The following is a 216,228-nucleotide window of genomic DNA, read 5'->3' on the forward strand; positions in this document are numbered from 1 at the left end:
AAGTTCTGATAAAAGTTATGATGTGACTCTTCATCTGCAGTACCCGTTTTAGTACATGCAGTCCTACAAATAATATAATAATATGCAATATATTAATATAAATAGAATCACCCACGGAAACCTTAATGTCTATTCATACTGAGCTCGGTGGAAGATGCAGTGCAGTGTTGACGGTGCCGACACACAAGTGATGATTCGTTACCGTGACTCAGTCTTATTTAAGGTTTAAATAGCCATTTCAACTCGTAAATTGGAAATCTGGATTCTTTCCTAACTGACGTAATACATTTCCAGATTTTTTTTTTTTTTAATCAGTTTATAAATTTTAGTTACACGTCAGCAGCCTTGCTGGATTTAAATATGTATTTAATGGAATGTACTTCTCTAAAGGAAGGCTGGGTTCCCGGCAGCATATTCTACGCCGTTATTAAAATTATTTCATAAGAATTGAGTACAAGTTGCGGTTTCTGGGAATTAAAATTGACTTTTCGTTTTGTGCGTCATTCAACATCAGCAATGTAAACTCCACTACAGTTTATACAGAGGGAGTAAACATGCTGACCACAAACACAAAAGTTTCAAAATTGATAATATCTGTACTGCAAGGCCAGGTTTCAATTATGTGTCCATTAGGGTGACCTCAGAAAAAAAGATTTTGGAAATAAGATGTAAGCGTGTGCTTGCATTTCGGCTAAGCAGAATATAACTTGAACCCTTCACAAACAAAAATAACTTTCTTGACTCTTTCCAGACTTCTGTTTCTTCTTAATTATTCAGGCGTTTTCTGAAATAATGTGCCACCGAAGGAATCTGTAAGGGCCTTTAGATGAAACGGTGCCAAGCATATGATGAAACTGAATGCAAGAAGGAACTGACCGTTTCTACTGACACATTTAAAACATATGGCAAGGACAATAAAATGCTCTCGTGTAAGTGGAAATATGATTCAATGTTTCTATACATTTTAGACAAGTTTGTCTGTACCAATATATAATTAATCCATCCATTCATGTAAGCCTCCATCCATTTTTCAAGAACCACTTGCGAACACAGGGTCACAAGGATCATTTAAACACAGCCTACTTTAATTAGTTTTGTCGACTCTATACATTATAAGTTACTCTGCAATGAGCTCGTCCCGTCCTGGGTTTACCTCCCCCGCCTTGCTCCCAGTGATTTTGGAATAAGCTCCAGACACCCGTAACCCTGATCAGAACAAGCAGTTAGTTCATGAAAATGGATTGGTGAATATAAAAGTATACATATGAAAAAAAATACATACACACACGCATTTTCTGAACTGCTTGTTCCATACGGGGTCGCAGGGAACCGGAGCCTAACCCAGCAGCACAGGGCGTAAGGCTAGAGGGGGAGGGGACACACCCAGGACGGGATGCCAGTCCATCGCAAGGCACCCCAAGCAGGACTCGAACCGCAGACCCACTAGAGAGCAGGACCTGGTCCAACCCACTGCGCCACCGCACCCCCCACATATGAAAAATATATATACGGAATATACTTTGTTATTGATCTTTGCTACCATGCTTTTACTGTTAAAGACAAATTGCACACACTCATTACGAGAGGAATTAGTACTCTAACGAGCCACATGATATCCGGTGAACATGCTGGAGGTTATTTAACGGCAAAATGTTTTAATGGCTTCTACAAAGATGTCTTAGATGTGTCCCTCTCCCTGTGCCAGGTGCTGGTGTCAGAGGTATGTCCAGCGCTGCGATGGGGACGTGGCAGGACTGAGACGCGTTTCTCAGCGGGTGCCAAGCCAGGCTGCGCCAGGCTCTGTGCTCAAACCCATGACCCCAGCCCTAAGGACAGTCCCTTTCGCTAACGGGCAATGGCAATGATGCAAGGCCAGCTAGCATACAGGAGCAGCCCAAAGAGCCGTGTGGGGCCAGGCGTGACAACAGAGAGCTGCAAAGACAGACGCACAAAACGAAGCCCACATCCACCGGGAACCACGCTGCAGGTTTACTTCATTTACCCCGTGTTTTGTCACGTGAGGCTGAGCTATTTGTGCCATTGCCCTGTCCGCCAGACGCGAGTACGAATTCTTGAGAAACGTGGGGAGATGGACGTGTGCCGAGGACAGATCGCTAGAGCGCCGAGTACAGCTATAACCCCGTACCCCAGGTTACTGGGAGAGCGCCGGTCTCGGTAAACGGCACGGTAAATTAGAGTGCCGTTAAAGTATGAAAAAATCTGCCTTCTTAGGGCAGCTGAAGTGCTTTCTGAAAGGAAATTTCATCTTCGCAGCAAACTTTCCTTGCGTGCACAGTGACCCAAGTTTTTCAAGAAGCACAAAAAGTAAAATCTGGTTTAGAGTAGTTATGAGATGTTTGTGGGAAATGCGCTGCCTTTGATTCCCCCACTAGAAGCGACTAACAACCCCGGAGACAAACGTTTGCTCGGCCTCCTTTCCTCTCCGACACCCAATTCAGCCGAAGCGACGTCATCGCCGTGATCTTGCGGAAATAACGATCCGAACTTCGAAATCAGAAATGAGCATCAGCTCGACTTTTAACTCCCAGAGTCCTTAAGCCCGTATGATTAACAGACGGACTTCCAATTCCGGATTTCGCATTTCGGATGTGTGAAGAAAGAATCCCGACACCGAATTAAACAATTTAACTATGAGCGTGAAATATTTGCGCCTCCTGCCAAAAAAAGTCTGAATTCAATGCTACGTGCTTTTCAGCGGAGCCTCAAAATTGCGACCAACGTCGCTGGACTCCCGCAGGCGTTTTAATAAGCATCACAACACCTTGATTGACGCCGGGCGAGGCGACGCATTTCATCAGCCAACTAATTAAGAGCCACGGGCGGGCAACAGCTTCAGTTCTTATACGTATTTCGCTTCGTTCGGATACAGTCGGAAGGCCGTGTTTCACGCTGCGGCACGTTTGACGAAAATAACAAGTGCAAAACATAACAATTCCAAGTCGAAATGTAACAGAGGAACCGTTTTCTCTCTCTTCTGCTAAAAGGAGAAGCCTCCAAAATCAGAGAGTACATGTAATCTGTGTAAAATTTTCATGAAGGCTGTAAGGCGTTTTTAAAATAAATACGTTCGAAGGCGACTGATGCTGGGCTACAAAACTTCAGACAAACTAATCATACGAGTTCAAACTGATTAACAAAACATGAGTAACACCGCTCATTAAATATTACATATTATATTAAATATTATCATCACATGATGTCATAAACTGGAGAAATTTCGGTGCAAATATTAAAAATGATTTGTGGACAAATGTTTTGTCATTTTCTCAAGTGCTTCTTTAGACAAAGAGGCTTTTGGTCATTTGTGCCTGCCCATCATGGGGTCTTATCGTTGCGGTAAAAGAAGGTAAGGGGACATTAGTGGAGGCCCTTGCAAGACAGAGCCCTTCCTGCATTTTTACTCAAAAGCACCTTGGCTCATGTTTCACGGCACGAAGAATGAAATGGCTGTGCTTCGTCGGAGGGAAGTGTGTTGTTTTAAGGGGAGGGGGTCTGAAACTGCTATATTTCCTGTGCCAGACACATGATAAGAGCACTAATATCCAGTTCCTGGATAAGTACAAATATGGCATAATCCTCGGCTTTGACACCTTCGGAGTTTGTTACGGGCCAATAAGACGAACAAGTACGTGATTCCCGAAAGAGTTTCAAAACTCAACTTTCGTGGCTTTTCCTCCTTTTCTGCATTTTTAAAGGGAAAGGAAATGAAGTCGCTCTGATGTGTGCACTTAGTTTTTAACTGAAAATATGTGCAAAAACTGGAAGACTCGCGGTAACAGGAACGCTGCACCACGGCGTAAGGTCCGAACCCAACTGGTTGAGATAAGAGTCAGCCGCTTCTCTAATTCGCTCATCTTATTTGTGAGCTACTGGAGCTCCCCTCTTTGAAAAGACTTACATTTGCATTTAGGTTAAATAATTATGTAGTTTTGCCGATTTTGCTACAGTTTCATACATTGTTGCAACTGTCAGTATTGTTATGGCAATTATAGTAACATTGAAAAAAGCATAACAATGACTCTTTGTGTCAAGATCAGCCTCCTGAGGAGTACAACTGCGAAGCCCTTTCCAGGGGAATGAGCTGCCAGGATCTTAGTTACACCCACTTAGATCCCATGCCGTTGATTGTTGCTGGTCCTGGGTTGACTCTGCTTTAGTTCCATCAATATTTGTTATCAGGTGATGTGAGGATACCATGACATGGTGGTTCTGAGGCGCTACTGGGCCTCGCAAGGGGCCGTTCTGCTCCCGTCCAGGAAAAGAGCCTCCGCCGCAGGTGCTTTGTGCGAGCGCCATCTGTCACCTCTCTAGAGGTCACCCTCAGCTTGGCTCCTTCTCATGCTGCTCTGTTATCCTGCAGGATTTAATTAAATGTATCTGAAAATGCAAATCTTTCTGTTTTTTTTGTAGCATCTGTGAAGTCGCCTGTTGTTTAGTCTTCACATAATGTTTTTCCCCGTCGCCATATCTGAACCTTGTTCAAGATTGTCCGTACATGCTTTCACATTTACACAAAGGCCAGATAACTGTATAATTTATGCTTGTATCCCTTAGTCTTCAGTTATTTTTGTGAAATTGAATGTTTACCTTACTAAGCTATACATACACACACACACAGTCAGAAACCACTTATCCCAAGTAGGGTCACAGCGAACCAGAGCCTAACCCAGCAACACAGGGCACAAGGCTGGAGGGGACACACCCAGGACAGGACACCAGTCCATCACAAGGCACCCCAAGCGGGACTCAAACCCCAGACTCGCCAGAGAGCAGGACCCCGCCGAGCCCACTGTGCCACCACACCCCCTGCTAATGATGATACAGGATATGAGTAATAAACAATATGAGAAGTCATGGGTTTTGCGAAAGTACTACTACAATAGTATTAAGCACTTGGCTTTCATTCAGTTCTATGTATGTCTGTTTGGAGTTTGCACATTCTTACAGTATTAGTGAATAACCCTGAATTGATAAAGTACCATCTTCTCCATCCTATTTGCTTTGGTTTAGTCTCAAAGTCTAAGGATGCGTTTCAGGTAAGTTGATGACCTACAGCCGCCAGTACAGTATGTATGTGAGTGTGAAGGAGTGTGTGACTGCCCTGCAGTAGACCAGCATGTACCCCTTCTTAAACCCTGTGTTTCCAGGATAGACTCTGGACCACTGCAACCCCAGATTGAACAGCCTATTGGATGGATGGGTTTAGCTTCAATTTAAGGCTCAGAAGATGTCATTTACTGTTCTTGCACCTTACATCTAGCTCTCACATCCTTGATTTTATGTGGGATTATCTAACAAGCAATTACAAGAAATCTACACTTTACATTTAGCTGACACTTTTCTCTAAAGCAACTTACAATGTTATAATCATTTACCCACTTACACAGCTGGGTAATTTTACTGGAGCAATTCAGGGTAAGTGCCTTGCTCAAGGGTACTACAGCCAGAGGTAAGGCTCAAACCTGTAACCTTGGGGTACAAAGGCAGTTGTTCTAACCACTACACTAACCAATCTCCCTAAGTGAAGTTCTCGATGCTTTCTGAGCATCCTTCTACAAGAAAAAAAAAACTGTCTAACTTCAAAACCGAAAGTATAAATTGCATCAGATCTTGTTGGTTTAACACCGGCTTTTCACACAGTCCTTTTTCCACTATGCACCATTGCCAGTTTGCTGAGTTAATAGGTCCAACCAGTAGCAGTAATCCCTCCACCCAACTCCAAGCCAATATTAAATGATTGACGTACATACCAATTAGCGCCGTGTGCAACATCTACAGCTTCTGTTCTGGTCTAAAGTACTTCCATCAACACAACTGAACAAATGTTGTATGGAAGGTCACAAGATCATGATTTTACAATTCCCTCTAAAAAGTGCAGTGGAGGGGTGTTTCATAGCTTCAAGGCTTCATTAAGATTGTGCATATTGTCCGGTCTATCCCATCCTGCGTGACCCCATGACCCTGTGATGTGGGGATGCTCCATGCCAGTCCCTCTGGCACCGGGACCCCTGCTGTGTGTTACGTGAGCAGGCGGATCGCTGCCTGGCAGGAGGTCGTTGGTCTGCTCAGTGTGCCTCGGTCTCTGCCAGCCTCAGGTATATATATAACACTGTGTGGCAGTAAGACCGCAGTGAACAGCATGTTCTATATTGGGAGATTCGAGAAACAAGCATTCAGGGGGGCTGAGATAAGAAGGAGAGTTAATACAGTCTAGATTTGGTTTGCTTATCCTGTTGGAGCGGAGGAGCTGGACAGAGATACTGAGGAGATGATGACCCTACTTTAGGGTCATGTTCCATGGAACATGCATGTGTTCCTGTACTCTAGCCCCCTACAATTTCCACGGAAAGTGAATTTCAGCCTAATTTCTTTTCTTAGCAGCCCAGGAAATCCTGAAGAGCTTTGGGCAATCTGCTTTTGTCCCTGTAACACGGAAAGCAAGTGATTCCTAGACGTAAGGACAAGAAAGAAAATGGGATTAAAACCAAAAGCAGTTTAGCTCATAAGTTTGAAAAAAGCTTTTCTGTGCCTATTGAAGAAATGAGTACAGAGGGATGTGTAGCATAATAAAATGGGGCAATTTGTAATTTTAGGCTTTATAGAAGACATCTGTAAGTCTTTATAAAAGACGCATGTACACGTTCGATGTCTCATCCCTCAGATTTTTCTGGTGTAAAAAAGGATCCCATTGCACAAACATTAGGAAGCTTTTGCTCTTTCAGTTTTGCACATCTTTCACCCACCTTCCGCACTGCGCTGACTGCTTTTCCCGGTTTCACTTTTTTCAGGGACGTACATATCGCTACAAAGTGTCAATTCTTAAACTGTTTCTATTGTGAAGATGAGCAAAAATACAGAGACGTTGCTCGAAGGATTCTTGGAAAACGGAACAAACGACACGGCGCACAACCCAAGTTCCACGAGAAAAGATGACGCTCCCTCCCTCGTGCGTTCCTGAACCCGAGGCTCTGCGGTGCGCGCTGCACATCTTCCCGCAATGTTCACAGGCAGCGTCTGGGCTTCCACGGTGTCTGTCAGAAAGTGGAGGAAGATCACTGATGTCATCCTCAACAAGTCTATTTCTGACAAATGAATCGAGAGCACATGGAGAGTATAAATCAGTGACAAGTCACCACTTCCCTGAAAGGAACAATGTCAGCATGTTGTTCAAAGTATCACGCAGCCTCTAGGCTTTGGAAATAACGTCTTCTCTATTCTCCTAAATTTTCGTATACGGACATAAAAGTTGACATAGAAAAAGTACAGATTGCTCTTTTAAAATAAATCTGTATTAAGCCATTTATATACACTGTTTTGACTGTTATGTGTTTAATTTTATATGGCTGTTTAACTGCGATCGTACTGTGTGCTTTGTGCTGTGCTCAGATGTCCTTTGCCTGCTTCTTTCTTCCCATTTAGAACAAACCCTGCGCACAATGACTCCTAATGATATATTTCGTTAAATATTTTCATCGTGGGGGATGTGGTGGTACAGTGGGTTGGACCAGGTCCTGCTCTCTAGTGGGTCTGGGGTTCGATTCCTGCTTGGGGTGCCGTCCTGGGTGTGTCCCCTCCCCCTCCGGCCTTACGCCCTGAGTTGCCGAGTAGGCTCCGGTTCCCCGCGACCCCGTATGGGACAAGCGGTTCAGAAAATGTGTGTGTGTGTATTTTCATTGTCTCTGAAAAACAAAAATCTCAAAATGTACTTAAACTGAGCTCAGTTTTGAGGATTTCAGCGCTGTAGTCCTTGCACATGTTGCGTCTGTAATACAGAATTAGACTGAAAAGATTATGTTTTCCGGCTTCCAACATATAAGGAGATTAGGGAACGTTAACTTCGCAGAGCAGATTGTTAAAGTTATGTAGCCATACGAGTATTTCACATATTAAGGGTGACTGTTCAAAAGATTATCTCAGACTGTTGAAAAACAAAGTGATTGGGCAGCAATCAAAAATGTCAAGTGCTACCTTAATCTTAACCTGGGCACACGTTTGGCTTGAAAGTAAGCGAGCGTAAAACTGCGTATTGTAGCATTCGGGTGATTTGTGATGACGCTGACGGCTTGTGTGAAGTCGTGATACCGAGATCACATCCCCTCCCTCATGCTTTCCCCCGGCTCCGAGAGGCTCTTCTCACACATTGCAGCCTCTCCAAACTGTGGCTTGGGCAGAGTCAGCTAACCGGACCCACAGCAAGGCTGGCAACGTTGGCCTAACTGACACCACAACTATCTCACACACACACACACTGTCTGAAGCCGCTTGTCCCGAGCGGGGTCACGGCAAACCGGAGCCTAACCCGGCAACACAGGACACAATGCTGGAAGGGGAGGGGACACACCCAGGATGGGACGCCAGTCCATTGCAAGGCACCCCAAGCGGGACTCGAACCCCAGACCCAGCTAAGCCTGCCGTGCCATCGCACTCCCACGCCCCCCCCCCCCCTCGCCACAATTATTTTCTAAAAAAATCAAGCATCAGGCATCTGATCTAATCGCAACGATTTTACATCGCATCAGTTCAAAAAGGTTCATTTCAAAATGTTTGCTGCTCAGGGCCGAAATAACGGGAGCATCTGGAGCGTAATTGCTACAGATTACCGATGAGTACTTCAGTGAAACAAGCTCTCAGGCCGTTCGTTTAAAACTGAATGTGCATAAAATGCCTAAGTGTTATTAATGTAATGTGGCAAAGAAAAAACAGCTATGAAAAATACTGAAATATTTATTAGAGTTGATTAGGCATGTTCTTTTCGGATAATCAGATGATACCCTTGGCAGTAAAACAACGCATTATTTTTGTTTGTCCTGCCAGAAAACTGAACAGTGGACATATTCATCATTGTGACAAATAGTGAGCTGCTTGGCTTTTGTCCGTGCAGTTCGCGCTCTGACTAGATGCAGTTTTCCTTTGGAAAATGTCCCCGTTCACTCAGACAGCTGTGTTCTTTTTTTTGTGTTCTTGCTCAAGACAGATGATTGTTTCATTTGCCCAGTACCAGTTAACACTGTTTAGTGCAAATTGTTTATTTTCGTCATGCTTTGCAACTTTATGGACAATTTGAAGAAAATGATACTAACTAAATAAAGTATACCATTTTGCCAGGCTTATTTTCACTGGTCACCATAAAGGTGGAGAAGGTAAGGCTGATGATAGCAGGGAAAGCAGTGTCCTGAAATAAATACTGCAATTTTCGCATTGTTTTTTAATAATTAATTTTTTTTCTGCAAACATGATATCCTTGAAACACCAGGTTTGTTTTTCCTTAAAGAGTGAGGGGCAGTATGGGTCAAAGGTGAAATGTGCCCAGCTGTTTTTTTCTGACAGGATTTAGAAAAAGATGGATCGTTGACCCAGATTATCCATTTTTCCTGGACAGAAGTGGGCTGTTCGAAAGTAAAACCTTAACACTGGCCTTGAAAGAGTTAACCGGAGCTCTTTTCTCAAGACGACGAAAAGGTTTCTTCTGGCCTGTTCTCGAAAGCGTCCTGGAAAAGGGCAGCCGTTGGTTCTCACCATGACCACACACACACACACACACACACACACACACACACACACACACACATAGATGCTCAGACAGTCCTGCGCTCCCTCCCTCTGTCTCTTCAGTGACACTGCAACTCCGGGCTCCCAGATCACAGCCAACCGCTCACTGCCGTGCACACGCACCAGGTTCAAGTGGCAACGCTTGGTGAAGCGGCTGGAAACTAAGAGGCAGAGCTGATGCACAACGGCATCAGCTTTCAAAAAGCGAGGTAGCGGCACCTCCAGGGTAACCGGGGGACACCGGGGACGACCTCTGACTGGGGCATCGGGAAGCAGCCTGTCGAAGGAGGCGCGGCGACAATGAGGATGAAGGACCCCTCCTTGAGACAGGATCTCTCCCTGAGGCAGGACCCCGACTTGAGGCAGGAGCTGGCGTTGTTGGCGAGGGGTCGTGACCTCGTCCTGCCGTCCCGCTTCAAGAGGAGACTGAAGGCTCTCCAGCAGGCACAGGTAAGTCATCCCAGTCACAGGTGCTCCCTAGTTACTGTACTCGTGCGTGTGCGTGTGCGTGCGATTGCCTCCGAAGAGGCTCTTACCGACTCTCGACCAGACCTCTCCAACTGTCGCTCTGCGCCGACAACACGAATCGAAGGTTCCCCACTGGTGCGGAATCCATCTTCCAGCTCGGTGCTCGAGAGGCTGACAAACTGCTATTGAGCGTGTCATCGTATAACACAGAGTACCAACCAGAAGCTTGACTACACTTGCAGGAAATTTATTCTGCACAAGGCTTTCAGTTACAAGTGTGATGAGGAAATGAGACGCCGTCACTTCCCAGCTCTTCTGCAGCAGCTCCCACAGAAGTAGGATGCTTGTGAGTTGCCCATACAAGTATTACCCAGGTTGCGCTTGAACTTTTGCTGGGTATTGTGCAGTGCATCCTCATTACACCGTTGCAGCAGGTGTCCAGTCAGCTCTGTGAACGCTGCCGTCAGCAGTACAGAGGGGAAGCACAGCAGCGTCTTTGTGGGTGACCATGACTCACGGAGCAGGTGTAACATTAGACGGCCCTTCCAAAGAGCTTCGTGTAGGAATGAAGTGTCGAAACTCAGCTCTTTCGAACTCACTGCTCCCCTGATCGCTTATGTGCATGAGAAAAGTGTAAATGTTCATATTTAATAATTTTGTAATTAGACATTGATGAATAATGGATAAACCTTCATGCTCATGTAATGTATAGTGGTTCGTGTGGTGGAATGTGACAAACCAGCTGCACTCTAGAATCACATGTCTACATCCAAGTCTCTCCTTCTGTTCAAGTAATGCACTCATGGTATTTTTCTCTGCGATATACATACGTTGCTTTGGAGAAAAGCGTCTGCTCAGTGAATAAATGTGTCTGAATGTATTGTATGTATCATGATTAATACAGGCATTTGGTATGTTTACCAGTAACATCTTTCAGCTAGAAGGTCTTTGCCACTAGGCTGTACCCTACATAGTCGGTTCTATTTTCATGCGCTCAGTCACTCATCTTTATTAACCACTTGTCCTCATCAAAGTTGAGGCAGCTCAGAGCCCATCCCAGAAGCACCGGGCGTACGGATAGAAAGAGTACACCCTGGACGGGACACTAGTGTATCACGGATCATGTTTTGATTAATGGTGGTATTATGTTGCTGGTACAGCGGTGCAGCGAGTAGAGCTGCCTCCTCACACCATCTGAGCTACTGGGGCATAGGTTCAGGTAGGAGTGCATATTCTCCCCATGTCTGCAAGAGTTTTCTCCAGGTGCTCTGCTTTCCTCCCACTGTCTAAAGACATGCAGTTTAGGTGGACTGGTGATGCTAACTTACCCACAGTGTGTTAACGGGTGAGTGACCTTATGTTTGCGTGTGTCCATCCTCCTTTCAAGGCTGTACGCCCCTGAGCCTTATGCCCAGTGATTCCCGAATTGGCTCTGAACCACACGACCCTGATCACGACAAGTAGCTAATGAAAATGGATGGATGGATAGATGCATTGATGGATGGATGGATGGATGGATGGATGGATGGATGGATGGATAGATGGATGGATGGATTATATTACGCACCATTAAACTTGGATTAAAATTAGAGAATGGTATGAGCTGATATTTTCTTATACCATTTATGCTTATACTTGCAGTATATATTCATTTATATCATGTCGTGACCAAAGGTTCATATCTCAGCAGCATACTTCCCTGAACAAGCTGCAGCAACACATCCAGCAATATGAATGGGTAATTTATAAGACATGCTAGTAATAATAGTTTCATTTTTATGTGAAAGCATCTGTTTAATTACTTAATATAAGTGCCTAAAGAAACGTAATAGAGGTATGCAGAACTTGTTTGATTCTGACAGTAATTCCATGGCTGCAGTCTAGTCTAGACAATATCATCCAGAGCTTTCTCAACTAAAAAACTACTTAATCAATATTCCCTTTGTGGAGCAAATTCTGAGAAGTCAGACGTTACTGAATGTAGGGTCAGCCAAAGTGACTCGTAATATGGTATATTACACATAATACAGGTCATGCATTGTAATTGAAAGGAGTTACCGTAAAATTAATGTTATGAACTAATGTACTTATGTAAAGCAACTATAATTCTTTTCAAATAGAGCTGAAAAATGTTAATGGTGCGAGTCGTGACTAGTTGTGTTTGTTTTTGTGTGTTGCAGCAGGGCCATGCTGGGAAAGCAGAGATCATTAAACCAGTGTCAAGTGAAAGCATTCCAAAGTTCTACTTCCCTCAAGGACGGCCCAAAGCCAACTTCAACATTGATGCTCTCATTTCCAGGATAGAGAAAATATTTTCCCAATTTCCTAATGAAAGGGCAACTATTGAGGACATGGGGAAGGTTGCCAAGGTAAGTGTGCTTTTTTTTCAAATGCTGGTCTCTAGACTCCAAGCAAATTGTTTTCATTACCCTAATTAACTTACTTTTAAAACACTTTAAGAATTTAAAGATGCTTTTTTCCAAAAAAAATATAATAACTTGTATTAATCAAGTATCCAATCTGTTTTTGATCATGTTCTATTAATGTCACCATATAAACAAGTTCTGCAAAATGCTTAATAACTCTTTAATAACTCCAGTGGGACTTCCTTCATGGAGGGTAATAAAAATGCATGCACTGAAATGACATTTGTTTCTGTTTCGCAAATCTGGGTGAAAACACAGTGCAAAATGTTTAATTTTGCTATAGTCAAAAGCTTCTTTTAATTGCAACACTTAGCGGGTCAAAGACCGCTACTAAATGTATGATTGTATTTGAAAATCACAAGCAGCTCCTTACTGCTATGCTCCATAATGATCTTTATAACAGAAATAAATAAAGTGTACATTTAAACCTGTCAAAGAAGCAGTAACATCCTGCTTTTAAGTGTTTCTAGCAGTGGTAATATTATTCGAGGGGTCCCATGCTGACTGACGATGATGACCAACTGCCATGATGAACGAGACGTTCCATGCTGAGCTGGGGATCCAAGATACCATCTAGCAACAATATCATTATTATTTGTTAACTGGCTTACAATTGTTACTAAATCTAGAATGCCCACGAAGGGTGGGCAACCGCTGGCCCTTGGACCCCCAGAGGTTTTTTTTTTTTCTCCCTCAACCTTCAGTTGGGAGTTTTTGTTCCTTTCCCTGGTGGCCAGTAGGTATACTTATAGCTCTATAATAAGTTATTCATTATGGTAGCCATTAGTTGACTGTCTTCTTTGTTTGTATTTGTTTTTCTTGTGTTATGCCTGTGTTGAAGTGCTCTGTGTCACTGCGTGAGAAGAGCGCTCTATAAAAATAAACTGAATTGAACTGAAATTGAATTCATCCAGACAATCCGGACTAGACTCACATTAGCAGCCTACCTTCGGGCACTTGAGTAAACAAGTCACTTTGACAGTAATGTTCTCAAAGTGGCCCTCAGAAGTCAACTTTGGACAAATCAGAAAATTTCAACTTAACAAAACAAGTTTATGAATGTACTAGCTGGCATGAGTTGCCATTTTCCAGGATTAAACATCTTTAAGTACATGGATTTTTCATTTTGGAAGTTGAATTATTTTAAGAAGACCAAATACTAATTGAAATACAGTAGACTTTCTCTACACTCATATTTTCATATTTGCAGTATGTATTAGAAAACACTACTGAGTGATGTCAGTCAATGTTTTATAATAATCATTCAGTCAGTTGATAAATCAGTCAGTCGATAACAGTTTTATGACAATTGCAGTATGTATTATTGTAAAACATTATATATGTGCAATTTTAATTTACAGTGTTAGATAAAATTCAGGCTAATGTACCCATTTATACATCGCAGTCTTTTTACAGGAAAGATTCAGAATAAGAGCCTTAATCAAGGACACCAGGAGTAGGATTTGAGAACAGTAGTAATGAGATTGTTTAACTTCTCCCATAATCACAACGCTATGCCTAGAAGCAAGTGTTATCAAATGTGAAATGGAAATGATATTATTAACTTTGATTTAGATGTCACCTTTGACATGACTTACAATGTTAGCCAGCTTTATAATGGATTACCCATTTATACAGCAGGGTATTATTACCGTATCAATTCAGGGTAAGTATCTTGATCAAGGGTACTACGGCAGACTGGGATTCAAAGCAGAGATCTTTACATTACAAGTCAAGAGCCATAAACGCTACACGACCTGCTGCTATACTGTGCAATAACAAAGTATACTTTGAATAAGAGTAATGAAAGTGCAGCATATACTTTGCGTTTGGTATGTATGTGAATATTATATATTATGTGAAGTACTTTACTGAAACGTTTAGGAAGCGGCTCTTCTCCCAAGCAGGAGGCTGCACACACACACACACACACACACACACACACACGCAGTAGTGAGGCTGTATGTGTGCAACAGCATGGGTGTTGCTGATTCTCTTGCTCCTTCCCCAGGCCTGCGAGTGTCCCCTCTACTGGAAGGCCCCATTGTTTATCTCAGCCAGGGGGAACAAGACGGGGTTTGTGTCCATGCACACGTTCATCGCCATGTTCAGAAAGTAAGACAATAGCATTCTTGTGCTGGGGGGCAACTTCTCCTTTTCACGTGCAATTTTCACAGTACAATGGTTACATATAATAATAGTACGGATTATAAATATTTTCCTTTAAACTTTTTGTTAATCTCAAAACATGAGATATTATTGTTATTTGTTATAAAAACTGGCAAAACAGCAATGGTGCATGGTAAGTACCGCTTTTTAACCTCATAAAGACTAATGAAAAGCGCATAATAAATCTTTCTTTAAATAAATAAGCAATACCGACTGTAAGACTGAAACTGTTGAGTAGTCTAAAGATGCAGCTGTTCTTTATTTTTTTTAGCGATGGTGACCGCCTGAAACTTCTGTTCTGCCTTCCAGAATGCTGCAGACTTGCCACGATGATGCATCCAGATTTGTTCACCTGCTGGCCAAGCCTGGCTGCAGTTATCTGGAACAGGAGGACTTTATTCCATTTCTGCAGGTTGGTAGTTTTGTGGGACGACCTCTGGAGGGGAATGTAGCTGCGTGGAGCATGGGAACTGGGCTGCTTCATCACCGATGTCATTCTCTTTCAAATTGGGTGTGATTGAGTGTGTGTGGACAGGGGGTGCGGTGGCGCAGTGGCACGGTGGGTTGGACCACAGTCCTGCTCTCTGGTGGGTCTGGGGTTCAAGTCCCACTTAGGGTGCCTTGTGATGGACTGGTGTCCCCTCTCTCTCTGGCCTTCCACCCTGTGTTACCGGGTAGGCTCCGGTTCCCTGCGACCCCGTATGGGACAAGTGGTTCTGAAAATGTGTGTGTGTATGTGTGTGCCATGAAGCTCGGCAAGTTGAAGTGTCACTGTTTGCCGCTTTTTATTCTTTCAAAACGACACTATTTGATGTTGCTAAATATATTGTTTTTATGCAGAATGCAAGGATCAGTCTGGTCCACCAAGCTATGTGCTTCGCTCTAAACAGAGAAGTGCTCTTCCATTCCAGTTTCATTTTTTCTCTCTTGGTTTCACTGCTTTGATGAATTAAACAATCTCTGCAGCAGAGTGGAACCAAATTTCTCTAACGGACTCGAATGATTGATACGTCTTTATTTTTTTCACTTTTGTGTGAGATTTTGGTATGGGATCTTTTAAGCGTCTTATAAACAGGGACGTGAACGTTGAGTAGATGATGGGGGAGCAAAGAATTGACTGTCACCACTTTCATGGACACTGCAGTAAAATTCCTCACACCACATGAAAGCTTTCCTTTGACGTCAGTGCTGGAGTAATAATTGGGCAGTTGCTATTGTGAAATCCCAGGAAGAGCTCCAGAGCTCAGTTGAAAGCAGAGTACTTCCATACTTTGACACATGTACTGTATGTTACATATTATTTTCCTTAATCTTTTCCCTTTGCTCTAGTAATGTGCAGTTGTATGCACTTGACTCGTGGAGCAAGAGGGTGATGTTGTTTGACCCGTTTGTTTTGCAGGATGTGGTCAATTCACATGTTAGCCTTGCATTTCTGAAGGAGGCATCTGATTTCCACTCTCGGTACATCACTACAGTAAGTGGGTGAAAAGGCCACATTTTCTCACAGTCTCACATTCCTTATCATGGTCCAGATTTCCAGCCAGAGCACCACCTTGATTTACACTGGTTGCTTCCAATCTGCTGTTGCTCAGCTGTTTCATAAAGTATCATTTGAAAGAAAATTTTGGCAATCGTCAATCACGATCAATAAAAACCACAGGGATAGCATTCCATGTTTCGTACAAATCAAATTGATAAAATACAGCACTAAAAATACACCAGATAAGTCTCGCAAGGAGGCCATCGGACACTCAAACTAAGACACAAGAACAAGGTTCCTATGATTGCTGTGACCTCTCCTGCACTCTTTGTGTAATCCTCTATGTCAGGAAGTAATAAGGTTGGAGGTAATTTCTGAATTTTTTTGTCTATAAATATTTCTTGAAAGTGTGGAGTAAGTAGCTCATAAATCTTATTCAAGGTGTGAATTTCATTAATGTTGTTGCCTTTTCATAGACACTAATACTCCTTCAGCAAAAAATGTAATCTGGCTGCCTTAAATGACATCCTGTTTTAATGACATTTGCTTCCTGAGCAGGTCATTCAAAGAATATTTTATACTGTGAATCGATCTTGGACTGGGAGGATTACATGTTCAGAGCTCAGAAGGAGCACTTTCCTGCAGGTTTGTTGCCTTTTTCCCTTGAACACTCTTCCAGTCCTATCTAGTAGTTATGTCCAGATCTCAATAGCCAACAAGGGTGTGTTTAACAGGCTACAGAGCCATAACATCATATCAGTATGAGGTTGAAAGTTAAAGTTTCATGGGATATCCTCAACAGAATGTCGCCCTACTAGAAGAGGAAGAGGATGTCAACCAGTTGACAGAATACTTCTCCTACGAGCACTTCTATGTCATCTACTGCAAGTTTTGGGAGCTAGACACCGACCACGACCTCTACATAAACCAGCATGATCTGGCCAGGCACAACGACCAAGGTACCTTTACCTTCTAGTTTGGTCAGGCAGATCTAAGTATCATTACATGCTGAAGTCTTTTATGTCCACAAGTGAAATGCATGCTTTTGTTTGCCTTCTGGTTATTCCACGTTTCATTTTGAGTTGCTTCAGTTGTCAGGCATTATAAGGACAGAGCTGTGATCAATAGTGCAATAACATCTTTTAGTTTTTTTTTTTTTAAATCCCATTAGGTCAGAAATTCCCATTTTAGTTATTCTTTTTATGACTTGTCTGTAGCATGACATAATGTCTGGCTTGGCTCTAATGTCTTATTTAGAAGCAGAAATGATGAGCAGTTACATTTTTCATATGGCAAAAATAAAAACACAATGTAAAATTACTTTATCATTCATTTTCTTGTTAGAACTTCACTGATTCATGACGTGTTACACACACACATTTTCAGAACCGCTTGTCCCATACGGGGTCACGGGGAACCGGAGCCTACCCGGCAACACAGGGCGTGTTATTGCTGATTAAATGGGAAACCACACTGAGTCATAAATTTGATTAATTACATTATATCCTAATTCTAGTGGTTTTTTTCTATTGACAGCAGTCTCCTGTAAAATGATTGAAAGAATATTCTCAGGGACAACAAACAGGTAAATTAACTATGCTTATTTTCTGTCGACACTACATTTACTGGTCTGGCTACGCACATGTTCATTACAGCGAAGGCAATGGGGTGCAGTCGGAGTGCCAAGTTTTCAGTTCCATTCATCCCTTGCACAGGAACAAGAGAGCACGCAAAGAGGGAAGAATGAGCTATGCCGACTTTGTCTGGTTCCTCATCTCAGAGGAGGACAAGAAATCCACTACCAGGTATACTGACAACGTGAGACAAAACTGTGTCGTTGTATGTTAGTTACTGTAGCACTTGTCCACTCATCCAGCTGACCACTTTGATGCCACGAAACCTTTCGGAAAACACAATTTTTATATCGCATGGGAAAGATCTGCTATACATTCTTTAATATTCACTATTTTAGATGTTGACCTTAATCGGCTTCATTATTACTTAACTTTACAACGGTGATATTCTGGCAAAGGCTTCACAGTTACACACCGCCTGTTCTATTCAGCATAGAGTACTGGTTCCGCTGCATGGACCTCGATGGGGATGGGGTCCTGTCCATGTACGAGTTGGAGTACTTTTACCAGGAACAGTGCCGCAAGCTGGAGAACATGGCCATTGAGCCCCTGCCATTCAAGGACTGCCTTTGCCAGATGTTGGACCTTGTGAACCCACAGACTCCAGGTATCCAGCATCAAAGAAAAGCACACCATGACAATAATATGATATATAGACCAGTTACTAGAACCGTTTCATCACATCTAAACAGCCCTTAAGTATCCAACACATAAATTATAGCTGCAAAGATAGCACTTCTTTCCATTGTAGATTAATATTCTTTGTTTTGTAACCACCTTCATTAGACAAAATTTAATCACAAAATGTATCGTACATCAACATACACATGCATAGTAGCAGGATGTACAGCAAGAAACGGTGTTCCTTAAGAGCGCAGTATATTTTTCCTCAGGAAAGATCACCCTCGGAGACCTGAAGAGGTGCAAGCTGTCCTATGTCTTTTTCAACACTTTTTTTAACGTGGAGAAGTATCTGGAACATGAGCAAAAGGATCCTTTCTTTGCGCTGAGGGTATGGGCAAAACTCAAGGATTTATTGTGTTTTGTGTCTGGTAATGGTGGAGAGAGGGGTATCAATCGCACTGAGTGTGGGGGATGATGGGTAATGGTTAAAGTTAACATGCAGGACGACAAATACCAGTGGGAGCGAGCATGGGGGGTGACATGATAGTTGTGTGTGTGTGCGCATCTATTTCCTCAGCGTGCTCACAACCAGCATATGTCAGACTGGGAGAGGTATGCTGCAGAGGAGTATGAAATAATGGTGGCAGAGGAGGGAGCCAGTGAACGGTATGGCCACAGGTAACACTTCCTTTACGTAGCCGTTTACATTTTAATGTGTATTACACAAATTGAGTTGATTTATTAAAAACTGCATGTTCAACATTGTGAAAAGGGGAAAATTTGTTTTTTTTTTTTTTTTAAAAAAAAAAAAAAAACAGGTATAAAATAACCCATGACTACATAAATCCCCAGAAGTCATGTGAACTTGCTATATGGACAGGAAGAACACATCTTTTTGAAATCCCCAGTGCCCCACATGCCCTGAACCTATACAAACATGACTATGAAGAGGATTTTGACTGAGGCCTGCTGCTGACACTTGTGGTGAATCACTAACCAGTGAGTTGGCCTTTTTTTTTTTTTTTTTTTAAAAAAAAAAAAAAAAAAAAAATGACCCATGGCAACAGCTAGCATTTAAGAGTACATGGACATCAGAGCTATTTCACATGTTCAAAAGGAATGTAATTTATATATTACATATGTATTTCTTCCATTTCCTTTACCACCCCTTTAAACTAATAGCACTTTTTCCTACAGCTAAAATAAATATAGAATGGCCAGTATGACATGAAACCCAGTTACTTCTACACTTCAACTTGAGATTACATTCACAAAAGTTTTATGTGCATCTGTAATTCTGAATTAGAGAAATAACCAACTTACCCATTCCAGACACAATGACACTGCACTAATTCTGTGGCATAAATATTTATAAGTTTTCCTTTAGAAATGCATTTGTTTGCCTTGTATAATTATGTATTAAATTTCTTTTTGTACTACATCAAAAGTGATATTTCTGATCATCTGTGTAAAGTGTCACCAATAGTGTTGTAATCTATACGTTTTTAAAATTAACTAGACAAATGTCTTGCAAAAACATTTAAAATATTCAAAGAAACTATGACCTTTAAAGTGTTACTCCACAGCTGTAAATTATAGATGTGCATTATGCCTTTAAAGGCAAATCTGACTGACTGCTAGAATGATTCAAATATTTCGAGTTATTTCTGTTTTGAAATTGATCTAGTCAACAAATTACCAATACAGCAGTCTTAACACGGATGACAGCAGCATTGAGGTACACAGGCTGTCGGACATAGTTACTGCTGATCTCCTGCTGACATCTGAACAGCAGGTAATAGCTCCTTGTTCTGTAAGCCAGCAGAACTCTGACTAAATGTAGTCATGAACAATAAGACCTTCTGTATGTAGGTCTGACTACAGGCAGCATTTGACTCACAAAATATGACGATCCATACTTATGACAGCCATCGCATAAGCCTTATATTATTTGAATCTTGATGTTTGGTAATGTAACATTTAACAGCAATAGTATCAGCTGATGGAGCTATGACTGCCCTGCAGTGGACATGTATCCCATACAGGTTGTACTGGGTTGCACACCATCTTATTTCTGGAAAAAGCTCCAGACCACCACTACCCTGTACTGGACAAATGGTTATTGAAAACAGATGGATATGCAACACGTTGAGAAGGTCCTTTGTGTAACATTCCGATTTGTGCTTTATAACTTTGCTCGATAACATACCCATGAGTAAGGACAAAGGCTGCCATCTCCTGGCTAAATGAAATCTTATCAAGGGCTTCTGGATGAGGCAAACTGCTATTTGTCTTTAATGAAACAGCATTTATTAAAGATGCTTTCACCTCAAATTCTTCTGTCACAAGAAAAGAGGTGTCATAATAAAATAGGGCTTACTTACAAATTTGATCATAGGCTTAACTTAAAATCTTTAAACCACAACATTAAAATGAGACTTCTAAACTGACCACTTAAAAAAAAAAAAAAAAAACAAAAACAAAACTAATATCTTAATATTGTTATCATAATATAAAAATCTGTTTCAGTAAAGCTCGCAAAATTTTTTCCTGTTCCAACTACTATTATTTTTAAACACTTAAATACAAAATAATGTACAACTTTATAGGTAGACCTACTTCACTGATTTATCCTTGAAGTGCATGTACACAAGAGATCTATAGAACATTTCAATTTCTTAAAATAATTTATGTGAAGATTCCAGTAGCAGAGGTTAATTCATTAAGAACTTTTTACAATTCTTTCCTTATAAAGTGTTTGCATTACAAGTGTTTTATGGCTGATCATCATTCATTCCTTCTTATGAACAGACAGCTTGACATCCTGGTCCAATAACAGATTTCTCTTCTCTGAAATCTGGTAGGCAGTGTGCACCTTGTGCTCAGTCCAACATGTCCAGACCCAGCTTAAAAAAAGATGATATGCTATGGGCGTCCACCTGGTGGCAGTGTAAGACTGGCCATGAGTTCATGGACCGACGCAAATATTGTACATTCACCTGTGGGGGTAAGGAGGAGGGAAAGAGTGGTTAAAAAAAAAAAATTATAGTGCTGGACTTTTGAAAAACAATTGCAGCATTCATAAAATATTAAAACAGGAAAATACTCCTCATAAAATCAGGTTGTGTTCTGCCATATGTTCAATAGAAAATACTACCCACAGGGTGGAAGCCCTTACTGACCTTGTCGTGGCGGGTGCATGTCGTTGAAGCGCTTGAGGATGCTGCTAACCATCAGAGCAGCGGCACCGGAGGAGCTGTGCTGGCGTGGGATATCAGCCTGTTGTGTCAGCCCTGTGGCCATATCGTACACAATGGGCACAATGATGCATGCGGGCTCCTGGGCCAGGGGCAGCCTCTGGGTCAGTTGGAGCTGGGGGTGGAATATAAAACTTACTCACACCACATTCAAAGTCACACACAACGCTACTTTCTGCTCTGACTGCTTTTATATTGTATGTCAAACCTACAGTGTTTGAGAAGCCATGCTGAAAGGGGTCCTTATATTGCATTTAATCAGTATTAAAATGCACTGCTGTAGAGAGTGTCCGAGATGCACAGCCATTTCTGCTTCATGACTGTAGAGGTAACGTCTGAACAAGTAGCAATGGAACAAGTCAGGATAGATAGAGACCATAATGTTCCTTGACGGATGTTTCAGATACAGCCCACAGAACCATGGTACTCACAAAGAATAGCATCTTAGACTTGAGGACCACCGCGATGGTCCCTGGTGGAGCAATGGGAGGGGCACTGGGAGGTATAGTCAGGCAGAACTGCACATTCCACTTGAGTTGAGCAGCCTGGTCTGGAAACTGGAGCAAGAGTGGCACTGTTAGCTGCACAATCGACATGAACAGGATGAAGAACAGAGAAGGACTGCAAAAAGGAATAAAAGCATGAGAAGAATTGCCTCTCACCAGCTCAAGTTTCATGATGCGCACACAGTCCCTGAGGATGTTAGTAGGTGCCCCCAGCAGTTTGGTGAAGGCATTTAGTGTATTGTACTTAAAGGGAGGTCCTGCAACCTGGCAACATGAGAACAGAAGACATTAACACTTAAATTTCAGCCTGCAATGGAACACTGAAACATTAATTGCCTGACTGTGGCAGAGTACATAAGGATTTCTGTGCTACTGAAGAAATTACAAATTCCCTTTGAAAAGCACAAAAGTGTTGGTCTTTCACACATCTCTGTGCACCACCGCCATGTCCTGTGCTATAGAGCAGATGTTTGTGATTCATGGCTCCACATTAGTGTAAAAACTTCACTTTTCATTGGGCGCAAAAAAAAAAAAACCCATTTAAGCACCCTCATTGCCTCAAAATCTCTCAGCTTCCCTCCTGGCTGCAGAAGGCAGGCCAAACTGGGCATAATGTGTAATAGAAAAAGGCTTGTTCAAAAACCACACAGGCTTGCACTATTTATGGTTCTTTTGTAGCCTTTCTGTACTATCATTATTTTCTATGATATGCCCAGGGAAGGTGAGCAGCCATGGCTACCTGGATCCCCAGAAGTTTTTTCTTTTGTGCCTGGGAGCTATTGTTTACCTTTCCTCAACTGCCAGGTGCTTTATTCCTGACTATAATCAAACCATCTCCTTTGTTTATTTTATTCTTGCACAAAGGTGGCAATGAAGTAGTGCAAATAACATATGTGCTCTTGCTCAGCAGTGGTAGCTTCAAAAAAAAATAATAAAAAAAAAATTTGATGTAACTCTGACCTATAGATCTTTGAAGGTGTGTTTTGGTCTTCAGTATTACCAGTCAGTAGTCAAGGTCAATGAAATTCAAATTTGCTCAAAAAGCGAGATTCTAAGTGTCATTAATGTCGTAATTAAAATTGTGCAAGTGTTTTATGACATCTTAATCTTGGGGTGAGATGGACAAGAGTATTCCTGCATAAGCATCTTGTAAAAGTGGCATCTAAGGGCATGCGAGTGGTTCACACCTTTCAGGTTTCAGTACATAATTGCACCTATACATCCTGTCCACATGGAACCTTATTCAACCCCATACTAGCCTGAGATGAATAAATAGAAACCTTAGCTGGCAGCAGCCAGCTCCTATGGGCTATTCTAAGAGGACATAGATCCCATAGCTATCCTCTCCCTGATCTTTGGTGCTATTTTTGGGGATATTCAGGAACACCCTTTACTTCTGGATGAGGTTTGCCCACTCTATGATGTACAGTGTCAAACTTGCACTATAAACCATCCCCAGAGTCAAAAGTACAAGTTTGAGTAAGGAATTCCTGTTTAAAAAAAGGGACTCAGTTGCACACCCTGTTGAATGTATTGTGAGGGACTAATGACAGGGGACTTCTTACTATCTCAGCTGGAAGATTTTTGTACAACAGATCCCATTAGACAATTTTTAATTACCAAACACTTGCACTGACATGGAACCTAAAGATTGTGATCTGAGAGAACATGACAAGACCATGTCTTACCCTGGTTTCAAAGAACTTTTCCAACACCTGCAACTCCTCCTGGGACCAAGGGCCCACATTCTCAGGGGTCACCTTCAGCTGCAGTGTTTGGTAGGTCTTGGGGTTGAGTGCCACCCTGCACTTGAGCACCTCTGTCTTGAACATGATCACACCTGGCTCATTGGAACTCACAATAGTGAGCTATGAGAGCCAAGGGGGTGGGGGGTGAAATCATGAAATTAATACAGGACCCATATGCAGGGACAGATGGGGCTTTACAAGCAAGAAAAGCAACAAAGAGAGATATGGGGAGAAGGGGAATATTCATCCCTATCTGACACTCACATTCTCCTGTTGGATGATGCGCTGTAGATGCCTCCTCATGATGACAGATCCGAGGAAGCGCTCCAATGGGGAGCACAGGTAACTGCCAGCCAGTCCCGGCACCAGACAGGATGCAGGCATGGGTGAAGGTAGGAGCAGCACGTGCAAGGAAGTGTGAGTAAGTACGGTGGGGATGGAGGCTGCCCAGGAGCGCTGAGGTAGCTTACGTGGCGGAGGCATATTGGTTGGCATAGCCTGGGAACCTGTGGAGAGGAAAGCCAACAAGTTCCTAAACAAAGCCAAGCCAGGGAGTACAGGACAGCAGGCAATATGGCAGGTCCCAACTGGAGTACTTACTGGGTCCAGCACGAGGAGAATGCGAAGCATCCGGGACAGGGGAGTGGAGCGATGGGTTGCCAGGTGACATACCAAGAATGCGAGCACCAGGAGAAGGTCCAGACACCTGCGGGGAGCCAGGCCAGGTGCCAGCACGCTGACTAGGGGAAACCATAGTGTAGGGAGAGCTGGGGTCCAGAGCTCCTGAAGCACAAGATATTTGTTAACATCTTTTACCCCATGATTATTCCACTGTTTGAGGGAAAATGCTTTTAGTAGAAGAAAAATGTCATTCTTGTGAAACTCAAAAGCAGACAGCAAATATCTTGGCATAGCAGGTACACATTGCAAAGCTGCTGTTGGAGGTTATCAAATAGTGATACTTGGCTTTGGGAAAACCCTTTCTACCTCATTTAAAAAAAGAGAGAGACCCTTAGGTCCAATGATACAGTTACACCTGCATGTACTTACCATGTGGGCTAGCAAAATTAGAGGTCTGGCCCATAGAAATACCCAGAGAGGAGGGAGATGGGGTTGGTCCAAATGGAGAGGGTGCACGAAGAGCCCCACTGGGAGAGTTGGCAGCATGGATGTTCCCTGCAGATCAGATAAAAAATAATTTATCGGAAAACTCACCAACCAGTTAGTGGAAGACTACGCCAAGCGTCTGCAGCGAAGATTTGGAATAGAAACAAATTATACACACCTGGAGACTGTGTGGGCATCATGGAGGGTGATGGAGTGACATTCTGGTGGTAAGGGGTGGGTGGGGATGTGAGAGGAGGATACACACTGGGCCCTGGCTGCTGCTTTGGAAACTGAATAGGACGGGAGAGAACACAGTGAGTGTGACAGCCCCGCGTATGCTTATGAGAGGGGTTCAGACAGAACATTCAAAAAAGGCAGATGAGACTCAACACAAGCAGGTCTCTGTACCTGCTGGGGCTGGAGCTGGGGCATAAGCGAGTCCATCATGTCCACACCAACTGGCGATGGAGGGTTGTCATCCTCATTGACCGAACGTCGCCGTGCATCCTGGTTGCTGTCCACAAACATGTTGAGGAATGTCTACGGGTCACAATTGTTAGATTTAGTCACTGAAACGCCCATTATGCAAGCAAACAAACAAACAAACAGTCTCCTTGCATCAAAGCACTTCCAAAACCCCTCCACGGCCCATTACATTTAACAGTCCCATTTTGTGTTTCCAAGAAATGTGCAAGTTAACTACAACTTTTCAGGTTTCTGCATAATGGAAGACAAGAGCTTAAGGGTCTACCTTAAGGCCTGGTGCTGGGTAGAAGCCCTCTACAATCTTGGTGTTGTCAAAAAGGCTATAGGCCCCATCGCGTATGGCTACAACACCCCGGCTGCGGCAGTATATATCAATGCAGTACATGTTGCGGAAGGCCAAGCGGATATGCGTGGGTGACTGGGGCAGGATGGAGAAGCACTGATAAGCTGTGTTGGTCCTCTGGGTCAGGCCAAGCATGGGCACTGTGGGCAGTTTGTTGATGGCATTGAGTGGGGCCAGGGTGTCATAGAGAACCTGAAAGGAGGAAACAGCATTGCTGTTATGGCAAGAACAAGCAGGCGGTTGAGTGAAAGGACCATGTCTACCCTGAGCAGATATGTAAAAGCACTTCCAAGTGTCCAACTATCTTGACAAAAGGATAACAAACAGGACAAAGTCAGGCAGTTGTGTGCACATCCCCAGAGAAACAGAAGCAAGCCAGAGGTACCTGCAGCAGCTGTACCACATTGGGAGTCTTGTTGAACATCTCCTGCAGCTGGTGGAGGATGATGTTGTGACAGTTGCTGCAGCCTGAGTTGGGCCCCACTGTTCCCAGGGACAGGTGAAATCTCTGAGTGGCAGAATTCCACTGTATTGTCACCTTTGGGGGCACAGAGTAAAGACTCAAACAGCAGCACAGACAACATTGATGAGAATCACAAAGGGGTACGTGAGAATTAAACAAAAGATTCATAAAATAATTTTTTGCTACATAATTTTTTTTTCTACCGTGCATGTCTGTGGTGTGGAAATGCAAAGGAGCGAGAAACTCCGAGTGCAGAGACGACAACAGCAGTCCATGAATAACAAAAGCATGAAACAAGGCTGTCTTTGTGAGAGTCAGAACTCATCACAGAGCACGCTTTAGAGGCTTCTGGATTCTTCAGTAAGGGAGAGCAATAATTCTTTCCAACAAGTAAAACCCATGTGGTTCCCAGTGTCAAACTGTGAAACACACTAATAAAAGAATTTAATTGCCGTTTTCACTGCAGTTACTGAAGAATGTCATTTGGTTCATTTCTCAGTCATTTCATCTGGTTTTGTCCCCAGAGTTGTCCTAACTCCAAGGACCAAACCAAACCACCTGCAATGTACTCACCGAGCTACCTTTAGTGCTGCCATAACATAGGACCAGCTTGCGGTAATTATATAGCCGGATCTCAGAGAAAAGGCTCAGATAGGAGGGCATGTCTGTTGAGGAGAAAGGACAAGGAACAGCAGGAGTTCAAAAACCATGGCTGAGATCATTGGTGAAAAATTAGAGTTTTGGGATTGCCATTATCATTGTTCACACCAATTGACTTACTCCAACTCTCAACTGTGGAAGGTTTTTTTTTTTTAAAAAAAGAAGGGAGAAAAAAAAAAAATTAACTGTTGCAGCTAAGGAATGGCATTGATTTCTGAAGTTTCACTATCTGTGGCTGATAAAGTGACCGTGGCTTTTAATGAGCACCTTGCAGCGAGCGGGCCAGTTCCAGCACGCACTGGTGCAGCTGGCTGATGCTGTTCCAGTCACTCAGGAACATCTCCACCACCTTTAACCCACCCACTGGCTCTGAAAGCGGGTTCTCATATGTCAGGTACACATGGCGTGTGGGGGCTGCAGATCAGACATGCACACAAATGAAACCGTGAATTCAGGTCATGGTTCCACAAACAACACATCATTGAGGACTACACAAACTAGTGAAAGTGGAAACTCAAAGCTCCAGAAGACTAACTCTGATCCTTGCTGGAGGTGCTGCTAAGGGGACAGTTGGAGAAGACAAGCTCAGCCACCCAAGTGCGGTTGTTGCGGCCCTGCAGTCGGAATGTGCAGTCCAGCAGACAGTTCTCCAAGGTCTTGGCCGTATCCTCACTGACACCCTTACTTGGGGGGATCCTAGAATAAAAAGATTTCCTTTAAAAATACCATGAATATATGGCAATATTACAAATATGAGGATGCCATTCAGCTCATTCAACTAAATCTAATGCCTGGATAACATGCTAAAACTGGATTAATTGGTGGAATTATTCTGAAGACCTAAGTAGTCTACTGCACTTAACCACCAGATCAAATTTTTTTTTTTTTTTATTTTAAATCCAAACCACTACAATGCTTTGTGTGAAGAAATATTTAACCCCCTCCAAAAAAAAAAACAAACAAAAAAAAAAAAGGTTTCCAGATAATTTCAGTTTGCAGTCTGGTGTTACTCCCTGTAAAGACACACAACCTGGTGAAAACCAGCAATAGCAAAGAGAAAGGGGAAGTATCCTGGTCTTACCTCAGGATACGAATGGCATGACTGCAGCCATCCCCCTCGACCTGCACACCCTGGTGTGGGATTCCCATGTTGGATAGCTAGAAGAAGAAGAAAAACCAGAGGTTCAGACAAATGTGGTGAAGACAGTCTCTCCTCCCAGTACATGATCTGTCAGGGAACGTCACATACCTCACATCGCAGGCCGATGAAGGGCATGTTGGTGTCACACATGGCCACCAGGTGGGCCAGCACCTTGTTGAAGGCACACATCTCCCCTGATCGTTTGGGCTTCTTAGGCTCCACAGCTCCCCGGTCACCTGAAAGCTGCTAGAGCCAACCCAAAGGCAAGTGCATAAATCGTTACTTAGCTGGTGGGTTTGAAACTGTCATATCTTACCATTGGATGCAAGTATCTCCAAGTTTAACTGTCACTTTCCAGATACCAAAGTCAACATCATCATGTAACAATAAGCTGACATTATGCGGTTAAACAGACTATGCGCTACACTGAAGCATCACATAATGAAATGTTTTTCATGTAGTAGTTGGTTCCCAGAGTTCTGCCACCTCCTGAAATTAAAATTTATTACAGGGTCATGCATGAATTCAACAATTTACTAATAAAAACAGCACTCCGTGTTCCCCTATAAGGGGAAATTGGATAAGTTCAAGTTGCACGTTGGGCATACATAGGAGAAGCACAGGGATTTCCAGGGGACAGACACGAGTTTCAGTGCTGCCATGTCAAAGCTGTGACAACTACTCCTTCCTTTGCGGATTCACGCTCACACTGTTACCAACATTAGGATGATGAAATATACCCATCCCTCACTTAACAGGACTCATTTCTTCTGTGAAATCACACCAATAGGTACATTCCTGTTGTGAGAGGATTGATTACTATTATTTATACTGGATGTTTCCCAAAACCTCTGCTTATGTCATTCTGTAAAGCATGCAGACACAATGCATTTACAGGCACTGTAGTATAACTAGGAAATGTCTGATGCCTGTTTTTCACTTAAGAGAGAGATTAAGGCTATTAATCTTGAGATTAATTATGCAATTGGAAAGATATTTGTGTTAATACTTTTTATATGGCTTTTTTGCAGGGCCACCTGCACATAATAGCACAAAGGGAAGAGGGAGAAAGTCCCTATTAACCTGCACTTAAATCATCCCATGGACACGATGGCACATGGCCCTGATGGACAGAATCCAGCTGTTTCTATATTAAAGTCCCTCAGTCAATCACCCATCACCATTTCAGTGAATAAACCAGCAAAAGCACAACTTTCACAAGTCCTCAGTCCTGAACTCTTAAGGATGACATTTTCAGAATGATTTAAATAACCAAGTTAATAATTGCATGTTTATAGTTTATTCCTATAAGGACTCAAAGGACCCAGCTTCATATTCTACCTATTCTACCACCCTTGATCAAGGTACTTAGCCTGAAGTACTCCAGTTAAAAAAAAAAAAAATTCCCCACAAATGGATAAATGACTAAGTACTTAAATATTGTAAGCTTTTTTGGAAAAAAGCATCAGATAAATGCTTTCAAAAATTATTTCAATTGTAATATTAGACGAACAATCAATGATTAAGACTTGAGGTTGAAATTGTCAGTGTGGCTGGATGTTGCCTTATGCTAGTATAATTACGTTTCCGTACACAGGTAAATGAATGTGTGCTCTGTAATATACTTAACTGTTCCCATGTGTTTATCCCATGCATTTTTTCTTGCTTCTGTTAACTGATTGCTCTGAACAGATACCCAGGAATGATCTGTGGTGTGAAAGCACCTACATGAAGTCAAGTACAGACATGTGTGGCTGATCTTTTACATGTTTGTCAGGATCATGTAATGAAGTAAAACGACTATGTGTCACTGAACTGAATTATAAGTTTGGTGTAAGAAGAATATACATTATAAGGCCATTAAGGCAGGTTTTGATTATATGGGGTCCAGTTATGTGAGGGATAGGTGTACTTCAGAGGAAAAGTCTTTTCAAAATACAAAGCTAATATCAACTATTGAATCAACCAATGACAACTAACATTCGGCATTTCATTATTTTCCCCCCCATGAAATCTTGATTATTTTGGTTTCACAACACTGCAACCACTGGCCAGGACTATTAAACAAAATTCACACCACTGTACCTTCCTCTTGGTGCCTAGCCGGGGCCCCCTGCTTGACGTTGTCTCCATGACCAGCTCCTCCAAGTTGGGTTTATACTGCTGAAGGAGCTGAGCACTTGATAGACCATCCTCATTCTCCAGCTGGCTTACTGACAGGAAGTAGTATTTGTACTCCAGCTCGGTGGGGCACCCAGGAACCTCAAACATTTCAACGACCTGAAAAGTGTCCCAACAGAGTTAAAAATGACTAATGGTTGCAGAGCAACACATATTAAACAGAAATGCTTTACATTTACAGAACCAAAGGAGCCATTTATATCCCTGTACTTACACCTAAAAGGCATCTAAGAAATGGCAGCTTGACCATCTACAAATGATTATCTTTGCATTAGGACATATCCTAGGATGGTAGACTCCAAAAATTATCTTAAGGACTTCCAGACCTGGCCATATATTTTGTTGATCACACCGCCAATGCAGCTGATACAGCTGATCAAGTAACTATGAAGTCCTCAATTATATTTAACACAAGCATACATATGAGGGAGGGTAACTTACAATGTAGTACTGTGGGAGGCGGGTGAGCTTGATGAACAACAGATGCTTAGAAAGGGCACCAACAGGGTGGGATGTAGTGTTGGCCAGGTGTAGTGTGTTGCTGCACACTGTGGGAAGGTGTTTCACCGACTGCCGACATCGCTGCTCCCCCAACCAGAACCTAAAAATCAGTGTTTTCAGGGTAATCATCATACATATTTCACACACCCATCTTCACACCAACAGCACATACTTTAAACCTGTGTGTTCATATCATATCATAAGATATCAAAGCATACAATCATAGCCTTGTACAGTCTGGTCAATTATCTGCTGTACTCAGCTGCTCAAGGAAAATAACAACATATTTGCTAAAACACAGGGCTGAATGGAGTCTCCACTGCTAGTTAATTATGAATTGCAGCAACACTACAGAGTTACATGTTTCTGCTCAGTAGTCAAAATTGTGCTGGCAAAGTCAAAACTAAATTAAACTTGGTTATTTTCACTAATCAAAAATTAAATAAGGTCAGCTCAAGGGCTTTCAGACCCTTGTAAATGATTGGAAAATTAAAAATGACATTTCATCGTTTGCTTTTCTTCAGTTTAGGTAGGGTGGCCTTACTTGAGCTGCTGTAGCCAGGAAATTATGCGCTTCATGTCATCATTAATGGACTTCTCAATGTCATCCAGCATGGACTGGTCTGGAAAACAGCCAAAAAAGGAATTTTTTTTTTTAAATTTAAAACTAGAGGTACACTTAATAAAGGACCATTGCTGATCAAACAAGAACAGCTGTTCTGTGCTCTTAAAATGTATCTCCAAAATCCCAAACCAAGTCTTACTACTGCTTACCAGTTCCATACAGCATTGGTTGGAACATTCCAGAATGTAAATCTACAAAGATGTGAAGGCACTCAGAGCGGCCACATGGCTCCAAGATGGGAATAACCAGGGTAGGGAGAGCAGTCTCAATAAAGGCTTTAAAACAAAACAAAACAAAACAAAACAAAAAAAAAAAAAGTTTTCGCAAAATGTCAGCTCACTGTTACAGACATTATTTTACACACGGATATTATGCAAATGCAAACGCAAACATTTATACAACTTAATGAACAGATGGGGAAAAAAAATGACTACAATGCTGGGGTGCCTGGCTTATACCACAACTTACAGTTATCGTTGGGGTTATAGCTCCTCAGTATGGCTTTGAGCTCCTGAAGCTTTTGATGAGAGCGTGCATGAACGCTGTCAATCAACAACTTCTCCACTGAAAGATGGTCAATCTACAGGAAGAGGTGGGCTTTAGGTCACACCACACAGAATGGAAAGAGCCACACTAAAACTAAAAACTATACAAACTGTTACCCTCATGGCTCGTTCCATTAGCCGAGAGTCACAGGCTGGCAGCGGAGGCTCATGGGATATTTGAAGCGGTTTGGAGGTGTCTGCCTCATCGACTTTAATGTCAACCTTGTGAACAGATGCAGTTCCCGTCTTTCGCCCAAGGACCTGTTGACTGAGAATACCATAAGATGTCAGATAAATACAGGAACTTAACTAAAAGAAGCAAGATAATCTATTTGAATAATTTGAAAACCATTCATAATACCTTCTTTGTGTGAGAAAGACTTTCCTTGCCATAAGAAATCAATGCCTAAACTAGTGCACTGTATTTTGCATTAAGCTGTATTGCACCCAAGGACTCACTTCCATACAGAGAGGGTCAGACACTTGGCAGGGACGTAGCGCTCCACCTGGACCAGGTCCCCCCAGCGCTCACGGATAAGCATCTGGGTTTGTGAATGCAGTACCTCCAGCTGCAGGGCCAGGCAGAATGAGTCTGAGGGGTGGTGTTAAGGTTGTCACTCACTCACATATGTCATTTCCTCATGAGGATAGCACCTACGGATCTTAAACCTTTAATATACAAAGGCAATCCACACTTTACGTGGGAATGACCCAAGTCATATGCAGTGTGGAGGAAGGTGAGCAATGACTGCTGCATGTTACTTTCAATGCTTTGATTTGTAAAAAGTCCAAGAGATTGCACTTCACAGCCTATTTCTATTACAGCTCATAACATGAGATGGACAACAAAGGGGAAAGAACAAACAGCAGCAGTTGATTAGCATTCACAACACAATGGAGGCTGGCATGAAAAGACACCAATGTGCCACACTGCCTGCCAGCTGACAGCAAGAAGCCTCTGCTTCAAATGGCCCTTTTAATTTTGTTCTGTTATGCATGTGCTAAACACAGTCACTTTGAGTTCTTTCACTTGTCAGAAAGTGGAACACCTGGTTCCTATATTGACAGACAAAAACTCATGATGAAAAAAGAATTTATCCAATTTGCTGGTTTCCTATCTGAATGACTTACAGAAGAATACAAGAGAACTGTTGACAGTGGCTAAACCATGGTTTGTAGATTTCTTTACCCCTGCCAGTGTGTCATGACTAAAGCATCACGAATCAGGAAAAAAAACCACTAAGCACAGAGGTGATAAAACTACTGCAACAGGGCTACACCTCCTGTGCTGCATAAAACTCTGCTGTGCCTCTTGCCCAGATACCACGCCTTTGCTGCAATAGACCTCTGGACAGGCACCAAACCATGACAGAAAACTTACAAAAGCAAAACCCAGTTGTGACATTTCATTGTCTTTTTCAATGGAAGAAAGCGCGACACTTGAGGATAACACACAAATGCACACATATCAAAACAGAGCACATTTACAGGTCTACAGTGGATCTGACACACTGTTGTCTGAAAGGACTCATTTACATTTACAGTTATTTCACTGATGCTTTTTGCCAAAGTGCCTTACAATGTTTAGCTACTAGGTTTTACCCATTACACAACAGCCTATCTTTCCTGGAACAAATTAGGGTAAACAGCCTGAAGAGGGGTACTACAGAAGGAGGTAGGATTCCAGCCTGGATCCGTCAAATGCAAAGAAGCTCTAACCACTAAGATACTTGCTGTGCTTACCTATGATTAAGACAGGCTCTAATCATTCTCCTTCTGCAAATACCGCTTCTGGCACCCAGGACTCCTGCATCCCAATCTGTGCAAACAATGTTACATTAACATCCTCAAAACAGTGAAGAACCATACAGCATAAGCACCCTGCAGGTCATGGAACTCCAAAAAGGATACGCAAGCAGTTGTACATGTCCTGCAGAGGCTTTTCATCAGCGAATAGACGGGACTGCACCAGCTCATGGATGAAGTTCACCTGCAGGCTGTGTACCAGCACCCGGCCATCTGGTAGGTCAGAGATTAACACAAAGTTAAAAAAGAAAGGTACAAAATAAAAATCCAAACAAACATCACTTAGAACACAATGTGACCATCACCTGAACAAAAGTGATTAAGACTCTCTGGCTTTACTGTTAAATGCTGGGAGAGCAATATGAAAGAAAAAGCTGATGATCAGTATTTGATGGGCCTAAAGCAGAATATCTAAACAGGTAGAACAGCTTCCCATAATGGTCAAACAGGATAATTACAATCATAGATGGCTCAGCATGTGCAGTGGTGGAAAGAGGGTAAATATAGAGCTGGGTCAGAGCCACCTAGTCTTGGGTGTAACAGCTCTGGGCTAATCTTTATTTCATTACTAGGAGGAAGGCAGTGATACTGAACACTGCAACATCTAGATGGTCATAACCAAGCAACTGGGAGACATTTCCACCTGTACTCAAGCAAGGGCAGATCAATACCACAGCGCAATAATTCTATCATCATTTTGATGTAGGACTCACATTATGTATTGGTTATATTAACGTCACTATTTGCATGCAATCTCAATTACATTCACTCTTAAGAGATTCTGGTTCTAGCTGACCTCCTCTGACTGACTGTGGTGTTGTTCTCTGCACAGCCCTTTAAACAGGAGGGTCACAGAAACCAAAGCAATGGCAGACTTGGCTCAAAACAAACCACGTTGCAGTAATCGTAGCATAAAGGTCACTGACTGCACATAATATGTTAGGAACGAAAAGGGACAAAGTTCTAACCCCCTTAGATCTGTAGGTGTGTAGAGAAGCAAGAAAAGCTACCAGGCATCATGTCATTCTGGCAGATTATGAATTTACTACATAAGCAGTGGGAAACTTACAGTTAATGTAGAAAGGCAAAATATATTAAGCACATCCACTGAAATTTTAACAATTATAGATTTTTTTTTTTTTTTTTTAAATGTATGCTTCCCACTCACAGAATATCCATCAGAAATTTCACTTTTTTGAGTGGAAAAAAGCCTCTATGGATAATTACACTATTTGTAAATTTTACTCTATGGAGGCAGGTCATCTTACCTCCCGTTTCCTTGTCCTCAACCAGAATGCGAAGCTTGAGGAGCCTCCAGGGAATGTCTGGGTCATCCCCCATTACAGTCAGCGTAGCCTCAAACTCGCCCTCCACGCGGAACTTCACTCGTCCATTGGCTTGGAAAAAGGACACATGCTCACAGATATTAGAACAGAAAATGTATACATTGTAACACAGTTAAAGAGTAGCACATGGGGGGGGCTGAAGTAATCCGATACCTGTTTTCTTAAAAAGAACACAGCATTATGAAGGCCACTTCACCAGGAAGTCAATGAACTAAAAGATGACCCTAATGCTTTGACGCTTTGGGATATAGACCACTAACTGATACGGAACAAACCATGACCAACTCTACAGGTGACTGACATTGTAACCAAAAAGAACATACAAGTTCTACAGTGATACTTTACTAAACACAAGTATTAGTACCACTATTCATTCTTGAAAGTGTATGGAGCTGGACAGTGACCTGTATTGCAGGCCTTTAGCAACACAGCCAATCAGGGACTCAAAGCACCTAAAACAGAAAATATGAGAATGCAGTAAATTCAAAGACAACTGCTGTGCTCACCCACAGTGAGGTTGGCCAACTGTGCAGGCAGGTCTGTAGTGACCAGACGGTGACGCAGGATCTGGTTGAGCTGGTTCAGGGTGGTCTGTTTCTCCAGCTTGGTGATTGGGTCTGGCGGAATGATCTTATCCTGTACACAAAGCACAGGGAGGAGCTATTTACTCTGTTGCATGGGTTCAAGGCAGTATAAAACTATTTAGGATTAAAGCTATTCATGTAGTCAAGTTAATGTGAGCAAAACTGCTTAAAACATTTCCAGAACAGCATGTCATGATGGCCATAGGATTGTTGTGCTGAGGATCACGTGCTGCACAAAAAGCAAAGCTTAAATGACAGAGCTGGTGCCAAACTGAGATCTTTGCAACCCATCCAGTGACTTAAAGTACACTTACTAAAAGTCTAATAATGAAGCATACACTAAATTATATAAGTTAGGGAACAAGACAGTGCGACATAGTGCTGCTTTCAGCTCCAGCCAGGGAGGACAACTTGAAACATCTGGTTATGATAATATTCGGCATGACAGAAAACATTGCATCAGTATACTGTCACATTATCACCCAAAGTACTTAGGGTGAATAACAGCGAGTTACGCTCCAACATACTGGACTCCGAGGGCAACCTCGCCACCACCCCCTTTCAATGAGCTTTTCCCACGGAGATCTGGTCATCAACAAACCATCCAACTGCCATACTATCCAACTACATATTTGTAGATTACATGTTTACAAGGACCATAACAGTACCAGTTACAAAAAACTCCTTAAAGTGATTATGTACAATGTGAAGCTAATTGTCACAAAAGATTCCACATTACACTGGGTCCTTTTTACCTGACAACCACCTAATTCTGACTACAGATTAAATTATGTACCTATGGTAAGTAACAAATCCTAACTACCTATATGACACTGTATTCTGTATTGCCAATGACCATGTACCACACTAAACTGCATTGCACTTGTCACTGTACCACATTATGGAGCCATAATTATTACTACAAAAATAAAAACATACACAGAAAAAAATCTCAAAGGCAGCTATGCTTGCAAAGAGAACTGAGGTGCTGTTTTTGGTGCTCACAATGGCCAACTGGGCCTTGAATGTTGTCAAACATTCTCCACCGCGTTCAACTACTTTCAACTAGACTCACAATTTTCTGACAGTTGTTCAGAAAAGTGTTTTCAATTTATTATTTATGGGAGAGCTCTCAGATAAGCAAAGTGTCAGATGAGGAAGCATAGCACATGGACCCACTGAATAAGTTTAGTCTGAGACTGTATATGTTATACATCTGACAAGACTGTGAAAGACCTTAAACATTGGTTTCTAGAAAGCTTGATATGTTTTGTGATAACTGAAGTAACTGCATTAACAGTACAGCTGCAGAGGGTGGCCAACCGCAGGGCTCCTGGCAGAGGGCAGCTCACCCGAATACACGAGGGTAACCGTGGGTAGGAGCCCGTGGTTAGCACGTCAATGGCAAAAGGAATGGCAAAGCTCGGCAGGCGGGCATGAACCAGGGCATCCCTGGCCAGTGACGCAAGCCTATCTGCTGTGTCAACAAACAGGAAGGCCTGCTGATCCAAGAAGTTGGAGATCATCTGTTCAAAGATAAATTCAGACAGAAATCTCAGCTGGATACATAAGCAAAAGTGTGAGAAATCCATTAAAAATTCAACACTCAGTCTAAGCTGTACATAAACAGCCTTAAGAGAACGCTAAACAAACTTAATATGACTCCAGCAGGCAAAGGCTGGAGAGTATGCCTCTCATGTACCCCATTTCTGCTAAACAGACTTGCGAAATGTAACATTTCTGTGAATGGAAAAAATAAAACTGCCCATTCCAGAAATATAATTACCCTACCGCACATTTTTCCACCTTCCCAGCATTCCCTGCCCACTTGACCAGTGCCAGCAGGCGGACAAACAGCTGGCGGGTTCGGCTGGCGAACTGCACAATTTCAATTTTCCTGTAAAAACCATGAACAGAAATTAACAGCTGCAGAATGTGCCCATAATTTATAATCACTTATCTAGAGTAGCAATAATATCAGAAACAAACTTCTAGGAATGCTTACCTTTCCATGTCATTCTTCCTCGGCAAACTGTAAAAGGAAAATGTAAAAATTAGCATTACATTTACATTTATTCATTTAGCAGATGCTTTTGTCCAAAGCAACGTACATCTCAGCTAAAGTACAATTTATGCATTACATTAAGAGAAAGAGACACAGCTGCAGACATGTGACTCAAGTAAACCTAGTTTGTTCCCTACCACTTGCTGCACCGATGTTCATCGTTCAAGCACGCGCATAAAACACAGGATAGACAAATCCTGATACCCTCCTACCTTTTTATTAATAATAATAATAATAATAATAATAATAATAATAATAATTAAAAAAGCATGAAACCCCTATGCTTTCTAGAACTTCCCACACATCAAAGTTACAGGCAAACCTGCACTGTCAACTAATATCACAGTTGCAATAACGCAGAGTATAAATGTCGTACGTTTTAAATTTGCTTAACCACATCTAATGTGTTAACTGCCTCAGCAACGAAGGCTGCTGAGATCTCATTCTGCATGACTGAGTTGGCCTCTTACCTCATAACGGAACCTTGCCAGAAAGATCTTGTATGAAAAAGTCACGAGTAAACAACGGAGTGTGTGTGAGAATGCTCTGTGGACACTGTCATGCGAATGTTAAATATTGAAAATATCGTTGCCATGTAGTACTCCAGCTGGAGTGCTAGAGGACTGTGACTACAGGCTGATGCTTTTAAAAAGCGCAACAAGCAACATATGAAGTACTTAAAATCTCTTGTGGCATAAAACCAACTGGGCAGCATGAACCACAACGGATGAACGCAACAATCTCCAGAAAAAACTACTATGTCCCAGATGTAATTTAAGTTTGGGTCACTATGGCAGAATAAGTCTGCAGTCAGCAGGAAACGAACTCATTCTACTCAGTTAAGATAACTTACTAGGTGAACAGACTAGATGGCTATATTTTCATGTCATACACAAAACTTAAAGCATACAAACACTCAACTCTCCCAGTTACATTATTACATGTGTTGATTATTATAATATATATAAAATATATAGACACGCACGCACACACACATACATATATATATATATACACACATATATATATGTATATACAGGGTTCATTTGCACTCTTGCAGGAGAGTGATGTTGACCCATACTGTTTGTTGGCACATGCAAAGTGTACTGAACTTTTGTAAATACTGCATGTGCATATAGTTCTTTTTTCCCCCCTCGCTTACCTGGGGACTTTAATCAACACCTTTGGCACCCAGACTTGCTGCAACTTACTAACACAAAGAACAAACCCCAGAGGAAGCACATTCACCCCACACCAAGACACAGCTGTGACAGCCACATGCTTCTCAATTCTAACTTATCGTAATGAATCGTGTCCCCCAAGATATTACTGCGTCTGTAAAGGACGGCATCACTGTCACGTTTTTACACAAATGATAACCACAGAGCCTTTTTCACTCGTAATAAAAAAAACAGCACAATTCGTTACAAACTTGTTTGTTCCTGTACACTATTATTATTATTGAACACGAGTTGAAGAAGCAGCAGATGACATGATGACATGACATGAGGAAACCGCGCCGCCGGCGGGAGCCACGCGCACTCACGTCGTCGCGAGCGGAGCGGTACTCACAGCTCGGCCAGCAGGGTGATGTCGTGGTACGTCCTCTGCAGGAGGAAATCGATGAGCAGGCTCAGTCGGACCCCGTGGGCCCCAGGGGGCTGAGGAGCCTGAGGCGGACCGCCGAGAGAGACGAGCTGCCCGTCGGAGCCCATTTGCACTGGAGCCATTTCAGCAGGTAGATACTTACTAGCGAGGATGGAAGGGGGAAAACAAACAAAAAACAAACCACACAAGTGTAAACGTCCCACGCAGCGTCAGCGAGCAGCCGGTGCTTTTTACACCATGTCCCAGGCGTCTTCAGTGGGCCCCGACGCTCTCACCCCATAGAGGAGCCAACGTGCGACCAATATTCAGTTTCACATAATGGAGAACTCTGAGCAGCTCACGCCCGCCATCGGCGCTCAGTCACCGGAAGCTATTATTGAGATGACGACGAGCATGAACCGGAAGTTGAACTGTAGCAACACAAACATAGAAAATACAGGACGTGCGGAATGTGTCAGCTCTTACCTTTTTTTAAAAAAAAATATATATATATATAGCTATACAGCACAATTGTTTTTTCCCCACTTATTCAAAATTATATTTTTTTAAGTGATTCTAATACAAATAATTTTAATTACCATACTTTCATTTCGGTAAATATTATATATTACGTTACAAGCTGAGGCTGCCGATAGCATTGCTACTTAAGTTTAAACTGGGGATATTGTCCATCTTCAATTCGCACCCACACACTTCTTAGAAAAGCAGGTTGTTTTTGTAAGCGCTGGCTATGACAAAATTCTTTTTGAAGATCCAGATAGTAGTTACGGAAACACTGTACTATTGGGACTGCGTTGGGACTGCTGGTACAGATGAGATGTTATTGGGATTCTCATTCTGAACGCCTTAGCTTGGTCATCACAAAGTGGTTACATCCTCTCCATTCCTCTGTTTTCCATCTTTTTCTTTTTTGTTCGATAGACTCAGTAGCAGACTCAGTTAATTTCCTGTACTCTATTCATAGCATAATGTAAAGTTAGTTATTTTCAGTTTAGTCACTTTTCATCCATTTTCTTCCTGATTTCATTTCAAGTAATCTTTTTTTTTATATATTTCTATGTGTCAACTGTCCACGTAGACAGATTACAACAAAGTTTTGGATATGAATTTACCAACCTAGTAGACTGATTACCAACTCTTACTGCACCCCTCTCTAATTTCAGCAATACCTATTTTAATACGTTCTTCACTTCGTGGATGATTGGAAAGCAGTTTTGCATCATGGTGCTACAGGAAAAGGCAAAAGCAGATGATACTGTGTCATTTTTAGGCAGAGTAAATGGGTGCAAATACAGTACATCCAAAGTGTGTGTGTGTGTGTGTGTGTGTATTACATGTGTTGCCCTTGTATAATGTTATTTTGCTCTATAAAACAAGTTTACTCATCATCTCTTCGTGGACTCAAGTGCAGCCAGTAACGTAAAGGCTTCTAATTAGGTGAATCTTAAAAATTTCTCCCTACATTGTCATTGATTAATTTCTTACACTAGGCCATGCAAAGCATCTTGGCTTCAAGCCTCAGCAGTAATCTGACCTCACTTTTGTTCTAGCCTTTTAAAGAACATAATGTAAATGTTGCGATGAGAGGAACTCTCACTCTGTATTATTTTTAGTTATTAAAGCACTGTTACATTGTGGAATAAGATGGTTTGCTTAAGCAAAGCTTTTACAGAGCTCGTGTATTACGTTAAATGACTTGCTCGTACACACATCCATGACACGACAGAGCCGAGATGTGTAATCATGTTTCATATGACATGATCTTCTGCCGTTACTGCGCGTTAACGACGACGTACTACAAGGACCGCACAGCTTGCTGGGTCACAGCAGCGCCACTCCACATGTGGCCACGTAAGGACAGGGTGCTGAGCGATGGCTGCGCCGCGAGACCGGGCTCGATCTGCACGCGTTCTGGGGAACACGCAAGTGCCGCGTGCGTCCAGCCGGTTTGACTCGCGCACTCCTCATCGGAGAGCACTTTCCTAGCGGCCAGCGAAAGCTCCGCCGCTAGCCTTGCTCGCGAAGTGCATGCATGCGTGCGTGCGCGTGCGTGCGCGCGCGCGACGCAACGCGAAGCGACGCGACGCTCCCTGTCGGCGACTCGCGCCGACGCCATATTGAAGCGAAGCACTGAGGGCTGAGTGAGTGGCTGGGAGCGAACTGACAAGAGACCGGAGCGAAGGAGACCGGGGGGGTGGTGTTGCTACTGTGCTGGTGACGCAGGAAAAACACCCGAGAGCAGGCAGACAAAAACACCCGGGGAGAAAAGATCGCTTCAAATAGAACCATCACAAAAAGAAAAGCGTCGTACAGACAGAGATACGCGGATGAGATTTTGGAGCAGTTAGCGAACAGAAGACTGGAGAAGAGGAGTCGTATCCAATATCCTGGTGAGTGTCCGACCGCCCTGCGGGCTCAGCCTCGCTCCCGGCTCTCAGTCTTTGTTATATACGTGTATTCTCGGTTGCTTACGCGAACAGTGCGCGCTCCCGGAGCTCCGCTCGTTCGAGGACGTGTGCGGGCCTCGGACTGTCAGAAGAACCCGGCTGTCGGCTGTGTGTGTGTGTGTGTGTGTGTGTGTGTGTGTGTGTGTGTGTGTCTGTGTGAAGCCAGCCGGCGGCTGTCTCTCTCTGTTTTTTTTTTTTTTTTTCCTTTTTTTTTTCTTTTTTTTAAACTGTAAAGAGGAAAAATGGCTGACGGCTCACGGCCCGTCTGCCCGGCCTGCTCTAGGCGGGTAAAATGGTGACCCAAGCCGGGCGACAACGGGTTTTTACTGCGGGTTGACGCCACACTGTGAGGATGACACCCTGACGGAGGTAAAGCAGGAGGCTGCTTCCGATGCGCAGCACGTTAGAGCGGCCCGGGCCCGCTGCACCAGGGTATAAAGCAGGGTTTGCGCAGCGCAGCGCCATGATTTCTGAGGCGGAGCTGCGGGGGGACGAGGCCGCTGTCTAGGCGCGCTGGGCCCCGAGGACTGCGCCGAGAAACCAGGCCTCGGCCGCTTATCACACAGCTAGACTTACTCCTGCTGCTGGGACACACACAACACGGCTGATGCCAGCGCCAGCTCTAAGCGCATCTCACTTTCTGAGGCGTCGTTTCAGTCTTCTGCTTTGTACGTGCTTTTTTGACCTGTAATTCCAAATGAGGAATTCCTACTAGACGATTACCTGCTGCTGCCTCTTTCGAAAGGCAGTCGGTGGAAACGACGTCGCCCCTGGTGTTGTTTATTATGGGGTTAGAAGTTGGGCTGAATGCACAAGTACCGGGGGGAAACTCTCTGTAATATAATATTAAGGCCGCGAAAAAAGAGATATAGTTCAGTTTGTTTCTTGGTACTTGAACTGCATGTTTAGTTTTTTCCCGCAAACCAGCTGTGTGTGCAATAATATTTTTAGGGAAGAGTGTTATTTCCGGGAAACGGAGCTGTACTTACAGTGTTATTTCCGGGGAAACCAGTCGTATATTCAGTGTTATTTCCGGTAAATTGATGTTTGCGCTGCTACATGCCCGTTCTGATTTTGGGATGGCAGTCCGAGTCTCGCCTGGGTGATGGGTGCACTGGAGGCGTTTTCCAGATAATGGCTCATCTACATGAGCACCTGTCACCCGTGTCCTCCCCTCAGCAGCCAGTTCTACAACATCAGCTGACAGTTCTGAGATCATCTGTGTTTCTGCTCTCGGGCTGATCTGGTATTGCTCGTAAGATGTGCGAAAGGAAGCCGAGGCATGGCAGCTTCAGTAATAACCAACATTTTTAAATTGGAAAATTTTTTTTTTTTTTTTTTTTTTTTTAAAGAGTGAAACACTTTGCCTTGCGATGGGCTTCCTTCCTGCTCAGCAGATGATGATGATGATGTTGTTGTTTACATCTTAATTCGTGTCTGTATTCTGCATGCTTTTTAATTGATTGAAACTGCTCTGATGCCAGCCACTGTCAACTGAATACAACCTTATGCTGATAAATCTAAATCTCCTAAACCACCTAAATCTCTCCCCTAGAGAGTAAACCAGTGCAATACATAATGCTATTTATATTTATAACTTATTATCACATCATATCTCTTCTCACACTCCCTTGCATTTGTAACTAGTGACTGTTTTTGTATATAATATTGGGTACTGTATATTTTTATATATTTTTCATCCCTTATTCACATACTCTATCTTCTCACCTGTCTTGTCACTGTCATTCTGTCTGTGCTATGGAAGTTTCTGTCACCAAGACAAATTCCTTGTATGTGTGAATATACTTGGCAATAAAGTTTGTTCTGATTCTGATAATGCAAAATTACTTTTTTGAGAATACAAGCAGGGCATTTTGCTGTTAATGAGCCAACCGTTTTTTTTTTTTTTTTTTTTTTTGAACAGTATTTCTGTTGTTCAGGCAGTGCTTTTGTTTGCGGGAATTTGTGTATTATAAAGTTTTATACATTTAATGATGTACAGAAGCTCCTTTTGTTAATCGCTGCTTGGGACCAATGTGACAGGATTGTTAGTGACTGTTTATGCAGGCCCTGGGTTTAATGTTAATTGAAAGAACAGTTATCAAGTTTGGGGAGGTAAAATTGTGGCGAAAGCTGCATCACTAAAACTCCCATCTGTAAAAAAAAAAAAATATTTTGCCATGAAACTTTGATTTTCGCTCAACACTGACTTTAACTCCTTTTTTTTTTTTTTTTTTTTTTTTTAACTTTGTAGTAGTATTTTTTCCCCCCAATATTAAACCTTTGTTTATGTTCTGAAATGCTGGAAATTTGCTGAAAAGCTATATACAATTTTACAATATGAAGATGCGGAAAAGAATGTTGCATGAGTCTTTTTTTCCCCCTGTTCTGGGACTGATTAAAGCTGCACATAGTGTCCATACAGAGCTGATGCTAGACGCTTGCAGCGGTGTTTGATGTAGGTGGGTGGCCACTAGAGTAGCTGTGATGCTGAGCTGTGCTACACCACTCTTTGTTTGAAGGTTTAGACCAGCTGTGTATTTCCATGCCTATCCACACAGTCCGTCCATGTAGGTCTTGTCAATTCTGCTGAACAGGTAACCTTCTTGGTTTTAAAAGCAATCTGTTTTTTTCATTCTCAGTGTATTTTAGATTTGACATTGGCTGAAGTCATATGAAACAGAATGTGTTATAGCTGCAGAAGACATAATAAATGCTGAATTCCTCTGCCAGTTGAGTTGTCTTTTTTTTTTTTTTTTTTTTTTCCCCTCCTCCCTCCTGTCACGTTTTGTCCAAACCATCAAGGCAGGATCATGCTGCTCTCATTTGGGAACATGTGTTTATTTCCCATTAGAGCTCAGCAGGCCTGCAAAGTTGGAAATTATTGGCAGTCTGACTGCTGAATGGAGAATTTTTTTTTTTCCCTTCATCTGTCTCCTGTTGCTTTTGTGATGTTTGGTATTGTTGACAACAGCAGAGAGGACAGATTTCTGATTCAGGGGAAAATTAAATGTAGAGCAGAACTCTTCAAGCTGCCAGTTAAAATGGCAAAATGCAAGTCAAAGACTAGGACTTCTCTTTATACTCCATCTGTCTGCAAGCACTTAATTGTAATTTGCTGCCTCTGTTGATTTATTTTTTCAGGGAAATCTATCCTCTGTACATGAGTTGTAGCCTAAGTGTTAGAAAGTCTAATAAACATTTCCTGATCAAGCTTAAAATGTTTCTTCAGTATAAAAACAGGATATTTTTCCATAGAAATTGCTGTTGGGTTTTACTGAGAGATCCACTTATTTAAAAGTGATTGTTGTATATACTGTATTTATGTTTTCATTTGTGCTGTGCATTACATTTCCCCATGAAATTAACTGACCTAATAAGAATATTCCTTATTTTCACAAGTCATTCTCATAGCATCCTAAAGTAGTTTAAGCAAAAGGATCAGGATTTTTTAGGAAGCGGTTGAAATCACCAAAAATCTCCAAAATTTTTGATGCATAATTGTGTATGTGAATTGCACTGATCTGCTCTTCACGATATTATTCGTTAAGAACACCTATGGACTGCACTTGACATTTTAAAGAAATTGCCCTTGCAATGCCCTTAAGTAGTTCATTTGAACAATTTTCATTTTATTTTACTTGTTGTGTTTAGACATGCATCTCAGATGGCCAAATGAAAGATTAAATGTCTAGATTAATTTAAGAGTATAGCTGTGGTACACTCAACATGAACTCGACCTTAATGTTTCCTATGTTATATTCATTATCAAGAATGGGCTGCCATCTAAAGTGGGAAAGTTGTTTCTTGGCCAACAGCAAAATGTTTCTCCATTTCTCCATGTGTGATAGGTGGTATTGGAGAGTCTCAAAGAGCAATATTAAAGAATGTTTAGCATCTTGAAGTAACATGTCCTGATCTGCAACCCTGTGATATTGGGTTGTATAATTCATTCTCAGCTGCTTGACTGGAGTGCCTATGATTAAAAAGTCAAAAAGTAATCAACAAAAACTAGATAGAGTGGTTGGTGTAAGCTACATTAAGCTCGGTGGGTCTCTGGTTATCATTAAAAGTCTGTGAGTTGCTTTTGTTGAAATAATTTACTTGAATTTTTTTCAATTGTTGTATTTATAATTCATCCTCTAACTTTTTAAAAAATTTTTAGGCATTTGCTAATGAGATCTTCAAAGTTTTTTATTTTTCTCAAAACAGTATAGGTTTTTTCTTTTTTTAAGATCTATATGTAATAATTTCTAGGAAATATGTGCATAAAGTATTTTGTCTAAGAATTTGAGCCTTGGGTTGAATCTTCTTCTTTGTCTGTCTTTCAGGTTATGCAATGGTCGCTGCAAGTCGTCCTGCTCTTCAGCTGGTGCTCTCTCACACAGACGTATGCTGGTTCTCTGTCACTACTGACGAGGCACTGATTTCCTCCCCTGCCATAGCCACTTAAGTGGACAAAATTGCAAAGATCTGCCCCGTGTCGAGTATGACAGCCACGACCCGTGGCTCTCCTGTAGGGGGCAATGACAGCCAGGGCCAGGCGCCTGACGGGCAGTCTCAGCCCCCTCTTCCCCAGAACCAGGTTAGTGCTCTCTGCCTTCTTTTTGGTTCAATAGCAGAACTCGGACTAGTGTCTGTCGACTACACAACGGGTCAGTAGATAGATGAAGCGCTGCTTGTAATTCTTTTTGGCTGAATCATGAGCTTTCATGTCTTGATGTTGAGACAAGGCAGTGGCTAAAATTGTACACTTTATTTAATTGTATCTTTGTCCAGTACAATGATTTGTTTCACTACCGTAGATTTTGGTAACACTTTGTTCACCATGTTCTATGGAAAAAGAACAATAAGAAAAGGAATACCCACATTATAAATGTTTCTTTTGGATTGTTCCAGTTTTAGTTTTTCCTTCAACTTTTCTATTTGGTTCTATATTCAGTTTTTCGGTAGATGTTTTGTCTTTACTTCTGGTAGCAAGATTGCAAAATTGGCAAGTTAGTGAAGTTTTTCCCAAGTCATGTGTGTTTTGAGGCGTTTTGTAGGAGATCTGAGTTAGTTGAATGAAGTCTCTCTGTCTTTGCCAGTGCAGAATGAAATAGATTTTGTCTTCACTTTTCACTTTCTTCTCAGGAAATATTTTTATTTTTAAAATGCATTTGCCAAATGGTGTAAGGTAACTTGAGAAATGAACAGACCGGAGGGAGTGTCCTGTCAGAAGTTTCATGTCTTAGTCTGCTGTTACCATTAACTGTTTCTTATCCCTTTTGCTTAATGATTAGAGAGAGATATCGGGAAAGGATAATGAGACAATAATTAATATGGAATTAAATTATAAACAGACTGATTTTTCATTTGGTATATTTCATCATATTGGAAACCTCAATCCAATAATTATATTAACATTCTAAGTGTTAATTTAAACCAGAAACTGTTTTATTTTAAAGTAATTACCCAGGTAGTTCAGTTTTTCCTGTTAGACCACTACAACATATGAAGATGAGTGAGATAAAAACAGAGAAAAGAGAAAGATGTATGGAAGGAGATGTCAAAACAGAAGAACCAAAGGCTGACTATAACAAAACTTTAACAAAGAGCAGCATCCCTTCTTAAAGTACCTGTCAATCACTAACTATGTTTACGTGTGTCACACAGAGATAATGACACCCATTTCCTAATTAGACATTTCTGGCTTTAATTCCCCCCCCCGAGAATCCACCCTTGCTAGAACAAATAGAGTGAACATGGAATAATAATAATAGTAGTAGTAGTAGCAGCAGCAGCAATAATAATAAAAATGATGAATTAAAAATAAACATGGTAACTGAAAAACAGAGAGCTGTATAAAAACAGAAAGAAGTTTCATTCTGTGTTTCAGATTAGCCAGGAAAAAACACTGTGGAATAAAGTGCAGTTGTGTGGTCGGTACAATAAATAGAAATCTAAACAGAATTAAAAGTGGTAGTGTAATGAAAAGTGAGGTTTTTTTGTGCAATAATCGTATGGATTCTTTTCCTCCATCAAGACACCTTATTCAGGCTAGTAAAGTAAAACCTTGGTAGATTTTGTGCTCGAAGCTTTAGAAAAATCGGCATCCCTTCTGGATGATATCAGTCGGCAGGTTGGGGTCGAACCGCAGATGGGAGTCTTTAAAGATGTCACATTTCTTTGTGCAGCTTCTTCAGTGTCTCTGTCAGAGAATCGTATCATTCAAAATCGTACTAGAATCCTCTTTGGACAGGTGTTCAGGTTGGGAGCGCAACCAGGAAGCCGGTAGACAAAATCAAACTCGATAGGAAGTGAATCAGCCAGCAGTCCCATCCACAAACATCTTATGTCCTGCAGAGATTGTTTGAGGACTTTTCCTTTGGCATTCTCAGGAAGTCCCACAATCTTCAAATTGTAAGTTTTTTAATTCTAATTCATCCAGTTTCACTTGGTACAGTTTAGCTTTCTACTCTAGTGATTTAAGTTTAGATTTCATCAGCTCCCCCCACTTTAGCATTCCTGTATTCAGCTTGGACAAAATGAGGTTCAGCATTGTTTATAAGATCAATTAATTTGCTGAGTTTCATTTTCAAATCTGCCACAGAGGTGGAGTGTTTCTCTAATTTGGCATTGATTTTGTCCAGTTGAGTTTCCAAGGTGCATAGTGTCCATATCATTTAGTCAATTGAACCTCTCATTCATAACGCTCAATTGTGATTCCTGACCAAATGATATCTGTCTGCCATGCCACAAAATTTACCGTAGAAGGTGAAGTGCTACAGTTGGCTGCGTAACAGGTGTCCAAAGCCCAGATCTTTTTCCATCAAAAACTTACACTTCTTCCATAGTAACCTTTACTTACATGGTTTGAGTCAGTCTATTCTCTGTAGTTTCTGCTTTAATCCTTTTTCCCTTCCTGAGAGCATGTTGATGAAGAAATTGGATAATCCTTGTCCTTAGAACAAGATATGTCAAAATTTATGAATGGTGGCAACTTAAAATCACTGTAGAGGGAAAAAAAGTTTATAAATGATGGGTCTCTGGACTAGAGACAAAACTTTATGCAGTCTTGATAAGCGGCCACATGACCACGTAATATGGATTGATCTTTAAAGCTTGTAGTCTACAGGAATGTTTTGTGCCCTTCAAATATTTCTTTATTTTTTCCTAATGTGTAGGGTGTGCAAGCCTGAATTGACTTTTTGCAACACACCATAGTTTATCCACTTGGTTGTCAAAGTGTGGTTAGTATGTTTCTGTTGAGGTGCTGTCATTCATAGGGAAAGGACCAAAGATCTGTAGCAATGAGCAATTCTTGTCTTGGTTGCCAGCTTCTCTGCAGGAGACCCCATGGATGTACTCATGCTCCCTAGCAGCCACAGCTCACACCTAGTTCTCACTAGGAGGGAAGGATGAGACAAATGCATCACTCTGTGAGGAGTGATGCATCATACTCAAAAGTGAGAAGCAAGCTGAGTATGTAGGTCAGCCAGGCTGCGGGAGCCAGCTCTACACACCCCCACAGAGCTCCCTTCTTTTACTTCAGAGCTTCTCACTGTTAATCAGCAGCACGCTGTTGGATGTTGCTGAGGTCTAGAAAGAGCCCCTCATAGCTTTAGTTGCACCTTGTCACCCATTTAGTCTTTTTACATTTATTCACTTAGCAGACGCTTTTGTCCACTTACAAGGGGTTTCTCATCCATGCATCAGTGAAACACACTCACTCCGTGACACTCACACACTATGGGGGAACCTGAAGCATGTCTTTGGACTGTGGGAGGAAACCGGAGCACCCGGAGGAAACACGCAGACACGAGGAGAACATGCAAACTCCACACAGACTGAGTGGGGCTCGAACCCACGTTCTCTATCACACCACCCAGGCGCTGTGAGACACCAACGCTACTCCCTGTGCCACTGTGCCACCCTTTAACATGTAAAATGGCTAGCCTTGCCATCCAAAATGGGCGGTGTTTTAATGGACATCAGTATAAACATACTTGGAGACACAGGCTTCGCTTTTTCAGTAAAAGCAGAATCTGGAACATGAAGTGTGTGAAGAAAGACATTTCTATATCATGTATGCTTTTCATTTTTCTGGCTCAGCTTTTAGAGTTCCTCTTCTCTGAATTTGCAGCCATAACCTTTTCTTGTGACTGCGGGATGACTGTGGTTGGATGGGGCACACACTTTTCAGTTCTTCACTATGTCCTCATGTGTTTGTGGTTGCATTTCAGACATCGTCCCCCAGCTCCTCAACTGAAAACTCTCCAGTGAGCCCACCAGAAGAACAGGGCCAGGGGGATGGACCCCCTCAACCAGAGGAAGAAGAGCCTGCCTTTCCCCACACAGATTTGGCCAAGCTGGATGACATGATCAACAGGTGCGACTTGGGCTGCTTTGCATACCTTTAGAAGACAAGTTACTGTGCATCAACACTTGCATGATAATTAGCCTCTCCTTTGCTTGCAGACCCCGCTGGGTGGTTCCGGTGTTACCAAAGGGTGAATTAGAGGTTCTCCTTGAAGCTGCTATAGATCTTTGTAAAAAAGGTAAGCTGTGTTGTTGTTTTGATAATCCTGCCATGTTTGTGAAAGCTGTGATAAATTCTTCCTGATGTGTCCTGGATCTCTTGTGATTGAGCTGTTAGTCTCCAAAAAGAGAATTTCAAATAGACATGAACTTTGTCCAGTGCATCCATTCCTTGTCTGCATTAGTTGTCTTGGCCTGCTGTACAGTTAGTGCTTTAGTATAGTAGTGGATCTAACTAAAATACAAATAGCGCAAAGAATTGTGAACTGCAGCATGTGAGTTGCTAGCATCACCGAAGTCATATTGAGGAAATTTCATTGTGCTTGTTTTAGCAGCAGTTTTTGTTTTTTTTGTTCGTTAAATCAATGTCATGCTTCAACTTTGCTCTTTGCTTATATCAGCCTTTGATGGCCTTTTCCTTGCTTTTTCTTTGAAGGACTGGATGTCAAGTGTGAAGCGTGTCAGAGGTTTTTTCGAGATGGCTTGACGATTTCCTTCACAAAAATACTGACTGATGAGGCAGTGAGTGGCTGGAAATTTGAGATTCATGTAAGTATGAAAAATTGCACTATCAGTGTTTTAATTTAATTACTGTCTCACACAGGTGTGGGGGAAATTTTGTGTGTTTGAAAACAAGTAAGAGGTATTCTTTCTAGTGGCTTTCATCTTGGCAGAGAACACTGACATGTGGTTGCCTCTTCTTCCACAGAGGTGTATCATAAACAACACTCACCGCCTGGTGGAGCTGTGTGTAGCCAAGCTCTCTCAGGACTGGTTCCCCCTTCTCGAGCTGCTGGCCATGGCTCTCAACCCCCACTGCAAATTTCACATCTACAACGGGACACGGCCCTCAGAGACCGTGCCGGCAGGGGTACAGCTGGCTGAGGATGAGCTCTTTGCCCGCCCGCCCGACCCTCGTTCACCCAAGGTACAGTTGCTTCATGTGCCTCAATCCTGTCCCCCCCCCCCCCCCAGTTGAGACAGGCAGTTTTTCCACAGAAATGTTTGAGAATGTAGGCTGTGCTCACTCTTTGTGGGAAGGAGGGGTCTAAACATTTGTACGACCGAATGTGGTTAGGACACGGTCATTTGACACAGTCTGTTTAATGCATGTAACTCAGTACGTAAATGATTTGAATGGGCTACACTTTTTGAACCCATGTAAACATGCTCAGAGTTCCATGGGTGGTCTATTTGGAATTGTCTTTATAATTTCAATTCATAATTTATTTCCAGTTCTAAACAGTTTTAAGAGCTAGCAGTTTCATAAAAAATACTTTTTCTAAGGTAACGTACAGTATTGGAAAAGTTATTGGAATTTTATCACGTTAAGGTTTTTGACTAAATCAGTGTGAATAGAACATGTTTGAAAATGAATCTTAAGGAGGTCAAGAGTTAACAAATGGAAAAGATAACCAAGTAGGTCTTGGCTGCTAAGTTGAAATGAAACTCAGCTGTCATGTATATTTTGATTTTTGTATGAAATCCTTTTAAAGGATACTATTCAGTGATATAAAATGGTACCAAATCAAGGATACAGAATATAATTACTTTATAATGTCTTTCTTCCATCACAGGGCTGGTTAGTGGATTTAATAAACAAATTTGGCACATTAAACGGGTTTCAGATTCTGCACGATCGCTTTATGAGTGGCCAAGCACTGAATGTTCAGATCATTGCAGCACTCATCAAGTAAGTCTGCCCCTGAGTGTACCTTCAGGCCAGAGTTTAAGGAAATTGTGTATTTTAAACACAAACATCTTTTCCTAATTCCAGTTGTTTCCTACTGTTTATTATACAGGCCTTTCGGGCAGTGTTATGAGTTCCTAACATTGCACACGGTGAAGAAATACTTCCTTCCAATTATTGAAATGGTTCCCCAGTTTCTGGAAAACCTCACAGATGAGGAGCTGAAAAAGGAAGCTAAGAATGAAGCCAAAAACGATGCATTGTCAATGATAATCAAATCGTTGAAGAACCTCGCATCACGGGTACCAGGGCAAGAGGAGACCGTGAAAAACTTAGAAATTTTTAGGTTGAAGATGATTCTTAGGTAAGAACCGTTAAGACTCACATTCGTGTTTCTTAGTAATATCACTTGCAGACTGCTGGCTGAGAATTGGTTTTATATAGTTGGTGACCTTTCTACAGGTTATTGCAAATTTCTTCCTTCAATGGCAAAATGAACGCACTAAATGAAGTCAATAAGGTGATATCCAGTGTCTCCTACTACACTCACCGGCATGGCAGTGCTGAGGAAGAGGAGTGGCTCACTGCTGAACGCATGGCTGTATGTTACCGAGAACTAAGGAACATGGTGGGGTTGTAGTTATACTAACAAATTCCTGGGGAAAACTTACTGGTTGGTGTTTTTAGATTACAAAAAAGCTAAAATTGTAAAATATTCAGAAAAAAATTTGTAGCTGTACTGCATTTTTTGTGATTATATGTGCAGTATTCTTCATGAGCTGTTAGGTGTTTGAGGTCTCTTAGGTCTTCTCTCATAGGAATGGATTCAGCAGAACCACATCCTGTCCATTGTGCTCAGAGATAGTTTGCACCAGCCGCAATATGTAGAGAAGTTGGAGAAGATCCTTCGCTTTGTCATCAAGGAGAAGGCTCTTACACTTCAGGACTTGGATAACATCTGGGCAGCACAGGTATGGATGAGAATCTGTTACTTACTTTTTCTTTGGTTACATTTGGTCTTTGTGTACTTTGGGTGTTTAATAGACCATAAATCTGGGTTCAAAGGAGAATGTTACCTACATGACAGATCTTGATAAATTTTCCATTAAGATGTGGATGGTAACTTTCAGTAAAACAAGACAAGGAGGTGTTACAATCATGGGGTTAGAAGTATTAAACCATGACTTTTCCCTGTTCTTCAGGCTGGCAAGCATGAAGCAATTGTGAAGAATATGCATGACCTCCTGGCCAAGCTGGCATGGGATTTTTCGCCTGAACAGCTGGATCATCTTTTTGACTGTTTCAAGGTAAGAGCTTAGGAAGAGTTGTCCAGGGAAGAGTTCTGCTTTTGATCATGGTGAATTTGAGAGCTCCTAATTTGAAACATCTTTCAATTAGACCTTGTTAGAATAGAATTTAGAGCAAATGGTGCTTTTTTTTCTGGTGAACGTGTTTATTGTAGGCGAGTTGGACAAATGCCAGCAAAAAGCAGCGAGAAAAGCTGCTTGAGCTTATCCGTCGCCTTGCTGAAGATGACAAAGATGGGGTAATGGCACACAAGGTGCTAAACCTGCTCTGGAACCTGGCACACAGTGATGATGTTCCTGTTGACATCATGGACCAGGCACTGAGTGCTCACATCAAGATCCTGGATTACAGCTGCTCTCAGGTATGCGGGACTAGATCCCATTGTACAAAAAAAGGTTTGTGTCTCATGTTTCAGTATTTTATGATTCTCTTTGTAACGGCAGGACCGAGATACACAGAAGATCCAATGGATAGATCGCTTCATTGAAGAGTTGCGAACAAATGACAAGTGGGTGATTCCTGCACTGAAGCAAATCCGTGAAATTTGCAGCTTATTTGGAGAAGCGCCACAGAACCTGAGGTAGGTGACTGATGTTTAATTCTGCATTAGGTTCTAGAGAAATGTGGACATAGACTAACAAGGAGTGGTGGAATGCATGAAGCACAAGTTTAATCATATGCAATTATAGCTCAAATTTCTTTGATATGCATTTCATCTGCTGTTATCTATTAACAATTTGTCACATCTTGAGCATTATACTATATTTTTAGTCATCTTCATTTTTTTTTTTTTTTTTAACTTCTTGCATCTTCATTTTCTTGACTGAGTATAGCAAAGTGGTGGGCTGCCTTTGTACCTTGTCTGTTTTAGGATATACACAGGATTAACAACAGAGTCTCAATATATCGTGCCCATAATTATTTGAAAACATTAGTATAACAGTCAAGTTAAAATATAAAAGTTCTTTAACATGGTTAAGACGGTGTTTAAATGTATTAAAGCATTTGTTTTGAGTGGACAGCATCTTACTACTTGAAAAGAATTGTCACCCATTGTAGAAAAAAGCATACCTGCCTGTTGTTTTTCAGAAAGAAAATACCTTTAAACATAGCAAAGAACTTAGTGGGGTAAGTTGACAGTTAATTTGAGGTTTGTTAAAATGGTCAAAATCTAACTCAATTATGCCTTGAAATTCAGTGTAGGTTTCCTAATTTGTAACAGGAATCTAAGAAGTTGCTTTGATACATGTCCCTTGGTCTCCCTTCCACCAGCTTCAGACACAGATCCTCCTTGGTCCACCAGTAGCTACAGGATACTTTCCCTCTGTCTTTATATAGGGCAGTCATTTTATTTGATGCAATTCCTCTTCTGTGTTTTTGCCACATTATTCCCCCGAGGGAGAGCCAGTCTATAGCTCATGCTCAACTGCAACATGACCACTTATGTTTTATGATTTATCATACATGTAACTTTCCCTGGGAAGCGCACTGGGTACTCGATATTAAAATTACACCCTTGCGAATATTTGTCTGTGCTTTATTGTAATTCCTATGCCTTATTCACCTTATTGATTCCACTGTCTTCAGGGACACACATTTCTCAATCAGCTTCTCTGTCTTGATTACCCTTATTTCACGTAATTGGTTTATTTACTGTCGTCAGATTAGGAAGGTTATATGAATGGCACATGATCCCTTCTCTTTTCTCATGCAGTCAGACGCAGCGAAGCCCACATGTGTTCTACAGGCATGACCTGATCAACCAGCTTCAGCACAACCACGCACTTGTCACACTGGTAGCTGAGAACCTGTCTGCATACATGGAAAGCATGAGGCAGTTTGCTAAAGGTTTGTTGTTGGCAAAGTAATCACGACGATATAGTGGTTTGATATATACATTTGCATAATATTTTCTGCAAAGGACTTGTGGCTTGACAGTATTGTAGGTATTGCTTTGCAGTGTTTGCCAAGCGCTTAACTTCTGTTTCTTTTTACATCACATTTATTGCTGTGTACCTCTTGAAAGGAAAGTCCTGGTTGTATAAATGCTCTGTGGCTTGTTCTCAGCAGAGCACCCAGAGTTTGACCCCCAGACAGTGCGCCTAGGCAGTCGCTACAGCCATGTGCAGGAAGTTCAAGAGAGACTTAACTTCCTCAGGTCAGGACTGTTTTTTCTCCCCCCTCCTCCCTTTTTGTTTGTGTGTAGTTGAGACAATATGACAGCGACAACAAAGACATCACCATTTAAGGCTGCACTGTGTTATAACAAAAGCCTTGGTTTTAATGGAACATAAAACAATTGTGGGTCAATTGTGGGCACATACTCCTTTGCAGGTTTCTTTCCAATCATTTGGTAATGCTGTCCTTATGAGTGGAAATGTTTATCCTTGTGATTTTACGGGTCAGTTTGAGCATTATCAAGACAGTTACTTAAGCTTGAAAAGAAATGAAACAGGAAAGTTTCATTTTTCCTCCTCTCTCTGATAAAGATGGACCTCAAGTCGTGAGTTATACAGTATGTGTTACCTGACATATATGGGTCTTTGATCATAGCAGTTATTTGTATCGCATTACCAATTTTTATTACTGAGCTTACTAATTCAAGAGTCAAAAGTCTTTCCTGGCAGCTACACTGGTTGATCCATACAACACTCACTGCACACCCTGCCTACTTTTTTGTTGCATATGCATATTGAAAAGACGGCCTAGGATTCCTGTTATATTTTATATATATATATATGGAAATATTTGTATTTTTTTGTGCACCAATGGCACATTCAGAACAATGTAGTTTTAAAAGCATTGCAACATTCAAATGGACTATGGAGCAGGGAGAACTGCACTCAGTGTTTGTCGGATGATGCTGCAGGTTCCTACTGAAGGATGGCCAGCTGTGGCTATGTGCACCACAGGCCAAACAGATCTGGAAGTGCCTGGCTGAGAATGCAGTGTTCTTGTGCGACCGTGAGGCCTGCTTCAAGTGGTACTCCAAGCTGATGGGAGATGAGCCGGACCTGGACCCGGACATCAACAAGGACTTCTTTGAGAATAATGTTCTGCAGCTGGACCCCTCACTCCTCACAGAGAATGGCATGAAGTGTTTTGAACGCTTTTTCAAAGCAGTGAACTGCCGAGAGGGGAAGCTGGTAGCCAAACGGAGGGCATACATGATGGATGACCTAGAGCTGATTGGGTTGGATTACCTGTGGCGGGTAGGCATATGTTGTATTTCTGACACATGAAACGATGGCAATTAGCTTTAGAGGTTATATGTTTAGTTTGTTTGAGGTTTTGCTAACCGTAGACCATACCGCATCCTCCAATAACGGGGTGAGGTCTAGCCCTTTGTTAAGATAGGGGTATTATCTACTGGATGAGGGTTCCTGCACTGATCCTCCTTGGCTATACTCTGTTGCTGCATTGAATTTCAAGAAATTTTGTGTTACGGCACGTCCGGCCGTGTCTTCATTTTCTCATAAGTTACAGTATATGTATGTGTATGTTTTAAGTGTACCAAGCTAAACAAGGACGGATATGGAGCCATAATGTTACTGTAGAGTAATTAATGAAGGGAAACTGCCTTGTTGTGTTATGAGAACACATGTTAATTGTTGAAATAATTGTCCATTTTAATTTGGGAATAATTTAGCATCTTTCAAAGGGACAGTTTACTTACAGCTGAGTGATGACAAATGTCCCACTGAAAGTAACTACTTGTGGCTTACCTTGTCCCTCATCCTTCTTTCTATTCAACTTGCATGTGGAGATTTGAAGACAGGCAGTTGGTTTTATTAGTGGGAAAAGGTAGACTGAATATTAAAACTATTCAGCTATTCCCAAACCTGTCCATACAACTACAAAGCAAAGCCCACAATGTCTCAACCTCCTTGATAACAATATGGTTTCCCTTTCAAAATGTTTTTCTAAAGGACTTTTCCATTGTGTTTTCTCAGAATACCTTCATATGATTTATGGTGCCCTTTTTCACCTCTGAAAGTAGTTCAGTAGTGTTTTTTCCTCCCCACTTTGAACTGTGAAAGCTTGCAGCTTGGTGAAAGTACATTTTCTGTTTATGTAGAAAATTTTTGAAATTTGAATTTCTTTCCTTTCTGTACAGGTGGTGATTCAAGGAAGTGATGACATTGCCTGTAGAGCAATAGATTTATTAAAAGAGATTTATACAAACCTTGGACCAAAACTGCAAGTCAATCAGGTAAGTTACTGACCAGAAGCTTTGCACAGGGGCCCCTTGTTAGAATTTGTCACTTTATCCTCTAATGTCAATGAAAACAGTCTGTTTTTGAGTTGCTTTAATGCTACTGAAATATGTAACTGACACAAGTGTTTTGTTCTGAGAACTGTTAGATAATTACTTCTGGGGCATAAATTCAGACTGCAAACAGCAAAGCATTCAACTCAGTTGGATTTACGTTTATTCATTTGGCAGATGCTTTTCTTCAAAACAGTGTACATCTCCAAGAATAATACAAAAGGTGCATTATACCAACAAAATTAGAGATTTGGCTGAGAATAGTGACCCTTGAGTTGTCACTTTGTCATACACCACCATATAAACCAATATACATTACATGAGTACTTGGATATAGGTTTTTTTTCTATGTTATTGAACAGGTAAGTTGTTGATCTTTGTACCATTTTGCAGGTTGAGATCCATGAAGACTTTATCCAGTCATGTTTTGACCGCTTGAAAGCATCATATGACACACTCTGTGTCTTGGATGGGGACAAAGACAGCATTAACTGTGCCAGACAAGAAGCAATCCGCATGGTCCGGGTGCTTACTGTCCTGAGAGAGTATATAAATGAATGTGACAGTGATTACCATGAAGAGAGAACAATACTGCCAATGTCAAGGTAAGAAAAGGCTATATACTTTACTGCCAATATATGACGATGTTACTTCCCTTGAATTTTATTGCATCTGTTTCTGAAATCTGTATTTTCTTCTAGAGCATTTCGTGGGAAACACATCACACTCATTGTAAGATTCCCAAACCAAGGCCGACAGGTGGACGACCTGGATATCTGGTCCCACACCAATGACACAATAGGTTCTGTACGACGCTGCATTTTGAATCGAATCAAGGCCAACAGTGCTCACACAAAAATCGAGCTTTTTATCGGAGGAGAAATGGTGGATCCTGCTGATGACAGGAAGCTAATTGGACAGCTCAATCTTAAGGACAAAACAGTAAGTTCTCAGACAGGTATTTGTTTCTGTCTGTAACTTGGAAAGTGTGTCCATCAGTTTGTTTCTGTCTACTTTGCTGAATGTTTCAGTCAAGTATCATCAAAATCTTAATCTTTCACTGCGTCTCTTTTCAGTTAATAACTGCCAAGCTCACCCAAATTAGTTCCAATATGCCTTCAAGTCCTGACAGCTCCTCCGATTCCTCCACTGGCTCCCCTGGAAATCATGGAAACCATTATAGCGATGGGCCCAACCCTGAAGTAGAAAGCTGTCTGCCAGGAGTGGTAAGTGACTCTGTAGCTTTCAAGTATAGGGAAGAGGCCATGTATTTGAAAAACAATGAGTAAAGCACTGTTTAACCACGTTGGGCTTTTTTTTTTTTTTTTTCTTCAGATTATGTCTCTACACCTCCGTTACATTTCATTCTTGTGGCAAGTAGCAGATTTGGGGTGTAGTCTAAACATGCCACTGCTCAGGGATGGAGCCCGTATCCTCATGAAGCTCATGCCTCCAGGTAGGCCAGTCTGGTTCTCATTTAAACATTTGTTTTTGTTCAGTTGATGGAGGTAGAACAACATGGTTCATAGTGGTCATTCATGTTGAAAGTGTCTTGGTCATTCTAAGATGTGGTTAGTTACTTTTGAACAAGTTCTTAACTGAGTTCTAAAACTAGGTTGTTCTTACTGTCCAGATAACACTACTGTAGAGACATTGCGGTCCATCTGCCTGGACCACGCCAAGCTTGGTGATAACAGCCTCAGCCCAACCCTGGATTCCCGTTTTTTTGGTCCATCGCCTTCTCAAGTGCTCTACCTGACAGAGGTTAGTTATTGATAAGAGAAAGGATACTCATTGTTACTGAGCAATGCCTGTGTCATGAGCTCTGCTGCTCAGATGTGCACTGTTCACCATTGCAGGTGGTGTATGCATTGCTCATGCCCGCCAGTGGTACTCTTGGGGAAGACGCCAGTGACTTTCAATACAACTTTTTAAAAAGTGGTGGTTTGCCACTTGTCTTAAGCATGCTCACCAGAAATAACTTCCTGCCCAATGCTGACATGGAGACCAGGCGCGGAGCCTACCTGAATGCCCTAAAGATAGCCAAATTGTTATTAACTGCAGTTGGCTTTGGCCATGTGAAGGCTGTGGCAGAAGCCTGTCAGCCAGTGGTGGAAGGAACTGTATCACCAGTAAGTATATCATCTTTTTGAGCAGTAGTAACAGTATCATTGTCTTAATGTATCTTTGTTTTTGATTCAACATTCATTTTGGTATTTCATTACTTGTGTTTAGTGGAAACATGTAAATATCCCCTCTCTTCTGTTACTACATTACATGTGGAGAGCAAAGTTGATATTACACCTTGCCTGTAACTGTCTTCAGATAAATCAGGCCACCCATGACCAGGCTTTGGTTCTCCAGAGTGCCCTCCAAAACATCCCCAACCCATCATCTGAATGCATGCTGCGGAACGTAGCCATCCGCTTAGCTCAGCAGATCTCTGATGAGGTATGTCATATCCTCAGAAATTAGGGGGACTCAGGTAGGTATGTGAGAATCAACTCTATAGTAATTTGTTTGTAATTTATATTTATATGGAGTACTGCATCTCCGTTCTGCAAAACATAAGTCAGTTTCCTGTGTTGCAACTCATGATATTTACCTCTGAAGTGAGACATGTTAATTATTTCTTTACTGTTAGGAAAATTAAAAAAAAAAAAAGAAAATGCTCTATATATAGTAAAGTAATGAGTGAAGGGCTTGGGTGTTCAACTCCCTGTTGTTTTTAAGATTTTGAGGAATGGTGGGAGAGCACTCTTCAAGCTTACCAGAAGACTTTATTTTTTGGGATAGATACATTACACATTTACTTACTAATTCTTTATTTGGTGTGATGTATTTCAGTTTTATTTTGTCAGTCCCATTGAGTCTGACATCATTTCCCATTTTAGTAACTTCAGAAGTATATGTATGGCATTAATTTTGTTACATATAGTACATTGAAGAAGGCTTTCCCGCAAAACGCGTCCATCCTGAAAAAGTTTTTCGGTGAGCTTGAAGTGTTCTCTTCCATCATTGTGCAAACTCTTCTTTACTATAAAACAATTACATAATCTAATCTGTTCCATTTGTTTTCCCATTTATTCCAATCTAGAACTTCTTCCAAGCTTCTAAGTACATCCCAGACATCTGTGTGATCAGAGCTGTGCAGAAGGTGGTCTGGGCATCGGGCTGTGGTTCAGTGCAGCTTGTATTCAGCTCTAACGAGGAGATCAGCAAGATATATGAGAAGGTTGCACACTCCAGCTTGTTTTTTTTTTTTTATCTTAAATGAAATGTGGCAGAGGTCATAAAAGCAGGCAGCTCTACCTTACTGGTGTTTTGTTCTTGGTCCATGCAGACAAATGCAGGGAATGAGCCTGATGGCGAAGATGAGCAAGTCTGCTGTGAAGCTCTGGAGGTCATGACTCTTTGCTTTGCCCTCATCCCCACGGCTTTGGACACACTTAGTAAGGAGAAGGCATGGCAGACCTTCATCATTGATTTGCTGTTACACTGCCAGAGCAAGTGAGTAACTGAAACTTTTTTCCCCTTTTCATGGACACCTTCAAATTTAATGATGCTTTGCCCAGATCTTAATGATGCTGTATTGTTTCAATATTCTAATCTGTTACTGCACTATAACTTTTTAAATAATTGTTTTTGGATATTTAGGTCTGTTCGTCAGATGGCTCAGGAACAGTTTTTCCTTATGGCAACCAGATGTTGTATGGGCCATAGGCCCCTCTTGTTCTTCATCACTCTCCTCTTCACAGTTTTAGGTGTAAGTATTAGTTTTTTGGTAGACTGTACAGAAGAAAAGTTCTGGTCACAATTTTGTGTTGCAAGAATGTATTGTATGAAATCCTTTCCAGAGCATTCCCTTTGTTTTCCAGAGTACTGCAAAAGAGAGAGCCAAACATGCTGGAGACTATTTCACCTTGTTAAGACACTTACTTAACTACGCATACAACAGCAACATCAGCCTCCCAAATGCTGAAGTTCTCCTGAACAATGAAATTGATTGGCTGAAAAGAATCAAGGTCATTTGGCTAAGTCACTTATTGCTGGGTATTAAACTGTATTCACAATTTAATTGGCTAAGAAAATTACACTGTACACACTTGTCAGAATTGTATGTACTTCATATAGTTTTGAACAACAGTATCATGTTTTAATATCAGGATGAAGTAAAAAGAACTGGAGAGACCGGACTAGAGGATACCATTCTTGAAGGCCATCTTGGGGTCACAAAAGAACTGCTTGCTTTCCAGACTCCAGAAAAGAAGTACTACATTGGCTGTGAAAAGGGTGGTGCAAACCTGATTAAGGTGAGACATTGGACCTCTCTCACAGAGAGTCAGGGTGGAAACTGTGCCACATTTACTGTAATAACTGGCTTTTATCCTTCCTTTCCTACAGGAGCTCATAGACGACTTCATCTTCCCAGCATCCAATGTGTACTTGCAGTACATGAAGAGTGGAGAGTTCCCCACTGAGCAGGCCATACCAGTCTGCAGCACCCCAGCCTCTATTAATGCTGGTTTTGAGTTGCTGGTTGCACTTGCTGTTGGCTGTGTGCGAAACCTCAAGCAGATTGTTGATACCCTGACTGATATGTATTACTTAGGTATAGTGCCGTAAAGTTGTAATTATGATACTAACTTCTGACATTGCTTTCAGCAGTTGCTAAAGAAGGGTGGTGGCTCTTTTGCTTTCCTGTCTCAGGATGTGAAGCCCTCACAGAGTGGGAATACTTACCCCCAGTAGGCCCTCGACCGACCAAAGGCTTTGTGGGTCTCAAGAATGCGGGTGCCACGTGCTACATGAACTCGGTCATTCAGCAGCTCTACATGATCCCACCGATTAGGAATGGCATCTTGGCCATTGAAGGAACAGGCACTGATGTGGACGATGACATGTCTGGGGATGAGAAGCAGGACAATGAGGTATTGGTCCATCATATTTTATTAAGTTCTCATAGTTTACCTTTTGGAATTATTGCCCAATAAGGATGACATCCTTGCTCAGGATCCAGGGACTGGCGAAGCAACCATCTTCAGGCAAGGATACCATCTAGCCATAGCTTGAAGCTGAGGGTTGTAATCTGTACTTGGCATCTGAAAGTTTACACATTAAGAGAAGAACCTCCTTGGTATATCATAAATACATTTAATTGTTTTAATTTTCAGATAGAAAGTTTGATATGAAGTTGATACATTAATAGAAAGTTGAGTGGCACAGCGAGTAGTGCTGCTGTCTCACAGTTCCTCGGTGGTGTAAGAGGACATGGGTTTGATCCCCACTCAGTCTGTGTAGAGTTTGCATGTTCTTCCCGTGTTTGTGTGGGTTTTCTCTGGTTGCTCTGGTTTTCTCCCACAGCCCAAAGAAGGAACCGCTGTTCATGTTCACCCATATTGTGTGAGTGATAGTGTTTTCCACTGTTATATGAATGAGTGACTTATAAGTAGTGTACAGTAGTAGCATTGTAAGTCACCTTGGTGAATAAAGTATGGGCTGATTAATTAGTTTTTTGGAAATCGCTTTGGTGAAAAGGGTCTACTAAATGAACAAATGTAAATGATATGAATGATATTGGTGAATATGTCTTCCTTGCACCCACAGAGTAATGTGGATCCACGAGATGAGGTGTTCAGCTATAACAACCAGTTTGAAGACAAGCCTTCATCAAATAAGTCAGAAGACCGAAAGGAGTACAACATTGGAGTTTTGCGTCACCTGCAAGTCATCTTTGGACATTTGGCTGCATCCAGGTTGCAATATTATGTACCTCGGGGATTTTGGAAGCAGTTTCGGCAAGTATTGTCCATCTTATTACCTGCTTATTTGTCTCTTGAACATAACTTTAAATGATCTTGATAACTGAGTACCTGAACTGGAGAAGGCTGTCTTGCAGAACGCATGAAGAATCTTTCTTTGCAGGTTATGGGGAGAGCCAGTAAATCTAAGAGAGCAGCATGATGCTCTTGAATTTTTCAACTCCTTGGTGGACAGTTTGGATGAGGCCCTAAAAGCTCTAGGTCACCCACCCATGTTGAGCAAGGTCCTTGGTGGATCTTTTGCGGATCAGAAGATTTGTCAGGGTTGTCCTCACAGGTAGGAAACATAAGCTTTTCTTTTTGGAAATATGTTGCTTCGTTGCAGTTGTAGTAACAGTCTAAAATTGCACATTTTAGGTATGAATGTGAGGAGTCCTTTACGACGCTGAACGTAGATATTAGAAACCATCAAAATCTTCTAGATTCAATGGAACAGTATGTTAAAGGAGACTTACTGGAAGGTGCCAATGCTTATCACTGTGAAAAATGCAACAAGAAGGTAAACTACCTTGCTTTATTTTTTTAAAATGTTTTCTGTAATTATGTGCCACGCTTGTTTGGAGTTTGTATCTAGACTCATTTGCCAACAGCTTCTGACTGAAATAAATTGGTGTCAATCCATTGTGAGAGAGAGAGGAGTTAGCTGGGAGAAATTTCTTGACATCTTAGGAGTAAAGTTCCTAACAGTAAAATTGTATCCTACAGGTTGATACAGTGAAGCGATTGCTTATTAAGAAGTTGCCGCCTGTGCTGGCCATCCAGTTGAAACGCTTTGACTATGACTGGGAAAGGGAGTGTGCAATCAAGTTCAATGACTACTTTGAGTTCCCACGGGAGCTGGACATGGAACCGTACACGGTGGCAGGTGTGGCTAAGCTGGAGGGTGACGATGTACACCCAGAGAACCAGGTGATACAAAATGAACCCCCAGAGAGCGAGTCACCAGGAAGCTCCAAGTATCGGCTAGTTGGCGTACTGGTGCACAGCGGCCAGGCTAGTGGTGGCCACTACTATTCGTACATCATCCAGAGGAACAGTGGTGATGGCGAGCGTAACCGCTGGTACAAGTTTGACGATGGTGATGTCACTGAGTGCAAGATGGATGATGATGAGGAGATGAAAAACCAGTGCTTTGGTGGAGAGTATATGGGTGAGGTGTTTGACCATATGATGAAGCGTATGTCTTACCGCCGACAGAAGAGGTGGTGGAACGCATACATCTTGTTCTACGAGCGGATGGACTCACTGGACAAGGATAATGAACTGGTGAAGTACATCTCAGAGCTGACTGTTACCACCAATCCACATCAGATCAAGATGCCAGCCGCCATTGAATGCAGCGTACGCAAGCAAAACGTTCAGTTTATGCATAACCGTATGCAATACAGCCTGGAATATTTCCAGTTTATTAAGAAACTTCTGACCTGTAACAGCGTCTATTTAAACCCACCACCAGGTACATATTTAATGATCTTGCCCTTTCAAAATAAGGGAGTTATCTTGTAATGCTTTGTCAAAAGTAATTTTGGCTTTTTTTAAAAAAAAAAAAAAAAAAATGTCAGTACCTTATTACAAAACTGATTTGTGTACCTTTTTCTTTGGAGAAGCTTGTAGAATCTTTCTGGAGAGACTTGAGACTTGTTTCTCATTACAGTAATACCTCGCCCTACGTCATTAATTGGTTTCAAAGGGCGCAACTTAAGTCGAAAAACAACAAACGAAATAACCCCTAAAAAACCGATTTGGACCCCCATAAACCCCTAATAAGCATTCCCCTTAAGTGTATACACTTCAATTAATGCTAAAGAAAAAAAAAAATTCCTAAAAATGGCAGGTAAATAAGACGATTTTTTTAATTTTTAAGCTTTTAATTGATTTTATAGATTACAGTATATTATAGTATAGTATATATGTTTTAATGTTTTTATTTGATTTTACACTTTTTTTTTATTGTTAAGTGATTAAGTTAACAATTTTTAATATTTTCGGCTGACCAACATAAAGTCGCGTCCACTGACTGAAGATGAATTGTGTTTTTCCATATTTATTTAACAAAAACTGACGTAAAGTCAAAATCGACGCAACACGAAACGACGTAGGGCGAGGTATTACTGTATTTAACTCATGGCAATTTCAGTATTTACACCTCAAAAGTAGCTTCCTAAAGTAGACTGAATGACTAGTCATGGACTGATATAAGCACACTTAGCTTTGCTAATACCTAATGTTGCTTTGGTTCATGTGCATGCAGCTAATTTGTGGTAGTTCATAAGGTCTCATGTTTTTAATGAATGAAACTAGAATTGCTGCAGTTTTTAACTTAAACATGAACCATAACTGTTTTGTGGTACTCATTAACTGAGCTGAAGATGAATCAATATTATAATATTCTACACAAGATTTTATGTGTGTATATATGTATGTATATATATTTTTTTAATCAGGGCAAGACCATCTTTTACCAGAGGCAGAAGAAATTGCTCTGATTAGCATTCAGCTTGCTGCTAGATTCCTTTTTAGCACAGGATTCCACACAAAAAAAATAGTCCGTGGTCCAGCCAGTGACTGGTGAGTATTGTGCATCTTTTCTGAGTGTGGTGTGTAGGTAGCTTGAGCAGTGTGACATTTAAACTGTCTCTCCATCCCTTCCCTCCATTAGGTATGATGCACTGTGCATCCTGCTTCGCCACAGCAAGAACGTGCGCTGCTGGTTTGCACACAATGTATTGTTTGCTTACACAAACCGGTTCTCAGAGTACCTGCTAGAGTGCCCCAGCGCTGAGGTGCGAGGTGCCTTCGCCAAGCTCATCGTCTTCATTGCTCACTTCTCCTTGCAAGATGGGCCATGCCCCTCACCAATTGCCTCACCAGGGCCTTCAAGTCAGGTATGAGAACAACAATCTGGTCAGTAACTCAAGAGCTGATGAAAAATGTGCATTTCTTCCATCTGAATTATTACAGCCAAACACTAGATCTTTTGAAAAGATTCTTGCCACATTCTAATGCAGTGTATGTTTGTATATGGCTTTATCTGTAGACTTGGGTACTGATCTTGGGCACTGGTGCCAAATGGGGAATGATGAGTAACAAAGTTGATCCTTCCAGCAGGCCTGTGACAACTTGAGTTTGAGCGACCACTTGTTGAGAGCAGTACTGAATCTACTCCGAAGGGAAGTGTCTGAGCATGGACGCCACCTGCAGCAGTACTTCAACCTTTTTGTTATGTACGCCAACCTGGGTAAGAATTTGGTTTTCATGACTCATCTCAGAATCCTGTAATTTCATGACCATGGCAATCTAGAACCCCTTCTCCACTTTCAGGTGTGGCAGAGAAGACCCAGCTCCTAAAGCTGAACGTGCCAGCCACCTTCATGCTGGTTGCTCTGGATGAAGGCCCCGGACCACCAATCAAGTACCAGTACGCCGAGCTGGGCAAGCTGTACACTGTGGTGTCACAGCTGGTGCGCTGTTGTGATGTATCAGCACGCATGCAGTCATCAATTAATGGTGAATTTCATTTCCTTCCTATTTCCTGGGTCCACTTCCTCAAAGGTGTCTGTAATCAGGTCTTCTTGCCTGTTCATGGATTTCTCTGAGGTCTGGTAAATGACAATTATGTTTTAGTTTTGCCCAATGACGATACTCATCCTTGCTCAGGATCCTGGTGACTGATAAAGCAGCCATCTCCAGATATCTGTACCACGTAGGCACAGCTTGGAGCTGAGGGCACATATTACATGAGATTGTTGCCATTGAAACTGTATAGACAATCTGTTACTGCTTAGCCAGACCCAGTCAGCATGTTTGTTTTACCTATTAAGCCTTAAGACCTGGTACTTATTCTTTGAACTCATACTGTTGTTTCCATAGGTAATCCACCTCTTCCAAACCCTTATGGAGACCCTAACCTGTCTCAGCCAATCATGCCCTTGCAGCAGCTGGTGGCAGAAATTTTGTTTGTCCGCACCAGCTATGTAAAGAAGATTATTGAGGACTGCAGTAACTCAGAGGAGACAGTCAAGCTACTGCGCTTCAGCTGTTGGGAGAACCCCCAGTTCTCTTCTGCTGTGCTCAGTGAGCTGCTCTGGCAGGTAAGGACTTCATGCAGACTCTCTTTTGTACCATGAGAGGGCCTCATGTAGCCTTAGAATTCTAAATATTCATCAGGTGTTCAAGATGTTCAAAATTAAAGTTAATTTTAGGCTGAATTCTGTTTTTATTTTATTTATTTTCTTAGGTGGCATACTCCTACACTTATGAGCTGAGGCCACACCTGGACCTCTTGCTACAGATCTTACTCATTGAGGATTCCTGGCAGACCCACAGGTAAGTCTTTATTGCTGTAATCCACAAACCTAAATATGGGATGTCTGTCTGGAAGCAGCTACAAACAGTCCTCTATTCCTCTCCAGGATCCACAATGTGCTGAAGGGCATCCCAGAAGATAGAGATGGCCTCTTTGACACAATTCAGCGTTCCAAAAATCACTATCAGAAGAGAGCCTACCAGTGTATAAAATGCATGGTGGCACTTTTCACAAATTGTTCTGTGGCCTACCAGATTCTCCAGGTGGGTACACAGTGAAGCGCTTCCGTAATGTAGTATGTGGCATAAAAAAAAATTCATTCACTTAAAATACAGGGTCACGTTATCTTCAGGTTAACAAAAACAATATTTTTCACTTTGTCTTCCAGTTACTGGGTGGGGAAGAAGAAGGTTGCATTTATTAGACATGTAGGAAATAAGCAATTAATTACAAACAAAATGTGTACATGACAAATATAATAAATAGTATATTTTTATTATTAGTATTATCTATCTATAGCAGTCTGCTTTTTGGCTGCCTTCTGAATCCTTGCAAAGTCAACAATGCTTTGCACTGAAAAATCAGGATTTGGACAGTTTAGTTATCTAACCACATCTGAAACTCTTGATGTTCCACAGCCTCTGATATTTTTACTGGGGGACTAGATGGACTCATCTTCTGAATTATTGTTGTGCTGGTTGTTGACACCGTGACTATATTTTATCTCTGAATAGTTGCAACAGTTTTATCAGTTACATTCTCATAAAGTGGGGCACTAATCATAAATCGAGCTCCGATCCAGAATTTCCAAAAGCTTGTATTGAAATGTATTCATCTCGCTCAAACCTGCGTCCTCTTAAGTAAATCCTGTTCATTCTTCATCACTATCAGAAGAAGGTATTGGTGATTGGAAAGCTGCTTCAAGGTCTTTCATCCGTCGTCATTTGATAAAGATTATCCCTTGGTTTTGATCACGAGTCAGTCACTCATAAGTGGATGCAGGACGGTATCCAACTGCCAGTCATATTATATCCAAATTCAAATTATTGCGGTGTTTTGCTATTCTTTATTTTCTTGTGGTTATCAGTTGTTTACAAGTATGACATTAACAATGTCAGTCTAAATATTAGTTTGTTCCTACAGTCCTTTCTTCTTTGCTAGTAATGGTTGATGTCACCATTGTCTGCAGAGTAATGGTGACTTGAAGAGGAAGTGGACATGGGCAGTGGAATGGCTTGGTGATGAGTTGGAGCGACGACCATACACTGGGAACCCCCAGTACACGTATAACAACTGGTCGCCACCTGTGCAGAGCAATGAGACCTCCAACGGATACTTCTTGGAGCGTTCGCACAGTGCCAGGATGACCCTGGCAAAGGCCTGCGAGCTGTGTCCTGAAGAGGTATCTTTCACCCCCCCCACTGTAGGATTTTCACTTGGCAATTTACTCGGCATTCAGATTTAAATCTGGCCTCCAGGAATACCGAAACAGTATTGTTCAACTATCCAAAGCTAAGGTGTAAAGCAGAGTCTTATGATTTGCTTTTCAGTCTTCCTCTGTAATTTAATGTCCAGACTCAATTTGTGCCCTTTCCATTCTGAAATGGAATTTATTTGGAGTTTCAGAGCTCATAATGTTGATCTCATTTTGCTTTGGTGCAAAAAAGCATATATAGTCTATTAATATTTAAGTTTGAAATTTTCTTTTATTGCTCACATCCAAATGTAACGTATTAGACTGGTTAAATTATTTTTTTAATTGGCATATTATTTTTAATAGCTGATATTTCATATATGTATGCACATCAGATTCAGCCAGCATTTTTATAATTGCTTAGAAGTGAACTTCTACATTTTCGATACATGTGTAATTGACCCAGTTTTAAAAACAATGTTGTATGTGTTGCATAATTTTGTTTTTAGTGGTACTCGTGTTTTAAAATTTAATAATCTGTTAAACAATGAGAAACCTTTTTTTTTTTTTTGTTCCACATCGCACATTCTCAGAATTCCAAACGGAGTTGTATGAATGTATTTAAAGAGGCTTATTCACCAGAGTTCTTAGCAGATGCTGACATATGGCATGTTTCTTATTTTAAGATGGATAACACTTTTTAACCTGTTGAGTTAGCCGTGAATAAGCTTTATGACTGTTTACGATCTATACTAATAATTGTGGATTGTGAAGATTCTAGTCGTATAATTAGGGTAGAACATTGGCATAACAAGTTGTCTCACAGCATCTGGGTGGTGCGAGAGAACGTGGGTTCGATGCCCACTCAATCTGTGTGGAGTTTGCATGTTCTCCCTGTGTCTGTAAGATGGAAAGAAAAATCGTGATTCATTTTGGCCAGTTCTTGTCAACTGCCCCACTCTGTCTTCTCTTTACACTCCCTGCTGCTGGGGTCAGAGCAGTGGAGCTGTCCCTGGTGCTAAAGTCATTACGCCTTGCTGCATGTCACTACATATGCGATATACGATGTTTCTTGACACATCTAGATGTCTGCTTACACTATACATACTGCACATACATGTTTAATGAGATTTGGTTAAGATGCATGGTTGCATAACTCCACATAGCTTTAATATGGATATGGTTAGAAACCCTGTTTATGTAATCCCAGAAGCTATATGGTTAATAAATTTGGTCCTAGGTATGGTTGAGTGAGTGTTTGTTTTCTTCCCCTGTACCATTGTTTTTAACACTAATTAAGATGTATGTCGTCTTTTAAACGTCTAACATATCATGTAACATATCAAATTTTATAGCATGATAAATGAGACAATTGCTCCACTGGTAGAAACTGGCTCTTGGCACATAGAATGTAACTTTCCGGCTCCTTCACCCCCAGTAACTGTGGCAGGAGGTTGAGAGATACCAGCTAGATGTAGTTGGGCTCACCTCCACTCACAGTGTTAGCTCTGGAACCAAACTCCTACATAGGGGGTGGTCTCTCTCCTACTCAGGAGCTGCACAGGATGAGAGCCGCCGGGTGGGTGTGGGGATACTCAGAAGCCCCCGGCTGGCTGCCATACAGTTGGAGTTTGTCCTGGTGGACGAAAGGGTTGCCTCAGTGCGACTTAATGTTGCAAAGAGGAAAACCTTGACTTGTGTATGGTTATGCACCAAACTGCAGTTCAAAGTATTCAACCTTGGAGAGGGGTTCTGGACAGGGCCCCACCTACAGACTCCATAGTCCTGCTGGATGACTTCAACACTCACATTGGTAGTGACTGGAAAATTTGTAGTGGGGTGATTGGGAAGAACGGCTTGCCCGATCTAAACTCGAATGGTGAAATAATATTGGACTTCTGTGCCAACCGTGGTTTGCCCATAAAAAAAAAAAAAAAAACACGTTTAAACACAAGGATACTCCTAAGTGTACTTAGTACCAGAGCTCCTTGGACCAAAGGTCAATGATTGACTTTGTAGTTTTTTCATCTGACTTGAGGTCTCATGTTCTGGTTACTTGGGTAAAGAGAGGTGCTGAGCTGTCAACCGATCACTATCTGGTGGTGTGCTGGATCAGATGGCGGGGAAACTGACGGACAGACCCGGTAGACCCAAGTGTATAGTGAGGGTGTGCTGGGAACGACTGTCAGAGGACCCTGTCTGGAATGATTTTAACTTCTACCTCCGTGAGAACTTCTTCCATGTTCCGGAAGAGGTAGTTCACTATGTTGTGCTATACTGGAATAACTTTTTTCCTTTTAATTTCATTTCACAGGAGCCTGATGACCAGGAGGCTCCTGATGACCATGACTCCTCACCTCCTGAGGACACCACCTTGTACCCCCACTCCCCAGGGACACAGTATCAGCAGGTAGTTCTTAAGTTTTCTGTTTCCACCTGCAGGTCAGTAATGCTGCAGTAGTAGTAGTATGTGCTGCTGTTTAGCTTGGCTCCATGTCAGCCATTGTGCTTCTCATTATTCACCCTCTCATTTGGTAGACATCAGCTCTAATATGTAAACAAGTGGAGCTACTTTAAAAGCTGAAACTGTTATCACCACAGACTGGGTATTCATATGTCTTTGAAATGTTAATTCAGACTGTATATTTGCCTCTGTCGTGTTTTTTTGAAGAGAATGCAGCAGTGAAACATTTGCCTGTACAAAGGCAGTGAAAGTGTAGTGGATGACTTTCTACATAATGTTATCTGGTGCAGCACTAGAATGATCCCCGTTGTGTGTCTGTGTGTGAAGCAGAACAATCACCCACACGGACAGCCGTATACCGGACCTGCAGCGCAGCACATGAACAACCCCCCACGGCCATGCCAACGAGCACAAGAGAACTGGGAAGGCACCGAAGAGGTGGCCCCCACGCAGACAAAAGAGTAACAAAGGCCCCAGGGGCTCCTTTTCCTGTTCTCCAAGCCCCCTTGCCCCTGCCCTCCAGCAAAACACTGGATCAGAGTGGAAGAACAGGCCTTACAAGTTCATTACCTCTCCAGGTCCCTTGTGCCCATAGTTCCACTATTTGTATTGTTACCTGGAGTGGAGAGTCTATTCACTGTCTGCCCTGCAGAGTGTTGCTGTCATGAACATAACCCGCCTGCAGTGCAAAGTGTATAGTGTTGTAATAAACTGGGCCTGATGCTCATGTGGAAACGGCAAAGGTGTACATAGTATCTCAATGTTTTGACTCTTCGCTCCCATAGCAGGACCTTCTGCTGGAAGAGACATGCCCATATATCAGAGGAAAATGGATGGAAAAGGCTACAAAGAAGACAAACTTCTGCTTGTTCACTTGTATTGGGCAGTCTGGGTCATTCAGTTCAGTTTTAGAGAGAAGCATTATTTGTGTAAACCACTTTAGCCATGCCAAATCAGCTCTGCTTCCTGAGTTGTTGTTTGTGTGGGGTTGTAGAATGGCCAGGTTAACACTGACATTCGGATGGTGTGGAAAGAGGCAACATAATATTGTTCTAGAACTTTCTTTGCCTTTCTCTCATTCTGGTATTGAGACATTTTGTACCTAGTTCATATGCTGTAACATTTAGCATGGCTTCACAACAAATTAGTGTGGCCATATGGAGGTTTTTGATGGTCAACAAAAACTAAGCTGTATGCTGCAGCCCTGAAGAGCCCTCATTTTTATTTTTTCTTACGTTAACAGCGACATGTGAACCAATGTAAGAAAAAAGGACTGTCTTGATTGCACATGTTCTCAAATTTGCCATTTGGCTTTTGGTTTTATTGGTGGGACGACGACGACATAGTTTTCAGTAACTGAAAGTTTTGAAAAGTGTATATGCAACCATTTGCTCTGCCTGAATCTGTGGAGCATACTTAACTCTACTTGCTGTGGTTGCTTTTTCCTCCTTCGTAGAGCCTAGATTAACTCCTAATAACTTATGTGGTCACTTCACCCCAGAGAAAGGCTAAGCCAGTTAAATCACATACTTTAGTCCTCTCACATGGTCCAGTTTGAATACCCTTCATCCACTGCAAATACATACATAAACAGGGTTGTGTGGTAACTGCTGGTTAGCAAAATCACAAATGTTAGCTGCAGATTAATGATCTTTAGGTTTTTAAGGAAATGGTGAAAACTGCAATTTATTGGTAACTTGAATGTGTATTTCTCTGGATTTTGACTGAAGTACCAAAAACCCCGAATAGTGAATCAGACCACCAACTTATATTTAAATATTGTTATTTTAGAGAAATTATTTTGCTGAAATATAAAAAAAAAAAAAAAAAAAATAGTTTTGTTTTCAAAGGAGCAGTTTTGTCCTTGGTATTGTTTTTAAAGAAACTGACTGTACAGAGTTCTCCGCCCTGATTTGCCGACTTTTGTTTTGGCCATGGTGTGATGTTTACTTCAGGAGCTACAGTCGTAATTTTTTTTTTTTTTTTCCTCCCCCCCCCGCACAGAAATAAGAGAAACATTGCGCCCCTTAGCAAGAATAAAGAAAACCGAATACTGACACTGTAATTGTCTCATTTTATTTATAATGCATTGTAAATACATTGTGCACGTGAAAACTGAATAAACAGCAATGTCTCAATGGAGTTTCGCAGGCGGGGAGCTGCAGATTCAAGGAAGGGGGTGATAACGCAATGAACCGAAGACAGCGTTCAAAGTGCATGGATTTACCCTAAAAGTCTGCCAAAACCAAACAAGTGGCCTATGCTGATGTTGTTCCCCACTGTGCTCTGGTGACCTAAGGAACCGTTTGCCCTAGATCAATGCAATGCTGGGGAAGGACAATAAGTTGAAACCTCAGCAAAGAGTGGACAGCCCACTGGGTGTGCAGTTGCAGTGTTGTACTATTTATACCAGGACTGGACCCCACCCATAATGCACTACAGGCCATTTTCCTTCTTCATTCTTCCTTCAGGAGACAAAACCATTTTTGCCTGTAAGGTCTTACCATTCTTGTCTCCATTTTTTATTTTGATTGTTTTTTTTTTCCTTTTTTCTTGAAATTGTTAAATAGGATGATTGCCTTTTGACGTTTTGTTTGAATAATTCAGAAGCTTTTTGTGAAACATGCATGAATATGAATAATAAAGTCCCTTAATCTGCCTTAGAGCACTGTAAAAACCCAACACTGTAAAATTCTACTTTTAAAAGGAAAATAAATAGTATTTCAATTAACCCTGCCAGTATGTGCTCCTCCGCTCTGTCCCACTCACTTGGTCCCCATTTCCCTGTTTGCCCACCATGGCAGAAGGAAACTCTGTAGAAGTGCCCTACTGCCCTGGTAGATGAATGACGGTATAGCTTTCTTTCTGCAGCCCACCCTGAACTGTGAATGACGCAGTGGCTTTGCCCTTGGTTTGGCTTTTAAGTTTTTGTATTTACCAAAAGCTTACCTATAAATATTTTTGGAAGAATTAGAGGCCAGATTGTTCTTGTATGTCTTCATCCTGAATTCATAGAATACAAACATTTTATTAACACAAGGTGTTTAATATTTCCCATTATATTAAAATCAAGATAGCTGTGTTGTCAGCAAATACTGGGTTAGTTATTCCTCCACAAATCGATATTGCACTTGAAAGTTATACATACACTGACCTCAAATTATTGGCACTCATGATAAGGAGCAAAGTAAAGCAAAGAGCTTTATGCTGTAACAAAAAAATCATGAAAACCTCAGGCTTTTATTCAGATATGTATTTCCAAGCAAATATACTTCAGAATGATTTGATCCCTTGTGTTATTTCTCTTGCTTGAGTCTGAAAATAAAATGAAATATGCAGAGTAATTCAGATTGTACAACTAAATAATAGAGGATCTTTGTTTCTCTTGTCCAGAGTGCACCCTACTTAGCCTAGTGCACTGTGGTAACACATAAAATCACCATGACCCTGATTTTCCGAAACAGTTAATGATAGTGAGTGAGAGTGTTTCACGCACACACTGTCTGAAACTGCTTGTCCCAAGAGTGTTTCAATGGGTATAAAAAGGAGTCACATGAGGAAACTTTCAGCTATCACCATGTCCAAAGGTAAACACTGACAAACAAATGATTGTTAATATCAACAAATCAGATAATAGACAAGAATGCATAAATTAAGACATAGTGTAATTAGGGCAATAATCAAGAAGAGTCCAAGGATTACAGCTGGAAGACTGCAGTGCATTTGCCATTTTGAGGTCAAGTATCTCGAGTCAACCATCAGAATATACCTCCATGCTAACATGCTGTCTAGAAGTGTTGCCAGAAGAAAGCCCTTGCTGACGACCAAAAAAGTGAAGCAGCTGGAACCCAGTGCTATGGTGACACAAGACCAAAACCAAACTTTGTGGCCACTCATATCATTAGCACGCTTGGCATCAGGAGAGGAACACAAATAAAAGCATGTCATACCCACTGTATATATATTTAGAGGTAGACTGTTGATGTTGCAGGGCTATTGCTGCCAGAGGTCTGGATACCTTGTTAATAATAAAGGTATAAAATCCACAAAGTATCAACATATACTGGCTGGAAATCTTGCTGCCAGCGCCTAGAAGTTGTGACATGGACTCAGATAAGACTTTCTACCATGACAATGACACAAAAGACACCTTAAAATCAACAAAGAAATAGTTGGCAGTGAACAAAATCAATGTTGTGCAATGGCTACCACAGACAGCAGAGTAAAACCCCATAGAATAACTGTGGCCTGAAATGAAAAGGGTAGTTGTAGACATAAAGACATCACGGATCTGGAAAGTTTGAAGTATGAAGGAATAGCTCAAGATTCCATACAAACTGCTGTCCAGCCTTTAAAACGATAATAACAGCCTTTTTAGTTTTATCTGTCAGACAAGATTGCATTAAACCTATATCACTGAAGGAAACACTATTGCACATGTATGAATATTTCCTTTGAAAGAAATGTGTTTTAATAAGAGCTTGCAGTTTTTTCCTTTTTTTGGTGATTACACAAAGCTGTATATATTACACTTTTTGAGCATCTTCATCAAGGGTGCTTATAATTTTGGAGGTCACTGTATACTGCAGTGGGCAAGTATTTACTCAAATAAACTGCAGACATTAAGTAAGTGAGGGACAAATCAGCTAAATTGTAAAAGGGTCTTCCTTCCTGGGATGGTGTAAAAATACGAAAATGCCTATACAGACTCTATGATAAAGTACATTTATGTTCATTCACTCCATTCGGTAACTTGCCCAAGATAAAATATTAATATAATTGGGTATATTATATAATTATAGTGTGTATATAAATATAGTATACAGTACTATATACTGTATATAGATTATATATCAATATAGTATATAATTAATATAACTTCAGTAACTTGCCTACAATCAAATATAAATATAAATGAGTATTGAAGTATACTACTTTCCAACATATACAGTTTTAGCCCTATTTGGCATGTCACATCAAAATTACCAGTGACCACTATTGCTACAATATGGACACAAATTGCAAAATTGTACCTCCAGTGGTGCCTTCACATTAAAGTTAGAGATAGATGCCCAACAACTTCATTTTCTGGCATTTTAGTAAGAATAAAAGCATTAGTTTTTACTTTCCTGCACAGTCTTTCGTTCATGCAGTCTGCCAGTGCATCATGCAGCAATGAAACTGACCTTGTACCCATCTGATGCATCCGTCCTGATGGTGGAGGGTTTGCCAATGTGCTGATGGTTTCCACCTCCAAAAGAAACAGGCTGGGGGACACATGCAGGCTAACTCTGGATTAAGACCTTATCAGAAGGTCAATTCATTGCGAAAAAGTAAGAATGAGCTGATGCATGTAGAGCAAGTGTGGGAAATAAATGGCTCTCGTGTCTCTTCTCTACCTCAATCTCTCTGTCCTATCTGTCCTTTTGGTGTGTGTCGGACCTGTTAAGAATGTGTGTGTATGTTGAAGTTCCTGTTTAACTTTTCTCTCTTTGTTTATGTTCAAGGGCAAACGGACGCGACTGAAATATCCCATACCCCCTGTATCCTCTCTATATGTATAACCAATCACAGTGTTCTGTTGCTTAACATTACCTTTTGTGGTTTCGTCCCTAGACCCCGACTCACTTTCTAACCCAATGAGAACTTATTTCTTTGTTCTGCAAAATAGTATATAATCTTTGTGCACATGCAATAAACTTGAGGAGGATTTGGAACGAAACACGCTGCTTGTTCTTGTGTCCTACTCCTCCCAGTGATCACTGGTCTTCGGTGTCCGGATGGCTCTGAGGTGGCAGAAGGCTGAGATAGAAATTAAAATAATTTCTAATCTAACAGCAAGACATTCCATTCACTATTTTAAAATGACAGTTCCAGTGACCAGATTTCACCTAGCTTGTCCATAGAAATAGTTATGGGATATGTTCACAGAGAGTGAAAAAACACATGGGTAAAAACAGCAACACTTTCATTCATAGCCATACCAGATGCAGCCAGCAGTTCCTCTTACCTTCGTACTTGTGGTAGGCAGATCCAGCCTAAACAACGGGGTTGTCCATACACCCACCACCAGGAACAACATCTAAGAACCATACAGGTTGAAACCTGACCATACGTAAACCAAATTATATAAATAAACTCATCTGCCAAAGGAAATGTTCTCAAACATTTGCCGTCAGTCCTCAGAGACTAAAGTGCTAAGAGTACAAGGAGTTAGGGGTGTTATCAACGACAGCTGTTTGCAGAGATGATGACCTTCTTGGAGCCAGAAGGCAGCTTGACTCCAGGTTTTTGGTCTCAGGGTTGTGTGAGATGACAGTGGCAGAAGTTTCTGGAGGTCCAGGCCAGCTTGTCCCAATCCCCTGGCTTCCTCTTCAAGCAACAGATGATAGTACAATTAGGCATGGCTCCCACAGGCAGTACATAACCTATGTTCAGCTGAGTTAGGGGACAGGAGCCACTGAAGTTGTTACCTGATTGATTAGTCCTCAATAATACAAAATTCTCAGTGTATCATGTTTTGTCAAAAGAATGCAGCTTTGGTTTTGACGCTAAACAAATTGGCAGTGAATTAGCATGTAATACAAATATTCTCAGTGCAAGACTAATTCTCAGCAAATACTCCATTCACAACTATCTGTGAAATGGCAGCAGATTCAATCTCATGAACAACACCCTTCGATTCTTCAGTGTCATAGACGTGAAAAAATATCTGGTGAAGAGAAGAATGTCATAGATTCTTTCTTACCCTGTTTACCACAACAAGTGAATTGTCTAGTGTGGATACCCTCAGCAGCAATGAACACCTTTGTCCTCTTCTTGAACCTGTAGGGATCATGGAAAACAACCTTGGGCAGGGGGGCTTCCCGACGAGGGTCATGGATGACATCCTAGGATTGTCATACAATACAGTGAAAGAACACCTTATAATCAATGATGCATTGATCAATGGGATCGTCTTAATAGGTAAAACTGAAAATAAATCGTACCTACACAATGCCTTTGTATCAATGGCATTCAGTAAAGTCAAAGTGCTGCAGTTTTGTAGCCCCTTTCCTATGCTTGACATGGGCTCTGAAAACAAATCCTGCACCTTTTCTCTGTCCACGAATAACACGTCCCATTGTGAACAGAGGAGAAACACTAGGAAACTTGGCTTTAAAAATAAATTCTCTAAAATAATACCACAAATTACAGCTGACATATACCAAACATCTGGTGCAGTATGGAGAATTGTAAAAATGACTGCAAATGATCTGATTTCACCATTCAGTATAAACTGGACTATTAGGATATAAAAACATTAATCATTAATTTGGCTGACTTTAATGATCATATTAAATTTGTTCAGTAAAATATGTGAGGTAGTGGGACTTAATGGCACAAAAACATATTTGTCGATAAGACTACCAGGGTCTAAAGAGTTAGAATTTGTCTGTCTGTATGTGTGTGTTTATACTTAGCAAACATAAAGTGCACCACTTAAGTAAAGATCTTAAAATAAGACACAGCGGTATTAAAATCGGTGCTTAGGAACAAATGTTTATTAAACAATTCGCTATCGCAGAGTAAACAATGTAGGCTGTACGAATTTCTGAAATGTTACATCGCACACACTGACGATGCACTTAAACCGATGGCATCTGTAAAGGCGAGACCAAAACCGCCTGAAAAACAGAAGAAAAAGCTTTTTTCCACACTAAAATCAGTGGACAGGAAAAAGAAAGTTCAGCCGGAAGTAGCCGTTTTCTTCCGGTGATATAGCCGCGGGTTTTGATGGGAGATTTTTATCAAGTGTTTTTAACGTTTCTTTCTTAAGGTTATTTTAGTGTGACAGAATCTCATTTTTTATGTTATTAAATGTGGGTAATGTTGCCCTCATTTTAGTAACAGGAAGTTAACTAGCCACACAGTGTGACGTTCCTTTAAAACATTTCACGGAATTCTTCTTCCTTCCCGAAAACGATGCACAAAAAATTATACAAATATAATGACGTAAACAGGAAGCCGCGGTGGCGCAGCGGGTTTGGCCGGGTCCTGCTCTCTGGCGGGTGTGGGGTTCGAGTCCTGCTTGGGGTGCCTTGCAACCACGTACTGGCGTCCCGTCCTGGATGTGTCCCCTCGAGCCTATCACCCTGTGCTGCCGGGTTAGCTCCGGTTCGGCGCGACCCCGCTCGGGACGAGCGGCTTCAGCCAGTGTGTGTAGTGACGTAATTGTAATGCACTAATATCCGGATTTTGTTTTTGAAACAGCACACTGTAAAACCACGAAGTTTTTTTTCCACCGACAGTCTGTAGAGAAAGAGTTAGTTATTTGTTTATTTATCTAGTGTATTGTAGCTATCACATGTTGTTTTAGATATTATCCCCTTTCTGAAATCCTAAATGTACTAGAACTTATGTCCTTCATCCTACACTTTTCTAAAGTGATTTATAGTGTTAAGCTATTTAGTTATTTACCAGTTTTTACCGCTGGTATTACTAGATCAATTAAGCGTAGGTACACCACAGAGGAGATTCAAAACTAGGGCTTTTCGAGTAGAAGGCAGCAGCTTTAACCACTACGCCACCTGCCCGTAGTCCCAATTAAAATGTCCTCGGCATATTTGTCCACTTTACATGTAAGAATGTATTACTAAAGTACTATTTATATAACTTTGTCAAATTTTAATAAATATAAAATATAAAACAATTATAAAACAGTCTCCAGTGTGAATTATAAACGGATTTGGAGAGCATCAATTTGAAACCTGATAAATTTCATAATATGTTATAATAAAGGGAATGATTTTATACTTTTTCTTCTAGACCAAATGACAAGTAAACTTAGTTACTGAACATCGCCCAAAGACGCGAAATGTGGTACTATTTCTCTTTATCAACTAACAAATGAAGGAAACTACGTGCCACTATTTAGGACAGCAAACAATGGCGCAGTATGAGCTTTTACCGTAACTTGTAAAATATCGCGATATTTCTGTCGTCCTCGTCGAACGGTTTCAGCCAATAAAATCACACGCTCTGGGCCTCGTGTCCTGTTACTACACGGCCCGGTAGAGCGTGCTCGTTGAAATAGTCCGCTCGAGTTGAGCCGCAGACGCAGACGTTGCGATCAAGCTACGTACATCTCAAGAAAGAGAAGTATTTATACTAAGCTTATTTATACTGACCATTTTCGAGTTGTACATTTCAGAAATCAAAGAAAGGAAGGAAGTAACTAGAACGCTTGTCGACAGGTTAACTGAACGTCGAACAAAAGAAATCCTTTCTCAGAAGAAACAAATCCTTATTATTCTTTAGTTATGAGTCATGTGGTCGTCGAAAATGCACACGGTCTAGATAAGCAGGTGAGTGTCGTTGACTTACTACTGTTTTGTATTATTTGGTATCGTTTGGTGTTATCAAGCGCTTCGATTAATTTGCTATGAAGAGCCGCTGTGAACGGGAGAGTCGCCGGGCTTTGTGTCCGTCCGATTAAGCCTCGCGAGGCCTGCTCGGGCCTATCGGGGCCGCCGCGGTAAAATGGAGGCTAGCAGCCCTGTGGTCGGAGGTGATGGCGGAGCTCCTTCGACGTCGCCGCTTTGCTACACGCCTAGTCTCCGCTTAATCTCTCTTTTTTTTGTTTTTACGTCATTTCCACGGTTTTTCGCCTTGTCTGAAATTAATCCATCAGGTTTAATTCTCGTTAAGAACAGAGTACGATTTTGACAATCAAAATGTGAAAGTATTTATCTTAGCCAAACTACTAGCATCCGGTTTCTCTTTTTTTTTTGTGTCTGGGACTTTTATTTAAAGCTTAATGCCCGATTCCTTCAACCCAACCTCGATGAAACCCTCAAACAGGGAACGCCGCTGCCATTTTGTGCGACTTAATTGGATCAGTAGTATATGCCAACTCGTTCTCTACGTATTTCTTCTTTTTTTGTCTCAAGTCTCTGTGTCGCTAGTTATTCGAAGTCAATTAGACTGACGGATAGGACGTGTAGAAATGTTCAATGTTGTTTGCTTTGCGTGTCAGGAGTTCTGAAGCCAGGGGCTTTGTTCATGGCGTCGTTGAGCAGCTCGCGCTCTCTACTGCGGTTACGGAGTGTTTAGTGAACTGCGACGTCGTTTTGTGCCGGCGGCCCCCTCCCTCAGCACGGTCTCTTTGCCTTGGACGTTTGAATTAAATGCGCCCTGCCCTCACCTGGTATGTTAGCTGTTATTTACTCGACACGTGAGGCAGGGAAATTGCTATTTTTTGTGTATTCACCGCTCAGATAGTTGGCGGAACCGAGAGAGAAAATGTGAGCTCTGCGCGTCACTGATTTCCCCCCCCCCCTCTTTTTTTTTTTAAAAGGAACTCGCACAGATCATGACATTTAAAAGCCTCAATGGAAAACGCTTCGAATAAGATTGAATTCAGTTGAAAGCAGACGCGTGCGATTAAAAAGCGGCGACGTCGTTGTGAGGTCGGCGAGTGGTGCTGAGCAGAGGCGCACGGAGGGTGGAATAAGTGTGAAATAAACGTTGGATGTTGGTGGTTTTGGTTTGTCGCACCGCACTCTTCCAGTCAGTGGACGCTCGCTGTGGGCGACTGAGCTGCACCCTTTACACCACTGGAAGTTTAACAGAGAGTGAGTTGGCAAAACACTTGAGAGCTAATAGTAATATTCCTGTTTTTTTTTTTGTTTTTTTTCCTCCTCCTGTGGGTCAGAGGCAGAAGAGCTGAAGCTATATTTTTATTATTAGTTTTCTTGTGTGAACACTTGCAGCATTTGACATGATGTACACATGAGGGTGTTGTGTACCCTGTACCCACTGAGGGTAGGTGCCTTGATCAAGAGTCTGCGGCAGGGGTGCGGCGTAACTCGGGCCAACATCCTCCTGGTTACAAATCCGTGTCTTTGCTGCTCTACTCTACCTACTGCGGCACGTTCGATGCCCGCACAGTTAAGCAGCACGTTTGCCATCTGTGTAATTTGAACATCGGGTTGAGCGTGACCGTGTCAGCCTTCACGGCTTGGGTTTTCATGAGCGTGACATCTAAAGTCTTCCCTGAAGTACAGGGCAAATAAGATGGAATTGTCTGTTCGCAGCTTGCTGCCCTAGACTTGAACTCCGCTGGAGACGGACAAGGTGGCGGAGGAACGGGGAGTAAGTGTCTTTTTGTTCTTGTGTGTTTTGATTCTCAAGTCTTGTAACGTGGCTGTATTTATCAGTTTACAAATGGAGACACGATTGACAAACATTTTTCAAATTTTATCTAAGTGAACTTTTGTGGAAGTTTCTCTAGCTTTATTCAGGATGGTGTTAAAAGGACCGCTTGACTTACACCAGTTCACCTACACAGGTGAATTTGTGGAGAGCATGCACTTGTCCCTTCTCACAAGTTGTCGTCACTCTTTCAGGGCGTTACATTCCTCCTCATCTGCGGAACAAAGAAGCTTCCAGGAGTGGTAAGGCTTTGTAAATATTTGTCACTCATTACAGATTAATAATGAATTTACTGTTTAAGATGTCAAAATACTTGTCATGCTAAAATACCACTTTCATACGCGTTTTGTTTGGTCTAATTGTCCAAATACTGTTTTCAAAGACGTTGCACAAATAATTACTTTTTTTTTCTTCTAAAACAGTATAAAATATATTAAAGAATTCCTTCTGTGCGCGCCACCTGAAATGTTCACCAGCACACTTCTTAGGCACGTTCTTGTCACCTTGCGTACACATTTTGGCTAATTTTTTGTTTTTGAAAATTGAGAACTTCACAATCAGAAGTTCCAAAACACAATGAGGGAACTCAGTAATGTATCTTCCCCTGCAGGCTGCTGTGTTCCGCTTGTTTATGTAGGGGATGTTGGACATGAAATTGTATATAAGCCAACCTGAGTTTTATTTTACATTGATGTTGTCCTATTTGTCAGTCATGTGTATCATAATTTGAGAACTTCCATAGTCAAATGACCATATTGTTTTGCTGCTAAAGTACCCTCCCTCTATTAAATGGCAGGGAATTCTGGTTGCGCTTTAATTTTTCAGTGGTACAAGAAATAAGCTGTGATGGCTTTTACATAGGGGAGGTCTGCATTTGTTAGATATGAATTTTACTTTAAGCCAATTGGATATATACAATGGCTTGTTTTAATAGGTAAAGGGGATTTTGCTTGACTAAATAGTACTATAATCCTAGTGAGACTGTCTCTTGTACATTGTGCTTGAGGCATCAGTTGCCAGCATATTTATGCTGTCCTAATAACTGGTTGACTTGGGGCTGCAATGCTGAGAATTTGTATTTCCTATTCTCCCTCAGATTCTGCTGGGTGGGATGGTGGACGCTGCAATGGCTTTGTAAATGGCTACCATGATGGCAGGGACAACCGATTGAATGGTGATCGAAGTGGTTTTGGAGGACGTGGACCATCTCGCTCAGACAGAGGTGGGAGCGGCGGGTACCGTGGCAACAGAGGTATATTATTTAGCTAGTTCCAGCCAATGCAAAATGGCAGTTGGGAAAGTGGGCTTCTACATCCAGTCAAAAAAAACTTCCTCTGAAGGTTCACTCTTTGTACATTTGTTTATTGATGACAACAGCATAACCATGCATGGAGTCATATGGCAAGAATCCAGAGCCTTTCATATATTGTCTGTGTAAATCAGTATTCTACATTTCTTACCATGTAGACAAGCTAGTTTAGGAAAATGTGTCCTTTTGTTTCATACAACTCCCTTGCCCATAGGATTTGGTTATGACAAAGATGGTGGATGGAATTCTTCCAAAGACAGAGATGCTTATTCCAGCTTTGGAGGACGCAGTGATAGAGGAAAATCTTCATTCTTTGGTGACAGAGGAGCTGCATCTCGAGGAAGGTAGGAAAGAATAACGTGTGTATTACATTTTGAAAGTTTCCACTTTACGTGTGGCTGCTTCAGTAAATCCAGATTAATTCTTTCTGGATTGTTGCGTTGCTATTATTAGTCATAATGTGAGAATCTGGTAATACTTGAATAGGTATGAACGTGGAGGCTTTGGTGGAGGCAGTGGCCGCTGGGCAGAGGACTCAAGGGATGAGGAGGACTGGTCCAAACCCACTTCTCCAAATGAGCGCCTTGAGCAGTGAGTGTCCCCTTTGTGTGAATCCTGCAGAGCTATTGTCCTTTTGTGTTGTGACATGAATCAAACTTAAAGCTGTTGCCTTTTTTCCTCCTCAGTGAGCTCTTCTCTGGAAGTAACACAGGAATTAACTTTGAGAAATACGATGACATTCCTGTGGAGGCCACCGGCACTAATTCCCCTCCCCACATTGAAAGCGTAAGTTATTTGAGCAATGGTCAACCTCAGTTGAGTTTGGGGGTTCTAGTTTTACCTGTTGTGGATTAAATGGATTCTTTGTTCCAGTTCCATGATGTTGACATGGGAGAGATCATCATGGGCAATATTACTCTGAGCCGCTATAGCCGACCCACTCCAGTTCAGAAGCATGCAATTCCAATCATCAAGTCCAAGAGGGACCTGATGGCTTGTGCACAGACAGGTTAGTTGTGGCTTTTCTATAACCCATCTCAACATGCTCCTGTTTTCATTTGGCTATATGAACTGGTAATTTCTTTTTTAAATGTTTTCTTGGGTTATGCTTTCTTGAACCTTGTGAACAGTTTGAAAACTTTGTTCTCCATTTGTTTATAATGAAACATTCTTTCCTTTTTAGGTTCTGGAAAAACAGCAGCGTTTTTACTTCCAGTGCTGAGTCAGATTTACACTGAGGGTCCAGGCAAGGCCTTGCAGGCAGTCAAAGCCAGCAGCCAGGTACATCACTGCTACACTGATATGAACCATATTAACTATAATGGGGGGATTTTGCATTTCTGCCCTTGAAGCCCTATATCTTATGTAAAAGCTATGAATGTATTCATGAATTTGTCATTTAATGTGTATTTTATCAATGTTTAACATGTTTTATCTTAAGGAAAATGGAAAGTATGGACGTCGTAAGCAGTATCCAATCTCTTTGGTACTGGCACCTACAAGAGAGCTTGCTCTCCAGATCTATGATGAGGCAAGAAAGGTACATGAAATGAAGTAACTTTCCTTTGGCTGTCCTGAGGACCTGTTCTGTTATACTTCTATGTATAACTTAAACTTTCCTTTTCTTCAGTTTGCCTACCGATCCAGAGTGCGCCCTTGCGTTGTGTATGGGGGGGCTGACATTGGGCAGCAGATCCGGGACTTGGAGAAAGGCTGTCACCTTCTGGTGGCTACACCTGGACGTCTGGTGGACATGATGGAAAGGGGAAAAATTGGTCTGGATTGCTGCAAGTGAGTTGTGTGTCCTTTTTTAAGACGATGGTAGTTTTCGTGTTCTTAACCATTTCTCTTTCAGAACGTTGAGTTGTTGTTGTTGGCTTTAGACTGAATGATTAGTAACAAGAGCTATGTCCCTTAGCTACCTGGTTCTGGATGAGGCAGACCGCATGCTTGACATGGGCTTTGAGCCCCAGATCCGCCGTATTGTTGAGCAGGATACCATGCCACCAAAAGGCCTCCGTCAGACAATGATGTTCAGTGCTACCTTCCCCAAGGAAATTCAGGTAGGTCTTTAGTAGGGCCAGTGAACTTGTTAAAACATACAAGTAAAAAGCTTTGCACTTCCAGATCTAATTTTTTACTTTTCTGTCCTCCCTTCCAAATTTTTTAGATTCTTGCCCGTGACTTTTTGGATGAGTACATTTTCTTGGCTGTGGGTCGTGTCGGTTCAACTTCTGAGAACATCACCCAGAAGGTGGTCTGGGTTGAAGAAAATGACAAGCGATCCTTCTTGCTAGATCTGCTGAATGCAACAGGTAATGTTTCAGATTTCTGAAATTTGATTTTATGTATGGTTGGAACTAGCCTGGGAATTCAGAAGTTGTTCACTGTTGTACTTTTTGGAGAATCCCTCTACATGAAGAGAATTATCAAACTGCAGCAAATGACTTTTCCCTCTACTACTTTTGTGTGCTTACATTTGTACTAAAGTCACTGGGGATGGGTCATGCAGGCTTGATCCCAGAATGTCTTCTGCCTCTATTCCAGATTACTGGGGATATCAAAGTAGTTGAGGACATACAGGCTATTTCTAAACTTGTTCAGCTAGAACCCTGGTTATACATGAATTGTGGTCTCCAGGCAAGGATTCCCTCACCCTGGTGTTTGTGGAAACTAAGAAGGGTGCTGACGCCCTTGAGGACTTCCTGTACCGTGAGGGCTATGCCTGTACCAGTATCCATGGGGACCGTTCACAGAGAGACCGGGAAGAGGCACTTCATCAGTTCCGTTCTGGGAGGTGCCCGATCCTGGTTGCTACGGCGGTATGTTTACCTCAGAATGGTACAACTTGTATATGCTTCACATTGGCTTGAAGAATGTATGAACAATGCTTTCTGTTTTATAGGTTGCTGCTCGTGGACTTGACATCTCAAATGTTAAGCATGTCATCAACTTTGACTTGCCTAGTGACATTGAAGAATATGTCCACCGTATTGGACGCACTGGGCGTGTTGGAAACCTTGGTAAGCTCTTAAAATTAGAATATTTGGTGTGGCTGCATTTTAACATTTGAAAGCTGATAAGGTACTGAATTCAACTTTAGGAGATACAGCAACTCAAAAAAAAAAAAGTTATTTTCCTATCTAAAAGGCTTGGCTACATCATTCTTCAATGACAAGAATAGCAACATCACCAAAGATCTCCTGGACCTCCTTGTGGAAGCTAAGCAGGAGGTTCCTTCTTGGCTGGAGAGCCTGGCATATGAGAGCCACCACAAGGGTGGCAGCCGGGGTCGCTCTAAGAGGTAAGATTGGTTTGCTTTTCACACCACCTTGCCATTTAGCTCCCTCATCACTTGGTTTCATGCTCATTTCCGTCAGTTCTAATTCTAGAGGTGTTCTGTTCCCAGCAGGTTCTCTGGTGGCTTTGGTGGTCGGGATTACCGCCAAAGCAGCAGCAGCAGCAACAGCTTTAGTAGCCGTGGAGGCCGCAGCACTGGGGGCCATGGGGGAAGCAGAGGGTTTGGTGGTGGTAAGGGTTCGTTTCACCGTCTGCCCTCATTGGGGGGAGAGATGTGCTCCATCTCGTATCTTCCTCATCTGTGATTTTTATGAAACACAAATGGTCATGTTTTAAGCTTCTCTGTGCAGCTAGACTAATGTCCGTCTTTCTCCTTAGGTGGCTTTGGGAACTTCTACAACAGTGATGGTTATGGGGGAAGTTATTCCCAGGTTGACTGGTGGGGAAACTAAGATCCCCCCCCTCCCCCCCCCCCAGCTGGAGTGTAGATGATGCCAAACTAGCTGAATGGAAACCACATGGAACTTTGCCAGACTATACCCTGTGTAGCTTCAAGAACTCGCAGTACATTACCATCTGTGATTCTCTGCCAACATTCAGAAACCAAGCACTAAGACAGAAGATGGCCTGTAAGGCAGCCAGAACATGACACCCTCAGACTAAAGCAGGCTACTGATTATGCCTAACAGAATCTTGGACTAGTTTTCCACTGTGCATTATTTTCTTTATTTTTAAAACTAAGCATAATTGGTTAATGTACCTTTAAAACTGCAAAATTATTTTTAAATGTCATTAATGGCTGAACTTGGCCAAGAGATCAGTTCTTTTGTAAGACATAAATCTTGTACTGAGTCAAACCTTGGCAAACACTGGGAAGACTCGACTCGAAAGGGTCGTCATTCCATTTTGAATCTCAAATTGTCACAAGGGACATTGCTTGTGCTGTTCCCTATAGTTGGGGCTACCAGTTTGTGGAACCACCATGGAAATGAGGTCTTGATTGTGTGACAACTGTTTCAAAGGATGAGTTCTAATTATTTTGCTCACTCTATCCTGGGTAGGTACCTGTAAGGATATGGTTGTCTTGAAAAGCCATTCCAGTGGCAAACTTAATCTGAGCATTTTGTGTTTACACAATTTATTATGCTGAAACAAAATACTTTCTGTGATTGACTTGAGTGTTAACGGCAGCTAGTAACGTATCACAAGCTAGCCATTAGGTGGGGCAGTGTTTTTTCTTTTTTTATAAATTGTCCTGTACTTGAACTATTATACAGTTGAAAAATTTCATGTTTCTTAAACTTAAATTGACAAACTGCCATATTGCAAGTGAATTTGGAATGGCTTACATAAGGACCAGAACACCGAAGTGGCCCTCTAGAATGTTGACTGGCCAATTCGGTTTAAAACGCATGCTAGTGTTGGTGTTTTTTGGTCAAGGACATAAAACAAAAGTTCTGCAGCGGGCTTTAATTTTATTACAGACATACTCTTTTTTTCAAGCTGCGTTACTCTGAAGGAACGTTCTTGGCTTACTTGGAGGCATGGCTCTCTTTCAAAGGCTAAAATTGGGTTGCAGAGGTTGTCAATGTACACAACAGCTTTAGGGTGATGGCAGGGGCAGTCAAGTGCAGTTTGCACCACTTTTCTTTCTTTTTCTTTTTTTGTTGCATGGTTTCATTACATACTGGCTATATGTTCCACTAGATATGGCCAAAGGACTGGTTCTCCCACTTCTGTATGTTAGTGCCCCCTTGGTGAGCTACTTGGCTGTCTAGGAAGCCAGGAGTGGCATTCGTCACAGTGTAGGGGGAGGCAAGAAAATGGCATTCTGTGTAAGTGCAATAGATTTATTACCAAGTGTGTTGTGCCTTGAAATTTTTAAAACATGACCTGAAGCGGATGCACTGACAGTATTGAGGTAACTTAAGATGAATGGTGCTAATTAAGTCTTGTGTGTTGTGCCCATCAAGTTTTACAAAGCTATTTTATTGCACATTTAAGTGTCCTGAGTGCGTGTCCTTAAGCTTCCAAATATTGTGTGGATAATGTGAAACGCAGCTTGTTTACAAAAGGGGATGGGTTCTTGATGTTTAACCAGGATTTATTTGGGACCAGGGGGATTAGCAGTTTGGGGGAATTTAGCTATTTGCACAGATTTCTAGATTCTACTTTTGCTGCTAGGTTGTGTAATTTATCAACATTTTTTGAGAAATATTTATTTTTATAAGCCTAAAGTGATTCTTTGAAAGTTAAGAAACTTGACCAAAAGACAGTACAAAAACACTGGCACTTGAATGTTGAATGCCACCCGTATGCGTGAAATTTATATTTCAGGGTAGTGTGAGCTTTTAAATGTTAGTTATATTGGACTCAGCCAAAATCCATATCTTCCTGGCCATATGGCCAAATGACTTCAATTGGCTACCAAAATGAAACATGCCAAGGTTTGGATATGTTACTATAAATAGAAACATTTTCTAATTGTATCAGTGCAAAGTGTCCAGATCAAATTCTGTTGCTGGATTTAATTTTTTTCAGTAAATGTCTGGCACATGGCAATCTTAAACATGTGGTTATTCTCTATTGTTGTACTTGCATATTTGTTGTCTGGTGTTTGACTCGGTGTTTAGCAAGTGTTGGCTGCAGCAATAAGTCCCTGGGAGCGGAAACTTTGATCAGAGGTGACATTTGGTTGGAAAGCTTTGCTCTTGCTAAGTACTTGAAGAGGAACACCAGAGCTCCTTAGGTTTAGTATTTGCTTTATGTACTAGTTTAGAAGCTATGCACTGCATGAGTAGACTCAGCTGTGCATCCATTGTATGATTTTACCAAAATAAAGTTTCAAATGCACATTCTTGGTTTTGGTTCAGTGTATGACAGTGTACATGCTTTTAAAGTGTTTGTATTTCACCCAATGTCAAATGGCTTGGTCCTACTTGAATGTCCACCTGTCCTTGTGAGATGCTTCCAAAGGAAGCAGCAGTGTGGGTGGCACAATTAAGGAAAACAAGTGATGCACTGCACCAGCCACCTGCTGAACACTAAACTTTCTGGAAGTTCAGGAGTAATTAAATTTGCAAGCTTCAGTCCAGATTCATTCTTATTTCGAGCGTCATTCTTTTTCTTACGTGTTAACGGTTTCATGTTAGAGCTATTGCAGCTACAGTAGTTCTAAAGGTCTCAATTACCCCCCCCCCCCCCCCTTGCAACATGGTTTATCTTCCATTGTGTTACTTTTATTCAAAAACCTATCAATTCTACAGAAGTACCTTCACTCATCTTCAATTAAAGTCAAAATGAAGTGAATGGGATGGACTGTCCCACCACAGCCAGCAATGATCACTTGCCACAAGTGGCCTAAACTGACTTCTTAAAGCTGCAGCTTCTGTGTTTAACCAAGATGTCTGATGGTTACAATTGAATGCACTCTTTAGTCTGCGATGTGTACCCCTCAACTTTTGCAGAAACCTAATTAGTAAAGCCTTAACTATAACATCGTTTTTTTTTCCATCTTTGTTTTTACACTTAATCATTTAGCAGATGCTTTTCTCCAAACCAATGTACAGTTCAGAGAAAACAATTTGTGTTTTACATTAGGCATAGTTGCAGAGGTGAGATTCTTAACATTCCCCCCCCACTATATGCAGCAGTGTTCATTGTTTTGTAATCAATGTTAATCTTTCCCCTGAAATGGAAGGTTCCAGAATGCTTAATGTTTGGCACATTATGCTGTATGTATGCAGGAAAGTGTGGAAGAAATGAAATTTCAACTTTCTTTTTGAGTATAGAAGTCTGTCCTAGTGGATGATGCTGACATTAAATTTGATTTAGCTGAAAGTTTTTTTAAAAAAAAAAAAAAAAGCAGAGTGCCTTTTTTTGGTAACAGATTTATTTGGAAGACCCCTTGCAACTGCACTCCACAAGTTGTTTTTGATAATGGATGGATGTAGTTATTGAATGTTGTAACTTTTTTTTTTTTTCTTTTTTCATACAGAACCTAACTCATGGATGGCTATAGAAAGTCTGGGCACCCAGATTGAATGACAGGTTAGTGAAACGAACTCTGTAGGTAAACGATGTATTTCTCCACATTTAATGCACAATTACTCTTGCCAAATTTAAGATTGGAGAGAAGCCCAAAGTGTGGTATGTGCAAAAGCTCAGCCAGCTGGTCTCTCAGTACTTAACCCTTCCAGAAATCAGAGCTTCCAAATGTTTCTTGTATCCCACAAACTATTCTGTGCTGCTGTTGCTTTATTGCTCTTTTCACCCTTCCTTGTACAACAGTTCTGTTCCAGAAATATTTTTCTCCATTCCTACCCACAGACTTTCAATATTCAAATCCTGTTTCTTCACTGACTGGGACATTTAGTAGTTCAGATTTAAGTGATGCAGCACTTAGGTTTGTATATTGGAAGTATTTTTACTGGAACTGTATTATGTATAGCTACAGCCTCCCCAGGTGAAATGCTTTGGCTGCTTTTCCTCTTGCGGGTTGTAGTTTTCGTAGACTCGAAAGACAAACCCAAGTCTCCATGCTCCAGCAACAGTCCTCCAGGTCCTCCTGAAAGAGCCTTAGCTCTTCCAAGGATAGCCTAGAGGTATAATCTCTCCCTTGTGGCCTAAATCCAGTGATCCTGTGACAATTTCATTTTGACTGCTTGAATCAGCATGCATTTCTTTTCCCAATCATTACCAACATTAGAGCCCAGATAAGGGGGATGTAAAAGGAGTGGTAAACCAAAGGTTTTGGCAGAAGGCTCAGGTCCCACAGACTGGTCCAGTGGTTGCAGAATGACCACAGCAGCCCCAAAATCTTTCAATTACTCCTCAGCAAGACCTTGAAATATTTACCCTTTCCTCTAGGGTCAGTTACTCCTCCTGCACCTGGAAAACAACCCATTCTTTTCAGGACCATGACCTGAGTTGGAGGTGTGGATTTTCATACCAGCTTCTTCACGTTTGGCAGCAAACCAGTTGAGTACTTGCTGAATGTAACAGTTAAATGAGGTCAAAAGGTAACAGCAAACAGCACAGATGGCACCCTAAGAGTGTCCTGTTGGGTTGATGGTGTTGGCCGCCACTTGAGATGTTGATCCTGTTCAATTGCAAACAGGAGCCGTGAAAAATGCTGGAAGCGTCCGCTACGCGCAGTGAAAAAAGTGACTATGCTGCGAAGAGAGAACTCCTACTGTGCTGAGAGGCAGCAGACGGCCTGCATCGAGACACAATCGTCTGAATTTTATACACCTACGGCTGTGCTGAACAGCAGTGCATATAGGGGAAAGTAAGTTTACTTGAATTACATCTGCAACTATATCTTTCTCCTAATGTAATGCACAAATTGTATTTTCTATTAAAGGTATGTTGCTTTTGGAGAAAAGTGGCTGCTAAATGTATGTAACTGTAACCCTTTTCCAAGTACACAAAATACATTTAGACTGGATTAACATTCTTTCTCCCCTCCAACAACTGTCCAAAGGAAGAGTTCCTCTTGAAGCTGGGAATCATGTCTTGGGCAAGGTGTACTCCAGTACCTTATCAAACCCCCTGGCAGAACTTATGCCAAGTGTTATCCCTATTTTGCTAATCCACTTACCTGCCACCCCATCACTGCCTAGGGAAGCGTCTGGATCAAAACCCAAGTATTTAACACAGGCTTCTCTCCAAACCAACATCCAATGAACTGTGTAATGTTATGAGCCCACACACTTTAGTCACCAGCGTGACTGACAGTATGTTCTAATGTATAGATGAGTGACGCACTGTAACACACACTATGGGAGAACCTGAACACCCTGTCTTTGGACTGTGGGAGGAAGTGGGGCTCGAACCTACCACCTCTCGTACCACTTGGATGCTGTGAGTGCAGTGCTACTCGCTACTATGCTGCCTCCTGGAAATAGGCAGGTAAACCTGACCTACCTCAAAGCCTTTTCCCTACTTTTCACCATAGGGTCCAGTCTGCCTCGGTCTCTAAGAGGCTCCCTTCTTCACCTGGCAAGGGGTGAGATCTGAAGAGGGCTCCATTTTGGGCTGAGCCTGACAAGAAGCAGTGGGGTCCTGGTAACCCTACTCAGGGGCAGGATACACTTTTTAAGGGGCCCTTTATGAACCCTTCTTTTGTCTACCCTCTCCCCTCAAACCCATTTGTAAAGCAAAGGACCCCATGAGGAACAGAAGTCTACCACTATGTCAAGGTGATGCCTTTTAATACTAAAAAAAAGTAACTCATGGACCATCCCAATTTGCCATCTTCACCTCAGTATTTTACATGCAGACGTGCTAATTTATATCTATTGTGTACCGTGGATGTTTGACAGGGGGAGTTCATCACTCTCACCCAGCCACCTTCAGCATCAACCCAAGTGTCATTCCCCCACTCTTCTTCCATCTCCATAAGCATAAAACAATCTGCCCACCCTATTAAATATTTTTTAACTGATTTTATCATTTTGACAAAGACACACTTTGCCCCAATACATGTTGCTCTTCATGACCATGTCATGCTGACTCAGATCCATCAGAACACACACCCACCCTGAAATCAAAGGTTACAAGAATTGTCTGTCTTTTATGCCTGAAAAATGTGTTGTACCATGTTTTCGGATGCATTTCTACAGTTCTCTGCTCGATTGCACCGTTCTGCAATAGACTCTGTGCAGCCCTATTCTCAACCGCTCATCCAAGTAAGAGTCATGGCTGCAGTCCGCAGCCTACTCTGTTCGCACACACACACGCAAGGCTGGCTAGGGTACACCGCGGACAAGATGTCAGTCCATCCCTGGACAGTGACGCACACCACAAGGCAATTTAGAGTTACCCAAATAACCTGAAACACGTTTTTAATGGAGAGAGGAAATCAAGTGCCACTCGGAGTAACTCGCACAGACCAGGTAGAACATGCCAACTCCACGCAGACTGAACGGACATTTAAATCTGTGCCCAAACAATCCAGTTGCTGGGAGGCAGCAGAGCTACCCACTGCGCCACCATGCCCCATACACACACCTCGCACAAATAGTTCTTCGCCCCCTTAGGTAAGTCGAAATGTACGTATGTCGGATTCCCCCTCCTCTTCCGTTACAGAGCCAAGCCGCCTCATTCCCATCGAATCTGTTGCAAATGCCGATATAAAAAAAATAAATTTACACAATATAATTCTCTAGTAAATGTCAGACATATTAAATACTGCAATAAGACAGATAGGCCAGGTCAATGAAATACTTTTTTTTTTTTTTTACATTTCTATAAAGCACAAAGAAAAAAAGACTACTGCATATGGCACGCGTTCGGTATTGTACTGTGTGCTTACCTTGTAACATAGTATGCTGGCACACAAGAGGGTGCTGTTGTTGCATAATTGATCATTTTTCCATCTCATTCGTTGCACCTTGATGTTTCTTCGTTGTTTTCATGCCAACTGTTCCTTTCACTATCGGATTCACAGTCGAAAGGGCTAAACCAGGTTCCCGTGCTATAGACGATAATCTTTGTCCACCTTCATACTTCCTTATTATTTTCAATTTCATCTCCGAATCAGTTGCTGTAGGCATTCGAGACTGTTCTCGTTTGTCTTCAAGCCCACGTTTGCCACCAGTTATTGCGAATAATGAAATGGGTGGAAAATATGCATTAAAAGCACTACGCCAACGTGAGGAAATGCGTTTACAGCTCAAAATACACGAGAACTGGGAAGATGCGGCTTCCTGCCTTGTCTGGTTGCGCCGACTTGTGCGTAACGTATTTCAGATGTTTTGCGTGAAATAAAAGCGCTATTCATAAATAACGTGTAGGCCAGAAGTTTACGTAAGTCGAATTTATGTAAGGAGAGGGTTGTCCGTGTGTATATACATATATAGATACACACATACACCACCGTAAAAATATATTCACTCATCTATGAAAAAAATCAACACGTTTAAACATGATCTTGATCATTAAAAGAAAATATCTTAGGGCAGGGATCTTCTGTACATGAGTATCTAATGCAGAAAGAGTGCTTTTAACTACAAAAACTCCTAAAGTACTGTTGGAATTTGATGTTTGATATTTTTCAGTGGGGGAAAAAAATAATATTTGTGCTATGGAAAGATGTCAAAACAAATGGTCTTTTTCAGCCAAGATGATGCGTATTTAACTGGCTTTGGTAACAATGAAACTTACAAACAGATATACATGCATTTAAGTGTTTTAATTTCATTGTAAAAGAAAGCCCACCTTCGCAAATCTGTATTTTAACAAGATTTGTAAATCAGGTGCAGTTTTCAAGAGCATCAGCCCAGTTTTGTTCCTTGAGCTCGACATTAAACGACGATATTTACCAGTTACTTGATTCGCGAAACCATTTCACCCAGTAGGGCTTTACCAAGTGGCCCATTCCAGCACGACAGCTCGGGGTGTTGTTCTGCGGGCCGAACGATACCACCACTCTCCTTCCACGCATATATAACATGAGAAAAAGGACGGACGGACGGACGGACGGACGGACACAGAAAGGAAAGCATCGTGGCATACAAATAAGGAGACGTGCATACAAGAGACAGGAGATTCAAAGGCATTTTACTTTTTGAACACATAAAAGGAAATATATTTAAAAAACTGTTCATACTGAGAAACTGCTTTGTCATTAGGAGAGGAATTTACACAGGCCAGTTTGAAGTAAACAGCTTGTCATATACACAGCTTTTTATGCACAAACTGGTTCTCTTGTTTGCAAAGTATTTCAACTTGCAGAGCGTGTGCACCTCTTGAAACAGTTACACATAGAATAAAAATCAGCTTTTCCCCTTTAGATTAAACTTAATTAAAACATTAATACTCTGACGACACATTTCCGAAATGGCAGATCCGGGGTAGTTCCCCCTCCCCCCTTGTTCTTACGACGAATGAAGAGACAGCTTTCAAACACATCTCACTACACGGCCCATAAAATCGGCTCTCCGGAAAGTTGCCCAAAATGCAAGGAATGTGCATAGGTGTCGCTTTTTCTTCTCTCGCCTCTCTCGGGTGTGTTTTTTAATCATCGAAACAAATGGAATGTTCTCCGTTGCAGGTAACAGTTGTTGACACTGATAACACTGACAGCATGTAAGCTTGCAAATGTCCACATGCATGAAACCCTACTCAGATCTCTACAACATTTATGGATTCATTTAGAGAGACAGTATCTGTGTCCAGGAGGTATTGTCAACTCTGCAAAGTAACAAATGCAAACGAAACCTTCATTTAGTCGTATTTGAGATCGATGAGCATGCGCTGAGGTCATTTGTTCTACCCAACCCAACTTTTCAATAGATAAATCGCCGTGAAGTTTTGTAAAAGGTCACCCTGCAGTGTTTATGTGCTTTTCATCTCTCTACAGACACGAGAACCGCAGAAGCCGTGACTCGACGCGAAGCAAAGTACCGATGAAGACCGAAAGAGGGTTGGAGCACAGCCGAACGCTGAGGCTTCTTGTGCCTTTCTATGATCGTCCAAGCTTGTGGATACTGTCTCTTTAAAAAAAGTCGATAAAATGTTAGCCTCCTAGTTATAAGGACATGACAATATTTAAATTTTTATACAACACTACTTCTAGGTAGTCTGTAAGGGCTTAAACTGATTGACTGCAGGTCATATACACTGAGGTTCCACTGAGTGTCTGAGGTGCTTCTTTTTTCTTTTTTTTTTTTTTTCTTTTTTTTTCCAAGGAATGATGAAGTTCCGTAGAGATGCATTGCAAATTGAGGGTGGGGGAGGGAAGCGGAGGGGGATATGGAGAAAGAGTGGTCTAGTAGACCCAGGAGACTGGAACCCATTGGGGGGTTGTGGACACCAGATCGATGGCTTCCTCCAGCAGCTGGATAGTCTCGTCAATTTCATTGTTGATGATGGTCTGGTCGAAGTAGTGCGCGTATGTCTTCTGTAGGATCTCAGACTCCTTCTGCAGCCTCTGGAGAGACTCATCCTGCCACAGTAGAGATTCTGGGTTCAGTGGTCTGCCTGACACCACCACATGCTACTTAATGCAACGCGCCGCAGCCTTGGGTACGACCCGCCACAAGGAACCCGACTGACACCCCAGCTGCAGAACTTCAGCCAACCCTTTACCGGAGTGAAAAGGGAAGAGGAGGCTACCACAACCATAGTAAAATGAGGCGAGCGAGTACATATACTGTTCGGTTTACATGGCTGGACTCTGTCCCTCTAGGGTACACACTGAACCGTTACCCAAATGCAAACCGCACAGGTTCTGTAGGTTCCTACGTCGCTGTCTGGTCTACTGCTTTCATTCAGGACGCCTGTCTGCTACGCCAAGCAAAAGGGCTGCTGAAGGACACCGGGGCTCATAGAAGGTACACACTGCACAAAGCACCACTGACGCAACTAGCACAAACACTGCTGCTGCCACCGACACCCAACACTACCCTCTACGTACTGGCGCGTACTTACGGGCAGCTTTCGGCACCACCTGGGGAGCTGAGTGAAGTGGAAGGCAACGCGAGAAATGAGGAACAGACACATAGAGCACATGCAAGAGGAAAGACCAAACAAAGCCAATAGCAAAGGGCCAAAAGAGAAGAGGATCCAGAGTGTTTAAAACAACAGGCTTGGGGGGGGGGGGGCTCTGCTCCAGCTGCTCCACCGAATGCAAGTTAGTCACAAAGCATGTATCCGGACTCGTAAGGTGTGTTAACGTGAAAAAATTTGGGGGGGTCAATCCTGCATCATTGCACAGTAATTTAACCATCTGATACGTGGTAAAATGTTTCCTGCACTCACCTGAACAAACGCAAAGTTGAAACGCCAATTTTTCCTTACGAAAGATCTATATGCTAAGGGCTTTATGACTGGCTGGAACTGTCAATATGACGTTTACTCATTCTACAGAACTATGGCTGGAGATATGTGTACATATTATTTTTTTACACAGACTATTTGCCAGAAATCATCTATAAGGATTCATTGCATTTTACTACTATAAGGGATAAATACATTTTGTAATATACAGGGTGTCCCTTAAGAAAGGAATCATAGGGAAACTAATTCGTTCAGTTTTTTTTTTCTTTTCTTTTAAATACTTGCAGCTCAACAATGTCTCCAGGTGAAGAAAGACCAGTCCATATAGTTCTACTCATTGGAAATGTGAGCCAGAAGGAGGTCACTGCTGAATGAAACTATTTGCATTGCCAGTTTATTATTTTCCCTGTGACTCCAGACTTAAGGGAGACCTTGTACAATGCAATATTGGGTCATCTTGCACAACTTCAGAGCAGCATTAACCATTTGGCTCTGTGCCAGCGTGGCAGAGACAGTGACGTGTTAAAAACAGACAAACTACACGTCCCGGGATTCCCACCTCATTGATCCCGGGGGTTATGGTTGGCGCAGCGATGAATACAACATATGGGGCAAATTCAGCCGTTCTTAAGACCTTCAGTGCCTGCAAATAAATAGGAAAGTGTTGGCCTCAAAGTCTGAATGGTGCCTTGAAAACCTTTCACGTTGAAGATTTCACTTTTTTTCCTCTAAAGCAAGTGGAAGTTCTTGTTATGCATGAAAACCAACCATTTATAATGTGTACTTAAATCTTTATAATTCACTGACAACGGAGGACAAAGCACTACACATGGTAAATACTGGTTCAAATGACAGCGCGTGATAAACGCCAGCAAACCTGCGGTTCTACATCCAGTATGGCTATCAGCCCCTGTTCGTGGATCTTGCGTATCGTCTCCAGTCGGGTGCCGTACATGGCATCCTCGTGGCTGCCGTACTCCAGGTACTCGTTGTTTGAGATGTCCTGCATCATTTGGTCATGGGATACAAAGTAATAGTTCTTGCCGTTCTCTTCGTCTTTCTTTGGGGGTCTGGTTGTGTCTGCGAAAGAGGAGCACAGCGAGTCGGTGGGTCCAACGTTAAACCAACCGGCTTTGTCAATCAATATAGCTGTCAATTCAAAATGTCGAGATGCAACTTCTGGAAATCGAAACACCTAGGAGCATGTACGGAGAGGGAATTTCATACGGGCCTTTGAGGTGCGAAACACGCACGAGATGTCTTACGTGGAATGGGGTAGGCGAATCTGTCCGGGTGCTTGGTAATAAGCGTGTTCTTGATGTGTCTTCTACCCACACCATGGGCACCTGTTGGAGCAAATGTACTGTGAGGAACCCCAGGACCCCAGGAAGTAGTGTGAACCAGTCAACTGGCTGAGGTCCTACCTTAAGGCCCTTACATACCTAAAAGGACTAGTGTTTTCCTTTGGAATGCTGGCAGTTTGACAACTTCTTCATATGTGACAAGATCTAGTTGATCGAACACTGGAAAAGAAGAGGTGTTTTCAAAATCACCGCTTTGACTTGCAAACACACGAAACCTGTGACAGCCCATGGAATTATATGGTGCTGTGGGCCTATGGGAAAAATGGATGTGAACATTCATTAATATAGGGAGACATCCAGAATTTTTAGGCTAGGGAAAGAATTAAACATCTGATTTGTCCGAATATTAAGGTACTAAAATGACCCGCCCCCCCAAATTCTGATGTCTCCCCGGGTGTGACACTCCCAGAAGCGATGGTTCTGCAACACCCCCAGGCTTGGCACACAGTGGAGCGCTGATCTACTCACACCGTTTCCACTGAACCCGGGGGGGGGGTGGGGTGGGGTGGAAGCCTACGAGAGGCAAAGTGTGCTCAAACCGTGAAAGTACGGGAGAAAAGTTCCCTGCAACTGGCACTACATGCATTGTTTAAAGCAGGGGTTTTCAACCCTGCTGCTGGTGACCTAAAGCATTTATTTTAATTGATCAGGCTGAACTACAGCTGATTAATTCCTAATATTTACTATGCCTGGACGTATCTTAATGCTGAATTGAGATTTTTACGATCCGTTTGTGAAATGTGCAGTAAGTTAGATGTGCCCCTTTAATGTCAGTCATTTTAATTCTGTACAATATTTAACCAATCAAAACGTTGCCGTTAGCATCGTATGGTTAAGACCACGATGCTTTTCTTAAGCACCTGTAGCAGGAAACTAACAGATGCGAGCGACACCTGGGATCAGTATTCAGTTAGAGCTCCATCAAAAGCTCAGCTGAGTCCAGGCGGTTGACAGGACCACGGAGCACAACGCATACCGCGGGCACACTGAAGAAACCCTGCTTTGAGTAGAGGGAGGGAGGGAGGGGCCTCCTGAATTTTAGCCACACTGACCAGAGCCATACCGGGAGGCTACTTGTCAAGAGGCGGACATGTCACACGGGGCACGTGGTCTGTGCCAAGACCTTCCATGCAGCGTTTATCGGCACGGAAGCTCTTCAACGCAGCCCTCAGACTCGGCACCTTCGGTCCCGGAGCACTTGGGCAAAGTAAAGGAACCGGTTACGGTGCCACACATACATCCCTCGCGGTCCTTTACCTTAGAAGTATCAGTTCTTCAGTGCCACTACGCAATTTCAGGTCAAACAAAGAGTGATTAATAATGAGGGGGGGAAAAAAAAAAAAAAAGCATGGCAGCGGGGATGATGACGGAGACAACGGTAAGCAGAGAAAGCCATAATTTATGGGGCATTCTGAAGGAGACCTCAACATATGAACGCCGTTTAGTGTACCGCCTTAATGATACCATCTCAATTACACAGCTGGATACGCTGTTAAAGAGGGAAAGGCGAACACTAAAAAAAGAAAGGAAAAAAAACCGTCTTACATGTTATAACACATGATCTGACCTTCAGATAACCTTGTTTCAATGTCAATTTCACAAGCCACGCAAGATTGGCTCAACGGTTCGATACCTTTATCGAACGGTATGTCTCGGCCACGAAATAGTTTGTTTTATACATTATTATTTTTATACTGTTACATACATTGAGGCTTCAGATGAAGAGGGGGAACTAGCAGTAGCCTGGCGGAAGGTACAGAAATACAGTAGGAGTGGCAGCAGAGACATCAGAGGACAAGAGGAACACAGAGCGGTGCCGAATAGCGTTGCTGCCGCTGCCGCTGCTTCGAAGGCCTTTTCGCTTCTGTTCTCCTCTGCTCTGATGGGTCCAGCAGAAGCGACACAGAAGCTGGCATTCGCATGAGCACCTAGCAGCGGGAGGGGAGAACCCTGCCTGCAGGAGACACTTACTTCCTCACTGTGTTAAACAGCAGTGTTACTTACATGCAGAGAGGCCAGTGGGAGGGGGACAGCATGAAAAATGGACAGGGGGAAGGGGGATTATTGACATGTGGTTAGGTTACAGTCTACAGAGAACATGTCACCACAGACAATGTGCACAGTACAGCTTGGATGCAGCTTTGTTAATTGCGGGAAAAAAATCACAAAAGACAGATTAACACTGTAACGCCGAGCATCCGTCGTGGCAAATACGGGGAGCAGCTCTGCGCTAAAGCGGCCGCGCGTTAAGATGTTCCACCAGATGCTCCGTGGTAAAGAGCACCCGAAAATGGAATTAATCATCAGCAATAATATTTGCTCAGAGCCGCAAAGGGAATACGTTACCCCTTCGGTACAGCCCGGAGAGAGCAAAACAGATTCGATGACTTACTCTTCAAGTAGTACATCTTTACTATTAGAGGAATGTGAAAACCTTGGGGGCGGCGGCATCACAGTCCCTACTTCGCTGTGTTCGGTTTAATGAAAATGACAGAAATTTGACATTAACATCTCAAAATATGTTTGGAAGAGACGCGTCACGCCGGACGACAGACCTCTGAAATCCTTCGTGAATGCAACTTTCGCACCGCTGAGATTTCCACGAAAAGAAGCAGCGTCGTGGAGTCCGCGGGGACCAAGCGCCGTACTCCGGGCGCTTAGTCTCGTACCAGCTACGCGGCGGCCACCGCGGTCTCGTTTCGGGGATTTACGCGTCGGCTCGGCTTTTTCCGTAAACGAATCTTTCCCTTCTCCGACGCAGCTGGCGCTCGCAGTTAGTCCGCCGGCCTTCGAGCCCGACGGCAGCGTGGAGGCACTCCGTCGCGGGAGAAGCGAGCGAGTACGAGACGGAAAAACAGCCGGCGGGCAAACGGCGTCTCTCCTGCCTCCTAATGAGCGGCACAAAACTGTGGCGCTGGGCACGGTGGGGATTGGTGCTGCTATTGTCATTAGGGCATGGAGACGGAACGAGTGACTCAACCTCGCTACTGCCTGGGTGCAAATGTCAAGAAACTAATATTAATCATTTAAAAAAAAAAAAAAAACGGATGTTTTAAAAAAAAAATTATTAAATTCAATTTGGGAAACGATTGGATAAAAAGCAGGTAGACGAGACGTTTCAATTTAAATTAGATGAAGAAATTCAAAACCAGGTTCAACGTAACAAGGGTCAAATATCGCATCTCCAGCAGTTGATGTGGTCAGCAGGTAACAGACTGTCTATCACTTGCAAGAGTACTGGGCACAGGAGTAAACAGCGGAGGGGGGGATCCTCAAGCGTCTTTCGTAGCGCCAGCGACCCAGAGGCCCCGCGCAGGTCAACCATCGGAGCTTCTCCCGGCTCCTCGTGCCGCGTCGCCGACGCGTTCCTACCTGCGTTGTGCTTTGCTAGGTATTTGTCTTTGTACTGCTTCTTCTTCTTGCCAAACCAGGTGCAGCTGGCTTGCTGCTCTTGTTTGGTCTTCTCCATTGCTATACACGCCACGCGCCTGGGAGGTGGAGAAACAAGCGGTGAGAACCGGATTCCGCTCGACTCGGTTCGGCTGTCGGAACAGCTGGGGTTCCGGGTCCGGACCGCACCACTCACCACTCCTGCAGCTCGGGGGAGGGGATGAGGCCGGCCGTGCCGTTCTTCGTGTTCTCCAACTTGCCCTGCCACCAGTTGTGGTCATCCTTGCTGATGATCTGGATGATGTCGCCCACCCGAAACCGGATGCCCGCCTCCTTGCAGGGGATGAGGTCATCTTTGGCTGGGTCATATTCAAATTGTGCTCTTACGTAGATCTAAGAGAGGATATAGGTCAGTGGCACCTGGAACCGAGCGGCTGAGCTTTGATGAGATGTAGTTGGGGATGGAACAGCGAGGGGAGCACAAACAACAACGAGATCATTTCAGAGGGAAGGGACAGCTCGCTATTTACCGGAAAGCAGAAACAACTCGGAGGGCCATAAAACAGACCGCTGAAGCAGGGAAGGGGATCACGGGGTCGTGTGCTTGGGTACGAATTATGTTAAGCGCAAAAGATGACGGGCCACAAGACGAAACGACACAGGCGACAAAAGAACGGGTGTGCGGTATGTACCCTGTCAGACTAGTTTGGTGACCCAGAGCACAGAGTTAGTTTCTGTTGCATAATGGGGCCCCTGGAATGCAGAACCGTGAAGGAGCTGAACAGAGCGGAAGGTCCATTCGCACTTCGAAAGCTGTCGGTTTTCAAGGGATCCACTAGCGACCTTCTTTTTAGGGAAGGGCGCTTCTGGATGCCGCGCAGACCGTCAGCTCGGCATGAAACCGGCAGCAAGATAATCCTCGACGTGTGACGTGAGCGACTGGGTAACCCGTAAATTCCGGAGTGTTCGGCGGGGCGCAGGAACGGTTTACGCTGGTTGGCATCACTGTCAGCTGATGCACCGCTACGTGTTCCGGGTGACTGCAGAGAACACCTACAGCTCATGGTTCTGTAAATTCTTACCTTTGGAGAAATTTTATCCTTGACTGCAGTCCTGGAGATCTAGGATTTGAAAGCATCACATACGTGCAGTGAAAAGTGTAGTGTTTTACATGATAAGGGTGATCAGGGTGGGGTGGGCATAAACACAGGTGGGGTTGGGGGGGGGTCAATTCTACCACAGTTTGGATGGCAATGAAATACAGGTAAGACTGTCAGAGCTCATATCTGAACCGAACAGAGTCTTGCGTGCTCGACGTAAGATGGCATTACAAGTGGATTGGATCTCGAAGCCAAGTCACGGCAGCGATGCAATCCCGTTACTGCGCTAAAGCGCCCTCTCTTGGCGACTTCGCTACATGCGCCGCGTCGAGAAAATAATCCTCGTGCACTTGGAATCCGAGCGATATAACAAAGTAAAAAGATGAAAAGAGGCCTTTGCGTAATAAAGTAAAAATAGTCATAAAGCATTCATATGAGCCTTCGAAAGGTTTTACGGTTAAATGAGGATGCAAAAATGCGAATGATGCCGATAGCGTAAGATCACCATCGCTAAACAATGCCTGTGCCTCACTAAGTCAGTTACACGTAAGATTTCGTTTCAGTTTCATTTCAAAATAATTTAAGGCTAAAACAGAAATGTATTAAATGTCATTTTAAAGAGCGTTGAGTGTTTCATGCAGTCTCATCAGAAATGCAGTGCGGCAAGTGACAGAATGACACTGGGCTCTCATCCTTTCCTCCCCACGGCACAGCAGGAGTACACTTCTCTCCATTACCACGAAAAAGGGCACTTTTGTACAGAAGGACTTTTTCAACAATATATTAACGGCCAGGGAGCAAGAAGAGGTGAACAGCGCGAGAGAGCCAAGCCGTGGTTTAAAAACACGACACTAAGTCCAAACAGGTTTCAGCTAAGAAAATTAATAAAGTGAGATCAGTGTGATCAAATCTCCTGAACACGTCCTACTTCAGTCCTGATATGGTCAAACTTGGGGAATATTATAAATCTGGGCCACAGTGAAAAGTTGATAGGGAAGTTACGGCACACCTCTGCAATTCCTCTCTTCCATGGCGTTCCAGAATGCAGGTACCGTAAATAACGCCCAGCAACATGCGGTGCCGCCTGAAAGTATGCGAACCCCTTGCGTCCCTTAGTTTTACCACAAAACCTTTCTCATCCGACATAACGGGTGCATAATCGCCAATTCTATATGTTGCTTTAGAGAAAACGGTGCGCGTTACAAAAACGGGTGCAAACACAAGCGAAGCCCAAGTTGCACTGGCTAAACCGAGTAGGTAAGTAGAATCAGGTGTGTAAATCATCATCATTTACTCAGTTTTTACGTTTATTGTAAGATTTAAGGCTTCGATTTTTATGTTTGCTTTAATAGTTTCTACAAGAACCGCGACCGTCCCTGTACGGTTCACGTACTTTCGAGCGGCGCTGCAGATCTTAGAAGACACGCTAAAGTCGGGCGCAACGGTAATTAACGACACGCAAATAAAAAGGTACGTGAAGTCATTTCACGGATCTCTTTGCGCAAGTTCCGAAGACAAATACACATGCAGTACCAGTCAAATGTTTGAGTACAGCTTGCTGCAAACCTTTCCCGTAAGCTGTCTGGTCAATAAATTCCCCAGAAACGTAGGACACGCGTCACTTGCTTTGCGTTCACTCTTCCGTCCAGCTTTTCCCGTACACCTACCGTTCAGATGTGCTCACACTTTAACTGCTACTGCATATGAAGGTGTACGTACGGCATACACACACAGACAACAAGAGGTGTTGAGACGGGATGGAGACGGAGAGGGGAGGTACTCTCTACGGCATATCCCTAAGGCGGGAGGCGTCTATTCACCTGTCGTCCTTTCGGCTGGATAGTAGAAGGCAAGTCCTGCAAAGAGGAAACCAACCGGTGAAAGAAGAATTAACCTCCGGTTAGGATGGACAAAGGCCAACAGAAGCAAACGAGCCGGTATGTCATCCCAGTCGATGCTCGTACCCACGTCTAAACCAAATCGGGGCGACCCCTCGACTAGCAGGAGGACAGAGGATGGCAGCTGCTCCAGGTGGTTCTGCTTGCAGCGAGCGAGAAGAGGAGCTTAGCAAGCAAAGGTATCCTGCTCCACACGGCACCGCCGCTGATGTGGGCTTGGCTCTCGGCACCTCGGTACTCACTTAACCGGGATCGGCACCGAGCGTCCTCTAGAGGCGAGCCCCGGACGACTCTCGGCACATCCCGGACCGAGACACGCGCTTGTGGAACCGCTCCTGCTAAAACACAGCTGCCCCGAAGATCAAACTAACTACACAACTAAACGCGGTCGGCCAACAGCACCGAGGGTGGCCGCGTGCCTCTGCCAGACAGGAAAAGAAAACCCTTTTTTTCAGGGGTCCCCAGTCCTCACAAGGCCGGCGTTCAACAGGGACATTTTTATTCCATCTACACACGCATGCCCTCAACCCAAGTATCTGCTTCTCTAACTGAGCCGGCTCCACCATCCCGGCCAGTACTGCGGCGGGTTAAGTCTTGCAGAGACTTGGAAAACTTGGACAAACGCCATCCAAGCGGCTTCGGGGAACTTTGACAGCAACGCGAGATCCGGACCGCCCGCGATTCACGCGACGCCCCGGAGCGTGGAGTTCGGCGCCGAAGGGCGAGGACGCGGAAAGCCGGCAGACCGCGTGGGACACGGCAGCGGAGAGAGCACACCAATTTGTAAACGCGGATAGCGGAACTGATTGCTTCTCCGGGTCTCGCAGCGGTGCGTGCGACTGTTTACTGTTAACGTCCCGTGGCAGACAGTTAGGGGGGAAACACACTTCCAACAGGATTACAGGAGTGAAATGTAGTAGGTGATAAGTGCCGTAGCGAGCTAATGCCCTTGACTGCGGCGCGTCACACGGCCATCGCAAGTGCTTTTGCAAATAGACGGTAGCTCTTACGAAAAGGTAAAACCAGCTGCTCACAAGAGGCGTGGATGTATGTCAGCAGTGCGTCGACCGGACACGGGTGCAAATGGGCAGTAGCGCACGGTTGGGGAAGTGTGGGGGTCCTTACCAAGATAGAACTGTTAATGCTGCTGTGCCCATTAGCAGGGGACTGTCTGGAGGTGGAAGGGGACTCTTTCTGAAATAAGACACAGAGTTCAGCGCCATTCTGTGCAGGCGCACGCACGCACACACACACACACAAGGCTGGAAAAATAAGAACAGTGACGTTGTTCCGATGTCTGCGGCTGACGCTGCAAAATTAAACACTGTACGAAAGACACGAGTCAAGAAAAGTGATTATTAAAGGATTAACAAAATAATACTTGGAGGGAAAAAAAACACTAATCATTTGCGTGACTTGCATTTGTACAGTATTTTAATTGTGTTTGTGCGTTTTTTTCCCCGTCGTTAAAGCTGCACCGCATCAGTAACTGGTGAACGGCGCTTTTACTGGAGCGAAGGGACAACACCGCAGTGTAATTCTTGCCAAGTCCACACGGTGGAAGTGGCACCATCTCCTCTTACGGCAGCCAAATTGCACATCCTCCTCGGCAGAGGACTTATTTCACCTGAGAGCTTTACCATTCCCTCACGGCAAACACTCTGCCGAAGGGGTGACGTGAACAAACAGCGCATGAAGAAAACAAACATTTGGACAGTAAGAGAAACTGGGGTTTAACAGTATACGGTATAATTGGGTTTTCACTTTGGCAAAATCCTATTGAAAGACAATGGGATCGAGGATGTTGCGGCAACAAGGAGCTGTATCGGATCCGAGATGAAATCCAAGCCTAGAGGCACCGAGCGCCGAGATGTCTGTAGTCGAGCGGACAACGTTTTAGGCTGGACCGCTGCTGCGAGGAGGAGGGGGGTTCCGGTATCTCGGTTGAGAAATCGGTGTGCGCCGTGTGACCCGGCCAGAGCCGAGAGCAACCTCTCGGGAGAAAGCGTTAAGACAGGCAGCAAGCCAGCAGTTAGTGACAGGCTTGTCGGAGGGGGACCGAAACCACGGCGAAGAAGGAGGGAAACTAACCCAATGCAAACAACAGAGAAAAAAGGAAGGGGCAACGGCAAACGGGTGCATTACCTCACAAGACATAGACTGTGTGCGGTAACTTGGCACGATCTTAAAGGTGATGCTTCCTCTCATTTCCCTCTGTGGAAACACAAACACACAGCGGGCACAGGTTGAGCACCGCTTCCCGCTCGGCAAGTCCGCGAGACCGCTCGGTGCCGCACGGAAACCCGTCGACGAAGTCTACGCACTTCTGCTCACTTTGTTGCTAAGCACTAACGCGTACAGCTTCTTGCCCTCAAGAGGCCATCCTGTACCCCAAGGCCACGTTTTCATAACTGACTTTTCAACACTTTCAGGATGAGGAAAGGAAACCATAACGAAACCAACGGAGAGAAAGGTATTTTCATTAGCGAGCATGTTTTGTGCTGGCATGGCCCGAGGGCCTAACGTACAAGCATCTTCTGGAGCTGTTCCACCGTCTGGTTCGCCACGCTGATGCCGTTGATTTCGCGGATTTCATCGCCAACGTGCAGTGTTCCTGGAAGATGCAAGAGAGGCGCCAACTTAAGCATCTTGGGAAGAGTCACAGACATTTGGCACTGGTAATAAACATGTTGGTGCCTTAACCAGCACCTCCACCTGGCCAGCAGATGGAACAGCAGATGGTACTTAGGGGGGGTGTGGGGTTGGGCTAAAGCTGGATAAACGAGGTAGCCACACAACAGCAGAGCAATGTGTCGGCTTTTAAGTCATACGTCGCATACGCTATCGCATGTTTCGCATCACATGGGCTCCACAGACACGCACTGCACATGCCAAGCTGTGTATTCTGGTGGTTTCAAGGGCAGGTTGTGCAAACTGGGAGTTCAGAGTAATGCATTGTCAGATGAATGCATGGGCTGCGGGTTGGAAGACAGATGGTTAACAGCGAGGGCTTCAGTGTACCTTGCCTGTGGATCATGCCTCCGTGCATTATTCTAGCCACAATGCAGTGGTTTAGGTCATTCATCTTCAAGGTGATGCCCTGGACAAGAGTAGAAAGAGTTTAGTCAATCACACGTTTCAATTCACTTTGAGGCTCAAGGGTGGGCTGCTCCTGCACAGGAAAAGAATGTGACAAGTTACAAGAAAGTCCTGCATTGGACCAAGAAGACCGTACTCGTATGCATATTCACATTTCTCTTGTTGCTAAGTGTCGGCGTCACTACATGTAAGTGCGCGTATGCATGCTCCACAACGGCGTACCATGGGCTCATCCGTGTTCTTCTGAAACTGTACCAGCCGCACACGCGTCACGTTCTCCAGATCCATATCCCCGTTGGCACTCTCGGGCGAGTCGCCGTTCAGGTAGGGCGAGGTTGGCGGCGGAGTGACCCTCAGGGCCTCATCACTATACACCTCGTGTGCCACAACATCATGGGTCTGCAGTAAGGCCTGACGACGGAGGAAAATCCGTCACGCGTCGAACCAAAGCTGGTGGGTCCCTTTCGAGACCCCTGCGTGCAACTCCTGCAGGAAAAGGCTTCTGCAACATTACATTTGGCTTCCCCTTTGAGCTGCAGACCTGTCTGGTCCAGATGGGACAAAGGTCCCACTTGCTGAGTGCTTCCCCCAAAGCACAGCTCTTGCAAATCACACACACATACACACACGCGTTTGGGTGAGGTGAAACTACAGCACACTGACAGTTCTACACTATACGGGCAGCTCCCCAATTCCTCCCCATATACAAAATCTCAGAGATAATGAAAAGCAGCTGCCATTAATTAAGGATACAATTAATTATTAATGTGTTATAATGTATAAGACAGCTGGATTCAGGTTGAAGGGTGCTGAAAACAATCTGACAAAAAAGTAATGGACTGCCATATATTACTGATGAAATGTTTGCTTTTGAACCTTATAGATATTACTCAGCTATATTTGTATTACTGAAAATGTTCCAGCTTTAAAAGGCCCTTTTTTTTTTATCTTGTGTTGGATAAATGAATTCCTGCTCTTGGTTTTTAACTCCTGCTGTCCTGCATCTCCACCCCACAGTCACCACAACGCAGAGACAGACAAGGTTCGAAAAATTGTGCGTCATCAATTTTTTACGTGATTTTGTGCTTACAGATACAGAACCCGCTAACCCTTCATCTTTCGGGGCGAGCGAGAGAAGTGACGTCAAGGACAGCCGAACAAACAAACATCAGCACTTGAAAAGCGAAGGGAATCAAGACCGAGGAGAAGTCTCTGAACAGCCGAATGAAAGAGTTCTATGGATGGAAACCTTTCACTGACATCCCTGAGCGCAGGAAAGGAGCCCGGGGATGGGGATTAGGCAGAAACCAAGGCAAGGATGCCTGCTGGTTTCACACCAGCAGCCTTTCTTGTTCACTTGGTTCTCTGCTTGAAGCTTTCAATCATTTCTTCTTCAGCTAGTTTTGTGCTTGGTTTAGAAACTTCCACAGAAGGTCTACTGGTCCTGTCCATTTCAAGTTCTCTCTGCACTTCATCTTCACGTTCCCTTATCCGGCCTTTTCCGTGGCTAGCTGAAGTGTGGACGCACCACGGTTCAGCTGACACAAGCCCAGCTGGTAACAGCCTGCATCACAAGTTAAACAAGCATTTCCCATTTTTATCACCTGAAATAAAAGACTCACAGTGTCTAGTTCTCCTTTCTGAGTTCCGGGGGGTGGGGAATGGTGCACTCGGAAGCAGCTTCGGTCTCAGTTTGCAAATTCAGCATCTCGCACGTCGACCAGGTTTCAGACATCCTCTCGCTATTTAAATACTGCATCTTTATGGTGCCATTATCCCCCACAAATAGCTGAAGACCGACATTCAAATGTCAATCTAATTCTGATTAGAAAGCTCCTCTGAAATACTACAACCTGGTCCTCTCAGAATGATACTACAATGCCACTTGTACGTCAAGCACATTGACTCACCATAAAGTGAGGCTGGGTGAGGATCCTCCTCAGTTCTTTAGCATCACTGTTCTCTGGGTAACAGGAAATCTCCTCCAGAACCTGAGGACAAAGACGGGCATAAGATGTCTTGATGAGGACACAACATGTGGGGAGCAGAGGGGAATCTTACTGCATCCCCATGACACTCACAGGAAGCTTCGTTCTGACACATCGTCGCTCCTTGATGGACATACCTATGAGCACTGACAACATTCATTACATGCCACAGGCAGACCTGGTGACCACCAGCAAACTGCCCCAAACCCAATCCATCGATACTACAGACAAACCTACTGCGGCCTGATGGGAGGCCTTTGAAAGACCCTGAAGTCAAAACATGGCAGAAAAGCTCATTTCAGTTGTCTTTCACCAAGTTAAAATACCAAAATGGATTAAAAAATATCTTGGGCTTACACATTCCAGAAGTTTCGAAGCTGTGCTTGCATCATCTTGGGTGGAATTCTTTGCACAAGAAGACACACAGGAAGAGTTAACAGGGTAGTCTAATGGCCCTAGAGGGGTCCAACAGCGTTGGGTCCTCATCATCCAGCTGCCCAGAGGCGGCCTCCACCAGCTCTACGTACTACTATCAGGATTAACTACGGCTTACGTGTTAGTCATTCCCAATTGCACCCCCAGTTGGAGAGAAAAAAAAAAAAAAAAACTCGAAAAGGGATGATTCAAGCATTTCAGCACTACTAATGAATGCCAGTGATACAAAGCAAGTTAGTCTATTAGAAAGCTTTCGATTTCCGTAAGCCCAGCAAAACTCTTAGGCGAAACATGCTGAACCTAAGCGGTAGGTTCATAAAACCCAACAGATGAAGTCCGACCCAAAAATCATCATAAGCAGACATACAACGCTAAAAAGTGTCTTGAAAAACAGCAGAGTGCTTCTCATACCAAGAAGATCTTAAAGACTCATCCAACAATACTTTTATTCCAGCCTAGTGAAAGACAGAAGCACGAGACTAGTAAATCGCTTAGTTTAAGGCTCCCAAGCTGGTGAAGGACTGGAAACTACAGATCCTAGGCTCTCTTCTCAAGTGGAAGTTTGAGCTGAAGATCAGGGTTTGATTGGGGTGACTTTGCTGTACAATCATGTGTCAAGGCAACACATTGCCGTGGCCAAATTGCTGAGTAAGAGAAAGTGTGCTGAGCGATGAGCCCCAAGTTTCTAGCACTGTTCGGCGAAAGCATAAAGGTCTACGTTACTGGAGCGTTCAGAGTACACCACTCTGATCAGTTAATGACAGAATTTGGAGCCCACATAACAGAAAAACACAGGTCAGCCTACAGACTCTGCTTTGGTTTGCAGTTACACAAATCTACATGACGACATCCTTTAACAACCTCCCTTATTTTATCGGAATACGTAAAATGGTAAAATACTGCATACACATGCAGCTTTGTGTGTGTAAAGCCAGGCCATTTGACCTTACAGCTGGAAATGAGTAATTCAAGTAGTCATATATCCTCTTCTGTATCTCTCACACACGCACAATCATTGTCTGAATAACGTGAGGGGTAGGGACTGAAGTGCTGGAGATAACACCACAATTGCCTTCAATGCCCCTTCTATGAGGGCCTACAACTGATACAGTTTTTACTTAAGCAGTTGACACACAGAAATATGTAGGTCTTTGAGTGTCAACTTGTTGAAACAACACATTACGCAATAAAAAATAAGCATCCCAAAATGGAATAAAAGCCCCAACACATTTGTGGCATGCAGGAGTGCAAGCTCTCTGTAACCCTCCTGGATTACTGGCTGCACCTGACCCATACCTCCTAGTCGTGGTATTTAATGGTCTGACAAAGGACAGGAGTTTCCTCACTGCGGAGCCCGTTGCTGCCAAAAACTCCCATTTTGTGTTTTCTCATTGTTTGCTGCATGATTTGTATCCCCTCATGCCTGATAACTTCCCAAACTCATTACAATACTTTAAAAAAATTGTGCAATAATTTGCTACCTTTGTCCAAGATATATCATTTGATACTGAACATACAAAATATATTTTATCATAAAATATAAATAGAAAACACATGCATGCATTTGTTTTCCAATTAATTTTATATTCTGTGTTTTTACCTCTTCCCCTGCAAAATACAGAAAACTGGAATGCCTTACCATCATTATTTAAAGTCAGGGATACCTTATAATGTATGCTGTAGGCCTGTATTTGCAAATAATGCCTATTAATACAAGTATTTATTCATCATACGCATGCAAACAATATACATGTGTGAATTGCCGTGCCTGTGCAGAGGCAATTATTGTTGCTAGATCGCGCTTGTTCAAAGACTAGTTTTAAACAGGATGTACTTATGAGTACAACCTCTAAAGTGAACATTAGTTAACATGGTCCAAAAATAAAGGGGAGGCATGGTGGCACAGCAGGTTTGACCAGGTCCTGCTCTCTGGTGGGTCTGGGTTTCAAGTCCTGCTTGGGGTGCCTTGCGGCGGACTGGCGTCCCGTCCGGGGTGCATCCTAGGTGTGTCCCCTCGCGCCGTATGTTCCTGAGTAGGGCTCCACTTCACCACGACCCCGCTTGGGACAAGTGGTTTCAGACAGTGTATGTGTGGGGTCCAAAAAAGGCACAATCATAACAGTTTCACTGTTCTTAAATATGTCTGTCATTAACCGGGTAATGGTTATACACATTTATTTATTTAGCAGACGCTTTTCTCCAAAGTGACTTCCAATGAACACTATGTAGTGTTATGAGCCCACACACCTTATTAACCAAGGTAACTTACACTGCTAGATACACTACTTACACTGGCTCACTCAACACACATATATATATATATCTGCAGGCCTTTGTGTTCCTTCACTATGCAAACAGGGCAACGAGACACATTATTAGTTTCATTTCCCCATGATGGAAACCATAAGAGTTTTTCAAGATGAACAAGTTCTTTACTGAATCCCTTGCACTCAAAACACGCAGCGAGCGCTGTCTAAAGCAAACCGTGAAAGACACAATTTTGTCGATGGATGAGAAACACAGTAGGCTCCATGTAACCTTTATAATGTGAAATTTCTAAGGATTAATCAGAATGATCTTCCACATTAATGAAATTTCACAAGAAAAACCTTGAGGTGAAGACAACTGCTTTTGTCGGAACGGACAACCGACTGCCTGCTACTGTCCGCCGGTGTGACGTCCACTAATACGGTATGACAGCGACTTGACTTGAAAAGACCAACGTATAAATAGCGCCATGACTATTATGACAACAGACCAACGTCGACTACTATCGGTAGGAAAGGATCAGCCCTTTTAAAGCGAGGTTTCTCACAGAGACTGTATAAACTCACTCGGTATATTCGGGGTTTCGATCTCTTAGAAGTCAACTGTACAGCACATCCTCAGTCACCGCAACTAAATGACATGACGACACTTTTTGTAACTAGTATTTCTGCAGATAAGCAGTACGGGAACAGACGAGTGTTGCAGAACTGTTAGGTCAGAGGTTTGTCATCTGAAGAGCAGTGAAGAACAGCAGCATGCCACGTAAACCTCAGCTGTCTTGGTTAGTGCTTTTCCGGCATTGTCATTAGAGTAGCGTAGGAAACGAGGGAAATGAAGACTTTCAAGAACATCAAGGTTTCACCTTTCACAGACACAAAGATGGACAGACCCTAAAGAATTTTACAATGCGTATTTTGTTTATAACCATGCATTCGGATTGATGTGAAGGATTCCATGCCTATTTATAGGGTACAATGAAAGAAAACAGTATACCAGTATACTAGTTTAGTGTTTACTAATGTGTTGTGTCCACAATTCCACTTGCCATAGGTAGGTATAAGTATTTTTTTTATTTTTAATTTATTCAGAGGACCAATACTCATAGAAACTATAGAAACAATTTCTTCGACAAAAATAATTTTTTGTACTAAATAGCCATCTACACACTTAGTTGTGTCAAACTAACGTTCCTAACATGCATGCCGTGACAGACAAAGGAGCAAATTAATATTAATATTCATTAATATTCTGAAAGAACACAGGACACACACACACACACACACGCACACACACAGTGAGCAGAGTACAAAACTATGACGACGGGCCTAATAGCCCCTCCCACCCCCGCTGAGACATACGTAGCTCAAGAGCTCACCTCTTTGGCTCTCTGCACAGCATCGCTTGGGGGGTTGCGGATCTGTGGGGAGGACTTTGTGTTGATCTTGTCGTACAACTGCAACGGCAGGGTACAGACACACCGTTAGACACAGATGGAGGCAAAGGTATTGCTATTTTTCCATTACACAGCCTCCGTCTGGAAACACCAGGCCTCATCATTGACAAATGCATTCTGGGAGAGGAGGGTGTGGCCTCATACAAGCCATCTGTAGGGATTATTCAGCATGGGATTTAGCAACAGCCGGAACGCCGCAGAATGCCGAAATGTCCCTGTCAGTTTCGTTTGTGATCCGAGTCCAATGAACAGGACAATTTCAAACAGACTATTGTTCAAAGTTGCGGAAGCTACACGGAGTGCATCGTGAACCACCTGAACTACAAGTTTTCTAAGATACAAACATTTTGCAGCTATTTCTTTTCAACTTCTCATCACCTGTTCACTGACACTTGTGTTGCCAAGGGAAAAAGACCTGTATTTGGGCACCGAGTCTCAGGAAAAATGCATCCGAGCAGTTGTGTTGCACTGATTTAATTCAAATTGTTTCCACCGTGCTTCCGGGTGTCGGTCAGTGTCTGTGATCGATCATAGTATGTCCAATAATGTGCGTGTTTATGTCATGAATAATCAGTCAGCACAGAATGAGTTTGCAAAGACATCCGTATTCACTTTCAACGTGTCTAAAAGTTAATAATTTTAAAATGAAAGTCTTACAAATTATTGCTAAATTTATTATAGTTAGAACAAAGGTTTTAATAGAACCTAACCTGCAGCAAGGCATGGCTGTATTGTTAAGCCTTTATTGATTGTGACGGGGGGCATGGTGGTGCAGTGGGCTTGGCTGGGTCCTGCTGTGTAGCGGGCCTGGGGTTCGAGTCCCGCTTGGGGTGCCTTGTGATGGACTGGCGTCCTGTCCTGGGTGTGTCCCCTCCCCCTCCATCCTTGTGCTCTGTATTGCCAAACTCTGTGTGTGTGTGTGTGTGTGTGTGTGTGTGTGTGTGTGTGTGTGTGTGTGTGTGTGTGTGTGAGACTTAGTCATTAATAATGACTTCTGAGTTAGAAACACCACCATTTGAAAGTGGCTTGGATAAGCTATGAGATAACTGCACGAAAACAGTCCTTCATTGTAATGCAGCCGATAAAGCGACACCGCAAAATTTGTATGCGTTTAAAACTACTTCACGCCACATACGGCAGGAAGCACATATTTAAAGATGAGAGAGAAACAATTTCAATTCCTTAGAAGCGCTTCATTGAATTTTGATATGAGGGAAACATTTGACAAAGGTGATTCCACAGAAGATATTAAAAAATGTCTCTGTGCACCATTCGAGCACCATTCCTACAGCACACCTGCCACTTTTGGCCAAACCATTAGAAAAGTGAAAAAAGAAACCTTTGCAAGGACCACCATGTACTGAACAGGACAACCACCCCTTAGGGTTAAAAATAAAATCTAAGATAAACCCTTGTGTAGCTTGACAAACATCTGAGGGAAAAATCTTTTAACTAAAAAAAAGTTACAATAAACAGCTGGAGAAATTAATCGAAAGCCTAATCTGTGCCTTCCCCAACCTGCACTGTAAAATAAGGGTAAAATAGAGCTGAGAGCCCTTCCTTGAAAAGTTTAGGGAACGTACGCAGTTCAGTCGAACCAACAGAGAAGACCGCTCTCAATAATTCCAGGTCTTAAGCGGACAAGAACCAGCCCAAGAAAAAAAAAAAAAAAAAAAATTTACACTGCTATGCGGTGGGAAGATGCAGGGATATTCCCTTTGCTCCATTAACCTGATTCAAAGGGCTTCACCTCTGAGAAAGAAAAAAGCATCACCGCTGCTACAGTACCGAGAAACGCAGCTAAGCTGTTCCCTCTTTGCCGTGACATTCGCTTCCCAGCGCGGTGCCAGACCTCAGAGCCCAGACCCTCCAGCGAGCGTCACCTGTTAAGGATTGCTACAGGAACGGTACCGATGACCAGAAGGCGCTTTGTCTAACCAGCTTGGGTCTACTCCCCAAAAACCGGCGGAGCTTTCTCACCTAGGAAGCTCTCCGAAACCCTCAAACACTTTAACATACCATCGCTAGGAGAGCGGTAGGTCCGTTTAGTGGAAAAAAAAAAAAAAAAGGCATTAGTGTCGACGTAACAGCACACGCGGTCGGTAACTACGGCTCCGAACTTAAGGAAGCAGAAGAAAGTGCCGTTTGTGGTACGAGAGCAGATGAGACGCAGAAGGAAAAGCACTGGGACGGCACGTGCAGCTCATTCACCTGATCATTCCCTTCCGCACACTGCTCGCGCACGCAGGGCCGCGGCGATCTACGGACAATGCCGGAAGGGCGGTGAGGTACGCACGAGGCAGAAGGCCAGTCTGTGAGAAGGTACTCCCTCACACACATTGGGTAGAGTCCCCGGTCCATCTAAAGTGCTTGAACTACTATACAAGTGCCCACAAAAGTGTGTGTCTGTACTGTATGTATATATATATATATATATATATATATATATATATATATATATATATATATGTGTGTGTGTGTGTGTGTGTATATACACAGAGTCTATGCACGCACATCAAGCAGGGTGTGCAGATGCTGGTCCTGGAAGACACTGTGCAGGAAGTCCAGGTCCTTCTCGCTGCAGTCAGTGAGCGCGTGGATCTCCTCCAAGCTGTCAAGCACCTGCGATACAGCTCCTGTGCCACATAACACACACACACACACACACACACACACACACACACACACACACAGAATTCAAGACATCAAGGGTGTGAACTATTTATTCCAAATACTTCTAGAATATTCTTTGCACAAGACAGCTCCTTTTCTGAGAAGAAATGCATAACTTTACTTTGGGTAAGTTAACTTTGTAAAGACAGAGACCCACCTTTGGGAGAAAATGAAGCTGGAACAAGTACAACTCGGGCAGTTTAAACCCACTGATAAAATTCAGTTTTAGTTATCACACAGACAGCTGAATTAGTCATATGAATGAGCTTCAGTCATGTCAAAGTTAGGATCCATTGCAGTTAACTTCAGATTGAAGAATTAGAGCCTTAATGCAACACTTACGTGACATGGACTGAATTACATTTTGGTGAATTTTATATAATCTCTTTGGAATATAAAATTATTTTACTTTGTGGCAGAAACTGAATAATCTACATGACTCGACTCATTTTCACTTTACCGCTGTCACACTTTTTTAAACATTTATATCACTGAAAGCAAACAAAGTTGTGCAAAAAAAAAAAAACAGGTGGGAGACCTCACGTCTTACAAAAAGGGGGGGGGGGGGGGGGGGAACATGCACAATTTTGTTAGCGAAGGCAGACACGTGAAAGGCACGAGCAGAATGGATTAAAACAATTAATACTGCCTTCCTGATGGCTAAGTGACCCTTCAAATGTCTCTGCAAATTATTTGGGGAGAGAAAAACATTTAAATTAATATTTATCTTTGTACGCAGGATCGTGCGTTCTTAAGAGGAACATTAACAGCATAAGTGAGTGAACTTTTTTTTTTTGGTCATACAACAAACCCTAGTCACGGGTAGCGGAGCCTGAACGAATGCGTCGGCATCCTCTGGTTATTTTAATAGTCTTCTCCAGAAGTTGCTCGCATCTCAATTTTTACATTGACATACTTCTCCTGAGCGCGCGAACACGTAGCGTGTTCGTCTCGGAGGATCTCGTCACCGGAGGCGACAAAGCATTCGCCGCGGATTTCCGATAAGCACGTCCCATACGAAAGCAAACAAGGTACGCAGGTGAGGAACAAACACTGCTACTTATGAGACAGTGACAGGCACAGCACACACAAAGGCAGTATTAAAGACACCACTGGCATGAGGAGGTGGGAGTTGCGGGTGTCTGGGTAATGAGAATCGACACAATTCACGTCAAACCCAAAACCAACGTGGGGATACCTACTTTCTGCAGCTAGCAGTCCTAGAAGGAGGGCAGCATTAGGATAAACAGACATTTTGAAAATGGAGAGAGTTAGGAGGCTCACACACGAGAGCTGCGCCGCAGCCACCGAGACAAACGGCCTAGAATGAAAGAAGCTGCACACGGTAATAACCCTCAGCGGTAGGATCATTGTTTCTAGACACACAGGTGATACAGTGAACACGCACATTCCAATCACTGAACATTCACTCCGCACAATCAGCCTGACTCGGTGTCTGCTCATGTGCGCAACTCCAAATTAATATAAATTGAGTAAAGCGGGTAACGAGGCCCCAATATAATTGGAGCAAAAATGTGCTGAAAAAATACGGACGCTGACGCTGTGTTGGTGATCCTGCTCTGAATTATAAAATTGGAGTTGGAGTCACTTAGAATTACAATTATACGTGAACAGGTTGGATGCTGCAAAAAGAGGAAGTGCCAAAAGCTTTGTGTGAAGGTTAACAGGGACAGCTGGTAGAATAGTGGTTAGAGCGACTGCCTTTGGACCCAAAGGTTGCAGGTTTGAGCCTCATCTCCGGCTGTAGTACCCTTGAGCAAGGGACTTACTCTGAATTGCTCCAGTAAAAATTACCCAGCTGTATAAATGGGTAAATAATTGTAACCTTAACATTGTAAGTCGCTTTGGAGAAAAGCATCAGCTAAATGAATAAATGTAAACATAATTTTTTAAAAAAACAACGCTTTTCCCTAGAGATAGCGGACATGCCGCCGTGAGATAGGTTGCGAGAGACCAACAAGAGGATCAAGCCACAACTCAGGTTGTTTGGACAAGAAAAGTGAGCAAGACCTGCCCCTGGAGAAGAGCAAGTCCACCAACACCAAGGGGTCTCGCACTCAGTCCCACAGGTATGTGGGTTTTTCCTTAAAACTCTGAACTGCTCATCAACAAACACGGTAACAGTTCACGTAGCTTGTCGAAGAAGTTAGATGCATCTGAAGACTGCAGTATTAAATGGTGAAACTATGAGATATAACATATGTATTGTAGGCAGACCAGCAGAGAAAAGAAGGTATTAGAACCAGTAAGCTTGACCCTGTATGAGCTATCCCTACAATCGCTAGGGTCCAGGTGAAGACATCACACTGATACCGTGTGCTTTCTTTTCTGACTGAACAAGTGATAGGGTGTGTGGTCGTGGCAGGAAAGATGTTTGGATTAAAAAAAAAAGCACAGCATTGTCAGGGCATGTCAGGCTATAAAGTGAGACCAGGTGCAATTCCCTTAGTGAAGATCAATCACTGGCAGCATCCAGTCTCTCTGCACAGTGAGAAATAATCCTGCCTTACTTAGAGACCATCTTCAGAGATTTCCTGAAATTTACAGATGACATTACAACGAACACTACTTTTTAAATATTTCCTAGAAAACATGCATTAAAAAAAATTTCAGTAATCGGATAAAAGTGTAATGAATGCAATGTCTAAAACTTAACTTCAAAGTATATTGACAACGAGAGTTTATGTGCAGAAAATGTAGAATTTAAAGTTATTTATATGTAGAAAAAGACCATAAGCAATGTGGTTAACCAGAAAGACTGCTGTGGCTGGGGGGGGTTGAAGTAGCGCATGGCCCACTTCTTAGTGTTGCCATGGTAACAGAAGGGGGGGGCCACCACAGCATCAGGCTCACGCACGGAGCTCACCCGATGATGTGGGGTCTTCAGAGAAGTCCGGCAGTTCCTCGGGAGGATCTCCGTAAAACGAGTTGAACTTGTGACTGGAGACAGCGGCCAGAACGGCCCCCTGAGGACAGTGGATACAGGGAAAGGAGAGGTGAGCCAAACTAGGGAACCTGGACGGCAGAACTCGGTTAAACAGAAGCTCGGTCAACTAGGGGGACTGGTAACTACAAATTGTTCATAGTGTGTGAACTTGTGTGTGTGTGTGTGTGTGTGTGTGTGTGTGTGGCTAACCTGTGATGGACTAGCCTTGAACCCTATTCTTCCAGGATAGGCTGTGGACCACTGTGACCCTGATTTAGGATTAAGCACTACTGGACAGTGAGTGAGTCAATCAATAAGGTACAGCTATGCGCTGACACTAAAAGAACATAGTAAAAACAGGGCATTCATTACTGTCAGTAACTGTCACCGGAGGTAATACAGAGTACATTAGCAAATCACACACAGTGGTGGATTTTTTTTTTTTTTTTTTAAGAAAAAAAAAAAAAACCCCCACACACTGGTATGAAACGCATTACACAAAAAAAAAAAAAAAAAAAAAAGCATACATTTTTAAGAAGTTTTTGAACCCCTTGGAATTACCTGGTTTTTTGAATGAATCACTCCATAAATCACAGTAATAGACAAACAATCTGTTCAAACTAACAACACGTAAACAGCTGTACTTTTGTCAATACCGAATAAGTAATTTAAACATTCACAGTCCAGACTAAGGAGGCACAGTGGTGCAGTGGGGTTGGCCGGGTCCTGCTCTCTATGGGTCTGGGGTTCGAGTCCCACTTGGGGTGCCCTGTGACGGACTGGCGTCCCGTCCTGGGTGTCTCCCCTCCCCTCCTCCAGTCTTACACCCTGTGTTGCCCGGTTGGGCTTTGGCACAAGCGGTTTCAGACAATGTGTGTGTGTATGACGTGTGTATCCAATCCAGACTGGTGGGTGCCTGCAGTGGGGGGCGAAGGGTGACAGAGGTGGAGACGCTACATCGCTGCTCACCTTCAGCTTCCTCCTGGCGTTAAACTTCCTCAGCTGCTCCACAGTCTCAGGGAGGTGGATCTTATAGGCATAGCGGTCCCTCTCCTGGGGAGAACACACAGGTCAGCTCAGCACTGAGCATCACCACTACAGTGGCACACAGAGGTCTTTCTCAGGGGTTTTTAAACACATTTTACTTGCAATAAAAAAAAATTAAATAAAAATACTCCATACCTGGCAAAACACACGACTCTAATCTAAACGTTTAACTTAGTTTTACTTTTAAATTTTAGGCTTATAGCACTAAAAATGAAATCAGCCTCAGCACAAACAAAACAGGATGCATCGCATCAGTGAATACATGCCTGCTTTCAACACTGGCAGTGTAGTGCTTAGCGCTGCTGCCTTTGGAACCAAAGATCACAGGTTTGAATCTCACCTCCAACAGTAGTACCCTTGGGCAAGGCACTTACCTTAAATTCCTCCAGTAAAATTACCCAGCTGTATAAATGTAAGTCGCTTTGGAGAAAAGCATCAGATAAATGAATAAATGTAAACGGAACACAACCGAATATGCAAAAGTTGTGCCCAATGTATCCTCCCAGCCATTTTCATGCATCAGTTGAACCCTGGCCTCCTCCACCGAGACACGTGCTGGCAGAGGCCTGACTCCCGGCCACCATACTGCCACAGCGCAGTCCCCTACCTTAAGCCAGGGGTGGTTGAGGGCCTCGTAGACGGTGATCCTCTCGGCAGGGTCCAGCATCAGCGTGCGCCGTACCAGGTCCTTGGCGCTCTCCGAAATGTGGCTCCACTGTCGTGGGTTCATCTACGGAGAAACGATCAAAGACACCCACTACTAGCTGGGGTGGTGCCGGAGCACATGGGTTTGCAACCCACCGAGTGTGTGGAGTTTGCATGTTTCTCCCGTGTCTGCGCGAGTTTCCTCCCACAGTCCAAAGACATGCCGTTCAGGTGGTTTGGTAACACTAAACTGCCCAGAGTGTGCCAATGGGTGGGTGGGTGAGTGACTGTGTGTGGCTACACTGCAATGGACTGGCATCCTGTCCAGGATGTACCCTCCATAGCCTCGTGTCCAGCGCTTTCTGGATAGGCTACACATCACCGCAAGCCTGCTCAGGACAAGCGGTTACTGAAGCTGGACGGATGGACTACAAACTTGCACCTTGCTGAACTGAAGCCCCGCTATGGGGATGAGCTGCGGTGTCCCTGTGAAGCAGACACTACACGAATGGCACCAGTCAACCTGCCAAACTGTACAAACGGCCAAAACCGTATGTCGCTTTGGATAAAACTCATCTTAACTAGAATTAAGAATGAATTTGCAGGACATATCATGAGATTTACGTTCTTCTAAAGGCAGGACGCCCATAACGCATGCCTCACTGGCCATTTACAGTACCTGCCAAATGGGCCGTAAGATCCACGCATTTGGACTTCGCTGACGTAATACAGGGATACAGTCTGTCAAGTTCATCGATCTGAAAACCTTTGCACACCTCGTGCTACCGAGGCTCCTTGATGGCAGCAGCACGCGATGGCTTTCTACCTTGTATTTGCCCTTGATGATTGCCTCGAACAGCCTGTCTTTGGTGCCGTAGAAGGGCAGGCAGCCGCTGAGCAAGATGAACAGGATCACACCACAGCCCCACACATCCACCGGCTTGCCGTAGGGCTCCCTCTTCACCACCTCAGGAGCCATGAAGTGGGGCGTCCCGACACGACCTGGGGGACGCAAAACACTGAACACAGAAACGCTCCGCCCTCCACGAGCTCCTAATCCCCTGTCAGACAGTCACACAGTCAAGGCAGACTTCCAAAGTGTGATCTTAGTTCCGGACTCTGAAGATGAGAAGCACAGTGCATCCAAGTGTCAAACCAGGCATGTACACACGGACACAGTGCCGCTTGATTTAACAGGTACCGTACGCTGTCAGACTGCAGATGAAGCTCACATCCCCTGCATGGGTTTCAGAAAACAAAGCAGAGACACTTTCTATACAGGCTTGCATGTGTTTACCTTTCAGATAAGAAAGATGGCATGCACCCATTTATCTTCATACCAGTTCACACTTTCACAATATTAACGCTGCTTATCCCCTGGCATACACACATTATTCATGATAAAACAATACTAATATAGAATACTAATGTACAGTTAAGCAATAAAATGATGTACAGTACAGGCAACGACATTAATATTGCAATTAGTACTGTGCAGTATTTATTAATGACTAATGAATATTCACTTTTTCGCTTGCTAGTCGCTTTATATAAAATTTAACGCGAACGAAATCGCAAAGAAAACGCCGACGCTGTCAGACACCCAAACGGTAACAAATAAGGCTGCCTTGTAGCAGCACAGCCGGCTGAGCTCATCGTGTCCAGCAGACGGAGCGGTCGCCGTTAAACATCACAGCCAAAGGTCGGCAATCAAAAATATGCTCTATAATAAGTTCAACGGGACGGCCGACCTATGAACGGGTGGTCGGAAGTTGCATATTTCATAACTCAAGGACCACCTGCAATTAAGTATGATTGATTTCTCAGTGGCAATGAAACTCTCTGCTCCACAAAGAGCATTTTATGTCATCATAATTGCCAAATATTTTCAACCTCATCACTGAAATATGCTCTTCTAGACAGCCTTTTTTTTTTCTGTGATGAAAGGTCAGGTGAGCAGCAAGCCAAGAGAAGGTCCCGCTCGGCGCACGCATACCTCCCGCGACCAGACCAGACTCTCCGAGCTGTATGGCCACACCAAAGCCTCCCAGTTTCACAGGGGCGGAGTTCTCCTTTGACGCCAGCAGCACACAGTGGGGCTGTGGAAAAGGGTGGGGGTGGGGGTGGGGGTGGGGGTGGGGGGAAGAGCATCCGTAAGTGAACTCACTTCTGTGTTTGTTAAACCATAACAGAGCAAACCACGTGTGACAAGTGTACTGGTTCATAGGACAAGAGGATGCAGACTCGCGTTTCATGTTTCAGCACACGTTTAATTTAGGGTGGGCGAGGTCTCAGCAAGAAGGGGATGGGGAAGATAGGAAGGGTCTAGAAGTCTTAAATGCGGGACTCGCGGTAACGGAGTTTGACAGTTGTAACCGAGACAGGTGTCAGGAGCGCGTTGCGTCGTCATGTCACTACATCCGTGTGCGTCTGTCCGTGTACGTCTCCACGTGTTACAAACAGCCAGTAGACAAAATTTTGAAGACAACCATCTTCCAATTATTTTTCATTCTTTTAAGAGTCTATTTTCTAAAATTTCTTTGTAGCAAGTTACAAAAGAAACAAGCCACAGACTCCTAGTCCTGACAGTTATGTTCAATACATTGACTCCACACCTTACCAAAAAAAAAAAAAATAAATAAAAAAAACCCCTTAACAACGGCCTTTTTTTGGTATCATAAGCGTGATATTATTGTAACGTTTGGAGAAAAAATAAACTAGACGCCACATACATGGCACACAGCACCTTGCAGCTCTTAACCAGTACACACATCCGTACCCAGCAAACCCCAAACCCAATTTGCAATTTTTGTACAGTCTCCAGACATACAAATTTGTACAGCTGGAGGCTCTCAGCCATGCAGGCACTTCCTCAGCTAGTGGAATACTGTAATGCAGCACTCTTGCAGCGTCTCCCAAACAGATAAGGTCGGTGTATTTCTAAAAGAGAATAACTCCTGAAGTTTATTTTACCATTTGGCGCGTTACTTTTGGACAATCCTGCAAACGGCATGCCTATGCAATCAATTTCCACTCCAAACTGCTTCATGGGAACATCTAATTTCCCAGGCAGTAATGTGAAGGCTGATTAGAGTGCTGAGCTCCGTGGTATACGAGCTGCGGTTTGAAGATGTGGTCACTGCCTTTCCTTCCGCCTTTGTTCCGCGCAGTTCGCTCTTCACACCAGCTGCGGTGAGCTGCACAGACCTGGTCTGCGCAGAGGAGATCTTCAGCAGCGCTCGGTCAGTCGGAGAAAAGACACCCGGGCGAGGGACTCGTGCAATGCCTTCCCTTCTACTCTGGGCTACATCTCCATGAGAAGGTATTGGACTGCTTCTACAAAGCAGGGAAGACCTCTTGAAAGAAACATTTGGCAAGGAAGCATGCCATTGAGTGGACGGAATTTCACAGGTAAGATTTTTCAAGTGACAATTAAAACCTTCCTATTTAACCCCGATTAATCTTACGTTGGACAAAGTTGCTGCAAACTACTGAATTACACTAACACAATAAAGTGAAAAAAATTAACAGAAGAATGACAGTAGAATGTGTACCTGATTTGGATAGGTTTAGAGAACTGACCAAAACCACTTGATTCATCATGACTCATTCTTACATGTTATCTGCTACAGAGTGTTATGTTCTTTTACAATGTCCAGAGGGTATTTTCAAAAGAGGGATTATTCCTCATCTAATCCAATTACCTTGTCCAGGATCAGGACTTTAGGTCTTTGAATTACTCAACACCTAGGGAAGAGCAAGAAATAAATGCTTTTTTTTTTTTTCCTCCTGAAAGTTCCTCTGATCTGTACATGATGGCAAACAACTTCTCAACCTTTCCAAGTTTCTCCGCATCCTCTTACACAGAGGCCAAAGAAGCAGTTCACTTGGGTCCAGAGCTCAATGGCACCTGCATGCTCGATGACAGTGCTTTGAGGATCCCCCTGGCCACCTTCTATTCCATCTTCTTTGTGTTTGGCTTGGCTGGAAACCTGCTGGTCCTCTGGGTTTTCCTCACTGTTAACTCTAAGAAAAACTCGGTGCATGTATTTCTCATCAACACTGCCATTGCAGACCTCCTCCTCGCCATCTGCCTGCCCTTCCGTGTGTTCTACCACAGTAATCACAACCACTGGACTCTGGGCTTTATCATGTGCAAGGTGGTGGGCAATGTCTTCTACATGAACATGTACATTAGCATCACCCTGTTAGGTCTGATCAGTGTGGACCGCTACATCAAGATTCTACACAGCACCCAGAGGTGCAGCCTTCCAAAGAGGTGTAGTGTTGTGTTGTGTTACATTATCTGGGCCATCTCCATTGCTGCCATCATCCCCATGATTTCCTTCTCTGAAGATAGGGAGGAGCAATACAAATGCTTCCAGTACAAGAGGAGGCAGAAAGCCAAGTGGAAGGCTCACTTTAACAGTATTTTGGTAGCACTTTTCTGGCTAGTGTTCCTTGCTCTCATTGTGTCTTATAGGAAGATTGCTATGAAGCTCTTGGCAACATCAAAACAAAAACCAGGTCTTCCAAATTCCCTGAAATACACCAGGACAGCCAAGAAGTCCTTCTTCATTCTTTTCCTCTTCACCATCTGCTTTGTGCCCTACCATGCCTTCCGCATCGTCTACATCCACTCTCAGATCAGCAAGATGTCTTGCTACTGGATGGGCATCATTGACAAGGCCAACGAGGTGATGTTGCTCCTGTCAACCTTCAACAGCTGCCTTGACCCAGTCATGTACTTTTTGCTATGTGGGTCTGTCCGTAAGACTGTACTACGGATATTCAACAGCTTCATCTGCTCACAAGACAACAATGCAAAGAACTTAAATGCAAAGTATCAAACTACATCTCTGTGCAATGAACACAGTAGCAATCAAACCACTAATAACAGCAGCTCCCAACTCAAGAGCCTGCAGAGCAAGACCATGCTCAGCAGCCACATATGAGCAACGAGGAGCAGGCTGGCAGGACAAGTAGTCAACACACCGAGCAAAAACCACAATTCTCAACATAGATACCTGTTTGAAAGATATATTTGCAGGTAAAAGGAAAACGCGACACAGGAACCCACAGTGGTTAACTGTTGTACATGTGCATTCAGTGAGAAATGACTGCGCTCGTCGACCAACTTTGGATGTCTAGAACTGGGAACAACAGATTAAGCGTTTTTTTTTTCCTCTCATCATTGATGTTGGCTTATCATTGTGATAACTAACTGTAGTATCTATATTCAAACATACAGTAACAATCACTCTAGATTAATCAAGAGACACGAACAGTATGCAAACCAAAGGCACTTAATGTACACAGAGAAATTTTTGTATTTAAGGAACTTGAAAGTGACAGGTAAAACTAATTTTCTATGAAAGAATATAGCAAAATATGCAAATTCGGGCTAAGAATTACTGTTTTCAGTCACTTTTGTACAGAATAAGTTCATCAAAACTGCATGCAAAATCAAAATATCAAGGAAACTCTGCAGTAAGTCACACACCTGTATTATGCCACCTCATTTAACAAACTATTATTTTACACTAGAATTTCAGACTGTTTCAGTATTTAGTGCTCATTGTCATTTAGGAAATCACTGTGTACTGTGGCCCTTTGGGACAACAGAATGTAACTTCCAGCTCCAAAATAACTGAATGTAAATGTCTTGTAAATGATATTTCCAGTGCCTAAGCGGGTGCTAAAATGCCGAAAATGTACGTGCAAGAATTGTGATATGCTGTTGCCAAGGTACGTGATCGATACCAAACATAAAAGTCACATACTGTACGTTTTAAGAATTTAATTTCTGTAATCTTGATTGTTTGTAAAACATTAAATTTTACTCCGCTGAATGACAGACTGAACTTTTGTTTCAGAAGACTTGAGACAGTAAGAAAGAGCACGTACACCACCTGTAGTATTCACTGTAACCCCAGACGCAGACCAGAGTCAGGACTAGGAGTGAAATGAAGTGAAGGCTAAGATGGAAGACATGGAGCAAAGGGAAACGAACCTTTCTAGAATAATGCAAACGTGAGCTGAGCCGACGACAGCCTCAGCAGCAGTATAAACAGGAAGAGAAAGAGGAAATGGGTCTATGTGTCTGTCCATTTCTCAGAACCCATTTTACATGTCTCCACAGGAGCTGTAGTCCAAGCGTTCGCACGAAAACACTCACAGGACTGATGACACCACATATACACACACACCACAGAGTCAAAACACCCAGCTGTAAAAATTGGTCAAATACTGCAAGTTCCCTTGGGTAACAATGCATTGTTAATAAAAATAATTCATTTTAATACTCTGTAGGGGGTTGGTGTAGGAGGTGGCTTTGCTTCCTGGCTCGAAAAAACTGGAGGAAAAGAGCTTTGATGCGCAACAGCACTGAGAATCACATTCATTAAGCAACAAATAAAAAGTTAATGTACAAAGCAGATCGGTGGCCTTTCTCCTTGCTGCGTGTACCGCCACACAAATGCACTTATTTACATTTATTCATTTAGCTGATGCTTTTCTCCAAAGCAACTTACAATGTTAAGGTTACAATTATTTACCCATTTATACAGCTGGGTAATTTTACTGGAGCAATTCAGGGTAAGTACCTTGCTCAAGGGTACTACAGCCAGCGGTGAGGCTCAAACCTGCAACCTTTGGGTCCAAAGGAAGTTGTTCTAACCACTACATTGCCAGCTGTCCCCATGCGTCTTGTGTGTTGTCTTGCACACGTTGAAAGGTATAAAAATGAAAAAAATACCAAAATGAGAGCTTTCAGTGTCTGCAGGTTGGAATGAGATAGCGAAGCCCGTATGTGTCCATTACATAGTCATATTCGGCAAAGATTTTTTCATAGCTTGGATACCTTGGGACACCCTGTATGAAGCAAGGTCTCAGTTTACTGCACCTGCTGACCCAGCGGTGATGAGCCTTTTCAATTTTCACACAATACTGTCCTTTTATTGATATTAATATGTTACAGAAAAGAGTCTGTTAAACAGAGGTAAATATGTGAAGATCAATATGGCAGCTGTCGTACTCCTCCACACCACAGTGCAGACCGCAGCGTGAGACAACTCTCCACTCTATGTGGACAATAAAGAGATCCAGTGCGGGACAGTGTTGCCGGTCCAGTCATCAGAGGTGTGGGTGTAACGAGCTTTTGATGTTGCACACTTTCAACAGTGCGGACATGAGTAGAAGCCCTACGTGACGTGGACATCCATTTAACAGCATCCGCTCAGGAAAAGAGTCTCCTACCCTAGAGATTACAGAGGGAACACATGATACAAAGTGAAGCAGCACCAGGTAAAAAGGTTACGATGATCATATAAACAACTACCAGTCCAGTGCTATGCCGAGGCATATACCTACAGATCCCTCCACCGCAAAACTCGCAGATCTCCGGGCTGTCATTCAGTCACCTCTGGCGAGAAGGAAAGCACTTCTCAGAACCACACGGCTGCTAGAAGAGCAGAGAGGCTTTATCTGGAAACCCTTGAAAACCATAGCCACATCAACCCAAAACCACGTCTACTCCTAAAATAGTGAACAAGAGCTGCTAAACATACACTTTAATTCAGCAGTTACTGTAAAGGCAAAATAATTCCAGGAAATGGATTTATCAGATGCCTTGGTGTGCCGTGTTGTGTGAGGGCACAGACCGCCATACGACATCCCGCATGTAAGAGTGCAGTTTCCCCACCATTCCTCCATGTAGCCTAAAATTCTCATTTCAAATTTTTAGCAGCATAGTAGAAGAGAAAGGGGGGAAAAAAAAAAAAAAAAGGACTCTACATTACCATCAAGTCTTGATGTTATTAGAGCAAACTCAAAGTCTGACTGAGTTAAGGGTCAACAACAGAAAACACCCAATCCGAGCAGAGCTTAAAATAATAGAAGGTTCGGTCTCCCCTTTTTTTTTTTTTTTTTAAAAAAAAAACACGTGCCGATCATAGAAGCTATGCAGCGGACAAATGGGAAACGCATCGAAACAGACCGAAAGGGAACGCTACGGTCGCGATGGAGAGACGGAGACCAGCGTGCGTACAGCACCACTTGACAGCATTTCCTGTTACACAGCAGTGATTCTGAAAAGCTCCCTTCTCTAAGTGCACAAGAAATAGTGACTGCTAACCAGACGTTGGTCATAAAGACCCGCTCACAACTCCTGAAAGTAAGCACTTCAGCTTTCAAAGACCTGGATTCGGTCATCTTTTGCATTAAGAGTTACACCTGCGATATTACAAACACTCGATGGGCCGCGAGCATCGCTGAGCTCTGCACGGCTCGCTGACTTCGTGACTCATTTGGGTTCCTCGAGTTGAAAGTACCACTAAGATCAAAGCAGCGTGCAACATTATGCACTTTGACAGCACCAGTTGTCCATTTGTTCTGTATTGCTGTGCTTCAGAATTCCTCAGTGTGTGAATGCATTAGTATCAAATAAATGAGTATACAAAGGAAAATCACTAAAACAAGAATATCTGGCAGCGATGAAAGTGTGGGTGGGCTTCTGCAGTACGTCACAAGAGCTCTGGAGTGAAACGATGTCTTTGGGGCCTTTTAAATTTAAATTTTCACTTGTCCTGAGCCTGAGGAAAATTTTAGCTAATTACAGTGACAACTTTTTAACAAACAAATTCTACACGTCACACTGTTTGTGAAATTAATGCAACTAATACCTCTGCTTAAAAGGAAAAACACCAACAGACGATTCTTATTACAAAATTAAATAAAAACATGCAGTTGTGGAAAATTAATATAATGGAGAAAAGCAGACACAACTGACTAATGGTCTCCACAGAGAGAAAGCAGCTCTGGACAGACTGGAGTGAGCGCGCTCTGTGTGACTGGTCCCGCTTTCCACAGAGAGAAAGCAGCTCTGGACAGACTGGAGTGAGCGCGCTCTGTGTGACTGGTCCCGCTTTCCACAGAGAGAAAGCAGCTCTGGACAGACTGGAGTGAGCGCGCTCTGTGTGACTGGTCCCGCTTTCCACAGAGAGAAAGCAGCTCTGGACAGACTGGAGTGAGCGCGCTCTGTGTGACTGGTCCCCGCTTTCCACAGAGAGAAAGCAGCTCTGGACAGACTGGAGCGAGCGTGCTCCGTGCAACTGGTCGCTTCAATGGTGTTTCCAATTATAAAACACTGCGTGGGCAGTTGGCCAACCCACTCGAAGAACATCATCTCAGGAATCACGATTCAGGGCGATATTCATGCCTCTTCCAGCAAAGATGATCCCAGCCTGTTAAGAAGTTTTGATCAATTCAAATGTGAATGTAATTCTGTAGTCTGTGGTGCAATACTTAAAAGACCACCCAGTGAGACTGATTTGTCCCCCGCAGGTGTCCCAGGATTATTCAACACATCGATCCAGGCGTTACACATTATTACAATATTTATGAAGATCAGTTTTAAATGCTCCACACAAGCAAAGCATAAGGAACACAAGTGATCACATGCTGCAGTAGCAAGTGCATCTGGATACAGCTCTAGCTCAGAACAATGCAGCCCATTAAGAAAGACTAAATTCCACTCCATTTCCAATCATCTTCTCCATTGTTACACAGTGTTAGGTGCGCCAATGAACTAAAAAATAGAAATGGAAGTTACAGATTGCATTCATTAAGCTGGGATCTCTGGAATTAAATATCATTACTTCTCATCAGCCCCTTTTCCAGGAATTAAACACGTTCGAATCAATTCGCAGGTAAATTAAGTGTTCCCGCTGCCTTATTTAGACAGGGCCTCATTTACTTCCCATTCCTAGGCGATAATGCAGTGCGCTTTAATAAAATCCAAAATTAAAATCGGTTTATAAAAAAATCCAGCACCTTTAAGAGTTGAACAAAGCTTGCCAAGTTAATTATAAAACGTATACATGAGAACATGTTTCAGTGTTTTGTGATGCATCAGTGGTTCTGCCAATTCCACACTGCCCAGCGTGTCTTCTCCCTTTTGCTCAGCGGGACTTCACTGGCATTAACATTTCCACCTCCACGCACGCACGCGCGCACGCACGCACACCTTATGTAGTGTGAAACACAACTGTCCTCAGCCGTATCTAACCCTTCTTACACCAAAAGCTGATTACAGCTGGTGGCTGTGAAATCAAGGATAATGAGTATAAAACTTAACCACACCACGTGATATTCTCTGACTGGCGTCTAGTCCAGTAGGGCTCTTTCCTGTGTCTGTGAGTTGGGGCAGCTGGCAGCATAGTGGTTAGAGCTGCTTCCTTTGAACCCGCAACCTTTGGGTCCAAATCACACCTCCAGTCGTAGTACCCTCGAGCAAGGTACTTACCCTAAATTGCTCCAGTAAAATTACCCAGCTGTATAAATGAATAAATAGTTGCAAGTAGCTTAACACTAAGTCGCTTTGCAGAAAAGCTTCAGCTAAATATGTAAATCTGATTGTGTTTAAATGCCTTCAGACTGTTTTCACGCTGTTACAAAGAACTCGAGTACTCAATAAAGCAGAAATTTGCTCTTTCACTTAATCGTTGGCTGAATGCTATTTAAGGAGGATTTTTTATGTTTTTAAAAAAGAAAAAAAAAAAACTCTACAGGAACTATATATGTGCAGACCTTCTGCAGATCAATCATATAATCCACACTCTTTTAGGAACCTTCCATGGATCAAATAAAAATGTAATTACATTTCATCTACTGGAACAAGAAATTCTGCAACAAAACTTCATTTGCTTCATGAGAAAACAAGTACATGGATACCATAACTTCTCGTGTAAACGTATGTAATTTATGTGGATACTACTATTTATGTGGATGCTGAGAGGTACCCGAGAGAAGACGGAATGTGAGAGAAAAATTCAAATTGTGTGTGTGTGTGTGTGTGGCGGCTGACAAAATTTCACATTCAAACTGGGCACACAGAAGACTGACTTTCACGCATGAGGGGAAGCGGTACACAGATGCAAACTGTTAAATATTCAACAAGGACAGTTTCACCATGCGACCTTTGCGAGATGAGCCAAAATCAGAGACCCGCAGCAAACGGCAGATTCCTCCACGCTGCAAACATGATACACGTGATCATCACGATCAGGATCAGAACCCGTTAAGCACTTATGGAATTACTCCGCATCCTTAACTTGGCTGTCACCAAGCAAACATGAAAGCAACGCAAGAGTCAACCTTTAACGCTCATGTGATATTTTAAAGTACACCAGCAGGAACATGTAGGTATGCTGCAGCTTTTTTCCATCTCGATAACGTTCTCTTCACAAAATACCTTTCCTTTGCGAAGCGCTTTTAATATATTTCATCAGCAGCACGATCTGATCATGAACCAAATGACCAGGTGACGTCGTTCTCCTCCAAGGGTGGGCAGGTCAGCACTCTTCCGTACAGATAAACTGGTAATCCCGTGTTCATGGAAGATATTACTGCATTGCAGGACGACGAAAACAAATAGGGCGGAGCACTCTGGAGCCCTGGAGCAGTTCCGGGGGCTACGGCAGCACCGCGAGACGCTTGGCAAGCTCACATGGAGAGGTGGGACACACTTGACAGTAATTACCGACAGGACTTCCCTGTACCACATAATGCAAAACCTTCAATTAGCGAGACAAAAAGGACACTAAATAAATAAATTAATTGGAATATATGGGGCTGTACTTGAATTCTGAATTATGCATGCATCTGTTTAGCTCTTCGGGCGAAGCTGAAACATACAGTCAGGACAGAGACATAAAATTGCTTCCTATAGTCCAGGAGAGGAAAAGTGAGTGACGTACATTTCTTGAAACTCTCAGAAGGCTTTGCACATAATCAACAAGGCTATTCAATGTATCGCAGAAAGCGTGAAAACCCAACACCTCCGAAAAAAAAACACCCATTTACGCAAAAGAAGGGCAGCGGTTACCAAGACGATGCACCCACCTTCACATCTCGGTGAATGACGTTGTTGTCGTGGCAGTAGCGCAACGCCTCAAGGATCTGTCTCATGTAGTGACTGAAAGACAGGAGAGAGTGGACGTGAGACGGAGGACGACGTTGCGGGGTTTGCTCAACAAGTCCGGAGCTACGAGAGATTTGACGCTCTTTGTCGCCAAACGTCTCTGCAAACACACACACAAAGGACATGCAAGAGGCTGCATCAAACAAGATAAACTGTACTGCTGAAGGCACTGATGAACAGTTGCGCTGGAACGTTCATCAGTATTAAAAGTGCTTTAAAAAAAATACAGAGGTGGCGATAATCAAAGCCTCCGAGATTCTTCTACAAAACGTTTTAATCGGCAAGATCTGTTGAAAACAGCCATTCCTTGTGCTCGGAGACGACATCAAAAAAAGTCTATTAACTGCCGGTGCACAGGAAATATTTTCATCTTTAAACATGTACTATTTAAATAAATTCAAGTACACCCAATGAAACGGATTTAGAAGAAAAACCTGGCAGCGGAAGACTCAACGCGAAGACAAGGCCATCGAGATGCCTACAGAGGAACCCGATTAAAGTTCCAACAAGCACGGCAGTTCGTTACGGAACCCGGACTGGGGCATTTCCGAATGAACGTCTCCGCTTCCCTTCTTCACCTTTGCGAGGGCTTCATTATTTTCGAATCAAATGAACGTACCCCCCCATCTGAGTCGAAGGCGCACAAAGGCACGGCCCGTCACAGAGCGTTCGGGAAGATGTTCGAAAGTAATGGATCACCGAGGCTTACGCGCACTCATATTCATGCGGAAAGTGGATGACCTTGTTTGATCTATCTATTTCTCCAAAGGCGCAATGTCTGTGATGGTAAAATGACACTTGGATAAGTGCTCTGAGTTTCCTCAAAGCATTCTGGAGCTTCCTCTTTTTTACGGCAAGGCTTTGACCGCCAGCTGTAAGCACGACACGGAGGAAATGAAAAACAAGTTTGGGGGTGGGTAGGTGGCTCAGGGGAAGCGCAGCAGACACTACGGCGAAGCTAGAGGACACCACCCACACGCTCGCTTCCGCTCGTCCTAACCTCCCCCCCGTGATACGAGGGAGAGGTACGCAAACATCTCACCTGGCTACTGCTTCACTGTAGACAAAACCAGCGTCCGCCCTCTTTACGATCTCGAAGCAGAGATCTGCACCGTCCATGCTGTGGGAGATGGAGACAAGATGCAGAGAGGAGTCAACATAATGGTCTGAGTGAAATTCACTGGCCTGCTTTGCATGGGCTCCACACCACCACCACCCCCACCCCCACCCCCCCCCCCCAGCCTACAAGTGAAACATCACAAGTTCTGCAATGGAAGGGGCAGCGGAAGCAGGGAGCGTCTTCTGCTAGGCTGAACAACAGGGTCTTTCTGAATATACTTCCTCCATACCTCCTTTGGCGGTGCGTTCAGAGAACGTTTCACCGTGCTCTACAGTGTACATTCTGGCTCAAATAGGCTTCTGTACTTTGAAAATTTTCAGTGTTCCCCCCCCAACAAATGTACATCAGCGTCACGGTTCAAAGACAGACTCCTGTCTCATGGCAGCAGGCATAGTAGTACTTGGAGCTGTTGCCTTGCACTCAAAGGACCTGGGTTCAGATCCCTACTCTTGCTGCAATACTGTAGAGCAAGGTACCAACCCTGAACTGATACAATAAAAATAAATACCGTATATATCCTGCTATATAAATTGATAAGTTTTCATACTAAGATGCTTCCAATAACTTAACGCCGCAACTTCCTTTGGACAGAAGTGTTAGGTAAATAAACAATAGCAATAATAATACTAATATAATACTGGCAGTACAGTGGCACAGTGAGTAGCATTGCTGTCTCACAGGGCCTGGGTGGTGTGAGAGGACTTGGGTTCGATTCTCACTCAGTCTGTGGGGAGTTTGCATGTTCTCCCCGTGTGTGTGTGTGTGTGTGTGTGTGTGTGTGTGTGTTTCCTCTGAGTGCTCTGGTTTCCTCCCACACTCCAAAGACATGCTGTTCAGGTTCCCCCATAGTGTGTGTGAGAGAGAGAGAGAGAGAGAGAGAGAGAGAGAGAGAGAGAGAGAGAGAGAGAGAGAGAGAGAGAGAGTGTGTGTGTGTTCCACTGATCTATGGATGAGTGACCCAGTGTAAGTAGTGTATCTAGCAGTGTAAGGCACCTTGGTGAATAAGGTGCGTGGGCTCATAACACTACAGTTTGTTGGAAGCTGGAGAAAAGCGTCTGCTAAATAAATAAATAAATGTAATAACAGGGAAAAAAAACTGGGGAAGAAGTACTGAATCATCCTGATACAGACCTCACTAACCTGGACATGTGCACCATAGGACATCAGGACATTATACTGTATGTGGTCTCTGCAGTGTAATTTGGGCTCTTCCAAAGGCCAGGGCAGGTCCCATGGCAACAGCATCCACTGGGGGGGGAGGCGTGGATGGCTCCATATAATTGTTCTGCCATGCAGCTTTTACCGCAGACATGCGCAGCTGGATACGACTGTCCAGTAACACACAGTCAAGCAGACGATCTGTGAACACTTATGCTCCACAGTCCCAGTCGTGCCCAAAAGATCATTGCGATCTCGCCATAATGAGTCTTCATTAACTTACACTAATCTGAGCTGCAGATATCACTCCCCTTGATTTACACCACTTGTGACACAATCGGCACCGTGCGCTGCCTTTAAAGGGTGTTACAAGCTGAATGAACCGCTTCACCTGCTTGTTTCACTCAGCCACCCGCCGCCTCCCGATACAAAGCCTTTACAGCACTGCTCGGGAATGCTAGACGGCAAGATAAATATTCTGGACAAGAACTCCTGCGACAAATTAATTTATCCGGGATGTATGCTGCCCTCACCAGCCTTTCTGTCTTCTTACACACGACGGAGGAGTTTCAAAGCGAAAAGCATCTCGGTTTAATTGCCGTGGTACACTGCGTTTAAGGGAGGGCTACAAAAGGATGAACACAAAAGGACAGCTGAACGACGACGAATGAATGAATAAATAAAACGGGACCATGTGGCAGCTATATCTGTCCCCTCCTCTTCTGGCTCAGAAGAATCAATTAGGAGGAACGGCTGCCGGCTTCCCGGAGTCACTGGAATCAACGGCTAGATCCTTTCTCCTCCTGCACGCTGCCTCGGTGCCCCGAGGCTACAGGGAGTCCCCCCCCCACCCCACCTTTTCACCGCACCTCACCAAACTTCACTATGGACTTCGGCATCACCTTACAAGTACCGTAAAGAACTTGGCAAGCAACGGTGCAGGTCCAGGGATCACGTCTCACCCCAGCCAAGCGATTCTGTCGAGAAGCAGTGTGTGGGATGCTCCTCTTTGGCTGAAGAGGTGCGGCTGGAATGAGCCAGAGACAAAGCTCATGGTGCAGCGCTCATGTACAACATCTGAAACATCTCTTATCTTTGCTGCAGCTCCAGAAACCATAAAGCCTCCGAGGTTTGGACCGTAGTACGAGAAGCGGCGACTGGCTTGCAATGGGAAAAACGGCCCTGCCCATTTCTCAGCTGACGCTCTTCTTCCGACCACGGCGGACGCAGCGAGACCGACTGGGGTACGAGGGCTTTGATCTTACCTGCCACCGCCACGTCTGAACCCACATGCATTTGCCGGCCCTGTGACCACACAACCCCAGGCGGCGACAAACCTAACCCCACTTCCGCAGCTGACTCACGCTTGCCATCTTCTGAGAAGAGCCTCCAAGGTCAATAGGGGTCTTGACCCATGTGCGTATCCTGTCTCCTGAACCCAGTAGCGTGACCATTGCTAAAGTTGCATCTTCCTTCTCCCCTCAGATCACTACGCTAAAAGGCTGGTAGAATGAGAGCGGATATAACGAGACACTCTTAGCAACCAGCAATTAAATTCACCAGTGTTTTCCCAGTCGCCTAGACTCGCTCCAGCGCCGTTACCGAACTGCATTTATGTTGAGGTTCACGACCTCACTTGGACCACAAATGCAACAGAAGAAACAAATGCAAACTCCTCCTACCCTTTAAGTCTCATTACTGCTTTTCATTTTTACATGCTGCTCTAATCTGGACCACCTGTGAAGAACGTTCCCCTTCATAACAACTAGTCCAAAAAGGTCTGCGACACACCACACAGTACCAGCAAAAGTCTGAGTACAGCTGGTCACCCAACTTGGGCACCACATGTATTGGAAGAACTGGAAAGAAGAGTAAAAGCAAAGCAACCCACAATTTTCTACATCTTTGGAAACTGCCGCAGAAGATCTGGACTCACTTTTCAGCGGTGCGGAAATTCAGAAATCGGGTAGAAAAATCACAGAGTGAAGAGCAGAGCTCTCAGTAACTGGGCAGATCCTCAATATCCTCATCACCGTGTCAGCATGTGTCCCTACTAACCCTAAATGAGAGCTCCCACTCCTCTCCACACTTTCCCACCAGAGGGCATACTTACAACTCAAAGACCATGTAGAGCATCCCATCCGAGCTGTAGGTCTCCAGCAGCTCCACGATGTGAGGGTGCTTCAGCATGTGGCAGATGCTCGCCTCTCTCTTGAGATCTGCAAAGGGGGTGAGGAACACAGGAGGGTCGGCATGTCCTGGCAGGGATCTTGGACAGAGGGAAAACTGGCATTTGATTCTGTACAACAATAATAAATAGCTGCCAATGCGGAAGCACCTGGGTTTTAAAAAAAAGGGGAAAAAAAATCCCAAAATAGAGACAATCGTCAAAAACAGTCATTCGCTGCTGATGATCAGCCTTTCTGTCATGTTATATTAGATGTATCACTAAAAGCTATTGCTGTGTGACATCAGCCCCGTTCCCCAACGCAGTAAAGTACCACGCCCTGCAAAGTCAGTGCAGAGGCACGGGGATTAGGGCAAGAGTAACACCCTGGAAAATGCCCACCAGTCAACGTGGAAAAACTTGGGTTTCCATAAGACCCCTGCTTTTGACCGCAGCACGCTCTCCCACCAGCTCCATTTTATCCGGGCTTCATCACTAAAGAATCTCTGTGGGGGAGAGGGAATGGCTCAAGTTGCTGAGGTATAAAAATGTTTGTGCAAATTAGGAATGGAATTAACCAGGCCTGAAAGCGGCTCCTGCGGAGCGGACCAGCCTACGCTGAAGGCAGCATTACACAGGTCGCCGGGCACCTGCCGACGACGGCATCGTCGCAGCAGGCCGGCAGCAGCGCCGGGCCACTTCCTGAGCCTCGGTCTCAGACTCCAAGGACCTCCATTCCACGCCCACATCCGAGCGTGGAAACCGCTGCTGAAATTACGGACGTTCCAATGCAGGCGGTTGTCATGGTGACCCCGTCATGCATGCGTGTTAACGGCCTCTTTCGATTCGAAGCAGCGAAGAGGAGCAGGCCGGCAGCCCCAGTAAGAGGCGTCTCCACCTCGTTCCACCTCTCCACCACCCAGCAGCTCCACAGCACATCCTGGGTAATTGAAAGACGGCGGGTAGTACTACACTGTACGGTACGGTACCTTAAACTCTGATGCGGGGACAAAGAAGAAAAAAGCCATATAAATAAAACGATTAGCAATAAAAACACTTTCCACTACTTTTATGTATAAAATTGAAGCCCAAACAAAAATAATCACAGTATCAAGACGGTATGTAAAAGCTTCAAAATGAACCTTGCAAAGTTATACTATTCATATAATTTAAAAACACTGTATCTGAAAAAGCCAAATATTTCTCGGGCTGGCCAGCAAGTGCCCACCCTCTCTCTTAGACACACACACGGTGCTGCATGAATGGACTCAAACTATTGATGATTAAAGCAGCTGTTCCTGCTGAACCTGTTCAGATGAAAAGACAGATCATGTTGCACCGGGGATGGCATAAAATGCTCCAAGAGGAGTGCAAAGGTAACCGTGGAGCGCGCACACCAGGTTCTCTTGTAAGGAGCGCTTTTCACGAGGGATCTGACGATGCCATGCTCGGTGCACGAGAGCGAGCACAGAACTGGTGGCGTCCTCCTCCATATTGCGGCAGGGAGAATCTGTGCAGCTCTCGCAGGACCGGTACAGATGGCAAATCCGCAGGGCTTTCGATGGCGACGGGGACGCCGGCACCGTGGGCCGAAGAGCGAGCGAGCGAGAGAGAGAGCAGGCAGCCTGCGAACGTGTGCTGGAGGCCCTGCCCTTGTGGCACCTAGATTAAAAATAAATTAAAAAGAGGGAGCGAGCGAGCGCTCGGCTCTAGCAGTCCCCCTGGCACACGTAACCCTGGAAACCAGAGTGTGACATCACCTCAGTTCAACGGCCCGACACCAGGGGGAGCATCTCGACGCAGCATCAGAAAGGCGCTTGGACTTGAGCCAGGCACCAACATATGTGCGTCAGGATTTTTACCACAGCCTACAAATTAACATCATGACTTCATCTCAGAATCCAGTGTGTAATCCTTCTTTGTACAAATATAGCCCATTAATGCAGAAAAAAAAAAGAAAAAAAAAATCCAATTTTCCTCACTGCGGTGCAGTCTTGCCATAGGTGTGTGCGCCGCGTGTATGTTCTCGGGGGGCGCGTTCCACTACCATGTGCTTTCCTACATCATCTTCATCCATGGGTGATGCAGGAGCGACACTTCCTTCGGTACCTCTTCCTGACCTCTTTCCAACATCCGTGACCCACTTGGCAAACGGTGGTTGTGGAGATTAGCGGAAATACCTCGGGCTTTTTTTTTTTTTTTCATAACAAAGGAGATTACGTCGGAGCGTGCGGCAGCAGGGACGGAGGGGCCTCTAGTAACACACACGCTGCGAAGGAAGTAAGCCTGCTGGACAAATAAGAGAACATTAGGGCTTTAAACCCAGACCCAACAAGCACCGCAAGCGTGGTCCGTAAGGGGGGAGATTAGTGACAAAGAAGAGATTCCCAAAGCAGCGCGTGGAGAACAAAAGCACAGAAGGTGAGCGTGAAGAACAACAAACGCTCCTGCCCTCCATAAAAGACATGCGGGACTGGAAAGAAAAACACCAATAACGTCACTTCCATTAACCAAGGAGGTAAAAAGCTCTGAAAATCAAGGAGTTCTCTCGATGTAGAGATAAGAGCCAACACACACACACACACACACACACACACACACACACACACACACACAGTTTGTTGCGTCGACGCAGAGATGGGGACAGACGTGCAGCACGCCGCTTCGTCTCCGTGGAAGGCGGGGAGATGACCGAGGAGACGATCGCCTTCAGGAACTCACCGTTTCACATACACATAAAGTCTCACGGATGGTTGAGGATCAAGGACGCCACAGAGAGAAGGTGCGGCCGAACCTGGAATCGCGTCACACCGTCACAGAGATGAGACAGGCTGCGAACGACAGGGGCGACCGTGACTGACTGACAGCCAGCCATGGTCAGAGAGCACCTGAAAGGCGGGCGCCGACATACAATATTTGGGGCGGGACGTAGGAGCGCTCGGAGCCACCGCCTGCCGCTCAGATCACATGGGTTCGAATCCCAGGTCGCGCTGCAGAACACCTGAGCAAGACTCTTGGGGAAATCGTCATAAGCTGCTTAGTACGTAAAACGTTATTTCAACCTCCCGACGAGCGTTTAGAATGAGAGAAACGCACGCGAAGACGTGACACGCGAGCGCAAGCCGAACCTGCTCCGTCGGCTGGCGGCACGGAGGGATCCCGCGCGCAGGTTCGCCTCGCTCTGAAATGCGGAATCCCCGTCTAGGAGGAAAGGCCGTCATCCGTCGGCGCGCGCACGGAGCAAGGACGGCACAGCCTGTTGCGCGTGATCACGCCGAGGAAGCGACTTAAACGCGATGACGTTCTTATCGAAGCGCGCGCCCCCACGCAGGAATCTGCATCTCCCCTACCGTCTTTCGCGGAGAACAGTCATTTACGAGGAAGCGTCTGGCTTTTTCTCAACGTGAATATTACAGCTGAGCAGCTACACATTTGTAACATCAAGCAGCTTTTTACATTTACCGAGAAGTGCAGCCATAACCCACGTGTGTGGCCTACAGATCTACGCCGCATTCACTGCGGTAAATGAGCAACGACCGGGGAACTATTATCGCTTCGGCAAGCTTTCCGTCAGCGGTGAAACGGTACGCCGAGAAAACAGCCATAAACACTTCAACATCACGAAAAAAAGAATCCTACGGTTTCCAGTTAGGGAGGACTGATCAATACCGCCAAGACGCCTTCTTGGACACGAAGACAGTGTGGCAGCAATAATCGTCTACATGTGATCAACGGGAACTAAGGCGTAAGTACAGTTACACTTATTCACTTTGTAGACATCTCCTCCAAAACTGAGAGGACACAGAAGCGCCTTTCACAGCAGCCAAAGAGCTGAAGATTCAGACACGCGATTGTCCGAGTGCAGTCGCTTTGCCAATACCGCCGTTTTCGCCGGTGCTCATTACAGGAACAGCTGCGTATGGATTCGAGTCCGATACAAATACGGTGACGATCGTGACAGATGGCGTGAAGCAAATTCTAACAACTGTTAAAAAGAGAAGTGGGTCTGAAAGAGACGCCTCTTAAGATCCTTCCCGCCTGTCGGAGGGGATTCGGCAGTTGAGAGGCGAGAGGGAGCTCATCCCACCATATTGGAATCAAAAACAACTTTGGGTTTTGAGTCAGTCGGTTACCTAAAAACAGGGGAAAGGAAGCCAAGCACTGGGACGCATAGCAAAAACTGCTTTCCACCCCACCCTAGTCCAACGCGAGGCAACGAGGGCCTCCCATGAGTCCACCTACCAACACTATGTTCCCCAATGTGCTCTCAATTCACCAAGTGTGCTGCTAAGAGAGTGTAGAATAATGGTATTCCGGTGGCGCCGGCCTGGCGAGACGAAGTTGTTGGGACTTGAGAAACCTTTGCGGACGGAAGAGTCAAACATGCAGGTTTGCGAGGACAGTGTGAGCAGCGTTGACCAACTGCTTATTAAGGCCTAGTGTGACTCTTCTTTGTGCCATTCATGGTCAAGTCAACAGCATGCAGCGATCCTGAGAAACTTCGCCTTGGTCAACCTCAAGCAAGCCACCAATTACAGACAGACACCGCACTTCTCCTCCTCCTCCACGTGTCGCTGCAGCAAAGTCGGACAGGTGCATCAGAGCCCATCCAAAGCACTGCTGGCAATCCTGGTGCTTTCAAACTCTCAACTCAACTCTCGCCAAACGGCAAAGAAAAATAAAACCACCTCGAAGGTGAACGGCGATCTGGGTCCAAGAGCACCGTGCCCGATTGCAGGCAGCGCTCATGCAACAAGGAACACGACAATCCACTTCTCCCGCGGATCTCATCGAGGGGAGTCTTCAGTTAGCCGAGAGTGACAACCTCCTGGTGCTACCTCTCTCGGATGTACGGTTTGTTTCCCGCCGCATAACACGACCGTGCACGTAAGAGTGCCGTTGAGAGTTTCCAGAGCACCAAGAGGAACGCAGCACCAAGGCTGTGAACACAGTCGCCTGAGAGATCCATCTGTTATCGGTAACTGTCCAAAGCAGGGCTGTGGGGATCTAGAGCCTACCCTGGAAGAAAGGGGTGCGAAGGTACAGGAGGAGGGAAAATAGTGCCCGCGATGGCAAGACAGAGCAGGAGTGCGCGGAGTGCACTGCGCTTGCGTCCACGCTAAACTCATGGATGCCCCCAAATTACAGAGCCTATCGTGCTGCCATGTCGAGTCCCTTGTCCACTTAGTGCCAACGATATACCCTGGACAGACTAGAAAAAGCGGTATGAATCGGCTGCCAGAAGAGCCGCCAAGAGCTGGTGAACGTCTAAGCCGCATTTAGGTAATTCAAGGGACCTCTCAACTTTGATACAAAGACCACACCGTTCTCACCCGCGTATGGAGGCCAACATGACTGCGAAACGTAGGTTGACGCACGTCCCACGTGCTGCCAAGTACCACTGCTGAAGATGTCCCCGCTTCTCACGTACGACCCTAACTTCATCACGCAATCTGCACACCGGTGGGAGACGGGACAGATCCCAGGCGAAGGTTCAGCGGCACCGCACCGTCACCCGTGAGGGTGCGAGCCCAGGAAGCAGCCCTTCGCTGAACCAACTTTAACTTGTGCGGCACCTCTGACGACCTCTCAAACAGCAGCAAAGGAAATGCATTCAAAAGAAACAGGATTCCAAATGACCGACTTAATCCGAAAGGCGGTTAAAGGTGGAGGAATCCGTTGCAAGCCGAGCCAAGGCGTCTGCGCTGGTCACACTACGAAGTCAAGGCTACTCCTGGAGACGTGGTGAATTCAGCTGAGGTTGCCAAAGCAAAGCACAGAGCTCACGTTGAACAGGTGCTTGTCCTGGACAACACGAGGTTCTGATGTGATGGACGCGCAACATCGTCAAGGTCCACAGCCTGAGGGCGAAGAGCCCATTCCACTAGATACATCTGGAGATGTGCATCGCTGAGCTTACAAGTCACGAGGGTAGCTTGAGCGTATCAAGGAAGGGGTTCACCGGCTTCGCCTGGCCCGGCCCAGTTCAAACAGGACGTTCTGGGTCAATGTCCCAGTGATGCCTTTCATCTCTTCTTGTTGATCTCACCCTTTCTATAAGAACATTTAAACAGAAGGTTGCTGGCTCAAGCCTCATTCCCTGCTACTCCTTCAACCAAGGTTCTAAACCTCGACCGGTCCAGTAAAGACACCCTGCTTTCCAAGTCCACTCGCCGTACAGTGACCTAGCATGCCGTAAAATTATGCTGTAAGAGAAATTAATTTTCCAGCTAAACGAGGTTTCGCCCATAAAGCGAAGCACTTTCCTTACTATCCCGAACAGCTCCGTCGCCAGCTCTCCCGCTAACATTTGCCGCCCTGCACAAATCCAGATCCTTCCAGCTGACGCGCAGCCACAGCGCTCTTCCTTCCAGGGCCAGTTCGCACATGTTGTGTTTCCAGAGCCATTTCTTCGCAGCTTTCAGCTCTCGTTCCAGTCATACACGAAGCGAATATGCGTTTCCTCGTCCTCTCGGAGGCCTCCCCGACACAAACCTCCCGCAGCGAAGCCGCCAACGGCGCAACGCGTGATGCGCGTTACATGGTCCTCTTGCCCGCAGAACGGTCGACTCGCGACTTCGGTTCAATTCGGCTCCTCGGATCACGTGCGGAAGCGACTCCAAAAGCGCAGGAAGTCGAATCGAGCCAAAGCGGGAAGGAAGGAGGAGCGCCTGCCCGCGTCCTCGTTCTTCGGGAACATCCGCGCGCTTTCAAGCGGCTCGCTGTCATTCGCATTCGCTGCTTTCCGCAACAAAAAAGCCTGCAGGTATGGGATAATAGAAAGGGGAACGCTGGGGAGCACAGCTTGTTGACACACAAATGCAAAGTGTGGCACCTCCAGGAACACACGGCCAGCATGGGAAATTACTCCAATCTCGTGCAAATCCCCCAGGCAGGAGGAGCCGTGCCCTGGCACAGCGTCACTTCCCCCCACCCCACCCATCAGGAGGGAGACCGCTAACCTCAGTGCTCCCCATACATCTCGCGCTGCAAATGACAACGAGGTTCAACGGAAAGCAGCGAGCAGTTGAGCGCGCGGGCCTCCTCCGCCTGCCGCCGAGAGAAGCGCGTGACAGAATGACAAAGCGGCCATTCTTGCCGGGCACGCTCACATTCCAGGATTTGGGGACTTCCAGGCGCGGACGAGAGGGCCTCTGTGCTGATGAATGGAGAGCGCACGACTTCCGAGAGGACTCTCCAGGCTCGGTGGAAAGGGTCCTCTCTTGAGAGCTGGAAGGGTCCAGGACCCCTGCCTGCCAAGTTCTCCCTACACAGCTGCCACTACAAACGGCCCTCATTACTCGTAACGCGTTGGCCACTAGACGGTTTCCGCTGGCAACATCGCACGTAAGGGAAGGCAAGACAGAGTCGAGAACCGCGGCAGCCGCTGCCGAGCAGGCTGGGCAACAGCTGCGGCGAGGGGGCAGCAGGTTGAGGACACGCGGGCGCCTCTCAGACGGGGGGCTCGCCACCTCCCGCGTGCACGCCCAACGCCACGTACTGCAAATCTTTACACCACATCCCGTGGGCAAACACCCTCTTTTGTCGAATTTTCCAGCCATGGTTCGTTATGCAACAGTTTTTAAATTATTATTAAGTAAGTACATTTCATCGGGGGTGGCACAGTGAGTAGTGCTGCAGTCTCGGTGCCTGGGTGGTGCGAGAGGACGTGGGTTCGATCCTCGCTCAGTCTGCGTGGGGTTTGTATGTTCTCCCCATGTCTGCTGGAGTTTCCTCTGGGTGCTCTGGTTTCCTCCCACAGTCCAAAGACATGCTGTTCAGGTACTCAGGTGTGTGAGTGAGAGAGAGAGTATGTTCCACTGATGTGTGGATGAGCGACCCAGTGTAAGTAGTGTACCTAGCAGTGTAAGTCACTGCGGTGAATAAGGTGTGCGGGATTGCAACACTAAATGGAGTTCACTGGAAGTCACACCTTCTCTGTCCCAGAACGTAACTGTTTAGAAGACTGCCTTGAAAGCGGTCGGAAAGACCAGGAGCAAACCTAAGGCGGATCTTTTGCCTCAAAGCGGAGTAGCGCCCGCGGAGGCCGTTGCAAGAGGGTTCCCGGCCGCACCAGTAACGGCTGCGAGCGGAGAGGCCCCCCGTTTGCGTCCATCCACGCCTCCGGGGCACCGCCTCCCCGCTGAGCTTACCTCACCGACGCGCGGTAGAAAATGGACACGAGCCGAGCGCCGAGGAATCCACACCCCTACAGTAAACAGGCGCGAGTCCACAGGTGAAGGCGTCGATAGAGAAACTCTTCCCGGAGCGCGAGGGGGACCTCTCGCTTGAGCGGTACGTTCGTGGAAACGAAGCCGGATGCGGAAGGGAGAACAAACACGCTACGTTCCAACCGAAAAAGCAGCGTGCCATCTACAAACACCTTGCATGACAAAGAGGCGGTAAACTCCTGAGAAGCGAACGCCGGAACCCAAGTAGCGCGGGGTGGTAAAAAGACTCTTAGAAACGCTCGGCGACTGACAAGCGAGAGAATAATGATGAATGTTGGCAGAGCGACTATAACGACGGGTGGGGTCAGAGTCGGGGAAGCTCAAAAATAAGACTCCGTCGGGCTCCCCAGAGTTTCTTCTCGACATTCTCAGAAGCACACAATTATCTCCCCACACACACACACACACACACACTCTCCACTCTCCCTCCAGACAAGCCTCAAATGACATTACTTAAGAAACGCTAATCCGTCTACTCCAATTTACACCACAACGAGTAATCTTTCCTAATAAAGCGTTGAAAGTGATTTTTAACGCAGTAAAGCAGAGCTCTTCGCAAACACATTTTTACAGACGCTGTCCAGTAAGGCTTTGAAAGACGACACCTGGTCTTCTGCTCGAACAGATATTATAATTATTATTCATTTTTTCTTTTTTTTTTTTTTTTTTAACCTGTCAAGGGCAGCTTATCACATTTGGTTTGTAGACGGGGATACTTCTGACTATTTACTCATTCATGCAGTATGGTCACTCTTACCGCAGCAGCGCAGGGTAAGTACCGTGCATGTGGGTATGTCAAGAGAGGGAGGGGATTTCATCGCGAGTGATCCGACTACACGGTGACAGCTCTAACCACCACTCCACCTGCTGGCCCAAATTAACGGAGCACAAAGTTGTGATACCTTAAAACAGAGTATATTTAAGTACATACTATAAGTATGCATGGTCATACTTTAAGATACACAGTTTTGAATTTTGAGAATTACACTTTGCAGGAAGTCTCATTTAATAGCCCTACAACCGAGACATTTATATCAATTCATTTAGCAGGCACAATGTACCAAGGGGTTCAGTCTCCCTCCCCAAACCTAAAACCAGGCTAGGCAGTGTGTGAGAAAGGGATTTGGGGCCAGTCCATTGTCCTGTCCATTGTCCTGTCCCAGACGCACACTGCTTGTTTTCGGTCACCAAGCTTCATGCTGTACGCGGTGATCTTTTCACGAGTCAGCAGCTGCTTTATGATCTTTTGGGTCCGGCGACCATCGGAAAACAACCAAATGCCCCTCTGATGATAAAGATCGCGCGGGGCTAGTCGAGGAGCACGGGTTATATTCCGCTCCGGGCCATTTGAGAAATGAAAACGGTTCACTTGTCGAAAGGACGAGAAAAAAAAATCTCAGCCAACCGTTTGAAAATGCGTTCTGGTCAAAGAAGGATATTTCAGCCAAAAGATCCAATATACGCTCGCTGGACGACGTCCTAAAAGCCCTGTGATGATGGGAGACGACGTGCCACGTTCTCCGAGCGTGGGATCGGATAGAGGTCGATGGGGGGGGGGGGGGGGGGGGGGGGCACCGACCGCGCAGCACCGCCTAGTCGCTGACCTGCCGAACCGACGCAGCCCCACGGGCCAGAGGCTCGACGCGTGATCTAGGAACGAGCCGTCTGACACTTCCGGCTCAAACCAACTTGCAAGGCTTTCAGACTGCGGATGGTAGACGTTCCAGGAGAGCTGCTCCGTATCCTTGCGGGTTCCCTTCTAACGATCAAACGGCATACAGCAAAAATAAGCAAATAAATGAAAACAAACTGAATGCGCAACATCGCGGCAGGCGGAACACAGAGTAGATGTGGGCAAACAAAGGAGAGAACAGCAGCCCCCGGCACTGTGATCCTGCTTTGAAGTCATTTCCAAACACTCGAAATCTAAACCTGATAATCACTTCCTCTCTGAACGGCCCGGTCTATGTTTACGAGCCGCTGGCGTACACCGAGAAACGCCTCGGCGCCCTCCCCAGCGGCGTTCGCCCTGCGGCACAGGTCCGGGTTCAGATGCGTCCCGCGCCATTCCAGCCATCCGGCGCGAGGCGGTCCGCGGAACGCCAAGCGGCTCGTGCTCCCTAGGGGTGGGCGAGATGGCCGGGCTCCTCTGCCCAACACAGCTCACGGTGACGTTCGTGGTCAGGCGGGCGCCTACAGCACCGTGAGAGGAACCGGACTAACGGTACTCTCCTCCAAACATGGTACATCACCTCGAACCCATATGGTGAAAGAACCACATGGTTCACAGGTTTATCATCATACCATTCGTTCATTTAGCTGCTGTTTCTATGCAAAATTACTTACAACGCAAGGTTTCTCTGCTAGGTTTCTAACAATGATGTACCTTTCTTCACTCAGCTGATGCTTTTCTCTAAAGTGGCTTACAATTATTTATCCATTTATACAGCTGGGTAAATTCACTGGAGCAATTTAGATAAGTGCCTTGCTTAAGGGTACTACAGCTGGAGGTGGAATTTGAACCTGCAACCTTCTAGTCCAAAGGCTGTGGCTGTAACCACTGCGCTTCCAGCTGTCGAATATATACAGCAAGTTAATTTTTACTACATTATTGCAGGGTAAGTGCCTTCCTCAAGGAAATTAGAGCAGAGTGGGATTTGAACCTGGGAACTTTTGACCGCAAGGCTCCGATCGCTACGCCACCTGCTGCCCTGCCTCCCTTTGATCACGAGCGCAACCGAAAGCACGGCTTGGTTCAGATGCCCTTGGAGGCGGAGGGATCCTGATGTCGGGACGAGAGATGGAAACGCGCCGCCTGCCGTCCCGCTCCGTCCCTTCCCCGTTTCCAGAGCAGCGGTCACGTCGGCAGATGCCGAATGTTGCTCCTGGCACCCGCAGCCGCTTGTTGCTACCCAAGGCTCCCTAAGGAGGGGTACAAGGGCACACGGGGCGGCGCTACCGGTCTGCAGTCCCAGCTGCGGGAGAGGTACCCATCCAGAACGCCACTTCCTCAGGTGTCATCTCAAGTTCATGGCTCAAAATCCGTCCAACTCACCGAACACCCACTCCTACGAATCCTACTAATTACGAGACCCCGCTAAAGCATCCTAAACAGGCTTTTCAAGTCTTTTTAAAGCACTACTTATAAAGCCCAAAAAAAAAAAGAAAACTAATGGGGCAAAAATGGTGTGGTCTCCCAGAGGATTTTTTTTCCCCCCCCTTTAAATCTTTGCAAGAATTTCCTAGGAGGTTTTGTTTGCCCGGACAAAACCAAAAAGATGTCCTTTTTTTTTTCTTCAGCTGGTGCTATTCTTGCAAAAGCTGATAATTTCATTATGAGGCTTTTTATTAATGAATCACGAAGCCTGTGTCGTCTACTACAGCGAAGTAAGAATACGCAGCCCCACCCGTCTTCAGGCCAAGCGCATCCCATGTCTCTTCAAACAGCCCTAATTAACCTGAAGTGACACAAATTAGGTAGATCATTGCATGCATGTTCTGTGTGTGTGTGTGTGTGTGTGTGTGTGTGTGAGAGAGAGAGAGAAAGGTGTGTGCTGAGGAGGGTAGTGGCAGGGGATCACAGATGGCTTGTGCCTGGCATCACAGACAGGGCCCTGCCAACATCCTGGTCACACCGGACAGCACACGTGGCCTCGCAGCGCCTGCTGTCCCTTCAGTTACACACACACACACACACACACACACACACACACACAGGAGGCAAACATGCCAAAACAGACTCCCCAGCAGAACAAACATAACCCTATGAGAGCACTGCAACTGAAAAGCAAACAGGGCGCAAATAGGGTACGAAGGGCCTGGAGAATGACACAGAAACACAGTAAACTGGTGCAAACAGAGGCGCCGAGGAGCTCCGGCGGTGTCACCCGTTCCCGGCACCTCGCGGAGAGAAGCGACACCTGTTCCGCAGCCTCGATGCGACAGTGCCGTACGGCAGGACTCTTTCCCGGAGCACGGGTGCCGTGATGAGGTTTCCAATCTCTCGGGACCAGTTTTGACAACCAGGTGACCCCACAAGAAGCAGCTGGAAAGACATTTATTGCAGGAAGCATCTTTCAAACCGTCAAGTTACCAAGCGCACGCTCGCGAAGGCCCACAGAGCCCCACTCGCCGCGATCCGGAAATAAAAGAGTCCTCAGCCTTGCACGCTAAAAAGCGGCATTTCGAGGGAACGGGTGCGGCGCGACACGGGACCTCGCGATGCAACGGTGCGCTGCAAAAGTAAACAAGCTCAACGTAATCGCGACAGTTGGAGGAACGGGTCAGCTGTGTGTCGCGCTAATTCATTTTCTCGCCTCTGTCTCAGCTTCATGCGGCGAGAACCTGTATGCACTAAAGATGTGTGTGTGTGTGTGTGTGGGAGAACACAGCACACCTTTCAAAAGGAGCTGCTAGAATGAACAGCTGTGTTTGTACGTAGGAACAAGCAGGTGCGTTAAACACGACTCGTGCTTCTCGCGCTGCAGATAAGGAGACCGAGCTTCTAATCCGGCGACGATCCGCGGAGACGTGGGCCCGAGCACGTCGGGAAGACGAGCGGCCGCCGAAGAGCTAATTTGGAGCTCACCTTCCGAGAGCGCGACCTCGGCGGCGGTGCGAGTCGAGGGGAGCGACTGCGATCCTCCTTGGAGAAAGCCAAGGCCGTCCGGAGCTTTGACCGAGGCGGCCCTCGGAAGAAACCCCGTTGTCCGGGGGCGCCGGCATCTCCGTGAAATGACCGCTCGCACCTCAGCAGTCAAAAGTCAGCTGCGAACACCTTCTCGCGCATCATTCCTCTCCTTCTGCATGTCTGGTTCCCCTCTCCCTCTCCCACCCACCCGTCGTCGCATCACAAGGTGCGTTCAGGACGCAGAACAATGTAAATTATCAGAGAGTGACCGTCCCTTACAATCAAACCCAAAAAAAAAAAAAAAAAGGGGTCATATTACATTTATTTACCCATTGCGGATACTTCCGTGCGTCTCACTGTGATGTTAAAAAAAAAAAATAAAAAAATTAAAAAATACTGTACTTGAAATATGTAATGTTAATGAAAAATGGAATTCTTTGGCATTTCAATGAAAGAAGGCAGAGTAATTATAGAAAGGTCTAGTTCCTCCTGGAGACATGCCAAAAAGCTCCATTCTTCTGCGTTTTATCATTTTCAGACATGCGTGCACGCACGCACACACACACATACATACATACACACACACACACACACACACACACACACACACACGCAGACGGAGACGGGCCCTTACCTTCTGTGCTGAGCCCGGGGCTCGAGGTGAACTTGGCCACATCCACTATTTTCACAGCGAACTGCTGCCCGGTGTCTCTGTTGATGCATCTGCGCACGACGCTGAACGGGCCCCTGGAGAGGAGGGAGAGGCACCGTTACGAGAGGCACCGTTTCGCAGCGCGGCTTCCCAAAATCTGGAAGCGGAGCCTCCGAAACGCGACGCGAAGCACGCGAGGCCCTCGGGGTGCATTCACCCGGACCCCGAGGTCACCTGGCCTTTGTTTGGAACTTAAGCAGCAGAATGAATCGTTTCCGCTCTCGGCGCGGCTACAATCGTGCTTCCGCTGCTCGGCAACACTTGTGATGCTATCGGGCCCGGAAGCTGCTCGCAGACAATTACGGAGTTCAATAATACGAATAACCGCCCATGATAACAAAGACAGATGGTCGTTTTTACACTCCGGGAACAAAGACTCACAATCGCCTGCACGCGCAACTATAAATAAAGCACGTGAGCGTTGAAGGCTCGAAATAAAATGCGGTAAAACACAATTACGCCTGTACCCGCGCGGCGCAATGCGGAGGATCGATTATGTGCGGCGCAAGTCATCGCAGGCTACGGAGCAGGAGGACGGCGGTGCTCGCCGTGCGACCGCCGGCATCTTTCTGGGAAGGCGCCGAGGCTCCGGTCACGGAGGCCGGATGCGTTACGGCAGCTTACGGTAACCTCGGAGGAGAGGTCTAAGTGTTACCAAAGCATCTGTCGGTTCAGCGTAATTCCACAAGTATTTACTGGAGGGTACTTCCAGGAAACGTGCCTTGTGCATGGGTACTGTAGGAGGAGAGGGGATCCGAACCCCGGTCCTCCGATTACGAACTGGTGACTAACCACGGACCTACTTGCAGCCCCTAGATACTGTAAATACAAAGGGATGAATTAAAGGCTCAGCCGGTAGCGTAACGGCCAGGGAGGATAACTCCTAACCAAGGTTGTTGGTTCAAATCTCACTCCTTCTTCAGTATTGTGCATGAGCAAAGGGTTTACCATGAACCACCCCAGTATAAATACTCCACGACATAAATTTAGAAACATGTGCAAGCTGCTCTGAGTAAAGGCATCTGCTAAATGACAAATTATAAGTGGGGGACAGCAGGTGGCGCAGTGGCTAGAGCCATCGCCTTGGAATTGAGGAACCTGCGTCTGAACCCGTGCTCCTGCTGTCGTACCCGCGATCAAGGTTCTCACCCTCAACTGCTCCGGTAAAAATTACCCAGTTGTACCAATTACTACGCAACAGTAAGTAGGTCGGCATACACAGCAACCGCTCCAAGTTCCTTCGAACGAAGGTGTCGATTAAACAAATAAATGGAAAACCGGAGACTAATCAAGAGCGACTTACTGGCTTGACTGTACTAGTGCAGCAGCGGGGGGTCTTTCACACACGCGACCATGTTAGCGCCATACCACCCAGCAGGGCCTGTCCCGGGCCTCCTGACTGTTCTTAAAGACACCGTACGGGTACCCCGTACAGCTACGGGTTCGTCAATCCAGTCGATAGTCCATCAATATCCAATGGGGCAAAACGCAGTGCGATCAGATTTCTGCCGCCTGTTGCTCGTGCCACACCTACTGTACATCAGGAACTCGTGAGCATATCGAGGGGGGCCTGATTATTCATATCGGTGGCGGAGTCCCCAACCGGCATGCGTGTGAGCGATGTACTCCTGGGGTTATTGATCGCAGGAGAGTCGAGCTCGCACGTCGGCCTTCTCTTCGGCCCGGGAAGCTCGCCGCTGGGTCGCCGCCGGAAACCGAAGACTGGCTACTTAGCGCAACGCTGCAGCCATCGGCGACGGGAGTCCCGGCGAGACGCATCCGCCCCGGCGACCACCAGCAAGGACTCTGTGCTTGCACCGTATTAAGAACCTGCTGCGGGGGGGAAGGGGGGTCTGCCTCCTCGCGCTCACCACAGCCCTTCCCAGCACGTTCGGGCTCGCATCTCGGGCCTCCGGGAACACCCCTTCGGACGAGGCGCCGCCGTACCTTCCTCTCGGCACCAAGATTTGAGCCTCTGACGACCCTAACTAAAGAAGAGGGTTTATCTGAGGCACGGGGCGAGGGCTCGAGGAGCCCCCGCCGAGTCCCGCGCCCTCCGAGCTTCAGACGGCTCTCGGTTCTCTCCCTCTCTCCCCTTCTCTCCTTTGAGCACGGCATTACGCAGCAGGATCCCTCCAGCAAGACCTCCTTGTGACTCACTCATTCTCACGCCGAGACACCGATCATCATGCTGCGGCGCAAACATGTAACCAGCAATTAACCCCGCCGTGTTCAGCGGGGCCATGTGATGCAACACGCTTGCAAGACGCCTGGAAGCGTGCCGCCCGACCCCGCGCAGGTGAGCGGGAGCCTCCGCTCCGCACGTGTCGGTGGGTCAGCGGACGCAGCACCGCACGGTAGATGTGCCTACATAAACTCTAGCTCCGTGACGATGAAGAGTTGTGTAACATCGACCCATAAGTACTTGAGAGGAGACAGAGAGACACACACACACACACACACACACACACACACACACACACACACACCTCATGCTCACGATGGCTGCGAACCCAGAAGCCATCAACCAAAGGATTAAACCAAATTATCTTCTTACCGTTAATTGCATTTATTCATCTATGCATAAGACAATGCAACAAAATTTCACTATGTTGATTTTTTTTATGCATTTTCCATTTAGTTAAGTACACTTTTGTCACTAGTTTGTACTATATATGACTTTAAAAAAAATATTCCACATTCTTGAAATTTGCAAATTCTGGCATCGGGTTCCAAGCACCAAATACTCCAAGGTCTTTTAGGACCTGATGCTTTCTAGAATGTTCTGCCGCTTTCTAGAATGTTTGGGTGCCTTCTACAATCTTCCAATGGCTGCAAGACTCTGTAGCTAAAACTGACACAGTAGAAGACCTGGTGGTATTTCTGTAAACTTTAACTGATGCAAAAATCGACATAACTAAGAACTTTGAACATTTTTTATTACATTGTGTTATTGATGTTCAGTGCAGGGTCGTGGTACTCGGCTGCCTATCGCAGGAAGCCCGGCGCACGAGACATGGTACACCCCGGTACGGAGGACACCGGTCTATCACAGAGCTACTGCACACACTCACTCGGAGGAAGTACAGCCTCCGCAGATGGCACCGGATCGAAACCCGCAGCAAATCCCCCGAACCAGACACCGATGGGATTGCCCTGTGCCACCGTACCAGCCTGATTAATTCCAGATCATTATACAACACCGGTCTACATTTTAAACCAACAAAAATCATGTCCGGTTTGATCCAGTTCCTGCTACATGCACCACTTATAGAACATAATGGTACCTCATTTCATGAACATAACAACAACAGTTACAAGACACAAGTGATGTAGGAAAAACAGTGCCGGGTGTTCCGTCATGCCTTTCACCCGTTTCAAGCTCTCCGTATGGGAAAATCGACCCGACCCAACTCGGCAGCCTCCTAAGACGGCAAGACCAGCCTCCCGCCAAGGCCCGGCTCCTCAAAGAGCAGCGGGATCTAGCAGACTAGCCACGCAGACGCTGCACCACATCTACGGGCACCGCAGCTAAGGGCCGCTCCCACGTCATTAAGGGAGATCAAACTAAAACGCCGCTGCGTGACTGCAGCGCTACAGTAGCGCAGATCTATCCCGTGTGGATGTGCTGCAGAGACTAGACGCCTCGGTTCAGACTCTAGCCAGGACGTGGTTCAAGGAGAGGCTTGGAAAGAGCAGCTGAGAGAAGCCCATTCCAAGGCGGGGCAGCGGTCGGCGGCGTGGAGATGGAGGAGCCCGTTCTGCATCAGGCACCAACGCAGAGCGCGGTTCATCTCTGCGCCGACTCCGCTCTCCCGGAAGTACTTGTACGAGTAACGAACAGCCGTGTCAGAAAGTCGACGTTTCAGCTTTCCTCCGCAGCCCAGATGAGACTGAGCGGGTTGAGAGGGGGGATGTGAAAGAGAGAGACGGATGGGGGGGGGGGGGGAGAGAGAAAGAGAGAGAAGAGTTGGTGTTTCCTGGCAGCTGGGATCCATTACCGCGAGGAGGGAGACGATGCCTGGGGTGTAGGGTTACTCCTAAGCAACGAGCTCCTCACAGAGCACCGGGGAAAGCGCTGCGACCCTGCAGAGGCGTGCGATGCGTTCGCATGCTCCGACGGTCCCACGCGCCTCAGCGAAGCGGAAACGACGCCGCCGTCCCCCAGTCGGCAGAGCGCTGCAGGATGGGAGCGGACAGGAGTCCCGCTTTTCCATCCTCTCGTTCTAATGGACCCGTTGGCTTCGGGAGCTACGTTTCGTTAATCTGCTGTGATATTTGGGCATTCGGACGGAGGGCCGTTGTCCTACTGAGGGCAGAGCGAACCCGATGTCGAAGAAATGCCAGTGACATACCCATTCCATCAGAACTCATCGAATGGAGTATACGGGGAAGAGGCCATTGCGCTCACTTCATTCCTTACGTTCGCTTTTCACTTGTTGAGAATTCACCCGGCATAGATCGTACTCACAGTTCTGCTCCGTCTGCAAAGCAGATTTCTCGTGATTTACATAAAACTGGCTAACATTTTAAAGTAAACAAATGTAACGCGGTTTTAAGAAAGCCCGAATCTTCGATTTGCACATAGCAACTTGTCACATGTCGAGATTTCAATATTTTTCAAGTAACTATCGATGTATGTCTTGGTGCGCACGTGTGTCGGAATGGCGAAAGCCACCCAGAATATGACGGAAGTGCGGCGCAGGCCGAGCGGACCGGACACGATGCCGGGTCCGAGAAAAACTCACGAAAGGGTCCGCGAGCAGCAATGAATGAAATGAGACGTAAAAGGGAACCTTTCACCGGGATTAGACGCAAGTTGTCGGTACGCGCTCTGCGGGAACGTGGCGTCGGACCCTCGGACGCGTGGAAATTGCACCAACGCAGGACTCGGAGCGGAGATGCTTCACCGCAACACGGAGCCGGTCCGCGTCTAAGCGGTGCCGTGTCCGAGGGCCGATTAAGTAAATAGCCGGTGTGGTGCGGTCCGGTCCACCCCCGTTTCCGTAGAACAACTCGTCTCTGGCAGCTCGAGCGGCAGGAAAATATAACGCGGGCTCGGCCGGTCCCCGAGGGTCCCCGCGGGCCGCGGCAAACGGTCTGCCGGCGGAGAGACGGAAAGACCTTCCCAGGGCTGCGAAAGGACTAAATGGAAAGAATTTCTGCAGGATGTACTTTGTGCTGGAAAAGGAAAACGCACTTATGATTATTAATAAAATGAAGAGAGGATACTCGAAGCATAGCGCTTTAATATTTTTAATTAGAAACGGACTGACAGAAGCGCTTACTAAAAAAAGAACACTTTTCTTTTTAAATCACAGAGGTTCATTTCTAACCATGAGAGATCCACACCAGTCTAGTTTTAACGTGAGAACACAAGGCTCCAGACAATCACCCGAACACTAGCGAGGAAGGGAATCCTGTATAAACCAAACGTCTCCCATTATAAAGAGCCCAGAGCTGAAGTTTTGCACTTTCGAGCCCACAACTGCCACGTCATGTCAACTTGTAATAGTATCGGGTGCGACAGATTGCCTCGTGACAATAATTACTCCAAAAAACAGCGCTTCGCGGAGGGACAGTAAGCACGGAAGCAGAGAATCAGAAAAAGCGGCGGCATCTCCACGTGGAAATGAGCGCCGACTTCACGAAGCTCCGGCGATCGTCGCACGGTTACGCTGCGACCGACCTTACCGAACGAAAGGGGAGAATGCAGCTTTCACTCCCAGCAGCGCCGACAGGAAGCCACAAGAGCTGCAGCTGCAGCATGGAATGGGGCCCAGAGGCATGCTGGGAAGGAGTGCCACAGATGGGTACGAGTTAATGAGTCCCACGAGAAGCAGCAGCAGCAGCGTTCCGCGCAGGTCCGAGGTGGCCGTACGAGTGCGGATCGGGCGCTCGCTGACCCCTCCCCGGCCTCAAGCTCACGCGCAGCAGACCGGAATGGGGCGCCGGGCACAAAGAAAGAGTCGCTGACCTCAAGTCTGGTGGCCAATAAATCTCAACAATCAAAGAGTAAGCCCCCAGCGCAGGGCGGGCGTGTGAGGAAGGGCTCGATGAATAGGCGAAGATCATTACCCAGCATGCACTACACGCCGTCTCTGCGGCGCGTCTGGCCGGGAGATTTACGCACCGAGCCGGTCGCCTTCCCCTCCGCGTGCGTTCAACCACAAGGCCAGTCCATTAAATGTCACGCCTTTACTGCAGGTCCATTCCGGCCCTGTCGCAAGAGCCATTACCATGTGTAAATGAGTGCCCCCCGCTGAACCGCGGCGGTTTCTCCAGCCTCAACGAAACCCGGGGCACGCGTCAAGCTCAAGTCCAACGGCCCTTCCTCCAACCTAGCGCCGCACGGCAGCGCTTGCTCGCCGCACTGGGGGAAAGCAGTCAAACATAAACCTCCTGAACACGAAGAGCAAGGCCCGAGAGTGGAAAAAGTTGGAACCGACGAGCTTTCAGCTTCACGAGATGCTGAAAACTGCTCTATGAGTAGTTGAATAATTACAAGGTGCACATTAGACAAAGTTAACACAGTAAATTGTTCTGAAGAAAGGCTTTAGTCACTCGGCGGTAAATGTTCACGCGAGGGCAGGTTGTGCCCTCGACACCCCTTTCCCTTCCTTCCTCTGAAGGATGGCTCCCTCCACCCGCCCCGAGCCTCCTCCCATCACGAGAAGAGAAGGACGACTTGTGTCACTGGAACAAAGGCTGGTTTCCTCCGCCAGGATCCATGCCACTTTACAGTCAGGTGGTCGCAAACAACTGCCGTGAATCACAGCAGCCTCCGAAATGCATGCCAAGGCTACGATAAAGAATGAAGCGGTAATAAAAAGAATTTATGGGCGAGCTGCGATGAATTCTAGCGATGCCATAAGCCCATAAGCCCACGAGCCCGCACTGCCTCTGCGCTGCCCGGTGCCTCGCGTGTTCCTATACCGTGGATTTGGGGTGACAGCAAGACTTGTGTTACTACTAAAGCGGTGGTCATTAGAGAGGAATTTAAGGACCACGTTCGCAAACCTGACACTCAGCAGGCTGCCAGCTTCAAAACAAACAACGGAGGGGAAACAAACATTTAGAAGGTATTAAAGACAGGCGGTGTAAGTGCTACCCAGGCAAACTTGCCACAAGGTGACCACTTGCATGGTCTTCGAGGTGCAGAAGTAGTTAACCATTGCCTCTTCTAAGCATATTTGAACTGTAGAAGAAACCTCGGGTGAAAATCTTTGCAAAGACAGAGCCAGAACCAAACCTGCTTCCAACGGAGCCGCATGTGAACTCATTTCGGAATGGATGAGTGAGCCAGCGTAAGTAGTGTATCTAGCAGTGTAAGTCACCGTGGTGAATAAGGTGTGTGGGCTGATAAAACTACATAGAGTTCATTGGAAGTCGCTTTGGAGAAAAGTGCCTGCTAAATAAATGTAAACGAATGCAACGAGGTGCCAACCCCAGCAGCGGCGATTATAGGCTCACCGGCAAAAATGGAATACCAGCTCTTGTCCGGCAAAAGACTGGAAGACGGACGAGACCTTCCTAAGGGTGGAGATGCGAGTCGTACCTCGTTACACCCGCAGTATCTCCACCGGCAAGCGGAGGCGCCGGCTACCTGCCCAAAAGGAGACCCGGGGCAACCCGTCGGCTTGCGTTCCCCTGCGCGGTCGGCATCGCCGGCAGCGCGACGCACCGTCTCCGGCTCGCAGGAGGAAGTGTTTGACGACCGCATGCTTTGTGCCCTCAAATCTTCCTGGCAAACAAGAGATATGGACCTAAATCCCTTCTCCACAAACTGGAAAAAGCAAAGCTCTAGATATTAAATCATGATGAGAAACTGCTCTCCTGTAAGATATGAACTAAGCGATGGGAATTTGGAGGCAGCCAGGAGAGCAGACCGATGGTCCGTCGCGCCCGCTGTCTCCGACAAACTTCCATCTGATCCGCATCCCTCCCGCCTCATTAAAACAAATACACGCTAAATAAAACATCCGTGCCGCACGGCAGACCTGCTTTCTAAATACACATCTTTAAGAAGGAAGAATCCATCTGATGGCTCTTTTTGAAATTAAATGGCCAGACGGTTAACTGCTGTGCGGGAACAATGCAGATGGAGGGGATCGGGGACTCTGCGGCGCGCTTAGGGGGACACGCATAGGACCCCTGGCTCATTTCTGTCCAGCACCCCCTGCACGGTGTTGCCACGTGGTCTCTTTGTCCTCGTAGGCCTCACTGGGAGAGCGAATGGCTGAGCGCTGAACCGGGCACCCAAAGTAGACAACAAGAGGCAGGGTGGGACAGCTGGTAGCGTAGTGGTTACAGCCGCTGCTTTTGAATCCAAAGGTTGCAGGTTCGAGCCCCACCTCTGGCTGTAGTACCCTTGAGCAGAGTACTTACCCTAAATTGCTCCGGTAACATTAACCAGCTGTATAAATGAAAAAAAATAGTTGTAAGTACCTTAACGTTTTAAGTCGCTCAGGAGAAAAGTGTCGGCTAAATGAATAAATGTAAGAGCCCCAAAGAAGTGCTTGCACAAAATTCTAGTCAAGCAGACCGTAGTGTCTTGCGCTCACGGTAGAGGTGTCCATCGCTCAATAAAATTCTTGTTTGCGCGTCTCCCGCAGATTCTAAAAGCTATAAATACGAAGTAGTCAAATACCCAGACAGCAAATATAAGACCAATACGAAGACAAATATTACAATGAAACATGCAACAGAGACTAAATATACACAGAAACGCATCAGGACAACCGTGTCTGGGGGCGAAACGCAACATTTACATTACTGTACTTTATTTAGACACTTTTCTCCAAAGCGACTTCCAATGAACTCTATGTAGCGTTATCACCTCACACACCTTATTCACCAAGGTGACAAAGCCACTCTCCAGAGGCAAGTTTCCAATACTGAGAAGGTAGAGAACGGCCCCGAGAGCCCCAACCCCGACCACTATTTACTCTCTGCTGGTATTTCATTAACGGGAGAAGTTTAGCGAGATGCAGAAAATAAACACCCCTGCTCTTCACGCAGAATAAAAAAAAACCTTTGTGACCCGAGGGCTCGCGTCAGCCCGCAGGCGGGTCCATAAGATGACCGAAGTAGCGCGATTGTTCCGATCGGCCCGGATCCGTACGCCCGCTGAGGAAGTCCCGATTTAGACACAAGTTCTGGGTCAGTCAAATGGAACAAGGACGCGTGAGGTAAGGGTTACACGACTCTAAAAAGGTCAGCTGTGCGACAAAGGACAATTTTTAGGTAACCGCCATGTGCCGTTACCACGTTCATCGGTAAAAGGTGTGAAAAATGCACCTTCCGCATAAACGTATCTTAAGGCGCGGCAAGGAGATAAAATTCGAAATCTCAAAGTCCGACAAGAAACCACGTTGGGATTCAAAAACAAGGAAACCTAGTAGAACGGATCCCCGCAAGCATTTCCACTAGAACAAAAGCATGTTCCAGCCAGTGGTAAAGACACCGCAAAATGGGAAACCCTACAGAAAAAAGACCTTGCGGCTTGTACACGTCAATGAGTCAAGACATTACCATCAAAAACGGGCAGCAGGGGGCGTAGCGGTTACAATCGTTGCCCTGCAATCTAAAGGTCTGGGTTCGAAACCCCACTCCTACTGGAGTTCTTCAGAAAGAGGTAAACAAGGTACCTACCCAGAAGTGACAAAGTAAGAATGCCTTGTATAAACAGGTAAATAGCGTAAAGCCGATAAGGTCACTTTGGACAAAGCAGTCATTAAGGTTAATTAGGAATAAAACGGTAGAAATCTTGCTGTGCTGCAATTTATACAATGAGCTGGTATATTGCAGCTGAAATTAAATTCTTCCTTCGTTAAATTTACATTTATTCATTTAGCAGACGCTTTTGTCCGAAGCGACGTACATCTCAGCGAAAGTATAATTTATGCATTAAATTAAGAGGAGGAGACGTAGCTGCAGACATGAAAGTCTCAAGCAAACCTAGTTTGTTCCCTACCGCTTGCTGCACCGAGGTTCATCAGATCTTACATTTAACTAATCTTGGCAAGTATTACAGAAGTCTGGCTATTTTGGGCGAACCTAAGGATATTAGCCTAAACATATTAGTAAGCTAAACTATTTAACGGTCCCGAAATAAGGACCTGACCCGTCGGGCCGACATTTGGCGAGCGACGCAGGAGCAGCGGGAGCAGCTATGCGCAATTACTGACTAATTAAGTGCTTTAGCCGCTTACGTCCGTCTACATCGCACACAATGGGCTGCAGCAGGAGCGCCGCGTCTCACAACATCCGTTGTTTTCACCGTGCGGAATGGGGGGGGGGGGGGGGGGAGGAATGCTTCGCCGCATTTGTTACTCGAGGCTTCGTGGGCTTCTCTCTGAAACCATTAGGTTGAGCTGAGCTGCAGACAAACACGCTGAAACGCGACCTAATCTAATGAGAAACCCTTCAAACGGCCATTTGTCCAGAGGAACCACCCTGGAAGGTGAAGAGACACCTCCTACCCAACCCCCATGCACACTTTTTATTGCTTTTCCATTACAGAAAGAAAAGAAAAAAACTCCATAAAGCATCAGCATGTGAGAAGTGTGTGGAAATGAAGCCATTAAAGGAGGTCCCACGGTGACCGCTGCGTTGGCGGGGTCGGCCTTAGCAGCGCAGAGCTGCCTTCGCACCCTGGCCGCGTCCCCCCCGCGCCCAGGTGACGCCTCCATCGGGCCCAGTGTTTCGCGGGGAAAGCGTCGCGGGGCGGAGACCGCGGCTGCATGCTAATGCCGACGCCTCTGTCACACGCTCAAGGAGACCGTTCCGGGAACAATGCAGGAGATCGTGCCGCGCGCCCTTGGAACGCATTATCTCCTTGGTAACGGTGTCACGAGGTGATGGGGTTTGCAGATGGATAAAAATAACGGCGGACCATTCCGTTTCATTCCGACGTCCTCCCGTCCGACAGAATGTTCATCGAGCCCGTTAACGTCAGTATTGGCGGCACCTCCACGGTACGTTTAGAGCCGCCGCCCAGCCCCGCCGGCCCAGGGAACCGCGCGCGTGCCGAAAGCACGTCCGACCCGCCCGAGTCCCGCGAGCAGGGCGGCGAGAGGGTCTCCCACTCTTAAACGACATACGGCTGGAGAAACGGTTCTAAAGGCAACGCTGGTACATGAATCGGAACGCTTCGTTTGTACGGGTGTCCATTTACCACGTTTTATCCCTCGTTACGGAAGTGCCAGCGTGCAGACCCACAGGGGAGGCGTTGCGTATGCGTGGTGTGTGCTCTGCAGTGCGTCTGGTGAACGCCCCCGACTGTCACCGTTTTCCCTGCGAAGAGACAGGCGAGGGGCATTCGGCACCGCAGCCAGCCACCTCGACATTCAATCATCGGAGCGCGCGCTCCCGTTCGCGGTGATGTGCGGGGACTCCGCTTCCTACAGTCGCTGAGGAAAGAGGAGGACGGAAGCGACAAACGGAAGCTCGTCAGAACGCTAAAAACCCCAACGGCGCAAAGGGCTTCGCACGTTTCACAACTGAACGCAAGACGTGGAAACATCAGGGCAATTTCACCTGCATTTCATCTTTGGAACTTAAACGGAAGCCATAAACAGACGTGAAACATAAGCCAGGGATGAGGGAGAGCTCTAGGCGCAGCTCCTGTGGAAGACGCAGCCCTTCGAAGACGTCTTCTCCGCGGCCGCCGCCGTCCGTCCAGCTGCGCTCCTCCCGTACGCCAAAGGATGCCGCAGCGGCACTCCCACAGGCAGCGTATGCTCACGCTGCACGAGTGTCACATGACGACATATTAACATTTTTACGTGCTCATGCATATATTCAAACAAGTCTGGTCTTCCTTTAAATGAGGTCTGCAGATCACGAGTCTGGGTGATGGTGTGGCAAATGACATCAAGTTTCACAACTGGTTAATATATGTATTAAAAAAAAAAAAAAAACCCCCAAATCCTTAAATGAAAATATAGCAAAATTCACTGAAGTTATATATACACAAGCAATAGATCATGAAAGAACTTTGTGAGCCAAGAAGGTGAAACTGACCATCTTTCCACTTGACTAAGACAGCAAAATGTGGCAGAAGGTCAGAACCGAACCCATGTCTGAGATCAGCCTCAGTTCAGACCCAGAGGTGGACAGTTCACGGCTTAATACCGTAACATTTATTCATTCAGCTGACGACTTTCTCCAAAGCGACTTACAATTACTTACCCATTTATACAGCTGGGTCATTTTACCGGGGCAATTTAGGGTAGCATCAGCTAGAGGTGGGATTTGAACCCGTGACCTTTGGGTCCAAAGGCACCAGATCTAACCACTACATTGTTAACTACCTCGGATTATTTTTGTAATAAAGTTACAAAAAGATGATGATTTGCAGAGCCAAAGAACATGTCATAAATAACCAGGAAAAACAGGCATTTCTAAAAGACGCAGCTCAGTCATCTGGAAGATGATCCCATAACCGACTAAGTGAACAACTCCTGAGAGAAACACCCGAATGTAGTACTGTACCGCAGGACAACTCGATCCTATAGTACAGCAACCTTTAGGCATCTCCCTGGTTAAAGAAGCCCTAGCTGTGTGCCCTCAAGGGGCGTACTGCTCATCTGCAGCTGCTGAGACACCACTTAGCCCATAATCGCTCCACGGGGGAGGATGGGCAAAGTCCCCCAGTGCCCATCGCCCGGAGCGAATTAAGCTGAAGCGCGTCACTTACTATCCTGCTACTCCGTGTGATGTGCCAAAGGTCTCGCAACCACGTTTATAGGGTGCCGAAAGCCAAGGCCCGATTGCCAAGAGAGGACGGGGGGGGGGCGAGGCACCTTCGAAACACCTCGGCCACATTACTCTGAGCACAGAAACCAGGTTCTTCCGCCGAGGGAATCGTTTGTTTCAACGTTCCCAAGGCTACGGCCCAGCGGGAGCAGAGCGGACGAATCGGCACAGCGCCATCCAGCAGAGGGGATATGGCGCACTGGCCCCACGACAGCATCAGAGTCATCACGACAGTCCTGCAAGAGGACAGGAGGGAGAAGGGAAAAAAAAAAAAATCCAAACCAACTTCTCAAAACCTCCACATGGCAGCAACCGACAGCATGACGTCACGTGCAGGGAAATAAAACGGTGTGGCAGACGACACAATGGTGCGGCAAAACGGTGCGGCCCGGCACGATGAGCGCTGCCACTCCTCCGAAAACACGGCGAGCGCACGGGAGACGTGACGGAAAGCGGACGAACGTCACAGAGCTTGACCTGCGCGAGGGTAGTAAACCAGCGTACCTGCGTGTAGAGGGTTACCAGTCTGCGGCATGGAGCCGTCACACCTTCGCGGGACGAGCGACTGGAGCCCAAACCACCGCATCTCCCACTGAGAGGAACGTCAAACGTGTGAAGCCCACTTGGATTTAGGAAGACGAAAAACGCCCCGTGAAAAACGCCGTCCAGCTCGTCGTCGTGAGAATCGACATAGAACAAAACCCACAGCAACGTTACTTGTTGATTCTGCTGGAACAAGTTCTGCAGCTGATGCCATTCTGAAAAACCGCTCTCCATCCAGAAGGCTCAGATTTCTCGCTCTCCACAACAGAGCAAAGGCAAGGGTCACCGTTTGTTTACGGGGGAGGGAGGGAGGGAAGCTCGCTTTCGGCTTGACGCCTCCAGCGAGAGACACCGGGGAGGGGGTTACCGGGGGGACTCGTCCACATTACAGCCACGTTCCTCCGGCTCGACGCCTGGAGCCGTTGAAGGGCAGCGACAGCAGAGGAGGGCAAAGCATTCATCTCTTTCCCCTTCACACACCGCCTACCATCCCATCCGTGTGTATCCTACATGGCGCGGTGAGCACAGGCACTCCGTTGGCTTTAGCTGAACGCCACCAAGAAGAGACGAGAGCTTCCCATTCCTGCGAGAGTCACACCGTGCCAGGATGAGGCCCGCGCTGGCTCCCGCCGCTCCAGGCTTACATGCGAGACGTCGGCCTCCGCAGAGAAAAGCGGGCTCGATGAAAACGATCACGTAACCCCCACGTGGCTCCGCCTCCCGCAGATACGATGCAAATGCCTTGCGATCTCTCTAACGGGAAACCGCCCAGCATCTACGGGAAGCTAAACCTCGGGGGGAGGAACAACACCGATGCACTGTGCAGTAATCCATCAAAAACGGTACTGAACTTACCGCTCCCGTACAGCACATTGACATCTGCGCGGTCAATGACTCCTCATTTACACCGAGATGCGTTCCGTTATTACAGCTCGTGCGTTGCTTTCATCACACGGCCCTTAACGACCGCACTGCGCCGTATCGGCAATCGCGGGGCACGCCACACGTTGCGGACCCTCGCCACGGCCTCCCGGAGCTCCGCGTCATTAATATTACTACTACGCTCATCGAGCTGACGCTTTCCTCTAAAGCAGGACGCGATGCAAGCCGCTGACAATATCCACGTGGACGGCTGAGTCATTTCAACTGGAGTAATTCAGGGTGAATACTTCATTCAAAGGTACAACACCGGGAGGTGGGACTCGAACCCGGGCTTTCAAACGAAGGGAAATGGCTCGGGGTGATAAGAATGGGACCTCTATTCTCTCCGTTATAAGCACCTATAGAGAAACGGAAATGCCACCAATGCCAGGTACCCCCCCACCAACCCCACCGCAGCGTCAGCACTCTGCCCCGGTAAGCACGTGGGCCCTTGTGCTGCGACACGTTCCTTTTCGGAAGAGCTCTGGGCGCACTACCCTCTCACCCCAACATCGCAAGGCCTTTTCCTTAAGCATAGATGTGCTGTAAGGGCGTTGCAGGTTCCGGCGCGGGTTCCAGACTGCATAATGCGCAGCACAGCGACGTCATTCACGCCCAGCCTGGGTATTAGCATGCCTGGCTGCTGCTCCGCTGCCAGAGGAGTATGCATATTTATAACGGACACTTCGAAATCACTGGCAGAGCTTTACGAGGATGAAAAGGCAGGGTGAAGTCATGAACTTTATAAGGATTCTTTCTGACACTATCTCAGGAAAAAAAAGGGGGGGAAAAAAAAAAAGCCTGATTTCAAAGGAGACCATGTTCACTCAACTCGACTAGAAATAATCTCACTTTGGGAAGAAAAGAAGGTAGAGGAGAAATAAGAATGCAGACACAGAGGAGAGGTGTACCAGATACCAAGAGCACATAAGGTAAGCTTCCCGCCATGTCTGACACGGAGCGAACGCGGACGGAACGCCGCTCCATCTCACCGCCGCTCATTTCGAGCGGGGGGCTCAAGATCCCTCATCCCCGCGCTAGTTCTACACATCCGCCTTGATCTTCCGACGCCTTTTCCGAAGGCTGCGGGAAAGGTAAAGCTCATCTTCGAGGCGCGAAGGGCACATTTTAAACTCTCGGCAGAGCGGCCGCCTGTAACTCCGTGCTGATCCACCCAGAGAGAGCACCTCCACCCACCCACCCAAAGAGTGCACAACGTTGCATGACCAAGGGTTAACCAAACATGTGACTCAAGGCCTCCAAGTGCAAAATTGTGTGTGTCAACTGCAAATGTACCTTCTGCTCATATAAATTCTAAATCAAAAGCAAGATTCTACTACAAATTTGGTGCTGAGGGTTAACTGCTGTAACTGCCTTGAAATTGACAGTTTGCCATTCAGCCAGTACAGCGAACTATACATTGTTGTATCTTGAAGATTTGCATTAAATTGCACAGTGCAGTTCACTGCCTTAAAAAAAAAAAAAAAAAAAAAAAAGCAGAGAAGAAAAGTGGTTTCATATTTTCGAAATAGTTTTACCTGCTGTATTGTATATAAAAACGCATGTACCCTACCTACCCAACTTTTAACTTAACTTAAACCTCTATGCAATTAACCTCTCTGCCAGATTTGATTATATGCATCCATACGAGTACATTATACATATTTATGCAATTCCACACTGGAAAACTGCTGCATATTACCTGTAGACCCTCACATGCTTCTTCTACCCTGTGTAGATTTGAGAAGATCTTAACAGCGCGTTGATGTCGGAAAGGAACGAATGAACTCTGAAGAATCACTTTAGAATCGCGCCGCATCGCATCGCAGCCCCGCCTGTTCTAAAAGGTCCAAAGACATTCCAAATGGCGTTCCCTGACATTAAGTAACTCTACCACACCATTCCATGGTAAAGAACTTCCTCAACACACAGCTCAAGGAAAGAAGAGTCCTCAATGATACCACACAAAACAACTAAATTATAGAGAAATATTTTGTGGTCGACTAAAATTTCTGCAAACAAATTTTCGATATAATATTTTATTATTTTTACTCTAAATCCACGTGTTGCTCAGACGTTGCAGCTAACTTCGCTGTCCATCCTCGAGAAAGAAAGTTGCATTATTTTTAAACGGAGCCGAAACACGTTCGCCATCAGTACGTAGTGCCTCGTATTTTTCCATAGTGCAAACAAGAGCACTGTACTTGGGACATATTTCTCATGTGAATGCAGGATGCATTCACATGAGAAATATGTCCCAAGTACAGTGTTTCTAAATGAGTGGAAAACTCCCGCGAAAGTGAAACGACCCTACGTTACAACCGTAACGCACACCTCACCTGCGGTACAATTTCTCGGTCCTCATTCAGCAAAGCTGCGGCCCTTCGAAACGACACGAACGCAGTCCCAATAATTCCTTCCTTATTAAAGCCATTTGGAAGCGCTGCGCTCCTTTGAAAGCGGATCGACCTTATTAACCGACGCCGATTGTTCGCCAAAAAGAGGCGCGTTCCAGAGAGGTGGAATCCCGAGAGACGGCTCCCGAATTAAGAAGACATTTAATTAGACGCTCGGTCCTGCGCGTACGCCTCAGTTTGTACACCGATACTAAATTATTCAACTTCCCCCACATCGGCGCCATCATCAAAAACGGCGTGCGGCTCTGTAAATGATCTTATAGTTCAAAAGGAAGGCGAGTCAACCACTATTAGTCTGTGCTGATGAATAAACTCACTTCCAGTCATACGATCAGACGAGTTACAAATTCTCAAAACATTATTTATTTTAACTGCTGGGTACAGAAATATGGACTGAGAAAGAAAGGTACTCGGAATAGGAGCGAAGGACCGCTACAGTTCACCTCACTTCCACAGTGTTTACACTTCAGGTCCAGAGTGCGTCAGCGCCATGTCATGGGATGTGTCTGTGCGCTAACCAGCACCGAATACGAGTTTATGGAAATGTTTATATTAAAGGTGATTTTAAAACAGTTTTTAATTTAAAGGTATGGAGAGGTTAAAGGTATGTATACAAAATTTTTACAAAACCGAACAAGCGAATAAATCAAGAAATTATGCATGAAGTTTTTATTGCTCGTGGCAGTGGTGGAAGTGACTTTTTTTGTTACAACTAAAAATTAAAAGCAGGTCCGAATTCTGTTTTTGACACGGCAATTCAGCGTACATTGGAACGTAGTACCACTCCACACGTCCAGTTCATTATCTTGTTGGATGTACAAGGAATTCTCATATGCGCTGGATGCTTCGACACACCGCTTTTCCATCTGCACCCATATGTTTACTACAAGCTTATGGATGTTACGGCTGGTGCTCATCCATCTGAAGAACCAGCTTACAGCAATCCAGCACTCTGAATTTCTCCACATTGAACGTCTGCAGGCTCCACGTGCATCACCTGCCAGCGCCGTCAATCAAACACGGCATCGGGTCTCCTGCAAGTCACCCTTTCTAGCCCGACACAGCCAAACCAGGATCGTATGGCTGTTTTGGTCAATATTCACAGCGAGATCCTGCTTTGGATCTCCTTCGCTGGGAAGTCCTGTGAAACACCTCAACTGGTGTGATGCTCTACACGGCAGCTCTGCTCCAAGCATGGCGTCACATTGCATCCTCTTGTAGCTTGTTATTCTCCTGCAACATTTATTCCAGAGAAGCTTTAAAAAGCTTGTTACTAGACTGCTAAAGAGCTCGTACCAGGACACCTTGAACTTAAGAGCTGTAACGCTACCTACTCAAAGACTAAAGAAGCAATGCAATGGTCCTCTCAGCTTCAGCCACCAGCACACGACAGTAGGACAACATGAGTCCGGAAGCCTTACTCTTGCCCTCGGTGGAACAGCAAATAGGATAACAAGTCCCAAATCTTTGGATCTGCAACACAGGCTCATACCACTGCTGTGCAGTCTGTTGGAAACATGCTTTAATCTAAGGGTGTTATAAAAATAAGAGCACACATTGTTTTCAAACCACTAGGTATGGGATGATGAAGTTCAACTTATGTGGTACGTGGCTTTGCACGCTTCACTTCAGCATCTACTAAACTGGCTTAAAGAAATCCCAAAAGCGATTGGAAGCATTCACGATGTAGTAACAGAAGCCCGAGCTACCCTTATAACTCCTAATGAAATCATACTCGCCCTCAAGATGCAGAGGACTAGGAGTGCCACAATGGAAAGAGACACTAGCATGAGTTGGACCGCACATTCATGCTGACTACAGGTGTCGTCAATGCAGGTTCTGAGGAAACCAAACTCAACTCAGAAGACCATATGTCCCCGAAGGGCTCATCTTCGGCCGTAAGTAATTGCTGCAGACGCAGCGCCCCATACAAGAACGCAGAGAGACCCAGCCAGTTTTGCAAGGTAGCGCAACCAAAGTCTAATGCAGTCAACATCACACTCAGGTAGTGTTCTGGAGGCAGGAGCCACCCAGAGAGCACTCAGCAGACACACATCTACTTTCCCATCTCTCCCAACACATCACCCAGACCAGCACACCAAAGAGCATGTTGAAGATGGCAGATGAAAGAGCTGCTGGTTACTGTCTGAACGCCTTAGAAGAGGCATTATGGTAGTGCAGCAGCTATAAACAGCTTGCTTGATGGAGAGAACTCTTGAGCATCCGCACACCGAGAGCAGAGGATGAGGACTCACTCCATGTGCACAGGGTTAATCGAACAGCTCAGACCTCATTTTTCATAGCCACTGCTCAATTCCTATGAAGCGGAAAGGGCAGGTCAGCTCCCCAGTGACGTCCTGCTGCGGGCTGCAATAGCCGGGCTTTGCGGCAGTGGGACACTCTCGTGCCCACCCCCCGTAGCCAACCCACAAGAGCAAAGAGCTGTGCTGGACTGGTGACCATGCTGCCATTCGCACAGGTGATGGACTAAGGACCCATCAGAAGCCGCTGATAAAGGTTCCATTTATAGGACATCAGTAGGACAAGTTCACACTTACTGCTGTTGATCAGAGTAGGCATGGACTCTAAGAGGGTAGCGCAGTGGCTACAGTGACAGTTTACTAGCTGTATATGACATCACTGATGGGAGTTTTGACTTTGTCCAGCCCAGCAACGTCCAGAGATGAGGACAGAATCTAGAAGAGTGAAGTTTAATATAAAAGCATGAACCTCATGTGGATGTATCCATTAGGGAGGTGAAGAGAGCCTGGGATCATCACAGCCAGACTTCTGAACAGAAAGGAGTCCTCTCGCCAAAGCAATGGCACCCATGTGCTTCCTAGCCCCCCAATCCAGGGGGACCATTGGCTACCAAGGAAGCGAGAGAGCTCGGCCTACCATGTGCATCCCTACACTCATACGGAGGGACCCTTTACTCGATGATGCACATCATCCAATGGGACTCTCCGTGCAATACATGCAAGGTACATGGTTACTGACGGTACTGTACAGGTAGCAGGACACGTCATCCAACCCGGTCTCAGGAAGGAGTGCTTCTTGGATAAAAGGGGCTCGCTGTCTACTTCACAGCTTCTCTCCCTGAAGACTGCAGGATTATTCTGGCGGTGAGCCTGACACGCGGCCAACTGTCGCCCAGGAACTCGAAGGGAACAGAATGGATGACCTGTGAGAACCAAGCAATTATGGTTATGTAACAAACTGGAGTTCAGCTTCCTTTTTTGCGAGGAGTTTAATTTATGCAAGAAGACTGGAGCTGCCGCTCGTCTTCACAGCTGAGCGGACTTGCATATCTGAGTGGCAAGAATTGCCGGGAAAAATAAGAAACACACATGAAACGACCGAATTACATAGGTAATTACTGCTGAAAGCCGTTTAATTTCATCAATGAAATAAATAAGGCCTCCGAGTCAGGTTTTATTTATTTATCCCTTCCTTCCAACTGATGGCCCGACGAAGACACCAGATGGAGGTGAAATTTTATAATAATTTACAAGCAGCAGATAGAGGGCTATAATTACCATCTGAGTTGTATTCACCACGCTGAATGGAAAGAGGAAACCACTGAAACATGGCCTGAACTAATATAAATGATGACTTGCGTTAAATTCTGCCATCAAAACACTCTTTATCGCAGATCGGGGATTTCACGGTCATGGATTTCAATTTGAAACTGTTCAGGGAATACAACAATTGATTAGGCTCGAAAATGACAGTTCAAAGAAGGGGAATTTATAACAGAAGAATGAAACATGAATAATCTGCACCAACATATGCCCTTAATTTCTCACATCTTTAGACGTGAAAGTAGAGCGGTTCCGGTAGAAGGAAGCGATCTCGCTGCTGCTCTGCCAGCCACTCCTCCACCCCGACATCCTCAGTCCCCATGCTGCAGCAGGACGCTGTACGCAGGGGTCCGGATCATGGGCCGTCTACCTCCAGCAGAAAACGACGCATCTCGAATTTCGAGAACCCTGACGAAAGGTCACGGTCGCAGGAACCCAAACGGCAGAACAAGAGAGGTTTCAGTATCCACAAGTCTTTCCACAAAAGCCAGTCTCCCGGGCATCGTCTCAGCACAGCACTGCGATATTTCATAGAAGAAATCGAAAGCGCTGCTGATAAGGACACTTCTGGTTATGCTCAAACACAACACACACACACAATGTGTTTCAATGGGAAGCAGCAGCAGTAATTTGTGTAGGAAAGATTATAGCTCCATAATACAGAACAGGATTTTCCCCTTTGCCAGTTCAAGTCGGCAGAGTGACTTCTCAAGCGCTTGTGGGAATTCTGATGGCGACGGGAAGGTGCGAGGAACTGGCACTTGTTATACTGGCCTCACCGCTTCCTTGCATGACGACAGTGAGGTCCACCTGTCAGTTGTGTTCTCAGTGGGCCAAACCTGATGAGGGGTTTTACGGCATCACTGACATAATGTCACAAGAAAGGCATTCATATTTTAAAAGTAATCATCTGTATTCTGAAACGATTCACACAAAACGTTAGCGACCGTGTAAAACAATCAAATTCGATGGCGACAAGCGAAACTTCCCGTTTTCACAGCAACGTGACCGTAGTACAGATACAGGCTGCCCATTCACACACTCGAGCGCTCACAGAAGCCTGTGTCCAGGGAGCATATGGCGCATCGCTGGTGGGCTGACGGCAGCGCTCGGAGCAAACAAAGGGAGCTGCCCCCTCTTGCTGCCCGCAATCCTCCCTGCCTAGGGTTCCGCCCACGATGGGCCTCGCACTCCTTTCACTCAAACACTCCGGCGCAACCTCACCAGATGAGGTCCTTCATCATTAAGCTTCAATTAACTGGTGCCCTTTTCCAAGACGACTTACAGGATTAGATAATACACTGTATACACAACTATATAACATTTACGTTTATTAAGTTAGTTGACGCTTTTCTCCGAAGTGACTTTCAGCGTTAAGGCACTTACCACTATTTGTTCATTTACACAGATGGGTAGTTCTACTGGAGTAATTTAGGATAAGTACCTTGTTCAAGGGTACTACAAGTGGAGGAGAGACCTGGGGTCCAAAGGCAGCAGTTCTAACTACACTCCCAGCTGTCCCAGTGGTATAACATACCATGTATAAACCATTTCAGTGGGTATACCAAAGGAATGTTATCCAGCATTTTAGATTTGTTATGAAAACATGAGTCAGCCCACCATTCAGTACAGATCTCCCCTTCTGTCCTTTTCACTTGTACACGGGGAGCTCTCAGATGTCTAAGCTACAGCACCATCCCATTATTCCCTTTACTCCTGTGTCTGCCCCCAACACACACCTCATCTCGAGAGCAAAGTCGCAACGATGGCGATCGGTCTCCCTCTCCTCTGCACCAGGAAAAATGGCTCCAATTCAGAGGAAACCCAGTGCCTAGAAATTAACTCATCTTCTTGCAGCAATTACAAATCACTGCTTCTGTGATTATATTAACACGTTTCCTTTCATAGAATGACGAAATAATAAAAGCAATAGAAGGGCAATACAATTCCATCACAGAGATGCTGTTCAGTAAATGTTAGGAAAACCAGACAGCCAAGCAAATTTACGGAATCCAAGAGACAGACAGACACACACACACTGTTCACCTCCCATCCACCGGCAAACTAACAGGGTGGGCAGCCCTTACTGGGACCACTGCCTCAAGTCCATCAAATTGAATGTCACTCACACACACACACACACACACACACACACACACACACGCAAGCCTCATCTCTCATCCCTGCCACAGCATTAAGAAAAATAGAAACATAAATAAACAAGGCTGCTTGCAAACATAAGCCATCCTTTCATGGGAGCAAATCACTATTTAAAGCTGAATTATAAAGTTATTACTTCACAAATGTATGATGCTTAAGGTCACATCTTACACAAAAATGACGTCTAAGTGGGGAAAAAAACTTAAAAAAAAATCAAGACTGCCTCAAAAAGGTAGGAATCAATGGAAAACACCTGGACAACTTGAATACAACATGCTGATGTTTTACACCGACGCAGCCGAGTACATCTGAGGAGATGCATCCTTTCCGGAGACCTGGAGAAGAGTCATGTTCTCGGTGCTGAAAAGGACACTGGGCGACAGTCGTTGCTCCTCCCACCCTGAGGGGGGCGCCACCGAGACACGCAGGCAGACCACGGTGAGGGCGCCAGGACCACGTGAGGAGCATCACTGCTCAGCGCAACCTCAAGAGTGGAGCGCCCAGTCACACCCGCGAAGATCTGACCGGGGGCCTCAGCTGAACTGGAGGAATCATAAGTTGGTAGAAACGTAACTGAGGGCGCTTGAACTACAGCTGTCCTCCGTGGCCGTTTTAGGACATAAAAGCAATTCTGATCACCGCTTTCACACTGCACCTCCATGACCTGCGAGCAAGAGAAACAGAAGCAAGAAAATCAAGTTTCTCTTCAAGATATAACATGCAGAGAAGTGAAATGAGAGGAACGCAATGCCAGGAGCAGCCTAACCCTGCAGCGAAAGACGGACAATGACGAGACCACCTATCGATGAGAAGAATCAAACCCATGTCCCCCTCCATGACCGTACCTTCAGGTTTACAGCCAATAATAAATAAAAGTTATTTCGTATTAAATTCTTTCCAGACATTTTCCCCCCATGTTCATACCATTTGAACAGTGAAATTTGTTGCTGAAAAGCAAACTCATAAATCAGGGAAACTAAGTTATGAAAACAACCCATGTATCGCACTTTAATAAGCTGTGTAAACCATAACCCGGTACACATTTTGCTTGTGTAACATTTTCAATCTGAACTGCCAGCTCACTCGGTTCTACGTTATGCAGTTCTTCATCGTTTCTCACAGGGTTTCTGGTTTTACGTGATGGTGGACGTTCGGATACCACCCTCCCTGCAGACGGGAAAAGGTGGGGGGGAGGAAAAAAAAAAAAAAAAAAAAAAAAAAAAAAGCTGTGGGCATGGACAGAAATCTCCTGGCACACTTTCTGAACAAACTGCCTTCGGGTGTTCACAGACCACATTTATACCTTTCTTTGACACCATGTTGTTACAAGTTATATCACTCCATTTTTGATATTTGATATTGTTCTCCAAAGGCTTGTTTACAGCACACAGCAACACCAAGAAAGCCAAGTGTGATAAACAACAAGCTGCCCCCTTCAGTTCACAAAACACACACACAGTACACCAGTGACTCTGGAATTTTATCTATCATTTTTTTTTTTGTTTAATGTTGACCTCTATGAATCCACAACTAATAGTGATGTTTACAGATGGTATCATAAGAGAATATCCAAACATAAGTACATTACACTTGTTGAGGTGAGGCCTGGGCAACCGGGGTTTAAATCAGGAAGAAACTACCCAACACACCCTTTACAGGTCCTGGCCAAGCCCACCTGTGCAGTGTCACACTCGGGGGTCAGCGGTAGTCTGTAGGGACACCCCTGCACCGGCCCAACACACGCTCGCTGGATCGCTTCACTCTTCTCAACCAAAAAGCTCAAAGTACAGAGTCTTCACACATTTGGGTGGATGCTGTCAGCGTACTCAAAGTACAGAAGGTCAATTGCACACCGAGGACAAATATGGGCATTTTAAACACTACCGGGGCTCAGACAACTCAGAACTCTTTATTAGCAGTATGCGGCACACTGGAATTGGTGGTGGTTTGGAGCCAAGCATTAAACACTACAGCGTACGGCAACACGCATGACGGCGAAGGACGAAACAATAACGGTACGCAAAACAGTCACCGTGTTCAAGTGGTAAACAGCAGGAGGGCTGGAGACACCAGCAGGAGTGCAAATAATACAACGGTGCAAAGGGGAGTGCAGTAAAGAGATGTGGTGCACACATCAACACGATTTAAGACACTGACATTATGAACAAAGGCTGCAAATCAGTGGTTCCCAAAGCTGTTCGCTGGCCAACCCAAACACAGCCTTGTCCAGGCCTGGTGATCCTTAGTTCAAACTTCGAAAATCACAGCACCACATTCAGTTAAAAGTGCTGCTTGGACTCCTCGCTGGTGGGCTTACCTCATGCGTATCAGATGTGGAGAGACTTCAACATTAAGTGTATATGACGCTACATTATACACACAAAGTCTACTTTTAATTACTATTTCAACAACCCTTCATGTGGTGCCAGTGTCAATCACCTTGCAACACTCTACTATTTTTCTAACAAACACTATGTAGACAGTCTCATAACTCTTATTTCCACTGCCACCATGGCTTTGGGATCCACCGCAGAGATGTCCTTCATTCCCATGGAGGGGCGATCGTAGGCGTTCCTGTTGGGTGCTGAACGAGTAGCACATCTTATAGCTGTGACGTTTTTACGAGAAGACTGGCAGGAAATTCCACCCCCCCAACACACTGGTCACAAAGAACCACAATCAATCACGGAGACAAGGCTCATTTCTCCCCAAGTCAGTCAGAGCCAGCAGACAACAGCACAGCTGGAGCACCACGGCCACTGAATTACAACTCGCATGGCGATCTGGACAAAACTGCTTTCGGATTATCTAATAAATTAACACTCCAGTGTAGAACGTGCATCTGTGCAATACAAACTGGCATATAAATAAAAGCTAATAAATAATTAAAAGCTACACTCGGCATAATCGATGTGGATGATTTAACCGGTACTGTCTTTACAACAAAGCGGGGTTTTGAAATGGTGACTGATCCCTACATCCTCAGCACAGGTTGGACAATATTTCAGCAAGTTCAGCACCAGCATCCTTCACGCTAAGGAGTTGCAGCAGGTAGCAGTATTAAGAGCCGCTGCTTTGCACTTAAAAGGACCCAGGTTCAAATCCCTGCTTATGCTGTAGCACCCTTGAGTAAGGTACTCTACCCTGAACAAATACAGTATTTTTTTTTTTTTTTTTTTTTTTTAAATTTAAAAAAAACTTAGCTGCATAAATGGGTGAATAATTGTAAATAGTTTGGCACAACAAGTCACTGAAGAAAAGTGTCAGTTAAATAAATAATAAGCACTGAGACCTTCACAGCTGGATGCAGGTCTGCAAATATAATGCCAGCCTTCTAAATGAATGCAGAACAGTCATGGAATGACTAAAGCAGCAAATACAGTTCGCACACTGCACAATTAACAGGAACATAAAATGCATTAGACAGCCTTTACAGCCATGCTTAGCAAAAAGGGGGATGCATGTTACGGTTTGTCTTGATTCTCATAGTGTCTTGACAAAAGTGTTCAGAGATGCCTTGAAGCCAGAAGATAATAGGTTCAATCTGACACTGCCAGGGGAGCGAATCAGACTTACATTGCCTTAATGAAATTAAATGCCCATTTGACGAATATTTATATGAACATCTGTGGGGGCTTAAAAACTATAAACACCAAAATGCACAGTTAGATGGGAAGAGGCAAAAGTTAATTGAGCTAGCAAGTATAATTTCTATCATGAGTCACAAATCCACAAGGGCCCCTTTGCGACTTCGCTTACCACAGGCTCGACGATACAGGTGAGCATATGGGAACAATTCCAAACAGCAAAAAGGAGGCTCTTCAAAATTAAAGACTTTGGCATGTTGCTAATTCAACATATCCAAAGCTTAATATCCTGCAAGCAATTCAATCGGCAAAAGTTTGGTCTGTTATTCATCCATCACCAGTAATTGTTTGCCTAGTAGAGGGTCACAGTGGTCTGGAGCCTATCCCAGGAGTAGAGTGTGACAGAGAGCAGTAGTAGTTCAGTCCATTAACATTTCATTAAGCTGAACTGCTACGTAACAGTATTGGCTGAATCCACGGATTAGGCAGCGTGGTGAAAGTTAGGCTGGTACAAACTGCTGATGTCAGCAGAGGTGACGTCACTGCAATACACGACAGATGCGTGTGGATGCAACACACACACAACATGCATCATCCCATCTGGATGAGAACCACATCCTGCCAGCACAGCTCCTCCCAGTAGTGTAGCACTACCTCTGTCACAACTGAATGCTTCATTTTATTCACGATTCAATAATTCAGTCGCCGTGCACGTCGTCCTAGGGGAGAGAAAGGGGAAAGAAAAACAAACCCTGCCTCGCATCTGTATTCGTCGCCATGCGTCGACTTCCAGTGGACTCTGTAATTGGAGAGATTTGCTTTGAGAGCCACCCGGCTTCTCTGGAGTGAGATTACGACTCTCCAAGAGAGGAGCAAGGGACTGTGTGGAAGAATAAGATAATCCAGATATTAAAGTTTGCCCCACACATGCACTGGCAATTAATTTTCTGGACAGTGCACGTGGGAGGGATACCAATGTGTTTGTGTGGGTAGAAGGTCCACGGACAGAACAGGAAACGGGCTGTTGAATCATCTCGGGCAGGATTTAAACACACTCCTTGTGTGAACATGAAAGTATAAACAGAAAATAGTACCAAACACAGCAACCATTCCAGCTTTATTTACACGTAGACTCTAGGACATCTACCCTACATATCGAGCATTTATTATATGACATGAAATGGTGACAAAATGGTCTTCAATACTTCTCTAGATCCAACGTATCATCTTAAATAGCAAGACACGGAAAACTGAACAATTGAGTAACACGCACCCTGTAAAACTGTACTGCACATGTGAGAAGAACAGTGCCGTGTGTGTTTGTGAGGTCAGGATACACTGTAACTGTGCGCATACTGTGGGTACGTGCCACAGCTATGGAGACAAGAGGGACGGTGTCAAGCTGACTGAAAGAGAGAAAAGTCGACTCAAATACTGAACGTGTGGAAAGAGAGCTCTACAACACATGTTCAAAACACCATAACCCATTCCTCCGTAGGCTTGACATCCCAAAGTCATCGTTTGAGCAATGTGCAATTTGAAATGATCATGGTCTTAGTATCCAGCGTTTACCTTACCACCTTTTAGAGAGCACTCTGACAAACAGTATGTAAGAGTACGATTATATAGATACAGGTGGTAATAAGCAGATTACTCTAGTTATCACAAGTGCTGTTTTCAGCTGCATCTAGTACTCAAGTACTTTTACTCGTTTCTCCCTCCTACCCAAAATGCAGTGTACTAGCTTTAATATATTTTCATTAGAGATACAGGAGTTACAGAATTATGATATAAAACTGATAATGCAGCAGAATACTAACTGAATTACCTGCCAAAGACTAGTGTTGGCAGTTATGTTGACTTCCACCTATAGACTGTGTTGAGTATTTTCATGAGTAATGTTGAAGTATCATTCTCCAAAATGATGTGATCTGATCTCTTCCTAACATCACTGCTGAAAACATGACCGACTGCACCATACTGGGTGATACTGCGTACGCCGTACGACTGTACCGCTGTATTTTTCTTATCAGTGCGGTTACATAAACTGTACTGTTGCTGAGCAAATTAAATTAACCAGCAACTCCTGAAAACAAAATACATTGTCTACTGACAGTGTTAACAGCCCTAAAATGCAGCTACATAAAACAAAGGTCAAGACACCCTCCTCTCTGGAAGGTTCTACTGCCATTCCTTAGACACACGGCGTACATACCCATCAAGGATGCGTCACCATGAACCACATGGCTGATGATAAGAGGAGCGCACTGGGTCATCAGGCTCATATCAACTAAAGGACAAAGATGGAAAGAACTGCATTTCATTTTGTAGCAGTGGACTAAACAAAACGTCAACATTAAGAACATTTTGGACAAGGAATCCCAAGCAGCCGCTCTTCTGTTTATGCTATAACCAACCATGTTATCGCTCTCCTGTATGAGAAACACAGCTGTGTGAGGAAGCACCCAGCTCACTAGACCTGCACACACACAGGTTTTCCAGCACAACTGGATTTTTTTTTTGGATGAGCTCCAAAGGAAAGCAGCAGTGTGCTAATTCTGACATGGGACTAAGCAAAAAGGTGTGGAAACATTGCGTGCTCTCATTAAAAAACCTTTCTATCTGAGGAGACAAGAAGATATGAACCTTTGGGCTCCAGGCAAAAGAAAGATACCTAATCAGAGAGGGTTGTGGAATCTATCAACATCACAAGCTGGCTATAAACTGGTGATGAAGGGCAGCCCATCATTATTTAAGTTACTGAAAGTTGTTGAAGTCAGAGAGCCTGGGTTCAAAAAGAAGAGTGATCATCCTAAAGGGTGGCTCCAACCACCATGACTTGGAAGATCTACAAATGAACTGTGTGACTAGACAAAAAAAAAATCATCACACAAATCAATCTTCAGAGTAGCTCTTGCAGGCAAAGAGTTGTGTGCATTTTCCCCCCACAAGAGGTAGCTGAAAAGGAATCTGGAGTAGCAGTCTCTGGTTCCCACAGGACTACATTGATGACAAGTACTCATCATGGGTATCTTTGAGTCATCTACACCACAGTGGTCTTGCATCCCACATCAGGGCAACCAGAGAAAAATCTGGAGGCAACCTGGTGGGAACCTACTGGCACACCCTGGGTGAAAAGATCATGTTTCACCCAGAGCACATGGTTTACTGAAGGAGTCAAATGCCCAAACAGTAAGAGACAGTGTACACAGAACCATGGGGGGATATTAATTTCAACTCTAAAGTAAAAAGGCCACATTGTTAGAAAACACATCTATTGTCTGCCGATGCTGAACGCTTTTGTACTCCTCATACCTGCCTATAACCCAGTGTCCTGGGTAAAGTTCACCTATTTGTCCTAATCCCCACGGGGTAGCTAAAGCTAAGATTAGCCCACATATACTACAGTTGGGTCATGACCTGTTAAAATCAGGATGTCCTAACAAGTGGAATGGAAGGTAAGCATGCTTTGTTAAGACAGACTCCCAGTTAAATGGGAAAACAGTTGAACCTTTTACCCAAAGAGCTTCAAAAATTGTAGCAATGCGTCGTCAGAACGCCACCAATGGATTTACAATCAAATCTGAACACTGACCACCATTTCCACCATTGACTCATGAGGACTGATGCACACCAAGCCACTCCTGAAACCGTGCAACAGTAAACACTAGCTCATTGCGGTCCGACTGGCACCATGTCAGATGAATTCAAAGTAAAGAATTTAAACTCCAGCAGGTGGTTGGTCAACCGGAGACGGTTGGAAGTCAGCCAGTCCTCTCCAAACAAGCCTGTGAGCTGAAAGCTGTCAAAACCTGAGGTAAAACCAAAGTAACCCTTGATCCTGAGGTGCTTACCCCCAGTCCAGCTCCACTCTGCACAGTCAGGATGCTGTGAAACAAGAACAGCACAACAGTACTATGTTTACTTAGATCAGGTTGGCGTGAGGTAAGGAAGCACCCCTCCATTACATCTGTCTAGACCAGTCTGCTCACCTCCCACAGAGGAAATGGCAGAACATCCAGGACAATGGCTAGATCTTATGACCCAATGACGTGGCAATACGCTGTTAATTCACAGCCTCTGACCTGCTCCTCGGTTCAGGGTCCGGTTCAAATGGGTGACCATAAGAGGTCCTGAACACTGTAGCCTGCCACCACATTCCACTGGCATGTGGTAACAAGAATGCCAGAATGCCAGACTCACATCAGCAGCCTGAGCACAACACAATGATCAGAGTTCATCTTCCAAAGGCAGCTCACAACTGATTACATATTAAATATTAATTCCAATTAAAAAGAGACATAATTCCCTGCTGGGAGATTTAAGCACATCTTTTGTACCCTGGCAGTAAGGGAGCACTCTCCTCTTTGAATGTCTAGTGGGAGTACAGGAACATGAGGCTCCACATGACCCCAGTTCTATTAGCCAACTACTCATCTGCTCACAATCCATCTCCATTACTTTACAGTCAACGGAAGCGATCTGCAGAAGAGCGATGAATTCACTAAGAGCATTCTCAAACTGGCAGCAATAAACGCTGCCGACTGAGAACAAATCACTCAGTATAAGCAGGCCATGATACAGGAAGGCCTGGCTAAGAGCACGTCAACTTCCTTCCACCTTAGCACTCTGTCGTGCATAGCATGCGAAGGTCACGGACCATTCTGCCTTTACCACATACTCCAGCACACAAACATATTGGCCCGCACACTGGCACACTGATGCACCAAGTAACGCCAGTGCCTCACAGCTCCAGGAATGTGGGTTAACATCTAGGTTTGAATCCAGCTTAGTCTCAACTTTGCATGTTCATGTGTGGTTCAAAGGCGTGTAGAAGGCGGCGCTGGTCCAACACTTCCATACCAGCCCCTACTATGACAGGTCACCAAGGGTCATCTTTGACTTGATGGTACTTACTCTACCCCAGGCACCTGAGTCATTTTGACGCATCAGGCCAGGGTTTATAACGTGATTAAGGTAGAACAGCAGGAGTGGGAATTGCAACACATCCTTTGACTGCAAGTGGTGACTAACGCTGTACACATGTACACAAATACTCAGTGAAAAATGCAAAATTCTATCACCCTGAAGCAGTCTTGTATAAATGAAGAGGTCACGATTATGATCAGCTTGCTAAAACCCAAAAATTAATTAAAAATTTCAAAAATAGAGGTGATGGAAAGGCATATTTGAAGTGAGAGACGAACGGAATAATTGCGAGATCACGGCAGCCGGGTGATTGCGAGTGGACCACTGAGCGGTGGTAATTAAACAGGGTAATTCACCAAGGAAAAGCACGAGCAACCTTGTGTCAACTAGGAGAGCTGCGTGAGCTTTACATTTGCTGCGGTTTTTGTAATACCCATATGACCCTGAGGACTCAAACACATTGGAGGTAGGAGGCAGCTACACCCCCCGACACGCCTTTCCTAAACAAATAGAGCCTCTGCACGCTTTTCAGCCCTCGCATAGCTGCCATGGATATGGAGCGAGCTAATTCCGCACGGAGCACGGCAACCAGCCCCTCAGCCTTTGACTGGCGGCTGTCGGCTCCTCTCCAGACAGCTGTGCTCTGCTGTGCCCAGACGGCACCGCGGGGGTTTTAAAAAAAAAAAAAAAAAAAAAAAAAAAAAAAAAAAAAAAAAAAAACTGTCCACACAACCTCATTGGCTGAGCTGATGCTGGGCAATCCCAAAATGTCTGTGTGGCACAACATGCCCAGGGTGGACATCCAGAACTCTACAGATCACTGCCCTGCTAAGTGACCCACAACTCCCCACCTCCCACAGTGCAACAGTAAAACAGGTACTACATCTACACCTATTCATTTAGCAGATGGTTTTCTCCAAAGCGACATACAACTCGGAGTAAACAAAAATGAGAAACAAAGAGCTTCCAATACCGGTCCAGTTGTTGAAGCGTGGTTCATCCCACAGCACCATTTCTGCACGTGTACATCGCACAAGTACCTGCCTATAGAGTTCAGACGGACAGCAAGTGAGAGAGAGAGCAGGTACTAGGAAAACAAAATAAAACATTAATAAACAGATGTGAAAGAGTTCAGCTCAGATCACTGTGTTGCTCAGGTGGTCATCAAAGCCCAGGAGTATGGAGCTGTGCAGATGTGGGAGTGCTGCTCAATTGGCGAAAATTACATCTTAATAGCAGCAGAGACTCCAGCAGAGAGGCCGCTCTCACATCAAATGAAAAGGCGCAGGAGGAGCGCAAACCTGCCGCTCTAAAGCTGGAGGTCATTCAGCATCACGCTCGGACCTCTTCTAGGGCCGAACCCTTTGTAGAGAGCCCACGGTCCCCCAAAGTGTTTGCTGGGGGGCATGAACAAGACTCATTTTGACCACTCTTATTAGTGGTGTCACACTGGGGTACAGGGCCACCAATAAAGAAGTAACGGTAAAGCTGCACACAACAGTCAGAATGAGCAAAACAGCAGCCCCGCCAAACCCACACCGTGACACCCTCTCCCACAGAACTAGATCCCATGCTGGCATCGTGACAGAGCTGTTACAAGACGCAACAGAGGCAAAAATCACAAAGCTCATGATATCAGAAGAATAAGAGACACATGGAATAGGTGGAAGTACATCCCACGGACTCCTAAATAATGTACAACTCTGACTGCCTCACCTTCCCACAACAAAAGCCTCTACCAACATGCAAAAACCACATGGAGTTGCTAAATTGGCAGTAAAGATACAACTACAAAAAAAAATAAAGGTGAGGGAGTGCAAAGAGCCAACTTGTATTTTCAGAACACCCAAGCCAGTACTGCCATCTACAAAGTAACTGTTTAAAAAGAAAGTCAACGCAGCCAAATGTCAGCAGGTCTCCAAGGGCTTGCTCCTAGCCAAGAGAATTCTACAAAACTGATCCGAAAAACACCTGTACGCTGCAGTCCCTGCGGAAATACCAGCACTTCAGTACAGCACAAATGGCAAGGGTCCCGGAGTGGAAAGCGAGCTCCTTCACCGGAGGACGGAGAGCAGAACCCAAGAAGCAGGTAATACAGCCCAGAAGTCGTATGTTCCAGAAGACGGGACCAAGGTCTTGGCCAAAGGAGCAGCGCTGTACACTGGAAACATGCAGGACCAAAGAAGTCAGATAACAGAATGTCTCATTTTCTATTTATTCAGTAACACATACTGAAACACTGCAACAGCCTCCCCCCCCCAAAAATAAAACCTTGGCATGAGGCAGGATACACTCAGGATGGAACACTAGTCCATCACAGCGTGGCCACATGTATAAAGACTACGAACAACTTAAGAGTCACCAGTTTATCTGAAGCACACATCTCCAGATTGTGGGAGGAAACCCACGCAAACACAAGGAGAACACACGGAACTGGATTCAAACCCATGTCCAAACCGACAGTCCAGGAGCTGCGAGGCACCACGACGACCCAACCGCGCTACGGTGACACCCTGCAGTTGACACCTTTCTCTTCCATTTAAGGCAAAACGTGAGGGCATCACAATGGAAGAACCACTTACGAGCGTGCAGAAGTTGACGATTGAAGGATGCTGTACTACGTTCACCACAGGCAGAGATGGGCATTTCTTAGCCAACTAACAGCTACTTTGAATATCAAAGCAAACATTTTACCGGTGCTTAATCCTTTCATGTTTGCTCAGAAATTAAAATCCCTTTCAAGATGTAATGGATGAAATTAGAGCCACTGGTAATAACTTCTGAGAAAAAAAATAAAAGATTGTTAGCAACATAAAATAAGTAATCGACTGCATATCTGAAATATTTGGAAACGCACAACCCAAGCCCGTGTGCTCACAAGGCCTCGATCTCCCTCTTCTTACTGGGGAGCCAGGAATACATCTTCCAGCAGAGCTCAGCTCACGCTCAGGGATCCATCAGGAACACACCGCATTTCCTGAAGAGAAAAAGCACATTTCGCAGCATTTCGGACACCCAGCTGGGATGTGGCCCAGATGTGCGTGGAGTACCGCTACGCAGCAGGGAACAGGGTGGGTCTCAATTCTACCAGCAAACACAAATGAATCTAAATCCAAGAGGAAAAGGAGACTACAAATATTTGAGAGCGGCATGTAAATACAATTATGTCGACTAAGGAGATTACGTTCCGTCTTGTTCTGGATGGGTAACTCCGTGCTGTTGGCTCGAGCACCTCCGAGACGACACCGAAAAACTAACATTTGGGGCGGTAAGGGAGATTAATGCAGAGAAAGCCCTTCTCACAAAGTTATTTTTCCTTCACTGAAAGAGCTACACGGTCACCGCTAACAAAAGATAATTCTATTTTTCACACCAATAAGCTCATTAACTTCTCACATCACCCCTAACCACTTCCAGTAATGGTTTATCCAATATCAGTGATCCAGAACTGATCCCAGCAAGGCAAGGAACAGCAGTCCATCACAGGAAAGTGCAAAGTGCCGCAGCGAGGATGATGTAGCTCCCAACCGATCTCGGTACAAGTACACACTGAGGGAGGAAACAGGGGCACCTGAAGGAAATGGCACGGTGGCACAGCGAGTAGCGCTGCTGTCTGACAGTGCCTGGGTGGTGCGAGAGAACGTGGGTTCGATCCCCACTCAGTGTGTGGGATGTTTGCGTGCTCTCCCCGTCACTGTGTGGTTTTCCTCCAGGCGCTCCGGTTTCCTCCCACAGTCCAAAGACAGGCTGTTCAGGTTCCTCCATAGTGTGCGAGTGACACAGAGAGAGTGTGTTGCACTGATGTATGGATGAGTGACCCAGTGTAAGTAGCGTATCTAGCACTGTAAGTCACCACGGTGAATAAGGTGTGTGGGCTGGTAACACTACATAGAGTTCACTGGAAGTCGCTTCAGAGAAAAGTGTCTGCTAGGCACATAAATGGAAACCCACAGAAACCCAGGGGAAACACCGGCAGAGCCAATGATTGAAACCCCCAAGCATGTAGGGATGCCACAAGGACATCCACTGAGCCACCATGCCTAGATCAACAGGACTCGTACAATATGACCACGGAAAGGTAACAGGCGTACCCGCTACGGAACAGCATGCTGGGAAATAACACACTGGAAGTACTACGTCTCCTTACACCTGTCTGTATTGCGATGCGTTTCCCCGTCCATTTTCAAGAAAACTATCACTTGGTTCATCTTACAAAAAGATGAATTTTCCAAGTTACGATGCGCTCCCACTGGTTTAACCAGTGAACTGTTAATTCACACAAATTAACATAAAGCAATAACAGGTCAGTGGCGCTTACCGGGTGCAAGAAAACAATTACGGTGTGCATGTTTGCAAAAGATGTTTCATGGACACGTCTCCTCAACTGCACCAGGGTCCCCAGCACTCAGTGATGGAGCTGGAAGCCTGAAGGGAGATGAAGTGTAAAACCACACATGGATCGACTCGCACACTCAGAGCGACACCATTTCTAGGCTCCGCGGCCCTAAAGCCGCCACCCTGCCTCATGATTAAATAACCGCTTGGGGGAATTGTTTATTAACCATATCGAAGCTCGTGTGAGTCTGTACAGTTTCCTGCGTCATCGCCGCTCCACGGACCCATTTCGGAGAGCTTTAACAGAGACTAAGCGATTCCGTCTCAGGGCTCAGAGAGCAGAGGGGCCAATTAGCTCCGCCATCGGTTTCAAGATTCACGCCTCTTTAAATAACAACAAAACATCAATACGCTGGATAGCTTTGGGGGTTAACAGCAACACATGAAGACTGCATCATACTCAAGTGCACGCTACATGATGATTTCCCAGGCTTCAGGAGGCAGAGGTCACAGCACATGCTTAGAGTCCAAAACAATCATAAGCAATGAGACAAAATAAAGAATGAAGAAACCAGAAACAATATGTACAGTGACACTCCATCAAAAGGGAATCTGTATGCAGAAGACTAATGGAAAAAGGAAGAACCTCCACAAACTTGAGAAGGCCAATTTCACCAGTTCTCTTTCTTACCTTGCTCATCTCCTCTTCAGAACTCCCAGAAATATAATGCATACATGCACACAAACATACACAGATGCACACAGACACATATATAATGGACGTAACCCATGACAACTGTGCTAAATTCACGTATTCCAGATAACTGGTCAAACGAAACTTCACTAAGGCTTAGATTACCTGTGAATTCACCAAACTCTTCGAGGATTATTTTTTATAATACAGTGCATACCAAGCCAACTTCCTCTTTATAGAAGTGATGCATTTAAAAGACCACACTATTAGGACGATGGACAAATCCTTGCCGATCTACTGCCGGGTCTGTTCGCACACACCTTTGTAGTGGACAGTAAGAGCCAAGGGGTCATCAATCCGTACAAACTAGTCAAAGAAATTCTATTACACTGCAGCTCCAGTGATTAGCTGGATCAGATTAATTCGCTATGAAAAGTGTACACAGACAGTGCACCCAGACAATGAGCTGAAGTATAATTCAGTGTTAGGTTACAAAAACAACAAGATGTTATTGGAAAATGAGCATTCTAATTCCAGGAGGAGCGTAATTGCTGCCGACATGGCTCTCAGCCTTGACAAAGGTAGCAATCAGTCATAAAACCACTAGAGCCCCCCAAAAAAAATAAAATCAAATCAACTGCAGACTAATATTCAAGAAGAAAATATGTGCAAATTCCTTGTCAAGAGTTACAGTCTTTGTCCTGAATGTCAGCTCCATTAAGGGTCCAGAAGATCACACGACATGTTGAGGTTTTCAAACAAAAACTCCTTTTTCAGTTGTTCTGCAAGCACTGCAAGAGCTTTCAGGAGCTCGAACAATGATGAGCATTAGGCAATTCAAGGTCCTTTCTGGCTCCAGTTAAACGTGGAGCATGTGGGTAGTGGCAAAGAATGAAAACAAGGGCACAAGCGAGCACACAGAATGTGACTCACCTGGCAAATATGCAATCTCTTCATAGCAGCAACATCACAACTTTGAACACATTTGCTCTGCCTGACAACTCTATCCATCCACAGTTATTAATAGTCAATAATAATTATTTTTCCAACTTGTCCAGTGCAGGGTGGTCAGGTGTCTATCCTGGAAACACAGGGTGTGAGGCAGGGTACACCCTGGATGGGACAGCAGTCTATTATAGAACATCACACACACAGTCCTTCATTCACACACTATGGGCAACCTAGAGTCACCAACTGACCTGAATCAAATGTCTTCGGACTGTGGGAGGAAATCTGAGCACCTGGAACAAAGCCACCTGCAAACCTGGTGTGGATGAAGCACAGGGCATCCAAAAGAGACAAATTCCTAATTTAAAAAAATAAAATTAAAAACAGATATATACCTAAACAGGTAAATCATTCAGGTAGGTCAATGCTGCAAGCCATTGTGGAGAAACACATCAGCAAAGTTAATAATTCAAACACCTAGAAACAATTCTGGAAGGTGAAAAGCATGCAAGAATAATGTGTGTGAATAACATCATTAGTGGAATACATGTTTAGTTCAAAAGTACCCAGACGCACAGGACAGCACTGTGCCCTTTGGCAACACGAAAGCGCCAGGCCACCTTGGAAACATAGCCATTAATCTGCACGGCTCCTACGAACTACACCGCACAGGACTGTGTTTATTCTGGCAGCGCGGAAGGAAATTACTTTGGTCCAAAGGTTCCACGAAAAAAGAAATAATTCAAAAATAGCTATAACAACACAGGCAGATGTAATTTTTATTCCCCACCATGATGATTCAGTGCAAGCTATTTTTTGCCCACTGCAAGATAATCCAGAAGCCTGGTAATGTTTTAGGTCTGAGAACACTTGACAGGCAGTGCAATAACCAGCAGAAGTGTTGCTTTACAAAAAAAAAGAGCACAGATATAATGGGATGTAACTGAACCTTGTGGCTATCAAAGAGCCTTTCAGCAGCCAGAACCACACCTACTGTCTTTTCACCTCATGCTCGTAGTTCTACTGGAGAGACCTGTTCTTAGAATAAACCCTACAAGTTAACAATCTGACATTACAGCACATTCTAAAAGTATTTCTCAGATGGGTTTTTTTATTCTAACACAATGAGCTGGACATGACAGCGTAATATACTGTATATGATCAAGTGCCACATTCACAAATAATGTAATGTGTGTCTGTAGTGGCACGAGTTTACATACGGTATTTACTGTTCGGTTTTACCCCACCAAGCATAACAAGTCACTAGATCCAGGAAATTAAAATATTTTCTTGGGGGGCAGATCAATCCATCCTCTATTACAAAACCATGGGGGGGACACTGCTGTACTCATTCCACATCCTCAGCTGAAGGCTCCCAAGGAGTGAACCACAACGAATTTGCAATGGCTTTAAAAGATTTGTCACTGTAACTCTGAGACGCGCTAAAACGCTGCAGTGCAAGTGTGTCTGAGCAAAACGCGGTGTACGCAAGCATCCCGGTCACCCTTCCACGAGCTCTTGCGACATCACTGCTCACCCCAAAAGTGACACGGAGCTCAGTCCATACACTGCAGTACAGTAATGCATGTAAATAGTCGCTGCCGTAAAAACACTTCTAGGGTGACGGTCTAGTTCATGTCGACCATGACATACAGAACCGATACGACCGGAGGACACTGTGCCAGTGGCGCAATGCTAACTGGGACAGGACGGACAGAACTCCTCAGAGAGAGCCTACCCCTCCCCTTTACATAAAATCAATGTGATAAAATTCATCCGTTTCTGTCTGTGACCGGAGGCCATCAATCTTAACAGCACAGGCGCTTCCGAGCAGCACTTCACCGCGGTGAGATTCCTTCCACAACAGGACAACAAAGCAAGGCTAACAAGACAAATGTGCTACAAGTGGACAACTTGTGCAGCTGGACACCGTAGTCCTTGTTTTGATAGTGCAACGGCACTGTGTCTTGGAATAAACATCTACTTCTCAAAGTCAACGGAATGGCCAGCCTGACACAAACAGATACAGCTCGGGTTTAATATCAAAAGTATTATTTAAACCCCTCCGCACAGGCTCCAGGAGGAGAGCGGAAGTAGAAATTCCCACAGCTGATGATGAAGCGTAAAAGCAACGTACTGCAGAGCGATTTAGTGCACAGACAGCAGGTACGTTCGCCGGTTTATGTGCCTTAACGCTGAAGAAAGGGATTCTGCGTTCAATAAAGCATGCTCAAATACTCTGCGGATATGTAGGAAGTCCAGCTGTTTTACAGGCCTTTACAAAAAAAAAACCCCTTCCTTGACATGAAATTGGTATGAATAGTCCACAGATTCGCAGGCATGGTTACGGTAAACATACCAAAACCAAACAGCAGTTTAAAGCGTGCGGGAAGGAGGGCAAGAGGCCAAAAGAAGCTTGGAACCACGAACGTTCCGTGACGGCAGATACGAAGGCGCACGACCGCAAGCTGGTACGAGGAGGGTCGAAATCGGGGCTCTTCCGCCGGACCCAAGGGCTCCTTTCCCGTTCGGCTGCAGCCTTTCCAAATACTACACGAGCGCAGGAGAAAGCTGAAGAAGCGCAGGCCTTCACACGCTGCAAAGCCACCAACGCAAGGGAAACACCAGGATCCCTGAAGCCAGGGAACCTGTAAATCAGCATCCGTGGGCCTGTCACATCCTGACAAAATGAAAACGGGAGCCGTGGCCAATGCTACCACGCACGGGCGGACCGTTACGGCACGAAACCCTTCCACGCATCCGGAAGGGGCTCTCGAGACCTTCTACGAGACGAGTCAACGGAACTCCAGAAGCAGGCAGGTGGAGCACGACGCGTGGGTCTCGTAGAGGTCGCCAAAGCACCGGAAGCTCTCGCGGACAGCCCGAGAGAAAACCCGCCACGCCGGCGGCGGCGGGGAGCGACTTGGGGTCCCGAGCGCTGGGAATCCATGCTGCTGTTGGGTCGCGCATGGAGGAGGATGAGGAAGACTCAATCAGCGGTAGGAGAAACCTCGTCCTCCGCTCTACCCGTACAACTTGTGCCGTCGCGACAAGAGGCGGCGAGGGGACGAGGCACGGCTCGGAACCCACGGGGCAGGAACTGACAGCCTTGCGGTGCACTGCTGTTCCCACAGCCACCAAACCAAAGATCAGTGCAAACCCCCCTTTAGTTTCCCACGGTGTTCAATGACAATGTGCAACATGGCAAAGACCAGCAGAGATTCGCCTTCCAGCCTGTTTAACCCAGAACGGTCTAAAAGGAAACGTTAGTTAGTACGGAGACGCAGCCTGGTAGGGAGGAGAACTGAGGGGAACGGAAAGCGCTGCCGGGCGTTACACGTCCCTTCCCAGCAAACGCCACTAAAACGCGACGTTATAGGAAGGAAGGAATGGCGGGAGACAGCCGAGCCTGAGCGGGGTTGGGCACGGAGCCTCAGGACACCCATCGGCATCTCTCCTCCTCCTGTGCTGCCGAACCAAGTCAAGTGGAGGAAAATACGGTACCAGGCTGCAGGAAGGAGGAGGAGGAGCCGCCGGACGGGGACGCTCCGCTTACTACTGGCTGCAAAACGCTGCGTTTCGAGCCAACACAGAAGAACAGAGTCTCGAGCGCCTTCACGTATTCCTTCAAAATAATAATCATAATACAACATATAACAGCAGCCAATTGTGTCCACATGTTGTTCGCCGCCACCGGCGTGACCGAGGAGAGGGTCGGGTTCAATCCCTGACACAGCGACTCCATCAGACCGCCTCCGTCAGCACATTTTCTCCGCTTTTCGAAGCGCTAAAATGAGCAAAAACGACGGCTCGCTATTTTAGGGCTCATGAATTAAATGCGACTCCTCGACAGGACTCGGCTGCGGGCTCTCAACCGCTCGGTTCAACGCAGAGGCGTCGGCACACAATGGAAGGAAGCGCCGGGCATTTCTGTTCTGCGCGTGCGGTACTACGGGGCCGCGCGCGCGACGAGGACTGATCGCTCCAAGAGGAGGGGGGGGGGTCGCGCGCGGAACGAGCTCCGCACTTACTTGCCGATCACCTCGCACAGCTCGTACACGTCCTCGAACAGCACGTCGTCGTCGGCCATGCTCCGGCAGGGACGCGCACCTTCGCTGGCGAGTCCTCCGCAATCAAACCTCCTTATTTCGAGTCAGGCGGCACGAAGGAGAGGCCCTCGGCCGGCTACTGCTGCTGTCCTCGGCCGAGAGAGCCGCGGTGCTCCGCAATGTCCGTCCCTCACAGCCAGGCAGGCGCTCCGCCGGTCTCCCGGAGGCGGAATATCCCGCTGTCCGTGTTAGTAGCGCACACGGCCGGGCGACGGGTGCGATCACTCCCTGTGTACGCCTCTCATGGACCCCGCCGCGTCGCCGGCGTCTTCCAGCCCTGTAATCCCTCCGCAAAGCGTGATTAAAAACGGGTTTGCCGAGGAGGACGAGCCCGCCTGCGGTGTCGGTGTCTGTCGCTCCTCCTGCGCTCCACCTCACCCGAGGTGTCCCACTGGTTGGTACAGGCGGCTCGGGCTACTGCGAGCTACACACACCGCGGCAGAGAACCGCGTTGCCCCGCATCCCTCCTCTTTATTTCATTTGTTTTTGCGCTAATCTGCGCCCCGAACAAGCAAAGCGCGCTCCCGCTGTTCTCAATTTTCGTAGGAAATCCACAGAACGTCGAGCTGCAGGGCTGCGACGAGCCGCTCCTCCTTCCTTCTCGAAGCTCTTCTTCTTCAAAAGACACGCATCCTTCACTCCCTTCGCCCCCGTCCGTCCAGGTGCAACTATCTACTGCTGGGAAAACGGTCATCGGTTGCAATTTCGCCTCCCGTTCCGTTCGCACTTGCTCCAGTTTTCTTTCTTTCTCTCCGTCACAGCGCTGCCCCGGCTCCCAGACAAGCAAGACTCCTCCCTCCCAAGGTTATGAAACTGGATCGATCAGCGCCAGAATGGCTCCGCCGTAACGCCGAGGTTCCCGGATCTCAGCCCGTAAACAACTGAACAGCACGAGCCAAGATGACGGAAGAGGTGCGCCGATGTAGCGCCCGCTGGCGCAGTTTCCCAATAGACTTAGGAAGAACCCGACGCGCTCGCAGTCCGAGCCCACGGGAAGTCCACCGCGCACGCGTGCATTGGGCATCTGTGTCCCTCGACTGACGTCAGCGGTTTCAGATGCCAAGTTACGCTGGTCGTCACACGTGAGCCTTTCCGTACGCATCTCGATAGTTATGTGCGAGACTATTCGTACACAGAAACGTAGTCATTTGTGAGGCTTTTCATCATGCACAGGTAGATAGTCTCTGAAGGATTTCTGTACGTAGGTAAATAAAGACATGTAAGGCTTTTCTAAATAATCACTCATTGTTGGTAACTGCTTGCCCAGGCTAGGGTTATGGGGGTCTAAAGCCTATCCTGGAAGCACAGCGCATATGGCTAGTCAGGGTACACCCTGGACAGGGCATCAGTTTATTACAAGTTAGCTACACAAACACAGTCACATGCTAAGTAAGGGCAGTTAAGAGTCACAAGTTCACGTTCATGTCTTTGGATTGTGGGAGGAAACCTGAGCACCTGGAGGAATCGCATGTGAACATGAAGAGAGGATAAAAACTCCAAAAAGTTAGAGCTCGATTCAAAGCGGGAGCCGCCATCATGCCTTACCACAGATTAATAGTGACCTGTGAACATTTCTGTACACAGGTGCTGTGTTGGACCTTCTTTACACAGGCAGATGTTGGCATGAGGCTCACCGTACACAGATAAATCGTTACATGTAGTAGTCGTGTTCTGCTTAATAAAACGATGGAATAAGTCAATGAAACCTGTAGAAATAATTTTGTGGTATTGTTTTCACCTTCTAAATGCCTAAGGAGCGAGTACGGGTACTTCTGTATCTACCGGCTTGCACTCAGTGTGCTGTCATGTTCCCTTCTGTTCATAAAACACTTTTTAGTCACATAATTGCTTAGATCCAAATTCCTCTGTAAGTTTAAATGAACATGATTGTTTTGAAGAAGCAAGCATCAAAACAGCTGTGTTACACAACTGGCATTGCATTAGAACATCCCTGAATTATTGTGTGATGACGGAGCGTGTAACTGTGCTGTCTGATAGCTGTGCTGCCATGGAGGAGCTGCGGAGGTTGTTTCCCTGTTTCCCGGCACGGTGCGATGCGCTACGGTGAGCCAGCACTTTCTCTCCTGCCTGCTAATTGGCCAGGGCCGCTCTCCCCAGGCGCCGGGGCTGCGCCCACACTCTCTCCCCGCGTCTCCGTATCACCTTTCCTCGCATCTGCAGCCATTGTTCTCTGCAGTGACCATTCGTTTGGCGTGAAACCGCTGAAATAAAATCCGAAAACAATATCCTCATTGTTTACTATAGCCTTGTTGTTAGCGAAATGCTGGAAATTTAGTTGGAAATTAATCAATATGAATGTTTCCTAACAGTATGAAAATACAAGGATTTTTTTTTTTTTGCCTTATGGTTTTGTTTCTATATTATTTTCCACAACACTTATTTTCGCAATCTCATCTTTTAACATTTTAGAGAATCTCTAGCAAGTCAATTTCATCATCTCTTCTGCTTTTTGAGGACTCGGAGCAAAAATCCTTTACTGTTTGGAATATGTGTGTGTGTGTGTGTGTGTGTGTGTGTGTGTGTGTGTATACTGTATATACACACACACAAACACATACATACATGTATATACAGTATAGTATGAATGATATTCCCTTGCCAAAAAGTTTGCGGGTTTTGTGGTGCAATTAATATATCATGAATCGGGGAAAGGTTTTCATATGTACTTTCCACATGCTCTTAATCATGGATTTTTTTTCTATGTTTAATATAGATATTATGTAGACTGTGTAGTTTAATGCTGAACATTATTTTAATGCATGCCTTTTAACTGTGTATTAATTCCTCTTAAAGAGATACAGTATGACCCTGTTGTTCACTGTACAGGGCCTCAAAGATGATCTTGATTTAAAAAAAAAAAAAAAATATCTTGGGAATAATTTGGTGGTGTAAGGGGTAGCACTGCTGTGCTGCAGCTCTTGGGCTGTGGGTTTGGTTCAGATCTGGCTCAGTCTTCGTCCAGTTTGTATGTTCTTCCCCAGATTGCGTGGCTTGCGTCTCACAGTCCAAAGACCTATTTACGGTAAATTGGTGCATTTAATTGCCTGATGTGAATGAATGCGCACGTGTGTGTGAGTGTAACAGAGACTGAGATTGCCCTGCGTCCAGGCCAGGGTGTAGCCTGCCTCATGCTCTGTGCTCCCAGGGTGGGATCTGGACCACCACAACCCTATATTTAGGAAAAGCAGTTAATGAAGATGGCTGGATGGATCTATGGACGGATATCTCATGACAAGAAGGATTTAAAAACCTTTGCAGCTATGGGAGGAGTCTGTGCATGATATTAATAAAATAGCATATTTTAAAATTTTAATGTAATTTTATCACAAAACCTAAAACCCCTTTGTAATACGATTTCCTCTGTGGACAGCACTCCATATGGTAAGAGACGGTTAATTGTGGGAGACGAAAGAAATAATAGGCTGTGCTTCACTGACTGCAAAGTACCTACTTTTGAGAGGTGCTTCACTTCATTTCCTGCGAGTAGATTATGAAGGTGCGTTAAAATAAAATTTTTTGTGTGCTTTTTATGCAGATGCAGAAAAAATGGCAAATCCCCTGGGCTAGGTCTTTCTGTAGGCTTCACCTGCTCTGTCATACGTGTCGGACTCAGCGAACTGTGTGTTGGCAGTTAGGAGAGAGCATTTTATCAGCTCGGCACCCCACCCCCTCAATACTCAAATATTGCTGCTCTGACGTGCAAACGCCTCCTGAATCTGCCACATCTCATCAGTCTGGAGCAGGAACGCGAGTGAGCAGAGTGACCCAAGATGGACTCGTCTAGCTCCATCTCCCGGACCCCTAAAGCTCCCCTTCCTCAGTGGCTCCGCGGTGACTTGAGTAACCCATCCGTGAATTTGGCTAGCGGTCAGTGGGGCCGCACTGAGGCTTGTGAGCAGCCCCCGTTCGATGGGCCTCTCTGCGTTTGGGCTGGACTCTGGTTTGAACAGCTCTCGGCTCTGCGTCTGAGCACTGCGTGGATCCATAGGCGTGCTGGGCGTAATACCGCAAGTAATGGGGGGCCTCTAACTCTAGCTATCAGTCTGGACTCATTGGTTTGTTAGCACCCCCTTTCCCCACCGTGACAGTTCGGATAATAACACGTCCTACCAGCACCAAAATAATATGTGCTTAGTATATAATGGAACATCATGGTTTAACAAGAGGGATGAAGAAATTATTTAGACTCTTATGCAATGTGTTCTCTGACCATAGCAGCACCGAGAAAGAAAAATTACAGGGTGCATTGTTACGCAGAGTGTTCCTGGCACCCATGTGGAAAAATGAGATATAATTTATTTTCTTTTGATCAGAACCATAAATCACTGACTGGTAAAAAAAAAAAAAAAGTGTCTGAGACTCAGCGGTCTCAGAGGAGAGCCGCTGTGTTAGTGGGAGAGAAGAGTTTTGCTTGCGAAGCCACGTTCTGTCTTGTACGTGTCCAATCGGGGCAGCGCTCCGCAGCGTCTGCTGGCGGAGAGCAGGTGCAGGCGCAGGTAGCAAATCCCAGTGTCGCAAAGAACACCTGCGGCAAACCAGGCATCTGCCAAAACGAAAGCCGTCGGCTCCTTGATCGGACAACTGAAACGTGCAGAACGGATGGATCCCAACGCACGGCGCCGGGACACCAGAAGCCAGTCGACACCTTGTTTCTACATGTTACGTGCAGAGGTCTTATTACCACGTTTTACCCTTTTTCTTCCTTACTAAAATCCAGTGAGTTCACGCCTGGAGTGAATCAACACTCATACTCAGCAAAGCTTTGCAAATTATTCAGCTCAAGTGTCTCCTTCACATCACCCGTGGCATTTGTGTTTAAACTGACGACAGCGGTGTTGCCTCCACAATTTTGTATTGTTACCCGTTGCAACTATTTCATAAGCAATCGTGTTTATTTTCACGCACCCACCGAGTTTATTTCGTCTGAGCTGGAGGTTTAAACTTGATGAGAAGCACGTAAGTGTGAGCGGGGGATACTGCACGTAGCCCCTGTGTCCTTACTGCTGAAAGCACTGAAAGCCGGTGTCGGTCAGCCTTGATTTGACCGCAGCAGCTGCGTAACTCATTTGGTTCCTGGGACCAGATGAAGTAAGCGAGCCCTTCCATGAGGCAAATCCATCGCGCCTGTCTTGGCCAATAAACTGGCCTGGATCAGCGCTTATCAGGACGGAGTCGGGGAAAGTCAGTAGGCATGCAGTGATGTGTATCTGGATTTAAAAGGTTGTCTGGCAGCAAAACCCACTCGCTCCCTCCGCTCTTTTCCTGCGCTATCAATAACGTCTCTTAACGTTCGAAAGCTTCGGAAACAACGGGTTTTTTTTTGTCTTTTATCCAGCCTCCTTCTCGCCTTTGCCCGGCATTTTCTGAACGTTAGGAAACCTTTGTGTGATTTTCTTGCGCAAAACGTACAATAAGGGTCTTTTTCAGAGGTCAACTTTCCCGGTGCTTTTTGAGTGGCTCCTCAAAGCTCTTTTCCCAAGGCCGTTCCCGTTTCGTTCCCCGTCGCGGTGTTTCTGTAATTCAGAAACACCATTACAGAGTGTTATTTTCAGACAGTTGGGCTAAAGGTTTAAAGCCCAAACATCCCCTCAGTGCCTTGTTGTTGCTGCAACCATCTCGCTGATGTGACATTTACAGTATATTCCATTTCATGATATAAATAGATTCACATGTATCTGTGAGGGCCTCACACTTTTCCTTTATGTTCCAGGCCATTGGAAAGGCGCGCAGAGGGGCGGAGGGAGACTCTCGCGCTTCTTCCCACAGTCTGGGGTCCTCTGTAGCCACAGTGGTCTCCATGCCCCCCCGGGCAGCTCTCCAGAGTCACTGCGAATTCTGTGACCGCGGGGTCCGAGATCTTCGCGGCCAGGAGCCGAGCAGACGGCGGGTCTCGCGAGAGCGTGCCCCTCGGTGGAGCTGAATGTCCCCTCGCGGTGACGCGTGTAACTCGTTGCGTCTTACAATGACTGCAGGTAGTTAAAGAACTAGAAAATGTTCTCAAAAGTCTCATAGGCTTTAATTCCAGGAGGTTAATTATGTTTGCCATGATTACCGTGTATTTCTTTGAGTTCACAGAGCGCTCGTTTTCACAGAGTCGGGTGCTTGTTTTGATTAAAAAATAAATGTTTACATATTCATTTATTGCTAATTTTTATGAGAATACATTTTAGTAGTAAATGAATCCATTACAGGCACTGCTGCAATCACAGTAAATCCCCACCTCCGCATACACGGAAACATACACTCGGTCGTACACAAAGGAATGAACAGCGCTGAATAAATTCATCTGACAAAAAATAATCTAGGCTGTCACATTTAAGCATGGCCGCAGGGCTGGCTAGTCTCTTATATAACCGTGAGCTGCCATTACCCAAACGTGGCATGAAGGCGTCAGATTAGGGCCCAAAACAGCCTTGCGGGAGAAATTTATTAGTCTGCTGTGCCGAGCTTAACAAAGCAATCTTTTGCTCCTACTGTTTCTAGTTTGGGGGGGGAGGGGGGGTACAGAAGGACCTCAGTTTTGTCTTCGTGATGTTCTTGCACTTTTCGTCGTGTACGTTAGTGCAAACACCCCCTAATCTTTTTTTCCCCTTTATGTCATTCAGAAAGACCCTTATAAAGGGTTATTTTCAAACGTAAGGGTAAAGGTCTAAAGCCCACACATCCCCGTAGTCGCAGCACCATGCATTTATGTGCTCGTGCTTTCTTTTTTAAGCCAGGAGATCCTGAGTGAGCGCAGTCCATCAGATGACTTTTAAACGCAACTCCGTCACAGCACGAACTCCTGCGCTGCTGTTTCTCTCCTGCTGTAGCTAAAGTACAAAAAGCGCCTAATCCAGGATGATGTTAGACACCTGAAGGCTTGAAAAGCAAACTCAAAGTGCACAGGTAGGGCAAGCTGTCCGCAGGCCGACATTGGACATTATCTTTGTTAGGCAGAAGCACAAGTGCAGTGTGGGAACGTTGCCCCAGGCTCCCGTGAACTTGTCACCGAGATGAGCTGGACGGCCAACAGCTGCACGGGGGATCATAGCGACCATCGCGCAGGTCTAACCTTTTCTATTTATATTGCACGGCATTTTAAAATAACGTTATATGCAAGCACAAAGTACATGTGCATTCAGAGATTAATTCTTCAGTCGGTTCTAAAAACATAAAATGTTGATTTTGTTTCAATGTTCTTTCAGCGACCTGCTCTGAAGTTCCAAGGTATTCATTGCGAAGCGCTGGTACATACAGTAGGTCTGGTGCACGCCCATGAATTATAGATTACAAACAGAGTGACTCCTCTTTCTTGTGTTATGATTCATTGAAATACACCGGAGGTACACAGTGCACCTCTCCAGGGGGAAAAGAATACGGTTATATAAAACACTGATAAATATAAATGGACATTTCTTTCTGTAAATCAGTTCGGCTAATTCTTTTAAAGAGCGCTCTTCTCACCGGAGTGCTGCATAAAATTGCAATATCAAACGATAAATAAAATTTAAGGCAGATCTAACGTTCCGAAGTTTTCAATTTCTGGAACCATCGTAAAAGAACTGTAAAAAAATAACGCGCTGCAGAAATCAGGGAAGAAAATTTATTCAAGTTTCTGATGGGATGTCTGTATAAAAAAATGCAGTACTTGTAAGAAAAAGCTTTGCTCTTCCTATGAATTAATTTACATGACTGAACATGTGCCAGTGATTCAAAACACAGCAGTGTCCCTTTTCATCGCGGCTCCCTGCATCTGCAATCCTCTGCAAACTGTGGGTGTTTCCGGAGTGTCGAGAGGCTGTATGTACTGCCCTCTTGTGTTTCCTCAGCATCCCACAGACCTGGCCAGTGTCCCCACCGCAGGGTGACAGGCCACTCCAAAGACTACACGCAAGATTGCCATTTCAACTGAAGAAATTAATGTGCAATTGCAAATCTCTGTCTGGTGTGGCTAACCAAAAACTACAGTGAAGAAGTAGAACTGAGATTTTCTAATAACGCATATTATTTTGCCATGAATCTTTCTGATATGTGAGAAATGAGTTCAAGTGTGGCTTTTAACGTTTTATCGCTTCTTCTGCGACAGGTCACTGAGTTTGAAACCAAGTAAATACAACCGTACATCTTGCAGTGGCCGTACATATAAAATCCGGTGCTGTTTATCTATACCGGGGGCTTGTCCTTTCTGCTTTTCCTACGTGTTTCCGAGGCATTTATCGGCATTTTCCTTGAGCATATGGAGGAATACCCATCCGAAGGACTCTGAGACAGATGGTACAGACGTTCTCGTTAATGAGCATTCCGATGGGGGACTGGGTTGTTGCTGCTTGCTCAAGTCTGAATGTGTGAAGTCTCCCTCCGCAATTCCCCCTTTCCTGAGAGCATTAAGAACATCGCCTCCTGGAAGTTGCTTCTTGTCTGAGGTGTGCCCCAGGGATTCATCCTTGGGATTCCTCTTTTTTGCAGCAATACAGCAATATAGGCGTCCCTTCAAAAGGCAGCTCCAGAAAGTGTCTGCAGTTGGAAGGACGAGCGTCTGGAGAGCCATAGCTTGACTATTTGGAGAACGGTGCCTGATCAATGACTTGCAGCAGGCCCGGCAGGGTGCTTCAGGGAGCAGTCGTGTCCGGGGACACCGTTCACTCATCCGAGCAGGAAGAGCACGGCCAAGACACTAGGAGGTAAAGCTCTTCCGAGGAAGACGTCAAAAGCACTTTGGCCACGGCCTGTGTGGTACTTCTGACAGATGACCTCACTGCAGACCTTTACCATCTCTACCATGTCTAAGCAATCTCCTAAGGAGACTTCAGAGATATTCTACGTAGAAGATTCAGAGCTGTTCTAAGTAATTCTACATACGCAGGAACGGAAATATCAGCAAATAAATAATTACAAATGAACTGCAATGGAAAAGGAAAATGTAAATGTACTTTTCCCATGAGTTCCAGGAGTTACTTGGAGTTAAAATATTCATGTTCAAACCAAGTAATTCATGTATCCTAGTGTAGCACGCAGTGCTATGGGTTCAGATGGGGCAAAGAAGGCAACAGCATTCATTATGAACATTTATTGGAAGAGCGGCACGCAGCAAGAGCTATTGGCGCACACTGATGGAAATAACGCTCTCATTCTGGGGACCCCTTTTCCTCAAAGACCTCACGCCAGTCTTTATATTAACCTCTAATAGGCTTCTTAGCTTTATTCCGCACTCCTCAACAGGCACTCACCTCCTTATAATCCCTAACAGCCCCCACAGCAGTTGAACAAGCATTTTATATTTTTCCCACAATTCCCAGCTATTTACAATAAACATCTGTTCCTGCTCAAACACGACACTGCTTAGCAACGCGGGTCGTTGCAATATGTTTCCTGCATCAGACTGGTCTCGCTTTGAGCCTGAATGCCGGAGGGAAAATGAATCCGAGGAGCTTTAAATACAAAAGTCCAGCGACTAGGCAATGATGTACAGTAACTCCTGGGCATTCTTGGCCATATTTTTCTGTGCAAAAATAGTTCTAAGAGCACTTTCAATAAAATGGGACATTCAGAAACTGTTGATGAAGAGACTCCGTGACTCAGCAAAGGGCAGAATCTGCCAATATTTTCACTACGCGCCAGGCCGAGGGAACACAATGAGAGAAGACTTTTCATGGAAACATGGCAACAATAGAAGAAACATTTGTCGTGATTTGTTGAATTCACACAAGTTTTCTCCCATTCCCTTCGCAGGCCAGCTGTGAGGCTTTGTTTGTTGACAATGCATTTTAATTACTCTTACAAGAAAGCTTTTTCCAGATAAAATGCCCTCAGCTGCCATTGCCATCGTATGATTTTTAAAATCATTGTAAGAAAGACTTTCAGGCTATAGAAATGTGCAGTGTGCTGTTCAAGGATACCTGTGACCTGAGACCTTTTTATGTTTTGAAGTGTTCTATATATTGAACTGTACGAAGCATTTTCATTATGTATTGAATGTACATTTTTAGGAGTCACATTTCGAAAGAATTAGAAAGATTCTTGCTTTTGAATATTTGAAATATACCATTTTTGAGAATATAGATTTTTACTTATTTCCTCTGGGTGCTACTTCGTGATGGATCAGGAATCCAAGGTAGAGAAAAGGTGTTTCTGTATCTCAACTGATCACCCCAATAATTTCCAAAGGCTCTCTTGTAAAGTTGAGACAATATATTTTGTTCATGGATGAAAGGAAAATTTTTCACTGTTGCAGGTTTATGAGATTCATATGTGTGTGCGTGTGTGTGAATCTACTTAAAAATTCATATATATACACACTTATTCATATGGAGTACCTACTGTTACATTTGTGTATATGTGCATAGTAAATGCAAGGCCTATTTCTTATGCATTTGCTGAGTTCTCAGCAGAAATGACTTGCAGGCGTATTGAATGCTGGAATGCAGTGACGCTCCGTTACACCACCTCTTAATCAACCCAAACGAGGCGTTTCCCCGCAGACGGTGAGAGCATTCTCAGTAATGAATTATAATAGCCTTTCGCTTTAAACCTGTCCAACAGTTTTCTCTCGGCTGGAGTACAGCCAAGAACCTAAAAGGAATATCTTTTTCTCTGGATCGTTTACTAAGAAATACATATTTTTAATCACACCTTCATGAGAATTTAATTGGATTGTTATTTTTTTAATTATGTTAAATTATGAAAATATAATTACACTGGCAATTACATTATAATATGATGTCACATAATATGCATGTCTAGTAACGTTTATTAGTAGCTGAGTCCACAGTGTGTGTCTGTAGGCTGTATTTTTCTTTTTAATTCTTTATAGTGTAGGCAGTAAAACAGCGCAGAGTAACACAGAATTAGTGGGCGTGCATGTGGGTGCGCACAGAGTAAGAGAAGTAGCGGAGAAACAGGACGTGATTCCTGGGACGGCATTTTCGAGCATCGGGGAGTGGCTGTCCCTAATAAGGCCGTGTCACTCTGGAGGAGGCAGGGACAACGGAGGAGAGCACGTGCCGTGCGTGAGTGCATCTGCATCTCTGGCAGTTACACAAAGCATGGTTCTCCAGGTCTAGTATGACGCTCTCATTCTGTGCCAAGTTCTGCTCTGTAGAGCTCAAGCTGATGGGATGGCACCTTTGTGGTGAAGAGTCTGAAAGTCACAACACCGATGAGATGGAGCCGCGATACTGGAAGAGTACCAGCTGTTCGTTCGTGGTCCCGCTGTAAGAGAGCCTTTGCGGTGAACATCCACTCCATCTGACAGTCTGGGGTGATACTGCGCGGTGATTTGGCCTTCCAGGGCTGCACGTGGTTAAGGTGTCGAAGCGATGTGGGGCAAACGTCCATATCGGTGACTTTTTCATCAAGTGATTCCTCGTTTTCCCCAGAAAGGGTTAGACTGTGCATGCATGTACGTGAGAAGCGCAACCACCAGCAAACAATCCTCAAACAAACAAACAAAGGTGAATCATGTCAGGGTTGAATACATAGATAAATAAATGCATAATGCAGGTCATATTTATACACATTCAAACAAAGCTGCTCATTTCTCTACCTTTCTGCATGGTGTGCAGTAATGATTTTTCCACTTTCCAGCTACACAAATCCTCAGTACTGGAGGAAGATGTGAAGTTAAAGTAAAGGAAGAGCGTTAACTTTGACATGTCCATAGTGAACATGTCATAGTCTCTGAAGGGAGGGTAGATCTTATTTAATGAAGGGAAGATTTCCTTTAAAAATGTAGATTTGAATAGGAAAGTAGGCCTTAGCTTTCAAGTCCACATTGCTGTATGGTGCAAAGGTTATTGCCTGACAGCTAATGGGCACTCGGGGTTCAGAAGATGTTCATGTTCATCTTTAGGAGCTAAGAAACTTTGGGGTTTTTAGAGCTCACGGGTGCTGGCCGCTGTTATTTCATGCTATAATGAATAAATTTGTAATTGCAAGCGCTATAGTGTGCGTGCTTTATTTCAGTGAAGGAAAGGTAATTGAAATTTTACATTCAGATGGTAAGACTAAATGTTAAGTGCCAATTCAAAAAATGGACACGTAACTTTCTACTTCTTTGAGCCTAAATCCGTCAGACTGAATGGGACAGGGAGCATGGTGATGTGGTAGCACGGCAGGTTTGGCTGGGTCCTGCTCTCCGGTGGGTCTGGAGTTCGAGTCCCGCTTGGGGTGCCTTGCAATGGAGTGGCGTCCCATCCTGGGTGTGTCCCCTCCCCCTCCAGCCTCGCGCCCTGCGCTGCCGGGTTAGCCTCCGGTTTGCTGTGACCCCACTTGGGACTAGCAGTTTCAGACTTTGGAGAGAAGCATCAGCTAAATGAATAAATATACTAACTGTACTATTAAATGTTTCTTCTGCATTTGTAATTACTTTGTCTTTGGCTGCAATGTGGTGGAGAAGTTAGAGAATGAGTCTGGAATCTGCTTTTGAAATAATCTCCAATTAGACAGACAAATATGTTATATGCAATATATTTATGAATGTATGGGAGTCTGACTATAGACTCCAGATTTTCTTGGCTATTGAAGAAGCACCTGTACACTTCATACTGAAAGAAGGGATTGAAATGGCCAAGATGCCTATATTCACAGAAATTAAAATAAAAGGCTATTGCTTAGAAATTAAGGGTGTAAAATAAATTATTCAGTGTCAAAGATGGTACATTTGAACAAAACTGTTAGTTAACCTATACTGCACACAAATAAAGCGTGGTATAAATTTTAGTTCAAATTTGAAGACCTTGAAGGCAAAGGATATGGATTGTGCGCTCGCCATCGACGTATCGGAAAATTCTCAAGCATTTGGGTAGCCTTAATACGTACATATTCGTTCGCAAAACCACACTGGAAAGGAGAAGCGTGAGGGAAGAAAGTGAGATGTACGTCGCTTTGGAGAAAAGCATCTGCTAAATGAATACACGTAAATGCAAAATGTGGTGTGAAAAGATTTCGCTGGAACTTTTAAGCCTTTGCTTGTTGAGGCTTTGATGTCCCGTTTCTCCACGGTACTCAGGAACCATGTGAGCGTGGGCTCCAGCGGTGCACAAGGCCCTCCGAGCACTGTCTTGAAGCTCATGACACTGGACGGACGCAAAGCAGTCTCCATATGTTCCCAACTGTCAAGGCAACTAAATGAACGCTGAATTTGCCCGTCTCTCTTGTAGCTTTCTTGTGAGCAATAACCAGTAGGGAGCTCCCTCAGGTTGTGTGTCACATGTTCACCAATGGGTTTCCATCTGGACCGTGACTTTTACCACATCATAGCAGTTTATCTCTATTTATGTTTCTTTAACTCTGTTGCCGTTTCTCACGCGATGCAAGTTGCCGAGCGCAATCTTGATCGGAAACGTGTATGACGTTCTTGGCGGAAACAACTGAAGACTGACCTTAAAATGTGTGAAATGCCACATGAAAATCGTGGCGCCGTCTCAGTCCGCGAGCCCCGGTGTGCCAATTTAAGAAATGAATCTGAAAATCTATAAATTTTTCTTATCATCTCTGTGCAGACCTCAGACTGGAACGCTCCAGTATTTATGCCTGTTGATGTTTCCCGGGGCACAGGCTTCTGTTAGGGTAATTTATTAGGGCTAAATTTGGACCGTGCCATTCTCTTCTATTAAATACATGCTCAGTGCCATAACCCTGTTAAACCAGAAAAATACATCCCCGCTCCTCGACAGAACACTCCAGTTCTCTGTCTTTAATCTGTAATAAACTAACGGGATTTAATTGAACACATGCAAATGTGGTTTAGTTGTTCTATTGCAAATGAAACTAAATAAGTGTACACTTTGCAACAGTTCCATACGGACGCCTCGCTGTTTCTTGTATGAATGCATCTGCTGCGTTGTTATTCTCCTTCCTCCGCTACGTTCTCCTCCATCCTTACCCTGCCTCATTAATACACCCTCTTGGTGGACGATACTTACTCCCACTCACATTCGTCAGCTGCTTGTCCTGGTCGGGGCTGTGGCGGTCCAGAGTCTATCCCGGAAGCTCTGGGTGCAAGACCGGGGGGGAGTACACCCTGACCCGGACATCGGTGCATCTCAGGATAATGATACACACGCACGTCCACACGCTACAGACAGTTTAGCGGCCGGTGTGTCTAAACTGTAGTCTACAGTCTTTGGACTGTAGGAGGAAATCAGAGGAAGAGGACAAAACACAAGGGGAGCATGAAAAGTTCACATAGACTGTGTTGGACTGAAACCAAAGAGGCCAGGTGCTGTGAGGGGGCAACACTACCCAGTGTGCCACTGTGTCGCCCTAAGCTGTTTCGGAAATGCAATTTAATGTTGGAGCAGGGAGAGGGGAATGCTGGGATGAAGTAGGAATTATTAGCCTGGAGGACTGTACAGTATCTTGTACAGGAGACACGTTACAGGCAGCACGGAGAGAACAGATTTAAGGAGAAGAGAGCATCCTTCAGCTGAACAGTTGGGGTATATGATTGGCCATCCAAAATATAAAAAGTAAAAAAGAATTATAATGTGCATGTGATGCCTGGTATATGATTGGCCATCCAAAATATTTCATTTTTCAGAACCGCTTGTCCCATACAGGGTCGCGGGGAACCGGAGCCTACCCGGCAACACAGGGTGCGGTGGCGCAGTGGGTTGGACCGCAGTCCTGCTGTCTGGTGGGTCTGGGGTTTGAGTCCTGCTTGAGGTACCTTACGAGGGACTGGTGTCCTGTCCTGGGTGTGTCCCCTCCCCCTCCGGCCTTACGCCCTGTGTTGCCGGGTAGGCTCCATCCAAAATATAAAAAGTAAAAAAGAATTATAATGCACATGTGATGCTTAAGTTGTCATGGGGTTTTCCCTGGGTTGGTGTGACGGGCTCAGGCATGGAGCACTGGAAGGCCCTTTCAAGGGGTGATCCAGAGGACATGGCCAAAAAACAGGCAAAGGGTCACTGATGTGCAGATGAAATCTGAGGGAGAGTCCAAGAGATGTAATCCAGAAGACAAGTAGTTAGTCATAGAGCCAGAAAGTTGAAGAGATTCAGGAGAGGGTTTTGGGAAATGAGGTCGAGGAGGTGAAGGACAAGGACGAGGACTCAAGAGAGCGGAGGCAAGGTATGCGAGCAAGTACTAGTGCTGAACAAGGTTCCGCGCCTGCGTGTCCTCCGCAGTGTCCTTTTATGTGGTCGCTCCCTGATCCGCCGCGGGTGCTCCTCGTTGCGCTGAGGGGGGCGTGACGTAAGTAATAAAGGTATATGCTGCATTTGTCACATGTAAATTTATGGCCACGTTTTGATGAGTCCCGAATTGTTCTTGGCATTGACGTTAAAATTCTACAATTATTCGGAAAGATCTGAACAGGGCCACCGTAAAGAGGAAGTCAGTTTATTTTGTCCTCTTTTATTAACATGAAGCGACATTAAAGTTAAGTATACTTCAAAACGATCGAAAATAAAAAATACAGCATCTTCACAACCCCTTATTCAAAATATTGAGCTGTGCTTTATGCATGTGAGACAAAGCTGCGTTGCTCCTGCACCTTAGGGACCCCAGGACAATGAAACAAAAGAGTTGCTGTAGAATGGTGGATCACGTGGGGAGAACGAATTAAAAAGTGTTTCATCTTCAATACCCATCGCAGGCCTCATGACCTTCACAAAACTGGACATGAGGAAGCCTCCGGTGGAATTTATTCATTTACCTGACACATTTCTGTAAAACAGCTTAGTGTTACGTTACCTACAAATATTGATCCATTTATACAGCTTTTAGGTCATTTGCACTGGAGCAATTTAGAGGAGGTGCCTCTTGCTCAAGGGTACTACAGCAGGAGGGGATTCAATCCTGCAACCTCAGAGCCTAAAAGCAGCAGCCCTTAAACCACAACCCTACCTGCTGTCGCATGTTTCTGAGCACCTGGTTAGTTTAAGTTTGCGGTCAAAATACGTGTAACAGAAATGCACCTCTCTTTATTAACTGGGTATTAAGTAGGACTCTCCTCCATCCACAGCTCGTCTGTCTGAAAGCATTTTGCGGCTCCTAATACTAGAAAGTGGAAATGCAGGCTACTTTTTGGCTCTGCGACAGACAAATTTCCGATAAAAGATCAGTGAAGAAAATGCATTAAAAATGAACAAATAAACTTGGAAATGCTCATATCTTCGAACATTTATAAGTCAGATGTTTGCGACACAAAACACAAGTGTGCGATGCTCAATAATCCCGCACAGACCCTAATTTTAGTCGTGAGTACCGCGGGATAAGAATTACGCAGGCAGTCTACACGTACCGCTTGTATCTTTCAGGCTGTGCAAATTCAACAGTAATGTTCTAGAAAGAGCTAACATACTTAAGTCCTCATGAGCACAACTCGGTCTTCCGAATCCCGAGAATAGCTTTCTGCATCTCAACATACCCTTAGAGTTAAAGAGCCTCACCTCGGGGTTATGGACAAGGTGAAGGTAACATTATGAAGCATAGATTATCTAGTCAATACACTTCTGACATATTGCAGTCTACAATACAGAAAATATAATGTGAAGTCATCCTCATGAAACAAGAGCAATCCAGCAAAAGAAGAATTGCTCGTGGACACCAACATTCGTTCCTCTGCTGTGTATATGAACTTCCTACAAGAATTTCCTGCTGAAAGCAGGTGCAGCTGTCATGGTCTCAAAACTGTCAAGTGTTTGAATATATTCATACAAACAATTTTACTGACTTTGTATTTGGCTTGTCACCGCAGGCTAATAGCTAATCCCAATACTGCTGCCAGAAGAGAATTTTCTCAAAAACACTGTCGGTACAAGAAAACAACAACCTTTCCGTGACAAACCGATACGTGAATATTTGAGAATATTCGAGTATGTCCTTCGTTTCATCTTTCGATACGCCAAAAGAGGTGCGTGTGCAGCTTTTCCGAAACCTTTAACATCACGAAGGGTTTTGGAAGTCTACGTTCTCGCATGGCAGTGTCCCTAAGATATGTCTTTCTGTATTTATCCGCGGAGTAGCAATGACCTTCATTATCACGGTGGGAAATTTGCGCTTATCAAAGACTCTACTGTATGCTCAGAGTTATCTAAGAACCACATGTGTCTACAACAGGTTCTCTTTGAAGAATTTTTTGAGGAACTAGAACAATAAGTCACATGCCACTAGGCAAGGTTATGAGTAAAGGCACAGGGCAGCAATATACTAAATGATTTGAGCTTTGTGTTTTTGCCGCCAGAATGTTGCGCTCAGCAAGTGTCTTGACTGCCGAAGCATTTGGAGCATTTCCCTTGACGCAATACACGAGAAGCTGCACAGCCTAATTGACCACTCATCGGCCTTTACAGGCAAAAAGAAAATATCTGTTTTATTGTTAGGTTCTAATAGCTGCCTGCAAGCAAAAAAATGTGCAAGAAGTTTATTGCAGAGAGCAGAAGAGAGCAGTGATTGTTACTGGTGGCAGCTCTTACTATTTGAGTTCCATCACCGAACCTACGATTGTACACTATTTCTCCTTCTCGAGGGGAGAACGCTTGTACTAGAACGTGAAACTTTTCATCTGACACCCCCAAGCTGTGAGTTTTACTGTAAAATCTTTAGTGCTATTTCACCATTGCTGCAATGTGAGATTGAAGGGGCTGTTATCAAGCTGAACTGAATGTAACATGAACGTGGCAGTATTTAAAAATTACATTTTTTAATTTGGGGGGGGGGTGCAGTGGTGCAGCAAGTTTGGCTGGGTCCTGCTCTCCGGTGGGTCTGGAGTTCGAGTCCCGCTTGGGGTGCCTTGCGACGGACTGGCGTCCCGTCCTGGGTGTGTCAATTCCGAATAAATCCTGTGACCCTCATACCCACAATGCACCTGTGGTTCCGATTCTATCGGCGATGCTTTTGCGTAGTGCCGAGGGCCGTTCCGAGCGCTCGTCATTTCCGCGAGGGCCACGCGCAGCTTTCCGGTTCCTAACACAGCAGACGTTGCGGAGCCACAATCCATAATCTTGAAAGCCTACAGCCTACAGCAATGTGACGTGCTGAACAACATCGTGCTGCCGGGGGGAGACGGGTTCCACAGTTCTGAAGACTTTCCTTTGAAAACGTTTCGTAATCGGTGCTTTTCGTGAGGCGTGACGGTCTGAGTTTCGGCGTCGGGTTCCGACTCTTCCTGTTGGTGGAGGAAGTCCAGCCCCCCCCCAAGGTTCAGCTGCACTCCTCGCAGCTGCACGATAGGATATAGCGGTAGGTGGCAGTGATGCGCAGGCCGCCGGAGCAACGGAGACGCACGGCTTTCAGCTTGGAGGAGTGGGGGCGGCAGCAGGCGCAGGAGCTCTGGAAGGGCTGCTTCAGCACGGAGCTGAAGGAGATGAGGGGCTCGGAGCGGGAGCTGCGGCCGCAGTGGCCCTCGCATCGCGCCAGCAGCGCCATCTGGGGGCCGGAGGAGACACGGCATCGTCACAAAGCACAGGTCACGGTGCAAAGCGTACGCGAACCGGAACGAGCGCTTTTACATCAGCGCTGCTTTTGAGCTCACCGTTATTATTGTAAATCACATCTTTTACAACATTTTAGACATCCGGCCATTAAACCCTTTAGCTCCGCACACATCTCTTTTCTGGATAGTAGGACTTTCAAGGGAAATGATTCCCGCAGCCCTGGTCATGACCCAAGCGATGGTCGGCAAGACCGTTCTTGACTGCCGCAGCACGGCATCAGTAAAAGAAAATGAATTTGTTCTTTTTCTGTCCGATTCAAAACTCATTATGTGTCGGTAATTAACTGAATAAAACAATATGAATAAACACAAAATTTTGAGTTATTAACACTGCAGAAGGGGGATGCGGCGGTACGGTGAGTTTGGCCTGTGTCTGCTCTCTGGCGGGGCTGGGGTTCGAGTCCCGCTTGGGGTGTCTTGTGATGGACCGGCGCCCCGTCCTGGGTGCGTCCCCTCCCCCTCCAGCCCCGCGCCCTGTGTTGCCGGGTTAGGCTTCGGTTCGCCGCGACCCCGCTCGGGACAAGCGGTTTCAGTCAATGTGTGTGTGTGTGTGTGTGTGTGTGTGTGTGTGTGTGTGTGTGTGTGTGTGTGTGTGTGTGTGTGTGAGACACTGCACATTTAACGCTACCAGGCCAGGACAAGATTGTACTCAAGGGGTGTCATCAACAATACGGTTTGTGAAGCACTGTTCCAAGGGCTTGCGATGGTTGTCCATTCTTGAGAAGAATTTCAGGAAAAGCTGAAACAGCCAAAATTCGGTCAACGATTCTCCGTGTCTAAGCGTGTTTGGAGGAGACAGGGCTGGTTCCGTGTGCCGAGCATAAGAAAATCCTCCACCGAGCAGCAGGGAAGCAATCCCCCCCCCCCCGACGTGCACCTGCTCTCCAGACTAGAGTGAGATAAGTAGGTGAAGGAAGTTCCCGGCTAGCGAACAATGCCCCGCTCTGTGCTCACACGCTGCCCTTGCACCCGTGTCAAGGTAGGAAGGGAGCCCGTCTCCCACCGGCACGAAACCCCTGCTAAAGCACGTCCTTGGGAAATGCCGTTGTGGCCCTCCTTTGTCCCACACATCATATCCGGCACCCGGACTTCACCGCTTCGTGTGTAGAAGGAGTTCTCCCTCGACTCACGCGGGAAATCTCCAGCTCACCGAAAGCCCCGTGTTCCAATATTTATTTGAAGAGCGTATCGATATTTACACGGATGGACGTCAAATTATGAATAACAGTTTAATTATTCCAACGGAGGACTACTACTAATCATGAGTCCCAGTCATCTGGTTAAATGCAAAGTGAATAAAATTATGTTTGCAGAAGCGTAAACACCTCATTCTTCTTACCCAAGGTGAAACGCGCCGTTATTGTACGGCAGTGGCCGACAAACATTTTCTGATGCAACTATTTTACGGCAAATGAAAATAATCTCACGGCTCTCTGAAGTCAGCAGGATCATGTAAGTGTGTATCGAGTGTGGGAGCAATGAAGAAAAATCAAATATTTTGTGGCGCGCTGTCCTGCTCTATTCAGCATCAATTCATTTCACATAGTAAGTTGCTTGTGTTACACCTTCTAAATGTAAAAACAAAAAATTCCCTTGCGCATAAATATTCATTGCCCCGCTGGGTGACACATATGAGATCTTTTTGTAACATAACTCTTCACCCAGTGGGACAATAAAAATCTGTTCAATGGAATTTTTTGCATACAGTATATACTGTAGAATATTTACACACACACACACATATATATATATATATATATATATAGTGTCTGTCTGGATATACATGTGTATGTATACATGTCATACGTACAGTTATACACCCTGCAATGGACTAGTGTCCCACCCTGGGTGTGTCCCCTCCTCCTCCATCCTTGCGCCCCGTGTTGCCGGGTTCAGCTCCGGCTCACTGCAACCCTGCTCAGGACAAGCGGCTTCGGTGTGTGTGTGTGTGTGTGTGTGTGTATACATATACTGTATTTGCATGTATATATTGTATGTACAGTATATATAGAGTATAGTACAATACACACCGATCCAGGTGGTCTGCTGCTAAGTGAAGACCCATGGATATAGCTCAGCTGTTACAGTGGAGTACTGGATTTGGGCCACTGACTGAGCCTTTTAATACAATTAGGTGGATTATAGTTGGCTGGATTGTAAGGCAGTCTACTTGTGGGCAGATTTTTTTCCTGGAAAAACTGTAAAACGGCTCACAAAAAGAGAATAAAAGGACCTTATGCAACAAAAATGCAGCACAAGTAGCTTTTTCTCGCACGGACAAAAACGGAGCAGTTTCGCTCCGGTTTGAGTTGGCAGTTTTGCTTCCCGCTAATCTTTTCCTCATATAGCCAGCGAGCGATCCACGAAGAGCCAATGGTGGAAATAATGAATCATAGACACGAAGTGAATCCTGCCCTTTAAATATCCCTCGCTGTGTAAATGATACAGAAAGCTGAGGGCAAACAAGAGAACAGGATGTTATTAATAAAAAACCTTGGGATATTTTGAGGAGATATTATGCTTTGGCAGTGCGCTAAAAGGCTGGTATATTTTTAAACTGTAGCTATGTAATTAATATTAAAGGCAGATGAGCTCTTACGTGACGGTGGAACCGGCCCTGTCTCTCTTAGGCTGCCGCCGACAATGTCGACAACCTTAACGCTAGAGTACAGCAGCTTCGGAAGGCAGACGAGCTCCGAGCTGAACTGTTAGTGTCCCGGTGGCTCGCCGTCTTTTTTAAACATTCATCGAATTACGACGCTTTGCGATCGTGATGTATGGACGAATAGACGGAGTGTATCTAGCAGTGTAAGTCGCCTTGGTAAATAAGGTGGGTGGGTTGATCACACTACATAGAGTTCATCGGAAGTCGCTTTGGAGGAAAGCGTCTGCTAAATAAATCAATGTAAATGTAAATGTTGTTAATTTGAGGCAAGGTCAGTCTCCACCTCTAAGGGTATTTAATGGCTGTGCAAATGAAGCTAGCATGTCTTACCTTGGAGCTGCACTTGTAGATGGGGTGGGTGATGGTCTCCACGAAGTGATGCCTCATGCACCTGTCTGGGTCGTTCTCGCCAAGGTGGCCGCTCTGAGCTGTGCTGGGTGCGCTCTGCAACATGACCAGGAGGGGGCAGCTCACCAGCAACAGCACAATTCCAGGCCGACCCAAGGGCCGGCTCGAGTTTTTCATGTTGCCACCTCCCGAGGTGACGCGAAACCGACGGAAAGTGTCCGCTTTGCCGTCGGAACGGGGGCGCTCTCCTTCCAGCTCCGCAGCCCTTACTCGGACCCCGGCAGTTGGCGCGAGCGGCGAGTCCCGCTGAGCGCGGCCATCGCTCCGTTCCCCCTCGCGACTCTCTAGGCCTGCGGCGGAGGGATTAAATCAGGTCACCCGGGGTGGGAAACGTTCCAGGCTCCTCTAATTTAGAGTACGGCGGGGCATGATAAAGATCACGATATATGATGAAATGTGCCCACGTTGCCTCGCTTGCAAATCTGCGTGGGGAAGTTATTAATGCGACTTTGTTACGGGGCAGGCGAATTGCCGGTTGCGGTAGAAGGTACGCGTTGCCCCCCTGGTTGGCGGACGGGTGACGGGTGAGCTCCGTGCCTCCCGGCCGGAGCAAGCGGAGCGCGATGTGGAGCGCGTGCTTACAGCTCATCCGACTGTCGCTCCGACGATCCCCGCGCGGAAACACTCGGCTTTCGCTGCACAGAAACATAAAGGGCTACTGTGCAGCCTGGAGATAACCGTTTTGCCAGGAATGAATATTTCATTAAGAGAGAGCAGATCTACTGCCAGTTAGTCTCTCGGTCTCCTTCTCCGTGTGCTTTTCACATTCCCTATTCACTCGGCCGGACACGTCCCGCTTCTGTGTACCGAAAGGCGGACGAACTTGATTGGCAAGCACGGATCGCTTATTTCAGCCATAAGAACCTGCTCGCGTTAAAATGACCCTTTTTGGAGAGAAAAAATGAGAATGTATTATTCAGACATGGGCACATTTAAAAGAACGGTTACCGTAAAACCAAAAATACGGAATCGTTAAGATTCCACGCAAATCCAAACTCATCTCCTGTATTTTTTACATAGTGGTAAGATTCTGAGAGCGTGCAGGTACCGTGAGGTCACGTGCTAAAGAATTCATAATGGCTTTACAGGAAATACCGCTCTCTTTACATGGGACTCGTATTTGAAACGGGGCTTTAGATTATCTTGTCATCCTTAAACGGCGCAAAGTCACAAAATGCTCAGAGTGAACGAAGGACTGCTGTGGATTACCATGGTAAAAACCGTATTCGGGCAATAAGATGTCAC

General features: G+C 45.0%; 7 protein-coding genes and 1 pseudogene across 32 annotated transcripts; 4 read left to right on the forward strand and 4 right to left on the reverse strand.

Moving 5' to 3' along the window:
• Positions 1 to 9,593: 9,593 nt before the first annotated feature.
• Positions 9,594 to 19,390, forward strand: LOC108920451 (serine/threonine-protein phosphatase 2A regulatory subunit B'' subunit beta-like). The gene is made up of 13 exons (XM_018729208.2): positions 9,594 to 10,020; positions 12,219 to 12,407; positions 14,476 to 14,579; positions 14,943 to 15,045; positions 16,033 to 16,107; positions 16,672 to 16,758; positions 16,916 to 17,072; positions 17,650 to 17,698; positions 17,829 to 17,918; positions 18,179 to 18,354; positions 18,641 to 18,759; positions 18,949 to 19,049; positions 19,190 to 19,390. Exons 1-13 carry the CDS (start codon positions 9,871 to 9,873, stop codon positions 19,332 to 19,334), a joined length of 1,545 nt encoding a protein of 514 aa, XP_018584724.1. The 5' UTR covers positions 9,594 to 9,870; the 3' UTR covers positions 19,335 to 19,390.
• A 1,523-nt stretch (positions 19,391 to 20,913) lies between these two features.
• Positions 20,914 to 39,497, reverse strand: LOC108920471 (mediator of RNA polymerase II transcription subunit 14-like). Of its 2 annotated transcripts, none has more exons than XM_029258140.1 (31): positions 39,308 to 39,497; positions 37,676 to 37,702; positions 37,462 to 37,567; positions 37,023 to 37,196; positions 35,593 to 35,722; positions 35,009 to 35,137; positions 33,846 to 33,953; positions 32,394 to 32,526; positions 32,052 to 32,202; positions 31,858 to 31,969; positions 31,539 to 31,664; positions 31,309 to 31,387; positions 30,705 to 30,864; positions 30,168 to 30,362; positions 28,191 to 28,328; positions 28,023 to 28,099; positions 27,477 to 27,637; positions 27,209 to 27,355; positions 26,855 to 26,946; positions 26,204 to 26,356; positions 25,741 to 26,010; positions 25,398 to 25,529; positions 25,168 to 25,279; positions 24,933 to 25,058; positions 24,483 to 24,665; positions 24,147 to 24,388; positions 23,823 to 24,002; positions 22,291 to 22,398; positions 22,060 to 22,185; positions 21,554 to 21,743; positions 20,914 to 21,370 (listed from the first exon to the last, which is right to left on the reverse strand). In XM_029258140.1, the coding sequence occupies exons 1-31, from the start codon at positions 39,463 to 39,465 to the stop codon at positions 21,297 to 21,299; spliced, it is 4,299 nt and encodes a 1,432-aa protein (XP_029113973.1). In that variant the 5' UTR covers positions 39,466 to 39,497; the 3' UTR covers positions 20,914 to 21,296. The 2 variants fall into 2 exon arrangements, with proteins under 2 accessions (XP_029113973.1, XP_029113974.1); XM_029258141.1 differs by having other exon boundaries at positions 28,191 to 28,325; positions 39,308 to 39,465.
• Positions 39,498 to 41,394: 1,897 nt separating this feature from the next.
• On the forward strand, positions 41,395 to 74,315 carry LOC108920541 (probable ubiquitin carboxyl-terminal hydrolase FAF-X). Of its 11 annotated transcripts, none has more exons than XM_018729347.2 (46): positions 41,395 to 41,733; positions 46,122 to 46,375; positions 50,016 to 50,161; positions 50,251 to 50,330; positions 50,747 to 50,859; positions 51,020 to 51,238; positions 51,888 to 52,003; positions 52,113 to 52,364; positions 52,463 to 52,601; positions 52,819 to 52,971; positions 53,203 to 53,307; positions 53,463 to 53,669; positions 53,752 to 53,888; positions 54,398 to 54,436; positions 55,023 to 55,156; positions 55,376 to 55,466; positions 56,178 to 56,520; positions 57,426 to 57,521; positions 57,972 to 58,183; positions 58,280 to 58,520; positions 58,655 to 58,804; positions 58,914 to 59,034; positions 59,212 to 59,342; positions 59,438 to 59,710; positions 59,904 to 60,029; positions 60,676 to 60,813; positions 60,922 to 61,088; positions 61,236 to 61,344; positions 61,457 to 61,603; positions 61,745 to 61,891; positions 61,983 to 62,190; positions 62,289 to 62,509; positions 63,186 to 63,376; positions 63,504 to 63,677; positions 63,758 to 63,899; positions 64,106 to 64,856; positions 65,845 to 65,968; positions 66,060 to 66,285; positions 66,509 to 66,638; positions 66,722 to 66,907; positions 67,271 to 67,491; positions 67,638 to 67,726; positions 67,813 to 67,969; positions 68,896 to 69,108; positions 71,435 to 71,530; positions 71,912 to 74,315. In XM_018729347.2, exons 2-46 carry the CDS (start codon positions 46,280 to 46,282, stop codon positions 72,047 to 72,049), a joined length of 7,695 nt encoding a protein of 2,564 aa, XP_018584863.1. In that variant the 5' UTR covers positions 41,395 to 41,733; positions 46,122 to 46,279; the 3' UTR covers positions 72,050 to 74,315. The 11 variants fall into 11 exon arrangements, with proteins under 11 accessions (XP_018584863.1, XP_018584858.1, XP_018584861.1 ...); XM_018729342.2 differs by having other exon boundaries at positions 41,396 to 41,733; positions 66,506 to 66,638; XM_018729345.2 differs by having other exon boundaries at positions 41,396 to 41,733; positions 66,506 to 66,638; positions 71,915 to 74,315.
• A 2,383-nt stretch (positions 74,316 to 76,698) lies between these two features.
• On the reverse strand, positions 76,699 to 78,708 carry LOC108920504 (60S ribosomal protein L8-like; annotated as a pseudogene).
• Positions 78,709 to 80,665: 1,957 nt separating this feature from the next.
• On the forward strand, positions 80,666 to 89,234 carry LOC108920550 (putative ATP-dependent RNA helicase an3). 5 transcript variants are annotated; one of them, XM_018729370.2, is made up of 18 exons: positions 80,666 to 80,931; positions 82,663 to 82,720; positions 82,975 to 83,022; positions 83,877 to 84,032; positions 84,304 to 84,433; positions 84,576 to 84,680; positions 84,776 to 84,875; positions 84,963 to 85,098; positions 85,273 to 85,370; positions 85,531 to 85,629; positions 85,720 to 85,880; positions 86,008 to 86,152; positions 86,260 to 86,404; positions 86,730 to 86,911; positions 86,995 to 87,112; positions 87,240 to 87,393; positions 87,499 to 87,626; positions 87,768 to 89,234. In XM_018729370.2, the coding sequence occupies exons 1-18, from the start codon at positions 80,887 to 80,889 to the stop codon at positions 87,839 to 87,841; spliced, it is 2,082 nt and encodes a 693-aa protein (XP_018584886.1). In that variant the 5' UTR covers positions 80,666 to 80,886; the 3' UTR covers positions 87,842 to 89,234. The 5 variants fall into 5 exon arrangements, with proteins under 5 accessions (XP_018584886.1, XP_018584890.1, XP_018584887.1 ...); XM_018729374.2 differs by having other exon boundaries at positions 87,499 to 87,620; XM_018729371.2 differs by having other exon boundaries at positions 87,502 to 87,626.
• A 7,820-nt stretch (positions 89,235 to 97,054) lies between these two features.
• Positions 97,055 to 194,533, reverse strand: LOC108920534 (peripheral plasma membrane protein CASK). Of its 11 annotated transcripts, XM_018729320.2 has the most exons (29): positions 193,391 to 194,532; positions 152,402 to 152,514; positions 138,853 to 138,958; positions 135,504 to 135,581; positions 134,383 to 134,455; positions 124,478 to 124,580; positions 123,308 to 123,483; positions 122,444 to 122,566; positions 121,759 to 121,842; positions 120,730 to 120,829; positions 119,045 to 119,062; positions 117,684 to 117,805; positions 115,092 to 115,169; positions 111,371 to 111,418; positions 110,936 to 111,016; positions 109,248 to 109,436; positions 108,948 to 109,026; positions 108,455 to 108,540; positions 108,072 to 108,140; positions 107,052 to 107,120; positions 105,849 to 105,884; positions 104,011 to 104,049; positions 103,125 to 103,321; positions 102,911 to 103,026; positions 99,617 to 99,697; positions 99,440 to 99,520; positions 99,052 to 99,254; positions 98,734 to 98,817; positions 97,055 to 97,341 (listed from the first exon to the last, which is right to left on the reverse strand). In XM_018729320.2, exons 1-29 carry the CDS (start codon positions 193,447 to 193,449, stop codon positions 97,165 to 97,167), a joined length of 2,868 nt encoding a protein of 955 aa, XP_018584836.1. In that variant the 5' UTR covers positions 193,450 to 194,532; the 3' UTR covers positions 97,055 to 97,164. The 11 variants fall into 11 exon arrangements, with proteins under 11 accessions (XP_018584836.1, XP_018584841.1, XP_018584837.1 ...); XM_018729325.2 differs by lacking the exon at positions 107,052 to 107,120 and having other exon boundaries at positions 193,391 to 194,533; XM_018729321.2 differs by lacking the exon at positions 119,045 to 119,062.
• Positions 126,289 to 128,351, forward strand: LOC108920537 (probable G-protein coupled receptor 34). The gene has a single exon (XM_018729332.2). It carries the CDS (start codon positions 126,294 to 126,296, stop codon positions 127,434 to 127,436), a length of 1,143 nt encoding a protein of 380 aa, XP_018584848.1. The 5' UTR covers positions 126,289 to 126,293; the 3' UTR covers positions 127,437 to 128,351.
• Positions 194,534 to 211,186: 16,653 nt separating the features above from the next.
• LOC108920529 (norrin-like) lies at positions 211,187 to 215,165 on the reverse strand. Its single transcript, XM_018729310.2, has 2 exons — positions 214,906 to 215,165; positions 211,187 to 211,843 (listed from the first exon to the last, which is right to left on the reverse strand). Exons 1-2 carry the CDS (start codon positions 215,098 to 215,100, stop codon positions 211,619 to 211,621), a joined length of 420 nt encoding a protein of 139 aa, XP_018584826.1. The 5' UTR covers positions 215,101 to 215,165; the 3' UTR covers positions 211,187 to 211,618.
• Between the last annotated feature and the right edge of the window lie 1,063 nt (positions 215,166 to 216,228).

This window comes from Scleropages formosus, chromosome 14 (assembly GCF_900964775.1).
Source record: "Scleropages formosus chromosome 14, fSclFor1.1, whole genome shotgun sequence".
Taxonomy (NCBI): Eukaryota; Metazoa; Chordata; class Actinopteri; order Osteoglossiformes; family Osteoglossidae; genus Scleropages; species Scleropages formosus.

Excerpts from the sequence above, each read along its gene's own strand:
- LOC108920537 (XM_018729332.2), top strand. The coding sequence starts at position 126,294 with ATGATGGCAAACAACTTCTCAACCTTTCCAAGTTTCTCCGCATCCTCT.
- LOC108920471 (XM_029258140.1), bottom strand. The coding sequence starts at position 39,465 with ATGGCTCCAGTGCAAATGGGCTCCGACGGGCAGCTCGTCTCTCTCGGC. Across the intron at positions 24,389-24,482 it reads TTCTCCTCGTGCTGGACCCA|GTTCCCAGGCTATGCCAACC; the intron begins GTAAGTACTCCA and ends TCCTCTCCACAG. Across the intron at positions 21,744-22,059 it reads AGTCTAAGATGCTATTCTTT|CTCCAACTGACCCAGAGGCT; the intron begins GTGAGTACCATG and ends TTCCACCCCCAG.
- LOC108920534 (XM_018729320.2), bottom strand. The coding sequence starts at position 193,449 with ATGGCCGACGACGACGTGCTGTTCGAGGACGTGTACGAGCTGTGCGAG. Across the intron at positions 120,830-121,758 it reads ACGCCAGGAGGAAGCTGAAG|GGGGCCGTTCTGGCCGCTGT; the intron begins GTGAGCAGCGAT and ends CACTGTCCTCAG. Across the intron at positions 109,437-110,935 it reads TCACCCAGCCTCACTTTATG|GCCTTACTGCAGACCCATGA; the intron begins GTGAGTCAATGT and ends CTCCGTCGTCAG.
- LOC108920550 (XM_018729370.2), top strand. The coding sequence starts at position 80,887 with ATGAGTCATGTGGTCGTCGAAAATGCACACGGTCTAGATAAGCAG. Across the intron at positions 86,153-86,259 it reads CCTTCCCCAAGGAAATTCAG|ATTCTTGCCCGTGACTTTTT; the intron begins GTAGGTCTTTAG and ends CAAATTTTTTAG. Across the intron at positions 87,627-87,767 it reads AGGGTTTGGTGGTGGTAAGG|GTGGCTTTGGGAACTTCTAC; the intron begins GTTCGTTTCACC and ends CTTTCTCCTTAG.
- LOC108920541 (XM_018729342.2), top strand. The coding sequence starts at position 46,280 with ATGACAGCCACGACCCGTGGCTCTCCTGTAGGGGGCAATGACAGCCAG. Across the intron at positions 58,521-58,654 it reads TCAATCTTAAGGACAAAACA|TTAATAACTGCCAAGCTCAC; the intron begins GTAAGTTCTCAG and ends GTCTCTTTTCAG. Across the intron at positions 62,191-62,288 it reads GACTGATATGTATTACTTAG|GATGTGAAGCCCTCACAGAG; the intron begins GTATAGTGCCGT and ends TTCCTGTCTCAG.
- LOC108920451 (XM_018729208.2), top strand. The coding sequence starts at position 9,871 with ATGAGGATGAAGGACCCCTCCTTGAGACAGGATCTCTCCCTGAGGCAG. Across the intron at positions 16,759-16,915 it reads GAAGGAGCACTTTCCTGCAG|AATGTCGCCCTACTAGAAGA; the intron begins GTTTGTTGCCTT and ends TATCCTCAACAG. Across the intron at positions 17,919-18,178 it reads GACAAGAAATCCACTACCAG|CATAGAGTACTGGTTCCGCT; the intron begins GTATACTGACAA and ends TGTTCTATTCAG.
- LOC108920529 (XM_018729310.2), bottom strand. The coding sequence starts at position 215,100 with ATGAAAAACTCGAGCCGGCCCTTGGGTCGGCCTGGAATTGTGCTGTTG. Across the intron at positions 211,844-214,905 it reads TCTACAAGTGCAGCTCCAAG|ATGGCGCTGCTGGCGCGATG; the intron begins GTAAGACATGCT and ends TCCGGCCCCCAG.